The 288,358-nt window shown below is 43.4% G+C and overlaps 3 protein-coding genes, 1 non-coding gene and 1 pseudogene across 9 annotated transcripts; all 5 read left to right on the plus strand.

The window, feature by feature from the left end:
* The first annotated feature begins 64,035 nt into the window (after window positions 1-64,035).
* On the plus strand, window positions 64,036-180,830 carry SMG1 (SMG1 nonsense mediated mRNA decay associated PI3K related kinase). Of its 4 annotated transcripts, XM_030797960.1 has the most exons (64): window positions 64,036-64,232; window positions 90,806-90,863; window positions 93,892-94,055; window positions 94,641-94,796; window positions 98,515-98,651; window positions 99,963-100,021; window positions 101,303-101,516; window positions 105,261-105,386; window positions 105,765-105,837; window positions 106,759-106,856; window positions 108,602-108,775; window positions 111,224-111,448; window positions 113,681-113,782; window positions 114,502-114,771; window positions 118,797-118,927; window positions 119,082-119,243; window positions 119,936-120,054; window positions 120,532-120,619; window positions 120,709-120,810; window positions 121,424-121,564; window positions 122,112-122,311; window positions 122,696-122,892; window positions 123,062-123,226; window positions 124,338-124,492; window positions 127,008-127,150; window positions 127,301-127,502; window positions 130,376-130,485; window positions 131,455-131,602; window positions 131,976-132,135; window positions 132,874-132,994; window positions 136,450-136,698; window positions 137,540-137,824; window positions 138,942-139,086; window positions 139,199-139,337; window positions 140,936-141,166; window positions 141,276-141,453; window positions 142,025-142,186; window positions 143,373-143,590; window positions 143,799-143,953; window positions 145,754-145,976; window positions 148,882-149,128; window positions 149,544-149,773; window positions 151,384-151,632; window positions 152,608-152,746; window positions 152,831-152,940; window positions 153,062-153,280; window positions 153,857-154,047; window positions 154,770-154,942; window positions 155,090-155,369; window positions 156,137-156,409; window positions 156,863-157,097; window positions 158,134-158,360; window positions 160,957-161,107; window positions 161,211-161,400; window positions 161,575-162,044; window positions 163,149-163,286; window positions 165,752-165,904; window positions 168,270-168,449; window positions 169,202-169,429; window positions 170,084-170,295; window positions 170,455-170,561; window positions 173,520-173,699; window positions 173,780-173,886; window positions 175,994-177,861. In XM_030797960.1, the coding sequence occupies exons 2-64, from the start codon at window positions 90,850-90,852 to the stop codon at window positions 176,069-176,071; spliced, it is 10,908 nt and encodes a 3,635-aa protein (XP_030653820.1). In that variant the 5' UTR covers window positions 64,036-64,232; window positions 90,806-90,849; the 3' UTR covers window positions 176,072-177,861. The 4 variants fall into 4 exon arrangements, with proteins under 4 accessions (XP_030653820.1, XP_030653818.1, XP_030653819.1 ...); XM_030797958.1 differs by having other exon boundaries at window positions 152,608-152,940; window positions 175,994-180,830; XM_030797959.1 differs by having other exon boundaries at window positions 152,608-152,940; window positions 173,523-173,699; window positions 175,994-180,830.
* Window positions 115,061-115,588, plus strand: LOC115831178 (annotated as a pseudogene).
* LOC115831382 lies at window positions 121,149-121,252 on the plus strand. Its single transcript, XR_004026896.1, has one exon. It is a non-coding gene; the product is annotated as a small nucleolar RNA U13 (small nucleolar RNA).
* A 3,175-nt stretch (window positions 180,831-184,005) lies between the features above and the next one.
* On the plus strand, window positions 184,006-194,009 carry ARL6IP1 (ADP ribosylation factor like GTPase 6 interacting protein 1). Its single transcript, XM_030797962.1, has 6 exons — window positions 184,006-184,257; window positions 186,869-187,002; window positions 187,658-187,777; window positions 190,061-190,178; window positions 190,953-191,037; window positions 192,282-194,009. Exons 1-6 carry the CDS (start codon window positions 184,180-184,182, stop codon window positions 192,398-192,400), a joined length of 654 nt encoding a protein of 217 aa, XP_030653822.1. The 5' UTR covers window positions 184,006-184,179; the 3' UTR covers window positions 192,401-194,009.
* A 1,306-nt stretch (window positions 194,010-195,315) lies between these two features.
* On the plus strand, window positions 195,316-202,768 carry RPS15A (ribosomal protein S15a). 3 transcript variants are annotated; one of them, XM_030797963.1, is made up of 5 exons: window positions 195,316-195,400; window positions 196,610-196,747; window positions 197,592-197,671; window positions 200,894-200,979; window positions 202,621-202,768. In XM_030797963.1, the coding sequence occupies exons 2-5, from the start codon at window positions 196,615-196,617 to the stop codon at window positions 202,712-202,714; spliced, it is 393 nt and encodes a 130-aa protein (XP_030653823.1). In that variant the 5' UTR covers window positions 195,316-195,400; window positions 196,610-196,614; the 3' UTR covers window positions 202,715-202,768. The 3 variants fall into 3 exon arrangements, with proteins under 3 accessions (XP_030653823.1, XP_030653824.1, XP_030653826.1); XM_030797964.1 differs by having other exon boundaries at window positions 195,376-195,466; XM_030797966.1 differs by lacking the exon at window positions 195,316-195,400 and adding an exon at window positions 195,780-196,371.
* The last annotated feature ends 85,590 nt before the right edge of the window (window positions 202,769-288,358 follow it).

Genomic DNA, 288,358 nt, shown 5'->3' on the forward strand with positions numbered 1-288,358 from the left:
AAACCACCGACCTCAAGTGAGTGCTGGGATGACAGGCATGAGCCACCGTGCCCAGCTGATAAAAGCTGTTTTTATTGTGGTTAAGAATAAGGTCACTGGATGGGATCCTGGTTTCTGATTATTTCTTATGTGAGCTGGACCGTGTGCCACAAACTTTCTGAGCCTGTTTTCTCATCTGTAAAATGGGGATACAAGACTAGAGCTTAGGTCCCAGGGCTGTGGCAACAACAACTGCCTAGGGGCAGCCTAAATTTCTATTGACAGGAGAGGGGTTCAATAAATTTTGACACATCTGTCGAGCAATTACATAGCTCTACATGGAGATATATCAAAAATTATATTTATAGACAGTATATTATTAAGTGAAAAAGCAAGGTGGAGGCTGGGCGTGGTGGCTCATGCCTATAACCCCAGCATTTTGGGAGGCTGAGGCAGGAGGGTCGCTTGAGTCTAGGAGTTTAAGACCAGCCTGGGCAACATAGTGAGATCCCTATCTCTACAAAAATAAAAATTTTCCAGGTGTGGTGGCACACATCTGTAGTCCTGGCTACTTAGGAGGCTAAGGCAGGAGGATTGCTTGAGCCCAGGAGTTCAAGGTTCAGTGAGCTATGCTCATGACACTGCCCTCCAGCAACAGCGAGACACCATCTCAAAAACAAAATAAACAAAAACAAGATGAGCAAGTGTATCAGGTAAGCCACCATTTGGGTTAAAAAAGCAAGAATATATATGTATCTGTTTGTAAATGCAGCATACATCTCAGGACAAGGGCAGGGGAATTTTTACTGATTACCCCTTTTTTTGCTCCATAGACATATTACTGATACATACTCAAATGTTAAAAAATGGTCTTTAAGCCTGTGGCACAGAGGAAGTGTCAGAAAATGATGACTATTTCTACTGAGAGACAATTCCTCCCTCTTCCCTTCCTTACTGGAGGCTACCTCCCAGCCCGCAGTCCCAGCCTGCAGATCTGGAAAGGGATGGATGGAACCCAGTTTTTCTGCATATGGAAGATGGAATGGGATGGAGGCAAGTGGTGACTGTGCAGTGACCCTAGGGAGAAGACCCAGCACTTCCTGCTGGCTGCACCTGGCACCTGGTACCTGGCACCTGGCCCTGGCTTGGCTCTGCATCCTGAGCCAGAGAGACCTCGGTTATTTTTCCAGGAGCAGAAGAATGAGCCAGGCTCCCAAAGGAGACTCCCTGCTCCCAGGAGACAATTTTACAGGAATAGAAATAGGATAGTTCTTCAGGAAGCAACAGTCACTAAAATCTCCTGTTAGAGGGAATAGAAGAGGAAGAAGGCAGACGGATACAAAGAAATTCAGACAGATGGATACAAAGTAGTTCAGACAGAAGGATGGTGAGTAGGACAGAAAGACAGGCAGAATTATCAATTCACGTGTTGCTTTCTTTTTTATTTTATTTTTTCAGACAGAGTCTCGCTCTCTCGCCCAGGCTGGAGTGCAGTGGTGCAATCTCAGCTCACTGCAACCTCTGCCTCCCGGGTTCAAGCAATTCTCCTGCCTCAGCCTCCCAAGTAGCTGGGACTACAGGCGTGTGCCACCACGCCCGGCTAATTTTTTGTATTTTTAGTAGAGACGGGGTTTCACCGTGTTAGCCAGGATGGTCTCCATCTCCTGACCTCGTAATCCGCCCACCTTGGCCTCCCAAAGTGCTGGGATTACAGGCGTGAGCCACCGCGCCCGGCATGTATTGCTTTATTTCAAGAGGAGACACAAATGTCGTCACAGCACCCCCTATCGCCTTTCTGAATCCTAGCACTTTATTTTTACCACTTGTTCTGTTTCTTTTTTTCTTTCTTTTTTGGAGACAGAGTCTTGCTCTGTCCCCAGGCTGGAGTGCAGTGGCACGATCTCAGCTCACTGCAACCTCTCCCTCCCGGGTCCCAGCGATTCTCCTGCCTCGGCCTCCCGAGTAGCTGGGACTACAGGCGCACACCACCACGCCCGGCTAATTTTTATGTTTTTTAGTAGAGACGGGGTGGGGGGGGGGGTTCCACCATATTGGCCAGGCTGGTCTCGATCTCCTGACCTTGTGATCCCCCCGCCTCAGCCTCCCAAAGTGCTGGGATTAGTTGTGAGCCACCGCGCCCGGCCAATTGTTCTATCTGTTTCTCACACTAGACTATAAGCTTGGTGAGGGCTCCCTTTTACTATTAGGGGGAAAAACAATAACAACTGTCACTTACTGAGAACTTACTCTGAGCCAAACGCTACCACATGCCCCTTCATTTACCTTCATCCTCTCGAAGACATCAGTAGGAACCTTCAACTCCATGTTATAGAGAAAAGGACCATGGCTTGGAGGGAAAGTGGAATCTCTCCTCTTTGCTCCTTCCTCCAGCGGCTCACCTCACCCAGCACCATCGCCCCTGCCAGGGCAAGGTCGGCCTCCTGACTGTCTCCCTGCCTCGTCCAAGTCTTGTGCACCAGCACTCGGAGCAAACGTCTCAGAAAAGGAGGTCAAGGCACATGTTCTCAAGACCTCCTGAGGGCTTTGTCATGGGCCATGGTCACTCATTTTTTTTTTTAAGAAATTATAGGCCGGACACAGTGGCTCACACCTGTAATCCCAGCACTTTGGGAGGCCAAGGCAGGTGGATCACTTGAGATCAGGAGTTCGAGACCAGCCTGGCCAACATGGCGAAACCCTGTCTCTACTAAAAATACAGAAATTAGCCTGGCATGGTGGTGCCTGCCTGTAATCCCAGCTACCAGGGAGGCTGAGGCAGGAGAATCACTGGAACCCAGGAGGCAGAGGTTGCAGTGAGCCGAGATCACGCCATTGCACTCCAGCCTGGGTGACAAGAGCAAAATTCTGTCCCCCACCCCCCAAAAAAGAGAAAGAAATTGTGGGATTGCAAAATGGACCAAAGGAGAGGGCACTGGACACACCAAAAGAAACAATCAGTTCCTCTCACAACACTTCTGACACCAAATGTGTGTGTGGGTTTTTTCCTCAACCAACTGTATTAGTCCATTCTCACCTTGCTATAAAGAAATACCTGCGACTGGGTAATTTATAAAGAAAAGAGTTTTCATTGGCTCATGATTCTACAGGTTGTACAGGAAGCATGGCTGGGGAGGCCTCAGGAAACTTAAAATCATGGCAGAAGGCAAGGGGGGAATGAGATATCTCACATGGCCAGAGCAGGAGGAAGAGGCAGAGAATGGGAAGGTGCCACACACTTTTAAACAACCAGATCTCAGGATGGGCACAGTGGCTCGTGCCTGTAATCCCAGCACTTTGGGAGGCCAAGGCGGGCAGATTGCCTGAGGTCAGGAGTTCAAGACCAGCCTGGCCAACATGGTGAAACCCCATCTCTACTAAAAATACAAAAATTAGCACGTCTGTCATCCCAGCTACTCAGGAGGCTGAGGCATGAGATTCACTTGAACCTGGGAGGCAGAGGTTGCAGTGAGCCTAGATCGCACCACTACACTCCAGCCTAGGTGACAGAGTGAGACTCCATCTAAAAAAAAAAAAAAAAAAAAAAAAAAAAGAGAGAGAGAGAGAGCAAGCTCCTGAGAACTCTATCATGAGAACAGCACCAAAGGGAGAAATCTGCCTCCACCCCCATGAACCAATCACCTCCCACCAGGCCCCACCTCCAACACTGGGAATTGCAATTCGACATGAGATTTGGATGGGGACATAGATCCAAACCATATCACCAACCAGTCTTTCAACTCTCCTGACACCACGTGGGCGATCTACGATTCAATTCAATTTTGACACTACCTACCTGGAGTAGAGTCAAACTTCACAGATAAAGGGCTCAGTCCCACAAGACTGCCCTCACTTCAGACGCCAGTTGCAAAGCCTATGCCTCCAGTGCTTCTGACCGACGCGGCTACAAATTGTGGGTTCCCATGACCCTCTCTTCAGGTTTGATAATTTCCTAAAACAGCTCACAGAACTCAGAGAAGCACTTGAATTACATTTACTGGTTTGTTATGAAAGGTACAAATAAACAGCGGGAGGAAGAGAGGCATAGGCCAAGGCGAAGGGGCGTGGACCTTCCATGCCCTCTCTAGGCACCCCCGCAGCACCTCCACGTGCTCACTAATCCAGGAGCTCTTCAAATTGTTTAGGGTTTTTATGGAGGTTCCATTATGTAGGCACGATTGGTTAAATTCACTGACCATTGGTAATTGAACTCAACTTCCAGCCTGTCTCCCTCTCCAGGGATCGGGGTGGGGATAAAAATTCCAACCCTCTAATCGTGTTGTGGGTTTCTCTGACAACCAGCCACCATCCTGAAACTGTCTAGGACCACAGCCACCAGTCAGCTCATAAACTTACAAAAAGAGACTTATCAGTCTGGAAATTCCAAGGGTCTTAAAAGTTCTTGCATCAGGAACCAGGGATTAAGACTAAACATAGCTGGGGGTGGTGGCTCATGCCTGTAATCCCAGCACTTTGGGAGGCTGAGGCAGGTGGATCGCCTGATATCAGGAGTTCAAGACCAGCCTGTCCAACATGGTGAAACCCCGTCTCTACTAATTCCAAAATTAGCCAGGCATGGCAGTGGGTGCCTGTGATCCCAGCTACTCAGGAGGCTAAGGCAGGAGAATCACTTGAACCTGGGAGGCGGAGGTTGCAGTAAGCCGAGATTGTGCCACTGCACTCCAGCCTGGGCGACAGAGTGAGACTCCATCACAGAAAAAAAAAAAAAAGACTAAACATAGCAAAAGATGCTCTTATCACCCCATCATTCAGGAAATTATAAGGGTTTTAGGAGCTGTGTGCCAGGAACCAAGGAAGGAGACCAAATATATATTTTTTAAATTATGTCACATGCAGCAACAGATGCATACACATCATTTTAGTTCATTTATAGTAAAAGAATTAGCCAATGTTTTTGCTTCTCTGAATTTTCACAGATCATTGAAGTTTGCTATTGTTTACTTTTCTTTTTTTTTTTTAAACCCATTTGGCTGGTTTGCCTAAACAAAACCTTTGGCAAAATGTTTTCTTCCTCTCCCAACACATTCCCTTACTTACTTAAAGTCCTGGTACCTGCTGATTGATAAAACGTTGCTGTAAAGACCACACCAACACACTCCCTTACTTACCTTAAAGTCCTGGTGCCTGCTGATTGATAAAATGTTGCTGTAAAGACCACAGCTCTTTTATTTGCCAGTAATGATAACCCAGTCTGATTTGCTTAAGAGATAATGGGAATTCACTGGAAAGATGCTGTGTGAGATGCAGCTGAGTTTAGAAGGAGATGGGAGCTGAGGACCAAAGGGAACCCAGGATGGTGGCTCTCTCCTTTTATCTCTTTTCAGCCTCTCTCTGAGGCTTCTTATTCCTTCTCTGTGTCCTGGCTTTCTACTTTCCAGTACAGGCAGCAGAAAATGGCTGGCAACAGCAGTAGGCGACAATGCTAACAGATTTCATTGTTGTTCAGTCTCTTTCTCTGTCTTTCTGTGCTTTTTGGAGCAATTCCTAAATTAGTTATGAACTGTAGCACCATCCACATTTTTGCAAAAATTTTTTTTCAGACAAGGTCTCACTCTGTGACCCAGGCTGGAGTATGGTGGTGATCATAGCTCACTGCAGCCTCAACCTTCTGGACTCCAGTGATCCTCCCACCTCAGCCTCTTGAGTAGCTGGGACTACAGGTACATACCACAACACCTGGCAAATAAAAAAATAAAAAATAAAAAATTCTGTACACACAGGGTCTTAATTTGTTGCCCAGGCTGGTCTCAAGCTTCTGGGTTCAATCAATCCTTCTGCCTCCACCTCCCAAAATGCTGGTATTACAAGCATGAGCCACCACACCTATACAGTGTTCACATTTTTAATCATGTTTGGGAGACATTTTCATGGCGGATTCTAGAATTTTCCCATATATGTTACCGCATGAGGAGAAGACATCTGTGTGGGTGCTAGTATGTCTATAAGAATAAAGCGGCCGGGCGTGGTGGCTCATGCTTGTAATCCCAGCACTTTGGGAGGCCGAGGAGGGCAGATCACCAAGTCAGGAGATCGAGACCATCCTGGCTAACACAGTGAAACCCTGTCTCTAATAAAAATACAAAAAAATTAGCCGGGCATGATGGTGGGCGCCTGTAGTCCCAGCTTACTCGGGAGGCTGAGGCAGGAGAATGGCGTGAACCTGGGAGGCAGAGCGTGCAGTAAGCCAAGATCGCACCACTGCAGTCCAGCCTGGGCAACAGAGCAAGACTCCGTCTCAAAGGAAAAATAAATAAATAAATAAAAGAATAAAATAAAGCATTCAGACCGGGTGCGGTGGCTCACACCTGTAAATTCCAGCACTTTGGGTGGCCAAGGCAGGCAGATCACTTGAGGTCAGGAGTTCCAGACCAGCCTTGCCAACATAGAAAAACCCTGTCTCTACTAAAAATACAAAAATTAGCTTGGCATGGTGGTGTATGCCTGTAGTTCCAGCTACTCCAGAAGCTGAGGCAGGAGAATCGCTTGCACCCAGGAGGTGAAGGCTACAGTGAGCTGAGATCATGTCACTGCACTCCAGCCTGGGTGACAGAGTGAGACCCTGTCTCAATAAATAAATAAATAAGCAGTTGCTGCAGAGTGCTAAGCCTTGCTCCCACTGGGATATCTTCTCCCAAGAGAATCCCTAACAAAGTACTAAGTTCTGAGGCACAGATTCTGAGTAAGGGGTTTCTTTCTTCTTCCTCATTAGGAAAAAGTGTTCAGTGATTGAAAAAAAAAAGAAAGTAATTATAATAATGTGTATAAATTATTTTAAGAGGGCTGGACACGGTGGCTCACACCTATAATCCCGGCACTTTGGGAGGCCGAAGGGGGGGATCACAAAGTCAGAAGTTTGAGACTAGCCTGGCCAATATGGTGAAACCCTGTCTCTACTAAAAATACAAAAATTAGCCGGGCATGGTAGTGCATGCCTATAGTCCCAGCTACTCAGGAGGCTGAGGCAGGAGAATTGCTTGAACCTGCAAGGCAGAGGTTGCAGTAAGCTAAGATCATGCCACTGCACTCCAGCCTGGGCAACAAGAGCAAGACTTCATCTCAAAAAAATAAATAAATAAATTCTTCTAAGAAGCTTGTATTAGGAATGTTTTCATTTGCAATTAAGAGAATACCCAGGCCGGGCACGGTGGCTCTTGCCTGTAACCCCAGCACTTTGGGAGGCCGAGGTGGGTGGATCACGAGGTCAGGAGATCAATACCATCCTGGCTAACACGATGAAACCCCATCTCTACTAAAAATACAAAAAATTAGCAGGGTGTGGTGGTGGGCGCCTGTAGTCACAGCTACTCGGGAGGCTGAGGCAGGAGAATGTCATGAACCCAGGAGGCGGAGCTTGCAATGAGCCGAGATCGCGCCACTGCACTCCAGCCTGGACGACAGAGCAAGACTCCATCTCAAAAAAAAAAAAAAAAAAAAAAAAAAAGAGAATACCCAGCTTAACCATAGGGTGTTTTTATTAGTAAGTCATCTCAAGGCAGGCTTGGCAGCTCATTGATGCCATCAAGTGCTCAAGTTCTTTCTCCCTCTGCTCTACTATTGTAGGGGCCAAAAGAAAACTTTTCCTCTACCCTCTAAAGGTTCCCTAAAAATGAACTTGTAACCATGGGATTAGCCCAAACTGGACCTTCTCTGTTGATAATAAAATGTCCAGTTAATTCTTAGGTGTAACATAGCCAAAAACTTCAAGTCATGTGCCTGGGCATGCACATTCCAAAAAAGCTTTGGACCAGGCATGGTGGCTCACACCTGTAATCCCAGCACTTTGGGAGGCCGAGGCAGGCAGATCACTTGAGGTCAGAAGTTCGAGACCAGTCTAGCCAACATGGTGAAACCCTGTCTCTACTAAAAATACAAAAAATTAGCCGGGCGTGGTAGCGGGCACCTGTAATCCCAGCTACTCGGGAGGCTGAGGCAGGAGAATCGCTGGAACCCGGGAGACAGAGGTTGCAATGAGCTGAGATCTCGCCACTGTACTCCAGTCTGGGTGACAGAGTCAAACTCCGTCTCAAAAAAGAAAAAAGAAAAAGTTTTCACCTCTGATAACAGCCAGAAAAAAACATTCTTCCCCTCAGATCCAAGAAGACGAAGACATGATCAAAACCTGAATGCTGGACTGTTTCAGAAGTGAGGGGCCCATTGGCCTGAAAGATCCAGGGCTAGGATCTGCCTCAACATACCTTATTGTAAATGGTCAAATTTGAAGTCCTCCAATCAGACTCTGCCAAGCCAACATTTTAAAATCCTTTCCTTTGCCCTCTGGTCCATTATAACTTGCTCTAGGCCCCAAATAGAGGAGACAGATTTGAGCCTGACTCCTGTCTCCTTGCTGGCTGATTTTGCAATAAAACCTTTTTTTTTTTTTTTTTCAAAAGCCAGTGCTATAGTTATTGGCTTCTGTGCACATCAGGAAGCAAGCCCATTTGCTCCATAATAAATTGACAAAAGCAGATCAATAAAGAAAAAAGGATCCACAATTTATTCATATGCCTACGAACACAGGAGCCATACACAAATTACGAGACTTGAAGAGAGGCCAGGTGGTTGAAAATTAAATATTCTCTTCAGGGCCAGGCACAGTGGCTCATGCCTGCAATCCCAGCACTTTGGGAGGCTGAGGCGGGCAGATCACTTGAGGTCAGGAGTTCAAGATCAACCTGGCCAACATGGCGAAACCCCGTCTCTACTAAAAACACAAAAATTAGCCAGTTGTGGTGGCGCATGCCTGTAATCTTAGCTACTCGGGAGCCTGAGGAGGAGATTCATTCACTTGAACCCACGAGGCAGAGGTTGCAGTGAGCCGAGATCGTGCCACTACACTCCAGCCTGGATGACAAAGCAAGACTCCGTCTCAAAAAAAAAAAAAATACTCTCTTCATAGGAAAGATGTTTGAACCTGGAGAGAGATATTATTTTAAAAGTGATTCTCTTTGCAAGCTGGATGAGACAGACAGGTTTGACGTACCAGGTGAGGGGTGGAACTGCACAGGAACAAATATTGGCTTATTATGCAGATAAAGTCCTCCAGGTAATCCCTTAGAGCTGCCCTCAGAAGAACAGATGAAAAGTCTGGATGTGGTGATGACTCCCAGTCTCCTCTGCTTACTTGATGAGATTCCTAGGGCAGGAGTCTTAGACAATTGCATTTCTTTGGAGATAAGTGTTGTTAGACAAGGACAGAGTCCCTCCTGGTGCTTCAGGAAAGAGGATCAGAAAGACAAGGAGGTGAGAGAAGGTCTTAGAGAGACCTTGAGGCTGCTTCTTTAGATCAGCATAAAGGACAAAGCACCATATTTTTGGGATATTGTTTTCTGAGCCCTAATGACATTCATAGCATATAGACTTTTCGTCCTCATGGTTACAAGATGGCTGCCACATCTCCAAACATCATATCCGTGTTCAAGACAATAAAAAAGGATTAAGGACAAAACCAGCAGAAGTTGGCATTATGGCCATCCAGAGATGCAAGAAAGCCTGGAAAAGTGAAGATCTGGTTTTCTAGACTCTAGAATGAGGTTCTGAATACTATTGGGTGGTCCAGCCAACATTGTCTGCTACAGCTCTTCCTTCAACAAGTAACACAAACGTTCCTAAAAGAAGAATGATTGTATTAAACCCTGTCTTTCTGACGCTCTTTTCTGAAGCGTTAGGAGGATCTCTCTGAAACTTCCTTATCTGATTCAGAAAGCTTGTTTTGGGAAGCTGTTGTCAGCATTGGAGGGGTGGTGTTGGAAAAAACATCACATAATGGCAGGGCGCCGTGGCTCACACCCGTAATCCCAGCCCTTCGAGAGGCTGAGGTGGATGGATTGGCTGAGCTCGGGAGTTCAAGACCAACCTGGGCAACGTGGCCAGATCTCATCTCTACTAAGAATTTTTTAAAAATTAGGGCCGGAGGCCAGGCGAGGTGGCTCACACCTGTAATCCCAGCACTTCAGGAGGCCAAGGCGGGCGGATCACAAGATCAAGAGATGAAGACCATCCTGGCCAACAAGGTGAAACCCCGTCTCTACTAAAAATACAGAAATTAGCTGGGCATCGTGGTGCACGCCTATAGTCCCAGTTACTTGGGAGGCTGAGGCAGGAGAATCACTTGAACCCAGGAGGCGGAGGTTGCAGTGAGCCGAGATCATGCCACTGTACTCCAGCCTGGTGACAGAGCGAGATTACATCTCAAAAAAAAAAATAGCAACTGGGAGCGGTGGCTCACGCCTGTAATCCCAGCACTTTGGGAGGCTGAGGCGGGCAGATCACCTGAAGTCAGGAGTTCAAGACCAGCCTGGCCAACATGGTAAAACCCTGTCTTTATTAAAAATACAAAAATTAGCCAGGCATGGTGGTGCATGCCTGTAGTCCCAGGTGCTCAGGAGGCTAAGGCAGGAAAATCGCTTGAACCTGGGAGGCAGAGGTTGCAGTGAGCCAAGATCACATCATTGCACACTAGCCTGGGCAACAGAGCAAGACTCTGTCTCAACAACAACAACAACAAAAATAGCCAGGCATGGTGACGCACACCTGTAGTCCCACCTACTTAGGAGGCTGATGTGGGAGGATCATTTGAGTCTGGGAGGTCAAGGCTTCAGTGAGCCGCATTTATGTCACTGCACTCCAGCCTGGTTGACAGAGCAAGACCCTATTTCAGAAAAACAGACACCACATATTTGGTGTCAAAAGGGGAATAAAAACTCTCATTTGCTGTCAGGCGTGGTATGAGAAGTAAAACCTCCTTCACCTACTAAAGGACATGTTGGTTGATATCAAGTTTTGGCAATTATGAATAAAGCTGTTTGACAGGGTTTGGACGTCCTGGCCGAATCTCTTGTTGAAATGTAATCCCCACGGCTGGAGATGGGACCTGGTGGGAGGCAACTGGCTCATGGGAGCAGGTTTCTCATGAACATGAACAGAGGCTATTCTATTCTTATGAATAGAAGATGGTTATCTTCTATTTCTTCCTGTGGGGTATTAAAGATGTTTTGGAGTAGCCGGGTGCTGTGGCTCATGCCTGTAATCCCAACACATTGGGAGGCCAAGGCAGATGAATCACTTGAGGCCAGGAGTTCGAGACTAGCCTGGCAAACATGGCGAAACCCTGTCTCTACCAAAAATACAAAAATTAGCCGGTGTGGTGGCAGGTTCCTGTAATCCCAGCTACTCAGGAGGCTGAGACAGGAGAATCGCTTGAACTCGAGAGGCGGAAGTTGCAGTGAGCCGAGATCATGCCACTGCATTCCAGCCTAGGCAACAGAGTGAAACTCTGTCTCAAAAAAATAAAATCATAATCATAATTAGTGTTATAATTTCAATTAAAAAATCACTTCATCTATATAGCTCTTCCTGCACCCCTAAGTGGCACATGCCGAGTCAGGCTTTGCAGTTTAAATGCGAATTAATTTGCAGATCCACACTCTTGTGGCTGAAGCCACCCCCTTCTCTCTGATGGGGAACAAAGCACAATTGCCAGACTTTCCACACGTGGCCACCAGAGGGCGCGCCGAAGTAGCCAAACTCGCTAAGGACCAGGGCGGTCCCCAGGGAACCATCCCGAGCCAAAAGCCGTTTTATTTTCCAAAGGCTGACCGGGGGGCCCTGCGGGGTGTTCACACTCTATCTCCTCCTAAGTAAACAAACTTAATTGCTATTTAATTTCTTCCAAATTGCATCAACAGTCCAAAAGAAATTACTCCACTTGCCCTTTGTATTTTTTTGCAGTAGGCTCCTAGTAATCTGGACAATTTAATGAAGTCCTTTGCAGGGAAGCAATTGGATTTCAATGCCTCTCTCCCTGGTGCTCGCCCTGTCATTTCTGCCCAGTTGTGATTTGCCGTGAATCTCTCAACATACCAAAGCATCATTTTGCCTTTGTGGTCCGATGATAAATAACCTTTTCAGATCTGGGTATATAAATATGTCTCTGTGGCCATTGCGATTCACTTTTTCAAGTGCAAAAGATAGAAAATAGCTTTTCTCCCATTCAGGTCCTTCTTCCCTTCATCCCTCATATTGGGTTTTACTGTTGACTGTTGACTTTCTGCCCACTTCATCCCTTGGCCTCATTGTGTTCTGGGGAAGACAGAAATGAATAACACCTGGCCCACCTTTCATTCTTCAGGTTAACACATTTCTAGGCACTGGAAAAGGAGTGAACAAGAATCCCTATCATATTCACAATTACCAAGAGGTAGCATCAATCCAAATGTTCATCAAAGAATGAATGAATGGCTGGGCATGGTAGCCTGTAATCCCAGCACTTTGGGAACCAAGGCGGGAGGATCACAAGGTCGGGAGTTCGAGACCAGCCTGGCCAATATGGTGAAACTCCGCCTTTACTTAAAAAAAAAAAAAAAATACAGGCTGGGCGCGGTGGCTCACGCTTGTAATCCCAGCACTTTGGGAGGCCGAGGAGGGCGGATCACGAGATCAGGAGATCGAGACCACGGTGAAACCCCATCTCTACTAAAAATACAAAAAATTAGCCGGGCGTGGTGGCGGGCATCTGCAGTCCCAGCTACTCGGAGAGGCTGAGGCAGGAGAATGGCGTGAACCCGGGAGGTGGAGTTTGCAGTGAGCCAAGATGGCCCCACTGCACTCCAGCCTGGGCGACAGAGCGAGACTCCGTCTCAAAAAAAAAAAAAAAAAAAAACATAAATTAGTCAGGCATGGTGGCGTGCACCTGTAATTCCAGCTATTTGGGAGGCTGAGGCAGGAGAATTGCTTGAACCCGGGAGGCAGAGGTTGCAGTGAGCCGAGATCGTGCCACTGCACTCCAGCCTGGGTGACAGAGCAACAAGACTCCACCTCAAAAAAAAAAGAATGGAAAAATGAGCCCGGTGCAGTAGCTCACGCCTGTAATCCCAGCACTTTGGGAGGCCAAGGCAGGAGGACGATTTGAGATCAGGAGTTGAAGACCAGCCTGGCCAACATGGCGAAACCCCATCTCTAATAAAAATAGAAAAATTAGGCCGGGCGCAGTGGCTCACGCTTGTAATCCCAGCACTTTGGGAGGCTGAGGTGGGGGGATCGCCTGAGGTCAGGAGTTCGAAACCAGCCTGACCAACATGGAGAAACCCTGTCTCTACTAAAAATACACAATTAGCCAGGCGTGGTGGTTCATGTCTGTAATCCCAGTTACTTGGGAGGCTGAGGCAGGAGAATCACTTGCACCCGTTAGGCAGAGGTTTCAGTGAGCCGAGATCACACCATTGCACTCCAGCCTGAGCAACAGAGCAAGACTCTGTCTCAAAAAATAAATAAGTAAATGAACAAAATGTGGTCTATTTGTGCAATGGAATATTATTCAGCCATAAAAAAGAGGCCAGGCATGATGGCTCATGCCTGTAATCCCAGCACTTTGGGAGGCTGAGGCAGGCAGATCACCTGAGGTCAGGAGTTGGAGATCAGCCTGACCAACATGGAGAAATTCCATCTCTACTAAAAATACAAAAATTAGCCAGACGTGGTGGCACACACCTGTAATCCCAGCTACTTGGGAGGCTGAGGCAGGAGAATTGCTTGAACCTGGGAGGCAGAGGTTGTGGTGAGCCGAGATCGCATCATTGCACTCCAGCCTGGGCAACAAGATCAAAACTCCATCTCAAAAATAAATAAATAAATAAAGTGCTGATACATGCTACAATGTAGATGAACCACAAAACTTTAATGTTAAGTGAAAGAAGATAGACACAAAAGGTCGGAAGTTGGGTGATTTTATTTATATGAAATGTCCAGAATAGGCAAATCCATAGACAGAGAATAGATTGGTGGTTGCCAGTGGAGGTGGAGGGGAGAATGGGGAATGGCTGCTTAATGGGTATGAGGTCTTCTTTGGGGTGATGAAAACGTTTTGGAACTAGATAGAGGTGATGACTGTTTGACGTTGTGAATGTCCTGAATTGTACACTTTATGTAATGTGAATTTCACCTCGGTTAAAAAGAAAAGAAAAAATTCCTGCCCTTATGGGTGCAGTAGCATGATCACAGCTCATTGCAGCCTCCAACTGCTGGACTCAAGCAATCCTCTGGCCTCAGGCTCCTGAGTAGCTGGGATTGCAGCTACACACCACAACACCTGGTTAATTTTTTTAAGAAGGGGGCTGGCTCTGTCACCTAGGCTGGAGTGCAGTGATGCAATCTTGACTCAGTGCAGCCTCGTCCCGTCTCAGCCTCCCAAGTAGCTGCGACTACAAGTGCATGTCACCATGTCCGGCCAATTTTTAAATGTTTTATAGAGATGGGGGTCTTGTTGTATTGTCCAGGATGGTCTCAAACTCCTGGGCTCAAGTGATTCTGCCAAGGTGCTAGGATTACAGGCATAAGCCACCTAAAGTGAGAGTTGGGGGTGGGGGTGGGGGTGGGAATGGGGAGACAAATTCCCCCATTTGTCCCCCAGACAAATAAACAAATTGTTTAACTCTAGTGTGGAAACTGCCCTGGCAGACACACACGAAGGGAGACACATAGTAAGGGACTAAAGTCCAGGTGGCAATATTGTACTACAGAAGTTTCACAGAAATTGGCAGAGCATTGTAGCTCATGTCTGTAATCCCAGCACTTTGCGGGGCTGAGGTGGGCCAATCACTTAAGGTCAGGAATTTAAGACCAGCCTGTCCAACATGGCGAAACCCTGTCTCTACTAAAAATACAAAAATTAGCCGGGTGTGGTGGCCTGTAATCCCAGCTACTCAGGAGGCTGAGGCAGGAGAATTGCTTCAACCTGGGAAGTGGAGGTTGCAGTGAGCCAAGATTGCACGACTACACTCCAGCCTGAGCAACAGGGCGACACTCTGTCTCAAAAAAAAGAAAAAGTGGCCTTGCGCGGTGGCTCATGCCTGTAATCCCAGCACTTCGGGAGGCCGAGGCAGGCAGATCACGAGGTCAGGAGTTCGAGACCATCCTGGCTAACATGGTGAAACCCTGTCTCTACTAAAAATACAAAAAATTAGCCGGGCGTGGTGGCAGGTGCCTGTAGTCCCAGCTACTTGGGAGGCTGAGGCAGGAGAATTGCATGAACCTGGGAGGCGGAGCTTGCAGTGAGCCGAGATCGCACCACTGCACTCCAGCCTGAGAGTGAGACTCCGTCTCAAAAAAAAAAAAAAAAAAGGAAAAGTAAAAAGAAGGTTTCTAGCAGTCCCAGGGGTTGAGTCCCAGCCCTGGCTGTGTGAGCAAGTCATATATTTGTATTAATTTATACACATGAGATACCTTCAATCTGCAGAGATGCAGGATGTCCCCGGGTCTTTCTGTTCTTTCTGATGTGTCCATCTCTGTCTATTTTCAAAGTCTTAAATCCTGTCCGCATTTCAACCAGTCACAATCTGACAACCGTGTTGAGTGATGTGACTTTGGGATTTACAAGCAGCAGAAGGGCCTTTTTAATCTGCAGGATGCAAAGACAGGAAACGGGATGCTCACAGACCAGAGTCCTTGGCTTTTCCATAACAGTTCTCATCTGCCTGGTTTTTGCTGTTTGTTTGTCTGTTTGTCTGTTTTTGAGATGGAGTCTCGCTCTGTCGCCCAGGCTGGAGTGCAGTGGCACAATCTTGGCTCACTGCAAGCTCCGCCTCCCGGGTTCACGCCATTCTCCTGCCTCAGCCTCCCGAGTAGCTGGGACTACAGGCGCCCACCACTACACCCGGCTAATTTTTTGTATTTTTAGTAGAGACGGGGTTTCACTGTGTTAGCCGGGATGGTCTTGATCTCCTGACCTCGTGATCCGCCCGCCTCGGCCTTCCAAAGGGCTGAGATTACAGGCGTGAGCCACTGCACCCGGCCTGTTTGTTTGTTTGTTCTGAGATGGAGTCTCGCTCTGTCGCCCAGGCTGGAGTGCAATGGCGCAATCTCAGCTCACTGCAACCTCTGCCTCCCAGGTTCAAGTGATTCTCTTGCCTCAGCCTCCTGAGTAGCTGGGATTACAGGCGTGAGCCACCGCACCTGGCCTGCTTTTCATTTGTTTTGTTTTGCTTTTTGAGACAGGGTCTCTGTCGTTGTCCAGGCTGGAGTCCAGTGGCGCAATCTTGGCTCACTGCAGCCTCAATTTCCCAGGCTCAGGCGACCCTTCTGCCTCATCCTCCTGAGTAGCTGAAACGACAGGCACGTGCCACCACACCTAGCTAATTTTTTTATTTTTTTGAGACGGAGTTTCGCTCTTGTTGCCCAGGCTGGAGTGCAGTGGTGCAATCTCAGTTCACCGCAACCTCTGTCTCCTGGGCTCAAGTGATTCTCCTGCCTCAGCCTCCCCAGTAGCTGGGATTACAGGTGCCCACCCCAAGCCTGGCTAATTTTTTTTGTATTTTTAGTAGAGACAGGGTTTCTCCATATTGGTCAGGCTGGTCTCAAACCCCTGACCTCAGGTGATCTGCCCACTTCGGCCTCTCAAAATGCTGGGATTACAGGCATGAACCACTGCGCCCGGCCCACGCCCAGCTAATTTTTTAATTTTTCTTTTTTCTTTTTTTTTTTTTTTAAATTGAGACAGTCTTACTATGTTGCCCAGGCTGGTCTCCAACTCCTGGGCTCAAGAGAGCTTCCTGCCTCAGCCTCCCAATGTGCTGGGATTACGGGCAAAAGCCAATACACCTAGCCTGGTTTTTTCTTCTTTATGGGCCTTTGGAGCATTGGTCTGAATGACCGGACCATGAATCTCAGGCCACAGCTGATACTGAGAAGCTAATAAAGAAACTTGCCACTCTTAGTAGCATTGCAGATGTGTCAGTCAAACCCTACTCACAGATGTTCACCCCTAGGAAAACAGGGATCAGCTGCGCATGGTGGCTCATGCCTGTAATCCCAACGCTTTGAGAGGACAAGGCAGGTGGATCACCTGAGGTCAGAAGTTCGAGACCAGCCTGGCCAACATGGTGAAACCCTGTCTCTACTAAAAATACAAAATTAGCCAGGTGTGGTGGTGCATGCCTGTAATCCCAGCTACTTGGGAGGCTGAGGCTGGAGAATAGCTTGAACCCAGGAGGTGGAGGTTACGGTGAGCCGAGATCATGCCATTGCACTCCAGGCTAGGCAGCAAGAGTGAAACTCCATCTCAAAAAAAAAAACATAGAAAGTACAACACCAAGAGTGAACCCTAATGTAAATGATTACCTATAATTAATAATAATGTATCAATATTTGTTCATCAATTTTAACAAGTGTGCCACACCAATGCAAGATGTTAATAATGGGGGAAACTAAAGGAAGGGAGGTGAAAGGAGTAGTATCTGGGAACTTCCTGGACTTTCTGCTCAATTTTCTGTAAACCTGCTGTTTCTGCAAAATTGCTCTTTTTAAAGTCTGCTATTTAAAAAACAATAGTATAATTCAGCTTGAAAAATAAAGGTAAAGGCTGGGCACGGTGATCACACCTATAATCCTAGCCCTTTGGGAGGCGGAGGCAGGCGGATTACCTGAGGTCAGGAGTTCCAGACCAACCTGACCAACATGGAGAATCCCCGTCTCCACTAAAAATGCAAAATTAGCTGGGCCTTGTGGCGCATGCCTGTAATCCCAGCTATTTGGGAGGCTGAAGCAGGAGAATCGCTTGAACCCAGGAGGCGGAGGTTGCAGTGAGCCGAGGTCACACCATGGCACTTTAGCCTGGGCAACAAGAGTGAAACTCCGTCTAAAAACAAATAAATAAATAAATACAAATAAATAAAGGTAAAGAAATCGAGAAGAGGCCAGGTGCAGTGGCTCATGCCTGTAATCTCAGCACTTTGGAAGCCCAAGGCTGGCAGAATACTTGAACCTAGGAGTTACCACCCTGGACAACATAGTGAATGCCATCTCTACAAAACAAAACAAAACAAAATAAACAAATATATATATATATGTATATATACATAAAATTGGCTGCGCCCAGGGTCTCACTCCTGTAATCCCAGCACTTTGGGAGGCTGAGGCAAGAGGATCACTGGAGCTCAGGGATTTGAGACCAGCCTGGGCAACATAGTGAGGCCCCATCTCTAGAAAATATAAAAAACCAGTTTGGCATGGTGGCGCACAGCTACTCAGGAGTCTGAGATGGGAGGATCACTTGAGCCTCGGAGGTTGAGGCTGCAGTGAACCATGATCACAGCACTGTACTCCATCCTGGGTGACAGAGTGGGACCCTGCTCAAACAAACAAAGCAGTGAAAGGAGTGTAAAGACGTCCTCCAAAATTCTCATTTGCTCATTATGACGCTTCAATGCTTTTATCCAACTATTAAATATCAAATTATTTCTAAATAACTTGGGGGTCTCCCCTGTTTTGCTACTGGCCCTAAACTCTATTGGGTAATCCAGCCCTGATACAGCTCATTTCCTTAGCAAACATTTATTTGCTCAACAAATATTTACATGTCGATATTTGCCAAGTGCCAAGCATTCTAAGAAGACAAAGGTTACCTAATATATTTATACATATATATATGCATATATATATATGCCTTCAAGGAATTTACATGAGGGGTCGGGGAAATGACAAGCAAATCTCCTTCGTGTAAAAACGAACCCAGAGCCATCGGTACGTGGGGGATTAAGTGGCTTCACCACAGAGACAGAGACTTGCTGGGGCTTGAAGAGAAGCTCGTCTGCCAAGTAGGTGAGAGAAGGAGGAAAGGCGTTGCCTGGCAGAGTACAGCTGGGTGAGCGGGGCGTGCCCTCGAGTTCTGGGAGCTAGATGTCGCCCTGCTTGGGCAGGCTGGATCTGTAGTTAGAGGTGGAAAAGTGGGCAGAGACCAGATCTGGGGGCTTCCAAAAAGCTCCTTCTCAGCCAGGTGCAGTGGCTCACGCCTGTAATCCCAGCACTTTGGGAGGCCAAGGCAGGCAGATCACTTGAGGTAAGGAGTTGGAGACCAGCCTGACCAACATGGCGAAACCCCATCCCTACTAAAAATACAAAAATTACCCGGGCATGGTGGTGGGTGCCTGTAATCCCAGCTACACGGGAGGCTGAGGCATGAGAATCTCTTGAACCTGGGAAGGGGAGGTGGCAGTGAGGCGAGATCATGCCACCACACTCCAGACTGGGTGACAGACTGAGACTCAGTCTCAAAAAAAAAAAAGCCTCTTCTCATAAGTTTACTCTATCTGAAGGTGACCGAGAGGCTCTTAGGCAATGGAGGCTCCTGGTCGCAAATGAGTTGTTTGGGGACATGAAATGTCCCCCGGCAGCTTTGGAGGAGGCCAGACTGAAGGCAACTGGACCAGATCCAGGGCTATTGCTGCAAGGAAGGTGTGACCCAGGAAAGGAGCAGAGGAAGGCGTGGATTTGCCAGAACCTGGAGGTGGAACCGACAGGACTTACTGACTGATCACAGGTCCGGGAGCATGAGAAGGAGGAGGCAGGCTGATTCCCAGGTTCTAGATGGTCACTGGGAGGATCCTGGGTCAGGAAACCAGGCAAGCAGCTGCAGGAGGGAAGGAGAAGATGACCAGTAGGTCTGGGACCCACTGAGTCCCAGGGCCTGTGGATGTCCAGGTAGAGATGGCGAGTCAGCCACTGTGTGGGCAGAACTGGAGTTCTAGAGAGAGGATGGGTGAGAATAAAAGCAGGGAGTGTGCTGCGGGTTTGAGTGTCCAGGCAGGAGACAATGGAAGGACTGCACCAGTGAGATCACCTTTGCAAAAATTATGACAATGAGAGAAATCTGATATAGTTGATTCCATCTTGCTTTTTTGTGTGTGTGTGTGTGACGGAGTCTCACTCTGTCACCAGGCTAGAGTGTAGTGGTGCCATCTCGGCTCACTGTAACCACTGCCTCCCGGGTTCAAGCGATTCTCCTGCCTCAGCCTCCCAAGTAGCTGGGACTACAGGCACGCAGCACCATGCCCAGCTAATTTTTGTATTTTTAGTAGAGACAGGGTTTCACCATGTTGGCCAGGATGGTCTCGATCTCTTGACCTCGTGATCTGCCTGCCTTGGCCTCCCAAAGTGCTGGGATTACAGGTGTGAGCCACCGCACCCGGCCCCATCTTGCCTCTAACCTCACAAGCTGTCCTTATTCATTCCTGGGCATAGGCAAGTTAACTATGGGAGAAATTTATAGTTTAAGTTTATTTGATTTGATTTGATTTGATTTTTGAGACGGAGCTGTCCCCCAGGCTGGAGCACAGTGGTGCGATCTCAGCTCTCTGCAAACTCCGCCTCCTGGGCTCAAGCAATTCTCCTGCTTCAGCCTTGCAAGTAGCTAGGATTATAGTCACCCGCGACCATGCCCAGCTAATTTTTGTATTTTTAGTAGAGATGGGGCTTCACCATGTTGGCCAGGCTGGTCTCAAATTCCTGACCTCAGGTGATCTGCCTACCTCAGCCTCCCAAAGTGCTGGGATTACAGCCTCCCAAAGTGCTGGCATGTGCCACCACACCCCACCTATAGTTTAATTTTAAAGCAATCATGGTAAGAGTCCCTTCTCAAAACTAACTCCCTCCTTGCTCAGGGACTGAAATGAACTTTATGAAACTAACAAATTAGCCACAAGGTTAGAATGATGGCTCAGGAGACATGTAGCCAGAGGCCACAAGATTTCTAACCTCCCCAATTGCTCCTATATAGATAGCATCACTATTGTAAAACCTAAGATTAGTGTTTCAGATATTTCTCAGACCCTGCACTCTGATGGACCAGCCAGCACCACCCAGACCTGTAGCCCATACCAAGAAACTGGTTCAACTGGTCTTGTGATCCCATCCAGGAGCTGACTCAGGGAAAGAAGACAGCTTTGACCCCCTATAATTTTATCCTCAATCCAACCAATCAACATTCCATATTCCCTATCCCCACCACTTGTCAAACTATCCTTGACAAACCCTAGCCTTCATATTCTGAGGGAGATAGATTCAAGAATTATTTCCCGTCATTCTGCTTGATGGGCCCTGTGATTATTAAACTCTCTCTCTCTCTTTTTTTTTTTTTTGAGATGGAGTCTTGCTCTGTTGCCCAGGCTGGAGTGCAGTGGCATGATCTCGTCTCACTGCAACCTCCGCCTCCCGGGTTCAAGCGATTCTCCTGCCTCAGCCTCCCGAGCATGTGGAAATACAGGCATGCACCATCATGCCTAGTTAATTTTAGTATTTTTAGTAGAGATGGGGCTTCATCATGTTAGCCAGGCTGGTCTTGAACTCCTAACCTCAGGTGATGCACCCACCTTGGCCTCCCAAAGTGCTGGGATTACAGGTGTGAGCCAGCATGCCCTGCCGAAACTCTTTCTTTGCTTCAAGACCTGCTGTTCTAAGTGCACTGCCTTTTCTGGGCAGTGAGCAAGAAGAACCTGTTGGGTGATTACACTGGTCCCTCCTCTGCAATGTGCATTCACACCATAAATAGTTACTGTCAACTGGGCATCGTGGCTCACACCTGTAATCCTAGTACACTGGGAGGCCAAGGCGGGAGACTGCTTGAGTGAAGAGCAACATGGGCAACAAAGTGAGATCCCGTCTAATAAAAAATCATCCGGGTATGGTGGCACGCACCTGTGTCAGGGCATTTGAACCAGAACAACTCCATCTGGAATAGGGGCTGGGTAAAATGAGGGTGAGAATACTGGGCTTCCTTCCAAGGAGGTTAGGCATTCTTAGTCACAGGATGAGACAGGAGGTTGGCACAGGATACAGGTCATAAAGAACTTGATGGTAAAACAGTTTGCAGTAAAGAAGCTGGCAAAAACCCACCAAAACCAAGATGGCGATGAAAGTGACTTCTGATTGTCCTCACTGCTCATTCTACACTAATTATAATGCATTAGCATGTTAAAAGACATTCCCACCAGTGCCATTACAGTTTATAAATTGCCATGGCAACATCAAGAAGTTGCCCTATGTTGTCTAAAAAGGGGAGGAACCCTCAGTTCCAGGAATTGCCCACCCCTTTCCTGGAAAACTCATAAATAATCCACCTCTTGGTTAGCATATAATCAAGAAGTAACTGTAAGTATATTCAGTCAAGCAGCCCATGTTGCTGCTCTGCTTATACATAAGCCATTCTTTTATTCCTTTTTACTTTCTTTTTTTTTTTTTGAGAAGGAGTCTCGGCTCACTGCAAGCTCCGCCTCCCGGGTTCACGCCATTCTCCTGCCTCAGCCTCTCCGTGTAGCTGGGACTACAGATGCCCGCCACCACGCCCGGCTAATTTTTTGTATTTTTTTAGTAGAGACGGGGTTTCACCGTGGTCTCAATCTCCTGACCTCGTGATCCGCCCACCTCGGCCTCCCAAAGTGCTGGGATTACAAGCGTGAGCCACCGCGCCCGGCCCTTACTTTCTTAAGTATTCATTTTTTTCATAGACCCTTAGCACTGTTTGAAAGAGTCTTTTAAAGTGAAAGCAAGAAAGAACTTGCTTTCACTTTATGGACTTGCCTTGAATTCTTTCTTGTGCAAGAGCCAAGAACCCTCTCTTGGGGTCTGGACTGAGACATTTTTCCAGCAAGACCTGTCGTCCCAGCTACTTGGGAGGCTGAGGCAGGGGGATCACTTGAGCTTAGGAAGTTGAGGCTGCATTGAGCTATGATTGTGCCACTGCACTCCAGCCTGGGCAATAAAGCGAGAAGATGGAGGTAGTGGAAATAAACAAAGACCAGCCAAATGAGAACAAACAGAAGCTACGTATTCAGAGCTTTCTGTAGCAAGGGAGCCAGCGTTTTGGCCAAGATGCCAAGGTGGGCAGAGAAATAGGAAAGTTTTAGAGTGGAGAAAGGGAAGTCTTCAGGTGCTCCCTAATTGGGGACTGTTGACCTGGGGAAGCTGTAGGTGGACTAACTGAAAGTGGAGGTCCTATGTGATTGGCTTGGGGTGCCTGTCTGGCTTTCTCTGGTTGGCCCTAAGTTAGAAGTGGAGACAAAAATTAGAGAAGCTGTCAGCTATTAATCAAGTCCTAGCCATTTCGGGCCAATCATCACAAGAATTATTGTTTGGTTTCTGGGACTGGTTGCTAGAGAAAGTGATCTGACTTCCTACAAGTCAAGTTGTGAGGAATAGCAGGCTGGCCTCCTGGATTGGTTTCCTGGGCTGGTTGCTGCAGGCTGTGGGTCTGAGTTCTATTCAGACACAGTCCTGGCCCTCATGGGGCTTACACTCAAAGAGACAAAACAAGCATTCCGCAAGCAAGCAGAAGTGTTACCAAGACTCTTTCATACAGTGCTAAGGGCCTATGAAAAAAATGAACTGCTTGATATTCAGCTCATGTCCTGACATACAGCTACTAAAACCCTTGGAATGTCCAGAGTAATATGAATGTCTCTCGTATGCCTACGAGATAGCTGGTGGCAGAGGGCCTCTCATAGCTTCAGGATGGGGGCTGGTCACCAGAAAGACTAAGGCATGATTAGAGGATTGGGACTTTCAGTTCCATCCCTTATAAAGTTTTACAGGGATAGCCATGCTCATTTGTTTATACCGTGTTTATGGCTACTTTTATGAAATAATTGGCAGAGTTGAATAGATGCAACAGAATCTAAAGAACTGCAAAGCCATTTGAATGCTACTGTTTGGATAGTTGACCCCTCCAAACCTCATGTTGAAATTTAACTCCCAATGTTGAAGGTGGGATCTAATGAGAGATATTTGGGTCATGGGGGTGGATCCTTCATGAACAGATAACGCCCTGGGATGGGGAACTGAGTGAGTTCTCCTTCTTTTAGTTCCCAACAGAGCAAATTGTTAAAAAGAGCCTCACGGCTGGGAGTGATGGCTCACACTTGTAATCCCAGCACTTTGGGAGGCCGAGGTGGGTGGATCACAGGAGTTTGAGACCAGCCTGGCCAACACAGTGAAACCCTGTCTCTACTAAAAATACAAAAATTAGCTGGGTGTGGTGGCAGACGCCTGTAATCCCAGCTACTCGGGAGGCTGAGGCAGGAGAATTGCTTGAACCCAGGAAGCAGAGGTTGCAGTGAGCAGAGATCATACCACTGCACTCCAGCCTGGGTGACAGAGCTAGACTCCATCTCAAAAAAAAGAGCCTCACTCCAGCCTGGGCAAACATAGCGAGATCCCCATCTCTACACACACACGCACACACATACACACACATATATGTATATATATATATTTTTTTTAATTAACTGGACACGGTAGCACACCAATAGTCCCAGCTACCTAGGAGTTCAAGGATGCAGCGAGCTATGATCACACCACTGTACTCCATCGTGGGTGACAGACTGAGCCCCTGTCTCAAAAAAAAAAAAAAAAGAATAAAAGTAAAAATAAAAAATAAAAAGAGCCTGCACCCTCCATCTCTCTCTTGCTTCCTCTCTCTCCATGTAATCTCTGCACACAGGAGCTCCCCTTTGCCTTCTACCATGAGTAGAAGAAGCCTGAGGCTCTCACCAAATGGCCAGTCTTCCAACCAGCAGAATCATGAGCCAAATACACTCTTTTCTTTACAAATTACCAGTCTCAGGTATTCCTTTATAGCAACACAAGCAGACTAAGACATTCCTCTACAGAAAGTCTGTCAACTCCTGATCTAGGCAAACTGACTATGGCATCTGCTCCCTTAACCACTACACTAGACTGCCTCCTGGGCCCTCAGCTAGCAGTGATGATAAATGCTGGTGTGTTTTGACCCTCCAATTAGGTGCATCCTTTGGAGAGAAGGGATATGACCCTTCTTAGGTACCGCTTTTTTTGTTTTTGTTTTTGTGTTTTGTTTGTTTGTTTGTTTTGAGATGGAGTTTCCCTCTTTTGCCCAGGCTGGAGTGCAATGACATAATCTCAGTTCACCACAACCTCTGCTTCCTGGGTTCAAGCAATTCTCCTGCCTTAACCTCCTGAGTAGCTGGGATTACAGGCATGCGCCACCATGCCTGGCTAATTTTTTTTTTTTTTTTTGAGATGGACTCTCGCTCTGTTGCCCAGGCTGGAGTGCAGCGGCACAATCTCAGCTCACTGCGATATCTGCTTCCCGGGTTCAAGTGATTCTCCTGCCTAGACTCCCAAGTAGCTGGGACTACAGGCATGTGCCACCATGCCTGGCTAATTTTTGGTATTTTTAGTAGAGACAAGGTTTCACCGTGTTAGCCAGGATGGTCTCGATTTCCTGACCTCATGATCCACCTGCCTCGGCCTCCCAAAGTGCTGGGATTACAGGTGTGAACCACCGCACCCGGCCTTAGGTACAGTTTTTATAGTAATATATTTGGATTTTATTAATGAACATTTGTTCATTCAAGAACTGAACAGTAATGTAACAGCTAAAATGAGATGCGTAGAAGACAATATAGGAGTAAATCATTGTAACTTTGGGTGAAGAAAAGCCTTCTTAGATATGACACCAAAACACAAATGACAAAAGAAAAAAATAGGGCTAGGTGCAAGTGGCTCATGCCTGTAATTCCAGCACTTTGGGAGGCTTGCTTGAGCCCAAGGAGTTTGAGACCAGCCTGGGCAACATGGCAAAACAAATCTCTACAAAAAATACAAAAATTAGCCAAGCACGGTGGCATGCACCTGTAGTCCCAGCTACTAGGAAGGCTGTATGAGAAGGATCACTTTAGTCAAGGAGGTTGAGACTACTGTGAGCCGTGATTGCACTGCTGCACTCCAGCCTGGGTAACAGAGCAAGACCCTGTCCCAAAAAAGATAAGAAAAAAAATAGATAAATTGGACTGAAAAAAGTAGTGATGCTGGGCATGGTGGCTCATGCATGTAATCCCAGCACTTTGGGAGGCCAAGGTGAGCGGATCTTGAGGTCAGGAGATAGAGACCATCCTGGCTAACATGGTGAAACCCCATCTCTACTAAAAATACAAAAAATTAGCCAGGCATGGTGGCACACACCTGCAGTCTTAGCTACTCGGGAGGCTGAAGCAGGAGAATAGCTTGAACCCGGGAGGCAGAGGTTACAGGATGCCGAGATTGCACCACTGCACTCAAGCCTGGGCAATAAAACGAGACTCCTTCTCAAAAAAAAAAAGTAGAGATGTCTAGGCGTCACCCTCAGAAATCCAGATTTAAATGAGTTGCAGCAGAATTCAAGCATCTGTATATTTTTAAAACCTTCACATTGATTCCAAGTATAGCACCCACTGCCTCTTTTGGCAAATTACATGTATTTATCCCTGGATTACTGCACACACTTTTTTTTTTTTTTTTTTTTTTTGAGACGGAGTCTGGCACTCTTGCCTGGGCTGGAGTGCAGTGGCGCCATCTCGGCTCACTGCAAGCTCTGCCTCCCAGGTTCACGCCATTCTCCTGCCTCAGCCTCCCAAGTACCTGGGACTACAGGCGCCTGCCACCACACCCGGCTAATTTTTTGTATTTTTAGTAGAGACGGGGTTTCACCAGATTAGCCAGGATGGTCTCGATCTCCTGACCTTGTGATCCGCCGCCTCGGCCTCCCAAAGTGCTGGGATTACAGGCGTGAGCCACCGCGCCCAGCCCACACTTTCTGATGGACGGTAGATTTTGAGCTGCTCTCAGTCTGAAAGTCAACTCACTTAATCTGTTCCTGTGCCTGCCACAAAGCTGAGCTGTTGACTATAAATAGCCACAAAAGACTGGAGTCTGGTCTCTTGCTCATGAACCCTTCTAAGTGTTAGATATTGTCATCCAAAGACCACCAAGATGGCTAAGTAACAGGAGAGTTGTATTTGGTCACATCAGTTCACAAACCAGGAAGAGACAGTCTCCTGAATGTGTGGAAGCTGCTCTCTCTTTGAAGGGAGAAAGGGCAGGTTGGGTTTTGCCTTACAGGGCCTGTATTACACAATGGAATCATACATATTCAGCAGGTTTGGGGAAAAGACTACGCATATTTATGAGGGGAATTAAGTATATGCACAATGGGTAAGCATGTGTAACATACATCTCATGTTCACGTTGGGGTGGGGTTTTAGCAATAAAATGAGGTGGAATTTGGCTTTCTGTGTCAAAAGGTGAGCTATAGGACACAAAGACAGTTCGTGTGCAGCCTCTATAAGCTGGCTGAAACTGCTTAAGGTCTGCAGTTGCTCATCAGAAGACACTGTCTGTAAGGTCAGTCCTCTGTCCAATCAGAGTTGTAGCTGTCCGGGTGTAAATCAAAGCTGGGAGGGGTATGATAATTTGCCTTGACAGCTCCTATTGTCAGGGAGCTTAGCAAGAGGGTGGTTATTCTTGCAGCCATAAGAATTTAGGAATTTAGGAAGGAAGTCATGCCATCCAATACCTAAACCCGTGACCTGTAGGTAATTTTTGTTTCCTTAACCTTAAAGTCCATCTTTTTTTTTTTTTTCTTAGATGGAGTCTTGCTCTGTCACCCAGGCTGGAATGCAGTGGCACAATCTCAGCTCACTGCAACCTCCACCTCCTGAGTTCACTCCACACACCATTCTCCTGCTTCAGCCTCCTTGTAGCTGGGATTACAGGCACGCCCCACCATGCACAGCTAATTTTTGTATTTTTAGTAGGGACGGGTTTTCCCTATGTTAGTCAGGCTGGTCTCAAACTCCTGACCTCGGGATCCCCCCGCCTTGCCTCCTAAAGTGCTGGGATTACAGGCATGAGCCACCGCACCCAGCAGGGTCCATCTTAATCAAGAGGAGTCTGTTTTGGGCTCTCAGATGACAACACAAACACTTCCTCTTGTCTGGACTGAGAAGCAAAATCCTAATAATCACTTGCCCCCAAGATGGGAACACAGCAGGAACCAGCTGTGGGGATTTGGAAAATAGTCCAACAGCAATTTTTTCCACACAGCACACTATTCTGTTCAGAATCTTAAACCTGGCTATAGTTAAGGGAGCCGCACCCACAGATATAGGCCAACTACCTAACTCAGAGACCTTCAGTAGCTTCTCTTGGCCTTCACCACGGTCTGCGTAGCCTGGTTCATTGCAGCAGTCAGGGCTCAATGCAGAAATACTATGAGCTATGGCATAAGACAGTTAGTCTAGGAGTTAGACCTTATAGAATCATAGGAGAAGCTGGAGAAGGGACAGACTGGGAGGAAAGTTGGAAGCTCAGAGGAGGTACTGGCCAGTCCATCTGAGTAGCCAGGCACATTTAGTCACTGAAAGAGGATGGCCAAGGGAACGCTCTATGGCGAGCTGTGCCTGTATGTAGCTACTACCACCAAGCACCTGGTGGTGGGCCTGGGGCTGTGTTGGTCATCAGGGTCAGAAGTCAGGAGAAGAGCTAGATGCAGAGGACAGCAAGGACAAACTGGAGCCCACAGGTGTCTGTGTCTATTGCCACATCTAACCACAGTGGCCTTGGGGGATGGCTGCTGCTCACTTGCACCTGCCTCTTTCAGCCAAGTCTAACTGTGGCTAGAATCCCTGAAGACATAATTTCAACCTAGAGTCTCCCTCTGTCACCCAGGCTGGAGTGCAATGGCATGATCTCGGCACACTGCAACCTCTGCCTCCCAGGTTCAAGTGATCTTTGTGCCTCAGCCTCACAAGTGCTGGCCACCACGCCCATGTTTTTTGTTTGTTTGTTTCTTTGTTTGAGATGGAGTCTTGCTCTGTCGCCCAGGCTGGAGTGCAATGGCGCAATCTCGGCTCACTGCAACCTCTGCCACCCGAGTTCAAGCGATTCTCCTGCCTCAGTCTCCCAAGCAGTTGAGATTACATGCACACACCACCATGCCCAGCTAATTTTTGTATTTTTAATAGAGATGGGGTTTCTCTATGTTGGTCAGGCTAGTCTTGAACTCCTGACCTCAGGTGATCCACCCGCCTCAGCCTCCCAAACTTTTGGGATCTAACAGGCGTGAGCCACCGCGCCTGGCCAAAACTTTTTTATTTTTTGAGAGAGAGAAAGAGAGAATTTTACCCTGTCAACAAGGCTGGAGTGCAGTGGCACAATCACAGCACACCGTAGCCTCAACCTCTTGGGCTCAAGTAATCCTCCCACCTCAGCCTCCCAAAGTCTGTGATTGCAGGGGTGAGCCACCATGCCCAGCCTCCCATAAAACTTTTGACTCCTCCATAACTTAACTACTAATAGACTACTATTGACCCAAAGCCTTACTGATAACCTAAAGCCAATTAATGCATGCTTTGTTTTGTTTTGTTTTGTTTGTTTGTTTGTTTGTTTTTGAGACTGAATCTCACTCTATTGCCCGGCTGGAGTGCAGTGGTGTGATCTCAGCTCACTACAATCTCCGCCTCCTGGGTGCAAGTGGGAGGCTGAGACGGGAGAATCGCTTGAACCCAGGAGGTGGAGCTTGCAGTGAGCCGAAATTGTGCCACAGTACTCCAACCTGGGTTACAGAGCAAGACTCCGTCTCAAAACAAAAAAAGTCTTCACCTCATTGTCTTCACATTGAGGAGGCTGAGAGGAGGTGGAAGAGGAGGGGTTGATCTCACTGTCTTAGTGATACAGGAGACAGAAAGAAATTATTTAGGCAGATAGTGAGGGCAAGAGAGTCCTCAGTAGAACTTCCCTTCTAACAAAAAACAGCCCAAGAAATCACTTCCTTTCTAACAAGGAACAGCCTGAAAGATCAGGCTGCAAACATAGATAAGGAAACTGGAAGCTTGCACGGGGGAATGCTGGCAGCTGCATGGATAGAAAGGACTACCTGGGGCCAGGCAGGTCCACCATGGGGGCTCCACCTTCCCTTTTTTGTTAGCACATGCACAGTATGAAAGAAATAAGCAACATGGAGTAGCTCAGGCAGAGGACACACCTGCATAATAAACCATTGAGGTGGGGGCTGCCAGAGATTTGAGCTCTATGCATGTGGCACACCTGGTCCTAACCAGTTTTTCGTGCCCTATGTAGATCAAATACCGCTTCCCACTAGCTCATCTATAAAAACCCTTGCAATTCACTGAGCTTCAGCAACCCATTTTTCCAGGACCCCTCTCTGTAGCAGGCAGCTATTCTCTTTCTTTCACCTATTAAATTTCTGCTCTAAACCTCACCTTTTGTGTGTGTTCTTGTCCTTGATCTCTATGACCATGAGACCAAGAACCTTGGGTGTCACCCCAGACATTGAGGCTGCTTCATTAGGGGTAGCAGAAGTGGAAGCAAATCCACATAGAAGTGGACACGTGCTCAGTTCAAACCCGTGTTGTTCAAGGGTCCGCTCTATGTAACTATTGGTTCTATTTATTCGCATAACCCTATTACTCCCTCTCTCCTGCCTCACTTTATTTTATTTTATTTTGTTACAGAGTCTCACTGTTGCCCAGGCTGGAGTGCAGTGGTGCAATCTCGGCTCACAGCAAACTCCACCTCCTGGAGGTGGCCAGCCTAAGAGGTTCAGTGATGGCCTGGGTTCAAGTGATTCTCCTGCCTCAGCCTCCCAAGTAGCTGGGATTACAGGTGCCCACCACCACACCTGGCTAATTTTTACATTTTTAGTAGAGATGGGGTTTCACCACATTAGCCAGGCTGGTCTCGAACTCCTGACCGCGAGTGATCCGCCCTCCTCGGCTTCCCAAAGTGCTGGGATTACAGGCGTGAGCCACCTCACTCTTTTTTCTGCTCTGAGATGTTGCCACGTTCTTTCACACTTCAGGGACCCTTTTTTTTTTTTTTTTTTTTGAGTTGGAGTCTCACTCTGTAGCCCAGGCTGGGGTGCAGTGGCGTGATCTCGGCTCACTGCAACCTCTGCCTCCAGGGTCCTGGTTCAAGCAATTCTCCTGGCTCAGCCTCCCTAGTAGCTGGGATTACAGGAATGCATCACCATGCCCAGCTAATTTTTGTATTTTTAGTAGAGATGGGGTTTCACCATGTTGGTCAGGCTGGTCTTGAACTCCTGACCTTGTGATCCGGCCCCCTCTGCCTCCCAAAGTGCTGGGATTACAGGCGTGAGCCACCACGCCCGGCTGAGGGATGTTTACTTCTATAATAGCTGATAATCTTTTCCCCCTCACCAAATCTCCATCTAGCCCCTTCTTCCTCATCCCCTAAGACCCAGCTAATATCATTTTCCTTGGACTTCCACTATAAATGATGCCCTAGATATTTTCTCTCACATATACAATTGGGATTGTACACACGCAACACAGAGACAAGTTCATAACACAGCTTTGGGTTATACATTGACTTACTTGCAGTTATCTCTTTCTTGTGCCAGCTCTGAAGCTCCTTGAGGGTAAGGAATATGTCTATTTTATTCACCATTGCATATAATAGGTACCTTAAAACATATTTATTAAATGAGCAAAGCAGCCTGACGCAGTGTCTCATGCTTGTAATCCCATCACTTTGAGAGGCCAAGGCAAATGGTATCACTTGATCTCAGGAGTTTGAGACCAGACTGGGCAACATGGCGAAACCCCATCTCTACAAAAAAGTTTCCTAAAAAATTAGCTAGGGTCGGACGTGGTGGCTCATTCCTGTAATCCCAGCATTTTGGGAGGCCCAGGCAGGTGCATCACCTGAGGTCAGGAGTTCAAGGCCAGCCTGGCCAACATGGCAAAACCCCATCTCTACTAAAAATACAAAAATTAGCCAGACCTGGTGGCATGCGCTTATACTCCCAGCTACTCGGGAGGCTGAGGCAAGAGAATCACTTGAATCTGAGAGGCGGAGGTTGCAGTGCATTCCAGCCTGGGCAACAGAGCCAGACTCTCTCGGAAAAAAAAAAAAAATTAGCCAGGTGTGGTGGCATGTGCCTGTAGTCCCAGCTACTTGGGAGGCTGAAGTGGGAGAACTGCTTGAGCCCAGGAGGTTGAGACTGCAGTGAGCCTATATCATACCACTGCACTCCAGCCTGAATGACAGAGCAAGACCCTGTCTCAAAAAAAAAAAAAAAGAAAAGAAAAGAAAATGAGCAAACCTAGTCATTTTGAAGGCCAATGTTTGACATGTATTTTAGAGAGAAAACAAAATTGGTCCCTTGCCTAATATATGGTGGTGTTTTGCTATATAATTTATGGTCTACATATAACAAAAGAAAGCAATATTTTAAAACTGCCAGGAAACAAAAATTAGCCTAAACACACACCAATCCTGCCTGGGTTCCCTCCAGGCCTGGAAAAACCATTTAGAAGCAATTGCTGAAATTTTGTTTGTAGCCTAATTAAATAACCAGCTCTCACCAGGAGTTTTAATGGCCAGCTTAAGAGGTCCAGAAAGTTTTTGAGGCTTAATGACCTGCATACACTCTCAGCCCTACAGGAGTCTTTAATATCTGCATAATTTTCTCTGTGGGAATGCTTTATCTGAATAGACTGTTTTGCTTTAGAAAATATTTTCGCAAATTTTCTAAGAAAATATTCCAGACAAGTCGTAATCCCAATAATAACAGAGCTTCCTACTGCAATACATGAGTTAATGAACACAAACAGGCTTGTGGAATGCCTGACCTACAGCAGGTGCTTAATAAATGGTAGTTGCGGGGCCGCATGCCTCAGGCCTGTAATCTCGGCACTTTGGGAGGCCGAGGCAGGCGGATCACCCAAGGTCAGGAGCTCAAGACCAGACTGGACAATGTGGTGAAACCCGGTCTCTACTAAAAATACAAAAATTAGCTGGGCATGGTGGCGCACGCTTGTAATCCCAGCTACTCAGGAGGCTGAGGCAGGAGAATCGCTTGAACCTGGGAGGTGGAGGTGGCAGTGAGCCGATATCATGCCACTGCACTCCAGCCTGGGCGACAGAGTGAAAGCTCTGTCTCTAAATAAATAAATAAATAAATGGTAGTTGCCTTCCCACATCTCAAGGGCTATTTAAAAATCCTACCTATTAGCCAGGCAGGGTGGCATTTACCTGTAATCCCAGCTACTTGGGAGACTAAGGTGGGAGGATCGCCTGAGCCCAGGAGTTCGAGGCTGCAGTGAGCCACTGCACTCAGGCTGGGTGACAGAGCAAGACTCTGTCTCTTAAAAAAAAAAAAAAAAAAATTCTTATGGGAGCCAGATGGAAGAATGTTCAATGTCAGGAATGTCCCTAAAGAGACCAAGCTTGTTACTCCAAAAAGTTATTTCTGAATCAGCATAATGTTTTCTCCAGTTTTTACTTCACATTTTACATTTAGAAAGGGAGAAAAGATGGCCAGGCACAGTGGCTCATGCCTGTGACCTAGCACTTTGGGAGGCCGAGGCAGGTGGATCACCTGAGGTCGGGAGTTCGAGACCAGCCTGGCCAAAATGGAGAAACCCCATCTCTACTGAAAATACAAAAATTAGCCGGGCGTGGTGGTGGGTGCCTGTAATCCCAGCTGCTCGGGAGGCTGAGGCAGGAGAATCACTTAAAACCCAGGAGGTGGAGATTGCAGTCAGCCAAGATTGTGCCATTGCACTCCAGCCTGGGAGACAAGAGCAAAACTATTTCAAAACAATTAATTAATTAATTAGTTAATTTAAAAGGAGAAAAGAAAAAAGCATGCTGATTTACAACTAAGCTTCAAGATGAAGCAGAGGTGAGGCCCAGAAGCTGTTTTTAAATATTTATTTTCTAGCCTGGCCAACATGGTGAAAGCCCAGCTCTACTAAAAATACAAAAATTAGCCAGGCATGGTGGTGCACGCCTATAATCCCAGCTATTCAGGAGGCTGAGGCAAGTGAATCGTTTGAACCTGGGAGGCAGAGGTTGCAATGAGCTGAGATTGTGCCACTGCACTCCAGCCTGGGTAACAGAGAAAGACCCTGTCTCTAAATAAATAAATAAATATCTTCCCCCAGGAAATTTCCTTTACTTACCTATTTAATTTCTTTCAGGGGCATTTTCATAACCAGTAGCCTGAGTTAAGTGGCACTTAAAAAAAAAAAAAAAAAAACAAGATCTCAATCTGTTGTAGAGACTGGAGTACAGTGGCCCAATCATAGCTCACTGCAGCCTTGAACTCTTGCGCTCAAGCAATCCTCCTGCCTCAGCCTTCTGAGTAGCTGGGACTACAGATGCATACCACCATGCCCGTCTAATTAAAAAAAATTTTTTTTGTAGAGATGGGGTCTCGCTATGTTGCCCAGGTTGGTCTCAAAATCCTAGGCTCAAACCATCCTCCCTCCTTGGCCTACCAAAATGCTAGGATTTTTTTTTTTTGAGACGGAGTCTCACTCTGTCGACCAGGTTGGAGTGCAGTGGTGCAATCTCGGCTCACTGCAAGCTCCACCTCCCAGGTTCACACCATTCTCCTGCCTCAGCCTCCGGAGTAGCTGGGACTACTGGCGCCCGCCACCACGCCCGGCTAATTTTTTGTATTTTTTTAGTAAAGACGGGGTTTCACCGTGTTAGCCAGGGTGGTCTCGATCTCCTGACCTCGTGATCCACCCGCCTCGGCCTCCCAAAGTGCTGGGATTACAGGCGTGAGCCACCGTGCCTGGCAACAAAATGCTAGGATTATAGGTGTGAACCATCATGCCCTCATAAGAAAATTCTTACTCCTTGGACCATATCTTGGTGTCCCTATAGCTATAGCTCAGTTCTTCTACCCTTGGGATAAAAACTAAGGTGGTTAAGCCATGATTCTGTAAAGGAGTCATGGGATTTTACTGACATAAAGGTGATGTTCTACCACCGTTCTAACTTAGGAAGTCTGCAGCATGCCCAGGCACAGGAGTTTACCCTCCCGTCAGCACCACCCTCTGAGGACAAGCCCCATTACCCTCTGCTCTAGAGAGGCGACAGTTGTCCTGAACTATGGCAAAGGCAGCTGTCCACGTGGAGTGGATAGACTGGAGAGCTGGCAAGTCCTGTGGCATAAATAGAGGACCACAGGCTGGCTACAGTTGGTAGACACTTCTCCCCAGGTGGCAAGAGAAGGATGGCCAACACAGTGTCTGGACACTGACAATTTATACTTCCTTAAGTGAAGATCAATGGCCTCCCCTTGGTCTTCCCTTTGGTAACACAGCTGCTGTCTATGAGGTCCCTCACCTCTTTACCACCCCACAGGAAGTGGTTCTTTTTTTTTTCATCTGTATAATTGTGTTTCTTTTTTAAGTTTTTCTTTTTCTTTCTCTTTTTCTTTTTTTGAGATAGGGTCTCTTTTTATTTTTTTATTTTTTTAATTTGTTATTTATTTATTTATTTATTTATTTTTGAGACAGAGTCTCGCTCTGTCACCAGGCTGGTATGCAGTGGTGCAATCTCAGCTCAATGTAATCTCCGCCTCCTGGGTCCAAGTGATTCTCCTGCCTCAGCCTCCCGAGTAGCTAGGACTACAAGGCACGCACCTTCACACTCAGCTAATTTTTTGTATTTTTTTAGTAGAAACAAGGTTTCACCATGTTGGCCAGGATGGTCTCGATCTCCTGACCTCGTAATCCACCTGCCTCGGCCTCCCAAAGTGCTGAGATTACAAGCGTAAGCCACCGCACCCGGCCACAAGACAGGGTCTCATTCTGTTACCCAGGCTGGAGTGCAGTGGTGTGATCACGGCTCACTGCAGCCTCAACCCCCTGGGCTCTAGTAATCCTCCTGGCTCAGCCTCTCCAGTAGCTGGGACTATAGGCACACACCATCCTACCTGGCTAGTGTTTGTTTTTTGTATTTTTTTTTTTTTTTTTTAGAGATGGGTTTTTGCTATGTTGCCCAGGTTGGTCTTGAACTCCTGGCCCCAAGTGACCCTCCTGCCTTGGTCTCCCAAAGTGTTGGGATTACAGGTATGAGCCACTGCACCCAGCCTATAACTATTTTTGTATTTATTTGAAGCACAGTTTAAAAAAAAAAAAGGTACACTTTGGAAATTCAGTGGCACAAGTTACACTACACTGCCACAACTGAGAGATATCATACAGTTAAAAAAAAAAAAAGTCTCTCCGAACCTATTCTGGTTCAGGAGTCTGCTCAATAAAAATAATAATAATAGGCTAGGCACTGTGTGCTCATGCCTGTAATCCCAACACTTTAGGAGGCTGAGATGGAAGGATTGCTTGAGGCCTATGTGTTCAAGACCAGCCTGAGCAACATAGTGAGGCCCCATCTCTACAAAAACATTTTTTAAATTAGCAGGGCAAAACTGGGTGTGGTGCTTCATGCCTGTAATCCCAGTACTTTGGGAAACCGAGGTGGGCAAATCACTTGAGGTCAGGAATTTGAGACCAGCCTTGCCAACAAGGTGAAATCCTGTCTCTACTAAAAATACAAAAAAAAAAAAAAAAATTATCTGGGCATGGTGATGTACACCTGTGGTCCCAGCTACTGGGGAGGTGGAGGCAGGAGAATCACTTGAATCTGGGAGGCAGAGGTTGCATGAGCCAAGATCGCACCACTGCACTCCAGCCTAGGTGACAGAGCAAGACCCTGTCTCAAAAAAAAAAAGAAGAAAGAAAGAGAAAAAAAAAATAGCAGGGTGCAGTTGTGTGCAACTATAGCCCCAGACTCAGCAGGCTGAGGTGGGAGGAGGATCCCTTGATCCTAGGAGTTCCAGGCTGCAGTGAACTATGATGTTCTCAACCTGGGCAACAGAGTGAGAACCTGTCCTCCCTGCCAAAATAATAATAATAATAATTGTTCTCCCATTTCAAACACTGCATTACATAATTTTACCTGCCCAAGGAAGTATTTCTGAAAGTGTGATCACTAGAACTGGCAGATTCAGCCACACTTTTTTTTTTTTTTGGGACGGAGTTGCGCTCTTGTTGCCCAGGCTGCAGTGCAATGGCCTGATCTCGGCTCACCGAAACCTCCCTCTCCCGGGTTCAAGCGATTCTCCTGCCTCAGCCTCCTGAGTAGCTGGGATTACAGGCATGCACCACCACGCCCTGCTAATTTTGTAGTTTTAGTAGAGATGGGGTTTCTCTGTGTTGCTCAGGCTGGTTGCAAACTCCTGACCTCAGGTGATCCACCTGCCTCAGCCTCCCAAAGTGGTAGGATTACAGGCGTGAGCCACCATGCCCGGCCACACTTTGTTAAAAATACAAATTCTCAGGTGGGTGAGACCAGCCTTGCCAACAAGGTAAAATCCTGTCTCTACTAAAAATACAAAAAAAAAAAAAAAAAAATTGGCTCATGCCTGTAATCCCAGCAGTTTGGGAGGTGGGAGGATCGCTTGAGGCCAATGGTTGGAGACCAGTCCGGGCAACACAGCAAAACCTGGTTTCTAAAAAATAAAAATATAAAAATAAAAACTTAGCTGAGCATGGTGGCACGTGCCCATGGTCTCAGCTACTTTGGGAGGCTGAGGTGGGAGGATCACTGGAACCCAGGAGTTCAAGGCTACAGTGAGCTATAATGGCACCACTGCATTATAGCCTGAGCCAGATTCTCAAGCCCTACCCAGACCTGATGAGTCGGAAACTCAAGAGGGTGGAGCCCAGCGATCTGTGTGGTTTTTTTGTTTGCTTGTTTTGCTTGGTGAGGTTTTTTTTTTTTTTGTAACAAACTCTCCAGGTAACTTTGTGTACACAAAGTTTGAGAGTGACTGCTCTAGTCTAAGGCAGTGCATCTCAAACTTTACCTCACACTAGGATTTCTTTGGCAGCTTTGAGAAATTCTAATGCTCAGGCTTCACTCACACTTAATTAAATCAGAATCTGGTGACAGGACTCAGGCATCAGTAGTTTTTACACATCCCGCAGGTGATTCAAGTGGGCAGGAGAGTTCGAGAATGAGTGTGGTCTAGAATGCGCAGCGTCACCATCCCCTGGGTGCCTGGTAGAAATGCAGAACCTCAGGCCTGGCGCGGTGGCTCACGCCTGTAATCCCAGCACTTTGGGAGGCCTATGCAGGTGATCACTTGAGCCCAGGAGTTGGAGACTAGCCTGGGCAACATGGTGAAACCCCTGTCTCTAAATACAAAAAATTAGCTGGGCGTGGTGGTGCGTGCCTGTGGCTACAGTGAGCCGTGATCGTGTCACTGCATTCCAGACTGAACCACAGAATGAGACCTTGTCTCAAAAAACACAAAAACAGGCCGGGTGCGGGGACTCATGCCTGTAATCCTAGCACTTTGGGAGGTCGAGGTGGGCAGATGACTTGAGGTCAGGAGTTTTAGACCAGCCTGGTAAACATTGTGAAACTCCATCTCTACTAAAAATACATTTTTTTTTTTTTTTTTTTTTGAGACAAAGTTGTCACTCTTGTCCCCCAGGCTGGAGGGCGATGGCGCGATCTTGGCTCACTGCAACCTCCATCTCCCGGGTTCAAGCGATTCTCTTGCCTCAGCCTCCCAAGTAGCTGGGATTACAGGCGCCTGCCACCACGCCAGGCTAATTTTTGTGTTTTTAGTAGAGACGAGATTTCACTATGTTGGCCAGGTTGGTCTCGAACTCCTGACCTCAGGTGATCCGCCTGCCTCAGCCTCCTAAAGTGCTGAGATTACAGGCACGAGCCACCCTGCCTGGCCCTGTGACTCTCCTAAGCACATTAAAATGTGAGGTGCCCTGTCCTGGAATACAAAAACTCAATCTGAGATGTGTGTCTGAAATTGTCTGACTTACAGATCAATGATTTACTGAACCCGGTCCAGAGGTTGTTGTTTTCTTTTCTTTTCTTTTCTTTTCTTTTTGAGATGAAGTCTTGCTCTGTCACCCAGGCTGGAGTGCAGTGGTGCGATCTCGGCTCACTGCAATCTCCACCTCCCGGGTTCAGGTGATTCTGCTGCCTCCTGAATAGCTGGGACTATAGGCGCGCACCACCACACCTGGCTAATTTTTGTATTTTTTGGTAGAGATGGGGTTTCACCATGTTGGCCAAGCTACTCTCAAACTCCTGACCTCAAGTGATCCACCCACCTTGGCCTCCCAAAGTGCTGGGATTACAGACGTGAGCCACCAAGCCTGGCCAGCTTTCGTTTTTCTGATTCTCTGGTGACAGAGACTGTTTTCCTGCCCAACCCCCGCACCCCACCTCAGATGATCTGTCTAGGGGAGAGGAGAATGGCCTGGGAAAAGTAAATTCAATGAGCACCTCCAGGGGGCCCTAGAGAGAGTGAGTAAGGGAGGAGGAAACACTTTAATTAACATTCGGATAGATTCTGTTCCTCATATTATTAATTACTGCATTGTTTCATGGTAACTCCCAGGAGGCCTCCCCTAAACCAGCTATTTCTGGCTCTCCCCGCCCCACTGTCCAATTTTTTCTCTTTACTCTTTTCTCAGCATTTTATCAGATCCCTGCTGAGCAATTTAGAAAGTGAAACCAAGCCTGAGTCAGAATTGGAATACACATTCATCTGGACTTCGTATTTCCCTGAACAGGTAGAATAAGAACCCCAGATTGCAATGGGCGTTCTGACCAAAGGCAACAGAAATGTCATTTTCCTTGTTTTTTTTTTTTGTTTGTTTGTTTTTTGTTTGTTTGTTTTTTGTGAGACAGAGTCTCCCTCTTTTGCCCAGGCTGGAGTGCAGTGGCACGATGGATTCTCCTGCCTCAGCTCCCAAGTAGCTGGGACTACAGGCGCCCGCCACCACGCCCGGCTAATTTTTGTATTTTTAGTAGAGACAGGGTTTCACCATATCGGCCAGGCTGGTCTCAAACTCCTGACCTTGTGATCCACCCACCTCGACCTCCCAAAGTGCTGGGATTACAGGCGTGAACCACCGTGCCCGGCCTGTCTTGGAATTTTTTAACTGACAAGATCCTTTTATACTAATCCCATTCATATATTTAAGTCTTTTTTCCTTAGCTTGAAAATGATTCATGGCTGGTTCATTTCTCTAGAGTCTCCAAACCCATACTCGCTTTGATATATGTGCGCATATGTGCAGTCATGACAAATAAGGAGTTTTAGGATGCTTTTGTATCCTGGGCAGTGTGGTATGGAAAGAGGTCAGGGCTGGGAGTAAGGACACCTGGATCCCTTAGAGCAAGTCACTCTGCTATGCTGGGTCTCTGTTTTCTCACTTCCAAAATAAGGAAATTTGATGCCCGAGGGTGCAAATTCCAATGCCTACAGGAGCTAAGGAATAGCCTATATGGGGCTAAGCGTAGCCCCTACTCAGCCCCTCTTTCTTTGTTAACTTCTGGGAACGTGGGTCCAGAATTGCCAGATTTCAAGGGAAGCAAATAAATAAATAAATAAAATCTGGATTTCCATTTGCAATTTCTCAATTTATAAATGCCAGAAACTAACACAACTTTATTTTGCAGAATTTGGAAATTACACAAAATACTCCTGAGGCCATCGTTTACCTAGAGCCAGCTAGGTAATGACTTCTAGATTAAATGATATCCCAGGACTTTTTTAGGATCCAATTCTTCCCCTCTAATGCACTTGGGGGCTTTGGCTTTTTTTTTTCCTCTCTCTCTCTCTCTCTCTCTCTTTTCTCTATCACCCAGGCTGGAGTGCAGTGGTGCAATCACAGCTCACTATAGCTTCAGTCTCTGGGGCTCAAGCTGTCCTCCTGCTTCAGCCTCCCGAGTAGCCGAGACTACAGGCATACGCCGCTATGCCTGGCTATTTTTACATTTTTTTGTAAGGATGGAGTCTCACTTTGTTGCCTGTTATTTTTTTGTGTGTGTAGTCATATCTGTGTCTCTCATTTATTCCTTCAATAAATATTTGAGTACCCATTATAAGCTGGAAACTGTTGTTGACAGAAAAAAAAATGAGAAGGGGTTTGTACCTTTGAGTTAGCAAATGAGACAGCTAAGTCACATGCCACAATAAATAATAAGGCTTAGTGAACAACTACATTTGCTGAAAACTCTAAGGTAAGGCAGGTCCAGGTCTTTAGTAATACACACAATCATTCTGAAGCTTGGCATTTTAATCTGTAAAATGGGAATAATAATACCTCCCCATCAAGCATGTGTAAAGATTAGAGCTCTGGAAGTGCTGAGAAGTATACTATGGGGCATGGGGCAGATGGTTGTTTCAGTCCATGGATGCCGCTGTAACAAAATGGTGGCCAAGTGCAGTGGCTCACACCTGTAATCCCAACACTTTGGGAGGCGGGCAGATCACCTAAGGTCAGGAGTTCGAGACCAGCCTGGCCAACATAGTGAAACCCTATCTCTACTAAAAATACAAAAATTAGCCAGGTGTGATGGTGAACACCTGTAGTCCCAGCTACTCAGGAGGCTGAGGCAGGAGAATCTCTTGAACATGGGAGGCAAAGATTGCAGTGAGCTGACACTGTGCCATTGCACTCCAGCCTGGGCGACAGAGTGAGACTCCATCTCAAACAAAACAAAACAAACAAACAAAAAGGATAAACTGGTGGCATATAAACAACAGGAATTTATTTCTCATAGTTCTAGAGAATAAGTCCAAAATCAAGGCACCCGTAGATTCGGTATCTGGTTAGGGCTCACTTCCTGGTTCACAGATGACACGACACCTTCTTGTTGTCCTTACATAGTGGAAGGTACAAGGCAGATTCTTGGTGCCTGTTTTATAAGGACACTAGTCTTGTTCATGAGGGCTCTGCCTTCATGACCTGATCACCTCCTGTATTAGTCCATTTTCACACTGCTGATAAAGACATACCTTAGACTGGGTAATTTATAAAGAAAAAGAGGTTTCATGGACTTACAGTTCCACCTTGCTGGGGAGGCCTCACAATCATGGCGGAAGGCGAAAAGCTTGTCTTATATGGAGGCAAACGAGAGAATGAGAGCCAAGCAAAAGGGGCAACCCCTTATAAAATCGTCAAATCTCGAGACTCACTCACTACCACAAGAGCAGTATGGGGGAACCACCCCCATGATTCAATTATCTCCCACCAGGGGTCTCTCCTACAACACGTGGGAACTATGGGAGCTACAATTAGAGATGAGATTTGGGTGGGGACACAGCCGAACCATATCACCTCCCAAACACCCAGCTTCCTAAAACCATCATCTTGAATGTTAGGATTTTAACACAGAAACTTGTGGGAAGCAGCGCATGGTGGCTCTTGTTTGTAATCCCAGCACTTTGGGAGGCCAAGGCGGGCAGATCACTTGAGGTCAGTAGTTCGAGACCAGCCTGGCCAACGTGGTGAAACCCCATCTCTACTAAAAATACAAAAATTAGCTGGGCATGGTGGTGTGTGCCTGTAGTCCCAGCTACTCAGGAAGCTAAGCAGGAGAACTGCTTGAACCCAGGAGGTGGAGGCTGCAGTGAGCCAAGATTGCGCCGCTGCACTCCAGCCTGAGTGACAGAGCGAGACTGTCTCAAAAAATAAAAAATAAAAGAAGGCCAGCCGTGGTGGCTCACGCTTGTAATCCCAGCACTTTGGGAGGCTGAGGCAGGCAGATCACGAGGTCAGGAGATCGAGACCATCCTGGCTAACACGGTGAAACCCCACCTCTACTAAAAATACAAAAAAATTAGCCGGGCTTGGCAGCGGGCGCCTGTAGTCCCAGCTACTCGGGAGGCTGAGGCAGGAGAATGGCATGAACCTGGGAGGTGGAGGTTGCAGTGAGCTGAGATCGCACCACTGCACTCCGGTCTGGGTGACAGAGCGAGACTGTGTCTAAAAAAAAATAAAAGGAAGGAAGGGAGGGAGAGAGAGAGAGAGAGAGAAAGAAAGGAAGGAAGGAAGGAAGGAAGAAAGAAAGAAAGAAAGGAAAGGAAGAAAGAAAGAAAGAAAGAAAGAAAGAAAGAAAGAAAGAAAGAAAGAAAGAAAGAAAGAAAGGTAGATAGATCTGTGGGGAACACATTCAGACCATAGCAATGCTCAATCGATGCTATAATATTTAGTGTTTCTACCTTTGCTCTGTTGCCCAGGCTGGAGTGCAGTAGCACAATCACAGCTTACTGCAACCTTGAACTTTTGGGCTCAAATTATTCTTTTGCCTCAGTCTCCCAAGTAGCTGGGACTGTAGGTGAGTGCCACCATGCTCAGTTAATTTATTGTTTTGTAAACATAGGGTCTCACTATGTTGCCCAGGCTGGTATTGAACTCCTGGCTTTAAGTGATCCTCTTGCTTCAGCCTCCCAAAGTGTGGGGATTACAGGCATGAGCCACCACACCCAGCCCTGGTGTTACCATGTTTATTAATACATTATAAACTCCTTGGAGTTAAGGGCTGGGTCTTATTAAAACCAAACATGGCAATTCCTAACTTGTAGGCAACAGGTTGTGTTCCAAAAGTGTATACCTCAGAGCTTTTTTCCCACAGAGACAGCATCAACTGCTTATTTCCCAAGGCAAATCTGGAAACACCTGTTTAAACTATAAGGTGACTTAAATATTGCACAACTGCAATTAAAAAAAAAACTCAGAAAACAGCACTGATATAATGGAAATATAGCAGGAGAAGCAGCTCTTGCAGGTTCTTCTTTACAAGTCATGATAAAAGGCTTTTTGCTTGTGAATAGCCCTTGAGACTCTAAGGCAGGATTAATTAGAAGACCAAGAACAAGAGTTCACACTTCAAGATTCTGAACAGGCTTCTAGGGATGTTTAAGGGCCTTTAAGAGGGATGAGTCTAGGTTTTTTAATTTGTTTAATTGCACTTAAAAATGTATAACTTTCCTTTTCCTTGAGCCAATTTTCTGTAACATTGTTTCCACACATATCCTTAAAGTATCATCTTCAGGCCAATGATTCTCAAATTTGCGTATTTAGACCACATGTTTATATACCCTACTCCTGGCTTGACATGTGCACTTGGCAATCTCATGCGCATCTCAGATTTAACATGGTCAAAACAGAACTCTTGACCCCAATTTTCCTCTGTCCAGGCCTTTCTTATCTCAGTAAATGGCACCAACACACTGGTTACTCACATCAAAATTTGGGAAATAGCTTTCTTTTCTTTTCTTTTTTTTTTTTTTTTTTTTTTTTTTTTGAGACGGAGTCTAGCTCTGTTGCCCGGGCTGGGGTGCAGTGACACGATCTCGACCCATTGCAACCTCCGCCTCCTGAGCTCAAGCGATTCTCCTGCCTCAGCCTCCTGAGTAGCTGGGATTACAGGTGGCTGCCACCACGCCCAGCTAATTTTTGTATTTTTTTCTTTTTGAGACGGAGTCTTGCTCTGTCGCCCAGGCTGGAGTGCAGTGGCGCGATCTCCGCTCACTGCAAGCTCTGCCTCCCGGGTTCACATCATTCTCCTGCCTCAGCCTCCCGAGTAGCTGGGACTACAGGCACCCGCCACCACGCCCGGCTATATTTGTATTTTTTTTTTTTTAGAGACGGGGTTTCACCGTGTTAGCCAGGAAGGTCTCGATCTCCTGACCTCGTGATCCACCTGCCTCGGCCTCCCAAAGTGATAGGATTACAGGCGTGAGCCCCCGAGCTCGGCCAATTTTTGTATTTTTTTAGTAAAGATGGGGTTTCGCCATGTTGGCCAGGCTGGTCTCGAATTCCTGACCTCAGGTGAGGTCTTCTTTAGAAAAAGCTGGGCGCGGTGGCTCATGCCTGTAATCCCAATCCTTTGGGAGGCCAAGGCGAGTGGATCACTTGAGGTCAGTAGTTTGAGACCAGCCTGGCCAACGTGACGAAACCCCGTTATCTCCTAAAAATACAAAAATTGGTTGGGCATGGCGGCAGGTGCCTGTAATCCTAGCAACTGCGGAGGCTGAGGGAGGAGAACAGCTTGAACCCGGGAGGCGGAGCTGGGAGTGAGCTGAGATTGTGCCATTGCACTCCAGCCTGGGTGACAAGAGCAAAACTCCATCTCACAAATTAAGTAAATAAATAAATAAAAATAAACTCTTTAGAAGAAAGAACATATAAACAAGAGTGGTAGTTTTAGATTGACAGAATTCAATATGGTAGCCACTGAGTACTTATAGCTACTGAGCACTTAAAATGTGGCTGCTTTGCATTGAAATATGCTATAAGTAAAATACACACTGGCTTTCAAAGACTTATCAAAAACAGAACACAAAACATCTCATTCATAATCGTATATTGATTACATGAAGTGATAATATTTTGGATAAAATATATTGTTAAAATGAATTTCACCTGTTTTTAATTTCCTCAAATACGACTACTAGAAAGTTTAGAATTACGTATGTGGCTCAAATTATATATTTTTTTCTTTTTCTTTTTTTTTGACAGAGAGTCTCCCTCTGCTGTCCAGGCTGGAGTGCAGTGGTGCAATCACAGCCCACTGCAGCCTTGTCTTCCTGGGCTCAAGTGATCCTCCCAGCTCAGCCTCCCAAGTAGCTGGGACTACAGATGTTCACCACAACGCCCAGCTAATTTTTTGTGGGGGGAGGGGCGGGGTGGGATGGAGGTCTTGCTATGTTGCTCAGGCTAGTCTGGAACTCCTGGGCTCAAGCTATCCTCCCACCTTGGGCTCCCAAAGTGCTGGGATTACAGGCATGAACCGCCACACCCAGCCCCATTTTCATACCTCAAGGGGCTATGTTCTAAGAAACATAATTTGGGAAATATTGTTTCAAAGATTAGTGTTAATGTTTTATTTTATGATTTATTTATTTTTCTTAGACCACAGAATGAGATTATTTTTGAAAATGGTGGGGAGGGTAGTATTGATCCTAGGAATCAAGTAGTATTTCCTGTCTTTTCAAATTGATATCTTCAAACTCAGGTATTTATTGCCATCAGTTATCTGATGGTAGCAGGTGATAGATGAATCATCATTATGGTCATTTAAAGTTGCAGGAGGGCCGGGCACGGCGACTCACGCCTGTAATCCAAGCACTTTGGGAGGCTGAGGCAGGCGGATCAGGAGGTCAGGAGATTAAGACCAACCTGGCTAACACGGTGAAACTCTGTCTTTACTAAAAAATACAAAAAATTAACCTGGTGTCGGCCCAGCGCGGTGGCTCACGTCTGTAATCCCAGCACTTTGGGAGGCCGAGGCAGGTGGATCAAGAGGTCAGGAGATCGAGACCATCCTGGCTAACACGGTGAAACCCCGTCTCTACTAAAAATACAAAAAATTAGCCGGGCGTGATGGCGGGCGCCTGTAGTCCCAGCTACTCGGGAGGCTGAGGCAGGAGAATGGCTTGAATCCAGGAGGCGAAGGTTGTAGTGAGCAGGGATTGCACCACTGCACTCCAACCTGGGCAACAGAGCGAGACTCTGTCTCAAACTAAAAACCACAAAAACAATAGTGTGGCTGGGCGTGGTGGCTCACTCCTGTAATCCCAGCACTTTGGGAGGCCAAGGCGGGCAGATCCCCTGAGGTCAGGGGTCCAAGACCAGCCTGGCCAAAATGGTGACCCCATCTCTACTAAAAATACAAAAACATTAGCCAGGCATGGTGGCAGGCGCCTGTAATCCCAGCTACTTGGAAGGCTGAGGCAGGAGAATCACTTGAAATCAGGAGGCAGATGTTGCAGTGAGCCAAGATGGAGGCCATTGCACCCCAGCCTGGGAAAAAAAAAATAGTATGGAAATGCTGGCTCAATGGCCTGACATCACAGATGAAGTGGGGCTCTAGGCACAGGAGGGAGGTTAACCTACCAGAAACTGGTGGAAACTGCTGGGAGCTGGGTGCCACCTACCTCTCAGGCTACCCCAAGGCTGTGGCTGTGGTGTGCTTCTCCTGGAAGGACGCCCTGATGCCCTCACTTTTTTTTTTTTTTTTTTTTTTGAGATGGAGTCTAGCTCTGTTGCCCAGGCTGGAGTGCAGTGGCACGATCTTGGCTCACTGCAACCTCCACCTCCCAGGTTCAAGCAATTCTCCTGCCTCAGCCTCCCGAGTAGCTGGGATTACAGGTGCTCACCACCATGCCCAGCTAATTTGTAATTTTTGTAGAGACAGGGTTTTGCTATGTTGGACAGGCTGTTCTCGAACTCCTGACCTCAAGTGATCTGTCTGCCTTGGCTTCCCAAAGTGCTGGGATTAAAGGCGTGAGCCACCGAGCCTGGCCCAGATTTTCTTAAAAGAGCTGAAATGACAGACCCCTGTCAGTGCTGCAGCTGAGCTGAAGGTTATAACTCAATTCCCTTATTCCTGTGCCTCTTGGCTAGGAAAAATGTGTTTGAATCAATTCATCTTCGGGATTGTATTGCCAGCATCCCTCTAATTATCAGCCTGCTTGGTGTTACAGAAACACATTATATCAAAATAGATTGTTTCATTGAGTTTAGAATATTATTATTATTATTTTGAGACAGAAACTCCCTGTGTCACCCAGGGTGGAGTGCAGTGGCGAAATCTTTGCTAACTTCGACCCCTGCCTCCCAGGCTCCAGAGATCCTCTTGCCTCAACCTCCCAAGTTGCTGGGACTACACATGTGCACAACCATGCCTGGCTAATTTTTGTATTTTTATTAATTGTATTGTATTGTATATTCCTCCCCTCCCCTTCCCTCCCCTCCCCTTTGGATACTTTGTTATTCTGGGCTGAAAGTAAGTTAGGCTTTTTTATTTTTTGTTTTTTTTTTTTGAGACAGAGTCTCACTCTGTCACCCAGGTTGGAGTACAATGGCACGATCTCGGCTCACTGCAACCTCCACCTTCTGGGTTCGAGTGATTCTCCTGCTTCAGCCTCCTGAGTAGCTGGGATTACAGGTGCCCGCCACCATGCGCAGCTAATTTTTGTATTTTTAGTAGAGACGGGGTTTCACCAGGTTGCCCAGGCTGTTCTGGAACTCCTGACCTCAGGTGATCCACCCACTTTGGCCTCCCAAAGTGCTGGGATTACAGGCAGGAGCCACCACACCCGCCCCAATTTTGGTATTTAATTTAGTTAGAAGGTCACGCCCCAGCAGGAGAGTGGGTCATTCAGGTATATACAGAAAGCTGGGCTCTAGGTGGGTTTGTCCCAGTTTACATTCTAGGGGGTGGAGAAACAGTTTCATCAAGGTTTCTCCAGAGACCCCAATCACTTTTACGGTTTCTGAAGAGAGTTTGGACAATGGGTGTTTATCACCAAATACTGAGCCCTAGTGTCTACCGAAAAGTCCAAAAGTTGATTTCTCACTGTCATCATGACCTGGGGCTCCATACAGGAAATAAGGAGGGTGTTGCTGGGGTCAGGAGGAACCCCTGAGCACTGTCATTCCTGGTCTTTGATATCTTCAATTTCAGAACTCTCAGCCAATCCTGGCATCTGGTGAGTGGGGAGGGAGTTTCTCCTGCCGTTAGTCCTTTTAAGATATGGGCAGTTTCTTTTCCAATGCCCTTCCTGCTTGCAGTAAGTGCACTGGTTGGGGCCTACAGTACAGTGTCCCCCTTTATAGGTCTGGGGCCTTCTCCTCCTTTCTCCTCTCTTCCCCTCCCCTCCCCTCTCCTCCCGTCCCCTCCCCTCTCCTCCCCTCTCCTCTCTCCTTATTTTGAGACAGTCTCATTCTGCCAACTAGGCTGAAGTGAAGCAGCATGATCTCAGCTCAAAGGAAGCTCCAACTCCGGATTAAGTGATTCTCCCACCTTAGCCTCCTGAGATTACAGGAGGAGTATTTGAGATTACAGGTGTGTACCACCATGCCTGGCTAATTTTTTCTATAGAAGAGGGTTTTTTTTTTGTTTTTTTTTTTGAGACGGAGTCTCGCTCTGTCACCCAGGCTGGAGTGCAGTGGCGCAATCTCGGCTCACTGCAAGCTCCGCCTCCCAGGTTCACGCCATTCTCCTGCCTCAGCCTCTCCGAGTAGCTGGGACTACAGGCGCCCGCCACCACGCCCGGCTAATTTTTTTGTATTTTTAGTAGAGACGGGGTTTCACCGTGGTCTTGATATCCTGACCTCGTGATCCGCCCGCCTCGGCCTCCCAAAATGCTGGGATTACAAGCGTGAGCCACCTTTTTTTTTTTAGAGACAGAGTCTCGCTTTGTCGTCCAGGCTGGAGTGCAGTGGCACAATCTCGGCTCACTGCACGCTCTGCCTCCCGGGTTCAGGCCATTCTCCTGCCTCAGCCTCCCGAGTAGCTGGGACTACAGGCGCCCACCACCACGCCCGGCTAATTTTTTGTATTTTTAGTAGAGAAGGGGTTTCACTGTGTTAGCCAGGATGGTCTCGATCTCTGGACCTTGTGATCCGCCCACTTGTGCCTCCCAAAGTGCTGGGAATACAGGCATGAGCCACTGTGCCCGGCCGTGGGTTTTTTTTTCTATAGAGATGGCATTTCGCTGTGTTGGCTAGGCTGGTCTCGAACTCCTGACCTCAAGTGATCCACCTGCCTTGGCCTCCCAAAGTGCTGGGATTACAGGTGTAAGCCATTACAGCTGACCAAGTTTACTATATTAGAGCTTAATATATATCTGTGTTAGTCAGGGTTCTCCAGGGAAATAGAACCAATAGGAAATTTTTATTTATTTATTTAGTTGTGGTGTTTTGTTTTTGTTTTTATTTATGTATTTATTTATTTTTTATTTTTTGAGACGGAGTCTCTCTCTGTCACCCAGGCTGGAGTGCAGTGGCACAATCTGGGCTCACTGCAACCTCTGCCTCCTGGGTTGAAGCAATTCTCCTGCCTCAGCCTCCTGAGTACCTGGGATTACAGGCAGGCGCACCATACCCGGCTGATTTTTGTATTTTTTTTTTTTTTTTTTGAGATGGAGTCTCACTCTGTTGTCAGGCTGGAGTGCAGTGGCACAATCTCAGCTCACTGCAACCTCCGTCCTCCGAGTTCAAGCAATTCTCCTGCCTCAGCCTCCCGAGTAGCTGGGATTACAAGCGCCTTTCACTGCACCCGGCTAATTTTTTGTATTTTTAGTAGATACGGGGTTTCACCTTCTTGGCCAGGCTAGTCTTGAACTCCTGACCTCGTGATCCACCCGCCTTGGCCTCCCAAAGTGCGGGATTACAGGCGTGAGCCACCGCCCCCGGCCAATTTTTGTATTTTTAATAGACATGGGGTTTCACCATGTTGGTCAGGCTGGTCCCAAACTCCTGACCTCGTAATCTGCCCGCCTCGGCCTCCCAAAGTGCTGGGATTACAGGAGTGAGTCACCGTGCCTGGCCTTATTTAGTTTTTTTAAGCTCATGTGACTCTGAGATGTCCCAGTTGAACAGGAGGAGTTCCTTCTTAGACTTTTGGCTCTATTCAGTTCTCTAATTGATTGTATAAGACCCACTTGCATGAGAGAGGGCAGTATGCTTTAGTCTACAATTCAAAAGTTAATCTCGGCCGGTCATGGTGGCTCATGCCTGTAATCCCAGCACTTTGGGAGGCTGAGGCGGGTGGATCACGAGCTCAGGAGTTTGAGACCAGCCTAGCCAAGATGGTGAAACCCTGTCTCTACTAAAAATATAAAAATTTCTAGGCGTGGTAGCAGGCGCCTGTAATCCCAGCTACTCGGGAGGCTGAGGTAGGAGAATTATTTGAACCCGGGAGGTGGAGGTTGCCCTGAGCCGAGATCATGCCACTGCACTCCAGCCTGGGCAACAGAGGGAGACTCCGTCTAAAAAATAAATAAATAAATAAATAAATAAATAAATAAATAAATGTTAATCTCATCCAAAAATACCCTCACAGACCGGGTGTGATGGCTCATGCCTGTAATCCCAACACTTTGAAGCTGAAGGAGTAGACTCAATTGAGCCCAGGAGTTTGAGACCAGCCTAGGCAACATAGTGAGACCTTGTCTCTACAGAAAATTAAAAAATTAGCTGAGCATGGTGGCACACACCTGTGGTCCTAGCTACACCGAAGGCTGAGGGAGGAAGCTCACTGGAGCCTGAGAGGTCAAGGCTGCAGTGAGCCATGATTGCACCACTGCACTCCAGCCTGGCTGACAAAGCAAGACCCTGTCTCAAAAAGTAAAGAAAAGAAAAATATCCTCACAGACACAGCCAGAATACTGTTCAACCAAATATCTGGGCACCCTGTGCCCCAGTCAAGTTGACACATTAAAATTAACTGTCACAATATCCTTCCAGCCTTTTCCTATATCTATATAACATTACATAACATATATATAGATAGCTATAAATCTATTTCTTTTCTTTGTTATTATTATTTTTAAGATAAGTTCTTACTCTATCACTCATGCCGGAGTGTAGTGGTGCAATTTTGGCTCACTGCAACCTCCACATCCTAGGCTCAAGCAATTCTCTCACCTCAGTATCCTGAGTAGCTGGGACTACAGGTGTGTACCACCATGCCTGGCTAAATTTTTTTTTTTTTTTTTGTAGAGACAGGGTTTCTCCATGTTGCCCAGGTTGGTCTTGAAATTCTGGACTCAAGTGATCACTCACCTTAGCCTCCCAAAGTGCTGGGATTACAGGCATGTGTTACCAGGCCCAGTTGGTGTATTTCTCTTCTTCTTCTTTTTTTTTTTTTTTTTTTTTTTTGAGATGGAATCTTGCTCTGTCACCCGGGCTGGACTGCAGTGGCACGATCTCGGCTCATAACAACCTCCGCCTTCCGGGTTCAGGCGATTGTCCCACCTCAGCATCCCAAGTAGCTGGGATTACAGGCACCTGCCATCATGCCTGGCTAATTTTTGTATTTTTATAGAGACGGGGTTTCACCATGTTGGTCAGGCTGGTCTCCAGCTCCTCTGTGGGAGGTGGGGGGATTGCTTAAGGCAAGGAGCTCAAGATCAGCCTGGGAAACATAGAAAGACCCCATCTCTGGCTGGATGGAGTGGCTCACGCCTGTAATCCCAGCACTTTTGGAGGGCTAGGTGGGCAGATCATGAGGTCAGGAGATGGAGACCAGCTTGGCCAACATGGTGAAACCCCGTCTCTACTAAAAATACAAAAAATTAGCCGGGCATGGTGGCAAGCGCCTGTAATCCCAGCTACTCAGGAGGCTGTGGCAGAAGAATTACTTGAACTCGGGAGGCAGAGGTTATAGTGAGCCGAAATCGTGCCACTGCACTCTAGCCTAGGCGACAGAGTGAGACTGTGTCTCAAAAAAAAAATAAATAAAATAAAAAGGCTGGACATGGTGGCTCACACCTGTAATCCCAGCACTTTGGGAGGCCGAGGTGACTGGATCACCTGAGGTCAGGAGTTTGAGACCAGCCTGGCCAACATGGAAAAACCCTGTCTCTACTAAAATACAAAGTAGTTGCACATGCCTGTAATCCCAGCTACTTGAAAGGCTGAGGCAGGAGAATTGCTTGAATCTGGAATGCGGAGGTTGCAGTGAGCCATGATCACACCATTTCACTCCATTCCTGGGTAACAAGAGTGAAACTCCGTCAAAAAAAAAAAAAATCCAACTAGTCCAGTGTATGTTGTGGAACACACCTGTAGTCACAGCTACTGGGGAGGCTAAGGTGAGAGGATCACTTGTGCCCAAGAGGTTGAGCTGCAGTGAGCTGTGATTGCACCACTGCAACTCAATCTGGATAATAGACCAAGACCCTGTCTCAAAAAAAAAAAAAAAAAAAAAAAAGAAAAGAAAGAAAGAAAGAAAAAGAGAGCGACTGGGCACAGTGGCTCATGCCTGTAATCCCAGCACTTTGGGACGCTGAGGTGGGTGGATCACCTGAGGTCAGGAGTTCGAGACCAGCCTGACCAACATAGTGAAACCCCACTCTACTAAAAATGCAAAATTAGTTGGGTGTGGCAGCAGGCGCCTGTAATCCCAGCTACTCGGGAGGCTGAGGCAGGAGAGTTGCTTGAACCCGGGAGGTGGAGGTTGCAGTGAGCCAAGATCGTGCCACTGCACTCCAGTCTAGGTGAAAGAGCTAGACTCTGTCAAAAAAAGAGGAAAGAGAAAAAGAGAAAAGAAAGAAAGAAAGAAAGAAAGAAAAGAAAGAAGGAAAGAAAGAAAAGAAAGAAAGAAGGAAAGAAAGAAAAAAAGAAAGAAAAGAAAAGAAAAGAAAAGAAAGAGAAAGAAAGAAAAGAAAGGAAAGAAAAGAAATAAAATTAAAATACTTAGTAAGTGGCTGTTATTAGTTTGACACAATGGTAAAAAAGATGGTATCTGATTTTAAATTGGGTAGTAGAGGGCCAGGCTTTTATTAGCCCCCTTCCATCCCTGGTGTTTGCTGGGAGTAAACACTTCCCCAATACTTGTTGATAATTTGGAGATTAGACTATTATTTTTCTACAATCCTATTATTTTCATATCCCTGTTTCCCCTACCCGAGGTGATGTAATACTCAGCCATCTGCTCCCCTTCATCTAAAAACTACCTCAAGTCCTGCTTTATCTGAGAAGCCTCTTCCAGGGCCCAGCGGGGAGGGTCCTCTGAGAGGTGGTATGCCTGGGGGATGGTGCAAACACCATGCCAAGCAGTGTGACCTTCAAATTATTACAGCACAAAACACTTTATGGAATAAGCCTCCATTTGCCTCCCTGGTATGGGGTGAAGAAATCATTTCAGCTAAGACATAGATAGCAGTGTCCTAAAGAAGCTAAATGATCCTATTTCAACAAGAAGTTCTGAAGTGAAATATTTATCCTTCCCTTATTTGGTAGTCTCTTTAACTCTTTATTTATAAAAAGTTAAACTTGCCGGGTGCAGTGTATCACACCTGTAGTCCCAGCTACTCAGGAGGCTGAGGCAGGAGAATCGCTTGAACCCAGGAGGCAGAGGTTGCAGTGAGCCAAGACTGTATTTTTAGTAGAGATTGGGTTTCACCATATTGGCCAGGCTGGTCTCGAACTCCTGACCTCAGGTGAGCCACACACCTCAGCCTCCCAAAGTGCTGGGATTACAGGCGTGAGCCACTTTGCCCTGTCCAGACATAAAGGGTGGAATGATAGACAATGGAGACTCCTTAGAACAGTGATGGGATGGGAGGGGTGTGGATGATGGGAAATTCCTTAATGGATACAATGCATGATGAGAAATTATTTAATGGGTACAATGTATGTTATTCAGGTGATGGAGACCCTAAAAGCCCTAACTTGACCACTCGGCAATCTATGCATGTAACAAAACTGCACTTGTACCTCTTAAATTTATACAAATTAAATAAAATACAAATACAAGCTTTCTTTCTTTAAAAAAGAAAAAATGAGGGAGAAATAGAAGGCTACAATTCTAGGGGCTCCTACTAAAAGCCAAAGATATAAAGGAAGATGAAATACCTCTGGCCAGAAAAAGCTTGTAATTAGCATTCAAAGTAAAGAGTTCAGAGCTCACGCCTGTAATCCCAGCACTTTGGCAGGCTGAGGTAGGTGGATTACTTGAGCCTAGGAGTTTGAGATCAGCCTGGGCAACAAGGCAAAACCCTGTCTCTACCAAAAATACAAAAATTAGCCAGTCTCATAACGTGGTTTCAAAATAAATAAATAAATTAGATTAATTTTTTTTTAAAGGCCGGGATCATCCCTGTAATCCCAGCACTTTGGGATGCCGAGGCGGGGGGATCACCTGAGGTTGGGAGTTCGAGACGAGCCTGACCAACATGGAGAAATCCCCATCTCTACTAAAAATACAAAAATTAGCCAAGCGTGGTGGCACATGCCTGTAATTCCAGCTCCTCAGGAGGCTGAGGCAGGAGAATCGCTTGAAACCGGGAGGCAGAGGTTGCAGTGAGCTGAGATCACGCCACTGTACTCCAGCCTGGGCAACAAGAGCGTCTCAAAAAAGAAAAAAAATTTTTTTTTTTTTTTTAAATTTCACCTCTACACAATACAGTTCTTCAGAAATACTTTACTATGGATAGAAAAAAAGACTTACACAGGATTTTTTTTTTTTTTTTTTAAGTGGAGTCTCACTCTGTCGCCCAGGCTGGAGTGCAGTGGCACGATCGCAGCTCACTGCAAGCTCCGCCTCCCGGGTTCACGCCATTCTCCTGCCTCAGCCTCCCAAGTAGCTGGGACTACAGGCGACTGCCACCAAGCCCGGCTAATTTTTTGTATTTTTAGTAGGCTAATTTTTTGTATTTTTAGTAGAGACGGGGTTTCACCGTGTTAGCCAGGATGGTCTTGATCTCCTGACCTTGTGATCCGCCCACCTCGGCCTTCCAAAGTGCTGGAATTACAGGCATTAGCCACTGCGCCTGGCGCATATCTTTTTTAAAATGTTAAATGATAACTGTATAAACAATAGAGGGCAGTAACTTGCTGTTGGGAGATTTTATTTACATGATTTCGCATTTTATTTACATATATCCCTAATAATGGATTAATCAGGGAAAGCAAAGGAGTTAGCTCCATTAAAATCACCATGCCAGTCCTTGGGCAGTTCAGGACCAAACACAGGAGAATTTCACTTTCTTGTTTTCTCCAATTTGTAAGTTACAAATAGCTTAAGATGAGCATCACTGGCTTCCTATTTTATTGTTGAAAGAATGCATGAGCCACTGGGCAGCACTTCTTGTGCCCTGATTTATAGAATTTTGGCCCCTGCCTCAAGCTGAGACTGCCCAAGTGGAGATTTCAAATGTGTCATGAGGTTTCTCAGCCAAATTCCTCCTGCACCAACTTGAAAACTCGCTATAAAAATAGCCCTTACTGAGGGAGCCTGACCTGTGACAAAGATTTCCTAGCTGGGAGCAGGAACAAGAAGGCTACTGTTTTTCTTTTTGAAAAATCTGCTTTAATGTCTTTATGATGTGGATTCGCTTTTAAGATTGCATTTTAAAAATTACCCATGTAAGTTCAGTCTCCTGCTTGAGAATAAAGTTCCTCAATTCTTGGTGCCTAATGGGGGTTAATGCTGGGCCAGACATAGGGTCAAAAGAAAACAAAAGAGAGAGTTCTCTTTTGTTTACTTAGAGAATAAATGTCAGTACAGTGTCTCTCTAGGAAGTGTGGAAGATTTCTAGGAAAATCCTGGTGATGAAAGACCCTGGGGTTGGTTTGTGTTCGAAACCTTACTGGAAGGTCTTTTAGGAGTTAAGACAGGATCACGTTACTCACAGTTTTTGAGGCTCTGAGTATATCAAAAATTTAAGAAATAACAAAGAGCATTCAAAATTTGTACTATATTTTGTTTCCTTTTTATGTTTTGAACACTTTTAACACAAGGGGAAACAAACTATGAAGCGATATAATTGCATATTCACCAGGTAATAATATAATTTATTAGGAAGTATGAATGCCATGCACAGCCTCTACAGGTGTGTGGGCTGGTAATGAGACACAGTTTGTTAACTTCAGACTTCCTACCTGTTCATGTGTCTCTGGGACTCTGCGTATAACTTCACTAGGCAATCACGTCAAAGGTCTAAATCTGACGCCTTTGACAAATGTGGAGTTGGGGCCAAATGTCCCTTCTGTCTCTGCCTGTGACATTCCCTTCCTGGCCCTGCCTTCTACCAGCTGGGTGACCTTGCGCAAGGAGCTAGCTTCTGTTGGTATCACAGCCCCAAAGTGTAAAATGCCACATTGATACCTACCTTAGCATGGTTTGGGGGAATTCCTTGAAGTAACAACTCATATTGATCATTTGACTGAGTGCTTTTGCATTAATAAATGCTCAATAAAGGCCGAGTGCCATGGCTCATGCCTGGAATCCCAGCACTTTGGGAGGCCGAGGTGGGCAGATGACCTGAGGTCAGGAGTTCGAGACCAGCCTGGCCAACATGGCGAAATCCTGTCTTTACTAAAAACACAAAAATTAGCTGGGCATGGTGGCACATGCCTGTAGTCCCAGCTGCTCGGGAGGCTGAGGCAGGAGAATTGCTTGAACCTGGGAGGCGGAGGTTGCAGGGAGCCGAGATGGTGCTACTACACTCCAGCTTGGGCGACAGAGCGAGACTGCGTCTCAAAATAAAATCAAATAAAATAAAAATAAATGCTCAATAAACATTAGGTAGAGTTGGTCACTATTTTTAGAGCTAAGACTTGATGTCTTGGCTAAAGTTTACTCAGTTGGTCTGAGTCACTGCCACACCCTAAGAGTATTCATTCTCTGTTCATTCATTCAACACCTGTTTATTGAATGCTTACTTTTAGCTTTTTAAATTTTTGTTTTAGGCCGGGCACAGTGGCTTACACCTGTGGGAGGCAGAGGTGGGCAGATCACCTGAGGTCAGGAGTTTGAGACCAACCTGCCCAGCATGGTGAAACCCTGTCTCTACTAAAAATACAAAAATTAGCCGGGCATGGTGGCAGATGCCTGTAATACCAGCTACTCGGGAAGCTGAGGCAGGAGAATCGCTTGAACCCGGGAGGCGGAGGTTGCGGTGAGCCGAGATCGCGCCATTGCACTCTAGCCTGGGTGACAGAGGCTCAAAACAAACAAACAAACAAAAGTTTTACAAATATCACTTCTACATTAGGAAATAGCAAGAAGCAGGGGGAAAAAATCACCCATGATTCCATTTATCACAGGTCTTAAATAGTAGGTTAATATGTTATCTTCTTTTTTTCTTTCTTTCTTTCGTTTTTTTTTTTTTGAGACGGAGTCTTGCTCTGTCGCCCAGGCTGGAATGCAGCGGCGCCATCTCGGTTCACTGCAAGCTCCACCTCCCACCTCAGCCTCCCAAGTAGCTGGGACTACAGGCGTGTGTCACCACGCCTGGCTAATTTTGTTTTTGTATTTTTAGTAGAGACGGGGTTTCACCGTGTTAGCCAGGATGGTCTCAAACTCCTGACCTCGTGATCCGCCTGCCTCTGCCTCCCAAAGTGCTGGAATTACAGGCGTGAGCCACTGCACCTGGCCATTATCTTCTTTTTTTCTTTTTTTTTTTTTTTTGAGACGGAGTCTCTCTCTGTCACCCAGGCTGGAGTGCAGTGGTGTGATATTCGCTCACTGCAAACTCTGCCTACCGAGTTCTTGCCATTCTCCTGCCTCAGCCTCCCGAGTAGCTGGGACTACAGGCGCCCGCCACCATGCCCAGCTAATTTTTTGTATTTTTAGTAGGCTAATTTTTTGTATTTTTAGTAGAGACGGGGTTTCACCGTGTTAGCCAGGATGGTCTCCATTTCTGACCTCGTGATCCACCCGCCTCAGCCTCCCAAAGTGCTGGGATTACAAACTCCTTCCTTCACTTTCTGTGCATTTCTTTTTTGTTTTTCTTGAGTCGGAGTGTCACTCTGTTCCCCAAGCTGGAGTGCAGTGGTCCAATCTCGGCTCACTGAAACCTCTGCCTCCCAGGTTCAAGCTATCTTCCCGCCTCAGCCTGTTGAATAGCTGGGATTACAGGTGTGCGCCACAATGCCCGGCTAATTTTTGTATTTCTATTAAAGACAAGGTTTCACCATGTTGGCCAGGCTAATCTTGAACTCCTCTTCTCAGGTGATCCACCTGCCTCGGCCTCCCAAAGGGCTGGGATTACAGGCTTGCACCACCGTGACCCCACACTTTTTAAAAAGGTCATAGCACATGTTCTTTTTATTTTTTTATTTTTAGATGGAATTTCGCTCTTGTTGCTCAGGCTGAAGTGCAATGGTGCAATCTCAGCTTACGGCAACCTCTGCCTTCCCAGTTCAAGCGATTCTCCTGCCTCAGCCTCCTCATTTTTTAATCTCATGCTTTTATTGTTTGTTTAGCATGTTAACATAATATTTTTCCAATTTCTTTTTTTTTTCTTTTCTTTTTTTTTTTTTTTGAGACGGAGTCTTGCTCTGTCACCCAGGCTGGAGTGCAGTGGCGCGATCTCCGCTCACTGCAAGCTCCGCCTCCGGGGTGCACGCCATTCTGCCTCAGCCTCGCCGAGTAGCTGGGACTACAGGCGCCCGCCACCACGCCCGGCTAATTTTTTATATATATATATTTTTTAGTAGAGACGGGGTTTCACCGTGGTCTCGATCTCCTGACCTCGTGATCCACCCGCCTCGGACTCCCAAAGTGCTGGGATTACAAGCGTGAGCCACCGCGCCCGGCCTTACTTTTCCAATTTCATTAAAAATTCTTGGCCGGGTGCGGTGGCTTATGCCTATAATCCTAGCACTTTGGGAGGCCAAGGTGGGCAGATCACCTGAGGTTGAGACTTCAAGACCAGCCTGACCAACATGGAGAAACCCCCACCTCTACTAAAAATACAAAAATTAGCCGAGCGTGGTGGCACATGGCTGTAATTCCAGCTCCTCAGGAGGCTGAGGCAGAATCGCTTGAACCCAGGAGGCGGAGGTTGCAGTGAGCCGAGATCGAGACACTGCCCTCTAGCCTGGTCAAAAAGAGCAAAAAAAACTCCTTCTCAAAAAAAAAAAAAAAAAACCCACACAAAAACAAAAACTTCACAAATGTAATTTGTAATGGCTGCAGAAAATTTCAACTCTGAATGTACTGCATCCTAATCAGTTTCCTATTGTTGAGCATTAGTATAATTTCCAGGTGTTTTGTTTTTGTTTTGCTATTAACAAGTAAAACTGAGATGAATACTTCTGTATCAATCTTGATCCTTATTTTAGATAATTTCCATTTCATTCCTCCCGTTTCTCGAGTGCTTCCTATGGTCAGGTGCTGTGCTGTATGCTGAGTATAGAGGAGGTAGGGCTGAGATAGATGTGACCTTTGCTCTTGCAAAGCTAATATCCTAAGGGTTGGACAGATGCTAAATGTGCAAAGAAACCCATTACTTGCAGATGGTGCCGGGTACTACCAAGGAAAGAAATAGGGTGTGTGACAGAGTACCTGGAAAGGGCACTGGCCAGCTTTTATGGGCAGGGAGGTCAAAGCAAACCTGTCTGGAGATGAGACAGGCCAGGAAAATCAGGGCAGGGGCCCGATTAAGGCAAATGTGGTGCCTAGAGCCTCATTATTTTTTTTTTTTAGACGGATTCTCGACCTGCTGCCCAGGCTGGAGCGCAATGGCAGGATCTCGGCCCACTGCAACCTCTGCTTCCCAGGTTCAAAAAATTCTGCCCCAGCCTCCTGAGTAGCTGGGATTACAGTAGAGCCTCAAATTTAAGGAGGGACTCACTCACAGGCTTGTGCAAATGGAAAGTTGGCTTTTGCATGACCCTGGGAGTAGGTGCCTCCTTAAATTTTGCTCCCTCAGCAACTCCATCACCTGTCACTTTGCTAGTTCCAACCTTGATGGGAACAAATGCAGGCAAGGCATTCCAGATGGCGGGAACAGCAAGTACAAAAATCCAGAGGCCAGAAAGGCTTGGTGTGTTTCAGGAACAGTAACTCGGTTCCCATGACTGAAATGGAGTAGGGAAATCCTAATGGAACCAGAGAGGCAGAACTACCAAAAGGAAGAAGAAAAAAATGTTGGAAGTTATGAGAGTTGCTTACATTTGATTAATTTGATTTATTTTATTAAGATGGAGTCTCACTCTGTCGCCCAGGCTGGAGTGTAGTGGCACGATCTAGGCTCACTGCAACCTCCACCTCCTGGGCTTAAGTGATTCTCTCACCTCAGCCTCCCAAAGTGCTGGGATTACAGGCGTGAGCTACCGTGCCCCACCTGAAGCAATTTCTTTGTTGTCTTTTTTTTTTTTTTTAACTTCTCCCATAGAAATAATTAACCCTCAAAAACACTCAGTGTTGACAAAGGGTGGTATGAGGACACAGAAAGTATCAGAGTATCATTGGCAGAAACTTCCTGGAAAGCAATTTAACAGTCTGTATCCAAAGACTTAAAATCATTAACAGCCTTTTCCCCAATAACTCCACTTCTTGGAATCTATCCTAAGGAAATCTGCCACAGCCAGAGTGATTTTTTCCGTCCCCTTAAGAAACGGTCTCATCCTGTTGCCCAGGCTGGAGTGCAGAGGCACCATTACAGCTCACCACAGCCTGAAACTCGTGGGCTCAAGCGATTCTCCCACCTCAGCCTCCCAAGTAATTGGGATCACAGGCATGCCTCCACATCCATATGCCCAGTTGGATAATATTTTGACCAATAAAGAAAAAGAGGGCCGGCGGGCGGATCACGAGGTCATGAGATCGAGACCACGGTGAAACCCCGTCTCTACTAAAAATACAAAAAATTAGCCGGGCGTAGTGGCGGGCGCCTGTAGTCCCAGCTACTCGGAGAGGCTGAGGCAGGAGAATGGCGTGAACCCGGGAGGCGGAGCTTGCAGTGAGCCGAGATTGCGCCACTGCACTCCAGCCTGGGTGACAGAGCAAGACTCTGTCTCGAAAAAAAAAAAGAAAAAGAAAAAGAGGGCCAGGCGCGCGGTGGCTCACGCCTGTAATCCCATCACTTTGGGAGGCCGAGGCGGGCAGATTACGAGGTCAGGAGATTGAGACCATCTTGGCTAACACGGTGAAACCCCGTCTCCACTAAAAATACAAAAAACAAAATTAGCCGGGCGTGCTGGCAGGCGCCTGTAATCCCAGCTACTCGGGAGGCTGAGGTGGGAGAATGGCTTGAACCCGGGAGGCAGAGCTTGCAGTGAGCTGAGATTGCGCCACTGCACTCCAGGCTGGGCGACAGAGCGAGACTACATCTCAAAATAAATAAATAAATAAATAAATAAAAATAAAAATAAAAAAAAGAAAAAGAAAGGTAGTACCAGAGATTGTGTCCAGTTGCTCAAGCAATTTTTAACTTGTCTAATTTAAAAAAATTTTTTTAATTTTATCAAAATAGCCGGGCGTGGTGGCATGTGCCTGTAATCTCAGCTACTTGGGAGGCTGAGGCAGGAGACTTGCTTGAACCTGGAAGGCGGAGGTTGCAGTGAGCTGAGATCGCACCATTGCACTCCAGCCTGGGCCACAAGAGTGAAACTCCGTCTGAAAAAAAAATTTTAATATTATTTTTGTAGAGATGGGGATCTCACTATGTTGCTCAGGCTGGCCTATAACTCCCAGGCTCAAGGATCTTCCAGTCTCAGCCTCCCATCACTGGAATTACAGTCATGAATCACTTCACCTAAATGATTTTTTTTTTTTTTTTGAGACAGTCTTGCTCTGTCACCCAGGCTGGAGTTCAGTGGCACGATCTCAACTCACTGCAACCTCTGACTCCCGGGTTCAAGCAATCCTCATGCCTCAGCTTCCCCGAATAGCTGGGACTACAGGCATGCGCCACCATGCCTGGCTAATTTTTGTAATTTTTTGTAGAGACGAGGTTTCACCATGTTTGCCAGGCTGGTCTCCTGACCTCAAGTGATCCACCCACCTCGGCCTCCCAAAGTGCTGGGATTACAGGAGTCAGCCATCCATGATGCCCCGCCTTTTCTCTTTCTTCTCCTCCCTCCCTCCCTACCCTACCTACCCTCCCTACCCTCCGCAGCCCAGGCTGGAATGCAGTGGCGGGATCATAAGTCATTGCAGCCTCCACCCGCTGGACTCAAGTCATCCTCCTGCCTCACCCTCCTGAGTTCCTGGGACCACAGGCACGAGCTACCACGCCGGATAATTTTTGTATTTTTTGTAGTCCCCATCATTTAGAACTGGCAGGATCCTCCCTTAGTGAGGGATTGGTGGCCATAAGCAAGGAGCTCAAGGTGGAGGGGATATGCATGAGTGTGGAGGTATCGACTCCGCGTAATCTTCAAGTACTTTTGGTAACAATTTTTAATTGCACAAGCGATATATAAAGACCTTTTCTTGCCGGGCGCGGTGGCTCACGCTTGTAATCCCAGCACTTTGGGAGGCCGGGGCGGGCGGATCACAAGGTCAGGAGATCGAGACCACGGTGAAACCCCGTCTCTACTAAAAATACAAAAAATTAGCCGGGCGTGGTGGCGGGCGCCTGTAGTCCCAGCTACTCGGAGAGGCTGAGGCAGGAGAATGGTGTGAACCCGGGAGGCGGAGCTTGCAGTGAGCCGAGATCACGCCACTGCACTCCATCCAGCCTGGGTGATAGAGCGAGACTCCGTCTCAAAAAAAAAAAAAAAAAAAAAAAAAAGACCTTTTCTTTGCAACATAAAATGACAGGTTAAGACTCCTTATGCAGATAAGGTTTAGACACTTGTTTAAGGAGCATCCTGGCCCACCTTTTAAAAAATATGTATGCATTCACGTTATGCATCAGATGCTTTAGGGAATTTTTTCCCTGGGGCATGGGGCATGTCATGGTTGGTAAATGGTCAGGTACGTCTCCTCTACCCAGCTGCTTCTCTTTTTTCTTTGTTTTTTTGAGACAGAGTCTTGCTCTGTCGCCCAGGCTGGAGTGCAGTGGCACGATTTCGGCTCGCTGCAAGCTCCGCCTCCCGGGTTCACGCCATTCTCCTGCCTCAGCCTCTGGAGTAGCTGGGACTACAGGCGCCCGCCATCACGCCCGGCTAATTTTTTGTATTTTTAGTAGAGACGGGGTTTCACCGTGTTAGCCAGGATGGTCTCGATCTCCTGACCTCGTGATCCGCCCGTCTCGGCCTCCCAAAGTGCTGGGATTACAGGCGTGAGCCACCGCGCCCGGCCTCCCCTCCCCTCCCTCCCTCCCTCTCTTCCTTCCTTCCTTCCTTTTTTCTTCCCTCCCTCCTTTCTCTCTCTCTCCCCTCTCTCCTCTCTCTCTCTTTTTATTTTTTTGAGACAGAGTCTCACTCTTGTTGTCCAGGCTGGAGTGCAGTGGTCTGATCTCGGCTCACTGCAACCTCGGCCTACTGGGTTCAAGCGATTCCCCTGCCTCAGCCTCCCAAGTAGCTGGGATTACAGGCGCCCTCCACCATGCCCAGCTAATTTTTGTATTTTTAGTAGAGGCGGGGTTTCTCCCTGTTGGCCAGGCTGGTCTGGAACTCCTCACCTCAGATGATCCGCCCACCTCGGCCTCCCAAAGTGCTGGGATTACAGGCGTGATCCACCGCGCCTAGCCCCCAGCTTCTTCCACCAGCAGAAGGCGGGCAAGCCTCAGGGTGAGAGGACTTCAAGGCACATTTCACATTGCAGAGGACAGGGTTTGGTGGTCGTGGGTACTCCCTTCCCTTCCATCGTTTAGTTTTTTTCATTGTTAAGAAATGATAAAAGGTGCCGGGACTCGATGGGCACATTTCAGGTGGAGGTTGGGAAGGTGGATATCCACCTCTCGATCTTACTATTTTCACTTTCCACCCCGCCCCGTAGAAAGTGGGAAAACTGGCGCACGTGAATCCAAGGGCACGCCTGTGTGCGCGCGCACCCCACGGCACCAGCCCCGCCCCTCCCCACCGCAGGTCCTTGATTGGACGCCTGTTTACACCTGACTGCCCGGCCCTCGGGGGGTCCGGTGCTTTCCGGGAAGCGTTTGGGAGAAAAGTGTGTGGCCGCGGTAGTGGAGATCCCCTGTCTTAGGATTCGTCACCGCTACGCCCAGACCTCTGCGCCCTCCAAGAGCCTGGGGACGTGGGGGGCGGGGCGGCCTGCTATCGACCCGCCTCTCTCGGCCCCGCCCCGCCGGCAGGACCCGCCTCTCTCCCCAGGCCCGGCGGGCGCCGACCCCGCCCCTCGCTCCCAGCATGCCGTGCGACAGCGGCGGCGCGGCGGGCGGAGCCGGGAGGCGGGGAAGCAGTGGCCGTGTGAGCCTGAGGAGCTGCCGCTACTGCCTGCTTCTCGTCGTCCTCGTCCTCCGGGGCCCCGGCGTCGTGGGCCGCGTACGGCCCTGGAAGAGACGTCGCCTCCCCTTCATCTGCCTCTCTCTCACCGCGCCGCTCCCGCCTCCTCGTCCTGCGCTGCGGGCTCAGGCGGAACCCGGAACGGCCGTCCTCTTCCCCCGCCCTCCGCCGCCTCCTCCTCCTCCTCCTCCTCCTCCTCCTCCTCGGCTTCCTCCTTAGCTCCGGGCCGGAGCGGGGTGTCGGCGGCGGCCGGTTCGGGCGGCGACTCGCGCTTCTTTGGGCGGCGGCGCTTGGCCATGTCGTGTCGGGGAAGGTAATGAGCCGCAGAGCCCCGGGGTCTCGGCTGAGCAGCGGCGGCGGCGGCACCAAGTATCCGCGGAGCTGGAATGACTGGCAACCCAGGTGGGTGACCGGCCCGGGACCCCGCCCCGACCTCCCGGGCTCCGCCTCGGGCGGGCCGAGGCCTAAGGCTGCGGGGCTGGGAGGCGCGGCCTAGGCCCTCCATCCCTCGGAGCCGGGCGCGGCTTCCTGGGTCTCCTCCGCCCCTGCTGGGGGAGGAAGGCCGCGGGGAGGCGAGGCCTAAGTGCCTCCCCTCCCTGCTTGTTCAGCCCGGGGCGGGAGCCGAAACCCGGGGCTCCCGGCGGTGGCACTGGCCTAGGGTCGGGACCAGAAAGTGAGAAAGAGGCTGGGGTCCGGGGGGCATTCCAGTTACCGCCTCCCCCCGACCCCGAGTTGGGAGATCCTGAGAGTCCAGGACCCTCCCTGTTAACTCATTCACTTTCTCGGTTCCCCCCTCTTTCAGCCGCCACGTGAGAGATCTTCTAACCTGTGTTCCTTTCTGTGACCCCCCACGTGTTAATATCGAAAAAACCAAAACAAAACTCCAGCTAAGGCATTGCTGTGACTTTAGGCAGAACATTCATTAGTGGAGTATGAGATGAGATTGTGTGACTGTTCATGGAATCGACCCACTCTGGTCTTGGGCGATGGAAGTTTTCCCTAAGTGCAAGGCCGGTTACTGTGGTGAATCGTAATTCATACCTGGACACTTGAGTGAACTCTTTGGGCACCCACTTAGAAGTCTAGAGAATTTCCTCTTTTATGGAGGATTTGATCTCAGACCGTTTGGGGGCTTAATTAGATTTGAATATATTAGGAACATTCACTTTATAAATAAATGCAGTTTCCTGTCTTTTTGATCAAGGTGGGGGCAGCTGTGCCTAATTTAGGACTGATTTATTCTAACCTCTCTTACTAAATAAATGCTTGTATTCAGAGTCTGTTTGGAATTTAACCCAATGCTTAGAACTCCTTAAATGTACAGAAATGTATTTTAGGGGTTATTGATTCATGGAACTCTCCTACTTTGGAGCACAATTGTATTATGATTGTCCAGAAACTGGCCAAATAATGTAGAACGTACAAGTTGTTGGGAAGCCCTTTTGTTTCCTGATAGTTACATGTAATTCCAACAGTATTTGGAAATAATTTGCTAAGATGTTAGAATGTAACATTTGAAGACTCATTAGAAAAATCAATAAAATTAACTTTGGGTAATGGGTGGTACACATCTTAGTCTGTTTAATATGCCTTTCCAAATACTGTGTCTGTTGAGAATTGGTGTCTATAACTAGATGACTTTAATAATTAGTGCCTGAGTCTAGAATTGAGATGTTTAGTCGTAAAAAAAAAAAATTGTTCGATAAACATGGCGTTGACTTGTCTTGTACCACTTAAGAGTTTGTGAGTGCTTTAAATAAAATTAGTTGATTAAGTATTTTTTTTTCTGTGATTGACATGCTTGGTTTTGCCTTTTTATTGAAATGTGTGAAATTTGATTTTCTGGCATCTAACAAATTAGGTGGTAAATGAATGATTTTCTATTATTTTTGGATTTTCTATTAATGGATTTTCTATTATTGTCTATTAATGTATTTCTATTATTTTGGATTATTTCTATTATTTTTGGATTTTCTATTATTAATGGATTTTCTATTATTTTTCAGTATTGTGATCAGTATAAGTATATAAGAGAATTTAGTAACCTTTTAGAAGAATAAAGTGCCCTTCCCAAATAGTCCTAGAGCTTTTGGAAAAGTGTAAATTGTAGTTTGTAGTTCTAAATAAATAGAGAAGAGTCGCAGCCACGTGCTGGGGCCACTTGACTTCATTGCTGACAGGTATGAAGCCAAATGGCTTATGTAGTTATGGAATATGTACATGAGCTATTAATAAATATTATCCATGTTGTTTCTTTCAAGTGCTTTATTTCTTGGCTCTGGGGAGGGGCGATGGGGGGAAGGGAGGAGCTTACAAGAAAGCCTACAAGGTTTCTTTGAAGCTGTGCTTTGTAACAAAGTTTCAGAATGTAACGCCTTGGTAGACGATACTGTGATACATTTGGTTACAGGGAGTAACAGTTTGTTAGGATGTTGGAAAGATTTGATTTTCTCCTGCTGTAGAGGGAACAGGGAAGTGTGGACATACCCCATAGCATGACTTGATTTGTTTCTAAGATTGTCATAGCTGATTTGTTAGTCAAGAAAAATACCTGGGGTGTTTGCCAAGTCATAAATTTTTATTAGTTAAATTTGAGGTGATTCTGTCCCCTATTCAGAAAGATGGCAGACTCCAGGTAACTGACAGAACGAATCTTTATCTTGCTTCTTGCTTAAATGAAGGTTTAGAACATCTTCAGATGCAGGCACATTTATTATGGTTTATCTGAATAATTTTGATTAATTTTTTTTTGCCTCTTTTGTACCATTTTGTCCCTGGTGTTTTGGTTCTGTTTTCCTTGATGTAGGCTTTTTTTTTTTTTTTTTCCTGAGATGGAGTCTTGCTGTGTCTCCCAGGCTGGAGTGCAGTGGTGTAATCTCGACTCACTGCAGCCTCTGCCTCCCGGTTTCAAGGAAAAATTCTCCTGCCTCAGCCTCCTGAGTAGCTGGGATTACAGGCGCCCAGCTAATTTTTGTATTTTTAGTAGAGGCCGGGTTCCGCCATGTTGGCCAGCCTGTCTTGAACTCCTGACTCAGGTGATCCACCTGCTTTGACCTCCCAAAGTGCTGGGATTACAGGTGTAAGTCACCCCACTCAGCCGATTTAGGCTTTTGAAAAAGCAACACTTGTTGGTTTCTTTTAGTGTTAGTTTGCCAGTTGGTGTGGAAAATGACTGTTGAGTCAATTTTGACCACACATGATACTTCACACATACTGACAGGAAGTGTTCTAGGTGGCTGAATGTCATATGGCAAGAGGGCAAACCCATGGTCCATAGAAGCATACCTCCAACAGTAAGCATTTATATGGCACTGGCTTATAGTCTTCCTTTTCATTCACTGTGCTCTCAGTCAACTCTTCTGTAAATTTTTTTGAGACAGGGTCTTGCTGTGTCACCCAGGCTGGAGTGCAGCGGCACAAATACTTGGCTTACTGCAGTCTCGACCTCACAGGCTCAAGCCTCCTGCCTCAGCATCCACAAGTAGCTGGGGCTACAGGCGCTTGCCACCAGCCCGGCTCATTTTTGTATTTTTTGTAGAGATGGGGTTTTCACCACGTTGCCCAGGCTGGTCTTGAACCCCTGAACTGAAGCAATCTGCCCACCTTCAGCCTCCCAAACTGTTGAGATTACAGGTGTGAGCCACCGCACCCGACATTTAAGAATGGTTAAGCAGGCCAGGGGCAGTGGCTCACGCCTGTAATCCCAGCACTTTGGGAGGCTGAGGTGAGTGGATCACCTGAGGTCAGGAGTTCGAGACCAGCCTGGCCAACTGACATGGTGAATCCCCGTCTCTACTTTAAAAAAAAAAAAAAAAAAAAATAGCGGGATGTGGTGGTGCATGCCTGTAATCCCAGTCACTTGGGAGGCTGAGGCAGGAGAATCAGTTGAACCTGAGAGGTGGAGGTTGTAGTGAGCGACATCACACCACTGCACTCCAGCCTGGGAAACAGAGCAAGACTCCTCAAAAAAAAAAAAAAAAAAAAGAATGGTTAAACAAATGAGTAAATGAGTGGTCTTAGGTCAGTTGTATTATCTGAAATCTGTGGGTTCCTTAAGCATAAAGTTGAGAAGGTTTTGGGAACCACTGGATGCCTCTGGTTTTTTTCATATGAAGAAACAGGAGTGGTGGCTTCTTAGAACAAAAGGATATCTGACCTATGGAGGTTGCCCTCTTTACTCCTCTTCCCTAAAAAAATGACCTATCATTGCCAATAGCTAAAGTCTGTCATTTTTCCCACCTTAGTTTGGAAGATAATCTTTTAGTATCAGTCAAGATAGAGATCAGAATGTTGTGTTTTAAAATTAAATGTGTAATTCATAATTGCACATTTTAATATTCTAAAGTGACTGATTAATTTGACATTGGAGTCAAATAGATTGATTAATTCAACAAAGAAGAGAAGGCAGTCAAGTCCACAGAAAACAAGTAGATTTTACTTCTCCACTTGGGGTGTTAGGACATTAATTGTGTAATTGGTCTTACTTGTTTAGTAGTAGATCTATACTGAGTGTCTTACTGTGCCCAAACTTAGGATCTTTCTATACTTCTAAAAGGATGAAACTGTATAATAAAAACATCTTCCAATTTTGGTAGATTGTAGACAGATCAAAGTATTCAAAAGTACACACATCTTCTCTATTGTGAAAGACCAAAAAATAGAAATGCGTTGTGAAATTAGAAAAGCTGTATACTAGTATGTCTGATGTTGTGAGAAGCTGGATTTTTGAAACCAGAGTTGTCTATTCAGCCTTTTATCAGTCTGTACTGTTTGATGTCGTTAGGTACATAATATAGGGAAATACATAAAGGATAAAATTAAGTGAAGTTACATATTTTATACCTGTTAGGTGGGTGCAAAAGTAATTGCGGTTTTGGCAAAAACCACAATTACTTTCACGCCAGTCTAATATTAAATGGAACTAGAGTCAAATAGAATTCAGTGATTGCCAGTTCTGTTCCACAGATTTCAAAGTACACTAAGGAAAATTTCAGCAAATTGTGTATGGCTCTTTTACTTGGGGGAGAGTAAAACACCCATAATAAACTAAAAAATAAAAATATAAAACTAAAGGAACGTTTGTTTTTATGTTTTTCATTTCTTTTCTTTCCTCTTTTTTGAGATACACTCTTGCTCTGTTGCCCAGGCTGGAGTGCAGTGGTGCAATCACTGCCCACTGCAGCCTTGACTTCCTGGGCTCTGGGAATCCTCCCGCCTCAGCCTCCTGAGTAGCTGGGACCACAGGTGCATACCACCACACCTGGCTAACTTATTTATTTTTCCTCTCCCTCTCTCCCTCCCTCTCTCTCTCTCTCTTTTTTTTTTTTTTTTTTTTGGAGACAGAGTTTTACTTTATCGCCCAGGCTGGAGTATAGTGGCACAATCTCAGCTCACTGCAACCTCCACCCCCTGGTTCAAGTGATTCTCCTGTCTCAGCCTCCCGAGTAGCTGGGAATACAGGTGCATGCCACTATGCCCGGCTAATTTTTGTGTTTTTAGTGGAGATGGGATTTCACCATGTTGGCCAGGCTGGTCTTGAACTGCTGACCTCAGGTGATCCACCCGCTTCGGCCTCCCAAAGTGCTAGGATTACAGGCGTGAGCCACCACACCTAGCCTCCTCTCTCTTTTTCTGAAACAGAGTCTCACTCCATTGCCCAGGTTGGAGTGCAGTGGAACCATCTCAGCTCACTGCAGCCTCCACCTCCCAGGCTCAATAAGTCCTCCTACCTCACCCTCCCAATAGCTGGGACCACAGGTGCATGTCACCACCCCCAGCTACTTTATTTTTTTTTGTTTTTTGTAGAGACGGGGTTTTGCCATGCTGCCTGGGCTGGTCTTGAATACCTAGGCTCAAGTGATCCTTCCTCCTTGGCCTCCCAAAGTGCTGGGATCACAGGTGTGACCCACCGTGCTTGGCACGCTAATTTTTTATTTTTATTTTTTTGTAGAGATGGGGCCTCACCATGTGTCAAACTCCTACTCCATTATGAAATAAGTCATTCCTTATGAAACACTTAGTAGTTGTATCTTTAAGTTGAACCTTCCCCTCACCCCAAGTTTTTTTTTGTTTTTTTTTTTGTTTTTGAGACGGAGTTTTGCTCTTGTCCAGGCTGGAGTGCAATGGTGCAATCTCGGCTTACTGCAACCTCTGCCTCCCAGGTACAAGCGATTTTCCTGTCTCAGCCTCCCAAGTAGATCAGATTACAGGCATGTGCCACCACACCTGGCTAATTTTTTTTATATTTAGTAGAGACGGGGTTTCACCATGTTAGGCTGGTCGTGAACTCCTGACCTCAGGTGATCCATCTGCCTCGGCCTCCCAAAGTGCTGGGATTACAGGTGTGTGCCACTGCACCCGGCCTTTTTTTTTAAGACATAGTTTCACTCTCTCTCTCAGACTGGAGTGCAGTGGCACGATCTTGGCTCAGTACAACCTCCACCTCCTGGGTTCAAGCGATTCACGTGCCTCAGCCTCCCAAGTAGCTGGGACTACAGGCGCATGTCACCAGGCCCGGCTAATTTTTGTATTAGAGACAGGGTTTCGCCATGTTGGCCAGGCTGGTCTCAAACTCCTGACCTCAAGTTCCCACCTCGGCTTCTCAAAGTGCTGGGATTACAGGAGTGAGACACCATGCCTGGACCCCCCCAACCCCTTTTGTTTTGATTCCTTTATAAATTAGTATAATGGAAGGCCTTTTTGTTTGTTTTTTATAACAGGTAATGAAATACTCTGGTTCAGTAAATATTGATGCTTCTAGGGAGATGTGTGTGTGTGTGTGTGTGTGTGTATATATATATATAAAAATTTTTTTTTGAGGTGGGGTCTTGCTGCAGGCTGAAATGCACTGGTGCAATCTTGGCTCACTGCAACCTCAGCCTCCTGGGTTCAAACGATTCTCCTACCTCAGCCTCCCGAGTAGCTGGGATTACAGGCATGCGCCACTACCCCTGGCTAATTTTTATATTTTTAGTAGAGACGGGGTTTCACCATGTCGACCAGGCTGGTCTTGAACTTCTGACCTCAAGTGATCTGCCTGTCTTGGCCTCCCAAAGTGCTGGGATTACAGGCATAAGCTACTGCACTGGGCCACGGCCAGGATTTTTATGACTTGTAAAACCACTGTCTTCGAGGAGGCTATAAGTTATTATGGGAGAAAAGTAAAGGGCTTTGTAAAGGGTAGAGCATGTGGATTTTGTGATATAATTCTCAGTATACCTACCTTCCTTCCTTTTTTTTTTTTTGAGACAGTCTTGCTCTGTCACTTAGGCTGGAGTGCAGTGGCGTGATTGACAGGGTTTCACCAGGTTGGCCAGACTGGTCTTAAATTCCTGACCTCAGGTGATCTGCCCGCCTTGACCTCCCAAAGTGCTGGGGTTACAGGCCAACATCGTGAAACCCCATCGCTACTAAAAATATAAAAATTAGCTGGATGCAGTGGTGGGCGCCTGTAATCCCAGCTACTTGGGAGGCTGAGGCAGGAGAATTGCTTGAACCCAGGAGGTGGAGGTTGCAGTGAGCCAAGATCATGCCATTGCACTCCAGTCTGGGTGACAGAGCGAGACTGTCTCAAAAACAAAAAAACAAAAACCTGGAGGGTCAGAGGAGGGAAAGCTGTAGGGCAGTTAAGTATGGAGCAGTGGGGTGATGGAATTGGTCTGTACGATTTTGACTGTGAATTTGGGGGAGAATCCCCCCAACTAGAAGAAAATTAGGATAACGCCAGGTGCAAATTGTCAGTGTGTAGAGGAATTGGGTACTTATGAGGAGTAATACAAATAAGAGGTGAAGCTGAAGCACTGGGTTGGGAACCCTATTGTAGGCCTTGAATCATGGTTCAAGTGTTTTTATTTGTTTGTTTGTTTGTTTGTTTGTTTTGGAGATGGAGTTTTTGCTCTTGTTGCCCAGGCTGGAGCACAATGGTGCCATTTTGGCTCACTGCAACCTCCGCCTCCTGGGTTCAAGCAATTCTCTTTCCTCAGCCTCCCAAGTAGCTCTAGGGATTACAGGCACACACCACAGCACCTGGCTAATTTTTTGTATTTACTAGAGGTGGGGTTTCACCGTGTTGGTCAGGCTTGTCTTGAACTCATGACCTCAGGTGATCCACCCATCTCGGCCTCCCAAAGTGCTGGGATTACAGGCGTGAGCCACCACCCTGGCCCAGTTTAAGTATATTTGGAGTGACTTTAGGGAATCATTGAAATTTTACCTGCAGGAAAGTGGCACAATTTAGGAAGATTAAATCTAGTTGCTTCTTGAAAAAGTTTGTGGGCCGGGCGTGGTGGCTCATGCCTGTAATCCCAGCAGTTTGGGAGGCTGAGGTGGGTGGATCTCCTGAGGTCGGGAGTTCGACACTAGCCTGACCAACATGGAGACACCCCGTCTCTACTAAAAATACAAAATTAGCCGAGTATGGTGGTGCATGCCTGTATTCCCAGCTACTTGGGAGGCTGAGGCAGGAGAATTGCTGGAACCTAGGAGGCCGAGGTTGTGGTGAGCTGAGATTGCGCCATTGCACTCCAGCCTGGGCAACAAGAGCAAGACTCCGTCTAAGAAAAAAAAAGAATGTGTGTGTTAGAGTGCGTGCACGCACGTGCAAGAGAGATCGCAGTGGGAGGCAGTTAACTGGAACAATATAGAGAAGGGGCTGCTAAGGACCTGAGTATTATGTTTATATTTAACAATTTAAATTAAGATAAGGCTGTGTATGTTGGCTCACACCTGTAATCCCAGCACTTTGGGAGGCCAAGGTGGGTGGATCACCTGAGGTCGGGAGAGACCAGCCTGACCAACATGGAGAAACCCCGTGTCTACTAAAAATACAAAAATTAGCTGGGTGTGGTGGCGTATGCCTGTAATCCCAGCTACTTGGGAGGCTGAGGCAGGAGAATCACTTAAACCCGGGAGACGGAGGTTGTGGTGAGCCGAGATCGGGCCATTGCACTCCAGCCTGGGCAACAAGAGTGAAACTGTCTCAAAAAATAAATTAATTAATTAAGGTAAAAGTGTTCAGCTCAATATGTGAGAATTTCCATAAGCAAAAGCCCCTCATTTGTTATCTGGTGTTGATTGAGGATGATTATTAAAGTGATACTTTTTATCTGCTCAATCTTCATGTTAGACACATGTATGGAATGTCATATAAGTGTCATATAAAATGGAGTGCGGTCCATGGTGTCTTTTGGGAACATTGAATTGTTAAACAATTCTTTAGGATTTTCTGCCTTTGTTACCTGACTCTTGTTCCTTATCCTAATCACCTAAAACAAATCCCTGAGGCTCCTTTCATTGGACCACCCTTAATGATTCAGAGGAGCTGTTGTTTGTTATCTTTTCACGTTGTCATCATTTTGGTTACCTGTCTTTGACTATCTTGAAGTTTTTCAGAGCCCATTTTATTTTTGGAACTATAAAATAAAACATCCTTCCCGTTGTATAGAGGCCTAACAGTAAAGAGTACAGAAATTTTGTGGTTTCATATGTATAGGAAATGCTCCCTTATTCTGTTTTTGTTTTTTGTTTTTTTAATGTAGAATATAACGTAGTAAATTCTTGTGGAGTTTGCTCGTGCAGAGATACTTGGTTTTATAATGTTGTTCTTTTCCATCTTGTATTAATCGAGTGTACTTTTCCTTTTTAAATTGAATTCTCTTGAATTCTATTGTGGTGCTTCTTTGAGATAAAATTTATGTATGTGTATAGGTGGTGGTGTTCTTTTTTTTTTTCTTTTTTTCTTTTGAGATGGAGTCTCGCTCTTATCTCCCAGGCTGGAGTGCAATGTTGCTATCACGGCTCACTGCAACCTCCACCTCCCAGGTTCAAGTGATTCTCCTGCCTCAGCCCCCTGAGTAGCTGGGATTACAGATGCCTGCCACCACGCCTGGCTAGTTTTTGTACTTTTAGTAGAGACGGGGTTTAACCATGTTGGCCAGGTTGATCTTGAACTCCTGACCTCAGGTGATCCACCTGCCTCGGCCTCCCAAAGTGCTGGGGTTACAGGTGTGAGCCACCATGCCCAGCCTTGTATAGGTCTTAAATTCAGTAAATTTTGACAAATGTATACACCTGTGTAACCATGACCTCAGTCAAGGTACAGATATGCGGTGACTTTTTCACTATCACACCCATTCCTGCCACGTTTTTTTCATACAGTTACCACTATCTGGAATTTTTATGTGTGCCATCTCCAGTAAAATATAACCTGCATATGTGCATGGATCTGGTAAAATTGTTACTTTTGCTATCCCTTTCTTTCCTACTAAGTGCATCAATAAATAGCATACACTCTGTATTTGTGTCTTTCCTCAAGTAAATACATGAAAATCAGATCCTGCAAGTTTGTGTTTTTATATTTAGTGTTAACTCCAGGGATTACAACACTGTTCTTGTAGGATGTGTTTTTGGGGAAAGCGTTCCTCTTATGGCAGCCCTGTTAGCCTGAGGCAGGGCTTGAACAAACTGATCGAGCAGGCTCAAAAGGACAGTATTGTAATGGACTGGAGTGGCCAGATTTCTTTTTACAGAAGAAAGAATATGGTAATTTGGCCACATGCAGTGGCTGACACCTGTAATCTCGGCACTTTGGGAGGCCGAGGTGGGCGGATCATGAGGTCAAGGGATCAAGAGCATCTTGGCCAACATGGTGAAACCCCATCTCGACTAAAAAATGTACAAAAATTAGCTGGGCATGGTGGCACACGCCTGTAGTCCCAGCTATTCAGGAGGCTGAGGCAGGAGAATTGCTTGAACTTGGGAGGCAGAGGTTGCAGTGAGTCGAGATGATGCCATTGCACTCCAGCCTGGGCAACAAGAGGAAAAAAGACCTCCGTCTCAGAAAAAAAAAAAAAAAAGAGAATATGGTAATTTAAGATTCATGTGTTTTATCCATCTTGAAAAATACCTTGTGCACATATTTAAAGTCTTTTTACACATTGACTTATCTTGGGTCTATTGTATCTGTCTACATTATTTAAGCAATGTAATCACTAAAAATTTAAGCACTGGGTTGAGCCTTCTGGCATCCCATTAGAATGCCTGGGAAACACACTTCTTGCCAATCGCATGCCTGCTGATTGGAGAATGAAACGCAAATATTCCAGAATCAACAGATTTCTTTATTTTATTTTGTCACCCAGGCTGGAGTGCAGTGGTGAGATCTTGGCTCACTGCAAACTCTGCCACCCGGGTTCAAGTGATTCTCCTACCTCAGCCTCCTGAGTAGCTTGGATTACAGGCGCCTGCCACCGCGCCTGGCTAATTTTTGTAGTTTTTAGTAGAAATGGGGTTTCACCATCTTGGCCAGGCTGGTCTTGAACTCCTGACCTTAGGTGAGGAGGAAATCCCATTTTGTAAATGCCAAAGTGCTGGGATTACAGGCGTGAGCCACCACACCTGGCCTAGAATCAACAGATTTCTAAACATACTGAATTACTTCTTTCATATTAATTTTCAGACCTTTTCAAAAAAGGAATTGGATATCCTGTGGATATTCATATTCATATTATTATTATGTTGGTATTCATATAATATGTGTAGGACTTTATTTAAAAACCTGTTATAGACTTTTTTTGTTTATTATTTAAACCTTTTTTCAGAGGGACTTCTTGCTTTTTTTTTTTGAGATGGAGTTTTGCTCTCGTTGCCCAGGCTGGAGTGCAACAGCACGATCTAGGGTCACGCAACCTCTACCTCCTGGGTTCAAGTGATTCTCCTGCCTCGGCCTCCTGAGTAGCTGGGATTACAGGCATGTGCCACTTGCCTGGCTAATTTTTTGTATTTTTAGTAGAGACAGGGTTTCACCGTGTTAGCCAGGATGGTCTTCATTTCCCGATCTCAGGTGATCCCCCCTGCCTTGGCCTCCCGAAGTGCTGGGATTACAGGCGTAAGCCACCGCGTCCAGCCTCAGAGGGATTTCTGGTACCAGAATTATAGATTGTTTTTGTTACCGAACTTCCTAAGTTATGCTCATTCTTTGTTTATTAAGGGGAGACACTAGATTTTTTTTATTACCCTTTTTATCGTCATAGAGAACTTTAGTAGTCTACAAGAATATTAGAGGCTTAGCAGTGGCCTCACTGCACATACATGTATATGTCTTTGGGAACCTACAGGTTTTTAAGAAGTTGTTAAACTTAATGTTTACTAGATATTTGTTTTTTGGTGGCATCTAATATATTAATAGCCTAGAAAAAAGGCTCCACTAATGAATATGTCTTGGATTACATAGTGACATATATTAGCTTTTCCTCCACATTTGATAACACTGCTAACATTTTCTTTTTTTTTTCTGAAGCTCTTTGAATTTAAAGTTTTCTCTCTTATTTAAATTTATTAATTAAAAACTTAACTTTACTCTGTTCCCTTTAGCATTTCAACCTGATGTTAAAAGATGTATATGTGTGATATGTGTGTTTGAAATTTTAACTTTCGTCTTGGAGTATTTAATTCTCTGAAGCAGTGCATGACTCTTGCTCTTCAGCCTCTTGAGGGTGTCCCTGGTTTATATTCCTGACGATACAAACCCTGGAATTTCTTGTCTGAAGTGTTAACACTTTATTTCCAGGCTCTAATTTGATTTTAATAGTGGAAGTCCAGATTCAATGCATTAATGACAGATTCTATGTTGACTTCTTCAGGTTTGCCAGACAGAAAAACCTACTTATGTGAGGAAATCATTAGGCTTTTTGACTATCCTCTTTGTGTAATGAGACTCTTTTCTCATGAGATGAGTAAAAAAGATCCAGAGATGATCACCAGTATCGCCCAGAATTCATATATATTTAATTGAAAAGAAAACAAATCCTGAGATTCTTTCCTAAAAAGGTTGATTACATTTCTTGCCTGTCTGTACGTTCTTTGTATAAACGTGAAGAAAAATAAAAATACAGGTTTTCCAGCACTGGGACTATGAAATTTGAGATTTAACATTTATTCATTAGTCAGATTTAAAGGAATCTACCTTAAGTCATAGTTTATATTGTTTTTGAAGGACCTGAGTAAGGATTCTGACTATTAAAAATGATTAATTCTGTCATTATTTGAAATATTGATAGGATTTTAATATGTTCCTTTTTTGAAAATACTAAAATTATAAATGAATTTACACTTAATAGCAAATAGGTCGTAAGTATGTGGTAATCAATTTATTGACTAAAAATTTTGTAAAAGATGCCTTTTATTTATTTATTTTATTTTTGCGACGGAGTCTCGCTCTTTCACCCAGGCTGGAGTGCAGTGGCGCGATCTCGACTCACTGCAGGCTCTGCCCCCCAGGGTTCACGCCATTCTCCTGCCTCAGCCTCCCGCGTAGCTGGGACTACAGGCACCCGCCACCTCGCCTGGCTAATTTTTTGTATTTTTAGTAGAGACAGGGTTTCACCGTGTTAGCCAGGATGGTCTCGATCTCCTGACCTTGTGATCTGCCTGCCTTAGCCTCCCAAAGTGCTGGGATTACAGGCGTGAGCCACTGCGCCCGGCCTAAAAGATGCCTTTTATTTAAAGTGACCTATCGTGTAGTTACTATGCTAGTGCTCTCTACATTTTCATTGTAATCTTACTGAAGAAGTAAAAATTAATCATTATTCTCCCCACTCTAATATTAATTCAAAAATCATAATTGTACACATAGGGTACAACGTAATGTTTATACATATATGTGTAATGTGGTATGATTAAATCATGCTAATTAACATACTGTCACCTTTGCTTACTTATATTTTGTGGTGAGGCATTTGAAATTTACTCTTAGGCCGGGCACGGTGGCTCACGCTTGTAATCCCAGCACTTTGGGAGGCCGAGGCGGGCGGATCACGAGGTCAGGAGATCGAGACCACGGTGAAACCCTGTCTCTACTAAAAATACAAAAAATTAGCCGGGCGTGATGGCGGGCGCCTGTAGTCCCAGCTGCTAGGGGAGGCTGAAGCAGGAGAATGGCGTGAACCCGGGAGGCGGAGCTTGCAGTGAGCCAAGATCGCGCCACCGCACTCCAGCCTGGGTGACAGAGCGAGACTCCGTCTCAAAAAAAAAAAAAAAAAAAAAAAAAAAAAGAAATTTAATTATTTGAAATACATTATTATTATTGCTATTTATCTCTGTCTTCTCTTTGCAAATGAGTACATCATTATTTACTATAGCCACCCTGTTGTGCAAAGATTTCAAAAACTATTCTCCTATGTGAAATTTGTGCCCTTTTCTTTTTAAAAAAAAAAAAAAAAATCCACCCGCTGTCTTAGCATTGGTGAAGTTAAAAATAGAACCAATGTGTTTTAGATTCCTCTCTAAGTGTCTTTATTTTTAAGAATTTTTTTTTTTTTTTTTTTTGAGATGGCGTCTTGCCGAGGCTGGAGTGTAATTAGCACCATGTTGGCTCACTGTAACCTCCACCTCCCAGGTTCAAGCGATTCTCCTGCCTCAGCCTCCCATGTAGCTGGGATTACAGGTGCATGCCACCATGCCTGGCTAATTTTTGTATTTTTAGTAGAGACGGGTTTCACCATGTTGGCCAGGCTGGTCTCAAACTCCTGACCTCAGGTGATACGTCTGCCTCAGCCTCCCAAAGTGCTGGGATTACAGATGTGAGCCACATTCTAGCCCAGGTACAATGTGTGTATTTTAAAAAGTTGATCCTTCACAGATATTTATCTTAGGAGAGGCTGGTGTCATGAAAAAAGCTATGGACTAAGAATGGGAAGACAAAGATCTTTTGTATTGGCCCTACCAACTGTGTCCCTCTGAGCGGGTAATTTTTGCCTTTTGAAGACGTTGGGAGGGTTAAAGTTCAGGAAATTATTTTTAAAACTGTTTCAGTGAATATTTAGAAAAATATTAGTGGAGTTGGAATTAATTGCTCTGCAGTGGAAGTGGAGTGGCTCTCTTTCTACATTTTCTTTTTTTTTTTTTTTTTTTGAGACGGAGTCTTGCTCTGTCACCCAGGCTGTAGTGCAATGGTGCGATCTCAGCTCACTGCAACCTCCGCCACCCGGGTTCAAGGGATTATCCTGCCTCAGTCTCCTGAGTAGATGGAATTACAGGCATGTGCCACCACACCCAGGTAATTTATTTTTGTATTTTTAGTGGAGACGGGGTTTCACCATGTTGGCCAGGCTGGTCTTGAACTCCTGACCTTGTGATCTATTCACCTCTGCCTCCCAAAGTGCTGGGATTATAGGCGTGAGCCACCGTGCCTGCCCTCTTTCTACATTTTCTAGTATATTCCCATTAGGCTGTAAACCTATTTCAAGTTGAACAATAAGAAATTTCAACATAGCTCTGCATCATCATTTTTTCTCCATATCTTGTATTCACACCTTAAGAATTTGTTGCTAGTTGAAATGATAAGCCAGCAAACATAATCTAATCTTTGTGACTATTTGCATAGATTGGAGGGTAAGTACAATGTAAATGGAATGTATATAGAGAAAGGGTAGGTTAAAAGGTAGCTTATAGCTTGCTTACCTTTTACTACACAATTGGAATTTAAGAACTGATTCTTATAAGAATACCAGTTGAACGATGAATTGCTTTTTTCCCTCTGGTGTAGTGTGTATGGGGTGTATATACATATTTTTATTTTAATGGGAGGAGGGAGGATGCCAGAAACACTGGAAGGTTGTACTCTGCCAATGTGATAGTTTTAAGTACTTGGGGGGTGGAGAAGAACCACACACATCTTCTAAACAAAGATGGGAAATATCATTATAAGAATGTATATACAGTATTAAGCAATTACAAGATTTTGGGCTGGGCATGGTGGTGCTTTGGGAGACCTAGGCAGGGAGGTGAGTGGATCACTTGAGCCCAGGAGTTGGAGACCAGCCTGGGTAACATAGTGAGACCTCGCTTCTACAAAAAATAAAAAAATTGGCTGGGCATGGTGGCTTACACCTGTAATCCCAGCACTTTGGGAGGCTGAGGCTGTCAGATCACTGAAATCAGGAGTTCGAGACCAGCCTGACCAACCTGGTGAAACCCCGTCTCTACTAAAAATAGAAAAATTAGCTGGGCATGGTGGTGCATGCCTGTAATCCCAGCTATTTGGGAGGCTGAGGCAGGAGAATTGCTTGAACCCAGGAGGCAGAGGTTGCAGTGAGCCAAGATCACGCACTCCACTCCAGCCTGGGCAACAGAGGAAGACTCTGTCTCAAAAAAAAAAAAAAAAATAGCTGGACATGGTGGCATGAGTTTCTAGTCCCACCTACTTGGGAGGCTGAGGTGGGAGGATTGCTTTAGCCCAGGAGGTCGAGGCTACTGTGAGCTGTGATTGTGCCACTGTCTCAAAAAAAAAAAAAAAAAAAGATTCTGATACTATTTGAAATTGTAGTACTGTAAATCTATAATAAATGATTGCTGTCTCTTAAGGAACTTAATATCTAGAAACTTTTTTTTTCTTGTAAAAGGGAATTATAAAAGTTACTTCTTTTAAATCACTTATGTCAATCTGATTAAAGTGTGTTTAGTATAAAATGTAGCAAAAGAAAAAGATAGGGTTTGTATAGACTGTGGGTTTAAAGTGGCTTAAGTGATGATTTTGAAGTTTCCTAGGTGTCTTATACTTAAGACTAAATACAAAGACCTCAGTAAATTTCTGGCTACTGCTGAGCATGGTGGGAGCATCGTTTCCTGCTCTTACTAGTATGTTTCAGCAGCTAGCAAAAGCTGTCTTCATTTAATACATTTTCCTACAGTTAAAATAATAGTGTGATTATCTTGAAAGACATCTTCCTTTTTCAGTATTTGATTTGTGAGACCATATCTTCTGGAATTACTTGAGACCTCTAATTAAATTCACCTTTAAAATTTTTTATTTCATTTTCTTTTAGAGTTGGAGGTCTTGCTATGTTGTCTGGACTGGCCCAGGATGATGATGATGATTTTTTTCTTTAGAGACACAGACTCACTGTGTTGCCCAGGCTGGTCTCAAACTCCTGGGCTCAAGTGATCCTCCTGTTTCAGCCTCCTGAGTAGCTGGGATTACAGGTGTGAGCTACTGCAGCGGGCTTGGCCTAGGATTATTTTTATTTTTATTTATTTTATTTTATTTTATTTTTTCCTGTTTTTGAGATGGAGTTTCGCTCTTGTTGCCCAGGCTGGAGTGCAATGGCGCCATCTTGGCTCACCACAACCTCCGCCTCCCGGGTTCAAGTGATTCTCCTGCCTCAGCCTCCTGAGTAGCTGGGATTACAGGCATGCACCACCACGCCTGGCTAATTTTGTATTTTTAGTAGAGACAGGGTTTCTCCATGTTGATCAGGCTGGTTTTGAACTCTTGACCTCAAGTGATCCACCTGCCTCGGCCTCCTAAAGTGCTGGGTTTACAGGTGTGAGCCACCGCGCCTGGCCAGGATTATTTTTAAAGAGAAGATTTAACATATGCAATTGTTAGAAAATCTTATAAACATGTAATTCCCTGGGAATGTGCTTCAACCTGTTGGCTAAAGGAACTTTACCAGAATAACTACAGTTATTATCTGACTATTTTCAGGAGTTGAAAAAAATGGTTGCATACATTTCTTTTTTTTTTTTGAGGTGGAGTCTCGCTGTGTCACCCAGGTTGGAGTGCAGTGGCGCGATCTCAGCTCACTGCATGCTCCGCCTCCCGCGCTCTCACCATTCTCCTGCCTCAGCCTCCCGAGTAGCTGGGACTTCAGGTGCCTGCCACCACGCCTGGCTAATTTTTTTGTAGTTTTAGTAGAGACGGGGTTTCACTGTGTTAGCCAGGATGGTCTCAATCTCCTGACCTCGTGATCCTCCCGCCTCGGCCTCCCAAAGTGCTGGGATTATGGGCTTGAGCCACCGCGCCCGGCCCATTCATTTCTTATAGTAGTAAACATCACTTCACCTTTACCTTGATTATAAAGTCCCAGTCTACTTTTGAGATTCTTTAGATTTCTGCAGTGTGTAACTTTTTTTTTTTTTTTTGAGATGGAGTCTCGCTCCGTCACCCAGGCTGGAGTGCAGTGGTGCGATGTAACTCTTAGTGATTCTTAATCTTCGTTGGAATGGGCTATGTTTGGCTTTTTTTTTTTGGGAGACCGAGTCTCACTTTGTTCTCCAGGCTGGAGTGCAGTGGCGAGCTCTCGGCTCACTGCAACCTCCGCCTCTAGATAAACGATTCTCCTGCCTCAGCCTCCCGAGTAGCTGGGATTACAGATGTGCACCACCACGCCTGCCTAATTTTTTTGTATTTTTAGTAGAGACTGGGTTTCACCATGTTGGCCAGGCTGATCTTGAACTCCTGAACTCAGGTAATCTGCCGGCCTCGGCCTCCCAAACGGCTGGGATTACAGGTGTGATCCTCTGCGCCTGGCCTATGTTTGGCATGTAACTGGTGGGGGAGGGATGCATATCTTTGTACATTTTCAGCCTTTTTTGTCCTTCATCTATTAAAGAGGTCATAGAGTAAGATATTTCCTTTCAATCTTGGCAATTTCCCAGGCCAAATGATATGTTTCTAGGGTACTTCAGGACTTACTGACAAAAGGGGAAGATAAGCGATGCAAATGAGAGCTGAAGCAGGGTCTCTCTCTCTCTCTTTTTTTTTTTTGAGTCTCGTTCTGTCGCCCAGGCGGGAATGCAGTGGCGTGATCTCGGCTCACTACAACCTCCACCTCCCAAGTTCAAGTGATTCTCCTGCCTCAGCCTCCTGAGTAGCTGGGAGTACAGGCGCCGCACCACCAGGCCCGGCTAAGTTTTTGTGTATTTTTAGTAGAGACAGGGTTTCACCATGTTGGTCAGGCTGGTCTCGAACTCCTGACTTCATGATCCACCCGCCTCGGCCTCCCAAAGTGCTGGGACTACAGGCGAGAGCCACTATGCTCGGCGAAGCAGGGTCTCTTTTTAAGGTTGTAAGCTAGCTTGGGTTAGAAATAAAGGCAAAGAGCCACTCGATACCTGTAGTCCTAGCTACTGGGGAGGCTAAGACCAGAGGATTTCTTGAGCCCAGGAGTTCAAGGCTGCAGTGAGCTGTAATCACACACTGCACTACAACGTGGGCAACATAGAGTGAGACCTAATTAAAAAAAAAAAAAAATAAATGCAAGGAGGAAGGCATGAACATGGTGCATTTAGGTGTACAATTAGTTGGCATAAACAATTTTTTTTTTTGAGATAGAGTTTCTCTCTTGTTGCCCAGGCTGGAGTGCAGTGGTGCAGTCTCAGCTCACTGCAACCTCTGCCTCCTGGGTTCAAGTGATTCTCCTGCCTCAGCCTCCCGAGTAGCTGGGATTACAGGTGCCCTCCACCACGCCTGGCTAATTTTTGTATTTTTTTTTTTTTTTTTTTTTTTTTTGAGACAGAGTCTCGTTCTGTCGCCCAGGCTGGAGTGCCGTGGCGCAATCTCGGCTCACTGCAAGCTCCGCCTCCCGGGTTCATGCCATTCTCCTGCCTCAGCCTCTCCGAGTAGCTGGGACTACAGGCGCCCGCCACCATGCCTGGCTATTTTTTTTTTTTTTGTATTTTTAGTAGAGACGGGGTTTCACCGTGGTCTCGATCTCCTGACCTTGTGATCCGCCCGCCTCGGCCTCCCAAAGTGCTGGGATTACAAGCATGAGCCACCACTCCCGGCCAAATTTTTAATAGACGGGGTTTCGCCATATTGGCCAGGCTGATCTTGAACTCCTGACCTCAAGTGATCCATCCACCTCAGCCTCCCAAAGTGCTGGGATTATAGGCGTGAGCCACTGTGCCAGCCAAGAATTTTTAAAAAAGGAGTTTCATTCAGCCAGCTCATTCCTCTGCAGGGCACCTGTGTGCAGGGCAAAACTGCTCAACCCTACTCAGCAGCCCTGTGAAAGCTGCTGAAAGGATGAGCAGATTGAGGCCTGAACTGTATCTTGGATTTAGCAGCATGGATGTCATAATGGATTTTGCCAACAGTGATGGGGCAGAAATTGGACCAGTGTGTGTTAAGGAGCTAGAAGAAGTGAAGAAATGGGAGAGGGGAGTCTAGACAACTTCAGTTTGGCTGCAGCAAGTAAAGGCAGATTGTTTGATGGAGGGACATGTGGGATTGATGGAGTTTTTCCTTTTTATATGTTTTTGTATTTTTAAATGGGATACATTAGAAAGTGTTGCATGTTTATGGGGGGATTTAGTTCAGTGGGAAAAGTATTTGAAAAGTTACAGTAAGGTGGAAGTAGATGGAATCCTAAGTAAGGTCTAGAATCGGGTGCAGGTGTTTTATGGTATCTTCCCCACCCCACCCCGAGACGGAGTTTCACTATTATTGTTGCCCAGGCTCTGGAGTGCAGTGGTGCAGTCTTGGGTCACTGCAACCTCCACCTCCTGGATTCAAGCGATTCTCCTGCCTCAGTCTCCTGTGTAGCTGGGATTACAGGTGCGCACCACCACACCCAGCTAATTTTTGTATTTTTAGTAGAGGTGAGGTTTCACCATTTTGGCCATGCTGGTGTCCAACTCCTGACCTCAAGTGATCCATCCGCCTCGGCCTCCCAAAGTGCAGGGATTACAGGCGTGAGCCACCGTGCCCAGCTGGTACCTTTTTTTTTTCTTGGTGACGTAGAATGTGTGTATGGGGAGGGGAGGTGATAGGATATTTTGGAATTTGAAGAGAATGGGAATGTCTAGATAGTGCATGTATAGAATGGGAAGTAAACACTGGAGGACCTGGGCATGTGGTGCTTATTGATGGATCATTGGGTTTATCCAGGATTGGGGTTTTGCCAGATGGGTGTGATGAAAATCTTAAGAGTTAAGGGTATAGGCAAGAGTGTTGTTGAAATGATACACAATGAAATCTAAGCTGGTTAAAGAAGTGAAGAAGGGGCCGGGCACGTTGGCTCACGCCTGTAATTCCAGCTCTTTGGGAGGCCGAGGCGAGTGGATCCCTTGAGGTCAGGAGTTCGAGACCAGCCTGGCCAACACGGTGAAACCCCGTCTCTACTAAAAATACAAAAATTAGCCGGGTGTGGTAGCAGGGGCCTGTAATCTCAGCTACTTGGGAGGCTGAGGCAGGAGAATCGCTTGAACCTGGAAGTGGAAGTTGCAGTGAGCCAATATTGCAGCACTATACTCCAGGCTGGGCAACAAAGTCAGAGTCCGTCTCAAAAAAAAAAAAAAAAAAGAAATATGAAGAAGGAGGAGAATACTTAGATTGCGATAAAGTAGAAAGAGTCACTGGAATTAAAGTTAACTAAAAAATTCATAAACTTTAGAATGGTATTGAGAAATTGTAAGGTGAACTGAAAAAGGCTCATGGGATTTTAGAGCCAAGAAGGCCTTGAGTGGCAGTTCCTACCTTAGTAGGAATAGCGTCAGTGGTGCGTTGCAGGTGGAACCCAGATTAAAGTGGGTTAAAAAGTAAGTGAAGGCAAGGAAGATAAATTTTTCAACAGGTTTGTCTGTGAAGAGTCCAGGCTATTGGATTGATAGAGGGAGAAAGGCAGTTAAAGGGTTTTCTTGTTTTTTTTTTTTTTTTTTTTTTTTGGAGTCAGAGTCTCACACTGTTGCCTGGTCTGGAGAGCAGTGGCGCGACCTCGGCTCACTGCAACCTCCGCCTCCAGGGTTCAAGCAGTTCTTCTGCCTCAGCCTCCCAACTAGGTGGGATTACAGGTGCCCGCCACCACACCTGGCTAATTTTTTGTATTTTTAGTAGAGACGGGGTTTCACTATGTTGCCTAGGCTGGTGTCAAACTCCTGACCTCATGATCTGCCTGCCTCACCTTCCCAAAGTGCTGGGATTACAGGTGTGAGCCACCATGCCCTGCCTTACTTTTTAAATTATTTTATTTTATTTATTTTATTTTATTTTATTTTATTTATTTTTTTTGAGACGGAGTCTTGCTCTCTCACCCAGGCTGGAGTGCAGTGGCGCGATCTCGGCTCGCTGCAAGCCCCGCCTCCTGGGTTCATGCCATTCTCCTGCCTCAGCCTCTCTGAGTAGCTGGGACTACAGGCGCCCGCCACCACGCCCGGCTAATTTTTTGTATTTTTAGTAGAGACGGGGTTTCACCGTGGTCTCGATCTCCTGACCTCGTGATCCGCCCACCTCGGCCTCCCAAAGTGCTGGGATTACAAGCGTGAGCCACCGCGCCCGGCCTTATTTTATTTTTTTGAGATGGAGTCTCTCTGCTGCCCAGGCTGGAGTGCAGTGGTGCAGTCTCGGTTCACTGCATCCTCTGCCTCCCGGATTCAAGCGATTCTCTTGCCTCAGCCTCCTGAGTAGCTGGTATTACAGACGCCTACCACCACGCCTGGCTGATATTTGTATTCATAGTAGAGACGAGGTTTCATTACATAGGCCAGGCTGGTCTCGAACTCCTGACCTCATGATCCACCCACCTCGGCCTCCCAAAGTGCTGGGATTACAGACATGAGCCACCGCACCCGGCCTTTATTTTATCTTTTTTTGAGACAGAGTCTCGCTCTGTCACCAGGCTGGAGTGTAGTGGCATGATCTCAGCTCACTGCAAGCTCTGCCTCCCAGGTTCAAATGATTCCCCTGCCTCAGCCTCCCAAGTAGCTGGGACTACAGGTGCGTGCCACCACGCCCAGGTAATTTTACTTTTTCTATTTTAGTAGAGACGTGGTTTCACCATGTTGGCCAGGGTGGTCTCAATCTCCTGACCTCATGATCTGCCTGCCTTCGCCTCCCAAAGTGCTGGGATTACAGGCGTGAGCCGCCGTGCCCGGCTATTTTTTGTTTTTTGTTTTTTGTGTTTTTTTTTAAAGTAAGACTTTTGAGAGTGCTCATATGTTGATGATGTGATAAGCAGTAGTAAAATGGGAGATTTTGCAACATACAAAAGAAACAGGCCGGGCGCGGTGGCTCAAGCCTGTAATCCCAGCACTTTGGGAGGCCACGGTGGGCGGATCATGAGGTCAGGAGATCGAGACCATCCTGGCTAGCATGGTGAAACCCCATCTCTACTAAAAATACAAAAAATTAGCCGGGCATGGTGGCGGGCTCCTGTAGTCCCAGCTACTTGGGAGGCTGAGGCAGGAGAATGGTGTGAATCCAGGAGGCGGAGCTTGCAGTGAGCCAAGATCGTGCCACTGCACTCCAGCCTGGGCGACAGAGCGAGACTCCATCTCAAAAAAAAAAAAAAAAAAAGACAAGATATACCTTGGAAAATGGGGGGAATAGACAGATCCAGATGATTTCTATGGATAGGAGGTTTATTTGTTCCGTTATGCGAAGATGATGGGAAGAAAAGCTGTATGTGCAGATGCAGGTGAATTTGTGGATATATTAGAAGGAAGATGACCGGCAGTGATGGAATGTTGAAGAGCTCAAACATTAGACAGTACTGGGTCTGAGTTCTGGCTCTGCCTTTTACGAGCTCTGCAACCTTAGGCCAGTTATGAAACCTTAGTTATCAAGTTATAACTAATAGGATTGTGTTGAACATGAAATGACATGATAAACATATGTAAACTGCTTGGATCAGTTGCCCACTAGCTCTTGTTAGGAGCTAAAATGTTAGCTCTTGCTGAGGGTGCTGTCAAATGGCTTCTATTTCTCATGAAGCAGAAATCTATAAGGTCATCCGCAGGTAGTGGTGGGAGAAGGAACAAGGTGCAAAAAGTTTTACAGATGTTTTGGAAAGGAAAGAAACCTGGTGAGGGAAATGTGGGCAGCATCAGAGGCCCACTTGAAGTCAGAGAAAAGGAGCATTGGGGCATGGAGGTGAGGGGGTACTTTCATCAGCTTTTCTCTGAAGACAATTGTGTATGTGAACAAAGGTTAAAATCAGATCTATTGCCCTCCTGGAGATTGGCTTCGTTTGCTCCTTCTGGCTAATTTGATTGGAGGTCTGAAAATAGAGAATATTAGAGGTTCCTTGGAAGGAAAATAAGCAACACTGAAGTCAAATCTTTATCATGTTTGCTAGAAATGTTATTAAAAAACAAAATTTATGGCCGGGTGCAGTGGTTTATGCCTGTAATCCCAACCCTTTGGAAGGCTGAGGTGAGTGGATCACTTGAGCCCAGGAGTGCGAGACCAGCTTGGGCAACATTTTGGGAATGTCGTAGAGAACGGGACAAAAAAATACAAAAGTTGCTGGGCATGGTGGAGTAAGCCTGTGGTCTCAGCTACTCGGGAGGCTGATGTGGGAGGTTTGCTTGAGCTCGGATTGCGTCACTGCACTCTAGCCTGGGCGACAGGGTGAGACCTTGTTTCAAAACAAACAACTTTTTTTGAGCTACAGTATATTTAATGGTTTTAAATATGAGTGCAGAGTAAGAGGGAGTCCATAAGATGACCCTTGCTTGTAATACTAGTTGCAAGTTCAGGGGTTCCCAAGACCACTCTTTTTTTTTTTTTTTTTTTTGTGTGTGTGTGACAGGGCCTCTCTCTGTCACCCAGGTGAGAGTGCAGTGGCATGATCACGGCTCACTGGAGCCCTGAGCTCCTCCCTCCCAGGTTCAGACAATCCTCCTACCTCAGCCACCTGAGTTGCTGGATCTATGGGTGCGTACCACCTTGCCTGGCTAGTTTTTCTATATTTTTTTAGAGACATTTTCACCATATTGCCAGGCTGGTCTCAAACTCCTGAGCTCAAGTGATCCGCCTGCCTGGGCCTCCCAAAGTGCTGGGATTACAGGCTTGAGCCACTGTGCCTGGCCAAGACCACTCTTAGGTTGGATGATTTGCCAGGAAGACTCACCAGAACTCATTGAAAGCTCTCATACCCACGGTTAGAGTTTATTGCAGTTTAGTGATTCAGATTAGAGTGAGCCAAGGGTAGAGGTGCATAGGGCAGAGTTCAGGGAAGTTCCAAATGTTGGAGTTTCGAATTGTCCTCTCCCTGTAGAGCTGTGAAAAATGATACCTTCCTGGTGTCACTGGTGTGCAACAATACTCATGGATTATTGCCAACCAGGGAAGCTCACTCCATTTTTTATGTCCAAAGTTTTTACTGGGGTTCCGTGGTGGCATGCCCATGTGGCTAACCTTAGTCTCCAGCCCCATTGGAGGTCAAACTGATCCATGTGACTCAAAGCCCTCACCATAAGCCACATTATTAGACTCTGCTGTGGCCTAAAGCCCCCAGATGAACAAGGACACCTTCCCCCTACCGCCGCCCCCCCCCCCTTTTTTTTTTTTTGGAGATAGTCTTGCTCTGTTGCCCAGGCTGGAGTGCAGTGGCATGATCTCAGCTCACTGAAACCTCAGCCTCCCGAGTAGCTGGGATTATTACAGGTGCCCATCACCATGCCTGGCTAATTTTTGTATTTTTGGTAGAGACAGGTTTCACCATGCTAGCCAGGCTGGTCTCAAAATCCTGACCTCAAGCGATCTGCCCACCTTGGCCTCCCAAAGTGCTGGGATTACAGGTGTGAGCCACTGCTCCTGGCCAGGACCGTCTTATTAGGTATGACATTTCAAGAGTTTAGAGATTACCTTCCAGAATTCACAGGTAAAAGCCAGACCTCTCCTTGGTCAAGATACAATTCTTTACAATTTTACAATAGTTAAGTATATTTTATCAGTCTATATTGGCTGTTTAGTTGACAGACAGTTAAAAATTGGTGACAGTCCAGATGTGGTCACTCATGCCTCTAATCCTAGCATTTTGGGAGGCTGAGGTGCGAGGATTGCTTGAGTCCAGGAATTTGAGAGCAGCCTGAGCAACATAATCAGACACCTGTCTCTACAAAAAACATAAAAATAAAAAATTAGCTAAATGGAGTGGCATGCACTGTGGTCCCAGCTGTTTGAGAGGCTGAACCCATGAGGTCGAGGCTGCAGTGAGCTATGGTCATGCCAGTGCACTCTAGCCTGGGTGACAGAGTGAGACCCTGTCTCAAAAAAGGAAACAAATCACCTATAAATGGATAATTAAGATTTGGTTATTATAGACACTTAATACTTAGGTAGCCAAGCTAGTTTTACCAATAAATTATATTAATTTAATATTTCAGTATTGCAAAACTGATGCATACTCATTTATAATTTTGACACGGAATGGTTCTGTTTTGTTTTATTAAATTTGAACTTAAAGTTCTCTGCAAGAAGAGATTTGTATAATAAATTCCCTGAGCCTGTCAAATTAATATTTTAGCCATAGACTCATATTTAGAGCAGTGTTTCTAATGTAATGATACAAGGCCCAGGGTTATTCATAATTTCACCCTTTCTCTTATTCCTCATTAAAGCATGTTTGAATCCAGGTAAGAGGCATTACAGGGGATAACCTTGAATTTATTTTTGAAGGGTAAATCATTTTCAAGTGGTATTAACCATTAGTATGGAAAGCAACATATCCTATAACTGCTTTGTGACAGTGAGACTATCTTTGCTACTTTAAAGAATAAGTACATTCCTACTTCATTGGCTTTAGTGCAAATCTCATTTCCTGGTTTATATCCATTACAAATTAGATCTCACCATGAGAGCAAAATCCCTTAATAAACCTAGGTAAAAGCAATTTGAAGTAATATGATGCTTACTCCAGTGACACCACTAGGTGTGGTGTTTGCATCAAGTCATTTTGGGGTGCTTTATGGAAATGCTTCGTAGTAGGGAATTCCCTGACTTCACATTTTCCAGAGATAACGTTCTCTCCCTTTTTCTTATACTTACAAGAACTGGACCGCAAGGCTACGTTTTGTCAGGAGATACTATCCCCAGCACATGGTGGATTGTTGATGTGAGGGCTAAGGATTCCGGTCATTTGAAATGAATGGCCTCCTAGATTTATGGCATTTTTCTGTATATTGAGAATAGGTAACTAAAATAAGTGGTAACTATATTTGCATGTGATTTGTATGTTATAGTTAACATTTAAATTCTCTTATGTACTAAAATTTTTTTGGTTGCCACATTAAGCCTCTTTATCCTGTAAGGCACAGAGTGGCTTTCCACCTCAATTTTTGCTTTAATGTATGAACCCTAATGGGACCATAGTTCAACTAAAAGCACCTAACTCATGAATGATATTTGCTCCATGTTTGAACAACAAATGTTTTAACCCACTGTCTTCACTAATATTGTAACTACTGTCTTACAGATTGACTTGATGCAAAACATCACAAAGGCTCCATATTATACAGTATGCGATTTTTGAGGTATGAGCTTTAGAAACTTACCTCTCATGTGGCATGTACATCAGGCTTTAACTTCAGTTTGATCGTTTTGGGGAAATTTATGCATTTCTTTTTTTTTCTCTCCATGATATTTTTAGAATATTAAAGGGGCTGTAGAGGTATTTTTGGATCCTTGCTAGGATTCTTAGACTTAACAGATAGATTTTCTTTTTTCACTAAATTGAGACACTAATTCTGGCAGATGATATCCCTTTCAGCTCTTCTAACTAACTAGCCTAACATTTATGCCTGCTTCTTGGAGTTCAAATCTGCAGTTTCTATTTTGTGGCTTTGATTGCCTCATTTTAAGTGCTCATTTCCGTTCTTTAACAGTTTTCTATTTATTGGACTGGGATGATCTTGTTGGTGCTAACAGCCTGACATTGACATTTTCTAAAACCTAAGCAGTCAAGATTGTATAAAAATAGAAATTTCGTATAAATGCTAAACGATTTTGTGCTTTTAGGTTCAGAATGCTTACAACCTGAGTTCTGGTTGGGGAAGCTTTGATCAATTTGTATTAAAATAATTTGGAAACTAGGGAGTTTTTAGGTATTTCTGAGACATTGGCTCTATTCCAGTTAGTTTTTTTTGTTATATTTCTGAAAACACAAATTTTTTTTGGGGGAAAAAAAATCTCAGTGTTCATAACTTAGGGGATTTAGAAACCTTATTTCTAACCAATGGGAAAGCTGCTCATGGTTTTACAGTTTAGTGTGAAATCAGATGCTTCTTAGTTGGAAACACATTGTTGGTAGCAACAGATTACCTGGTTTCTTCAGTGAAATATTTAAGTTGCTCTATATTGAGTGTAAAAACTTTTGATTATATTCATATACTCATGAACTGTTCGTACATTGTCTTTTAGACTGGAAACTTTGAGTTTATTTTGTATTATGGTCATAATAACTTTTAACATACCCTGCAAACTAAGCATTTCTCTATAATTCATTATCTTATTTAAGCCTCACAACAACCTTGCATGTTAGATAGGTATCATCCTCATTTTATGCAAGAGACAACCAAGGCTTGGAGATCAAGTAATTTGTGCAAAGGCACACATACTTTTCAGTGCTGGAGCTGGGATTTGAGCCCAGATCTTTTTTTAACTTGTATTCTCTGCTGCCTCATGGTACTACTGTGTCACCAGAAAATGACTACAAATATTTAACTCTTAATAGTAAAGGTAGTATAGGAGATAAGTAAACATGATGAAAACAGGAAGTGAAGATATGTTTAAATATTGGCAGACTTCAGTTATCTTTGTGTTTCCGAATTAGTCAAGTGCTTATTTTATTCGCTCATCTAATAAGAGCTTACTGTGGCATACATATAAAGTTCAGTCCCTGTCAGAAAAGATTATAAGCTCTCTTATGTTTCAATCTCCTTTCAGAAAGTAATGGTATGCTATGATTTATATAGATGCGTGTTAAATGTGCTATTTTTAGATACATAAGGAATGTCTTTTCATTAGTTTAAAAAAGTTATGGTCCATTGAGTTAATATTTTAATTCTTATAGACTTAGTATACTCAGAAAATATTCTCCTACATTTTTCTTGAAATTCCATAGATTTTATTTTCCCTTATATTCGAAGTACTTAGCTTTATGAATAAGTGAACTCTGAATATTAGAAGATGCTCCTTATGGAGCCTTAGTCATTTTAGTATGCTAGGTTATGAATTTCATGAAGTTTCAGATTGAGATCCTTTATAAGTAATGACTTGTACCAGTTAGATAGCCAAGTTTAATCGGACCTATTGTCTGCATTCTGTATTAACAGTGATTGCAGTAAGTGCAGATCAAGGTGTCCAACTGATTGAGCTCATGCAAAGTTTTATGTTTAGTATTTTTGGGAGCAAGGAAAGACTAATAAAACTCTAAATGAAATATTTGCAGTATACAAACACTGCTGTCACTTTTACACCATGGAGGGAGGGGCAAAGCATAGAGGAATAGGTTAGTTTCTGGCCTTGCCAGTGTCCTAAACTTTTCTAAAAGATTCAGGTTCTAAAAGGTTGAGAAAGCATTTTCAGTAAATATCATAGAAGTGATTTTTTTTTTTTCCTCAAAATTGTTCCTCTCAGGAGAAAATCAGTAGAGGAAGAACTTACTTGGATTTTTCATATGCTACAACAGATTATTTTGTTGTCGTCTTTCTTGATAGTTTATGATTGATGGCTGAAAGAGTAACACTCATGAGAAGTCTTGTAACTCAGCTCTGTTTTACTTATGAGGCAGTTGAAGCATAGAGCAGATACTTAGATGAGGACACACTTTTACCCTTGGCCGTACCCTACTTGTTTACTAATAAGCATCAGGTATTATTCTAAACAGTACCTAAATTTTAAATAGATTATGAACTACAACTTTCCGATATAACTTTATTGCATTTCTGATAACTTTTATTTTCTTAAAATGTCTTCTTTTTTACTTTTTAAAATTTTGATTGCTACTCTTTACAATTAAGGCATCTTCAGTGGGGTCTTCAATACTACAGTACCTAATCAGTACTTAGAAAATAACTTGGTAAGACATTGCCCGTCCCTGACATGCTGCCAGTGTTTTTTATTTTTATGACAGGAAAGGCTGAAATTTTTTGACTGATTAACCCTCTCTAGGAGGGAGAATTTAGAAAGAATTATTCTTATTATCAAGTCATGTGAGGAGAACTCTGGACCAGAGTAACCAATTGTCCTGTTTTGCCTGGGACAGGAGACTTTCAATGCTAAAACCAGGAAAGTCACCCTAATCCCAGTAGTTATTCATATTTCTGAATGGGTCTTTAGAACAGTAGTAGAGACTGAAAAGTTGGCATTTCATCTATTGAGAATCTCTTCCCAGTGAAAGACTTTTTACTAGACAGCTGAGTGCTTACATATAATATATAGTACATATTACACTAAATATAATAGTAATGGTTAAATGTAAAATTTGGGAGAAGAGAGGCTTGTATAAAGATTTATTTATGTTATTTAAAGTTCTAATCTTAAACCTTTCTCTTTTTATAGAACTGATACTGCATCAGCCGACCCAGATAATTTAAAATATTCTTCATCCAGAGATAGAGGTGGTTCTTCCTCTTATGGACTGCAACCTTCACATTCAGCTGTGGTGTCTCGGCAAAGGCACGATGATACCAGAGTCCACGCTGACATACAGAATGACGAAAAGGGTATATATATTTTCTTATTGCTACAAGCATGTTTTTTGAACCTACCTATCCCACTTTCCCGCCTTCTTACACCCCCAACTTTCTCGCTTTCTTCTAATATATTTAAAATATGAATAACAAATGCAGTGTTATTTCTGAAAACTTCATAGGACGTTTATCCACTTTATTATTTTTAAAATTTAAAATTTTTTCCATACATAATTCATAAATGCAGTTTTCTTACAAAAAAGATACAATACTATTTTTGTTTTTATTTTCAAAAATATTTAGCTAAAGTTGAAGTTCTTCTTGGCTACTGTCTCTAAACTTCAAGAAAGTTTTAAAACAAGGTGCAAAATTTGATTTAATTTAGTTTTTATTTCTTTGCTTATTTTCCAATGAAGGGATCAAAATAAAATTAATTTAACTTCAAAGGCGTATTAAAAGAAATCAAAATGATTTTCAAGGCAGACAGTACAGGAAAAAGGTAGGAGAAGCAAAGGCTGGTTGAGCTGCAGATTGAGTAATAAGATCCTGAACTATCAGGAAATTGACTGAATGAAACGAACAATCATATTTAAATAACGTACACATTGCTGTTTGTAGGTGGCTACAGTGTCAATGGAGGATCTGGGGAAAATACTTATGGTCGGAAGTCGTTGGGGCAAGAGCTGAGGGTTAACAATGTGACCAGCCCTGAGTTCACCAGTGTTCAGCATGGCAGTCGTGCTTTAGCCACCAAAGACATGAGGAAATCACAGGGTAAGGCTGGGAAAATGGGGACCAATCACATACACCTTCCAAAGACTTGTGTCTCCTCTTATTCTGGATGCCTCTTACCAACGCTTTGCACAAGCATAAGTTGATTAGTCTACTGTGCAGGTAAAAATTGTTTACATTCTTTTCCTGTGAATTGTTAATTTCCCACTAGAAAGGTTATAGTACATCTTAAAAGAGAATTCTCTTAAAACAAGATTAGAAGACTGGATAAGATCTTACAGAAAAGGTTTACCCAATTATCGTGGATATTGAATGTATAGTGCATAGTAGGCTCTTACTACAGCAAGTCCTTGAACTCTTGGGCCTGTGGAGGATATAGATATATATATAGGGGGGGTACTTTTCTGTTTTTTTTTTTTTCTCTTTTAAGTTCAGGGTACATGTGCAGGATGTACCGGTTTGTTACATAGGTAAACGTGTGCCATGGTAGTTTGCTGCACAGATCATCCCATCATCTAGGTATTAAACCCAGCATCCATTAAGCTATTCTTGCTGATGCTGTCCTTCCCCCTGCCCCCTAGAGTGGGTGCTTTTCTGGTTTTTTGTTGTTGTTGTTTTCAGTGTATTTTTTTGAGACAGAGTCTTGCTCTGTCACCCAGGCTGGAACGCAGTGCTGCAATCTCTGCTCACTGCAACCTCCGCCTCCCGGGTTCAAGTGATTCTCGTGCCTCAGCCTCCCAAGTAGCTGGGATTACAGGTGCATGCCACCACACCCAGCTGATTTCTGCATTTTTAGTGGAGACAGGGTTTCACCATGTTGGCCAGGCTGATCTCGAACTCCTGACCTCAAGTGACCACGCCTGCTCATTATAGGCGTGAGCCACCGGGCCCTGCCTAGAGTGGGCACTTTTCTAAAGTTAAGTACACTGATAGCATTTCTGCCTTGTGACGTAGCCTCACTGTATAGGTGAGCGCCTTGGAAGTTCAGAGGATTTGTTGGGTGCAGTGGCTCACGCCTGTAATCCCAGCACTTTGGGAGGCTGAGACGGGCAGATCACAAGGTCAGGAGATCGAGACCATCCTGGCTAACACGGTGAAACCCCATTTCTACTGAAAATACAAAAAATTAGCCGGGCATGGTGGCAGGCGCCTGTAGTCCCAGCTACTCCTGAGGCTGAGGCAGGAGAATGGCGTGAACCCGGGAGGCGGAGCTTGCAGTGAGCTGAGATAGCACCACTGCCCTCCAGCCTGGGCGACAGAGCGAGACTCCTCCGTCTCTAAAAAACAACAACAAAAAAGAAAGTTCAGAGGATTAGAGGTAATGATAATTTTTTTCCTTAAAGAGAAATTTATCAGTAAAGCTGAATTATGGGCTTTGTCAGATGTAATTACTTTTTGGACATTTAGTTTTTGACTTTTTTTTTGTTATACTGTGTGTGTGCTTCATGTATCTTGGTGAAAATCTTTGTGCCTGTAGCTTTTATTGTTGGTATATAACTTTTAAAAAACTGATTTCTTTTTATGTTTTCACAAGTGGAATGAATTCAAAGGCTATGCTGTTTGTTAAAACAGTGTTTGAAGCCTTAGACTTATGATATTATAGAAGCTAAACAGCGACTCTATAGTAATTCAGCAAACAGTTCCTCTTCTTCAAAGGCTCAGGGTCATGTAGTTTGCTAGTGACAGAATTGTAAGTAGAGCCTAATTTCCCAGCTGGTAACTTGATGACATTTTTGGTATCTGTCCTTATTGAAATACTCTGTGGGCTAGGGATTTGTAAAAATCCTATTCTTCTCTCAGACGTTGTAGTTTCTTTTTTTTTTTTTTTAACTTTTAAGTTCAGGATACAACTGCAGATTTGTTACATTGGTAAACTTGTGTCATGAAGGTTTGTAGTATAGATTATTTTATCACCCAGGTATTAAGCCTAGTACCCATTGGTTGTTTCTCTTGATCCTCTCCCTCCTCCCACCCCCCACCCTCCAAAAGGATCCAATGTGTATCGTTCCCCTTGTAGTTATTTATTTATGAGATAGAGTTTTGCCCTGTCACCCAGGCTGGAGTGCAATGGCGCGATCTCAGCTCACTGCAGCCTCCACCTCCCAGATTAAAGTGATTCTCCTGCCTCAGCCTCCCGAGTAGCTGGGATTACAGGAGTGCGCCACCATGCCCGGCTAATTTTTTGTATCTTTAGTAGAGACGAGGTTCCACCATGTTGGCCAGGCAGGTCTCAAACTCCTGACCTCATGATCTGCCCTCCTTGGCCTCCCAAAGTGCTGGGATGACAAGTGTGAGGCACCATGCCCGGCCTTGTGGTTTCTTTTATTATCAGTTTTTTCTTATACCTTAGAAATGAAACTGTCAGACTCTTTGTGATTTGTTGTTTATGTATGTATTGGCTAATTATGGTAAATAGCACAGTTGAAAATGTTTTGCAAAAATTGAGTTTTTTTCTGTTTTGTTTTTTGAGACAGTCTCGCCCTGTCACCCAGGCTGGAATCAGTAGTGTAATTTCACTGCAACCTTTGCTTCCCAGACTAAAGCGATCCTCCCACCTCAGCCTCCTGAGTAGCTGGGATCACAGGCATGTGCCACTATGCCCAGCTAATTTTTGTATTTTTCATAGAGATGGGGTTTTACCATGTTGCCCAGGCTGGTCTCGTACTCCTGGGCTCAAGTGATCTGCCTGCCTTGGCCTTCCAAAGTGCTGGGTAATTACAGGCAAGAGCCACCTTGCCCAGCAAAAATCTAGTTTTTAAAGGCATCTTTAATATACTAATAGTATTCACTATTGTTTGCTTATTCTTGTGATTAAAAAATAAGGGGAGAAAAGTTGTGGTTTGCCACCTTTCTAGTGGAGGCATACCTTGCATGTGGTAGATGATAATTAGACATTTGTTGAACTAAATGTGTGATTACGGCTCCCCAAAACTTCATCCCAGGGAAATGATGATAATGTGAATAAGAGACTTTCCTCCAGTGGGATACCTAGATGCTAAGTAGAAGCCTATATCCTGTTTTTACTCAATCGAGACTTTATCCGTACCCCTCGGAAGTTGTTTAATTTACCTATACCCAGGCTCCTTACCTGCATGTTGAAAACAGTTTGGAATGGACCCAAAAAAAGTTGTTACTAAGGCCTTTCTTTTTTCTCTCCCAGCCAGTCCTCTGGAATGAGGTGTTCAGTTGGCCTAGGGTTATTCATTTCTTGTTTCCTTCAGCAAATATTTTTTTGAGGGTCTGTTATGTGCCAGGCACTCTGCTGGGATTTGGAATATAGAGATGAACAAAAGAGTGATAGGACCTATATTCCCTGAGCGTTTATTGACCAGTGGACTGTGACTTTTGATGTAATTTTATTTTTGAGAGAGGGTCTTGCTCTGTCACTCAGGCTGGAGTGCAATGGGGTGATCTCGGCTCATTACAACCTCCGCCTCATGGGCTCCAGTGATTCTCCTGCCTCAGCCTCCCGAGTAGCTGGGACTACAGGTGCACACCACCTTGGCTGGCTAGTTTATGTAATTTTTTGTATGTCTTTGGAGACAGGGTTTCACCATGTTGCCCAGGCTGGTCTGGAACTCCTGAACTCAGGTGATCTACCCACCTTCCAAATTACTGGGATATAGGCATGAGCCACCATAATAATTTAATTATTATTTAAATAATTTTTAATTTTAAAAATTTAAAAATTATTTTAAAATTTAAAAAATATTTTGCTTATTTATACTCAATGGACAACAAAATGTTTATATATTCACAGAGAGATCGATGTCTTATTCTGATGAGTCTCGACTGTCGAATCTTCTTCGGAGGATCACCCGGGAAGACGACAGAGACCGAAGACTGGCTACTGTAAAGCAGTTGAAAGAATTTATTCAGCAACCAGAAAATAAGCTGGTAAGTATAGTATGTTTGGAAATATGAGGATTTTTGTGTTTCCATAATAAACTAGGCAATGCTACCTTGAGTAGTTTAAGAATGGGGAAAGTCTGTATTATGATGATTGAGGACTTAATGCTCTCTAATATGTAATTTCCTTTTCTTCTTAAAGACAAGATCTTGCTCTGTCGCCCAGGCTGGAGTGCAGTGGCACAATCATAGCTCACTGCAGTCTCAAACTCCTGGATTCAAGCTATCCCCCACTGTGGCCTCCTGAGTAGCTGGGACTTCAGGCATGTGCCACTACACCTGGCTGAGGTGGAAGAATCACTTGAGCCCAGGAATTCAGGGTTGCAGTGAGATAGGATCACACCTCTGCATGTCAACCTGGGCGACAGAGGGAGTCCTTGTCTCTTAAAACAACAACAGAAATGTAACAAAGTATAGGAAGGGTTAAATTTTTTTCTTCACTTTCTTTACACCAATTAAGAACTTGATATGGGCCAGGTGTGGTGAGTCATGCCTGTAATCCCAGCATTTTGGGAGGCCAAGGCGGGTGGATCACCTGAGTTCAGGAGTTCGATACCAGCCTGCCCAACATAGTGAAGCCCCATCTCTACTAAAAATACAAAATTAGCTGGGCGTGGTTGCACATGCCTGTAATTCCAGCTGCATGGGAGGCTGAGGCAGGAGAATCGCTTGAACCCAGGAGACGGACGTTGCAGTGAGTTGAGATCACGCCATTGCACTCCAGCCTGGGCAAAAAGAGTGAAACTCCATCTTAAAAAAAAAAAAATAAAAAAAAAAAAAAAAAGAACTTGATAATGAGCAGGAGAAAATTAATGAAAATGGTCTAGTGAGGCAGATGACATTTGGATCAAAGCGAGTTTCTCCTTCCAAATTTTATTATGAGAAGTTTAAAATATATAGCAAGTTGAAAGAATTTGACATTGAATCTGTTAAACCCATAATCTAATTTTTGTCGTTAACATTTTACCCTAAATACTGCCGTGTCACATATCTCTCCATCTATCCCTCCATCCATCAGTCAATTTTTCAAATGGATTTCAAAGTAAATAAAACAAGCTTTTTGAGTTTTTTTTTTGTTGTTGGTGATCACAGCTCTATGTTTCCAGTGGGTGAATTTCTTTCATAGTCTGAAAGGAAACATGACATTCCTGATACATGCTCATTGGGGACTGGGAATAATAAAGAAACTAAAGTACTGTTGAATTATAATTTGGAGGAGAAGACAAGTAAAAAAGTACACAATGCTATTCTTAGAAGCATAGGAATTTGAAGTTTTTATAAATGTGTTTTCTTTTAAAGGTACTAGTTAAACAATTGGATAATATCTTGGCTGCTGTACATGATGTGCTTAATGAAAGGTAAGTAACTAATAATGGTTCAGTTTAAATGACATTAAAATATATTTTTAGAAATTACTTAACAATACACAAGAAGACAAACCCACTGGCTTTGTTTATGAACATCTATTGACATTTCAGTGGGTCTTGTCATTTTTATCCGCATTAATTATGTGTTAATTACGGTTGAATACAAATGGAATCCACTTGAAAAGAATATTTATTTTTTGAGCCAGAGTCTTACCCTGTCGCCCAGGCTGGAGTGCAGTGGTGCGATCTCGGCTCACTGCAACCTCCACCTCCCGGGTTCAAGCGATTGTCCTGCCTCAGCCTCCCGAGTAGCTGGGACTACAGGCGTGCACCACCACTGCCAGCTAATTTCTGTATTTTTAGTAGAGACAAGGTTTCACCATGTTGGCCAGGCTGGTCTCGAACTCCTGGACCTCAGGTGATCCACCCACCTTAGCCTCCCAAAGTGTTGGGATTACAGGCGTGAGCCACCGCGCCTGGCCGGAATATTTTATTTTTTTAATTTGCTAGTCTCACTGGATAACCAAGTCTTGACTTATGGAATGACATAAACTCTGGATGCAGGCATGAATGAATAAAATTAGTTTTTGTAAACGAGAGAATTTGAAACTGCTTAGAGAATAGAGGTAAAAAGGAGTTTCCTTCTTTGGGTAAGAGTGGATCCAAACCATATATTCTCTGGCTATTCGAGTCTCCAGAGGTGTGTGGTCATTTTTTTGTTGTGGTGATTCCCAAAGATTTGCAGTGTTGGCAAGTACCCAAAATTTATCTCAGCCGGTCATAAACCTTAGTGCCTTTTGATGGTTTTATTTTATAGAGTTACTTATTAAAGTTATACGTAAATCATTACTGTTATCCTTTTAAGTTTCTGTATTTAACTATTACCATTTTTTATTTTATAGTCATTACATATTGGATATTATGTAGAATGTAGTTATGTATAGTGTGTTTTATCTAATTATTTGTTGCTTCCCTTTTCTAAGAGTTATTTAATACAGTTTGAGATGGAATTCAGCATTTTTGGGCCTTCTCTCACTGTTTGTAAATAATTGATTTTGTAAAAAGAAAGTAATGTCAGACAGATACTTTAGGGCAATGCAGGCTAGATAGAATATAGTATTTAGAGAGGAGAAAATTTCAACCTTTTATGTAGTTTGAATAGAAATTTAAAAAACCACTTAAGACATTCTTTTGTAAGATGTATTACTCGTGTCATCATAGAAAACTTAAGCCTTTTGTGTGTGTTTTTTGTTTGCATTAAAATAAACACAGTAGCAAATTGCTTCAGGAGTTGAGACAAGAGGGAGCTTGCTGTCTTGGCCTTCTTTGTGCTTCTCTGAGCTATGAGGCTGAGAAGATCTTCAAGTGGATTTTTAGCAAATTTAGCTCATCTGCAAAAGATGAAGTTAAACTCCTCTACTTATGTGCCACCTACAAAGCACTAGAGACTGTAGGAGAAAAGAAAGCCTTTTCATCTGTAATGCAGGTAAGAATGAAGGGGGAAAAATGCATGATGTACTTGGGAAGAAAATTGTCTCTTAACAAATGTCCTTGGAGGGGAGCTTGAAGAAGAGAAACATAGAATAGGGGTTATCTACTGATAGGAAATATTTTTTTAAAATTCCTCTTTCTCAGTTTGAGTAAAGGATACACTGTTCAAGGATCAGTGCTACGTACATATATGCATATATGTGGTGAGAGAGGGAGAGATTTCTTCTAAGAAATTGGCTTACACGCTGGGCAAGGTGGCTCACGCCTCTAATCCGAGCACTTTGGGAGGCCAAGGCAGGCGGATCACGAGGTCAGGAGGTCGAGACCATCCTGGCTAAGATAGTGAAACCCCATCTCTACTAAAAATACAAAAAAAATTAGCCAGGCGTGGTGGCGGGCACCTGTAGTCTCAGCTATTTGGGAGACTGAGGCAGAAGAATGCCGTGAACCCGGGAGGCGGAGCTTGCAGTGAGTTGAGATTGCGCCACTGTGCTCCAGCCTGGGCGACAGAGCGAGACTTTGTCTCAAAAAAAAAAAAAAAAAAAAAAAAAAAAAAAAAAAAAAAAAAAAAAAAAAAAAAAAAAAAAAAAAAAAAAGGATACACGTTGAAGTTAGATTTGAAATAAGTTAGTTTTAAGATTTTTTCTTCAGCCAGGCGCGGTGGTTCACACCTGTAATCCCAGCACTTTGGGAGGCCGAGGTGGGCACATCATGAGGTCAAGAGATCGAAACCATCCTGGCCAACATGGTGAAACCCCGTCTCTACTAACAATACAAAAATTAGCCGGGTGTGGTGGCGCACGCCTGTAGTCCCAGCTACTCGGGAGGCTGAGGCAGGAGAATTGCTTGAAACTGGGAGGCCGAGGTTGCAGTGAGCCAAGATTGTGCCATTGCCTGGGCGACAGAGCCAGACTCTCTCAAAAAAAAAAAAAAACAAAAAAAAAACTAATATTTTCCTCTTTGGTTTTTAGAAATGTTTTTTGAGATTGCTTAGGACCAGAATGATTTGCAAATTTGAAAATAGGAACTCCACTAGGAATGCTGGATAGAAGAGTGCTTTACATTTGTAGAGGGAGACGAGAACTAAATATCACAACTTCCGCGGAGCCTTTTGGTTTGCTAACGTGCCCCAAATTCTTATTCCAAATGGTATAAGATAATTATGTGTAAATGAATACCAGCTCTGCTTAGTTTTATTTCACATTTGTGTATCTGAATATATTAAAAAATCATTCCTTTTTTTTTTTTTTTTTGATGCAGAGTCTTGCTCTGTTGTCCAGCCTAGAGTGCAGTGGCATGATCTCGGCTCATTGCAACCTCTGCCTCCCAGGTTCAAGTGATTCTCCTGCCTCAGCCTCCCGAGTAGCTGGTATTACAGGAGTGCTCCACTAGCCTGGCTAATTTTTGTATTTTTAGTAGAGATGGGGTTTCATTGTGTTGGCCATGCTGGTCTTGAACTCCTGACCTCGAGTGATCCTCCTGCCTTGGCCTCCCGAAGTGCTGGGATTACTGTCATGAGCCACCACACCGGGCCTAAAAGATCATTGATTTAGTTTTGAGTAAGATTTTAAGTGATTGAATTATGGTATTGATGTGTTTGGAATATCTGATATTAGGGTTTTTTTTTTTTTATACAGTTTTTGATATGCTTTATTTTGGGTATGTGATTTAAAAAATATAAAGGAAATATAGGGAATGTGCTTTTTTTTTTTTTTTTTTAAATAAAAAATGTATTTTTAACTGGGCATGGTGGCTCACTCCTGTAACCCCAAGCACTGTGGGAGGCTGAGGCTGGTGAATCACTTGAGTCCAGGAGTTTGAGACCAGCCTGGGCAACATGGTGGAACCGTGTTTCTATCAAAAAAAAAAAAAAAAAAAAGGAAAAAAAATAAGTCGGGCATGGTGGCATGCACCTGTAGTCCCAGCTACTTGGAGGCTGAGGCAGGAGGATCGCTTGTGCCTGGGAGGTTGAGGATACAATGAGCTATGGTCAAGCTACTGCACTCCATTATGGGCAATCTTATCTCAAAAAAAAATAAAACAAAACAAAACATTTTTCCCCTTGATTATAGAGGTTTGAGAAAAATTTGAGGGAAGATTCAGAAAATTACCTGTAACTAAACAGAATGCCACCAGCTTGGGCTTATTCTGCATGCATAATTATGAACATTTCCCCAGCTTTTGTGAAAATTCTCACATTCATAGAAAGATAGATGCACCAGTAAAATAAATACCTGTAAATACGATAATAATTTCATAATATATACTTCACCTAGATTTACCAGTTACTAATATTTTGCCACAGTTTTATTTTCTCACACGCTTTTGTTGAGCATCTGAAAACCATACACATGATGACAGTTCACCTCATAATGTTTTAGTATGCATCTCCCAAGAATAAGGTTTTTCTTCTATATAACAAGAGTATTGTAATCATATCTAAGAAAATGAATTTTATTACATATATGTTCTATATTCAAATTTCTGTAATTACCCCTAAGATGTCTTTTAAATGATTTTTAGCATTGATAGTCTGTGCGTGTATAGATTATAACATTGGCTATTGCAAAATAGTGGTTTTCTTTTTCTGCTTTTTTTTTTGAGACGTAATTTTGCTCTATTGTCCAAGCTGGAGTACAGTGGCACGATCTCGGCTCACTGCAACCTCCGCCTCCTAGGTTCAAGCAGTTCTCTTGCTTCAGCCTGCAGAGTAGCTGGGATTACAGGCATGTGCCACTGTGCTCTGCTAATTTTTATATTTTTAGTAGAGACGGAGTTTCATCATGCTGGCCAGGCTGGTCTTGAACTCCTGACCTCAAGTGATCCACCTGCCTCGTCCTCCCAAAGTGCTGGGGTTACAGGTGTGAGCCACTGCGCCCAGCCTGAAGTGATGGTTTTCTGATTCTAGCATTTCTTTTATAAGATTGCTATGTAAAGCAGAGCTTTTCCTTTTTTAGGGAAAAATATTTTTTAACAGCTGCAAAATAAATATTCTTTTAATAGAATGCCAAATAATTATTTATTATTTTATTTTTGCCATATATTTATTTTAAAAATTTATGTATAATGGTAACCTGAGCCTGCATGTTATTCATGTGTGGTGCCATACTGATCTTCTTTAATTTTAATATGAAGCAAGTACTAATATACTAAAGCATAAATTATATAAAATTTGCTTCATATTTTGGATTGCAAAGTAATTGTTGTACTTTATAAAAAAGTTTCCCAAATCCAATTTACTTTTTTGTATTTGAAATTTAATTGCAGGTAGAATCTTAAAGAGAGCATTTAGGGATATTGTAAACAGATGTTATTAAGGACTAATGTTAACTGATGTCAAAGGACTAATATTAACAAACATTGAAGAAGAGAAAACAGTGTTTTTAGCCTAACATCTTAGTGGAGTGAAATATTTTCAATTTATTTATTTTATTTATTTATTAATTATTATTTTTTTGAGATGGAGTCTCGCTGTATTGTCCAGGCTGGAGTGCAGTGGTGCAATCTCAGCTCACTGCAACCTCTGCCTCCTGAGTTCAAGTGATTCTTGTGCCCCAGCCTCTCGAGTAGTTGAGATTTACAAGTCAATTTTTTTTTTTTTTAACTAAAACTACAGAATCTATTTTTCTTGGTCTCATACTCAGTTTTTTATGTAGTCACTTAGTAAATAATGAACCTAATTTGCTTGTTTTCTCCCTATTTTGTTGAATGTTCACGGTTTGTAACTTTTATTTTTAAGCTTGTAATGACCAGCCTGCAGTCTATTCTTGAAAATGTGGATACACCAGAATTGCTTTGCAAATGTGTTAAGTGCATTCTTTTGGTGGCTCGATGTTACCCTCATATTTTCAGCACTAATTTTAGGGTGAGTTCCTCATTCTGCTTTTTAGATCATGGGGTGAGGGGGATGGCTGTGTGTGTGAGGAACTGAGGAATCAGATGGAAAACCATGCCTCTGCTCCTTTGAATATAATCAGTGATATTTGAGGTTCCAGGGTTAAATGCCGCATTTTTCTTTCTGACATTCATACCTTAAAATATTTGAAGAAAATAGACTATTTCATTGTTGTCAGAAACGTAGTTCTTTTATTTTCCTGCCCCTCTCCCCTTTCTAAGTTTCTAGAATGTCAAGTAGGTAGAACATAGATGCTCCTTTTAGGATCTTTTACTGTGAAATGGTCCACAGGTGAATGGCAGTAATATCTTAAAATGATTGGCCCCCTCTCTCTTTGTTTCCATCAAGGATACAGTTGATATATTAGTTGGATGGCATATAGATCATACTCAGAAACCTTCGCTCACACAGCAGGTATCTGGTAAGTCTTGCAGCCTATACCAGTTATTTAAATACTGTCGGGGAGGAGCAGTGGTCCCCCAGTGACCATTTATCAATACCATCTCTTTAATAATGCAAGAAAACTAATTCAGAGAAATGTTTTATTGTAAATGAACATTACTTGTTAGCTAAATATATATTTTCAGAGGAAATTACTAGTAGGTGGGTAGAGTAAGTACAGACAGGACTTACCCAAGTTATTTGTAGTTTGTACTGGTAGGAAAATATATGGTAAGAATATATTGTAGTGGCAATACCCTGAAGTGGACAATGAAAGATCCAAGTTATTTGTAACATTTTATTGTTTTTCTGCTTATTTTTTAAAAAAGGGAAATACAGGGTTAATTTGGAGAATTGTCATGAATGAGAAATGGTTTTGTTTCCCATTTTTTTGGAGTTAAGTGAATGACCAGCTTGGCTCATTTGCACATTTCAGCTTGTTTCAAGTGTCATAGTTTCTCGTAACTTACTTGGTGTGATAAACTTTTGAAAATAGGATATTCAGGTGATAGTGATCTGTTTCATTTTCACTGAGAAGATGAGTATACACCTTTAATGGTTAGATGTGGCCCTGGGATTAGCCAGGCCAATGGTAGATTGTGGCATTTTAGTCTTAAGTCATGTGTACTGACAGTATAGATATGAAATTTACTGAAAAGGTAAGTAAATAACATTTACATGTTAATTTCTGCAGAAATTAAAGAGGTATTAATTAAAGAGGTATTGGTTAATCGTGATCAGCATGTTTAATAGTCTTAATTTTATGATATAGGACATGTTTTAGGGTATGCTGCTTGAAAACCAGATACCTCTTAAAACAAGGCCCTTATACTTTTTTAATTTGGATTTTTTGGTGTTTTTTTCCCCCCTACCCTTTCATAATTTCTTATATGATTCCAAGGGTGGTTGCAGAGTTTGGAGCCATTTTGGGTAGCTGATCTTGCATTTTCTACCACTCTTCTTGGTCAGTTTCTAGAAGACATGGAAGCATATGCTGAGGTGAGTATATAGAAAGATGTTTCTTTAAATTTTGGTTAAGAAAAAAATCTTAAATTGTGCTAGACTTATTTTAAAATAGCTCAGACCTCCTGACATTTAAGCAGAAATTGCAAGCCCATTGCAATATTTTAAACTTTTTTTTTTTTTTTTTTTTTTTTTTTTGAGACAGAGTCTTGCTCTGTCACCCAGGCTGGAGTGCAATGGCACGATCTCGGCTCACTGCAACCGCCACCTCCTGGGTTCAAATGATTCTTCTGCCTCAGCCTCCCGAGTAGCTGGGGTTACAGATGCCCGCCACCACGCCCAGCTAATTTTTGTATTTTTAGTAGAGACGGGGTTTCACCATGTTGGCCAGGCTGGTCTCAAACTCCTGACCTCAGGTGATCCACCCGCCTCAGCCTCCCAAAGTGCTGGGATTATAGGCGTGAGCCCCCGCACCCAGTCAATATTTTAAGCATTTATTTCAGATGTGTTTAAGTTACCAGGAGAATTACTGGAGAGACTAAAAGAAATGTTGCAAGCTTTGTATTTCGCAAAGCTTTATGTACTCTTGGTAGCTGGTATTTTTCTAAAGACATTTTTTGTTATTTATTTTTATTGTTTGTTCCCAGTCTTCAGAGTCTTAAAGCAAATTGATGTTGTGTTATAAAAAAAACATAAAACACCAAAAGCCCCTAAAGATTTTCCTCTTACATATGTACAGGAGATCTTGAATCGTACTTTGGAGGACAAGCCTTGGCTTCAGCCAGCTTTCGTGGCTGTACGAATATAGCGTAGGAGCTTTAAGAGTGCTGCTGAAGCCTCTGTTACTGGTACTTGGCTTTTCTGGCCCCACTGTCGTGGCTTAACTCTGTGCCATCTCTTATCTGAATCTGTTTGTGTTTCTCCCCTATTCAGATCAACCAGTCAAGGCTCCCATAAAGATTTTAGCCTCGTCTTGTTTTTTTCATCTTTGCTGCTTGTAGTCAACAGGAATTCAGTACCTTTAGCTGTACTGATGTGTTTACTCTTTCCTAGAAAAGCAAGGAAATGTTTTGCTTCTGTGTTTTTTTTCCTTTGTCCCCACACCTAGAACATCTTTTTTCACAGCCCATGTTTAAAGCTGATCTACCTCTCATAAGCCACACATTCTAGTTTGTAGAGATGCTTCCCCTTGTTATCCTTAAGATCTCATTCTCTTCTGTTATTTTGGTTCTTAATTTTAGGTAGATGTATACATTGGTTCTAGTATCCCAGTTTTTGCGAATCTTGTCCTTTTCATATATCGTACTTCTTCAGTTACACATCTGTAGACCAGGTCTTATAACCTCCCTTTGCTCTTCATGTGCATGCTCTTGGTTTGGAGGACTTACTGTTGAGCTGAGTGGCTCAGAGAATACCTAGAATGAGATTTTTAGCCAAAAACTAATTTCAGGAGTGGCAAAAGCTTCCATCTTCATTTATACCTACATATAACTAGAGCATATGTGCTAGAATTGATTTTTCCCCAACAGCTTTCTGAGTTGATATAAGAGATTATTTCCTTAATTTATTGTCTATTGGGTTTAATGTTGGCTTTTTGAAATAATTTGGTAAAACCCATTTTTATATTTAGAGTCATGAATATTCTCATGGGCCACAGTTCTCTTTCTAAAAGCCTAAAAATCTATTCTAAAATGAATTGATTGAAATATTTTAGAGTTTTTTTTTTTTTTTTTTTTTAAACAATGTACTACTTATTAAGAATGCTGTGAATTCACATCTAGGACCTCAGCCATGTGGCCTCTGGGGAATCAGTGGATGAAGATGTCCCTCCTCCATCAGTGTCGTTACCAAAGCTGGCTGCGCTTCTCCGGGTATTTAGTACTGTGGTGAGGAGCATTGGGGAACGCTTCAGCCCAATTCGGGGTCCTCCAATTACTGAGGCATATGTAACAGATGTAAGTGCTTTTGGGCATTTCAAGTGTCATTCAAAAATAAAATTGTTTTACATTGTAAATGCTTCTCTTTACCTGGTGAACTGTTATTAATCATTTGTTTAGTATGTATGTATGTATGTATATATGTATATATTGTCTGACTGCTTTCTTAAATAACCAGAAAAGTAAGGAATCCTGTTATATCTCATCCTCCTTTCATCCAACTCCCCTACCCTCCCATGACAAAAGGCCACTCTGAATTTTTAAATCTTATTCTTTTGTTTTTAAATAATATTTATTATAATTTTACTTTTAAATTATTGGGTTTCCTTTTAGTTTTTCAACATACTACGAATAGCACACTATAGGAAAAGCCTCAGAAAGTAATCTTTTCTGAGCATAAGATGGAAGTCATATGAAAACTTACATGCCTTTATATTCTTTGATAGCCTGATATCAAAGAACATAAACAAATTAAAAATGAGGTAGCTAGATTGCCACACTTCAGCAGCCTCAAACATTAGCTGCACTGTATGTAGCACATCCAATGAGGGTTCAGTGGAAAAGACACAAGAAATGAACCCCAGGCATTGTACTCTGCTTTGAATAAGGAGAAAGAAGCATGTGTGATACAGTCATAAAAGACTTAATCTAACTGATGAAAATTTTACTGTTAGGATAAAACTTGCTTTTAGGATCAGATACTTTTGCTGAACATGTTGCTAGATAAAATAGGATATTGATTATATAGATATATAAAATTTTTAGTAAGTTGTGTATTTGAGCAGAAATGTCAGAACTTAAAGATAAATGAAACCAGCATATTGGTATTTTTAACCAATATGGTTTCAAAATGGTTTAATATCTTTGCTTCATTTTTAATGTCTAAAAGGTGGTTGAAGCCTGTACAGAGTTGAAATAAAAAGCCATTAATTCAGACATTAAATAAAAGGGACATAATTTATAGGATAGGTGTATATTGATTTATGAGGATCTTTTAGGCCTTTGAGAATGGTAGAATGATGTTTGTTTTGTTTTGTTTTGTTTTGTTTTTTTGGGAGCTAGAGCCTCACTCTGTCACCCAGGTTGGAGTGTAGTGGTGCAGTCATAGCTCACTGTAATCTTGAACTCTTGGGCCCATGTGAACCTCCCACCTCACTCAGCTCTACAAGCGAGTGTCACCATACCCAGCTTTTTTTTCTTTTTAAAGTGAGGTGGTGCCATCACGACTCAGTGCAGCCTCTATCTCTTGGGCTCAAGTGATCCTCCCACCATAGCTCTTGCTAATTTTTTATTTTTGTAGAGATGGAGTCTCAGTGTTTCCCAAGCTGGTCTTGAACTTTTGGCCTCAAGCAGTCTTCCCACTTCAGCCTCCCAGAGTGTTGGGATTATAGACATGAGCCACTGTGCATGGCCAAGAATCCTTCCCCCTCTGCCCCCATTTTATTTTTTCTTTTTTTTTCCTTTTTTTTTTTTTTTAGAGACATGATCTTTGTTGCCCAGGCTGGAGTGCAGTGGCACGATCTTGGCTCACTGCAGCCTTGACCTCCCAGGCTTAAGTGATCCTCCCTCAGCCTCTCAAGTAGTTGGGACTACTGGTGCGAGCCACCACGCCCAACTAATTTAAAAACAAATTTGGTAGAGATGAGGTGTTGTTATGTTGACATGGCTGGTCTCAAACTCCTGGACTCAAGAGAACCTTCCAGCTAATCCTCTCAAAGTGCTAGGATGATAGATGAGTTACTGTGCCCAACCTCCAAGGATACTTTTAATGAAAACTATGGGTAGACTAAATAAAATCCTGTATGTATTGGTTGTTAAATATTATAGAAATATTTTTTAACCTTTGCTCTGTTTTCTCCCCTATTTTATTAGAAATTTAGTACACAATTATTGGCCATTATAGTTAAGTGGGGGATTTTGTTTGTGTGTGTATTGGAAATAATATGATTTTTGAAGATATTATGTGGTAAGCATGAGAGTGCTTATCTTTCAAAAGAGACCATCAGTAGATAGAAACTTTAATTTAAAGCTTAAAGTGACTTGTATGTTTAGTTTTAAAAGACTGATTCCCAAAAGCCCTAGAGCTAGCTTGGTGTAGTATGTGTGGGCAGGCTATTCCCATGCTGTCAATACCATTACTGTCGTGGTGTATTTCATGATAAAGATTCTGAGCTTCAGCCATTTAGTGACATTGGGAGAAATGAAGTTGGGTATATGGGAAATAGAGGATGGCACATTCCATTTCCTGTCATAATAGCACTTTAGGATTTTTTAGCCAAGATCACATTTACATACTGTACTAAAGATATCAGTATTATTCAACTACTGAGAACTAGAATATTAAGAGACTGCTGGCAAGGCAAGCAGTTAATTTTCAGTTGAAATTGCATTAAATAAAAAGTATTTTCTTGCTTTGTGGAAGCATGTGAATTTTTTAAAAAAGCTGCTTGTTTTCCCCATTTACAGGTTCTGTACAGAGTAATGAGATGTGTGACGGCTGCAAACCAGGTGTTTTTTTCTGAGGCTGTGTTGACAGCTGCTAATGAGTGTGTTGGTGTTTTGCTCGGCAGCTTGGATCCTAGTATGACTATACATTGTGACATGGTCATTACATATGGATTAGACCAACTGGAGAATTGCCAGACTTGTGGTACCGATTATATCATCTCAGTCTTGAATTTACTCACGCTGGTATGTGAATTATTCTTTTCCCTTTTAATGTGTTGGTTTATTCAGGCCCTTAAATCGATATGTAAGAAATTAAGGGCTTTGTCTGGGCATGGTGGCTCATGCTTGTAATCCCAGCACTTTGGGAGGCGAAAGCAGAAGGATTGCTTGCATCCAGGAATTCTGGCACAGCTTGGGCAATGTAGTGAGACCCCATCTGTACAAAAAGTCAAAAATTAGCTTGGTGTAGTGGCGTGCACCTGTAGTCCTAGCTACTTGGAGGCTGAGGGAGGAAGATTGATTAAGCCCAGGGACTTGAGTTGAAGTGAGCTCTGATTGTGCCACTGCACTCAGCCAAGGTAAAAGGCCCTGTCTCCAAAAAAGAAAAAAAATAAGGGTTTTGCTTTATTATATTATTTTTTAGAGTACATTCATCAGTCTTATAATCTATGCTTTCATTTTAGTGTCTATTTACTTTTATTTTTAATGCAATTTTTTTTTGAGACAGGTTCTCACTCTGTTGCACAGGATGAAGTGCAGTGGCATGATTTTGGCTCACTACAGCCTTGACCTCAGGTGATCCTCCCACCTCAACCTCCCAGGTAGCTAGGACTACAGGCGTGCACCACCGCACCTGGCTAATTTTTTGTATTACTTTGTAGAGATGGAGTTTTGCTGTGTTGCCCAGGCTGGTCTTGAACTCTTAGGCTCAAGCAATCCACCTGCCTTGGCCTCCCAAAGGACTGGGATTATAGACATGAGCCACTCTGCCAGGCCTCTATTTTTAGTGGTTGATAGCTAGTCTCGGTGTAGCTTTACTCGTTTTTTTTGAGGAAACATTGCTCTAGGCACCAGATTCTTTCTTTTTTTCTTTTCTTTTTTTTTGTCACAGGACCTTGCTGTATTCCCCTGGTTGGAGTGCAGCGGTTCAATCAGAGCTCACTGCAGCCTCAAACTCCTGGGCTCAAGTGATCCTCCCACTCAGCCTCCTGACTCTCTGGGACTACAGATGCATGCCACCATTCCTGGCTAACCTTTGTATTTTTTGGAGAGAAGGGGTCTCACTACATTGTCTAGGCTGGCCTCAAGATTCTTGGTCTCAAGTGATCCTCCTGCCTTGCCCTCCCAAAGTGCTGGGATTACAGGTGTGAGCAATCATGCCTGGCCTCCTTTAATTTCTTTCTTTTTTTTTTTTTTTTTTTTGAGATGGAGTTTCGCTCTTTTGCCCAGGCTGGAGTGCAGTGGCGCAATTGTATTTTTAGTAGAGACGGGGTTTCACCATGTTAGCCAGGATGGTCTCGATCTCCTGATCTCGTGATCTGCCTGCCTTGGCCTCCCAAAGTGCTGGGATTACAGGTGTGAGCCACCGCGCCCGGCCGGCCTCCTTTAATTTCTTAGCCATAAATATCCTCCCCCCACTTTTATTATGGACATTCTGAAGCACATAAAAATAGGGAGCATGGTATAATAAATTTGTACATACTTAACACAGCTTCTATAATTAGAAACAAATGGCCCATCTGGTTTCATCTAGGCCTCTTTGCTATCCTTTCATCTGCAACTGGATTATTTTAAAGCAAATTCTAGATGACATCCTGCTGAGCATTTCTGCCAGAATTACACCTCTTTTTGCTAATGTGAGAAAATGCCCATGATAACTGTAAAATACGTGTGTCCTATTTAGGTGTCTAAACACTTTAATGTCACAGTATTAGGCCTTAAAATACAGCTTAGATATATTTTTCCAAATTAAAAGACTTTATTTTTTAGATATACAGAAAATTGAGCAGAAAGCAATGAGTTCCCATATACCTTCTTCATCCCAACAGTTTCCCCTCATTAACATATTGTGTTAGTGTGGTACATTTATTACAAAGGAGCGAATATTGATATTAACTAATTTTATGGTTTACTTTGTGTTATGTATTCTATGGACTTTAACATGTGTAATGACATGTATCCCCTATTAACCACTATCATACAGGATAGTTTCACTTCCCTAAAAATCTTTTATGTTCTACCCACTCCTTCCTCGTTCCCTCTCCCCACTCCTCCCTCCGTCCATCTTAAGCCCATGGCAACCCCTGATCTTTTTACTGTCTCCATCGTTTTGCCTTTTCCAGAATGCCATGTAGTTGGAGTCATAGTATGTAGCCTTTTCAATTGGCTTCTTTCACTTAACAGTGTGCATTTAAGGTTTCTCCATGTCTTTTTGTAATTTGAGAAGCTCATTTAAAAAAAATTTTATTCTTTTAGATTGTTGAACAGATAAATACAAAACTGCCATCATCATTTGTAGAAAAACTGTTTATACCATCATCTAAACTACTATTCTTGCGTTATCATAAAGAAAAAGAGGTAAGTAATACATTGATAATGAATTTTGACAACTTGAGTCACTGAAGAGTTGGACCTAATGTTGCTTACCAGGCTATATAAGTGAAATTTAGTGAAATGTGAAATGTTTGATTTAGAATATAGTGATTGTATTTGTTCTTTTAAATTTCTATTTCTTGATAATCATACTGAATACTTTCATGAATGATGTGCCAGATACTCTTTTCAGACTATGCATCTTGCTGTTATTAAATTTATTAAATTTTCATAAGGGTAAAACAAGTTGACACATTTATAAAGTTATAAATTAAGAAGTACTGTATATTTTGTAAGCAAGAATGACTGGCTTTTCAACCACCCCCTAGTCAAATCCACCACAGACTTTCCTGGTAGATTTAAGAAACCCAGTCTTAAACTGCTGTTTGCATATGTCTTTTGATGTTGATTATTTAAAAAAAAAAAACAAAAACGGCCATTTCGGAAATTTCATATTGACAGTTTTCATTTATAGTACTCTTTATTTGTGATAAAACTTTATAGATTTGAGATAGCATACTGATCTGTGTCAATTTTCTGATTGGTTTTTAAGAAATTAAAATATTGAGTATTATGGACAGTGAATTGATCAATCTTAAATTTATTTGTATCATCAGCACTAATACAGATAGTGATTTATTTTCCATATAATTTTAGAAGGTTTATTTTCCATTTATCGTTTCCTTGAATTTTTTGTTTTTCAGGTTGTTGCTGTAGCCCATGCTGTTTATCAAGCAGTGCTCAGCTTGAAGAATATTCCTGTTTTGGAGACTGCCTATAAGTTAATATTGGGAGAAATGACTTGTGCCCTAAACAACCTCCTACACAGCCTGCAACTTCCTGAGGCCTGTTCTGAAATAAAACATGAGGCTTTTAAGAATCATGTGTTCAATGTAGACAATGCAAAATTTGTAGTTATATTTGACCTCAGTGCCCTGACTACAATTGGAAATGCCAAAAACTCACTAATAGGGGTGAGTCTTTAATTGTAATGACTTTGTTTTATCCACAGTTAAGCCTTTTCTCATTACATATTTATGTATTTCACTGTCATGTCAACATGTCTGCAGAATCACTGTGTGTAACAAACAGCCATATTTAAGACATGCCTGGATAAATAAAATTGTTAGGAATGTTTTTTTGCCATTATATTTAACTTTTCTTCTTTTTCCTTGACAAATCTTGATAAGTTTTTTATATTAGTTTTATTTTCTAGAAATGTCTTATGAATTTCTCCTATTTGCTCTAGCATGCTTATAGAAAATGTCAATGTTTCTTACAGCTCAAATTTGTATAGTTGTTTTAAAATGCAGTCTCTTTCTTCTTCCCCTGATACTTTTTTCTTTCTGTCTACTGAAGTTAGGTCTTATATTTTGGCTGTCTCTTTTCCCTAGGAACATTCATACAGGTTGAATATTCCTTATCTGAAATACTTGGGACTGGAAGTGTTTTAGATTTCGGATTTTGGAATACTTTTTTTTTTTCGGAGATGGAGTTTCACTCTTGTTGCCCAGGCTGGAGTGCAATGTCGCAATCTCGGCTCGCTGCAACCTCAGCCTCCCGGGTACAAGTGATTCTCCTGTTTCAGCCTCCCAAGAAGCTCGGATTACAGGCATGCGCCACCATGCCTGGCTGATTTTTTTGTATTTAGTGGAGATGGGTTTTCACCACGTTAGCCAGGCTGGTTGTGAGCTCCTGACCTCAGGTGGTCCACCTGCCTTGGCCTCCCAAAATGCTGGGATTACAGGTTGGCAGCACCATGCCCAGCCGGATTTTGGAATATTTTCATAACACTTAAACTGGTGAGCATCCCTAATCTGAAAATTCTAAATCTAAAATGCCCCCAAATTTGAAACTTTTTGAGCACCAGTATGATGCCCCAAGTGGAAAATCCCACACCTGACCTCATGCGATGAGTCCAAACGGTTGTATGTACAAAATTATTTAAAATATTGCATAAAATGACCTTCAGGCTATGAATAGAAGGTGTCTGTGAAACATAAATGAATTTCGTGTTTAGACTTGGGTCCCATCCCCCACATATTTTATATATATGCAAGTATTCTCAAATCCAAAAATATACAAAGTCTGAAACACTTCTGGTCCCAAGCATTTTGAATAAGGGATACTCAACCTGTAGTCTTTCTTTTAGGGGGGAAAAAAAAAGGCTTTTTTTTTTTTTTTTTTTGAGACACAGTCATGCTGTTGTCGCCTGGGCTGGAGTGCAGTGGTGCAATCTCGGCTCACTGCAACCTCTGCCTCCCAGGTTCCAGCAGTTGTCCTGCCTCGGCCTCCCTAGTAGCTGAGATTACAGACGCCTGCCACTACGATGGGCTAATTTTTGTATTTTTAGTAGACACAGGGTTTCGCCATGTTGGCCAGGCTGGTCTCAAACTCCTGTTGGTTCTTTTTTTTTTTTTTGGGACGGAGTCTCACTCTGTTGCCCAGTTTGCCTCCTGGGTTCATGCCCTTCTCCTGCCTCAGCCTCCTGAGTAGCTGGGACTACAGGCGTCTGCCACCACGCGCGGGTAATTTTTTGTATTTTTAGTAGAGACAGGGTTTCACCGTGTTAGCCAGGGTGGTCTTGAACTCCCGACCTCGTGATCCACCCGGCTCGGCCTCCCGAAGTGCTGGGATTACAGGTGTGAGCCACTGCGCCCGGCTAGCTGGTCTCAAACTCTTGACCTCAGGTGATCCACCCCCCTCAGCCTCCCAAAGTGCTGGAATTACAGGCATGAGCCACCGCGCCCAGCATGTTTTCTTTTTTTTTTTTTTTTGAGACGGAGTCTCGCTCTGTCGCCCAGGCTGGAGTGCAGTGGCGCAATCTCGGCTCACTGCAAGCTCCGCCTCCCGGGTTCACGCCATCCTCCTGCCTCAGCCTCTCTGAGTAGCTGGGACTACAGGCGTCTGCCACCATGCCCGGCTAATTTTTTGTATTTTTAGTACAGACGGGGTTACACCGTGGTCTCGATCTCCTGACCTCGTGATCCGCCCACCTCGGCCTCCCAAAGTGCTGGGATTACAAGCGTGAGCCATCGCGCCCGGCCCTGTTTTCTTTTCTTTTCTTTTCTTTTTTAAGTAATTCTACGTGGCCCTGCTCTTGATTTGTATTTATTGTTTATGGTTTGTGTATTTCTTCTTCCTATTGGACCACACAGAGTTGAAAAACATTATTTTTAATAGAAAGTAATAGGTGTAGGCTGGGCATGGTTGCTCACACCTGTAAACCCAGCACTCTGGGAGGCCACATTGGGCTGATGACTTGTGGTCAGGAGTTTGAGACCAGCCTGGCCAACATGGTGAAACCTCGCCTCTACTAAAAATAGAAAAATTAGCCAGGGGTGGTGGTGCATACCTGTAATCCTAGCTACTTTGGAGGCTGAGGTAGGAGAATTGCTTGAACCCAGGAAGTGGAGGTTGCAGTGAGTTGAGATCACACCACCGCACTCCAGCCTGGGCGACAGAACCAGACTCTGTCTCAAAAGGAAAAAAAAAGAGAAAGAAAGTAGTGGACATAATTAGGGAATAAAGTCTTTAGGAGGAAAAAGGTAAAATTTGATGTTTGCGCTTGCATGTGCTCCATGTTGTTTGATTGGTTTGCCTTGTATAATTCCATAGCTGCTTTGCTTATTGCCAGTTACAGCTTATGTTTGAAGTCACAATAAACTCTTCTTCAAACATGAAAGTTTGATTTTTGAGGAATTCACATTATTTACAGATTCAAAGATGTTTATGTCCTGTACTCTAGAAATAAGGACAAAGTGGGTGGGGATGGGGCAGTCAGGTGGAATGTCTTGGCAGTGTAAAGGAAAAAGATGGATGGAAAAGGTGTAGAGTGGCAGGGTGTACCTTTGTTTCCTTATTGAACAGGGCACCTTGCCATTTGCAGTATATGAAAAATTGAGGAAATACAGTCTGCTTCCACAAAAGGCACATACAAAGGGCTTTGTTTAGACCAGAGTTCAGCAAACTATGGTCCATGGGCGAAATACAGCCCAGCACCTGTTTTTTGTTATTTTAAATGTATAATTCACTGATTTTTAGTATATTCGCAGAAGTGTACAACCATCACAATACTGGCGCCTGTTTTTGTAAAGAAAGTTCTTGTTGGGCTGGGCGCAGTGGCTCATGCCTGTAATCCCTCAGGAGACCGAGGCGGGCAGATCACCTCAGCTCAGGAGTTCAAGACCAGCCTGGCCAACATGGTGAAACCCTGTCTCTACTAAAAAAATACAAAAGTTAGCAGGGCGTGGTGATGGGCGCCTATAATCCCAGCTACTTGGGAGAGTGAGGCAGGGAGAATTGCTTGAACCCCGGAGGTGGAGGTTTCAGTGAGCCAAGATCGCACCATTGCACACCAGCTTGGGCAACAGAGTGGGAGACTCCGACTCAAAAAAGAAAGTTTTCTTGGAACACAGGTACTCTCATTCCTGTGTTTTGTATGTGGCTGGTGTTTTGTTTTGTTTTGAGAGAGAGAGTCTTAACTTTGTCATCTAGGCTGGAGTGCAGTGGTATGATCTTGGGTCACTGCAACCTCTGCCTCCCAGGTTCAAGCAATTCTCCTGCCTCAGCCTCCCAAGTAGCTGGGATTACAAGCGTGCGCCACCATGCCCAGCTAATTTTTGTAATTTTAGTAGAGATGGGCTCCCGCTGTGTTGCCCAGGCTGGTTTCAAACTCCTGGGCTCAAGTGATCTGCCCACCTTAGCCTCCCAAAGTGCTAGGATTACAGGTGCGAGCCACAACACCTGACCTGTGGCTGTTTTCTTACTGTAGCGATGGATGAGGAGTTGCTGCATTGCACAGAGATGCTATATTGCATGCAGAGGCTTTACTGACTTCACAAAAAAGTGTTTGTCCGAGGTTTAGTGTACTAGATCCCTTCCAATCTGTAATTTTAATTTAAAAATGTCCAAATACTCCTATTTTGAAGGATAAACTCTGTATGCTTGTGCTTATTTTGGAGAAGCCATAAACTTACTTTGTTTTGTACATGATCAGATGTGGGCGCTATCTCCAACTGTCTTTGCACTTCTGAGTAAGAATCTGATGATTGTGCACAGTGACCTGGCTGTTCACTTCCCTGCCATTCAGTATGCTGTACTCTACACATTGTATTCTCATTGTACCAGGTACTGTATTTACAAATTTTTCTTAAGAAAAGAACCCCACAAAACATTTTATTTTTTTAATGGATAGATTTTAAAGATGTATGTTGATTTAACTTTGGACTTGCTTGCTTTCTTTGATTAAAGATGAAAAGATAATCTATGGTTTGTCTTTCAGGCATGATCACTTTATCTCTAGTAGCCTCAGTTCTTCCTCTCCTTCTTTGTTTGATGGAGCTGTGATTAGCACTGTAACTACGGCTACAAAGAAACATTTCTCAATTATATTAAATCTTCTGGGAATATTACTTAAGAAAGATAACCTTAACCAGGACACGAGGTAACAGATATTATATAGTATTAACTATTCCTAACCTCATTAATTTGCCTTTATAATTTGAGAATAAGAAATGTGGATTACAAAAAAATTTTAAAAAATGTGGATTATAGAAGTGAGATAGAGCAGCTTCTTTATTGTCAAACAGCTTATAATTTGGTTTTATTATTTAATCTAGGCTTTCTTATTCTTTCTGAAAAGAAATACATGAAAAATCTCAATCCCCCACCCCCAGTGTTTCATAGAATAATATATATAGATTTTTAATATTCTTTGCTTTTTTTTTTTGAGATGGAGTTTTGCTCACTGCAACCTCTGCTTCCCAGGTCCAAGCAATTCTCCTGCCTCAGCCTCCCAAGTAGCCATGATTACAGGTCCCCGCCACCACACCCAGCTAATTTTTGTATTTTTAGTAGAGATGGCGTTTCACCATGTTGTTGGCCAGGCTGGTCTTGAACTCCTGACCTCAGGTAAGCCACCACACCCAGCCTCTTTGCTATGATCATGCTGAGCTGGGAGGTTTTCTTAAAAGGTACACAACAATTTTGACAGCAATTTCTGTAGTTTCATTTTTTATTTTTATTTTTTATTGTTTGAGATGTTTGAAAAACCAAGAGAAAACCAATGTAAGACTAGGCTTTTAAAGTTTTTTTTTTTTTTTTAATGTACAGTCAACTGTATATTTTGTGTTTCAGGAAACTGTTAATGACCTGGGCTTTGGAAGTAGCTGTTTTAATGAAGAAGTCCGAAACATATGCACCTTTATTCTCTCTTCCGTCTTTCCATAAATTTTGCAAAGGCCTTTTAGCCAACAGTAAGACTCTGTGTTTTTTTTTTTTTTTGATTTTGCTTATCAATCCTCAAAAGGGTCTTTGGTAATGGGAGATGGTCATCAGTCGAGCTCTTTTCCTGACCTGAAGATGTGTAATCCTCATTTTAATGACAGATACACAGTCTTGACTTTTTTTCATTCTTAGTATTAGAAAAATGTTTTTGAAGTGATTGTCACATTTTTAAGCTTACGTGCATGTTTATAGTTTGCATATACTTTTACATTTTCTCTCAGAAAAAGTTTTGTGTGATGACAAGTCAGTTACATTACGTGGGTTTTGTTGAATGTATCATTTTTCCAAATGTGACAGTCAGTGAGGATTCTGGACAAGAAGAGTGCCTAGTCTATAGTAGGCACTCACTCTTTGTTGAATGAATGAATGGATTCAGATAATTATGACAAACTGGGATATAATTTCTTTTGGCCAGTTGAAAGTAACTGTTTTTTAATGTTTAATAGCTCTCGTTGAAGATGTGAATATCTGTCTGCAGGCATGCAGCAGTCTACATGCTCTGTCCTCTTCCCTGCCAGATGATCTTTTACAGAGGTATGAAATTAATATCATGTCTTTTGACACTAACCCTAATAACCTGGAAATGTTAACACACCTGCTTTGTCTATTTCGTTCTTTCATAGATGTGTTGATGTTTGCCGTGTTCAACTAGTGCACAGTGGAACTCGTATTCGACAAGCATTTGGAAAACTGTTGAAATCAATTCCTTTAGATGTTGTCCTAAGGTATAACAGTTGTTTTGGAGCAAAGACATTCTGTTATATTTACAGCCTCTTGTGGTTGTCTACTTTAGGAGAAGACAAATCACCTATTAGAGCATTAATGACATCTTTTATGGCCCTGCTTGTCAGTGATTGAAGTGATGTCAAATAATCAAATTTTGCAGGTCTGCAAGAAAATTAAAAATTTTTAATGAGCTTTATAGGCTCACAACAATTAATATAGAATAACCCATATAGTGTCAAAATATGTTTCTTAGTAGCTCAGATATTTGAAAAACTAAACAGTAATCTTTTATTGTTTTTGATCAAGTTGATTTGGGAGCTTTAAGAGCCTAAACTTGATCCTTTTGTAATACGTAAGCATAGTGATTGGGTTTTTATGTTCACATGTTTGATATGCCTCCCTCAAATCCTCTTATGATGTCGGCACATTACCCATCTGAGGTGAATAAAAGGATCTAAAGTTGTAATCACATCTCTGTATCCATTTTAAAGTCTCAATTTTACTATATTTTTACCTCCAGTGAGTTAATAAGTAAATAATCCACTTACAGTATGTGCTAACCTTTTAAGCTAAAACATTTTGCATAACAACAACTTTATTTTCTGTCTACAGCAATAACAATCACACAGAAATTCAAGAAATTTCTTTAGCATTAAGAAGTCACATGAGTAAAGCACCAAGTAATACATTCCACCCCCAAGATTTCTCTGATGTTATTAGTTTTATTTTGTATGGGAACTCTCATAGAACAGGGTAAGGCATTTCTTTGACTATTTTATCTGGGAAACATAATTTTAAGATTCCCTTGACTTTACATGCAGTTTTGAAGAGAAAATATGTTTGGGGGTGACAGAGTATCAAGTAACATTCTTCTCATATGGGTTATTTTAGTTTTCATCAATAGGAAAATTGCTTTGAAGATAGCATCTGTAGAAACAAAAATGGGCTTTGAAGTTGAGTAATGAAATGTGGTTAACAGTTAACTGATGTGATGTCATTAACACTTTGGGGAATGGGGTGGGGGTGGGTATATTCTAGAGATGCTTAGTTGCATTGAATGAGTTTCATTCCTGACTGGCATGAGCCATTTACCCTAATCATCCTTCCACACTGTACCTCATCCTGTTAACTATCAAAGACCTCAAAATGAGAGGGGGGACATAATGCTTCTCAATTTCATAGGTTTTGCCTTTTTTGGAGTAGGGAAAATTACAGTTCCTTATTCCCATTCCCCTTGCATTTTTTTCGTTATTAAAATAAAGTTGTCATTGTCTTTTAAATATGAAACTACTTTTCCCAGGAAGGACAATTGGTTGGAAAGACTGTTCTATAGCTGCCAGAGACTGGATAAGCGTGACCAGTCAACAATTCCACGCAATCTCCTGAAGACAGATGCTGTCCTTTGGCAGTGGGCCATATGGGAAGCTGCACAATTCACTGTTCTTTCTAAGCTGAGAACCCCACTGGGCAGAGCTCAAGACACCTTCCAGACAATTGAAGGTAACTCACTCAAGCTTTGTGATGTGAATACTTTCAAAGCCTTATTAAGAAATAATGGATTTTTAAGTCTTTGTTAAAGATTTGAGAGAATATGATTTTTTTGAAAAAAGTCAATAATTTTCAGGTATGTTTGTTAGAATAAGCTTTCATTGAATAATTGCATTGGAAATATGTTTTTTTCCCAAAGCTTATGGGAGTTGTGTGGAAAAATATATGTATATATTTTTCCCCTAAAATGAAAGATCTTTCATGTTGAGATTTTTTATTTTTAAATGATGGGTAGACAGAGGATACTTGATAAATGTGAATTTCTCGTAAAAAATTCACACTTATTCTAGGAACTTTAAGATTTTTAAAAATTCAGAATGTTGTGTTTGCTTTCAGGTATCATTCGAAGTCTCGCAGCTCACACATTAAACCCTGATCAGGATGTTAGTCAGTGGACAACTGCAGACAATGATGAAGGCCATGGTAACAACCAACTTAGACTTGTTCTTCTTCTGCAGTATCTGGAAAATCTGGAGAAATTAATGTATAATGCATACGAGGGATGTGCTAATGCATTAACTTCACCTCCCAAGGTTGGTTTCCGTGAGATAGTATTGTTTTATAGCAGTTTAATGGTCACAGCTGGCAGTATTTTGCAGAGCTGTAGTCACAATAGACTTGTGTATTTGGTTTATATATAGGTGAGACATCCTTACCTACGAATTGAACCAGTCCTGAGCTTTTCTTTCTCTTATCGTAAAGGTCATTAGAACTTTTTTCTATACCAATCGCCAAACTTGTCAGGACTGGCTAACGCGGATTCGACTCTCCATCATGAGGGTAGGATTGTTGGCAGGCCAGCCTGCAGTGACAGTGAGACATGGCTTTGATTTGCTTACAGAGATGAAAACAACCAGCCTATCTCAGGTAAAGTGGTGTGTTTGCAGTTCATTTTAAGTCTGTTAATAAGAAAAACATGGTTTAATTCTTTTGGTATGATTTAATCTATGGGTAAAATAAGTTAAAGCTTGGATTCATTTTCAAAGGTTTTAATTCTGTATTTTGTAAAAGCAACAACTGCCAGAGTTACCTAGTTTATTCGTGTTAAAACAATGTTAGAAGTTAAAATAATATTCATGTTTTTGTTCATGTTAAAACAATATTCATGTTAGAACACGTTAAAACTATATTTCTTATGTGCAAAGTTTAGAACTTTAAAGGTAATTCTGAAAATTTGTTATTTATTTACGGGATAATTTTATTTTATTTTTTTTGTTTTATTTTTTTTGAGACACAGTTTCACTCTGTCGCCCAGGCTGGAGTGCAGTTGTGCGATCTTGGCTCACTGTAACCTCCGCCTCTCGGGTTCAAGCCTCTTCTTGCCTCAGTCCCTGGGATTATAGGCACCCGCCACCATACCCGGCTAAGTTTTGTATTTTTAGTAGAGACAGGGTTTCACCATGTTGGCCAGGCTAGTCTCGAACTCCTGACCACAAGTGATCCGCCCACCTCGGCCTTCCAAAGTGCTGGGATTACAGGCATGAGCCACTGCACCTGGCCAGGAGAAATTGTTTTTATAACGTATGACAAATGCTTGAGTAATTCCTGGCTCGAAAGTGGGCTCACAATAAATAACTGGAATCCAAAAATAACAAAATGTTTAGCAATTCAGGTAATGTCAAGCAGTATTCAAACACATGAAGTTAATCATTCTTTAATTCTTGTTTATTTATATTTAATTTTTGCTTTCTTTTTACTCCATGTTTTATTCCTACAGAGGTCACAGGTTAAATGTTTGGGTAACTTTGGGGTTGGGGTACAAACATCCATGTGCTGCTAAGGTTCTGTTAGTCACCCTTTGTGGCTATTTTATATGTAACATTTTCAAGAATTCTGAGCTAAATAATGTGAAAATTGTGAAAATAATTGTTAAATACATTTGGCTTTAAGCAGGCACAGACTGTGATCAGCTGTAAATTTTATAGGGATTTATGTTTTAATGGTATTGGGTGACTAATTTTTCTGAATGTGTTTTCAGGGGAATGAATTGGAAGTAACGATTATGATGGTGGTAGAAGCACTATGTGAACTTCATTGTCCTGAAGCTATACAGGGAATTGCTGTCTGGTCATCATCTATTGTTGGAAAAAATCTTCTGTGGATTAACTCAGTGGCTCAACAGGCTGAAGGGAGGTAGGTTGGAGGGAAGGAAATGGGTGATAGAATTACTTTATGTTTAAATTCTTTGTATTACTCACTGACATTGTAGCCAAATCTTAAAACAGCTTTGTTTGCTTTCAGCATTGAAGCTTGCTATAAATCACTTCACCAGGAGGCATCTTCAGTTTGTTCTTTAGTTAGCAGCAATACCTGAGTGCCTTTCTTACTTAAGAATTAGTGGCAAATCACACTGTAAAACAAGACCTGTCAGTTGTTTTATAAATGCTTTTGAACTTGATCCCTAGTTGAGCTCCTTCCCCCTCAGAGTCTGATACAAATTACCCTTTATTGTCAGAGTATTTGCCCATTAGTCCTGTGAACTCTACATTCAGACTCATTGCTTCCTCCAGGTAGAGGAGCTTGTACCATAATATTCTGTGTCCATTTATGTTAGTTTAATGAAATCTTGCGAATTTAGGAAAATAAAAGAACTGCTCCTACTTCCATATTTTTGTAGTAACTTCTGGTGTGTGTCCTCTTGTAGTTCCATATTTCCATATCCATATGCTTTGTGATTCTTTTTTCTTTCATGTCGTTTTCCACTCTTCACCAAAACAGCAGTGTAGATAGGCACATGGTTTTATGATCTGTTTTTCCCACTCAATATGTAAAAAAAAAATTGGCCATGTTAGGCTGGGTTCGGTGGCTTACATCTGTATTCCCAGCACTTTGGGAGGCCGAGGCAGGTGGATCACCTGAGGTCAGGAGTTTGAGACTAGCCTAACATGGTGAAACCCCGTCTCTACTAAAAATACAAAAAATATTAGCGGAGTGTGGTGGCACATGCCTGTAATCCCAGCTACTTGGGAGGCTGAGGGAGGAGGATCGGTTGAACCTGGGAGGCAGAGGTTGCTGTGAGCCCAGGTTGTGCCACTGCCCTCCAGCCTGGGCAACAGGAGCGAAACTCTGTCTCAAAAAAAAAAATTGCCATGTTAAATATTCTACATTGTTACTTATTTTTATTTTTTTTATTTTCCAAGAACAGTGTTATTTTTAATGAAGATTTGTATTTATGAGTGTATCATAATTTAATATTTCTTACTGTTGGGCATTAAGGTTGTTTCTGATATGTTTTTACTAAATGTACCATAGCACTTAATATCTTTCCTTATATTTCTGATTACTTTCTTGGAATCCATTCTCATAAACTGATTCACTAGAAGAAAGGCTGCCAAACCATAAGTCTTATGATATATTCTATTGCTAAGTTACTTTACAGAGAAAGATGGCTGCAGTTTATACCCTTAATAATAGAGTACCCCCTTCCCTTCATCTTTGTGGATACTGAGAGTCACTGAGAAACAAGAATGCTGCCACCACCATCAGCGAAAATAGTTATTGTACTTTACATTTCTATATTTATTAATGACTAATAGTAGAAGTTGCCCCATATAGTGACCTTTTGTGATTTTTTAAAACATGGATCATGTCTTCATGGCCTCAATTTTTCCTGTGTTAATCTGTGAAATTTTATTAAATACTAAGGTTGTTGATGCTATCCAGTTTCTTGATTTATAATTTGTTTTTAATGTTTAATGTTGTATTTCAGCATTATGCATCTAGATCTGTTACTTGTGCATCTTTTCTTGCATTTTATCCTTCTACAAAGCCTTTCCACACACTGACATCAGTTACTTATCAATATTTTCCACTAGTTCTTTTATACTGTCTTACTTTTTTTTAAACATTTAATCACTTTTAAATTTAGTTTCATAGTTGTGAGGAAGACATCAAACCTCCCCCCACCATAGTCAACTCACTGTTTTAGCTCAGTTTATTCTTGCACCATTTTTTGTGGGAGGGGGGAAATGAGATATGTGTGTTTAAAATAAGACTTCTTTGGGGCTGGGCGCGGTGGCTTACGCTTGAAATCCCAGTACTTGGGGAGACTGAGGTGAGCGGATCACTTGAGCCCAGGTGTTTGAGACCACCCTGGCCAACATAGCAAAACCTTGTTTTAGCCGGGTGTGGTGGTGGGTGCCTATAGTCCCAGCTACTTGGGAGGCTGAGGTTGGAGGATTGCACGAGCGTGGGAGGGCAAGGCTGCAGCGAGCCATGATCATGCCACTGCCCTCCAGCCTGGGTGACAATAAGACTCTGTCTCAAAAAATAAGTAAGTAAGTAAAGGCCAGGCGTGGTGGCTCATGCCTGTAATCCCAGCACTTTGGGAGGCTGAGGCAGGCGGATTACCTGATCACTCCTGAGGTCAGGAGTTCGAGACCAGCCTGGCCAACATGGTGAAACCCTGTCTCTACTAAAAATACAAAAAAATTAGCCGGGCATGGTGGCGAGCACCTGTAGTCCCAGCTACTCAGGAGGCTGAGGCAGGAGAATCGCTTGTACCCAGGAGGCAGAGGTTGCATTGAGCTGAGATAGTGCCATTGCACTCCAGTCTGGGCAAGAAGAGCAAAACTTCATCTCAAAAAAAAAAAAAAAAAAAAGTAAGTAAGTAGATAAATAAATAAGACTGCTTCAATTTGCTTTTCAGGTTTGAAAAGGCCTCTGTGGAGTATCAGGAACACCTGTGTGCCATGACAGGTGTTGATTGCTGCATCTCCAGCTTTGACAAATCGGTGCTCACCTTAGCCAATGCTGGGCGTAACAGTGCCAGCCCGAAACATTCTCTGAATGGTGAGCATTCAGTATTTTTAAATAAAGCAAAAGTTATAGTAATATATTTCATACTGATGATCTTATTTTATGTTTTTAGGTTTCTGTGCTCTTTGAAATATTTCTAATTAATCTGAATCTCTCTCTTCTTATTTTATAAAATACTTTCAGGTGAATCCAGAAAAACTGTGCTGTCCAAACCAACTGACTCTTCCCCTGAGGTTATAAATTATTTAGGAAATAAAGCATGTGAGTGCTACATCTCAATTGCGGATTGGGCTGCTGTGCAGGAATGGCAGAATGCTATCCATGACTTGAAAAAGAGTACCAGTAGCACTTCCCTCAACCTGAAAGCTGACTTCAACTATATAAAGTAAGGCTTTCTTTTTCCAGTTGTAAAACAAATTTCCAATAACTATTATGATTTTCCTATGGCAAAAAAATATTAAAATTGATCATTTGTAGTAATACAAAATGGTTATATTTCTAACTTACTGCCATTATGAAAATGACAACAGGAAACTGACCTCAGAGGTGAGGGAAGGTATTTGTATAATGGGAAAACACTGCTGAGATAGTCATTTGGTATTAATTTCCAGAACCTGTCGTTCTAAAATCTTAATAAAAGTTTGAAGATTATGCCAGAGTGAATATAAAGAAAAATTTGTACTGCTTTAGAAAGAATCACATTTATCACATTTGATGGCTTTGTTTCTAAATGAGGTCTGAATATATCAAAAACATTTATTCTAATAAGGACAGAGTTTGTGAACATCTGTAAATTAAACTTTCTTCTCATTTCTCTGTGCTTTTATTCTGTAATTCAAAACTGAGCACTCACTCTGTTGCAGACACTTGGCTGGGAAGATAAAGGTCATTAGACTTTGTCTGATACCCTTGCCTTCTACTGCTAAGTGGGTTAATGTGTAATTGCTTCACTGAGCATGTACTATGACCCAGGGAGCACATAAAACAGACACAAATTCCAACCTTTTAAAGCAAAGATTAGATAAAGAATAATGATAGAAGGATTAATTGGACCTCACTCACCTTTTCGGTGCCGTAAGGAAAGCAGTTAGGTAAAGCTGACCTTCTCGGGAGGGAAGACACAAGGTCAAGGCATGCCCATCAGGATGCCCTTTGGTCCTAGACCTGATGTGAGAATGATGGGCTTGGAGTGTTCTGGAAATAGCTGGGAGGCCTGTGTGTTTAGAAGTGCCTTAAACAGTAGGATATAAGGGCAGAGAAGTAGCTGGGAACTGAGAAAAGAACTTTGGCTGTTATTCTAGTAAGACTGAAAGTTTCAGGTGGGATTTGAACTGTTGTGATCTAACTTGGTGGTTCATTCTGCTATGGTGAAGAGACTAGAGGTGGGGGGCAAGTATGGAAGCATGGAGACCGTTAATTTGTGGGGGCAATGGTACAGGGAAGAGAAACAATGCTATTAACTGGAGTAGGAGCACACAGAGAACAAGCCATGTTTTAAGATTTCTAATGAAATGTGCAGATGAGATTGTTGGGTAAGCTGTTAAGAACTGGATTTGGAACTAAGGAGAAAGTCTAAGCTTGAGAGATTTGCAGATCATTAGTACACAGAAAAGGCCCTCTTTCCTTTTCAGTCTCTATACTCTAGAGCCTTTATAAGCAACCAAACCAGAGAGAAGCCTCTGGAGAATAGTGAGTGAAGAGGAAGGAAGGCCTGGGTCAGAATCCTAGTTTAGCATTTTTGTGAAAGGGTAGAAGAGGAAGCCATTCAAAAAAATACCGGGACATTGAGGAGGGAAGTGTCCTAGATATAGGACGTCCAGATGGGAGTAGTCAGCCTTGTCAGATGCTCTAGGGATTATAAGGAAAAAGAGTTTTGTAGAGAGACAGAAGAAGCTAGATTGAATACTATTGAGTGGTAGAGACATTTGAAAATGAAAAGCTTGAGGTAAGTTATTTGGTCAGTGAGTTTTTCTTGAAGTCGAGGATAGGAAGCTGTTGCTGGAGGGAAATATGAGATGTTTATTTTAAATGTTGGAGAGATTATGTTCTTTTAGCCAAGGGGAAGGAGCCACTAGAAAGCAGAGGTTGAAGAAACAGGAGAAAGAACATTGATAGATTAACTGGCCCTCACCTTTTCTATGCCTCAAGGAAAGCAGTCAAAGTTGGTATAGACAGAATTTCTGCAGTGTATGGTGGATTAGGGGTAGGGGTAGAGGAAATTAAAGCCTGGGTTTTTTTGTTTATTTGTTTGTTTTTCTGAGGACTGAGTCATTAGCTGAAAGCATAGGGCATTATAGAGCATAGTGAGGACTTGGGGAACCTGCCACAGGAGAGGACTTAGGACCTTTTAATGGCAGAAATGATGAATGTGTTGGCAGCAGTTCATCAGTGCCCAGTACTCAAGGGTCCCCCTGAGAAGCCAGTGGTTGCACTGATCTAGGTAGAATCAGGCACAGAATAAGTCAGGTGATGTGCCTTTCTAGCACTGGCCTCAGGCTGAGTTATAAGGGAAGTTACACAGCGAGAGGGACAGGCAAAGATGGAAAAGAGAGAATGAGAAACAGTGTCTTCTTCCTGGCTGGAGAGCCTGTGTCATGAAAATGGGGACAGGGTGAGGGATCTGAAAGGAGCAGCATAGAAGCTGGGAGGATGAGGCCTGTCTTCCTGGCATTGATGCTGCAGGACTACAGGAAAGAATTTCAGAGGTGCCATTATTTTTCATATAAGCAGATGAAAGAGAAGAATTCTTTGAAAAAAGAGAAGTAGGTGAAAAAGGGAGAGACGGAGGGATGCCAGTAGTGAAAGAAGCCAGGACTGAGATACAAGATTGTGATGCTGGGAGAGTTGCAAGGGCTCATGCTGTAGGTGAGGAGTGAGGCTGCACAGGGAGCTCACCGGCAGCTTAGAGAGAACTGGGTGTCACAGTTGTCTTGCAGAGGTCTACTGTCAGTGTATTAGGCTCTGAAGAGAACAGGCTGCAACACACGAAAACAGGAAGGAGACACAGGGGCGAGTCAGCTCCACTGAGAGTCTGTAGCTGTGACTTCCTGGTTTGCCACTCCAATTTGAGTACTAATTAAATGGTAGTCACATCTTCAACATAAAAACCAAAATAATGGCATCCTCATGGAAGGAATTTTGTCAGAAAAATGCTGTGTACTTTGCTGTCTTCCTAGAGTTTGTTCTGTTTTTGTTTGTTTTTTTAAATGGTTCCACAGGCTGTGTAGGAATACAAGCTAACCAATATTTTAATTACAGATCATTAAGCAGCTTTGAGTCTGGAAAATTTGTTGAATGTACCGAGCAATTAGAATTGTTACCTGGAGAAAATATCAATCTACTTGCTGGAGGATCAAAAGAAAAAATAGGTATTTGAGAAAATAGTTTTAAAGTTATTTTAATGGACAAGTTGCTCAAAATATATGGCTTAGTATATTTTACTGGAAAATCTGGAAGTTATTTTACTTTTTTGGGGGGGGCAGAATCCCATGTGAAGCAACAAATTTAGGGCTGCCCTATTTATGTTTGATTTGGGAAATGAAAAGCAGTTAAAATTAAGTCAAATAAAAAAAATGGCCACCTTAATACTTTGAGATTTATCTAGCCATTTTGTTTGACAAAGGACAAAGTAGTGTTTCAGCTAAATATTTTTCTTGATTTTCATCTTGATGTGGCTCATTAAGTTCTTTATCACAAATGGAACACTTTATAAAATGTTATTAAAAAGTTTAATGAATATTCTGGATTGAGCAAGATTTGCTAATGCAGGTCTAGATTTGTCCCCTTAAATAGTAGATTGACTTACCGATTTTCTTTTTTGTTGAGACAGAGCCTCACTCTGTTGCCCAGGCTGAAGTGCAGTAGCACGATCTCGGCTCACTGCAACCTCCGCCCTCTGAGTTCAAGCGATTCTCCTGCCTCAGCCTCCTGAGTAGCTGGGATTACAGGTGTCTGCCACTGTGCCCAGCTAATTTTTTGTATTTTTAGTAGAGACGGGGTTTCACCATCTTGGCCAGGCTGGTCTTGAACTCCTGACCTCGTGATCCACCCACCTTGGCCTCCCAAAGTGCTGGGATTACAGGCGTTAGCCACCACGCCTGGCCTTGACTTACTGATTTTTGAGCCTTTGAAGGCAACTGCTTTTTAGGGGTGTGAGGTACAGTAATTTTGTATGAAGTATGATTTTTATATAGCTCTCAGTAATGCTTATAGTGTTTAACTACCTTAAATATTAAAGGAGCTGTTCATTGGTGATTAGTTTTTAATAATGCCAAACATAAATCAAAATTTATAATAAAAGCACATTAACTTAATGACATTTTATTTAACTTCCATAGACATGAAAAAACTGCTTCCTAACATGTTAAGTCCAGATCCAAGGGAACTTCAGAAATCCATTGAAGTTCAATTGTTAAGAAGTTCTGTTTGTTTGGCAACTGCTTTAAACCCGATAGAACAAGATCAGAAGTGGCAGTCTATAACTGAGTAAGTTTACTCTTACGGAGGTAAATGTACATTGTGTATATCATGTGATAAACATACATGGGGTGAAGAGGGCTGGAAGGAGAGTTACTAGATTACTAAATACTAGTGCTAATAGCTTCTTTTTAGTTGTAGAAGTCATATGATATATGAATGCTGCTTGCCAACATAAATGGAGGTTGAGATGAAATAAAATGTAAAAATCCCCAAAAGCAAATGTCTTGACTTGCTAATATCATTTTATTATAGAGCAGGCCGCTCCTCTTACTTCCCCCTAACTTTGGATTTCAGTTTGATAGCATCTTATCAATTGCTTTATTCTTTGAGTGGTTATGAATTGTAATTTTCATTATTGACAGTAAATATTTTGTTTCAGAAATGTGGTAAAGTACTTGAAGCAAACATCCCGCATCGCTATTGGACCCCTGAGACTTTCTACTTTAACAGTTTCACAGTCTTTGCCAGTTCTAAGTACCTTGCAGCTGTATTGCTCATCTGCTTTGGAGAACACAGTTTCTAACAGACTTTCAACAGAGGTCTGTATATTTTTACAAGCACATTCTTATGACTATTAATGGCCATTACTGTAGAACAAAGACCTTATTTTTTGAGTTTTTTGAAATAGGATTTGTAGTTGGGCAAGCTAGTAAATCCAGAAATCTAACATGCTGTTTTCAGGCAGTCTTTCATTTGGGAAGTACATGGGGCAGATGGAAGAACCTGAGATAATCTCAAGGATGGCAAATTGCTCAGTTTTTTTCTTCTATTTTTGGGGTGGGAGGTGGTGTATGTAAAGACAGTTCCTTTAGGCAGATTACGTAAATTTTAGATTTGCTGCAACCAAAGATCTCTCCTCTTCATCCCAAATGGGGTAAAGTTCAACCAGAGATGGGGGCTTCTGAATGAATGATGATCTTCGAGAACTTCATTATAAAGCATTAGTTGTAATGTTTTTCTGCAATTTAGCAGTCTGCTTTATAGTAAATGTGCTGTGACTTTTTTTTTGTAATGTGCTTTATTAAGTATATTGATAAATTAGACTTAATATTCTGAAGAAAATTTCCCTTCAAAACAAAAGGCTTTCTCTTACTGTGTGCTTGCCTCTTGTGAGTAGAAGATAAATGATGTAAGGGTATAGTGTAATAGATAAAACTACTGTAATCAATCTGAAGTAGCCAAACTATATTGCAGTCTTGGACTTAAGACTTGCTATATATCTGCAAACATATCAAGAGCCTGTTTTACGTTAAGTAATTTTGGTTTTTCTCCGGCAGGACTGTCTTATTCCACTCTTCAGTGAAGCTTTACGTTCATGTAAACAGCATGACGTGAGGCCATGGATGCAGGCATTAAGGTATACTATGTACCAGAATCAGTTGTTGGAGAAAATCAAAGGTAAGTGTTTTGTTTTTTTTTTAAGAGAAAATTGAAGGTGTTTTTTTAAATTTTGCATTATTGAGGTTTATATTACACATTCTAAGTGTATGGTTTGATGAGTTCTAACATGTCTTCACTTGTGTGACCACCAATACGATCAAGATACAGAACACTGTCTTACCCCAGAAGGTTCCCTTGGGATCATCTCCTCATTTGCCCCTGTCAGCAGTTACTGATTTGCTTTCTGTCACTATAGATTAGACTTGTCTTTACTAAAGTTTCGTGTACGTGAAATCATAACATGTTCTCTTGTGTTTGGCTTCTCTTGCTCATCATGATATTTTTAAGGTTTACCCATATTGCATGTATCAGGAATACAATCCTTTTTATTATTGAGTAATATTCTATTGTATGTATATACCACAGTTTATTTCTCCCTTCATCCTTTGATAGATTTTGGGGTTTTTTCACATTGTACTATTCAGTATAAACCTGCTCTCAACATTCATGTGCAAGTCTTTGAATGGATGTATATTTGTGTTTCTCTGGAGTGAATGCGTCTTGTTGGGTCACGTGGCTTAACTTAAAAAAATTTTAATCACTGTGGTGCATATGTAGTGATTATCTTACAATTTTATTTACATTTTCTTGATGATTAATGATGTTGAGTGTATTTCATTTGTATTTTAGTTTGCAAATGTTTGTTCAAATTCTTCACCCATTTTTAATGAAGACATAAGACTTATTTTTGTGTTCTGAACATAAGTTCCTTGTCACATAAAATGTACTATGAATGTTGAGTTTTAAATACTCCAAATGAATGGCTGGAGAATTACTATTTGTATAAATATTTATATGTCAAAGGGATGCTAACAGTTTATTGCTCTAAAATAGAAAAGTTGCCAGAATGCTGTGGCGTTTTAGTGGAAAACATGATGGCTGGTGTTACTGAGTAAATTTGAGTGTTAAATGTCAATGTAAGCTAACAGCCAAGATAGGGAGAGGGAGTTGTACTGCAGGGTGGTTACTTGCAGCTGTGACTCAACTGGTCCTTCACTGCCAAACATACCTGGGGTTGGATCATTGGCCTGATGTTTGCAAATTGAGGAACCTTAGGGCAAATCAGTGAACTTCTGAACTGCTTTCCTTTTCAGTTATATGGGGATTTCCCCATTTTTGAGATACTTGTAAGGATTATATGAGATGAAGAGATGAGACAAGATATATAAAAGTCCTAGCACAGAGCGTGTCATATAATAGGGCTTCACAAGTACCCTTATCTCCTTTCCAGTCCTTTTTTTTTTTTTTTTGGAGACCATCTTACTCTGTTGCCCAGGCTGGAGTGCAGTGGCACGATCTTGGCTCACTACAGCCTCTGCCTCCTGGGTTCAGGTGATTCTTATGCCTCAGTCTCCCGAGTAGCTGGGATTACAGGTGTGAGCCACCACTGCCCAACCAGTCCTTTTTTTATATCACGTAAGTTTTTAAATTGAGAAGAAAAGTCAGTAACCAGCAGTTATATTCAGAGACAGAACTCCATTCCTTTTCATTTTTATTTCTTTATTCAGGAAGTATTGATCAAATGTGCTTTGTACCAGGTACTGTGCTCTACGTTGGGATATAATGGTGATCAAGGAGATTGTAGATTCTGGCAGGGAAAACTGACATCAAACACGGCGACCCGACATAGCGAGACCCTGTCTCTACTAGAAGAATTTTAAAAATCACCCAGGTGTGGGCCGGGCGCAGTGGCTCACGCCTGTAATCCCAGCACTTTGAGAGGCTGAGGCGGGTGGATCACGAGGTCAGGAGATTGAGACCATCCTGGATAGCACGGTGAAACCCCATCTCTACTAAAAATACAAAAAAATGAGCTGGGCGTTGGGGCGGGCGCCTGTAGTCCCAGCTACTCGGGAGGCTGAGGCAGGAGAATGGCATGAACCCGGGAGGTGGATCTTGCAGTGAGCCAAGATCACGCCACTGCACTCCAGCCTGGGTGACAGAGCCAGACTCCATCTCAGAAAGAAAAAAATATCACCTGGGTGTAGTGGCATGTGCCTGTAGTCCCAGCTGCTTAGGAGGCTGAGGTGGGCGGATAGCATGAGCCTGGGAAATGAAGGCTGCAGCAAGCTATGATCATGCCACTGCACTCCAGCCTGGGTGACAGAGTGACACCCTGTCTCAAAAAACAAACCCACAACAAGGAATAGCAAATAACGAGGGCACTGATTTAATCCTAGGAATCAGAAAAAGACTTGTGGGGAAGTAACATTTAAGCTGAGAGTTAAGGAAGATAAAGATGAGGAAGAAGGCAGGCTGACTTGGTTAGAAAAAACATGTGTGCAGGCCGAGAAAATAATGATTCTTAGATGACGCAGTTCACCTAAGAGAGAGTAGGAAGAGATGGAGCGCTGGATGAGATTGAGATTGGAATCGAATGCTGGAAGGCATCAGTAACAAGCCGAATTCAGGAGTTTGGGATTTGTCAGAATGGCAGTGAGAAGTTATCAGAGGCTTTTAAGCAGGGAAGTTAAATGTTCAGATTTACCCTTCGCGTAATATCACTTCAGTTGCAAGTTGGAAAATGGATTAGAAGAGTATAAGAATGGGGGCAAAGGGACCTAAGTTATGCTGAAGTCTCTGCTAAAGAGGGTAACTAGGGTGGCAGCAGGGAAAGGAAAAAGCAAATGGGCAATGAGGGTTGAAAGTAAAGTCTGTGATGGTGGCCAAGTACTTTCACAGGCAGCCGGCTGATCCTGTGCCCTTCCTTGAGAAGGGGAAAATGGAAAAAGGGAGTAAAAGATTTGGAGGGTGGTGGAAAATGAACTCCATTTGGCATGACTGACATTAGTGGAAGCACTCTTGAAATAAATAGAGTGTAGATGACCAGTTGGCAGGTGGGATTCAGATATCAGGTCTGGGTGAAGATTCAGTGGTTGTCAGCATTTCTGTGGTAATTGAAGACGCAGGAAAAGATGATGATGTCCAGGGAGAGTATGCAGTGGGAAAAGTAGAGAGCCTAGGACTGAGTCCAAGGAGCACCGGTGTTTAATGGATGAGTGATGGAAGAGAAACAGACTGAGGATTCTTCAGCAAGGTAGGAAGAAAACCAAGAGAATGGTTGAAGGGCAGAGAGTACTTACAGAAGAAGTGTGGGGGGATGGGTTTAGCCTTCCCTGCTTCCTTTCTTTCCCTACCCGTTGGCCCAGGCTTTTTGCCAAAGATTCAGAAACTAAAAAGAAATTTCTTGAAATGAATGACTTGACTTTACTTCATTGTATACATTTAATTTAGCAAAACCTGTTCATTGTATCTCAAGCACTGTGCTAGCTGCTAGGGATTTGAGGATGAGTTATCTTTGTTTCAGGAGGTGGTGCAGAAGAGGGATAGTTGGGGAATAATTTTTTGGCCATGTTTCCATGCAGTCTGGTTTAGACAAATTAGGGACTAATAAAACGTTTTCCTCTCTTCAGAACAAACAGTCCCAATTAGAAGCCATCTCATGGAATTAGGTCTAACAGCAGCAAAATTTGCTAGAAAACGAGGGAATGTGTCCCTTGCAACAAGACTGCTGGCACAGTGCAGTGAAGTTCAGCTGGGAAAGACCACCACTGCACAGGATTTAGTCCAACATTTTAAAAAACTATCAACCCAAGGTCAAGTGGATGAAAAATGGGGGCCCGAACTTGATATTGAAAAAACCAAATTGCTATATACAGCAGGTTAGTAAAATTAATTATGGTTAATACATGAGTGTGATAAAAATCATGTATATGAATGTTGCTGTGTATGTATGGTATAAGGTAGTAATAGGAAAGTTGATCATCTCCAGCTGTTGGAGAACATTTGCATCCTGAATAATAAGTTGCTTATTACTGACTTACCTTTATAATTCTGTGCTTTTAAAAGAATTTTGTTGCAATGTATTAAAGTAAGAAGTATTTCCAGAGATCATTGATCACTGAATTTACTTGTTTTTTTTAACTTTATTATTTTGGGCCAGGTGCTCATGCCTATAATCTGAGCACTTTGGGAGGCCAAGATGGGAGGATTGTTTGAGCTTAGGAGGAGTTTGACACCAGCCTGGGCAACAGAGTGAAACCTCAGCCAAACTGAAATTCAAAGAAATTAGGGGGGTGTGGTGGAACATGCCTGTGGTTCCGGCTCCTTGAGGGGCTGAGGCAGGAGAATTGCTTGAGCCTGGGAAGTTGAGGCTACAGTGAGCCCTGATTGTGCTACTGCGCTCCAGCCTGGGTGACAGAGCAAAACCCTGTCTCAAAAAAAAAAAAAAAAAAAAAAAAAGTTTAGTATTTTGGCTGGGCATAGTGGCTCATGCCTGCAATCTCAGCACTTCGGGAGGCTAAGACAGTAGGATTGCTTGAGCACAGGAGTTTGAAACCATCCTGGGCAACATGGTGAGGTCCTGTCTCTTTTTTTTAAGTTGATTATTTTACACTGAAATAATGTCAGTCATTTGCATTTTTGTTTGTTTCCTAATCCAAGTGCCTCCCTCCATCATTTGCTTTTAAAGGTTCTAAGTTCTGACTTTGTGGTTTTCTGTAGGCCAGTCAACTCATGCAATGGAAATGTTGAGTTCTTGTGCCATATCTTTCTGCAAGTCTGCGAAAGCTGAATATGCAGTTGCTAAGTCAATTCTGACACTGGCTAAATGGATCCAGGCAGAATGGAAAGAGATTTCAGGACAGCTGAAACAGGTTTACAGAGCTCAGCACCAACAGAACTTCACAGGTCTTTCTACTTTGTCTAAAAACATACTGACTTTAATAGAACTGCCATCTGTTAATACGATGGAAGAAGAGTATCCTCGGATCGAGAGTGAATCTACAGGTAGAGTTGCTTTATTAGCTTTAGAATACTAATTTTAGAAGCTATATTTTTTTCTGTTTTAAAGTTTATAATGTTATGCTGGCTATAATTTTCCATAAAAAGTATATCTGTGGAAATTGAGTGTATTTTATTGTCGGGAAATAACTAAAACATATTTAGGATCGAATGCCATTTTGGAAGTCACTGAACTCTGCCCCCAGGCTATTTGCTTTTATGGACTTCGATGTTTTTGCTGGCAATAAGATCCTGCCCCTCATATAAAAAAATTTCACCTCACAATAGAAGGAGCAACAAAGATTTAAAATAGTTACCTGTGTTCCTATTGATTGGTGGAACACAGAAACTATATAAAGATTCAAGTTTCCCATTCTGATGCTAGTGCTAGTAACAGAAAGATACCTTACAGATTGGGTAGTTGATTCTGTGCATGTTTGAGTGCCTGTTGTGGAAGGCACAACTCCCCTGTTTTTAAAATTTGAGAGAAAATTTGGGAGATGATTTTCTTTGCTGAAACATGAGAATATACCTTAATTTTGTTGTTCTGAAGCCTAAGAGTTTAATTACTTACGTTGGTGTTAATTTTGATAGTCTTGATATTCATAAAGGATATGTCTTGTTGTCATTATAAATCTTCATCTTGGCAGATGCACTATAGCAGGCAGTGTCTTCACCTCTAACAAGGGAATAAAGATGTTTGCTTCATGAGTCTGTATGAATGAAACAGTATACTCATCACCTATTTATTATTTTTGCCAGAATGATTAAAGTGAATCTGATCATGAGGAAATAGCCAGTCAGATTCATAATGCAAGACATTCTACAGCACAGCTGACACCTGACTGTTTACAATGTTCAGTGTCATGAAAGACATTAATGTCTTCCACAGGAGATAATACAATCTTACTTGGGAAGCTAATGAATTCATTTCAACATACCAACCTTTTAGAGAACATAATTCATATTTGTGCCTTATCAAGTTATGTACAGTAATATTATGGAACTTTTTATTGCTTGCAGATAAAAACCTAAAATGCTAATGGGAATGTCATTAGGAATTTATGAATGTAACATTGTTGGGTTCTTTTATTATAATTTTTTTTTTTGTCCATTTTGGCAGTGCATATTGGAGTTGGAGAACCTGACTTCATTTTGGGACAGTTGTATCACCTATCTTCAGTACAGGCACCTGAAGTAGCCAAATCTTGGGCAGCGTTGGCCAGCTGGGCTTATAGGTGGGGCAGAAAGGTGGTTGACAATGCCAGGTATGTTTAAATGTGTAGTTTATTTATGCATTGCATAAATAGATATTTAAATGTCTGCTGATATGGTAAAGTTTGGGTAGCTGAAATACTGATGACTTGTTTATTTTTATAGTCAGGGAGAAGGTGTTCGTCTGCTGCCTAGAGAAAAATCTGAAGTTCAGAATCTGCTTCCAGACACTATAACTGAGGAAGAGAAAGAGAGAATATATGGTATTCTTGGACAGGCTGTGTGTCGGCCAGCGGGGATTCAGGCAAGGAAAACATGGTGCTTGGGGCATGATTGCTACTCCAAATCATTGATTTTGAGAAAATTGATCATATATATTTGATAAAATATTGAATGGGGCTTACCAATTGTTGTTGTAAATAAAAACTTCTGCATTTTAAGATGAAAGTGAGTTATATTTTTCTAAGAAGAATATACTTCTTTTGAGAAAATAAGGCATTTCCTTAGAGTCCTGTTAAAAATAGGCGAAGTTGGCTTGGCATGGTGGCTCACACCTGTAATCCCAGCACTTTGGGAGGCTGAGGTGGGTGGATCACTTGAGGCCAGGAGTTCGAGACCAGCCTGGCCAACATGGCAAAACCCATCTCTACTAAAAATACAAAAATTAGCAGGGTGTGGTAGTGCATGCCTGTAATGCCAGCTACTCGGGAGGCTGAGGCAGGAGAACCACTTGAAGGTTGCAGTGAGATCACACTACTGCACTCCAGCCTGGGTGACAGAGTGAGACTGTCTCAAAAGAAAAAAAAAGTTAATAAGTGAAGTTCATTTTAGGTAAATTTAATTTATTTTTTAATTACTCTTATCAGAAATTGTAAGTTCTTAATCCTTGGTTGTGAGCTTTTAACATATCCCAGTGCACGAAACTTACTCCCAGATATTCTGAATGAGACGTGTGTGTGTGTGTATGTGTGTATGTGTGTCTTTAAACTTACTAGGTGATGCTAATGTGCAGCCAGTGTTGAAAATGGACTGGATGATCTGTGTAATTCACACTCTGTCCCCTCAGAGTTCCGTCAATTCTAGAATGCCAAAGCAATATATTATTTAGTTGCAGTCCTCAAAGGCATGGATTTTACTTGCCAAGCTAAGCTATATCGATCAGTTCTTGCTGTAAACAGCAGCGTATCTAAGTCTCTGCCTAAGCTGGTGTCTGATACATGCACAGTACTGTGAAGAGAATGAGGTTTAATATATGTATTCTGTGTACATTCAGCTTCAAACTTTTGAGCAGATTGTGCTTATTTTTTTTGCAGGCATAGGCTGGGTGCAGTGGCTCACACCTGTAATTCCAGCACTTTGAGAGGCCGAGGCAGGCGGATCACCTGAGGTCAGGAGTTTGAGACAAGCCTGGCCAGCATGGTGAAACCCTGTCTCTACTAAAAACACAAAAAAACAGCAGGACGTGGTAGTGGGCACCTGTAATCTCAGCTACTTAGGAGGCTGAGGCATGAGAATCGCTGGAACCTGGGAGGCAGAGAGGTTGCAGTGAGCCATGATTGTGTCATTGCACTCCAGCCTGGGTGACAGAGTGAGACTTTGTCACAAGGAAAAAAAAAATTTCTGCAGGCAGAATACCGTATTGTAACTTGGAAGCATTTAAAGTACAACGAAACCCCAGAAAAGTCTAATCTTTGCTCAATGCTTATATTTTTCTTCACTGGCTTCATATTAGTAAATATAAAGAGAAGCATACTGACATTGACTTAGTGTATATAACACTAAATGTGGGATAATTTTATCTTTTATATATGAGAAGAATGTTTTTATGATAGTCGAATTACATACCTTTTTCCCTTTTCAGTTTGTATTTAAAATAGCATTTTGCGCACAATTTTTCTTCAGGATGAAGATATAACGCTTCAGATAACAGAGAGTGAAGATAACGAAGAAGATGACATGGTTGATGTTATCTGGCGTCAGTTGATATCAAGCTGCCCATGGCTTTCAGAACTTGATGAAAGTGCAACTGAAGGAGTTATTAAAGTGTGGAGGAAAGTTGTAGATAGAATATTCAGCCTGTACAAACTCTCTTGCAGTGCATACTTTACTTTCCTTAAACTCAACGCTGGTCAAGTATGTAGCACAGTGTTCTAAGAAAATTTATTTGGAAACTTTTTCTTATTAAACAAAAGTAGTGTTCTGAGTTATTTTCTTATTTATTCCCCTCATCTTTCACTCTTAGATTCCTTTAGATGAGGATGACCCTAGGCTGCATTTAAGTCACAGAGTGGAACAGAGCACTGATGACATGATCGTGATGGCCACATTGCGCCTCCTGCGGTTGCTTGTGAAGCATGCTGGTGAGCTTCGGCAGTATCTGGAGCATGGCTTGGAGACAACACCCACTGCACCGTGGAGAGGTGAGACCTGCATAAAATGTTTCAGGAAAAATTGTTTCTCACTAGGATATATTAAGATTTTGAAAAGTGATTTCCTTATGTTTATTATTTCAATGTGTAAAAAGAACAGCCAGATTAACTTCCTAGGACACCCTGCACTGCTTGTTACATCACTAGGACTTTTCCTCCCACCTTTCCAAGAAATGGGAAGCTGAAAGGCAGGAGCTTTTTATATACAAAATGAATTTTGGAGAGGGTGGTGAAAAATTTTCAAAAGGTTTTATATACCCTCTGTAAAAATTGTCTGTGTCTGCCTTGTTTGTAGGCATTCATGGAAGATACATTTCTCCATAACATTTTTGAGCTGCCCTGGCCTTTGATTACAGCTCTGTATTTAAACCAACCTTAACCAGACTTGCGAATCAAGAACTGTTGTGTATGGTTCTTTATTATCTCAGGGAGAACTTTGAACTCTTAAAATTCGTACTAATGGCGACACACATCAGGTTTTCTCTGTTTGATCTACGATGCTGATAGTTTCTTCATAGTTTTAAATAACTTTAAAGTGTCTTTCTCTCTTCTTGTCCTGAAGGAATTATTCCGCAACTTTTCTCACGCTTAAACCACCCTGAAGTGTATGTGCGCCAAAGTATTTGTAACCTTCTCTGCCGCGTGGCTCAGGATTCCCCACATCTCATATTGTATCCTGCAATAGTGGGTACCATATCGCTTAGTAGTGAATCCCAGGCTTCAGGTATGGAATATTCAAATATTGCGACTTTAAGTATAAATGACTATGCCAATAATTTTAGTTAGGTCAAAGTTTTTAAGCTTTATGTTCCAGAGTTGTTAGTTTGTAGGGTTTTTTTTTTTTTTTTTTTTAATATGGAGTTTCATTCTGTCGCCCAGGCTGGAGTGCAGTGGCGCCATCTCAGCTCACTGCAGTCTCCGCCTCCCAGGTTTAAGCACTTCTCTGCCTCAGCTTCCCGAGTAGCTGGGATTACATGCATGTGCCACCACGCCCGGCTAATTTTTGTACTTTTAGTAGAGTCGGGGTTTCACCATCTTGGCCAGGCTGGTCTTGAACTCCTGACCTCGTGATCCACTTGCCTCGGCCTCCCAAAGTGATAGGATTACAGGTATGAGCCACCGTGCCCGGCTGTAGGTTTTTTTATTAGTAATAATTAGCATTTATTGATGGAGTAACTACTGTGTATCTGGCACCAGGACATGTGCTTTACACATTATCTATAGCCTTGACAGTAATCCACCAAGACGTGGAGAAATGGAGTAACTGCCAGGCTCACTGAGCTGTTACTGGTAGATAAGAATTATACCAAGTTTTGGCCAGGGGCAGTGGCTTACACCTGTAATACCAGCACTTTGGGAGGCCAAGGAGGGTGGATCACTTGAGGCCAGGAGTTTGAGACCAGCCTGGACAACATGGTGAAACCCTATTTCTATTAAAAAAATAAAAAAATTAGCTGGGTATGGTAGCACACACCTGTAGTCCCAGCTGTTCAGGAGGCTGAGGCACAAGAATCACTTGAACCCAGGAGACAGGTTGCAGTGAGCCGAGATCGTGCCACTGTACTCCAACCTGGGCAACAGAGGTAGACCCTGTGTCCAAAAAAAAAAAAAAAAAAAAAAGAAAGGATTATACCAAGTTTTGAACTCTGGCTTGAAGAATACATTATTTGTTAAACACTTATTATCTTTCTCCTTCGTATCTCCCATTAGCTTATAATATTAATAAATATGAAAGCTCTACCTATAAAAAGGCAGAATATCCACAATCTTTAATCAATTTGATGCCTGGAAGGCAAACGAGTTCAATGAGTGCTCTTGAGTCAAATAGATTATCAGTTGTTTTCCCTAACTCAGCATATGCACATGGGAGAAATGTTCAAAATATTCCTTGTTCTCCTGTTTCATTACAGGAAATAAATTTTCCACTGCAATTCCAACTTTACTTGGCAATATTCAAGGAGAAGAATTGCTGGTTTCTGAATGTGAGGGAGGAAGTCCTCCTGCATCTCAGGATAGCAATAAGGATGAACCTAAAAGTGGATTAAATGAAGACCAAGCCATGATGCAGGATTGTTACAGCAAAATTGTAGATAAGCTGTCCTCTGCAAACCCAACCATGGTGTTACAGGTACAAAGAAACTCACATGTTGTAGAAGAATTTTTTATAGAATAATAAAAATTGCTTTTGCCAATCTGTATTGACAATCACCAGTCAGGGTTCTCCAATTGTATAATGAGCACAAATTGCACACACTTAACTTACAAAGTCCAGTGTTTGAAGAGCTGTGCTGTGCATAGGCTTGTAGATGAGCTATTTGGGTGTGCTGTGTATGCAGGTTCAGATGCTCGTGGCTGAACTGCGCAGGGTCACTGTGCTCTGGGATGAGCTCTGGCTGGGAGTTTTGCTGCAACAACACATGTATGTCCTGAGACGAATTCAGCAGCTCGAAGATGAGGTGAAGAGAGTCCAGAACAACAACACCTTACGCAAGTATGTTTCCATACACTTGTCCTGAGACGGTGAAGCTGCCTCTTTGTGTCAAAGTATAAATAACATAAAATTTACTATTTTAATCATTTTTAAGTGTACAATTCAGTGTCACTAAATACATTCACAATATTGTACAACCATCACCATGGTCCATTTCCAGAACTTATTCATTATCTTAAGCAGAAGAAGCTTTGTACTCATTAAAGATTATCTCCTCATTTCCCTCTCACCTCAGTTCCTGGCCACCTCTATTCTACTTGCCATCTCTATGAATTTGCCTATTTTAGCTACCTCATAGAAGTAGAAATATAAAGTATCCACCTTTTTGTGTTTGGCTTTTTATACTTAGAATAATGGCCTGAAGGTTTATTATGTTGTAACGTGATAGAATTTCATTTTTTTATTGCTGAATAATATTGTATGATTATAACACGTTTTGTCCATCCGTTTATGGATAGCTGGGTTGCTTCTACATTTTAGTTCTATGAACAATGCTGCTGTGAACATTGGTGTACAAGTATCTGTTTGAGTCTCTGCTTTCTATTATTTTTTGTGAATTTCATGTATATTTTGTGGATGATCTAGTGGATTTGCTGAATCGTATGGCAGTTCTACCTCTGACTTACTGAGGAGCCAACAAACTTTTCCACAGTGGTTGCACCATTTTACAATCCTCCTAGCCATGCATGAGGGTTCCAGTTTCTCCTAATCCTTGGCAACACTTCTTTTCTTTTCTTTTTTTGACAATAGCTGTTGTGATGGATGCGTAGTGGTATCTCACTGTGGTTTTGATTTGGATTTTCCTAATGACTAGTGATGTTGAGCATCCTTTCATGTGTTTATTGGCCATTTGCCTATCTTTGGAGAAATGTCATTACAAGTCCTTTGCCCATTTTTTAATTGGGTTTTTTGTTTTTTTATTGTTGAATTGTAGGAGTTCTCTATGTATTCTGGGTACTAACCCTTATCAGATACATGATTTGCAAATATTTGCTGCCATTCTGTGGGTTGTCTTTTCATTCTCCATAGTGTATAGTATTTTTTGATTTACAAATGTTTTAATTTTGATGTAGCTCAATTTAATTTGTCTGTGCTTTTGGTGCCATATCCAAGGAGTCATTGCCAAATCTGGTGTCATGAAACCTTTCCCTTATGTTTTCTTCTAAGAGTTTTGTAGTCTTAGCTTTTAAGTTTAGGTCTTTGATCCATTTTGAGTTATTGCTTCATTTTTTTGCACATTGATATCACATTTTCCCTGCATCATTTAATTCATTGAAAAGAGGAGCTGCTGCTTTTATGAGCTGCATTTTTTTAAAAAACAAAAAATTCTTGGCTGGGCGCGGTGACTCATGCCTGTAATTCCGGCACTTTGGGAGGCCGAGGCGGGCGGATCACGAGGTCAGGAGACCGAGACCATCCTGCGCAACATGGTGAAACCCCATCTCTACTAAAATACAAAAAATTAGCTGGGCGTGGTGGCACGCGCGTGTAGTCCCAGCTACTCAGGAGGCGGAGGCAGAGGCATTGCTTGAACCTGGGAGGTGGAGGTTGCAGTGAGCCAAGATTGTACCACTCCACTCCAGCCTGGCAACAGAGCAAAACTCTGTCTCCAAAAAAAAAAAAAAAAAAAAAAAAAAAATTCTTTCTTAGTAATTTACTTTGTGAATATGTTATTGCTTTATTTAGACTTATTCCTTGGTACTGTTTACTTAACAGTTGATATATTTAAATTGTTCCATGTTTGTGTAAAACTTTAATGTACAGATTTAAGTTTTTGAATAAAAATGTCTTCTTGGTCAGAGAAGAGAAAATTGCAATCATGCGGGAGAAGCACACAGCTTTGATGAAGCCCATCGTATTTGCTTTGGAGCATGTGAGGAGTATCACAGCGGCTCCAGCAGAAACACCTCATGAAAAATGGTTTCAGGATAACTATGGTGATGCCATTGAAAATGCCCTAGAAAAACTGAAGACTCCATCGAACCCTGCAAAGCCTGGGAGCAGCTGGATTCCATTTAAAGAGGTACGGAATAATCCCAAGCATGCTACTGAAATGGCACATCACAGTTCCCATGAGATACAAAATTTAAATAAGTGGACTCCTTACTTGGAATGTAAGAGATTTTATAAGCCTGTAGAGGGCAGCCTGTGGCCAGTTGCTTATAATGAATATAGAAAAAAGTGTTTCTGTTTAAGAATTTGGAAATCAGTGGGCAAAGGGGGATGGATGGAAAAGGTGCCCAATCTTTCATGTATGGAAGGCTTACACCAGTGAACAACAGATGAAGAAATTAGCCAAGGAAGGGGCTGTGACCCTGAGCTAAATATTGGTTGCCTGCTTTATTTGCCTCATTAAAGATAAGAAATTTAACTTTGTGCCTATGTAGTTTTTCACGAGGAGAGCATTCAGTATTTCTAACAGATAAAATAGTCATTTATAACAACATAAAGTTTTACAAGTAGTTGTTCTGGAATCAATTCCACATATGCTGCGTGGGATGATTAGTGTATTCACATATTTGAGAACCCTTATCTTTTATATTTTGGTTTTCTTAATTCTATATTCTCTTAGGTCTTTATCTTTTCTAGCAAATAGCACCATTAGTTGGGGGAGCTTATTACTTTGAGCTCCAGCTTTTCCTTCTCCCTCCGTCTTTTCTCTGTCTCTTACCTTTATTGCTCCTAACTGATTTCTTTACTGAACTTGAGCAGTGAGAAAGCTATTAAAAGATACATGTAGAAACAAAAAGTACAGCCAACTTTAGCAAATGCAAGGTGCTAAATTCAGAGCAAATAGCTAGAAGTACAAGAAAGAAAACTAACATGAAGGATGAAGTTTATTATGTGTTCTTGCCAAAACTCGAGTTTCCGTGTGTGTGTGTGTGTGTGTGTGTGTGTGTGTGTGTGTCTAGGTAGGTGGGCAGGGGGGTGTTGTTTGTTTTTTTTGTTTGTTTTTTTTTTGTTTTTTTGAGATGGAGTCTCTGTTGCCCAGGCTGGAGTGAGTGGCACGATCTTGGCTCACTGCAGCCTCTGCCTCCCGGGTTTAAGTGATTGTCCTGCCTCAGCCTCCCGTGTAGCTGGGATTACAGGCACACACCACCATGCTTGGCTAATTTTTGTACTTTTAGTAGAGACGGAGTTTCACCATGTTGGCCAGGCTGGTCTCGAACTCCTGGCCTCAAGTGATCCACCCTCCTTGGCCTCCCAAAGTGCTGGGATTACAGGTGTGAGCCACTGCTCCCGGCCTGGTTTCCTTGTGTTCTAAGACCAGTTTCTTGTTTCTTTGTTTGCCTTTCAGTAAATCAAGTTAGAAAATCAGAAGAGGATATAGGAGTAAACCCTGTGTGTGTGTGTGTGTGTGTGTGTGTGTGTGTGTGTGTAATAAATCACAGAAAATTTTTAAAATGATTTTGTACATTTAAAGAATAATTTTAAAAATTAAGAATACCTGTCTCTCTTTTAGATATAGTACAGCTCAAAAAAAAGGAATTACCTAAAGAAATTAAACTTTATAGTAAAGTCCTACTTCTCTCCCTAATTTTATCTCCCCACCCACAACTAGTTTTCTGAGTTTTAATTAATCACTATCTACTTTTTAAAAAATAGTTTTTGTTTATAGATGCATTTCTAAATGACACCGTTTAGTTTCTGCCTGTTTTTGAACTTCTACGAATGAGATCATATTGTGTGTACGTGTCTACTTCTTTTTACTGCCATACTGGATTGGTATTAAGTTTTAAAATAATTGATCGATTTTTTTTGTGTGTGTTTGTGTAGCTAAACAATGATCTGTTATATGAAAATACCACAATTTATTCTTTTGTCATTGGGCACTTGGGGTGTTTCCAATTGGTTTTTTCTTTTTATGAACAGAGCTTGCTGAAGATTGCTTTACATTTTTTCACATGATCTGTTAATTTGGGTGCATATTATTGAGTTCGCTGCATGTAACAACACAACTGTACATACAGTCTGTTCCCTGTGGTTATTAGAAAGTATTATGGGGCTTTTCTGCAAACCTCAAGTGGTCAGACCTAGATGGTTACTTCTCTGTTAAAAATGTTCTTATTTGTCTTTGTCTTTTCTTCAGTTTTGTTAAGTCTCTTAGAGATCCACCAAATTTCCTCTTCTCCAGTTTGATAAGAGTAGATTGAGCCTCGTTTTTTCTTGTAATTTAATGTTAATAACTTTGCAGGTGGCTTTTTAAAGATTTGTCTACCTGACAGCTGACTGCTAGCTGTACCTATTGCATGGACTGGATTGTTTTGGTGTTGTGCATACATAGCTCAACATAGGGGAATTATTAATAGTTTGCTAAAAGCCCCTAATTGGGTGATGATCGCAGTAGTGTTTTCCTTCTGTCTCCTGTGATTTCCCTGCTTGTTTGGACAGAGGAAAAGAAAGAGTCTTAACAAAGAATCCTGTAATGCACGTCGGCCACCAGCGTTAACCCATCCAGGATGGCCCAGATCCCAGTACTGAGTTAAATGTAGAAATTAGAACAACAGATAGTTGTATGGATTTTAAAATTTACTTTAGTCGTTGTTGTTTTTGAGACAGGGTCTCCCTCTGTCACACAGGCTGGCGTGTAGTGGCGTAATCTCGGCTCTCTGCAACCTCTGCCTCCTGGGCTCAGGTGATCCTCTTCTCCTGCCCTAGCTTCCCAAGTATCTGGGACTATAGGCACAAGCCGCTGTGCCTGACTAACTTTTGTATTCTTTATAGAGATGGGGTTTTGCCATGTTACCCAGGCTGGTCTTGAACCCCTGAACTCAAGTGATCTGCCTACCTCAGCCTCCCAAAGTGCTGGGATTACAGGCATGAGCTGCCGCCCTGACCTAAAATTTACTTTTATGCTAGATTGAATGTGGAAGAAAATAAATGTTCTAATCTAATGTAAATTTGTTTCTCCCATCTTATGAATATAGATAATGCTAAGTTTGCAACAGAGAGCACAGAAACGTGCAAGTTACATCTTGCGTCTTGAAGAAATCAGTCCATGGTTGGCTGCCATGACTAACACTGAAATTGCTCTTCCTGGGGAAGTCTCAGCCAGAGACACTGTCACAATCCATAGTGTGGGCGGAACCATCACAATCTTACCGACCAAAACCAAGCCAAAGAAACTTCTCTTTCTTGGATCAGATGGGAAGAGCTATCCTTATCTTTTCAAAGGTAGAATTTAAGACTTCCTCCATTTTTCAGAAGAGTATTAGTCCTACCGATGCTTTGTGTTGAGTGTGGGTGTGTATGATAAGAGATTGTTTCAGGCGAATTTCTGTATGTCATTATTAGCCTGCAGTGCCCTATATCTTACGTGCTTTTGAAGGGCAGTGATTGGATGCCATGCAGAAAGATTTTCCACCCCCACTTTGTGTATGGACTTGTACAAGCAGGACAAGTGAGGTACAGCTAATAATGCTAATATCTACTGCCAATATCTTGTCCCAAAATAGAGTTCTTTAATGCTCTCAGTGTGCCTCATGGACTGTCAGTTTTTTGACTGCCATTGCTAGTTGAAGAAGAGGAGTGGTATGCTCCCAACCCTGTTTAATCACCTATCCTAGCTATTTTAATTTTGTTTTCATAGGACTGGAGGATTTACATCTGGATGAGAGAATAATGCAATTCCTGTCTATTGTGAATACCATGTTTGCTACAATTAATCGCCAAGAAACACCCCGGTTCCATGCTCGACACTATTCTGTAACACCATTAGGAACAAGATCAGGACTAATCCAGTGGGTAGATGGAGCCACACCCTTATTTGGTCTTTACAAACGATGGCAACAACGGGAAGCTGCCTTACAAGCACAAAAGGTTGATTAAATCATCTACGTGGTGTATTAGTCTATTCTCTGTTATTATGTGAAATACTTCTAGGCTTACTAGACCATTTTTCCATGTTTATAAGCGGTTAAAGAAGGAAAAGACTTGAGGTCCCTACGAGAGTATTTTTGAGGTACTTTTTTTTTTTTTTTTTTTTTTTTTGTGACACAGTCTTGCTCTGTCGCCCAGGCTGGAGTGCAGTGGTGTGGTTTTGGGTCACTGCAACCTCTGCCTCCCAGTTTCAAGCAATTCGGCCACAGGCTCTCAAGTAGCTGGAACTATGGGGGGCGCACAACCACACCGGGTAATTTTTGTATTTTTAGTAGAGATGGGATTTTGCCATGTTGCCCAGGTTGGTCTCAAACTCCTGGCCTCAGGTGATCCACTTGCCTCGGCCTCCCAAAATGCTGGGATTACAGGCATGAGCCACCGCATCTGGCCTTGAGGTACCTTTTATAAAAATAAAGTTGTTTGCTTTTTTTTGGTTTTGTTTTTTAAAGGGACAGGGTCTTGCTCTGTTGTCCAGGCTAGAGTGCAGTGGTATGATCATAGCTCATTGCAACCTTGAACTCCTGGGCTCAAGTATTCCTCCCACCTCAGCCTTCTTAAGTGCTGGGATTATAGGCATGAGCCACCACACCCAGCCAAAAATAGTTATATAAGAGGCAAAAGTGATGGCATTGGGTTTATCTTAACTTGAGACAAATTTGGAGAAGGGGGAATGTGTGGTTGTTCATCACTCAGTAACTTGATAATTTACATCTTAGTGTTTTTATTGGATTTACCATACTTTTAAATTTGTAAATAATCGCTTTAAAACCCAGGTTCTTTTATATATGTAAATAAGAAGCAACTTTAAATTTGGAATTAATCACCATGGCATCCTATTTTGTACCTATGAATTTTATGCTTTGATTTAGACTAGGAGTTTAATTTAGAATATATTTTAGCCATGTATCTGAGTGCTCAGTATATACCAGGAACACTACTAAGCTCTTAGGATATTGAGATAAATTTTATATAGTCTTATCTTCAGGATCCCACATCTAGCTAAAGAAAATGCTTCTGATAAGGGTAGGTAGGGGAAAAGAGCATGAGTTTGAAAGGAGGCAAGTTTTAAACCTAGGCACAGGAGACTGCAGAACTGTTATTGAAGGGTAATTTCAAAGTAGTAATTAGAGAAGGGCTATCTAAATTCTCATGTAATGTGTTTTTGAATTTGTTGTTAATTTTATATTAACGATTAAGTCGTGTGTGAAGAATGATGTGCATAAATTATGAACTATAATTTTAAAACAATTCTGTATTATAAAGAAGAAAGTAACTTGAGTGTTTAGTTTTGAATTGAACCTCAAGAAAATTAAACAGTAGACCAATTTTTCAATAAAGTGAATGGGCCTAATTAAAAGGTGTATATCATAAGAAAGATCCATAGTCCAGAAGAATTAGCTATTTTATATTAATACATGAAATTTAGCTGAGTAACGAGAGAATGCTACTGAAAAATCATTTTTAAAAATTCTACTTTACATACAAAAGGCACTCTTTTTCCTTATATAAAATTGATCTTTTCTTTTTTAAAAAAATTGTTTTTTCTTAAGGCCCAAGATTCCTACCAAACTCCTCAGAATCCTGGAATTGTACCCCGTCCTAGTGAACTTTATTACAGTAAAATTGGCCCTGCTTTGAAAACAGTTGGGCTTAGCCTGGATGTGTCCCGTCGGGATTGGCCTCTTCATGTAATGAAGGCCGTATTGGAAGAGTTAATGGAGGCCACACCCCCGAATCTCCTTGCCAAAGAGCTCTGGTCATCTTGCACAACGCCTGATGAATGGTGGAGAGTTACACAGGTATGTGCTTTGTTTTAGACTATACTCAGTAGTAGTATTTCTTTTGCCTGCTACCTTCTTACTTATCTTGTTTGTCGTCCTTCCCTTCCTTCCTCTGTCCCTCCAGAGTTGGTAGTTTGAGATGTATATTTCAGTTTAATATTACAGTTATAAAGGCATGAACATGACTGTGTCCGAGGGCAGGATAGGGAAAGAGTTATGGATGAAATGAAAAGGAGAGCCTAAGCGAATTAACACAGGAACAGAAAACCAAATACCGCATGTTCTCACTTATAAGTGGGAGCTAAACATTGAGCACACATGGACACAAAGAAGGGAACAACAGACACTGGGGCCTATTGAGGGCGGAGGGCAGGAGGAGGGTGAGGTAGGAGAAAATATCTGTTGGGTACTATGTTCACTACCTGAGTGACAGAATAATGTGTACACCAAACCCCAGTGACATACAATTTACCCACGTAAAGACCTACACATGTCCCTCTAAACCTAAAATAAAAGTTGGAAGGAAAAAAAATTTTTTTTAATAAAATCAATATTTAAATTTAAAAAAAGAGACCAGGCACAGTGGCTCACATCTGTAATCCCAGCACTTTTGGAGGCTGAGGTGGGTGGATCACCTGAGGTCAGGAGTTTGAGACCAGCCTGCCCAACATGGCGAAACCTAATTTCAACCAAAAAAAAAAAAAATTTAGAAAGGGACAAACTAGGAAGGCTGAAGAAAGGTTTGTTTGTTTGTTTGTGTTTTTTTAAATCCAGCATCCTGATAGCTGATTAACTAGGACCAGTCAGGTCTACAGCGTTGTATGCCTGCATGACCACATGCAGCAGCCTTCAGGAATGCCTTTTATTTGTTGATTTATTTTAAAATAAGGGAGTAGGTTTATGGTGCTTTGTAAATTTTATAGTATCACGTCCATGTTGGAGGGAAATTTCTTAATGGTGTTTCACTTGCTGCCCCTATTTCCTTTCCTTTAGTCTTATGCAAGATCTACTGCAGTCATGTCTATGGTTGGATACATAATTGGCCTTGGAGACAGACATCTGGATAATGTTCTCATAGATATGACGACTGGAGAAGTTGTTCACATAGATTACAATGTTTGCTTTGAAAAAGGTAAAATAAAAGTAGACTTTACATTTATCAGGGCCAAATGTTTTTTGGTGAAAGGGCAAAAATATAATGATTTGTCTTTTCAAGGTAAAAGCCTTAGAGTTCCTGAGAAAGTACCTTTTCGAATGACACAAAACATTGAAACAGCACTGGGTGTAACTGGAGTAGAAGGTGTATTTAGGCTTTCATGTGAGCAGGTATGCTGTTTTCTCTTCTCCCTTTTAGTGTACTTGTTAAATGAGCAAAACCGGAATGAAAAACACACTTTAGTGATGAAACTTGTGGCAGACCTTATTTTAAAAACTCTCCTGAAAACAGGTTTTACACATTATGCGGCGTGGCAGAGAGACCCTGCTGACGCTGCTGGAGGCCTTTGTGTACGACCCTCTGGTGGACTGGACAGCGGGAGGCGAGGCTGGGTTTGCTGGTGCTGTCTATGGTGGAGGCGGCCAGCAGGCCGAGAGCAAGCAGAGCAAGAGAGAGATGGAGCGAGAGATCACCCGCAGCCTGTTTTCTTCTAGAGTAGCTGAGATTAAGGTGAAGCCCAGTGACGGAATAAGTCATTATCTTCTTTTTATTAATAGAGTAAACATGCTCATCAAAATGTTGAGTCAAATTGTTTCTCTAATTTTTTTTTTTTTGGCAAAACTAATGTGTAATATTGAAATGGCAGTTAAATATGGCAATTTGATGTTAACTTTTTATTAGGTAATGCTTCCACACAAACATGCACAGTTACATTCCACACTCCTAAGAGGTGGGTTCATGATTTGAAAAAATTATATTTCTTAATTATTGAAATGTGTTTACCAGTGATGACTGTAAATGTTCTTTAATTGGATAGCTTCCCTTCCCTATCTGGTAGCCAGGGATGCCAGTCTTGTTCTGGGTGACATTGGCAACTATTAATACATGGTATTACGAGATTGAGCCTGTCAGTTTATGCCTGTGTAAACTTGAACACATTAGTTGTCTTTGTACAGTGGAGGCAGCGCATCACCCCTTTGGGGTTTTGTAGATATTTAAGTAGGATGTGCAAAATGTTCTTCTGACACTGTTGTGTCTCACAATTGGCCCTGTAAGAATCTTCTTAATCGTAATATCTTTTTACAGGTGAACTGGTTTAAGAATAGAGATGAGATGCTGGTTGTGCTTCCCAAGTTGGACGGTAGCTTAGACGAATACCTAAGCTTGCAAGAGCAACTGACAGATGTGGAAAAACTGCAGGGCAAACTACTGGAGGAAATAGAGTTTCTAGAAGGAGCTGAAGGGGTGGATCATCCTTCTCATACTCTGCAACACAGGTTTAAAACAGTGTTGAATTCTTCTAAATTTGTGCCATTAATTAGAATTTTCATATTTGTATAAACATTATCAATATGGATTAGAATTATTGTGACAACTCACATAAATGATAAAAGCTGTCTCAGTGACTGCAACTTCAAAGTGTTAGTAAACAAAAATTCACTGAAATTTTCCACTTTTATTATATTTAACTTAAATGTTTGAATGACTAATTGTGGGAGATAGGTGGGTGTAGTGGTTAGAACACAAAACTTGGAATCAGAAAATCTGGGTTTTGGTTTTCTCGTTACCATTATTGTATCTGAGTCCTTACTCATTTGTACAATGGCAGCTACTTCATCTACCTCAGTAAGTATTAAATAGGATGATTAACTGAAAGAACCTTATACACAGCAGGTGCTCAGTAAAGGGTAGTTGAATATGAAAGTGTCAGGCATTGCATGAGGCTCTCAGATTACAAAGATCTGTCAAGCATCAGTCTCTAACCTTCAGGGAACCCAAAACTTGGCAGATGTGGCAGTTTTAATTAAAATGTCATGAGCATGGTTGAGGGAATCACAGGGTCAGGAAAAACAGAGAAGTAAGGAACATTTGAGGAGGGCCCTCAAGATGGACAAGGAGCGTACCAGACAGTCCATGTGTGAGCACATTCCAGGGTAGGAAAGTATGTGGAAGAAAACATCAATAAATCTTTTGATTTTGTTTGTGTCCGCCTGATTAGGTATTCCGAACACACCCAACTACAGACTCAGCAAAGAGCTGTTCAGGAAGCAATCCAGGTGAAGCTGAATGAATTTGAACAGTGGATAACACATTATCAGGCTGCATTCAATAATTTAGAGGCAACACAGCTTGCAAGCTTGCTTCAGGAGATAAGCACACAAATGGACCTTGGTATGGGTTGACTTATTTTAGATTCACATGTGAAACTATGAGTTTTATAGTTATGTGTGTTTGGGTGGGGTCCTGGTTTGTGCTTGCTTTTAGTGACAGCTGACTTGACCCTGTTTTACTGTGATTAATATTGTCTTTTACCAAAAGGTCCTCCAAGTTACGTGCCAGCAACAGCCTTTCTGCAGAATGCTGGCCAGGCCCACTTGATTAGCCAGTGCGAGCAGCTGGAGGGGGAGGTTGGTGCTCTCCTGCAGCAGAGGCGCTCGGTGCTCCGTGGCTGTCTGGAACAACTGCATCACTATGCAACCGTGGCTCTGCAGTATCCAAAGGCCATATTTCAGAAACATCGAATTGAACAGTGGAAGACCTGGATGGAAGAGCTCATCTGTAACACCACAGTAGAGCGTTGTCAAGAGCTCTACAGGAAGTAAGTTGATAGTGCTTAATTTTCTTCTATTTTTGAGATGGGGTCGTGTTCTGTCACCCAGGCTGGAGTGTGGTGGCATGATCTTGGCTCACTGCAATCTCCGTCTCTGAGGTTCAAGCAATCCTTCTGCCTCAGCCTCCCGAGTAGCTGGGACTACAATACCACCATGCCCGGCTAATTTTTGTCTTTTTAGTATGGACGGGGTTTCACTATATTGGCCAGGCTGGTCTTGAACTTCTGACCACGTGATCTGCCTGCCTGGGCCTCCCAAATTTCTGGGATTACAGGCGTGAGCCACTGCGCCTGGCCAATTTTATTTCTTATTGGGAGTGGAAGCAAAGTTGTATTCTGCAGCCTTGACCTCCCTGGGCTCAGGTGATCCTCCCACTTCAGCCTCCCAAGTAGCTGGGACCACGGGTGTGTGTCAGCATGCCTGAACAATTTTTATATTTTTTTGTAGAGATGGAGTTTCGCCGTGTTGCCCAGGCTGGTCTTGAACTCCTGAGCTCAAGCGATCCTCCTGCCTTGGCCTCTCAAAGTGCTAGGATTACAGGTATGAACCGTGGTGCCTGGCCTCAAATGTTGATTCTGTCACAGTCATCAACAAGTCCTTTTAGGAAATTACTTAAGCTCTTGAGACATTTTTATCTGTAAAATGTAAATAATGATTTCTACTCTTTAAGTTTTGTTTGAGGATTAAATGCAATATTCTTTTGTATGTTGGAGTGGTTGTGTTATAAACAAGCACTTCTTTCTTATTTTTATAGATATGAAATGCAATATGCTCCCCAGCCACCCCCAACAGTGTGTCAGTTCATCACTGCCACTGAAATGACCCTGCAGCGATATGCAGCAGACATCAACAGCAGACTTATTAGACAAGTGGAACGCTTGAAACAGGAAGCTGTCACTGTGCCAGTTTGTGAAGATCAGTTGAAAGAAATTGAACGTTGCATTAAAGTTTTCCTTCATGAGAATGGAGAAGAAGGATCTTTGAGTCTAGCAAGTGTTATTATTTCTGCCCTTTGTACCCTTACAAGGTGAGTTAGCCAACTTCATATTGGACCATTTCCTGTGTCTTATTTTTAATCCCAAACCTAAAATGTTCTTTTACTTTCCTTAGTCTTTCCCAGTGTTACAGCTGCTTGCTTGCTTTTCAGATTTTAGTTATCTTGGTTGTTTTTTGAGACAGGGTCTCACTCTTGACACTGAGGCTGGAGTGCAGTGGCACGATCTCGGCTCACAGCAACCTCAGCCTCCTGAATAGTTGGGACTACAGGTGTGTGCCACCACACCCGGCTAATTTTTGTATTTTTTGGTAGAGATGGGGTTTTGCCATGTTTATCAGGTTGGTCTCGAACTCCCGGCCTGAAGTCATCTACCCGCCTCAGCCTCCCAAAATGCTGGAATTACAGGCATGGCCTTGACCCGGCCAATTACCTTGTTTTGTGCATACATTTAAGTTTCACTGTACAGATATTTATCTCTTGTAGGCGTAACCTGATGATGGAAGGTGCAGCGTCAAGTGCTGGAGAACAGCTGGTTGATCTGACTTCTCGGGATGGAGCCTGGTTCTTGGAGGAACTCTGCAGTATGAGCGGAAACGTCACCTGCTTGGTTCAGTTACTGAAGCAGTGCCACCTGGTGCCACAGGACTTAGATATCCCGAACCCCATGGAAGCGTCTGAGACAGTTCACTTAGCCAATGGAGTGTATACCTCACTTCAGGTGAACACTTTTATTTTAAATATTAGTTTGTTTTAGATACTGAATAGATCTTTCTCATCTCTTTAACCCAGGAAAGCAATTTGACTTCCCCGTTTGAATGTTGCTCAACCAGTCATTTAAAAGGAAGATAATTGTGAGATTTATAGCTGTAACTTAGTTATAGTTGCTCTTTGTTTTTTTGAATTTTTATAGCAGCTTTATTTGTAATAGTCAAAAACTGGAATCAAGTCAAATGTTCATCAAGCAAATGGACAAATATGGTACATCCACATAATGGAATACTTCTTAGCAATAAAAGTGAATGACACCTTGATACATACAGCCATATGTATAACTTACAGTAATTACGCTGAGTAAAGAAAGCTTGACATTTCTACCCCTATAAATGGAGAATGTATAATATGAGAAAAAGCAGATCAGTGTTTACTTGGAGATGGAGGAGGTGGTATGGAGAAGTGTGAGTGAGAGAGATTAAAAAGAGTCAAGAGGAAACTTGTAGGGTAATCGGTATGCTGATTTCCTTGATTGTGGTGACAGTTTCATGAGTGTATGCAAGTATCAAAGTATAACAAATTATATGTTTTAAACATGCAGTTTATTATATGCAAATTATACCTTGAGAGACTTTGTTTTTTGAAGGGAAGCAGAAGCTACTTATAACCAAACCAAAAAGAGAATAACAATACTAATATCACCATCAGAAATAAGATTCCTAAAAATTAATAACATTATATAACATACTTTAGGGCAGTTCTTTTTGTTCTTAAAGTACATCATCCTCGGAATGTTTAATTATGTGACAACTTTTTAAAGTCATTTGAAATAGTTTGTGAAAAATTTCACATGACTATGCAACAGAATTTAAAAAGAAAATATTTAAAAGTAGAAATAAAAAGTAAACAAAAGATGTATTTACATGAATGAGTTGATGGCATAGTTACATAAGTTTGCTCTTAATGTATGGCTCTAAGTCTCCAAATGTGTAACTTAGCTAAACTCAAAAAACATTGAAAAATTTTTTCTCATATATTTATAGGAATTGAATTCGAATTTCCGGCAAATCATATTTCCAGAAGCACTTCGATGTTTAATGAAAGGGGAGTACACGTTAGAAAGTATGCTGCATGAACTGGACGGTCTTATTGAGCAGACCACCGATGGCGTTCCCCTGCAGACTCTAGTGGAATCTCTTCAGGCCTACTTAAGAAACGCAGCTATGGGACTGGAAGAAGAAACACATGCTCATTACATCGATGTTGCCAGGCAAGTGAATGCTGGCTGTGCCGTTTCCTCGTAAAAGAGATGGGACAGCCAGAGAAAGGGATTCTGAGCTCTTTAACGTAAGTTTACTTTTAGTTTTTAGAGCAGGTGTAATTACTTATAAATGCTCATACACGTATCTTTTTAAAACTTTTTTATTTTGAAATAATTATACATCACAAGAAGTTGCTTAAAAAAAAAGTGCAGGCAGATATTGTGCATGCTTCATCCTTCCTTCAATGTTAGTATCTGTAGCAACACTGTGAAACTGACAATGATATAGTCTACACCGCTTACTCAGATTTCACTAGTTATACATGCACTCACTTGTGTGTGTATGTGCAAGTGTATAGTTTGGTCACATACATAAATATATCCTTCTAGTGCTTGTAGTTGTGTACGTGTACATACACACAATTGAACGTGATATTTTTAAGCCATCTTGTAGAACCCCGTGGAGGCACCTGAAACAATTTATTTAGCTAACAGAGTATACACCTCATTTCAGGTGAATACTTTTAAATTAGTTTAAATATTATAAGTTTGTTTTAGCTAATTGAATATTGTATTTTTCATCTTGTTAGTTCAGAAAAGCAATCTGACTTTGGAATCTGTAGAGTTTGGACAGTTCCTGCAGACATGCATTGTACTCAGAGCTAATTCCTAAGCTCCATTGTCCCTAGTGACTCAGGGCCTCTTTTCTTTGGCGTTCCAATGTCTAATTCACAAAAGAAGTATAATTGAGAGAGTAGAAATGAATTGTAGCACCGTTTCCTCCCACGGGAAATTTCAAAGTTACAAGAAAGTAGAGAGAATAGTTTAATGAACCCCATGTCACCACCTTTGGTAATTATCTGCACTGGGTTAGTCTCGTTTAAATTTACTACCCTAGTTATTTTGAAGCAAATATTTTTTCATTCTTAAATATTCATAATGCAGAAAGTATACATATATATGTAATCTTATTTTTCTTGACTGTGGTGCCATTATTTCATGAAAAAAGTAGCAATAATTCCTTAATATTAATTATCCTGCATTCAGAAATTTCCTGTTTCTCATGTTTCTCTGGAGTGGTTATATTCATAGAATAAGAAATACATACATATATATTCATAAATAAATATATTCATATATATGTGTGTTTATATGTATGTGTGTGTGTCTATATATATATATATATATATATTTTTTTTTTTTTTTTTTTTTGAGATGGAGTCTCGCTGTGTCACTAGGCTGGAGTGCAATGGTGCAATCTCGGCTCACTGCAGCCTCCACCTCCTGGGTTCAAGAGATTCTCCTGGCTCAGCCTCCCGAGTAGCTGGGACTATGGGCGTATGCCCCCATGCCCGGCTAGTAAAAGTATAATCATTAATAGCATAAACAAATATTAGATTATTTGTAGAACAGCTTTATCATATAATTTTTAGCAGTATTTAAAAAGTTAAATGCTAGATCTGTACATCTTTGTTTTGCACTGAATTTCAGACTTCATTTTATCTCTCTTAATATGCTATCTGGGTTCCTCTTATCCTCATACAGAGGAATGTTTACCTAAATGTGTACTTTGGGTAACAAGCTTTGTGCCTGGATCTATGGCAGCCTGTCTGTGCCGTGTTTCAGAGAAGCTTTTTTTGGGTAATCTCAAGGAAAATCTCATACCATCTTACAGCTCTTTTTCCATTAGAAATTTATCTAGTAGCTTAACATTTTTAGTTCTCTTAAAAATTCTTAATAGTTCCAGCCATTTGGAATGGTTTCTGTGTGTGTGTGTGTGTGTGTGTGTGATAAGAAATAGTGCCTGGATACGTAAGCACTATATAAGTCTTAATGGTAATGTGAGGGGTGAATTTCTGAAGACCTTACATTCAAAATGTGCATAAATAAAAACCAAGCATACCCAAAACAGCAAGTATAGTTGGTTGTATCGTATCTTGTAGTAATAGTGCGAACATACCTGACAATTTACTAGGTCTGCCAGCTTTAGAATGGTGTGATTTCTGACATTTTTCAATGTAGGATTTTATATTATTTCATATTTTGTGTGTAAAAGTGAGACTAATCACTCGTTTGCATAAAATTTAATCACATAACAGTCATTAATAGTGAATTGGAATCATTGAAATCCTATTGTGGTTGACATGAAATACCATTTTATCATCATAACATTCCTTCTTTTTTTTTTGAGATTGAGTTTCGCTCTTGTTGCGCAGGCTGGAGTGTAATGGCGCGATCTTGGCTCACAGCAAACTCCGCCTCCTAGGTTCAAGCGTTTCTCCTGCCTCAGCCTCCCGAGTAGCTGGGACTACAGGTGCCCACCACCACACTCGGCTAATTTTTTTGTATTTTTAGTAGAGGCGGGGTTTCTCCATGTTGGTCAGGCTGGTGGTGAACTCCTGACCTCAGGTGATCTGCCCACCTTGGCCTCCCAAAGTGCTGGATTACAGGCGTGAACCACCGCGCCCGGCCTAATAACACTTCTTCCTAATGCCAGAAGGCTTTCTAGACTTCGCATGCAGCTGTGAGATGTACTGACTTTGTATGTTCCCACCAAAGGCATTACTTTTCAGCGAAGGTTTTAACTCCTTTTGTTTTCCTGTAGACTACTACATGCTCAGTACGGTGAATTAATCCAGCCAAGAAATGGTTCAGTTGATGAAACACCCAAAATGTCAGCTGGCCAGATGCTTTTGGTAGCATTCGATGGCATGTTTGCGCAAGTTGAAACTGCTTTCAGCTTATTAGTTGAAAAGGTAAATGTGGACTTGGATTTAAAAATAATGCAGGTGCCATAAAGTAGTTGTTCAGTTGTGTGAAGAGTGGAGAAATGAACTTTGTTTTCTTTCATTTACATAGTTGAACAAGATGGAAATTCCTACAGCTTGGCGAAAGATTGACATCATAAGGGAAGCCAGGAGTACTCAAGTTAATTTTTTTGATGACGATAATCACCGGCAGGTGCTAGAAGAGATTTTCTTTCTAAAAAGACTACAGACTATTAAGGAGTTCTTCAGGCTCTGTGGTACCTTTTCTAAAACATTGTCAGGTAATATTCTGCCTGTAAACATACTAGCTTTAGCTATGTAGCACTATGGAAGGGGGCAGGATAGAGTAGGCTTAATTTAATTATGCATTCATGACACCTTAAATACTATAAATAAGCAGCATATTACTTGATTTTTTTCATGAAATACTTTATAAGAAAATTTTCCTTTTGTAGGTTCAAGTACACTTGAAGATCAGAATACTGTGAATGGGCCTGTACAGATTGTCAATGTGAAAACTCTTTTTAGAAACTCTTGTTTCAGTGAAGACCAAATGGCCAAACCTATCAAGGCATTCACAGCTGACTTTGTGAGGCAGCTCTTGATAGGACTACCCAACCAAGCCCTCGGACTCACACTGTGCAGTTTTATCAGTGCTCTGGGTGTAGACATCATTGCTCAAGTAGAGGCAAAGGACTTTGGTGCCGAAAGCAAAGTTTCCGTTGATGATCTCTGTAAGAAAGCGGTGGAACATAACATCCAGATTGGGAAGTTCTCTCAGTTGGTTATGAACAGGGCAACTGTGTTAGCAAGTTCTTACGACACTGCCTGGAAGAAGCATGACTTGGTGCGAAGGCTGGAAACCAGTATTTCTTCTTGTAAGACAAGCCTGCAGCGGGTTCAGCTGCATATTGCCATGTTTCAGGTAAGTGTTTTTCTTTATAATGTGTTTTTCCTCAAGGTAGGAAACTTGAAAAATGGGGGAAATTAATTTAAAACAATACACAGGAATTTTTTTTAAAACTTCCTGAACTCACACCAACCCAATGCAAACACACCATAGCATTTTGGCACTTTCTTTCCAGTGACACTTTGTTTCTCTTCTGTATAGTTGAGATCATTTATCCTTTATGGTTTGTGTCCTTAGAATTTCTTCCATCAAAGCTGTATGATAAGCATGATCTTTATTAAATATTGCTTTTTTTTTTTTGAGACGTAATTTTGCTCTTCTTGCCCAGACTGGAATGCAATGGCGTGATCTCGGCTCACCGCAACCTCCGCCTCCTGGGTTCAAGCGATTCTCCCTCCTCAGCCTCCCAAGTAGCTGGGATTACAGGCATGTGCCACCACGCCTGGCTAATTTTGTGTTTTTAGTAGAGACGGGGTTTCTCCATGTTGGTCAGGCTGGTCTTGAACTCCCGACCCTAGGTGATCCACCCGCCTTGGCCTCCCAAAGTGTTGGGATTACAGGCGTGAGCCACCGTGCCTGGCATAAATATAGTTTTTAATGTTGAATTCATTCATATGTAGGTATGCTTCCTGTATTTATTTCTCAAGTAGTTTCCTTGATGCCCTGTTGATGTGATAAACAGCTGTGGGAATAAATCTGTCTTTATTTTGGAAATGGGTTTTAGAAGCCTAGTTTTGGCCTTAATTCCTTAGGGGATGTATAACAGCACAGGCTTTGGGATGAGATGGATTTGTATTCAAATGAGACTTAGGTATATAAACTTGTACTTAACTCCCTTAAGCTCTGATTTCCTTAACTGTAGTTAACATCTTCAGAATTACTATTTAAATGTTGCATGTGAGTGATCCGAGAAATTTGTTAGCCATGTTCCACCTCAAGAGACTTTCACCTGGATGTGATTTTTTTCAGTGTGTCTTTTCTGTTACTTCTCCCTGCTTACCTCCCATTGGCTGCAGCTGGGATTTTTTCTCTTCCGCCAGTCCTAGGTTGCACCTCCCTTCCCTTATTTAAACGCTTTTTTCTTGCTGATTTTAATAACGTTTCTTTTTCTTTGAACAGTGGCAACATGAAGATCTACTTATCAATAGACCACAAGCCATGTCAGTCACACCTCCCCCACGGTCTGCTATCCTAACCAGCATGAAAAAGAAGCTGCATACCCTGAGCCAAATTGAAACTTCTATTGCAACAGTTCAGGTGTGTTTTGCCAGATCTTCCTTCCAGGGCATTTTCTTTTTAGAAATAACCAACACTATGATTGTTAGTGCTTTTTTGTTCAGTGTGTCTATTTGTGTGTCCTTGGCTTGTAAGCCAGAAGAGCATAATATTTTTCACTTTTGCTTTTAATTTATGCCTATATATATAGGTATATTTATACCAAAGATATATAAAAATATATATTTTGGTATATTTATACCAAAGATATATAAAAATATATATTTTGGTATATTTATACCAAAGATATATAAAAATATATATTTTGGTATATTTATACCAAAGATATATAAAAATATATATTTTGGTATATTTATACCAAAGATATATAAAAATATATATTTTGGTATATTTATACCAAAGATATATAAAAATATATATTTTGGTATATTTATACCAAAGATATATAAAAATATATATTTTGGTATATTTATACCAAAGATATATAAAAATATATATTTTGGTATATTTATACCAAAGATATATAAAAATATATATTTTGATATATTTATACATATTTTTTTTTTTTGGAGACAGAGTCTCGCTTTGTTGCCTAGGTTGGAGTGCAGTGGCACTATCTCACCTCACTGCAACCTCTGCCTCCCGGGTTCAAGCGATTCTCCTGCCTCAGCTTCTGAAGTAGCTGGGACTACAGGCACGCACCACCATGTCCAGCTAATTTTTGTATTTTTAGTAGAGACAGCGTTTCACCATGTTGGCCAGGCTGGTCTCGAACTCCTGACATCAGGTGATCTGCCCACCTTGGCCTCCCAAAGTACTGGGATTGCAGGCGTGAGCCACCGCACCCGGCCTATATTTTTTATTTCTTACCCTCCAAGGTAACTGAATCTTATAGTAACAGGTATATTTTGAACCAGGTGTAGAAACATACTAAATATCTCAGGTTTTTAATGAATTTGATAATTATTGTGCCTTAATACATTAAGGAAATTTTGATGATTAGAAAAACTTTGAATACTGAATTTGTTTTGTGAAATGTATATAAGTAGTTCTATTTTGTTTATTAGTAGTAGCTAACAAGCATGGGCATTTCTTATGTTGTATAGATAATGGAATTTTATGATGCCTAAGGCAGCAGAATATTTTTGTGAACTATTATATTGATGGGATATTGAAAGCTATGTACATAATCCTTCTACTTATTTTTTTACATAAGAGAAACTTGCCTTAATGAAAGTTATGTGTATCTTTATATTGTCTGTCTGTTATACTTCATGTACTCAGTAGTAACTGACATTTTTCTGTTTTTGTAAATTAATAGCAGTATAAAATCAAGTATAATTCTGTGATGTTTTAAAGTTTTGTAATGAAGCTTTTTTGGAGCTCAGTCATTTGGAGATTGAAATAAGCTTTCTCTACAGTGTATTGGTCAGAGAAAAGATGTGTTTTCAACTTACAAGAATGAACTCTTCCTCTTTATGATTTTAGAGACATGGACATGCAGGAAAGTAGAGGGAGTTGGGGAGAGAAAATGTGAATGCGTCCACCTGAAATGTTGAATAAATAATCAAATAACTTTGTTACATTAAATTTTCCTTGTCATGATAATCTGGATGGATTTTTACCATTATGCATGAACTTGGCCAGGCATGGTGGTTCACGCCTATAATCCCAGCACTTTGGGAGGCCGAGGTGGGTGGATTGCTTGAGGCCAGGAGTTTGAGACCAGCCTGGGCAACATAGTAAAACCTCGCTTCTACAAAAAATACAAAACATTAGTTGGGCATGGTGGCACGCACCTCTTGTCCCAGCTTCTCAGGAAGCTGAGGTGGGAGGATGGCTTGAGCCCAGGAGGCGGAGGTTGCAGTGAGCCAAGATTGTGGCCGGGTGTGGTGGCTCACACCTGTAATCCCAGCACTTTGGGAGGCCGAGACAGGTGGATCACGAGGTCAGGAGTTCAAGACCAGCCTGGCCAAGATGGTAAAACTCCGTCTCTACTTAAACTGCAAAAATTAGCCAGGCATGGTGGCAGGTGCCTGTAGTCCCAGCTACTCGGGAGGCTGAGGCAGGAAAATTGCTTGAACCTGGGTGGCAGAGGTTGCAGTGAGCTGAGATCACACCACTGCACTCCAGCCTGGGTGACAGTGAGACTCCATCTCAAAAGAAAAAAAAAGAATTTGGTATAGCATATTTTTTATTTTTTAAAGATCATTTTATTTTAAAATGAAAGTGAAACTTCCTTCTGTACGTTTTAAGATAATAAACTGAAAGCCAGTTCTTGCCTCTCTCTCCATACATGTTTGGCCTTAAATGTTCAAAGTGAAATCAAGGTTAATTCCAAAAGGTGATTGTTAAAGCTTTTGTTTTCTAAATTACATATGTCCACCCTGGTTCTTTTGAATCTTTATTGTGTTATATAAAATACTCCACAAATAGGAAGTAGAGAATGTCATATACATTCACCAAGATTCTGCTGGCTTTTATAGGAGAAGCTAGCAGCACTTGAATCAAGTATTGAACAGCGACTCAAGTGGGCAGGTGGTGCCAACCCTGCATTGGCCCCCGTACTACAAGATTTTGAAGCAACGATAGCTGAAAGAAGAAATCTTGTCCTTAAAGAGAGCCAAAGAGCAAGTCAGGTATTGTGACTTACATGCACCATCTTTGTATTCACTTACAGGATTAGATGAGTAGCTGGAAGTTATATGTGGGGTAACTAGGGGAGCTTGAGAGCCCACTTTATGGTTCACAGCACTGGGAGGAGGGACGGATAGGCCTTTCAGGACATGCCTTAAGTTGAACCCACAGCAGGTTATTTCCTTGAGCCTTTACTGCCTCCCATTTAAAGATTAATTAAATAAATTCAGCCTCTGTTGAAAAATAAAGAGGTTTTAAATTCATATTTGTTTAAGGTTCTCTGGTTCTCTTTTATACAACTAAAGTGATCCAAAGATTTGGAAAGGTACTTTGAATATTATTTTTTCCACATGACAATAAAACGTCTTAAAACCTTGTGCCCTGTCGGCCAGGCGCCATGGCTTACGCCTATAATCCCAGCACTTTGGGAGGCTGAGGTGGGCGGATCACAAGGTCAGGAGTTCAAGACCAGCCTGACCAATATGATGAAACCCCGTCTCTACTGAAAATACAAAAATATTAGCTGGGCGTGGTGGCGGGCACCTGTAGTCCCAACTACTCAGGAGTCTGAGGCAGGGGAATCGCTTGAACCTAGGAGCCAGAGGTTCCAGTGATCCAAGATTGTGCCACTGAATTCCAGCCTGGGTGACAGAGCAAGACTGTCTCAAAAAAAAAAAAAAAAAAAGACCTTGTGCCCTGTCAAGTGGCTGTGGATTGGGCAGGGGGAGGAGAACCAAAAAAACTATTATGGACATTTTCAACTAAGTACAAAATTGGACTAATACATGATACTCATACTTCATATGTGTCGCCAGTGCTTAATAATGATCAACTTAAGTCATATCTTATTTCACCCATACTCCCTAATCCTCCTTTCTATCCATGTTTAATAGAAATCCCAAATAGTGCATAATTTTATCTATAAATTTTTCAGTATATACCTATTAAGAGCTATTTAAGAATGTATCATAGCTGGGCATGGTGGTATGTCCCTTTAGCTCTAGCTATTCAGAAGTCTGAGGCAGGAGGATGGCTTGAAGCTAGGAGTTTGAAACCAGCCTGGGCAACATAGCAAGACACTGTCTCCACCAAAAAAAAAAAAAAATTTTTTTTTTTTTTTGAGACGGAGTTTTGCTCTTGTTGCCCAGTCTCTGGTGCAGTGGCGTGATCTTGGCTCACTGCAACCTCTCCCTCCCGAGATCAAGCGATTCTCCTGCCTCAGCCTCCCAAGTAGCTGGGATTACAGGCACCCACCACCATGCCCAGCTAAGTTTTTTGTATTTTTAGTAGAGACCGGGTTTCACCATGTTGGCCAGGTTAGTTTTGAACTCCTGACCTCAGGTGATCTGCTGGCCTCAGCCTCCCAAAGTGCTGGGATTACAGGTGTGAGCCACCACACCTGGCCAAAATTTTTTTTTTTTTTTTTTTTTTTTTTTTTTTTTTTTTTTTTGAGACGGAGTCTCGCTCTGTCGCCCAGGCTGGAGTGCAGTGGTGCAATCTCGGCTCATTGCAAGCTCCGCCTCTCGGGTTCACGCCATTCTCCTGCCTCAGCCTCTCCGAGTAGCTGGGCCTACAGGCGCCCGCCACTACGCCCGGCTAATTTTTTTGTATTTTTAGTAGAGACGGGGTTTCACCGTGGTCTCGATCTCCTGACCTCGTGATCCGCCCGCCTCGGCCTCCCAAAGTGCTGGGATTACAAGCGTGAGCCACCGCGCCCGGCCAAATTTTTTTTTTTTTTAGCTAGGCATGGTGGCACGCACCTCTGGTCCCAGCTGGGAGACTAGCTACCTGAGAGACTAAGGCGGGAGGATTGCTTGAGCCCAGGAGTTTAAAGCTACAGTAAGCTATAATTAAGCCACTATACTCCAGCCTGGGCAACAGGGGAGACCTTGTCTCAAAGGGAAAAAAACAAAAAACATAAAACAAAAAAACTAACCACCACAATATTAATCATACCCTTAAAATGAGCTTAATATTGCCAGATAAGTTAGGCAAGAATAGAAGCAGAAGGGGAACATTCTGACAGAAGTGTCTTCTGAATTGTGGATGTAACACAAATTGCAGCTGAATATGATAACAGCTTTATTGTAGAGTAAATATTCTATGTAAAAACAGTAATGTAGAAGATAAATTTACCTAATTGTTTGTCAGTGCTTTTGGCCATCTCAGACCTAACAGTGTCAATATAAATGTACATTTATTTACAGCCTTTATAAGGTTTTGGTCTATTTCCCAAACATTTTCAGGACCAATTCTGGTCCTGAATTCTCAAAATGAGGAAGTAGTATTTTTTCATGTTATTAATTGCCACCTCCCTTTCCCACCTTCCTCCCATCTTCTCTTGTGGTTCTATTTCTGTCTTCACAGGTCACTTTTCTCTGCAGCAATATCATTCATTTTGAAAGTTTACGAACAAGAACTGCAGAAGCCTTAAACCTGGATGCGGCATTATTTGAACTAATCAAGCGATGTCAGCAGATGTGTTCGTTTGCATCACAGTTTAACAGTTCAGTGTCTGAGTTAGAGCTTCGTTTATTACAGAGAGTGGTGAGTCTTGGAAAGAAACTTGATTAAATAAGGCTAGTGTTATACTGTTAAAATCAATTTAATGTATACATTCAGATTACATTCGTTGAGCTACTGTATGTTAGAGGTTGTTATGGGGGCATGGGGGACAGTGATGATTAAATTACTTTCTTAGCCCCCCCCTTCCCAGAAACATATTATTATATGTTTAAAAATATAAAAAAATGAGAAAGTATAAAGGATCCTCACAGCTACAACCAAAATACTATGAAAGTTTAGAAGGGAGGAGAAAGATAATATATAGCAAATGATTCCAATGCACTGAAAATAGAGCGGGAGAAAGAGGGCTTATGGAAGATTAATACTGGAAAGGTTAGTGAAGGCCAGAAATAGCAAGTTGGTAAGTTTGACGTTTATATTTTGTCAGAAAGCTTAAAGCTGTATGTTAGGAAGTTCACATTTCATCTCGAAGAGTTATTTAGAATTTAGGGACCTGGATTGCCAGTCATCTTTGTGATTCCGAATGTATTTCTCAGGTCTTAAACTTTAAGCATTTAAAGCCTGCATGATTATGCAGAAAAGTAAAAATCTTCATCTATATTTCATAGATTATTGAGATTATTGTTAAGTAACTTGTAGGTAATTCATGACTTAGCAATGGAGGTTCTCTTTGTGTCAGCTTGAGTTACTAATATGTTTTGATGATGATAATGAAGAAAGAACTCATTATTTCAGCTGATACTCGAAGTCAAACAAATGCTTGTTCTATTTAGGACACTGGTCTTGAACATCCCATCGGCAGCTCTGAATGGCTTTTGTCAGCACACAAACAATTGACCCAGGATATGTCTACTCAGAGGGCAATTCAGACAGAGAAAGAGCAACAGATAGAAACGGTCTGTGAAACAATTCAGAATCTGGTTGATAATATAAAGACTGTGCTCACTGGTCATAACCGACAGCTTGGAGATGTCAAACATCTCTTGAAAGCTATGGCTAAGGTAAGACTAATACCATGAACACACATTTACTCTCTCTCTCTCATAAAATTTACAAGTAGTTTTATTTGTAGGAAAAACAGTGACATTTTGTAAATAACAATTTATCTCATCACATCTTCCAATTTGTTCGTAACTGAGTTAACTTGTGTTTTCATCAACTATTTTTTAAAGCCAGTAGTAGTAGTTTGAGTTTCATACACAGAGAAACTAAGGCTTAAATAGATTCCTTTATTGTGATATAACTTGTAATAAAACCAAGGTATGAACCTAGTCTGAGCATTCAGATATCCAGCTCGTCTTTCTCTTTCTTAGCTATACCAACAAACCCATACACTTTGCCTGCAAAATGAATGAAATGTTGTCTCTTCCCTCCAGTGTTGTACATAGTCTAGTTAGTAAGAAAACTAAGCCTCCAGAAAGGCTATTACTTCATCATTACAAACAGTAAATAATTTAATTTTAGAATTTACTTTTACTTTGAATTTTTATTTGATGGTGGAAACAAAGTTCCTGTAAAAATGGAGTTGAACTATAATAAGCAGTTTAAACACATTCATATTTGTAACATTTGTTACTTAATCACTAGGTGACTGTCTTGAGAGTAATTACTGATACTAAAACTATTTTTCTTAATCATTAATTTATCAATTCTAGGATGAAGAAGCTGCTCTGGCAGATGGCGAAGATGTTCCCTATGAGAACAGTGTTAGGCAGTTTTTGGGTGAATATAAATCATGGCAAGACAACATTCAAACAGTTCTGTTTACATTAGTCCAGGCTATGGGTCAGGTTCGAAGTCAAGAACATGTTGAAATGCTCCAGGAAATCACTCCCACCTTGAAAGAACTGAAAACACAAAGTCAGAGGTAAGAATGCCTTCTGGTCAAAATTTATAAAACATAAGTACAAAATTACTGGTATAAGAAGTTTATCTCTTGATTTAATTTTTCAGTGGTGTTCATATTTTTGTAAGTAGTTATCAGGTAAAACATTTTGTAAATATGCCATTTTATTTTGTATTTCAGTATCTATAATAATTTAGTGAGTTTTGCATCACCCTTAGTCACCGATGCAACAAATGAATGTTCGAGTCCAACGTCATCTGCTACTTATCAGCCATCCTTCGCTGCAGGTAGGAGAAGAGTCCTGAGTCTTGATCTGTTGTTAATGTTACACATAGATGCTAAGATGTTTAATTATACGTCACTGTCTAATATTAAACACTTAAGGCCTGTCATTGTATAATCTTAAACTGAACAGATTTTAGCTTATCCTTAAAAATACTAATGTGAGCCAGGCACGATGGCTCACACCTGTAATCTCAGCTACTTGAAGGCCAAGGTGGGAGGATTGCCTAAGGCCAGGAGTTCAAGACCCTGTCTCTTTAAAAATAAATAAATAAACAGCTATTAAAAAAAAAAAAAAAAAAAAAGGCCGGGCAAGGTGGCTCACACCCATAATCCCAGCACTTTGGGAGGCTGAGGCAGGTGGATCACCTAAGGTCAGGTGTTCGAGACCAGTCTGGCCAACATGGTGAAACCTTGTCTCTACTAAAAATACAAAAAAATTAGCTGGGTGTGGTGCCAGATGCTTGTAGTCCCAGCTACTCAGGAGGCTGAGGCAGGAGAATTGCTTGAACTTGGGAGGCGGAGGTTACAGTGAGCCAAGATTGTGCCACTGCACTCCAGCCTGGGTGACAGAGCAAGACTCTGTCTCAAAAAAATGAAACAACTCTTGGGGGAGTAAAAATGCTTTGCTAATTTGAATAGTTTTCTTTAGAAATATTGTTTTTATTTTTTTTGAGGCGGAGTCTCAAAATTCTGTTGCCCAGGCTGGAGTGCAGTGGCACAGTTGCGGCTCACTGTAACCTCCACCCCCCAGATTCAAGCAATTCTCCTGCCTCAGCTTCCTGAGTAGCTTGGATTACAGGTGCCCACCACCATGCCTGGCTAAAAAATTATCTATCTATCTATCTATCTATCTATCTATCTATCTATCTCAGAGAAACTTAGGAAAATACTTAATACAAATGAAAAATTTGTAGTTCCATTCCAAATAGAGGCAAAAACCACTCTGCATTTGTTGATTTACTTCGCTGTGCATATGCACACATAAACACATTGGGATGATTATGCAAATGAAATTTTTGTTGCCTTTTTCCAGTTAATAATTTTTCAGTCATCTTTTTAAAAATGACTTAATGGCCAATTTATTTTTATTTTTTATTTTCTTATTTATTTTTATTTTAGTTTAGTTTTTTAAATTTAATTTAAGTTTTTTTTTTGAGATGAGTCTCACTCCGTCGCCCAGGCTGGAGTGCAGTGGCACAATCTCAGCTCACTGCAACTTCTGCCTTCTGGATTCAGGGGATTCTCCTGCCTCAACCTCCCAAGTAGCTGGAATTACAAGAACTTGCCACCACGCCCTGTTAATTTTTGTATTTTTATAGAGACAGGATTTTGCCATGTTGGCTAGGCTTGAATTAATTCAAGATGGATTAAAGACTTAAATGTTAGGCTTAAAACCATAAAAACCCTAGAAGAAAACCTAGGCAATACCATTCAGGACATAGGCGTGGCAAGGACTCCATGTCTAAAACACCAAAAGCAATGGCAACAAAAGCCAAAATTGACAAATGGGATCTAATTAAACTAAAGAGCTTCTGCACAGCAAAAGAAACTACCATCAGAGTGAACAGGCAACCTACAGAATGGGAGAAAATTTTTGCAATCTACTCATCTGACAAAAGGCTAATATCCAGAATCTACAAAGAACTCAAATTTACAAGAAAAAAACAGCCCCATCAAAAAGTGGGCGAAGGATATAAACAGACACTTCTCAAAAGAAGACATTTATGCAGCCAACAGACACATGAAAAAATGCTCGTCATCACTGGCCATCAGAGAAATACAAATCAAAACCACAATGAGATACCATCTCACACCAGTTAGAATGGCCATCATTAAAAAGTCAGGAAACAACAGGTGCTGGAGAGGATGTGGAGAAATAGGAACACTTTTACACTGTTGGTGGGACTGTAAACTAGTTCAACCATTGTGGAAGTCAGGTGGCGATTCCTCAGGGATCTAGAACTAGAAATGCCATTTGACCCAGCCATCCCATTACTGGGTATATACCCAAAGGATTATAAATCATGCTGCTATACAGACACATGCACTGCTATACAGACACATGTTTATTGTGGCACTATTCACAATAGCAAAGACTTGGAACCAAGCCAAATGTCCAACAATGATTGACTGGATTAAGAAAATGTGGCACATGTACACCATGGAATACTATGCAGCCATAAAAAAGGATGAGTTCATGTCCTTTGTAGGGACGTGGATAAAGCTGGAAACCATCATTCTCAGCAAACTATTGCAAGGACAAAAAACCAAACACCACATGTTCTCACTCATAGGTGGGAATTGAACAATGAGAACACTTGGACACAGGAAGGGGAACATCACACAACGGGGCCTGTTATGGGTGGGGGGGGGAGGGGGGACGGATAGCATTAGGAGATATACCTAATGTAAATGACGAGTTAATGGGTGCAGCACACCAACATGGCACATGTATACCTATGTAACAAACCTGCATGTTGTGCACATGTACCCTAGAACTTAAAGTATACATATATATATATATATATATATATATATATATATTCACAAAGATTAACACATGGATACCCAAAATGTCATATTACCATTGTATATTTTGGTAAATTAATGTTTATATTTCACTTTTATTGAATTTAATAAATTCCTGACCTCAACTTACCCGCCCACTTTGGCCTCCCCAAAGTGCTGGGATTACAGGCGTGAGCCATCATGCCTGGCTGATATTTATTGTTTTTGATGCCACAAGCCTAGTAAACATAATTGTACAAATTCATACCTGAATGTCTGGCTGTTTTTAGGCTATATTTTTAGGAAGACAATTGCTGTGTCCAAGGATAAGGATTTATAGTTGATTATTTAATTGGGGTATCAACCACTACCACCTGTCCCGTGCTTGCTCCACTCTGCCCCCTCCATGTTCTGTTTACATGTAAATTGAGCCACCAACTCTTTCTCTGTAGCAGTCCGGAGTAACACTGGCCAGAAGACTCAGCCTGATGTCATGTCACAGAATGCTAGAAAGCTGATCCAGAAAAATCTTGCTACATCAGCTGATACTCCACCAAGCACCGTTCCAGGAACTGGCAAGAGTGTTGCTTGTAGTCCTAAAAAGGCAGTCAGAGACCCTAAAACTGGGAAAGGTAATTAGTTAGAATAAAGATGCCTTAAATTTTTATATAAAATGATGGTTTGACTTATGTATGTTTTTGTTGCTCCATAGCGGTTCAGGAGAGAAACTCCTATGCAGTGAGTGTGTGGAAGAGAGTGAAAGCCAAGTTAGAGGGCCGAGATGTTGATCCGAATAGGAGGATGTCAGTTGCTGAACAGGTGACCGTGTTTTAAACTTGGGCTACACGTTTTAATGCTGCTGGAAAAGTAGAGGTGTATAAAGATCCCTCTCATCGATTTCCTTAGTAGTTCATCAAGGAACTTAAATGTGTTTTCAGGATTCAGAAGATTTTGAGTAACACAGCTCTGGCGTCGTCAAGTAGTCACCATTTTACTCTGACTCTTCCCTATGAGCACTTTCCTTTCCCCTAGCCATGTTTTAACCCAAATATAAGTCCAGTCCTCCTCCACCAGACTACAGTTAGTTTCCATTTAAAGAAGACTGTTTAAGGTTTCAAATGAAATGCCAAGGACCCTTTGGGTTGCAGGTGTAGTATGAGTGGAGCATCCCTAATTAGAAACTCATATGCTCCAAATCTGAAACATTTTGAGAGTTGACATGATGCCATAAGTGAAAAATTCCATGCCTGACCTGGCGATGGATCCCAGTAGTGAAAATCTAGTCAGAACCTGTTTCATGCACAAAATTACTGAAAATGTATAAAATTACCTTCAGGCTATGTGTATAATAAGGCATAAGTGGATTCTGTGTGTAGACTTGCATCCCACCCCCAAGTTCCTCATTATATACATGTATGTATTCCAAAATCTCAAAGAATCCAAAATCTAAAACTACAGGTCCCAAGCATTTTGGATAAGGGATACTCAACCTGTATTTGTAAAGCATCTTTGGGTATTGGGACATTTGTGTGAAGTCATTATTCTGAAATTTTTTCATTAGTCTTACTAATATTGAATATATAAATTTGAGAATAAAGATACAGAAAAGTTGTAGGAATGCCCATAAACGTTTTACCTAGACTCACCAGTTAACAATTTCCCGTGTTTCATTGTTCTGTGTTTGTATGCACACACAGTTTTTCTGAACAATTTGAGGGTTCTTTGCAGACATCTTAACACTTCATGCCTAAACTTCACCATGTGTCTCTTGTACAAAATACTATAATACTATAGCTACTACGTAATTGTCAACTCAGGAAACATAACATTGATGTAATACTATTATCTGACATTCAGTCCACATTCAGATTTCTCCAATTATCTCAAAATATCCTTTATTGCTTATTCCTCCTTTCTGAACCCCTTATTCCTCCCACCTTCAAGATCTAGTCAAGGATCATCATGCGTTTTGTGTATAGACAGTTCTCCCCTTATGGAGTGACATCCCAATAAATCCATCATAAGTCTAAAATGCATTTAATACCCTGATAAACCCATGGTGAAGTAAAAAATGGTCATTCAGACCCAGTGTGAGTCAGGGACTGTCCATCCTTGTCCTACTTCTTGATCTGCTTTAATATCTAGAACAGTTCCTGAGCCTTTCCCTCTTCCCTTCCGTTGATATTTTTGGTTTGTCTAGATTAGTTGGTTTACAGAATGTGCCTCCGTTTATATTTGTCTGATATTTTCCTCATAATTCAATTCATTCAATATTTTTTTGGAAGGAATACAACATCAGTGATGTTTCTTTCTCAGTATTTTACGTCAAGAGACAGTCAGTTTGTGCCATCTTTGGTGGTGATAAGCTAGATCATTTGGTTAAGAGAGGTATCCTCTTGATGTCTTCATTATAAATGTACATATTTTTCCTGTGGGATAAAAATTAAGAGACTGAATATCCTGTTCTTTGATGGTTTGGCATCTGTAATTCAATTTTAACATCAGCAAGGAATTTTTTTTTTTCTTTTAAACACTATTACATTCTTGTATAGGACCTAGACTTGAACTCTTCTTGGGCAAGAATTTTTTTTTTAAGAAACCGTTTTGTCAAGTTTGTCAAAAACCATGAGAGATATTCTGAGTTAGGGATATTTTTACTTAAGAAACATTCTGGTAGGTTAATGGATTGTGTGCTTTTCATATCTTTATAACTGTCTTAGCTCTCTTTTTAAAGTATACTTGGTTATTGTGATTTTTATTCTGATAGTTATTAAATTTTATATGAAAATTCAGGGGCTTACAGGAGCAGGGTAAGTATAGAGTCTTTTGCACATAACTTTTGGCATAATTTATCTGCTAATTGTAATTCAGCGGACAATTGAAAAGCTTTAAATGACTTTACATACTATCCTGCCTATTTTTACAGGTTGACTATGTCATTAAGGAAGCAACTAATCTAGATAACTTGGCTCAGCTGTATGAAGGTTGGACAGCCTGGGTGTGAATGGCAAGACAGTAGATGAGTCTGGTTAAGCGAGGTCAGACATCCACCAGAATCAACTCAGCCTCAGGCATCCAAAGCCACACCACAGTCGGTGGTGATGCAACTGGGGGCTTACTCTGAGGAAACCTAGGAAATCTCGGTGCCCTAGGAAGTGAATCCCGCAGGACAGCTGCACTCAGGGATACGCCCAACACCATGGCCTGCAACCCCAGGGTCAAGGGTGAAGGAAAGCAAGCTCACCGCCTGAACACGGAGATTGTCTTTCTGCCACAGAACAGCAGCAGACGTGTCAGGAGGTTAGCTGCGGAAAGAAATCGGGATGCCGCGGAGCACAGAGTGATTTGGAACTCCATTCCACCTGACCCTGTGTGTACAATCCAGGAAAAAAAAAAACCCCGCTCAGAAACAGAGAAAACTGGGGTCGTGAAGAAATCACAGCCAGGGAAGATTTGATGCATTCAGATTCTCGTGTAACACTTGTTGCTTGGCAACAGTACTGGTTGGGTTGACCAGTAAGTACAAAAAGGCTAAAGGCTATGCGATATGAATTTCAGAAATGGACTGAAAATGGAGAGCTATGTAACAGATACACTACAGTGGAAGAACTTACTTCTGAAATGAAGGGAAAAAAACCACCCCATCGTTCCCTACTCCTCCCCACCACTTACCCGTTCCCCCTTTACCTAATCTAGTAGATTAGCCATTTTTTAAATTCACTTTTATTTCAATCCTTATATTTCATATACTTCCGTCTCGATGCTGTTAACAACTTCTGATAACATGGAAAATTCAAGGATTGTTTAAAGGTCTGATGATCACACACAAAATGTAATTCCGGTTATTTAAGTCATTTCTGTGATTCTATCATGTACAGTTTCCAGAATTGTCACTGTGCATTCAAAAGTAATGAATCTGACAGACGATTTAATGTACACTCCCTTTTGCTTATAGTGTGCATTTTTTTTGGAGGTCATTCAAATTTTCCCTCTTCTGTGATAGCTGTAGTTTCTTTCATAGAAAGTAGCTAATCCAGTGTAATCTTTTACCTTTTTAAAAACCAAGATAGAGAATCTATTAGAGTTTTACATTGTTGATGATAGATTAACAATAAAGTGATGTTCTGGTGGAGGTAGACTGAAATTTTTTTACTTCATGTTTTTCATTTGATACTTTTAATTTACTAAGTGTAAATTAAAAGTTCTTTAGTTTACTTGGCATTTTAGGACATGTACATGAAACAGCGAAAATGGGATCCACCAACATCTTTTATTAAGTTCAGTTATTAGTCTTTGAAGTGCTTTACTTTTTGCACAATTTTAATAACTTGCTATTCAGTAATACATTATAGTGAATTCATGATCAAGGTTTCCTTAAGTTTAGCATTGCATTTCAGTACTGACTGTGTAAACTAAATTGCTGATCCAAAATAAAAACCCAGACTAGGGTTCTTAAAATCAAGTATCAACACAAAATAGAACACAACTAAAATCTTAATTGTTGGCTGGGCACAGTGGCTCACGCCTGTAATCCCAGCACTTTGGGAGGCCGACGCGGGCGGATCACGAGGTTAGGAGAGCAAGACCATCCTGGCTAACACGGTGAAACCCTGTCTCTACTAAAAATACAAAAAAATTAGCCGGGTGTGGTGGTGGGCGCCTGTAATCCCAGCTACTCGGGAGGCTGAGGCAGAAGAATGGCGTGAACCCAGGAGGCGGAGCTTACAGTGAGCCGAGATTGTGCCACTGCACTCCAGCCTGGGCGACAGAGCGAGACTCCGTGTCAAAAATAAAAAATAAATAAAAATAATCTTGTTTGAGTACATTTTCCCTGCATTTTAGAGATTAGGACAGTGGTCACTTTCTAGTTGCCGTCTTCACAGACAAACTTGAAAGGTACTATGGAAAAAATTCCACATAGCTTTGGGCCTTTTTTGTATTCTGATTGCCACGTTAATCTGTAATCTTTAAGTACCCATGAAAGAATGTGTTTCAGTATCAGTGCTTTCTTGGTATTTTAACAAGTATTGTAGGCAGGGTGGATTTTTTGAAATACCCACGTGTCCAATAGCAAGTTAAGGAACCTAGCACATCAAATTTTGTTTTCTTCATTCATTTGGAACCTTATTTTCGCAAAAAACTTAGCTGGAATAATAATGCCATATTGTATTTTGCACGCTGCTTTATTTTCTAGAGGCTCTGGGAGCAAATTACATTCATCACATTACCTCTGCTCTCTCAAGATTAAGGTCTTTCAGCAACATTCTTTATTGTCATCATAAGGAAAAAACTTCAAGATTAAAGTCTTTCAGCAACATTATTGTCATCATAAGGAAAAACTTTTACTGCAATGATAAAGTCAGTTCACATTAGTTTAGCACTATAGATAGTATTCAGAAATTGCTTTCTCTTTGGTAAAGAAGATAAATAGGTGAATTTTATTGCCTGTGTTTTCAGGCTTCAGAGGTACCTGGCACCTTACTCAAGCAAAAACAAAAAACAGCTTTACTTCAAAAGCATGTGCCTCTAGTAAATTATCCATCACTTTTGTTTTAAAGTGGTCCCTCCAAGAATAATGTGGCATACACAGTGGGTTTGGTTGTAAGGCAGATGTAACAGATGACCTCAAAAGCCTGCTCCTTACTGCACTCTGGACAAGACCCTGGTCTGTATAGTTTGGCTTCCTCTGTTAAGTCATTCTACAAGGTGACTTGCCATTTGAACTTTTGTAAGAGACCTCAGCAGTTAGACTGAGAAAAGTTAGAGTGCTGTAGTTATGAAGTCATACATTTTTGATAACACAAAATACCTGTGGAAAACCAGGGATCCTCTCCTGTTTCTCTCTCCCACCTCCCCCTTTCCCTCCATTCCTCTGTCCCCTGCCCCTCTCCTCCACTTTCTTTAAGAATCAGGGGGTACAGAATAACCTACAAACAACCTCTTCAAAGTACCCTTGGAAATTGAAGTTCAATCTTAAGTTTTTTGTTGTCTTTAATTTACTAGAATTACCTAATTCTTTAGTTGATTTCTCTACAGAGCTGTGGAGGCTTAGCTTGTGTAGTTATTTCTCTTTTTGCTTTGGTGTGTCTTGAAGTTTGATTGATTATTTTTGGTCATTGAGTTCTTAGTGTAATTTGCTAGATGATTATTAAGATTCTTTTGTGTCTGACACTTGTGGTGAGTTGCTTTTGAAATCTGTTGAGATTTCCATGTGAGAACTGATAATCAGGCTCTTGATCTGCTTCCCTAAATTTTTTAGAGCCCAAACCCCAGGTTTAGGGTGAGGGTTTGTAATACAAAGAAAAACTTCCATCACTTCTGCCCTTAACCCTTGCCTCTATTACCTAAGCTTAGTAAGTAGTTTTCTTAATATTGTCCAATGTTTGGTGTTATCTGCATTGTTTTTTGTTTTTTTAATTGTGGTTGTTCTGACGTGTGAAATTTAAGGAAAGAGCCATTTTTAAAAATGCCGAGCAGGGCAATGCAAGTACAGCCAAATATTAGACTTGATGTGCAATCTTAGGTCCTTTTTAATCTGGGGTATTATAGGCAGTACTTTAAATTGAAAAGTCTTCCGGGCCTATTTTCCTCCACATTTTTGTAATTAACTCTGGGGGCTTACTTGTTTTGGCAGTACTAAAATCAAAGGAGCTGGTTCTTCTTTTCTCCCAATTATTTTCATATGAAAGCACCTACAATTAGCCTGTTAGTCCTATTCAGATACATCAAATATCAGTGAATGCTTTAGTATTAGCACATTTAAGCATCTTTGTTTTACATAAAAAATTAGAGTATGAAAACCAGTGTTCAATTTTTTATCTTGTTGAGCTTGTAAAATGCCAGCAATTTAAAACTAGGACTTTTCCCCCCATAAGCCAAGGAGGTAGAATTACTAATACAAGGGCTAAAGAAGGTAGATTTTGTTTTCAGTATTTGAGTAATATTAGAAAGCTTCCTCCTACAGGGAAGAACTAGCAAGTGTCCCAAATTTTTCGAAACGTTGGGGAGGGGAAAATTCACTGTATCATGAAACCCTAAAGGTTTGTTGCACTTCCTGCTTTTTAGGCCTGGATAACAGTATCACCATCCTTATTTACAGAAAGGCAAAACTGACTCTTAATGAGAAAAGCTTTATAAGTTCAAAGGTTGTAAAACATGAACTACTTAGGGTCGTTTGCTTTCCATGGGAACTTGGTTAGACTTAGAAAAAGTGGTTTGTTGTGCTAATGTGAAAGTGTCATACAATTTAGTAGATTTTTGAAGATGGTAAACTTAGAAGAATTTTATGTTCTGAAATGCAGACTTTTAGAATGTTTTTCTTTGAAAACAGGCTAATAGTTTTTTCTTTTTTTGACAAAGTTTCAGCTCCTCTTTAAAGTTATTGTGTCATTTTTCTGGTTTAAATTTCCCTTATATTTCCACCTGTAATGTCAGTGGCAACAACATCATACTTCATTTACTTGTTAATTTACTTTTTACCCTTATTCTAAGAGCAAATTGAGTTGAACTGAATCTTCCTTGTCCTAGTAACAATGTATAAATAGTGGCTTCTCTGTACAAAAGGTTGTAATGCCTCCTGATGGATATAATTTTGTGATTGTATTTAAAAGTTGAATAAATCACACCAGCTTCCTGAAAATGTTCATAATGCATCTTTTGGAAAACAAAAATACATGCCTACTTTGTGCATATTTGCATTAACATGGCAAAGATTGTATGAAATACCTGTTTTTCAGAAAATAAAGGTTCAGTCTCAAAAGATACAGCATTTAAGTTCTGAATTTATTGGTCAAAATAGATTTTGCAAAACTTGAAACCTTTTGGAACCTGGGTAGCTTGAAAAAACAAAACGACATGGTCTCCCTATGTTGCCCAGGCTGATCTTGAACTCCTGGGCTCAAGTTACCCTCCCACTTCAGCCTTCCAAAGTGCTGGGATTACCAGCCTGAGCCACTAAGCCGAGCCAAGCCTAGCCTTTTTTTCTGAATAGCACTAATACCTCAAAAAAGACCCCTAAATTCTCAGAAAAGTAACTATTTTACTCTCAAACGTCTGTTGTATTTTTGAATAGCAGTAGAAATTTTACTTCAACGATAAAATTCTTTGTATTAAGGCCCAATTTATAAAGCTTAATTTTGGCAGTATTTAAAAACAAAATTCCCATAGATCATTATTGACAGATAGGTGCATTCCTTGGAGTGTGAAACCTCTGGAAAAAAATAGAAAATGTCCAGCTTGGCTTTGTATCTTGGAGATTGCATTTGTTGCTGCTAGATGTTAGGATTTGTGTTAACTGCTTAGTCATCTGGCACATTTCAAAAGATCACATCCTGTCTCTGTAGGACAAAAACAAAGCTCTAAAGAAAGCTACGTTAAGGGTGGGTGTTTTTTAATAATTAGACCAATCGGAAATTTAGTGAGAGACCATATAGCAGGGCTGTGCATTTAGAAATAGGTATAGGAATACATTGTTAAGTAACAAAAAATACTAAGTGGAGAAACTGCTGCTTGAGTTGCTTCTGTTTTTTTTCACCTACCTTCATTTCACAAGCTGGTGTTAACAAGTCTTAAGTTGTGCATGGAAAACTTGGGTGAAAACGAGAAGCATATTCTGCAGCAAAAGCTGATTTCCCAAAAGTAGAAATGTCAGTTTTAAACCCTAATAACCCTATACTCTCTCTTTTGGAAGTGACTATTACTGTGGGTCTAGCAAGATCACACACCCAGTGCTCAACATATTCACTAATTATGTGGCTGCTGATTACTTCGATCTTTTTGTCTTTTTTTTTTTTTTTTTTTTGAGACAGGTTGTTTGCTCTGTCACCCAAGCTTAAGTGCAGTAGGTGCAATCATAGCTCAATGCAGCCTCAATTTCCTGAGCTCAAGGGATCTTCCCCGCCTCCCCATTTGTGTTTTTTTTGTTTTTTTTTTTTGGTTTTTTTTTTTTTTTTAGGGCGTGGAGAAGAACCTGCTCTTCAGACTCCATAGCTTTAAAATCTCTCCAAATAGCGTCTCTGTCAACTGGCTGTATCCTGCCTATACAACTAATTTACCCCAACATTCTCCAAAGTGGCACTTTATTGAACAGTCGGCTTCCCTTGCAAAGACTTTTTTTCAAGTGCTTCTCCCTGATCCAGATACTTCACTCCCCCTTCCCCGAAAGACCTACAGCAAATTGACACCCTTCTATGAAATTCACAATGCTCTTGCCCTTGTCCAGCTCTCTTAGGGGCAGTAAGTGGTCTGCAGCTATGTTCTCTCACATTTATGACTTCCTTGAACATTTAAGAACCTGGTAGTTACTTAAGGAACATTTTAAAAATAAATTTAAATTCAATGGCCGAATACAAATGACCATGAGATTGGAAGTTAAAACCTGTAAAAAAGATAAAAGGTTGGAAGTTAAAACTGTAGTTAATTCACCTGAAACAAACATCTGATCAGGACATTTGGCATGATTCTGTTTGTATCAAAAGATGAGAAATCGGCCGGGCGCGCGGTGGCTATTGCACTACAGCCTGGGCAACAGAGCGAGGCTCTGTCTCAAGAAAAAAAAAAAAAGATCAAAGCACTTGTTACTGCATTTGAAATCCTGGATAGAAAAGATGTACAAGTGCCTCAACACAGTTCCTAAACTGCCTAGGAATTCCACTGCTTGTGAGAGGGTTTACATATTTTCTTAGCATGACCTCTAATGGAAGAAAGGTCGTGTCAAGAACTATCCTTTTGGCCGGGCGCGGTAGCTCACGCCTGTAATCCCAGCACTTTGGGAGGCCAAGGCGGGTGGATATCTTGAGGTCAGGAGGTCCAGACCAGCCTGGCCAAAATAGCGAAACCCCATATCTATTAAAATACAAAAATTAGCCGGGCGTAGTGGCGGGTGTCTGTAATTCCAGCCACTCGGGAGGCTGACGCGCGAGGATCACTTGAACCCGGGAGACGGAGGTTGCAGTGAGCAGAGATCGTGCCACTGCACTTCAGCGGGGGCAACGGAGCGAGACTCCTTCGTCTCAAAAAACAAACAGGAAAAGAATCCTGGCCGGGCGCAGTGGCTCACGCCTGTAATCCTGACACTTTGGGAGGCCGAGGCGGGCGGATCACGAGGTCAGGAGATCGAGACCATCCTGGCTAACACGGCGAAACCACGTCTCTACTAAAAATACAAAAAATTAGCCAGGCGTGGTGGCGGGCGCCTGTAATCCTAGCTACTTGGGAGGCTGAGGCAGGAGAATGGCGTGAACCCGGGAGGCAGAGCTTGCAGTGAGCCAAGATCGCGCCACTGCACTCCAGCCTGGGCGACATAGCGAGACAACGTCTCAAAAAAAAAAAAAAAATCCTTTTGGAGAGGGAGCTTGTAGTTTAAGTAACTTAAACATCCACGTATAATAAAGCCACTTAGAAGGCGGTGCATTTTCACACGTTCTCAAACCAGGCCTGGGTTTTTCCGCCCAAGCTAAGGCCTTATTCCTACTGGGTAGGAGAGAAACATTGGAGCAAAATCCACACAAAGAGCTCTTTTCACTTGTCCTCAAAACCTCACGGGTCGCAAATCCGGGCTAAACGGCTCAGGCACCTAGCTAGGGCACCGGGCCGAAGGTGTAACGGATCCCAGCCGCCTCGGGGCCAGGAAGAGATGAAGTGTCGCAGGCCCGGCGTCCCCGCCCTCCGCCTCAGGCGACGGAGCATCTCTCTCCGAGTAGCCCATTTTCCAGAGAGTCTCCTCGGCTGCGAGAGCCAGACGAAGAGGGCCCCAAAGCCACCGCAGCGGCAGGAGCGGGGGAACCACTGACGGACCGCGCCCCCTGCAGCGGCGGTTGAACCGCTTCCCACAGCCCTGGGCGGGGCGTCGCGCAGTCCCTGGGCGCTGACTGGGCATTCCGTGTCCCCTCCCCCTCGGCCTGGCGCTGCCTCTCTCTCCTTTGACCTCGATTTCAAGCCATGCGCTGAGCTTCGGTTGGCCCGGCTTCCTTGAGGCGTGAGCTCGGCCTGTCCAATGAGGAGCGAGCGTCGTGGGGGCTGTCGGGAAGGGCGGCCGACCGATATAAGCAGCCTGCGGGGCGTTCCCTCGCGCTGTGGTCGCCGTGCGGGTCTCGGTTGGAGGGCTCTTTGTGAATGAAGGTGGCCTGGGCTCGTAGAGACTGCATCCCCGAGACGATGGCTGAGGGAGATAATCGCAGCACCAACCTGCTGGTGAGCCCTGGCCGCCTGTCCCCCGGGAGCCGAGCGAGGCCTCCAGACGTCCGTGGGCTCAAACTCCGCGGCCTTGTCCCTGTCACCCGCCGTGGGCCCGGCCCTTCTCTCCAGGGGCAGGCGACGATGCCTGGCCCTCCGGCTTCTTGGGTGACTCCTGGGTGTCGAACCCTTACCTTTCTTAGGGACGGTGCGCGACGGGGCGAGGAGGGCGCGTGATTCCTCACCGCGAGTAGGAGTCGAGGAGGAAGTGGGAGGCAGAGGGGCTGCGACACTAGCCTGGGGTGCGGGTGGGGGCAGAAGGCCTCCTGGGGCCTGTCCAGCGCTTTCGGGGCCCAGGCCCCAGCCATATTCGACTTTCCCCGTCTTTGATCTTAACCTGGATGTGCCTGCCTTCTTTTCCCCCTAAAACTTGGACAAGGGTGGAGGGTCAAAGGACTACTGCCCAGAATTTCTCTTAGAGCTGGTACAACTTAAAACGACAGGGAGGCTGCGAGCTCACCGTGGGGAACCGGGAGCGGGGTCCAGCTGAACAGACAATGGGATATCTTGGCGTTTGTCTGGAATTTGGAAGTCTGGCGGGGATGGGGTCACAGGACTACTGGAAACAGCTTTAGAGTGATAAGCAGGGATCCGAAGGAACTGCAGTGAGATGGTATCATAGGCGGACACATTTTTATTTGTTATGAATTTAAGCGCACCATGTGGGCAAAAAACAAGAGAAATATCCTTGCGTATTCTCAGTTACCCTTCCCTAGTGACTGCAGGTCACATACCAGCAATCAATAAAGGAACCAAAGATTTACTTAGGGGCTTTTGAACTTCCAAGAGCCCAGACGCTGGCCAATGACGTGACTTCAGGGCAGTTTTGATTGTGCGTGATTTTATATTTGCTTTTAGAAATGGCATGGTTTGTTCCTTTAAACACACACTCGTTCTAACATAGTTAGTCCTCAGCATGGATCTTTTTAAGAGGATTAATTGAAGCACAAAGAAGTTGCTCAAGCCCTGTTGAAATGACAAATCCTGGGCTAGAGCTCCTGCTTCCCAACTCTCTTTCCAGCAGAGCAATATAACTCTAAGGAAAGCAAAGCCTTTGGTCGTGGATTTCTTGGACGCAGATCGGTTAACCTCTGTGTATCTGTTTCCTCCTTGGTAAAATGGGGACACTAATAACACCTTTTTTAAGGGTTGTTGGGAAGATTAATTGAAGTATAAATATAAATGCTCAGCAGAGTGCCCACACGTAGTAGTCTCTTCTTTCACTAGTATTAAGCATGGAATATAAAGTCAGAAATACTGAGATCACACTAGTGCTCACCGTGGCACAGATAGCGAGCGTCTTTGTTAAGATTAAGTGCCTTGTTCTGTCATTTGCATGATTTACAGTGAATGACTTTTACAAAGAGACAAGGTCTCAGCCCAGGCTGGTCCCGATCTCCTGGGCTCAAGCGATCCCCGCCCCGCCACCCCCGACCCGCCAAGTGCTGGCTTTACAGGCACGATCCACTGCATCCAGCCTGATAACATAGAGACACTTGAGTTTCTTATTCTAAATTTTTCTTCCTTTACCAAAACCAGCTTTAAGGGCTTTTGCCACATTAGCTCATCCTAGAGGCCCACTTTCGGCTGTTCGGAGTCACAGAGAAATTTGAAGTATAATCAAAATGACATCCTAAGTGGTAAGAAACACTGTATTGAGGAGGTATATTGACCCTAAAATGCCACTTTAATTTGGTGAAAGTAGTTTTCCTTAATTGTCCAATGAATGTCAACATCTGAGTGATTCCATTACACAAAGAGCTATTTTAGAAATTGAATGCTGTTCAGCGAAATTCTTTCCTAATGGATTTAGAAGGGTTTAAATCAATAAGATGACAAAAACAACGGATCGATTCTAGCCATCTGAAATAAACAAACTTAAAGTTATTTCATTTTACTAATACTCTGGGCACTGCCACGATTCCCTGTATGACTTTGAGAAAGTAAACTATTTTGAGCTCACTTTCTTTAATTGTAAAATGAGTCTAATTATTCCTACCTTGTGGCTCTCGGTAAGGATTAAGTTACATCATGTATATAAAGAATAGCCCAGTGCTTGGACTAGAAAAGTGACCATTAAAAGGATATTTAGGCTGGGCCTGGTGGCTCACACCTGTAATCCCAGCACTTTAGGAAGACAAGGTGAGTGGATCACTTGAGGTCGAGAGTTTGAGACCAGCCTGGCTAACTTGGTGAAACCCCGTCTCTACAAAAAATTAGCCGGGCGTGATGGCGTGCGCCTGTAGTCCCAACTACTCAGGAGGCTGAGGGTAGGAGAATCACTTGAACCCGGGAGGCGGGGGCTGCAGTGAGCCGAGATCTCCCCACTGCACTCCAGCCCGGGTGACAGAGCGAGGCTCCGTCTCAAAAAAAAAAAAAAAAAAAAAGGAAAAACCCATTGGGTTTTCATCTTTGAAATTGCAGTTTTTCAGAAACCAACTTGTTTAAAATTGGCAATTTGGTTAAGAGGTTATTTTTTGTATTTGGAGCTTTAAAATAATTGAAGTCTATGAACCACAAAAACGTGGAGAGTGGTAAAATGATCACTTTAAATGTTGGTGGTATTTAGGCTGCAGAGACTGCAAGTCTGGAAGAACAGCTGCAAGGATGGGGAGAAGTGATGCTGATGGCTGATAAAGTCCTCCGATGGGAAAGAGCCTGGTTTCCACCTGCCATCATGGGTGTGGTTTCTTTGGTGTTTCTGTAAGTGAGCTATTAGATTACTATGGGTTGTGCTTCTTATTAATAAAGACTTTTTAATATATAGCTTCTATTTGTGGGAGTGCCTTAAGTCTTCTGTAATATATAACCCATAAAGAACCCATAAAGAATGTGTTTCTCATAAGCACTTGTAGTTTCCAGAATTTGTAGTACTTCTGTAAACTTGGTAACCTAAAGCACTTGAGTAAATCAGTGACTCCCAAACTTTTTGTCCTCCAGACCCTTAAACTCTTTTTTTGTTATTATACTTTAAGTTCTGGGATACACGTGTAGAATGTGCAGGTTTGTTACATAGGTATATATACGTGTGCCATGGTGGTTTGCTGCACCCATCAACCCTTCATCTATATTAGGTATTTCTCCTAATGCTATCCCTCCCCTAGTCCCCCACCTCCCTAAACTCTTAAAAAGTGCTGAGAACTCCAAAGAGTTTTTGTCCATTGATATTTACTTAACCACTGCAGCTATGATATCAGCATGTCACAAAGCCTCTGGAAAGCCACTTGTGAGAAAATTAGAAGAAAAATGGCAAATATCTCTGAGAGGCCAGTGGGTTAAGTGAATAGTTAAGTTAGACATGTTTAGTTAGGAGTAATAATGACTGTGTTTTTCTAACCTTTATTAATTTTTTTAACAGGATTATCTACTATCTAGATCCATCTGTTCTGTCCGGCGTTTCCTGTTTTGTTATGTTTTTGTGCTTGGCTGACTACCTTGTTCCCATTCTAGCGCCTAGAATTTTTGGCTCCAATAAATGGTAGGTAGCATAATGATTTGGCAGTCTCATTTCTGTGTAGTTACTGAACTTGGTGGCTGATTAGTATGCTGTAAATAAGCAGAGCTAATTGTCTAACCATCAGACACCTAAGCATTAGATTTATTGCTTTTATGTGAAGAATGTCATAACTGATTTAAATATAAACTGTGAATTTTCTGTACTCAATAATTCTTTTATGGTAGATGTACATATACATTTTTACATTTCCATTGATATTTAGGATAGTATAATAACTTCACAAATTATTTTTGAATGAATACAGAAAAGGAAACTGGCAGATTTTCATTCACATTCATTTAGCAATTATTTATTAAATGCCTGTGGAATGGCAGTTAACAAAGTGAATACCAAGTGTTTCTGAAGAGGTTCAAGCTGTATACACACGGGTTGCTGATTTTATTTATACCGTTCTTTTTTTTTTTTGAGATGGAGTCTCGCTGTGTCGCCCAGGCTGGAGTGCAGTGGCATGATCTCAGCTCACTGCAAGCTCCACCTCCCAGGTTCACGCCATTCTCCTGTCTCAGCCTCCTGAGTAGCTGGGACTACAGGCGCGTGCCACCATGCCCGGCTAATTTTTTTTTTTTTTTTTTTTGTATTTTTAGTAGAGACGGGGTTTCACCATGTTAGCCAGGATGGTCTCGATCTCCTGACCTCGTGATCCACCCGCCTCGGCCTCCCAAAGTGCTGAGATTATAGGCATGAGCCACCGTGCCCGGCCTATTTATACCATTCTTTAAATGGTTGCTTATGAACTCCTCAGATATGGTTAAGTGGAGAAGGATCATATTAAAAGTATTTTAACTTTCTCTAGCATGTTGAATTTTGATTCAAATAATCAGTCAAAATAGATGTTGGAATAGATTTTTTCTTCTCAGCTGCTATTCTATCCTTGGCTGTTTATTTTATTTGGTTAGTATTCTACTTGTGCCTTTGGTTGTTTGTATCTCAGAGGATAGCAAATTGCAAAATAATTCTGTAAATATAAGAATTTTAAATGTGTACCTTATGGATCTTTAAGAACAAATTCAAAGTTTGCTTAAATTGTGATATAATTGACAATATTTAAAGGTGTTTCCCCCAACAGCAGAATGGATTAGTGTTAGGAACTGTCCTTTGAATTGTTTTTCACTTGCAGTAATGAATCAATGTTGTTGGCTCTTTTGGGCAAGTTTCTGAATGTGCAATGTAACAGAGTTAGCAAAGGAAATAAATCACTGACCTTGGCCTTATTAGCCAGATAACATTCCAGTCTGCTAATTTATAACTCCTAGAGGAAAGTTTGCAGAAATAACCACTGATAGTTTCATGATGTGACTCAGTTATTGATAGAGCAGATTTTGGTTTTTTTTTTTTTGATCTTACAGGGAAGAAAGAACACTCTTGCATAGCCACAATCTAGCCTTGACCATGGGCAAGAAATAACGTCTCATTGTTAAAAAGAAGTTCCAGGGCTCAGCAGAAATCCTTCTACTTTATCTATCACTGCAGTTTTACAGAGATGAGGGCTAGAGAAGAGAAGGCAACACATCCCTCAGCACAGGGCAATAATAGCAGCCATTATAGCTGTGTAGCAAAGACAGTGCAAAGGCAATTCAAAAAAAAAAAAAATCAGAACCAAGAAAAATATTATAAAAGTTTTCTTGGAGGGTCTCTTGTTGGATTTTTACTGCTGTGCTGTTTGTTGATTATATTTTCCCTCCCTGGGACTAAATTTATAAAGAAGAATTTAGATTTGAGCTGTTAATTGCTGCCTTGTCATCAAATGTATGAAGCCCAGTTGGGGGTGTTATGTGTTAAATGCTAGTAGTTAGTATCTTTCTAAAGAGTGTTCAAATACAGCTGTTTGGTGGGATTCTGATAGGTATAGTGCAGAATTTATTAGGATCTAAAGAATATTTAGGAATAGCAAAATCAAATTTATACTGATTTCTCTATGGCCCGTAGAAGTCATGAGTCTTTTACTACCATTAAATAAATGTGGCTTCAGAGCCATAGATGATCATTTCATTATCATACACACACACACACACACACACACACACACACACTCACACACACTTGCCCAGTTTATGTAAAAACTTGCTGCTGTGCTATAAAAGGTGTCTTAATGGTGGAAGGACTTTTTCACCTACATAAGATAATGGTGAAACATTGTTTTTATTTTGATTCTCTTTAGAAGATAGCTCTTAAATTGAATAGAGTGTTGTGTTTTGGTCAACTCTAAAGATTTGTTTATAGCAAAAGGCAAATTTCTTTTTCTAGGACCACTGAACAACAGCAAAGATTCCATGAAATTTGCAGCAATCTAGTAAAAACTCGACGCAGAGCTGTTGGTTGGTGGAAACGCCTCTTCACACTAAAGGAAGAAAAACCTAAGATGGTACTTTTTTTGCTTTGACTTAAGTACAATAAAATTTTAAGATTTGAGTCAATTTGCCTTTTTGTCTTAATAGTTATAATTCGAAATTTATTCATTGGTTAATTCCTAAGTACATTCATAAATGTTTACCTGTATTAATTAGACCGAATCATTTTAAAGTTAAAAATTACATTTTTGCATTTAATTTTTTATTCTAGTAAAACAAAATTCTTCTGTTTCATTTTTCTTACTGAAATAATAGTAAAAGCCATATACTTAGAAAGCATCTGTTTAGGCCAGGCACAGTGGCTCATGCCTATGATCCCAGCTACATGGAAGGCTGAGGATCACTTGAGCCCAGGAGTTCGAGGTTGCAGTGAGCTGTGCTTGCACAGTGAGCTGTTTGCACCACTTTACTCCAACCTTTGTGACAGAATGAGACTGTCTCAAAAAAAAAAAGGAAAGCATCTGTTCATCTGTTCTCTTATCTGTCAGCTTCACATTGTGAGGCTGCTCGGTGAAGTTATTAACTGAAAAGATTGCATAATTTATATCATAAAATGTTTACATATAGAATTGCAGTAATTCTAGGAAGAAATGTATCCAAATTCTGTAAAGTAGATCCAATGGAATAGGTTTTTAAATCTAAGAATTTTTAAAGAAAAGTGATAATAAAAGCTAAATTATTTCCTGAACTTTGAAACACACTCTTCTTCAATTGACAAATAAAAATTACATATATTTATGGTGTCACATGAAGTTTTGATATTAAATTCTTGTTGTTTTCATTGCTAGTACTTCATGACCATGATCGTTTCCCTTGCTGCGGTTGCTTGGGTGGGACAACAAGTCCACAACCTGCTTCTCACCTACCTGATAGGTAAGTCTTTGAGGAAAAACTACAGGCACATCCCGGCCAGTGAAATTTAACTGTAACTTCGTCAGTAAACAACTGAGTACTTCCTAAGTTTTAGACACCGAAAAGGAACTGTGGGGATATAGAAATACGATTATGGTCTCACAGAAAGTGAAAACAACGCAATAACCAAGGTAGAAAGTAATGTGCAAGAGGTAAAAATAAGCAATGATTATTTTCTGAGGTGGAACAGGGGATGAGAGCAGAAGTTTCTGGGGATACATCCCAGTGGAAGTAACTGGTTTCACGTTGCTTCCTCCCATTACAGAGTTTAATAATCTAGGAGCCTACCTTCTTTAAAATGTAATAACTGGCTGGTCACGGTGGCTCAGCCTATAATCCCAGCACTTTGGGAGGCTGAGGTGGATGGATCACTTGAGGCCAGGAGTTTGAGACCAGCCTGGCCAACATGGCGAAACCCTGTCTCTACTAAAAATACAAAAATTAGTCGGATGTGGTGGTGCGCACCTGTAGTCCCAGCTACTTGGGAGGCTGAGGCATGAGAATTGCCTGAACCCATGAGGCGGAGGTTGCAGTGAGCTGAGATCACACCACTGCACTCCACACACACACACACACACACACACACACACACACGTAATAACCTCGGATCACCTGAGGTCAGGAGTTGGGGACCGCCTGGCCAACATTGCAAAATCACATGTGTACTAAAAATACAAAAATTAGCTGGGCGTGGTGGCAGGTGCCTGTACTCCCAGCTACTGTACTTGGTGGAGTGAGGCAGGAGAATCGCTTGAACCTGGGAGGTGGAGGTTGCAGTGAGCCGAGAAAGTGCCACTGCACTCTAGCCTGGGCAAAAAGAGTGAGACTTGTCGTTGGGCATGGTGGCTCACGCCTATAATCCTAGCACTTTGGGAGGCTGAGGCGGGCGGATCACCTGAGATCGGGAGTTCCAGACCAGCCTGACCAACATGGATAAACCTCGTCTCTACTAAAAATACAAAGTTAGTCGGGTGTGGTAGTGCATGCTTGCCTGTAATCCCAGCAACTTGGGTAGCTGAGGCAGGAGAATCGCTTGAACCTGGGAGGCGGAGGTTGCGGTGAGCCAAGATCTCCCCATTGCACTCCAGCCTGGGCAACAAGAGTGAAACTTTGTCTCAAAAAAAAAAAAAAAAAAAAAAAAAAAGTGATAACCTTTAGCAAGTTAATTGCTGCCTCCTTAATGTTGTTTGTTTTTTTATTTTAAGTGACTTCCTTACTATTGCTTCCTGGGCTAAACCAACATGGAATCATTTCGAAGTACATTGGAATGGCCAAGAGGGAGATAAACAAACTTCTCAAACAAAAAGAAAAGAAAAATGAATGATTCATCTGCCTTAATCAGTGTGATTAATGCAGCACCCATTGCCCTGGGAACGGTTTCTGCTGTACTATCTGGATACTAAAATGTTACGGAAGTAGCTCTTTGCTCTCCCTCACTCTGCCCTTAGTTAGTAGAAATTCAGACTCGCCAAGTAAGGCTTTGTGCATAGTGTCTTCATGTCGCGTATAGTTGAGTGCGTTCTTAGCAGTTGGCTTCATGGACAACTCATTAGTGTGTATGATTTGTTTGATTGTTCTTATCCAGCGTTAATTGAATTCTTGCTTTTAGACAACTTCCTTTTTGTAGTGGTGAACCTTGCCCTTTAGTACAGTTCAAGTGAATCTGGGTAAGTGTTTATCTTTGCTTTAGCTTAGATACCATGTAGTGGTCTGTGGCTACAGGAAGCTGTTTCTGTCTGCTTCCACAGTCTGCTTAAAAAACTGTCTGACTTCATGAATATAGAGACCAAGTTTACCACTTCTGATGAAGAGACCAATTAAGATTCATTCCTCATTCTGTTTCTTTCCGGTGGGAGAAGAGTCCCCATGAAATAAAATGAAACTGATTCCATGCGCTAGTACGTGTAGGCTTCTCCCTTGTGCAAAGCTTAGCAATTTGTAGGAAACTTTGATCTTTTTGTCCAAAAAAAGGAATGTCTGACAGGCTTAAGCTTTTGTCCCCTTGCACTTAGACTTGAAGTTAGTAAATCCTTAAAGGCTTTTTAATAGCAGACTTCCAAAAGATTGCATTTAGGATTTCTAGCATACTTTTAATTTCAGATTTTCAGCTGACATTAGCTATAGTATACAGTAGGTTAAGACTTATGTCTATGCCTTTCACTCTAAGACCAGCAAAAGGACAGCAGTCTTCTATGTCTAGTCAAGATTCATTTCAGTAGAAGATAATCTTTCCTAATTTTTGAGACCAGAATAAGCCTTTTAAGGTAAACCTCAAAATTCTCATTTTATGGTAATACTGGCCATTTTAGTCCCCTAGGTTTCACATGGGAGATAGTGACTACACTGGTGTCTTGACTTTTTTCCTAGAGATTTCTCCCTGAAAAACACAAGGGCTGTTGGTGAGAGCAGACTTGAGGTGATGATAGTTGGCCTCTGGTCTACAAAGATTTCATAACTCCTTGGAAAGCTTCTTATAATCATTCTTATAATCATTCGTAACTTCTTGGTAGCTAGAAATTTAGAGTAGTTGAAATCTTTAGGAATGAACTTCTGAGGGCCAAAAAATGTGACTGACGTGGGAACAATTCTTAAACTGATTAACTAGCTGTAATATAGTTTTGTGAATTTATTGCACTGATGTTGTACCTTGTGGTATATCTGTCCCTATTAAATAAGTGTTGTTTTCTCTTTAATATTGCTGTAAACAGTGGTGCCCATTGTAGCATATGTTTGATTTTTTTTTTTAATATTTCATAAGAAAACTACCTTAATTTTACCTTACTTTCATTGTAAATAAGCCTGTCTTCCTATCTGGATTTTTTTTATGTATACATGTTCTACTGATTAACTACTTTTGCAGTTTTAATCCTGTATTGTTTCTTCTACTTTGTTTTGTGTAAAAGGGGAAAAAATAAAAAAAGCTGGAATCTTCATGTCTGTCTTTATAACTTAGCCAATATAATATTTACGATTGGATTTTTGAATCTGATTAATGAAGTATGCTGTGTGGTCCTTACATGTCTATAAGGTACGCTTTAAGAGCATGGTGGCTACACCTGTAATCCCACCACTTTGGGAAGCCTGGGCAGGAGGTTCACTGGAGTCCATGAGTTTGAGGTTGCATTGAGCCGAGTGTACCCCTGCACTCTAGCCTGGGCAACAGAGCAGGGCCCTGTCTATGAAAAATTTTAAAAAAGAACAAAAATAAAAGGTTTAAGTTTATTTATTTAGCAAATATCCAGGCACCATGCTAGAGGGAAGAGGAAATGCAACGAATGAGCAGGGGCCAATGATGACGTGTGAGAGAGGAGGAAGCTCGAAGAACCGGCAGGGACAGAACTGGGTAAATGGTGCCTGTGTGGGCACCTCGTACCCCTGGGCCTTGCTAGCGTCTGGTACATGGGTGCTCAGTAAACAACTGTTGGGTGACTTTTGTCTGAGCTTCACTTATTTTTTAATGAAAAAAAAAAAAAAAGATACTTTAGCTGGGTGTGATGGCTCACGCCTGTAATCCCAGCACTTTGGGAGGCCGAGGTGGGCAGATCACTTGATGTCAGGGGTTTGCGACGAGCCTGGCCAACATGGTGAAACCCCGTCTCTACTAAAAATATAAAAATTGGCCGGATGTGATGGCGGGCGCCTGTAATCCCAGCTACTCTGGAGGCTGAGGCAGGAGAATCGCTTGAACCCGGGAGGCGGAGGCTGCAGTGCGCCAAGATCGCGACACTGGACTCCAGCCTGGGCGACAGAGCGACAGTCCGTATCAAAAGTAAACTAAAATAAAAATTAAGGCCCGCGCGGTGGCTCCCGCCTGTAATCCCAGCACTTTCGGAGGCCAAGGCCGGCGGATCGCAAGGTCAGGAGATCAAGAACATCTTCGCCAACTTGGGGAAACCCCGTCTCTACTAAAAATACAAAAATTAGCCGGGCGTGGTGGCGCACTCCTGTAGTCCCAGCTCTTCAGGAGGCTGAGGCAGGAGAATCACTTGAACCCGGGAGGCGGAGGTTGCAGTGAGCCGAGATCACGCCACTGCACTCCAGCCTGGGCTACAAGAGCGAAACGCTGTCTCAAAAAAAAAAAAAAAAAAAAATGTAGACGAACCTCCAACGAACCGCTCACCTTGCCTCTCCCAGGCCCCACCGGGGGAGGTCGATTCCATCGACTCTCAACTGCCAACCCCTGAGGAGGCTCCGCCTTCCTCGTCCTTCTCCTAGGCGGTCCTTGTTTTTGCCGGTCCTTTGAAAGTCTCGCGATAGCTCTCCCGCTTCCCATAACTCCGTGCGCTCTCCCCTCCCGTTCTCTTTCCGCCATCTTTCCGCGCCGGTGAGTAGCACTCTCTGAGAACTCCAATTTCATCCGTCTGCCATCGGCGCCATCCTGCAATCTAAGGTTCGGTCTTGGTGTCCTGCGAGGAGGCTGGCCCTCTCCTTGGCCGAGGATCCTGGCCTTGCCGGTTCCTGGACAGGCATAGAGGAGAGCCATGCCTGGGCGCCCCAGACTGTGCACTCCAGGGATCCCGGGCCGTGGGGTGCAGGCCGCAGCGCTGGCGGGAGCCGGAGCCTTCAACTGCCCAGCTAGGCGGTAGCTCAGGTTCGGGCCGGAGCGTCTGGATCTCCCTTTAGTGCTGAGGCAGCAGCGCCTTGGTCCCGGGCGGCGGGCAACATCGGGGCTGGTGGGCCGTGCAGCTTCTCATTGCTGCGGCCGCACTGGGAGCTTGGGAGGCTGAGGCCACCCAGCAGATAAAAGCTGCATCGTGCCGGGGTTGGCAGTTTGCTGGGTGCCAACTTGGATCTTCTGGGCCGCGGAGTTTTTCTTTAGACACTTTTGAACTTAGGGATTTAAGTTATTCTCTTTACTATTGGCACTTTGGTCTCCATACTCAAGACTTGTTTTCAAAACTTCAGTGTAGTTTGCGGTTCGTGCCCATTAGAAGAGAGTCCAGTCTGACAGCATGTAAAATGTTTCTGTTTGTCACTATGGCTCTTGCTGTTGGACTCAATTTTAAATGGCACGAAGATGGATGTTTAATAGTTAGATGTGTTCATGGTAGGTGAGAGTGAACTGGTTTAAAGTACAATGTTAATAGTACAGAATCTGCTGACTTTCAGCAATTGGGAAAATGTTGTCGATGATACTCTGCTTCTATTCTGAATCACTGATCGACTATACCCGATGTTTTCGTTTCCGTAGCTGGTAGTTGCTGCCAGTTCTGACGTTGTCTTGTGTCAAGTGGATTTTGTCCCACATTTTTTTGTCTCCAGACGTTGGTGTGTGGCACGATTCGAAGAAGAGTGGTTAGTGAATGAATGAGTTTCAAAATGTGCATGCTGACGTCCCGATAACCTGTTTTCAACAACCGTAGTAAATAGGAATTTTCCTGGGTGGTGGGAAGTGGAGAAGCAGCCTGCTTAGGCTTAAGAAAACTTCGCCAAGGTGGGGCCAGAAAAGAAAGGATACTTCCGCAGTGTAATGGTTGGTGTCTGTTGATGTTGGCAATGCCAGTAAAACCTCCTGTTTTGTCTTCCTTGACAGCCACAATGGTGCGCATGAATGTCCTGGCGGATGCTCTCAAGAGCATCAACAATGCCGAAAAGAGAGGCAAACGCCAGGTGCTTATTAGGCCGTGCTCCAAAGTCATCGTCCGGTTTCTCACTGTGATGATGAAGCATGGTAAGTCTGCTGCCGCGGTGTTTTATGTTTTGATGTGAGACTCTTTAAGAAATCAGTCCTGTAGAAATTAATTATGGGGGACCAAAGTATGTCTGTCATACCTGAGAACGAATGCAATTGAACTGTGGGCTGTGGAGGAGGGGATAGTCTGAAACTGCTAAAGAGTCACTTAGAGTAGGACTGCTGGAAAAAGAAGCTCTGCTAGGTGTTTGGGAGCTAAATGAATCTAAGCCATTGAAAGGACTCCTGAGCTCATTTCGAGACCAGCCTGGCCAACGTGGCAAAAGCTCGTCTCTACTAAAAAAAAAACCAAAAAACAAAAATTAGCCGGTCGTGGTGGCAGGCGCCTGTAATCCCAGCTCTTTGGAGGCTGAGGCAGGCAGCATTGCTTGAACCCAGGAGGTGGAGGTTGCAGTGAGCCGAGATCGGCCACTGCACTCCAGCCTGGGCGACAGTGCAAGACTCCATCTCAAAAAAAAAAAAAAAAAAAAAAAAAAAGAAAGGACTCTTGAGATCTTCTCAGAGCTCCTTGAGAGGAAAGATGGGATTATTGCACTTCTTTGGCACAAAGTAGTCTTTGGGAATGGGAAGCAGTGAAGGGAGGGTCAGGGGGAAAATAATTTCTTTCAGAATTGCAAGGTGGATTGTTTTGGGTATTGTCTCCCAAATCTTATATGTTAGGTTGTAAAAGTTAGTTCTGATACAGAGCAACTGTCTTCCCCCAACGTCTTGGAGAAGCAGTCACTGAGGTGATGAGAGAGTGAAGAATTGAGTAGGCTAGAGCACAGGGATTTAGCTCTCAAGTTGATGTCTTTTATTTAATCCAGTCAGTTATCTTTTGTAGGTTACATTGGCGAATTTGAAATCATTGATGACCACAGAGCTGGGAAAATTGTTGTGAACCTCACAGGCAGGCTAAACAAGGTAAGAATGAGTGATCTATATATTTCAAAGCTTTAAGAATTTTTTAATGTGGCGTTAAATGTTGTAATTGCCTTTGGAAGTACTGAGTAGTGGTGCCATACTTGCTTTATCCAGTTACTTTAAAAAGGTTTAAAAATTGACACATGTAACTTCATTTGTTCTCCTGGGTTGATTGTGCTAGGATTATGTCAGTTGACCTAGTGTTTTTATGGGGTATAAGCTGTCTCGGGAGAGATGGGGGTGAAACCAACGCTGGTACTGGTATCTGGATGTTAATACTACCCACCTCACTGGCCTGAACTTGGGTGGCTCAAGGCCACTGAGCCTTTTGTCCAAGGTGCTATGTCCTTCCTCTCAGTGATGTGTTGGGTTTTTTGAATGGAATCTTTATCTTTGATTAAGTGGGGCTTTCTAAGTAGCAATATTAATACTTTTTCTGTTTTTGCTGGCATAGGTCTTTGGGGTCTATGCTGCTTTTCAGTTTGACTTGTCAACACCTTAACCAAGTAAAACTGTCTTTGTGGTTTAAGTGATTGCCTGTGTTTTGGGGGCAGGTGTCTAAGCTAGTTGAGGTGTCCACTGTGCTTCCTATCAGGTTTGTAGCTTTCAGATTTGCGAGGAGGCAGATCCTCTAGTCCAAGCTTGTCCAACCTGCCTTATTTTATTGTTTTGTTTTAGACTTGTAGCAGCCTGAAACCATGGTATTTAGTTTTTGTCTCTAGTGATAAATGGAAAAGAGGGATGAGGAAGGGACCTTACTGGCCCAACTAGAAACAGAAACTAAGAACCCATGACTGTATTCTCTCCCTTGGACACCCCTGTGTTTATTGCAACAGATAGTGAGGAAAGAGACCCAGAAGGTGAGTTGCTGAAGTATTTATTAAAGATTTGAAGAACTAGCTAGGCACGGTGGCTCAACGCCTGTAATCCCAGCACTTTGGGAGGCTGAGGCAGGCGGATCACGAGGTCAGGAGTTTGAGACAAGCCTGGCTAACATGGTGAAACCCCGTCTCTACTAAAAATACAAAAACTAGCCGGGTGCAGTGGCGGGTGCTTGTAATCCCAGGTACTCAGGAGGCTGAGGCAGGAGAATTGCTTGAACCTGGCAGGCGGAGGTTACAGTGAGCTGAGATCGCACCACTGCACTCCAGCCTGGGTGATGGGGCAAGACTCCCTAAGATTTGAAGAACTTGCAAGGGTGATTTTCAGTATGTCATGTTTTGTTCTAGTTGTAGCCATTAGAACCCCACCTCAAAATAGGATTGATTTATTTTTATTTATATTTCTTTTGAGACAGTCTTGCTCTGGCTTAGGCTGGAGTGCAGTGGCGCCATCTTGGCTCACTGCAGCTTCCCTAGCTCAAGCCATCCTCCCACCTCAGCCTCCTGAGTAGCTGGGAATACAGATACATTCCACTGTGACTGCTAATTTTTTTTTAATTTTTTTGTAGAGGTGGGGTCTCGCTATGTTGCTTAGGTTTGTCTTGGACTCCTGGCCTCAAGTGATCCTCCCACCTCAGCCTCCCAGAGTGCTGGGATTACAGGTGTGAGTCACTGGGCCCAGCCGAGAAATAAATTTGAACAGAGCATTCTGTAAATGGAACTTATTTGTGGCACCCTTGTTCTGTGGTATGCCAGTTTGAAAAATTCTAGCCTACAACAGTTGATATGCAGGTCCTGCTGCTCTCTGCCCGTTTTTTGAGACAGAGTCTCACTCTCACCCAGGTTGGAGTGCAGTGGCACGATCTTGGCTACTGCAACCTCCGTCTCCCAGGTTCAAGCGATTCTCCTGCCTCAGCCTCCCTAGTAGCTGAGATTACAGGTGAGTGGCACCATGCCCAACTAATTTTTGTATCTTTAGTAAAGACGGGGATTTGCCATGTTGGCCAGGCTGGTCTGGGACTCCTGACCTCAAGTGATCCACCGTGCCTGGCCTGCTCTGTGACTTTCGGCAAAGCAAACAATTTTTGGTTTCTTGGAATTTCATTTCTCCCCATTTATAAGAGAATGTCCTCCTCCATTGCTTTCATGCAAGACGTGGACCTACCCTTGGCGTGGAAATTGAGCTTGGACGTAAGATAGTGTGTAAAGACTAGATTGATTAAAATTCTGGCCTCGATCACATCCTCTTAGGATTCTTCTGGGTTGGGAGAGGGTATGCTGTTTTAATTCTACCAGAATGAGAAGGATTTTTGCTGCTGGAATCAACATAAAACTTGGATGCAGCATGCAGCAGACTTTGGAAAGATCTTTCACTATAGCTTGCTTGGATAAAACTAGTTTTCCCATATTCCTATCCCTGCATTTCTTTCATCTGCTGTGAGATTGTCCTTGTTAGTCAAGTCACAGCATAGCTGATGGGGTAATAGTAGGAGAATTTAAGCAGGCTTCCTGGCGTAGAGCAGTTGGGCCTTTCTGACAAGCCCATTTTCAGTTTCTGTGGGTCAATCTCTGCTTTTGGAAGTGTGTTTCAAGTGTGCCTGTGGTTTTAGAGCAGATTTTGTGAGCGGAGGGTCTTCAGTTAGTGGTGGACTTTCTTCAGTAGTGTTTTAGGGCTGGCATGTAGTTGAGTGACGGCAGCCCTTGGCAAGCTCTTACTTGGGAGGATCATTGTTGCCATGTCCCAGTAGCCAGGAGATGAGATAATTGCAAGCCCTTTGCTCTTTCTGCCTTCCATCATTCTGTCAGATTTGTTTGGAAAAATTTGTCTGGGGCTGTAGGACATTGTTTCTTGGAAATATGTAATGGTACTTCATTGGTGGGAACAGCATTCTTAGTTCAGTGCCTGTGCAGCATGTTCCTTAGGTATTCTAATAATTTGTAGAGCTTCAGGATTTGAGACCCTACGATTTTATTTCAGCCTTATTATGTAAGAAAGGGTTGGCTGTAGTCTCTCTTGTCGAGACTTGATCTCTAGGCTATGTAAAATCTGATCATCCTGGACAGCTCTCCAGCCAACAGGGAGCATGCCAGTGGCCTGACACTGCCATGTATTGCCTTGTTCCATCTCTTTGCGTGCCTTTGCTTTTTCTCCTAGGCAGGCATAGTCTTACTTAGGTGTATTTTTTGAAAAGTATGTCAAGCATTGTGCACAGAATAGGTACCCATCTGAATGCTGGGTTGGTTGCTTTGGAGGACTGTTTATTTATGAATGTCATCTTGTGTTATTCAGCTTTTCTATTATAGGTAAAGTGAAGAATTTTTTTTTTTTGTTATTTTATAGTGCGGAGTGATCAGCCCCAGATTTGACGTGCAACTCAAAGACCTGGAAAAATGGCAGAATAATCTGCTTCCATCCCGCCAGTTTGGGTAAATTGGCCTTTCCTTAATTAAAAGAAGTTAATGCTAAGAATTGCTGTGATGCAGTTTGACTTGAGGGTTTTTTTTTCTTTTTAAAGCAAAGCAGTGGTAATTTGTCTACTCTTAACCATTTTGACCTAATAATTAGCTCAAGTGTTATCCATATTTCTTTTCTCTCTATAAAGAGAGAAAAGAAAGGGTTGGCCAGGCACGGTGGCTTACGCCTGATCCTAGCATTTTGGGAGGCTGAGGCAGGCGGATCACCTGAGGTTGGGAGTTCGAGACCAACCTGACCAACATGGAGAAACCCCATCTCTACCTAAAATACAAAATTAGCCAGGCCTAGTGGCACACACCTGTGATCCCAGCTACTTGAGAGGCTGAGGCAGGAGAATAGCTTGAACCTGGGAGAGAGGTTGCGATGAGCCGAGATTGTGCCATTGCACTCCAGCCTGGGCAACAAGAGCGAAACTCTGTCTCGAGAAAAAAGAGAGAGAGACAGGGTTTCACTTTGTTGCCCAGGCTAGAGTGCAGTGGCTATTCACAGGTGTGGTCATAACACACTGCAACCTTGGCTTCCTGGCCCCGAGCAATCCTCCCCGCTCAGCCTCTTGTGGATTTGGGAATACAGGCACCCGCCACCGTGCCTGGCTATTTGCCACATTACATGTGTTGGGCTTCAGGTTCTGAGAGGCGCATGAGAGCTTAGACTGGCAGAAGAGGAGGGTCATGTCCACTTTCATGTCTGCCCTTTTGGCTCACTGCAGATAGTTCCTGTGATCCCATATCAGGGCCAGAATCAGTTCTAAGCCTAGGCCTTTGGGAAAACTTAGTTTGGGAATCTTTGTCCTTAAGAGCCTATCTGAGTTCAAACCGTTGTTTTTCTGCCTTAAAGCCATGAGATCTTGGGCAAGTCATAGCCTTGATTTCTTCATCCGTAAAAGTGGTAATAGTTCCTCTGTTTATCACCTGATTTAATTTTGGTAAAGCACTTTATGAGCTGACACAGTAAATGCGTATCTTTGTGGTTAAGAATTTATACCCTCCAAATTATGCGTCTGGTGCCTTGGTTGAAAGTATTCTTACTTCATGGTTGCTGTATTACAGGTACGATATTCTCTTACCAAAATCATTTCTCTTTGTAATTATGATACTGATTTTAATGCCGCACATTCGCATACCATATGCCTGTTAGAGTGATCCCCACAGTAACTCATGAAGCAGCCACTCATTGTACAAATGAACATGTCTCCATATGATAGTTTAGCTATTGTACAGTACATGGCAGAAACACAATTCAAACTCAAGTTTATACGAATACTTTCAAAGTCTCCTTACCTGAGAGCAGAAAGTGACATTTAAATTTAAAGGAGTTCCCAGCCTTTGTTTTCAGTGCAGTTTGTTTCATGGTGTAGGCAGAAGTCAGGGCTGTGTGATTGTGTGGCTGGGCTCTCTGGATTTGGCTCTTTGGGTTGCAGGAGTCATGGCTAATATGCTGCATGAGGCACCAGCTCATGTAGGCACTGTCAGCTCTTATGTGCCCCACAGGAAAGTGCCCTTAACCACTGATGAGTGTTGATGTTTTTCTGCACTAGAAGGCACTATGTTGAACTATTAAACTTACCAGAACTTTCTTTTTCCACTCCATAGTTTCATTGTACTGACAACCTCAGCTGGCATCATGGACCATGAAGAAGCAAGACGAAAACACACAGGAGGGAAAATCCTGGGATTCTTTTTCTAGGGATGTAATACATATATTTACAAATAAAATGCCTCATGGACTCTGGTGCTTCCACTTGGTCGTTTTGAGCCTTTACAGCAGTGTAGCCAGAGCTTCTGCGGCAGTGTGCAGTTGCTTCGTTTATTGGTGAATGCGATTCCCTGGAGTGACTAATACAGCCAAGGGAAAAAGTTCTTATGAAACCAATATGCCTAAGAAACAGTCACCCCTGCTGTCCGCCAAAACCAGGTATTTGACACTAAATATTTTAGTTATATTTCAGTTTTTTTTTGTTCTGTTTTTTCTTTTTTGGAGACATAGAGTCTTACTCTGTTGCTCAGGCTGGAGTGCAGTGGCATGATCTTGGCTCACTGCAACCTCCACCTCCCGGGTTCAAGTGATTGTCCTGTCTCAGCAGCCTGAGTAACTGGGATTACAGGTGTGTGTCACCACACCCGGCTAATTTTTATATTTTAGTAGAGACAGAGTTTCGCCATGTTGCCCAGGCTGGTCTCGAACTCTGGGCCTCAAGTGATCAGCCCACCTCGGCCTCCCGAAGTGCTGGGATTATAGCCATGAGCCATTATACCTGGCCTATATTTCAGTATTTTCTATTAGTTTTTGATGAATTTGTTTTGCCTGGCTAGGATTATTGTGTAGATAGGATTTTAGATGTGGCTTTTGTCACTGACTGCTGTAATAAATACTTGCTAGGAATTTTTTTTTTTTTTTTTTTTTAAAGATGAAGTCACTCTGTACACAGGCTGGAGTGCAGTGGCATGATCTTCGCTCACTGCACCTCTGCTTCCCAGATTCAAGTAGTTCTCGTGCCTCAGCCTCCTGAGTAGCTGGGATTACAGGTGTGTGCCACCATGTCTGGCTAATTTTTGTATTTTTAGTAGAGCTGGGGTTTCACCATGTTGTCCAGGTTGGTCTCGAACTCCTGCTCTCAAGTGATCCGCCTGCCTCGGTCTCCCAAAGTGCTGGGATTACAGGTGTGACCACCGTGCCTGGCATTAAGAATTGTTGCAAGAGGATCTGGTGCCACTTGCAGGTGCCCATTGAAGTGCAGTGGGCGCTGTTGATCACTGAGGAGGTAGTGGGTGCTGACCCGGTGCTGGGGCCTGTCCCCTAGTCTCTGCTCTGTCCTTGGCTAGCCAGGTGGTGTGCCAAGGGGGGAGAGAAGCTACCTTATGAAGGGGCATGGATTAGCTTCCTGAAAGGAGGGTCTGCCTCTGTAAGATGGGAAGTAGCTGAGAATGTTACAGAACGGCCCTAGAGATGGGGCAGATAACGGCCCCCATTTGTGAGAAGTGAATTGGGAGGCACGTTTGGTCCTCTGATGTTTGGGAGGCTCTGGGTAATTAACATGAGTTTTGGGGTCCAGCACCAGAATTCAGGTTTCCTCTTCCACTCAGTAACCTCAACATCCGTATCTGTAATGGGAATGATTCAAAACCTATCCCTGAGTTGAGGGAAAAATGAGATTGTGTAAAGCGCACTTGGCACATGACAGTCACAGGCATGGGGACAGTGAGTCCAGAAGGATTTTCTTATGCCAGCATTGTAAGCCCTAGGATCACAGGGCTGTGGCTTGTTTAACCATTGTGTCTCTGGTCCCTAGCCTGCAAACCTGGCATATAGGGATACCTCAGTCACTTACATGTTGATTGAGTGAATCATCGGTTTCTTTCTGGACACTGACTTCAAAAATAAAATAGGATATGAAAATGGCTCCATTTGTTGTCAGCATTTTATGGGGATCCTATGTCCTTTGAAGTGGTCAGGAGTGGGAGAAACGTGATAGGGGAAGAAGGAGTGGTGTGGCTGATGGATTTAACGTGTTCTTTTATGTTGGCAAGGAAGCAGATGACCTTACCCCTTGTTCCGCAGATCCTATAAGTGGCTTTATAACATGACTCAGGGCTGCTTGGTGTGGGACTAGACCCCAGGGTTTGAGGGTCTGAAGACAATTTAGGTTCGTGCTGGCAGGATGTCTTGGCTCAGAGACAAGTATTTCTGTGGGTTGATCCCAGCCTCCTCCCAGCATCCTGCTGCTGCTGGCAGGCAGAGACCCCGGAGTGGGGAGAGGATGATAGCATCTGGATCATCCATTCCTACCTAGGTGGTTTTGGGTCATAGTAAAAGGGACCTCAGCACCTATCCACTTCTCAGCCTCGGAGCTGCAGGTGTCAGGGATATAATGCACTGTCCAAAAATACATGCAAAACTTAACACCTATGCATTTTTATGGAGAGACTCCATAGAGCCTTTGACCAGAGGCTGAAAGAAATTTGTCATTCAAAAGACCAAGGAACCACTGCCGAGGACCTCTACATTCAGCAACACATCTATACTCGTGCATGCCAAGTGTCCTCACTTAGGGGCTATTGTCTCACCTCAGGGTCAGGAGTGCCAGGTGAAAGAGCACACAGGTGTCTGGGCAAGGCAGAGTTTGAATCTAGGTCTGGACCAACATCTGAGAAGATGACTTCACCCCAGGCTAGGAAGTTCACTTTGAGCTCCCGGCCAGGGAGAAAGCAAGCTCTGGGAGACCTAAGCTCTGAATCTCACTTGGTTTTTCAGTCTAATCCATTGTTGCCAAAGACATACCTGCCAATCCCGAATCCTCAGAGGGCTCCATACATGCTGCATGTCAGCCTTCGCTCATGGTTCATCCCACCTGGAATGCCTTTTTCTCTCCAAAGATGTTCCCGAGGGTCAAGTTAAATGTCACTTCCATTTATCTTCCTCCAGAAGGAACATGTGTTTTACTTCATCTTTCTCCTAAAAATGTGAATGCCTTAATGAGACTAATAATGGTTGTTAGTGCTTGCCAGGCGTGGAGCTAAGAGTGTTACATATATTATTTAATCTGAACAATTCTGCATCATGGGTACTATTACCAGCTCCAGTTTTTTTGAGATGGAGTCTCGTTTTGTCGCCCATGCTGGAGTGCAGTGGCATGAGTTCAAGCGATTCTTATGCTCCAGCCTTCTGAGTAGCTGGGACTACCAGCACACATCACCACGCCCGGCTAATTTTGTATTTTAGTAGAGACAGGGTTTCGCCATGTTGGCCAGGCTGGTCTTGAACTCCCGACCTCAGGTGATCTGCCCGCCTCAGCCTCCCAAAGTCCTGGAATTACAGGCATGAGCCACTGCGCCTGGCCCAGCTCCAGTTGTTCAGGTGAAAAAGGTGAGACACAATTGTAAAGCCATTTGTCCAGGAAGTGGTCATGTGAGCATTTAAATGTTTTTAAGCCTCAGCCTACTCCTCTCCAGGCCCTTAGCGTGTTTCGTCATGTGTTTTCCTGGTCTTTCCCAGTGTTTATTAGATGTCTATAGTGTCCAGACAATGTTAGGCAGACGGGACCCAAGGGTGCACAAACAAAACAGTCCGTGCCATTATTGGAACGTGTTAATCCCTAAAGGGCTGAGCCTCCCTACAGCAAGAACCCTCTTAGTCACCTGTGTATCCCCAGCATCTAGCCTCTCCCAGGGCATGGCGCTATGCTATAAAAAAAAAAAAAAAAAAAAAAAAAATCCCTGACCCTCACGGCCATGGGAAAACATGCCTTTTAAAGCATAATCTGGCTGGGTGCGGTGGCTCATGCCTGTAACCCCAGCACTTTGGGAGACCGAGGCAGGTGGATCACCTGAGGTCAGGAGTTTGAGACTAGCCTGGCCAACATGGTGAAACCCCGTCTTTACTAAAAATACAAAAATTTGCTGGGCGTGGTGGCAGGCGCCTGTAATCCCAGCTACTCAGGAGGCTGAGGCAAGAGAACCGCTTGAAGCCTGGAGGCAGAGGTTGCAGTGAGCTGAGATTGCGCCATTGCACTCCAGCCTGGGCGACAAGAGTGAAACTCTGTCTAAAAAAAAAAAAAAGATAATCCGATCTAGGTGCCTCTGCTGCAGTGTTGCGTTCACAGAATTCCGTGGACTCAAAAATCAGTCTTGGAGTAGGCTGGGATATGGGCAGGACACCCAGGTTCTGCCCCCACACCTATCCCCCACCCGGCTTTTTTTTTTTTTTTCCTTGAGACAGTCTCGCCCTGTGAGCCAAGATTGTGCCACTGCACTCCAGCCTGGGCAGCAGAGCAAGACTCCATCTCAAAAAAAAAAAAAAAAAAACCAAAAAAACAAAATGAGGTTAAGAGAATGGGCTTTGGAATCTAGTGGCTTCACTGGTTGCTTGCTGTGTGATCTCTGGCCACTTGCTGTGCCTCTGTGTGTCAGTTTCCCTGTCTTTAGTAGAGAGATAATAGTAACATTTCCTGTGGTGCTTGTGAAGATTATACATAATGTTTGTAACCTGCTGGAGTGGTCGTTAGAGCTGTTCACCAAATATTCAGATTCTCCCCGGTTGGCACATGGTGGGAGTGCCTTGTCCATGTGACTAACTCTGGCCAGTCAGCTGGGAGCAGAAGTGCCTCCTTCCAGGTGGGAGCCTTTAGTGGCTGGCAGGAGACCTCTATGGCTCCTCTTTCTTTCTTTCTTTTTTTTTTTAATTAATTTTTTTTTAATTATACGTTAAGTTTTAGGGTACATGTGTACAATGTGCAGGTTTGTTACATATGTATACATGTGCCATGTTGGTGTGCTGCACCCAGTAACTCATCATTTAACATTAGGTATATCTCCAAATGCTATCCCTCCCCCCTCCCTCCACCCCACAACAGCCCCGGTGTGTGATGTTCCCCTTCCTGTGTCCATGTGTTGTCATTGTTCAGTTCCCACCTACGAGTGAGAACATGCGGTGTTTGGTTTTTTGTCCTTGTGATAGTTTGCTGAGAATGATGGTTTCCAGCTTCATCCATGTCCCTACAAAGGACATGAACTCATCCTTTTTTATGGCTGCATAGTATTCCATGGTGTATATGTGCCACATTTTCTTAATCCAGTCTGTCATTGTTGGACATTTGGGTTGGTTCCAAGTCTTTGCTATTGTGAGTGGTGCCGCAATAAACATATGTGTGCATGTGTCTTTATAGCAGCATGATTTATAATCCTTTGGGTATATACCCAGTAATGGGATGGCTGGGTCAAATGGTATTTCTAGTTCTAGATCCCTGAGGAATCGCCACACTGACTTCCATGATGGTTGAACTAGTTTACAGTCCCACCAACAGTGTAAAAGTGTTCCTATTTCTCCACATCCTCTCCAGCGCCTGCTGTTTCCTGACTTTTTAATGATCACCATTCTAACTGGTGTGAGATGGTATCTCATTGTGGTTTTGATTTGCATTTCTCTGATGGCCAGTGATGATGAGCATTTTTTTCATGTGTCTTTTGGCTGCATAAATGTCTTATTTTGAGAAGTGTCTGTTCATACCCTTCGCCCACTTTTTAATGGGGTTTTTTTTTCTTGTAAATTTGTTCGAGTTCATTGTAGATTCTGGATATTAGCCCTTTGTCAGATGAGTAGATTGCAAAAATTTTCTCCCATTCTGTAGGTTGCCTCAATGAAATACAAGAGGATACAAACAAATGGAAGAACATTCCATGCTCATAGGTAGGAAGAATCAATATCGTGAAAATGGCCATACTGCCCAAGGTAATTTATAGATTCAATGCCATCCCCATCAAGCTACCAATGACTTTCTTCACAGAATTGGAAAAAACTACTTTAAAGTTCACATGCAACCAAAAAAGAGCCTGCATTGCCAAGTCAATCCTAAGCCAAAAGAACAAAGCTGGAGGCATCACGCTACCTGACTTCAAACCATACTACAAGGCTACAGTAACCAAAACAGCATGGTACTGGTACCAAAACAGATATAGACTAATGGAACAGAACAGAGCCCTCAGAAATAATGCCGCACATCTACAACCATCTGATCTTTGACAAACCTGACAAAAACAAGAAATGGGGAAAGGATTCCCTATTTAATAAATGGTGCTGGGAAAACTGGCTAGCCATGTGTAGAAAGCTGAAACTGGATCCCTTCCTTACACCTTATAGAAAAATTAATTCAAGATGGATTAAAGACTTAAGTGTTAGACCTAAAACCATAAAAACCCTAGAAGAAAACCTAGGCAATACCATTCAGGACATAGGCATGGGCAAGGACTTCATGTCTAAAACACCAAAAGCAACGGCAACAAAAGCCAAAATTGACAAATGGGATCTAATTAAAGTAAAGAACTTCTGCACAGCAAAAGAAACTACCATCAGTGGATATGGCTCCTCTTTCTTTCTGCCATGGTGATGGGCGATTATGCCCAAGAGCGGCTGCTTCATTTGCTTGGCACAGGAGTGAGGGTGACAATGCAGAGATCCAGCCACCCAGCAATGGGTGTGTAGCAAGAGCAAGAAATGACCCTTTTGTGAATTAAGCAACTGTGATTTGGCATTTTTATAACCTAACGTATCTTGACTGATACAAATGCCTAGAGCAACCTCTGATATTTAGTAAGGGCTTATTCAGTGGCAGAATAGAAAAGAATGGGATCTAGAGTAATAAAAGGGATTAGCCTTCTCTTTGTCAGTTAGGGATGTCAAGAGATTATCTGTAGCACCCTGTGCTCTCAACATGCCTGTCTTACATGACCAGCCTGTACCCCCCTCCCTCCACATGTTTTTGTTTTTGTTTTTCCCAGACAGGGTCTCACTCTGTCACCCAGGCTGGAGTGCAAATTGACCTCCTGGGTTCAAGCGATCCTCTTGCCTCACTCTCCCTAGTAGCTGGGACTACAGGCATGTACCACCAGGCCCAGCTAATTTTTTATTTTTTGTAGAGATGGGGCCTCACTATTTTGCCTAGGCTGGTCTCAAACTCCTGGGCTCAAGCAATTCTCCTGCCTCTACCTTCCAAAGTGCTGGGATTATAGGTGTGAGCCATTGTGCCCAGCCACATGGTTCTTAAATACTCACCCGCACCCCAAACCCTCTGACACATGCGTTTAGTCCCGGGGTGGGGCAACTGACTCAACCCAGGTTGAAGATACTTTAGGATATTTTGAACCTGGGAGATGTGAGGGTTGTCTCTTTAAAATGGTGGAAATTGTGAGATAATTGGGAATGGCACTACTGATCCTCCTAATTTATTTTTAATTTTTTTTTTAGGCTGAGGTGGGTGGATCACCTGAGGTCAAGAGTTTGAGACCAGCCTGGCCAATATGGTGAAACCTCGTCTCTACTAAAACTACAAAAATTAGCAGGGTGCGGTGGCAGGCGCCTGTAATCCGAGCTACTCGGGAGACTAGGACTACAGGTGCCTGCCACCGTGCTTGGCTAATTTTTGTATTTTTACAAAGTTTTAAATAAAAATTGCCTAAAGCTGAAAATTGGGTGGGTCCAGTGGCTCACGCCTATAATCCTACCACTTCAGGAGGCTGAGGTGGACAGATCACTTGAGCCCAGGAGTTCGAGATCAGCTTGGGCCACATGATGAATTACCATCTCTACAAAAAATACAAAAATTAGCCACGCCTAGAGGTACACACCTGTAGTCCCAGATACTCCACTGAGGTGGAAGGATCACCTGAACCTGGGGAGGTTGAGGCTGCAGTGAGGTGTGATCGCGCCAATGCACTCCAGCCTGGGCGACAGAGCGGGATACTGTCTCAAAAAACATAAAAATGAAAAATAATAAAAGCTGAAAAATTTATATTTAATATTTTGAAAACTTAAATCTTGTTGCATATTATTAAATAACTCTTCCCAGTTCTAGTGTTCAATGTCAGTCTAATTGCTCATCTAAAGGACTGATATTGCATCATACATGTTGTGTCTTGATCTTATATACAAATTAGAGAGTGATACAAATTGTTTAAATGGCTAAATGTTCCTCAGCTACGGTGAGTAGCCATATTGGTCTCTTTTAAAAATTTTTATTATTTTTATTTAAACAAAGTATTAATTTTTTTTGTAGAGACAGGGTCTCATTATGTTGCCCAGGCTGGTCGGCCACAAATGATCCTCCTGCCTCAGTCTCCCAAAGTGCTGGGATTATAGGCATGAACTAACATGCCTGACCCATATTCCTCTCTAACTCATGAGTATGTCTGGAGGCACAATTTGGAACATGAGGAGAAACAGAAAAATGGATTCTCAGCACTTGTGAGAAATGATACTTGTTATACAAGAATCTACTGCATTCAGGCTCCCTGAGAAGAGGAATTTAAGAATTAATTTCTGCTTCCTCTTAAGTGTTTCAACACTCAAGTCCTTTGCATACTCTGAAGCAATGTGTGTCTCCAACACTGATAGCAGTTGCAACCCACAAACCTTCCTGACATAGAATAGTTGCATTTATTCATTCATTTATTTGCCGCACAGGCTGGAGTGGCAGTGGCACGATCTTGGCTTACTGCAACTTCCACCTCCCTGGTTCAAGCCATTCTCCTGCCTTAGCTTCCCGAGTAGCTGGGATTACAGGTGTGCACCACCACGCCCGGCTAATTTTTGTATTTTTTAGTAGAGATGGGGTTTCACCATGTTGGCCAGGCTGGTCTCAAACCCCTGACCTCAACTGATCTGCCTGCCTCGGCCTCCCAAAGTGCTGGGATTACAGGCGTGAGCCACCACACCTGGCCATAGTTGCCTTTTGTTTTGAGATTTTAGGACAAGAGATGATCCTTTTTTTTTTTTTTTTTGAGACAGAGCTTTGCTCTTGTTGCCCAGGCTGGAGTGCAGTGGTGTGATCTCGACTTACCGCAACCTCTCCTTCCCGGGTTCAAGCCATTCTCCTGCCTCAGCCTCCAGAGTAGCTGGGATTACAGGCATGCACCACCATGCCCGGTTAATTTTGTATTTTTAGTAAAGATGGGGTTTCCCTATGTTGGTCAGGCTGGTCTTGAACTCCCAACCTCAGGTGATCTCCCCGCTTCGGCCTCCCAAAGTGCTGGGATAACAGGCATGAGCCACCGCGCCCGACAGAGATGAGACATTCTTTGGGGCCTGAACAGTGTTCGTTATGAAATGGATGTTTAGGGCTGCAGATTGTGCTGAGCCAGTACTGAACATAAGATCCTGAGTGGACAGGAACACCTTTGTGGTCACTAGTAAATCTGTTTTTAAGAGCTGGGATAGTGGCTAACACCTGTAATCCCAGCACTGTGGCAGGCTGAGGTGGGATGATCATTGAGCCTGGAGTTTGAGACCAGCCTGGGTAACATAACAAGACTCTGTCTCTACAAAAAAGAAAAAAATTAGCTGGGTGTGTGGCATGAGTCTATAGTCCCAGCTACTCAGGAGGCTGAGGTGGGAGGATTGCTTGAGCCTAGGAGGTCAAGGCCGTAGTGAGTCATGCCTGTGCCACTGCACTCCAGCCTATTTGAGACAGATAATGTGTTTCAAAAAAAAAAAAAAAACAACTCTTGGCTGGGTGTGGTGGCTCATGCTTGTAATCCCAGCACTTTGGGAGGCCAAGGCAGGTGGATCACCTGAGGTCAGGAGTTTGAGACCAGCCTGGCCAACAATGGTGAAACCCCATCTCTATTAAAAATACAAAAATTTGCTGGGCTGGTGGCACGCACTTGTAATCCCAGCTACTCGGGAGGCTGAGGCAGGAGAATCGCTTGAAGCCAGGAGGCAGAGGTTGCCGTGAGCCGAGATGGTGCCACTATACACACTCCAGCCTGAGCAATAAGAGCAAAACTCCATCTCAAAAAAAAAAAAAAAAAAGAAAAATCCATTTAAAAAAATAATATATTTGTGAGATGGAGAGCCAATCTTGCTAGGAACTGAGGGGGTTACTGGCTGCAAGGGAGATGGGGAAAACAAGTCCTGGCCTCCACCTAGGGGATCTATAGACTCACAATGTAGGAATTTCCGCGGAGACAGAGGAGCCCTTTAAAGGTACTGTGCAGCCCAAAACGGTGGAGTAGGGAATTCCAGGGCTCTGTCCCTCCCCTAATACAACTAATGAGGTGGCAAAAACTGTCAGAATCAACTTCTGAAGTACTCTGGATCTAGCTTTTTGTTATATTTCATTTTTTTGAGATGGGGCCTCTTTCCCCCAGACTGGAGTGCCATGGTGCAATCTCAGCTCACTGCAGCCTTGACCTCCCACCTCAGCCTCAGAGTAGGTGGGATCATGGGCGGAGGCCACCACGCCAGGCTAATTTTTGTATTTTTTGTAGAGGCAGGGTTTTACAATGTTGCCCAAGCTGGTCTTGAACTCCTGAGCTCAAGCAATTCACCAGCCTAGGCCTCCCAAAGTGCTGGGATTACAGGCTTGAGCCACCGCACCCAGCCTTCTAGATTTTTAAAAGGGAAACAAACAAACTTACAACTACCAAGGAAAAATTTGGAGAAAGAAAGCTCTGAGGCTGGGCGCGGTGGCTCGTGCCTATAATCCCAGCACTTTGGGAGGTCAAGGTGGGTGGATCACCTGAGGTCAGGAGTTCGAGACCAGCCTGGCCAACATGGTGAAACCCCGTCTCTACTAAAAATACAAAAATTAGGTGGGGTGCTGTGTGGCTCGCGCCTGTAATCCCAGCCTTTTGGGAGGCCGAGTCTGGTGAATCACCTGAGGTCAGGAGTTCAAGACTAGCTTGGTCAACATGGGGAAACCCCGTCTCTACTAAAAATACAAAAAAAAAAGATAGCTGGGCGTGGTAGTGCATGCCTGTATTCCCAGCTACTTGGGAGGCTGAGGCAGGAGAATCGCTTGAACCTGGGAGGCAGAGGTTGCAGTGAGCTGAGATCATGATATTGCACTCTGGCCTGGGGGACAGAGTGAGACTCTATCTCAAGAAAAAATAAATAAATAAATAAAAATAAATAAATAAATAAATAAATAAAATAAAATTTTAAAACCCAAAGAAACAAAAAAACAAAAATTAGCCAGGTGTGGTGGTGCACGCCTGTAATCCCAGCTACTCGAGAGGCTGAGGCAGGAGAATCGCTTCAGCCCAGGGATGCAGAGGCTTCAGCAAGCCGAGATGGCACCACTGCACTCCAGCCTGGGCGACAGAACGAGACTTTGTCTTTTTTGTTTGTTTAAAAAAAAAGAAGAACGGTATTGTCTTTGGGTAAGCATAGGCACAGAGTTAAAAAAAAAAAGAGAGTCGTGTCTTTGGAACTGAGTGGATGGGCATGTGTTCTGAGTTAGTGTGCCCAGGTGTGGTGAAAGACACTGAGAAACCACTGCTTGATGCGTTCTCTTTTGTTGTTAAAGTTGTGGGCTGCTGTGGGATGGGGTTGCATGTCTGCATCCTCTTCGAAAAGCACACAATATGGCAAGTGGAAGCCGGAGAGAGCTCCCAGGAGTGCCTTGTGCCAGGTGAAGAGGTTGCATTGCGGGTGGTGGGTAGGTGCCTAGGGAGAGGAGGCCCACGTCTGCTCTCCTTCCAGCATGATGGCTCCAAAAGCAGAGCGAAGAGGTGATGTTCCCACTTCCCAAGGCATCCAAGGGACGGGGACTTGAAGAATGCAGCCTAGCAACCGTGTGCGTAAGAATGTGGAGAAGGAAGGGGCTTGAGGATGAGCCTGAGAGTCAGCTGGACTCTGGGGAAATAGCGTAGCCTTCTTTCCTTTGAGCTTCAGTTATCTTGCCTGTGATGATGATGATGATGATAAAGACGATGCCATACTTCTATGGCACATACTGTGTTCCAGATATTGTTCATATAACTCATCTAATTTTCATAGCAGTTTTACAAGATGAGTACTATTATTATTATTTTTTTTTGAGATGGAGTCTCGCTCTGTCGCCAGGCTGGAGTGCAGTGGCGCAATCTGAGTTCACTGCAACCTCTGCCTCTTGGGTTCAAGCAATTCTCCTGCCTCAACCTCCCGAGTAGCTGGGACTACAGGCGCATACCAGCTAATTTTTGTATTTTCAGTAGAGACAGGGTTTCACCATGTTAGCCAAGATGGTCTCGATCTCTTGACCTCGTGATCCGCCCGCCTCAGCCTCCCAAAGTGCTGGGATTACAGGTGTCAGCCACAGCTCCCGGCCAAGATGGGTACTATTTTTATATCTATTTTATAGAAGAGGAAACTGAGGCATAGAGAAGTCAAGTCACTTGATCATACGGCTAGTGTGTGGAAGAGGCAGATTCAAACCCTGGCTTCTGTCTTCATCACTGCATTGGTGTCATGGGCTTATCATGAGGATTAAATGTGTGAACATGCTAAGTGTTTAGTTCAGTGTCTGGCACAGGATCAATGTTCAGAAAATCCTAACAGCTGCTATCAGTATCAGAACCCAAACAAACAAGTGGGACTTTCGCCAACTCTCTAACATCACATGTGCTTGTATAATCAGCCACTGTTTTTTTTATGAAAAAAAAATTTTTTTGAGACAGATTCTCACTTTGTCACCCAGGCAGGAAGGCAGTGGTGAGAACACAGCCCACTGTAGCCTCCACTTCCTGGGCTCAAGCGATCCTCCCACCTCAGCCTCTTGTGTAGCTGGAACCACAGCGTGTGCCACCATGCCCAGCTATTTATTTTATTTTTTAAATTTTTTGTAGAGATGAGGTCTCACCATCTTGCCCAAGCTGTTCTCAAACTCCTGGACTCAAGCAATCCTCCTGCCTCAGCCTCCCAAAAGGCTGAGATTACAGGCATGAGCCACTGCGCCTGGCTAATCAGTCACTTTTTGTTGTTGTTTTGTTTTCTTGAGATGGAGTCTCGCTCTGTCACCCAGGTTGGAATGCAATGGCACGATCTCGGCTTACTGTAAGCTCTGCCTTCTGGGTTGAAACGATTCTCCTGCCTCAGCCTCCTGAGTAGCTGGGACTACAGGTGCGCGCCACCAAAATTTTAGTAGAGACGGGGTTTCACCATGTTGGCCAGGATGGTCTTGATCTCTTGACCTCATGATCCGCCTGCCTCAGCCTCCCAAAGTGCTGGGATTATAGGCATGAGGCACCACACCCGGCCTTAATCACTTTTAAAGGAGAGTGGGGAACATCATGTTTTGCAACTATTTTTTGAACTCTTGGATATTTACTTGGAACAAATAAAAACAGTTTTGTACCATATGAAAGGTAAAATTTGCTCAAGCCGTCCCTCATCCTGCCCTGGCCTGCTTCCACGTGCGGCTGGGTGAGCTGACCCCATTCTCTGTTTATTTATTTTTTATTTTATTTTATTTTATTTTATTTTATTTTATTTTATTTTATTTTATTGTATTTTTTTGAGATGGAGTTTCACTCCTGTCACCCAGGCTGGAGTCCAATGGCACAATCTTGGCTCCCTGCAACCTCTGTCTCCCGGATTCAAGCAATTCTCCTGTGTCAGTCTCCTGAGTAGCTGGGATTACAGGTGCCTGCTGCCATGCCCAGCTAATTTTTGTATTTTTAGTAGAGACGGGGTTTCACCATGTTGGCCAGGCTAGTTTTGAACTCCTGACCTCAGGTGAGGTGATCAGCCCACCTCGGCCTCCCAAAGTGCTGGGATTACAGGTGTGAGCCACCACGCCCAGTCCATTCTCTGCTTCTTGATGGCTTCCCTCTACTGGGACATTGATCACTTATTCATGACATTGCCGGATCATGAGACACTCCTCCTCTAGCCCTTGGAGGATCCAAGTGATTCACAAAAGGACACAAGGGATATGATTAGTCCTCTGTGAGTGATTCTGAGGGGCCGTGGTAGAGAGAGAGAGAGAGAGAAAGGAGGATGGGAAAATGTGGGCAGTTCCCTCCCCAACCCATTCTGACAGTTTGCTGGTTAGAGAAAAATCCCCGTGTCAGAGAATTTTTTTCTTTGTTTATTTCCTGTGAAATAGAATGTGGGTCTGGCATTGGGGAGGACTCTAGTAATTCATATTTTCTGCTTATTTGGCTCCTGGCTGAACAGGAATTTACATTACTTAATTTCTGGGTTTTTCCTAGGGAATCAAAATAAGTTTTCTATTCAATTATTAAGCAAATTTCACAGCCGAATAATCCTCTTATTTTTACAAGTGGGATTTTCCCTTGCAGAGGGTTTTCTGGCTTCTCTGGGTAGTTGATCCATCTCCTGTCTTCCGTTTCCTCCGTCCTTGTCTGGCTATGAAGAAAGCTAAAGCCCCTCATTCATGGATTAGGGGCTTCTCAATGGCAGTTGGGAGACTTTGGCTTTGCAAGCTAGAGATGAATCTTTTTTTTTTTTTTTTTGAGACAGAGTCTTGCTCTGTCACCCAGGCTGGAGTGCAGTGGTGCGATCTCCACTCACTACAACCTCTTCCTTCCATGTTCAAGCGATTCTCCTGCCTCAGCCTCCCAAGAAGCTGGGACTACAGGCACGCACTACCACACCCAGCTAATTTAAAAAATATTGTTAGTAAATGTGAGGTTTTACCATATTGGCCAGGCTGGTCTTGAACTCCTGACCTCAGGTGATCTGCCTGTCTTGGCCTCCCAAAGTGCTGGGATTACAGGTGTGAGCCACTGTGCCTGACCTAGAGATAAATCTTAATGTCTGCCAGCCATGGGGTAAGAGTCCACTCCCTCTGTCTGCTCTTCAGTCTGTTGACTTTGGGCACAGGCACAGCTGCAGCTCTAGTAGGGGTTGGGCCTGGGGTTAGTGGAGACAAAATGTGAAGGTAACAGCATAGTGCACGCGGCCCAGTGTCCTCTGCCTGGGCTGCTCAGGGGAAAAAAAAACACACACACACACACACACACATACAAATAACAACCCTTTTTTTGGTCAGAACTACAGTGAAAGATCTCTACGCCTTGGCCAGTATTTGTTATCTTTTGCTTCTTTGAAAATAGCCATCCTGGGCCAGATGCGGTGGCTCACACCTGTAATCCCAGCACTTTGGGAGGCCGAGACGGGTGAATCACCTGAGGTTAGGAGTTAGAGAGCAGCCTGGTCAACCTGATGAAACCTCTTCTCTACTAAAAATACAAAAATTAGCTGGGCGTGGTGGCACGCGCACGTAATCCCAGCTACTCAGGAGGCTGAGGAACAAGAATAGCTTGAACCCGAGAGGTAGAGGTTGCAGTGAGCTGAGATTGTGCCACTGCATTCCAGGCTGGGTGACAGAGTGAGACTCTTGTCTCAAAAAAAAAAAAAAAAAAAAAAGAAAAGAGCCATCCTAACATTCTGTTGTTTGCTTTCCATAATGGTTGTATTACTTTACATTGCCACAAACAGTGTAGAAAGGCTCTGCATTAGTCCGTTCTCGCACTGCTATAAAGAAACTCCTGAAATGGGGTAATTCATTAAGAAAAGAAGTTTAATTGGCTCGTGATTCTGCAGGCTGTACAGGAATCATGGCAGCCTCAGCTTGGCTTCTGGGGAGGCCTCAGAACACTTATAATTATGGTGGATGGTGAAGGGGGAGCTGGAACTTCACATGTCTGGGAGCAGAAGGAAGAGAGAGAGAGATAGGGGAGGTGCTTTCTTCCTTTTAAACAACCAGGTCTTGTGAGAACTCAGTCACTTTACAGTACTAAGGGGGGGTGGGTGGTGCTAAACGATTCATGAGAACTCTGCCCCCATGATCCAATCACCTCCCACGAGGCCCTACCTCCAACATTGGGGATTGCAATTGAACATGAGATTTGGGTAGGGGCACATATCCAAACCATATTAGGCTCCCTTTTCTCCATATCCTCACCACCACTTGTTATTATTCATCCTTTTGACAACAGCCATTCTAACAGGTGTGAGGTGATAGCTCACTGTGGTTTTGATTTGCATTTTACTGATGATTAGTGATGCTGAGTATCTTTTCATATACCTATTGGCCATTTGTATGTCTTCTTTGGAGAAATGTCTATGCAGGCCTTTTGCCCATTTTTAAATTGGGTTATTTGTTTTCTTGCTATTGAGTTGTTTGAGTTACTTATGTGTTTTGGATATTAACCCCATATTAGATATACAATTTGCACATATTTTATCCCATTCCGTAGGTTGATTTTTGCTCTGTTGATTGTTTCTTTGTGGTCTGTTTTTGCTTTTGTTGCAACTATCTGAAAAAGAAATCAAGAAAACAATCCTATTTACAATTGCTGAAAAAAAAGTACTCAGGAATAAATTTAACCAAGGAGGTGAAAAATCTGTACACCAAAAGCAGTGGAACACTGATGAAAGAAATTTAAAAACGCACAAACACATGGAAAAATGTTCCATGTTCATGGATTATAAGAGTTAATAGTGTTAGCTGGGCACGGTGGCTCACACCTGTAATCCCAGCACTTTGGGAGGCCGAGGCGGGTGGATCACAAGGTCAGGAGATCGAGACCATCCTGGCTAACACAGTGAAACCCCGTCTACTAAAAATACAAAAAATTAGCTGGATGTGGTGGTGGGTGCCTGTAGTCCCAGCTACTTGGGAAGCTGAGGCAGGAGAATGGTGTGAACCTGGGAGGCGGAGCTGGCAGTGAGCCGAAATTGCGCCACTGCACTCCAGCATGGGTGACAGAGTGAGACTCCGTCTCAAAAAAAAAAAAAAAAAAAAAAAAAAAGACTTCATAGTCCCAAAGTGATCTATGGACTTAATGCATTCTCTATAAAAAGTCCAACAGTATTTTTCACAGAAATTGAAAAAATAATCCTAAAATTGGTATGGAACCACAAAAGACATTGAATAGTCAAAGGAATCTTGAGCAAAAAGAACAAAGCTGGAGGCATCACACTATCTAACTTCAAAATATACTACAAAGCTATAGTAGTCAAAACAGCATGGTAATGGCCTAAAAACAGACAGGCAGACCAATGAGACAGAATAGGGAGCCCAGAAGTAAATCCATACATCTATAGTCTATTGGTTTTTGATAAAGATGCCAAGAACATACAAAAGGGAAAGGACAGTCTCTTCAATAAATGATGCTGGGAAAACTGGGTATCTACATATAGAAGAATGAAATTAGACCTCACACCATACACAAAGACTAGTTTAATATGTATTAAAGACTTAAACATATGACCAGAAACTGTAAAACTACTAGAATAAAACATAGGGAAAAAGCTCTAAGACATTGATCTGGGCAATGGTTTCTTTGGATATGACCACAAAAGCACAGCAACAAAAGTGAAAATAGACAAATGGGATTACAACAAACCAAATAGCTTCTGCACAGCACAGGAAACAATCAATAGAGTGAAGAGACAATTTCTTTCTTTTTTTTTTTTGTTTTGAGATGGAGTCTTGCTCTGTCGCCAGGCTGGAGTGCAGTGGTGCGATCTTGGCTCACTGCAACCTCCACCTCCTGGGTTCAAGTGATTCTCCTGTCTCAGCCTCCAGAGTAGCTGGGACTCCAGGCATGCACCACCACGCCCAGAAAACTTTTGTATTTTTAGTAGAGACAGGATTTCACCATGTTGGCCTGGATGGTCTCCATCTCTTGACCTCGTGATCCACCTCCCTCGGCCTCCCAAAGTGCTGGGATTACAGGCATGAGCCACCGCACCTGTCCATGAAGAGACAATTTCATTGTCTTCTTCACACCTGTTAAAATGGCTATTATCAAAAAGACAAAAGATAACAAGTGTTGGCAAGGATATGAAGAAAAAGGGAACCGTTGTACACTATTGGTAGGAATGTAAATTAGTATAATGATTATGAAAAACAGTATGGAGATTCCTCAAAAAACTAAAAATAGAACTTCTGTATGATCCAGCCATCCTATTATGTATTTAAAGGAAATGAAGGGCCGGGCACGGTGGCTGACACCTGTAATCTCAGCACTTTGGGAGGCCAAGCTGTGCAAATGACCTGAGGTCTAGAGTTCAAGACCAGCCTGGCCAACATGGCGAAACCCCAGCTCTACTAAAAATACAAAACTTAGCTGGGTGTGGTGATGCATGCCTGTAATCCCAGCTACTCAGGAGACTGAGGCAGGAGAATCACTTGAACCTGGGAGATGGAGGTTGCAGTGAGCCGAGATTGTGCCTCTGTATTCCAGCCTGGGCAACAGAGCGAGACTCTGTCTCAAAAAAAAAAAAATTAAAAATAAATAAATAAAATAAAGGAAACGGAGTCAGTGTGTTGAAGAGATATCTGCATTTCCATGTTCACTGCAATATTATTCACAACAAACAAGGTATAGAATCAACCTAAGTGTCCATCAGCAGATGAGTAGATAAAGAAAATGTGATACACTACACAAATGTGGTATATATACTCTTCAGCCTTAACCCATTTCCATAAAATTAAGGAAACAAAGAAGGAAATCCTGTTACTGGTGACAACGTGGATGAACCTGGAAGACATTATGTTAAGTGAAATAAATCAGGCACAGAAAGACAAATACCACATGATCTCACTTATATGTGGAATGTAAAAAAGTTGAACTCATTGAAGTAGAGAGTAGAATGGTGGTTATCAGAAGCAAGGTGAGGGTGTCTGTGAGAGGGTTGGGGAGACATTGGTCAAAAGATAAAAAATTTCAATTAGCCAGGAGGAAAAAGTTCAAGAGGTCTATTGTGACTAGTTAATAAAAGTGTCCTAACCACAAAAATGATCCATATACAAGGTAACATATATGTTAATTAGCTTTATTTAGCCATTCCACACTGTATACGTATATCAAAAAATCATGTACACCATAAATATAATAATAATTATTTTTTGAGAAGGAGTTTCACTCTTGTTGCCCAGGCTGGAGTGCAATGGCACGATCTCAGCTCACTGCAACCTCCACCTCCTGGGTTCAAGCAATTCTCCTGCTTCGGCCTCCCTAGTAGCTGGGATTACAGGCATGCCCCACCATGCCTGGCTAATTTTGTATTTTTAGTAGAGACGGGGTTTATCCATGCTGGTCAGGCTGGTCTCGAACTCCTGACCTCAGGTGATCCGCCCACCTCGGCCTCCCAAAGTGCTGGGATTATAGGCGTGAGCCACTGCACCCGGCTCATAATTTTTATTTGTAACAAAAAGTAAAGCGAGTCTCTTGTAGACAGAGTATAGTTGGATCTTGGTTTTTCAACCTATTCACCTACTCTATGTCTTCTAATTGGGGAATTTAATTCATTTATACTTAAAGTAATTATTGATAGATGATTTACTTAGTAGGAGTATAACTTTGAGCCTGTTATTTATCTTTTCTGAATGAGTTTTCATTTCTGTGAAATGGGCACAGTTAAAGAGGCCACCTCCTGGGACTGGGGTCAGGATTAGTTGAGATTGTGTAAGGCTAGGATGGTGCTTGACAGTCAGTGTTAGTTATTATTTTTTGATCCTGTGGGATAGGGCAACCCAGGTGGGAAACACTTGTAACCAGAGAACCTTGACTCAAAATCTTGGTCCTACTTGGTTTGAAGGATCCCATTGCATTTGCATTGCTGCCCCTTCTGAGAGGTTATTCACACTGATAAACCCCATTTTGCAACTTACAACTGCAGGATTCAGCTAACTGAACAGGAGCAGACACCGAACCTAAGGTGAAAAATCCAACAAATAGGGATATTGAGGACCAACTGAAAAATTCAGTTGGTTTCTTTTGAAGAATCTAAATATGAGACACAGAGAAAGGATTAGTAGTCAGTCTTAGGGGCAGAAACAGAAACATAGAAAGTTATAAAAGGAAGCTTTGAGTCAGCAGAAGTTATGGGTGAATAGGAGCCATGAATTGACAGGAATTATGAGTCAGCAGAAACTTGAGTCGTGGCAAAAGCCACAAGTCAGCAGAAACTATGAGACAGAGAGTAGCATGGAGATAGCAGAGGAATAGGCCAAGACCCGGAGATGCTGTGTCACCACCTTGGTGGAGCCTAGAGGGCAGAGCTAGGATGGTCCCCTGAATTACAGAGCTGCTGTCAGTGATGAGTGTAACCTGAAGATGTTCCAGCCTCTGGCAGCCCTGATTGGGTGGTGAGACTTTGGCCTTCCAGCTTTCATAATGTAAACTGAGAATATTTCTCTTTCTGGCCAACCTACAAGAATCTGACTGACACACTACCCATATCAAACTCCTCTGAGACTCAGTTTTCTTGCCTGTGAAATGGGGACAGCTAAATATATAAGTTGAATGGGTTGAGAAAACAAGATTCAATTATATTCGGTCTACAAGAGACTCATTTTACTTTTTTATTACAAATAAAAATTATATGTATATATGATATTTTGATATATGTATACAGCACGGAATGGCTAAATCAAGCTAATTAACATATATGTTACCTTGTATACTTGCTTTGGGCTGCTTAGCATCCCTTTTTTGGGGATACCAGCCTTTATTTGACATCTGCCAGTAACAGGATTCTACCTCTAAGGTGGCCACATAATCCAGGCCGGGCCCGTCAGAGCCTCATTGTAGAAATTTGCCTTTAGGTCAGGAGGTGGAAACCCTGAGAGAGTTCCTGGGTTCTGGGATATTCTAACCTGTCCAGGCTCCTGTGTTTTCTTTGTTTTTAGAGACGGAGTCTAGCTCTGTCACCCAGGCTGGAGTGCAGGGGCACAATCTCGGCTCACTGCAACCTCCGCCTCCTGGGTTCAAGTGATTCTCCTGCCTCAGCCTCCTGAGTAGCTGGGATTACAGGCATGCGCCACCATGCCCAGCTCATTTTTGTATTTTTAATAGAGATGGGGTTTTGCCATTTTTGGCCAGGCTGGTCTTGAACTCCTGACCTCAGGTGATCTGACCGCCTTGGCCTCCGAAAGTGCTAGGATTACAAGCGTGAGCCACCGTGCCTGGCCGGCTCCTGTGTTTTTTAAGGCCAGTTTATTCAACTCTGTTTTCTTTCTGAGAGTTTCCGAATAGAGTCATCCCTTGGTATCCATGGGGGATTGGTTCCAGGACTTTCCATGGATACCAAACCCCATAGACCCTCAAGTCCCTGATATAAAATGATGTAGTCTTTGCATTTAACTATGCACATCCTGCTGTATACCTTATTTTTATTTATTATTATTTTTGAGATGGAGTCTCACTCTGTCATCCAGATTGGAGTGCAGTAGTGCAATCTTGGCTCGCTGCAACCTCCGCCTCGGCTAGGTTCAAGCGATTCTCATGCCTCAGCCTCTTGAGTAGCTGGAACTACAGGTGTGTGCCATGACGCCTGGCTACTTTTTGTATTTTTAGTGGAGATGAGGTTTCACCATGTTGGTCAGGCTGGTCTTGAACTCCTGACCTCAAGTGTTCCGCCCACCTCGACCTGCCAAAGTGCTGGGATTACAGGCATGAGCCACCATGCCTGGCCCTCCTGTATACATTAGATTATCTCTAGATTGCCCATAAAAATGAATACAATGTAAATGCCGTGTAAATAGTTGCTATACTGTATTGTTTAGGGAATCATGACAAGAAAAGGAGTCTGTATGTGTTTAGTACAGATGGTTTTTGTTGTCAATTAAAATATATATATATATTTTATAGAGATGGGGCCTTGCTATGTTCCTCAGGCTGGTCTTGATCTTCTGGCCTCAAGTGATCCTCCTGCCTCGGCCTGCCAAAGTGCTGGGATTGCAGGCATGAGCCACTGTGCCCAGCCTTCCTGAATATTTTTTTTATCCTCGGTTGGTTGAATGCATAGATGTGGAACTCACAGAGGCAGAGGGCCAACTGTAGCCTTCCTACAGATATTTTTATCTTGTTAAAGTAATAACCCGAACTAGACCCACACCTCACAGGTCTGCTGTGAAGTGACATAAGCCACCGCATAAGTGGAAAAGCTTGGTGAATGATTTAAAGGAATCTTCTGGCCTGGTGCGGTAGCTCATGCCTGTAATCCCAGCACTCTGGGAGGCCGAGGTGGGTGGATCACCTGAGGTCAGGAGTTTCAGACCAGACTGGTCAACGTGGTGAAACCCCGTCTCTACTAAAAAAATACAAAAATCAGCCGGGCATGGTGGCGGGCGCCTGTAATCCCAGCTACTCGGGAGGCTGAGGCAGCAGAATCGCTTGAACTCGGGAGGCGGAGGTTGCAGTGAGCCAGGATCGCGCCACTGCACTCCAGCCTGGGGGACAAGAGTGAAACTCCGTCCCAAAAAATAAAAAAAGGAATCTTCTGGCCTGTGTTTCAGTTGAACAAAGTGAGGTCTAGAGAGGGGAGAAGTGAGCAGTTCCAGGTCGCACGGGCGGTCAGGGATGAAAGGGGAGTGGGGACGCGACCTCCAGGCGGGTGCTCTTTCGCGCCTCCTGGGCGCTCCCTCCCCTTCCCTCCCCCGCTCTCCCTGATGTGCCTGCATTCCCTACCTAACAGCTCTGGGCTCTGCGTACCTGAATTAGCCCAATGTTTTCACCCTTTGAAAGAAGATTCTAAGCCGAAACCAGCCCCCAGTTCCCCGTGGGCTTTGCCGACTCCTTGCCAAGCACCCTTTCTCTTTCTGAATAAGGTGGGATACGTGACTCTGCCCTGAATCGAAGTCAAATGAGGGCTCCTCTCTGCAGTACCACAGAGCTCCCTGTAGGTGGTAGGGTAGGACTGCAAATGTCCTGGAATATTGGTCCCTGAGCGCAAGCCCAGACTGGAGCTGGGGTACAGCATTTGCTTGCTGTGGGGAAGAGGAGGACGCCGGAGGGAGGAGGGAGGAAAGTAGAAGTGTTGCCAGTCTTGAGGCAAAACAGAGTTGATTTGAGGGCTGGAGGACAGGAATAGTTGGTGTACCTCATCCGTCTATCTCTCCATCCACCTACCCACCTATCTACCGAACTACCCTCCATCCATCCACCTACCCTCCATTCACCCACCCACTCACCCATCCACCCATCCACCCACCCACCCATCCATCTACCCATCCATCCATCCATCCACGCATTCATCCAACCACCCATCTATCCATCCACCCACCTATCCGTCCATGCGTTCGTTCATCCATCCATCCACCAATCCACTCATCCATCCAATAAATATTTTTGAGCACCTGTGCTAATATGCATATACACACACACATATCTATGCACATACATACATACACACTGATATATATCACACACATGCATACACACACACGGAGAATAACCGGTACTGCCTTTTGTTGAGTGTCAAGGTTGCTTTTATCTCTGCAGCTGGTACTACAGATTTCTGGACCTGTCTGTAGTACCCGTTACTAGCATCCCATTCCCAATATTATTCTTCACTCTTTTACTTCTGAATATAAAGCAGGTGTCATCTGGGGCCCTTTTTGCCCCTTCTGATTTCAATAAAATTTCCCCCAACGTCCTGTCTTCCTCCTCCTCCTCTACCCCATTCCTGAGGCGGTCTCAAGTCTTCCCTGGGATTTCTGCCAACTCCTGACTTTCCTGCTGCTAAAGCTTTGGCTCCTAGTAGGATATTTCTGACCTGCAGCATATCATAGTCTTTGTTTTTAAAATTTATTATTGTTGGCCAGGTGCAGTGGCTGACGCCTGTAATCCCAGCACTTTGGGAGGCCGAGGCAGATGGATCACCTGAGGTCAGGAGTTTGAGATCAACCTGGCCAACATGGTGAAATCCCGTCTCTACTAAAAATACAAAAATCAGCTGGATGTGGTGGTGTGCGCCTGTAATCCCAGCTACTCGGGAGGCTGAGGCAGGAGAATTGCTTGAACCCAGGAGGTGGAGGTTGCAGTGATTGTGCCACTCTACTCCAGCGTGGGTGACAGAGCAAGACTCCATCTCAAAAAAAAGAAGAAGAAAAAAGGCAGCTCAGAGAGGTTATGTGTCTAGCCTGAGGCCATACAGCTAACTGGGTTAGAGCTGAGATTTGAACCCATGTATGTCTAACCTGGTGCTGGGCTCTTTTCTGTAGAGGATTCATCCAGCCCCACATACCCGGTCTAGAAGAAGGGAAGTGGTGGGACAGGAGCACCCCAGAGAGAGGAGCCTGAATCATGGGGCTGCAAGCTGGTCCTGGGTCCCATGGAGCCATGGGGTGAGGAAGTGGCAGGGGCTACCACCAAACTGAGATGCGGGCCCATGGCTGGTTGAGGGAGAGGACCCTGGCTGTGGGTGCCCATCTGCCAGCTTGTATGAAGGAGTAGGCGGGGGAGGTGGGAGAAGGGAAGTGGTGCTTCGGTGGGACCACAGGAAACTCTAGATTTTGGTTAGTAGTTGGAAAGTACCAGCAATTTCTCTTTCAGCAGAAAACCAGAAGGAGGTCAGGTTTTTCTTATTAAAACAGACACAAATGCAGACTTTGCAAAGGAAGCAGGGATTTGCAGAGTGAGGCTGGAAGTCACCGAAGCTGAGTGATATTCCCCAGAGAAAGGTTTTACATTCATGTGGAGTGGGTCAGAGGACCTTGAGTTGAGCTGATGAGCAGCCACAGGATGGCACCAGGTTTTCACGATATGGAGAGAAGGGGACCTGGTGGTGGTTTGGCCACCGTGTCCTGTTTCCTAAAGAACAGAGAGTGCACGTGACAGCTGGGGCCTCATAGCCAGTTACTGCCAGCAGGACTCCATCTCAATTCAGATCTTACTTCATGGGACTACACAGAAAGAAGGAAAGCCAGGCCAGGCATGGTGGCTCATGCCTGTAATCCCAGCACTTTGGGAGGCTGGGGTGGGCAGATCAATAGAGGCCAGGAGTTCGAGACCAACCTGACCAACCTTCACCAATGGTGAAGCCCGTCTCTCCTAAAAGTACAAACATTAGCTGGGCGTGGTGACGGGCGCTTGTAATCCCAGCTACTCGGGAGGCTGAGGCAGGAGAATGGCTTGAACCTGGGAGGCAGAAGTTGCAGTGAGGCGAGATTGTGCCACTGCACTCCAGCCTGGGTGACAGAGCGAGACTCCATTTCAAAAAGAAAGAAAAAAAAGCTGGGCTGGGTGAGGGGCTCACACCTGTAATCCCAGCACTTTGGGAGGATCACTTTGGGTGGAATGCTTGAGCCCAGGAGTTTGAGACCAGCCTGGGCAACATAGCGAGACTCCATCTTTACAAAAGATAAGAAAACAAAAGACAGAAGGAGTGGTTTGAAGCTATGCAAGTGTCCCTCTTGGCTCTGGCAATTTCTGGGTGGATAACCTGGGGTAGCACCCTTCTCTTTGAGTCTAAGTTTCCTTATCTAAACTAGAGATGATAAGACCTCCCTTGTTGTGTTGTTATAAAATTACTTGTGTGCCTAGCCCAGAGTAGGTGTGCAATAAATGAGTAAATGGATGGATGGCTAAATTCCACACATATTTATGGAGTGCTAAGTCTGTGTCAGGCATTACTCTGGGGATACAGCTGGAATCGAACAAGCCCTATTAGTCTTTGGTTTTTAGGAACTCACATTCTGGCAGAAGAGACAGGAAGTAGCTGGGCAGGGTGGCTCATGCCTATAGTCCCAGCACTTTGGGAGGCCGAGGCGGGCTGATCACCTGAGGTCAGGAGTTTGAGACCAGCCTGGCCAACATGGTGCAACCCCATCTCTACTAAAAATACAAAAATTAGCCAGGCATGGTGGCACGCGCCTGTAATCCTAGCTGCTCGGGAGGCTGAGGCAGGGAAATCGCTTGAACCCAAGAGGCGGAGGTTGCAGTGGGCCGAGATCGAGCCACCACCCTCCAGCTTGGGCCACAGAGTGAAACTCCATCTCAAAAAAAAAAAAAAAAAAAAAAAGGGACAGGAAGTAAGTGAGACAGATAAGATCAACACAGAGCATGCTAAACAGAAAAGTAGGAAAGACGTACTATTCAGTGTTGGGGTGGGGAGATTAATATTTCAGAAAGGGTGGCCTGGGAAGGGCTCATTGAGAAGCTGACTGTTGAATAAAGATTGGCAGGAATTACGCAACCAGCCATGTAGATCTCTGGGAGAGGAGAATTCCGGGGAGAAGGGAAAGTCAGTGCAAAGGCCCTTAGGCCAGAGCATGCATGGGGTGTTCAATAAACAGAATGAGTGCCAGTGTGCCTGAAGCCCAGTACAGAGGGGAGAAGATTGTCGGAGATGAAGGCAAAGAGGTAATGACGGGTGGGTTAGAGTTTGCAGGGCCTTTGGAGGCTGTGAGAAGGATTTTGGCTTTTTTTCTGGGTCAGAGGGGAGCCAGTGCAGGAGTTTGAGCAGAAGAGTGGCATATTAGGGTTCTCCAGAGAAAAGGAACCAACAGGATATACACGTCTATATTAATTAATTAATTAATTTTGAGACTGAGTTATGCTCTTTCGCCCAGGCTGGAGTGCAGTGGTGCAATCTCGGCCTACTGCAACCTCTGCCTCCTGGGTTCAAGCGATTCTCATGCTTCAGCCTCTCAAGTAGCTGGGATTACAGGTGCCCACCACCACACCTGGCTAGTTTTTGTACTTGAGACGGGGTTTCACCATGATGGCCAGGCTGGTCTCGAACTCCTGACCTCAAGTGATCCACCCGTTTCGGCCTCCGAAAGTGTTGAGATTACAGGCGTGAGCCACCGCGTTCCCAGCCCACTGAAGGTTTCCTAATGCAAGGGGAGGCCACCATCCCCTCACTGTGGTGTTCATAATGGGGAACTCCCAGAGGGGCCACCAGAGTAAAAGAGGAAGAGATGAGATGTTGGCCTGGCATAAAAAAAGAAAAGCAGACCAAAACTCCAGCATGACAGCAGCAAAGCCCATCACAACTGTCATCACAATTATCATCAGCAGCAATAGCAGCTGGAGAGATTTCTTTTCTTTTTTTGAGACAGGGTCTTGCTCTGTCACACAGGCTGGAGTGCAGTGGTGTGATCATAGCTCACTGCAGCCTCGACCTCCCAGGCTCAAGCAGTCCTCCTGCCTCAGCCTCTTGAGTAGCTGGGACTACAGGCACAAGCCACTATGCCAGGCTAAGTTTAAAAAAAATGTGTAGATATGGGGTCTCACCTAGGCTGGTCTGGAGCTCCTGGCCTCAAGCAATCCTTCTACCTCGGCCTCCCAAAATGCTGGGATTACAGGCAGGAGCTACCTTGCCAGGCTGATCTTTTAAATGCTTTCAGCATCAAAGCCAAAGTTTTCTCAATGTCCTAAAAGGCCCCAGGCCCTCTGCCCTCCCTCCCCTGCTACCCCACCCTGTGGCCTCTCTGACCTCACCTCCTGTTGTTCCCACGTCGCTCATTCTTCCCCAGCTGCACTGGTCCCCTGGCTGCGGCCCCAAAACGCTTGCCACTCCTGCCCCAGGACACTTGCCTTTGCTCTCTCCTGTGCCCTTCCCAGACATCCCCACGACTTGCTCCCTCACTGCCTTCAGGCTTCTCTCTCTCTCTCTCTTTTTTTTTTTTGGAGATGGAGTCTCACTCTGTTGCCCAGGCTGGAGTGCAGTGGTGTGATCTTGCCTCACTGCAACCTCCACCTCTTGGGTTCAAGTGATCCTTCTGCCTCAGACTCCTGAGTAGCGGGGGTTATAGGCGTGTGCCACCATGCCCGGCTAATATTTGTATTTTTAGTAGAGATGGGGTTTCGCCATGTTGGCCAGGCTAGTTTCAAACTCCTGGCCTCAAGTGATCTGCCTGCCTCAGCCTCCCAAAGTGCTGCGATTACAGGCATGCGCCACTGCGCCCGGCTGAGACTTTTCTCAAATGTGACCTTCTCAGCCAGACATCCTTGATGATGCCATTTACATTTGCAATGCTCCCTCTATCCCATCCCCTCCCAGGAATGTCTGTTCATGTCTTTGCTTTTTTTTTTTTTTCCCACAGAACTTCTCATCATCTTCATACTACATATCTCTGTTTCTTGTATATCTCCCTCCTCTATGTGGACGGGGGTTTCCAGAACAGAGCCTGGTATGGAGCAGGCGGTCAGGATTTGCTCTTGAATGAAGGATGAGGGTTCACTCCCTGGAGCTATGTTGGGAGCCCTGTTCTGAGGAGCTCTGGCTTCGTGGGTCCCCAGGACCCAGGGTAAGACAGTCCACTCCTTGGGCAGTGACTGGGACCAATACCTGGGGAGGTTGGGGCCCTTCATCCCAACTCAGTCCCATCCTTGAGGGAATCAACTGTGACTCACCGCTAACAGGGTGAGCAGAGCTGCTTCTTCAGTCACGAATGAAAATAACCTTGTCTCTGTGAACAAACAGCTCTCAATTTCTTCATTGGGAAGAAAGAAGTGTATGTGGAAAGAAGGAGGCAATTTCCTGGGAGGCAGAGTGTCAAAGTGTTAGACTTGAGTTACTCAGAGTAATTGATTCATGATGCTCCGTGTCAGGGGTGTTCCATCCAATCGGGAGCTGTCCATACAATTTCCCACTAATTGTCACTGGACGCCATAACAGGATAATGACTTTTGGGGCACAAGAGACTGGATGTGGTGAGCCAAGGGTATCATTTTGATTTTTGTTTTGAGATGTGCTGAAACTCAGATGACCCTCCTTACCGAAAGGCTCCATCCCTTTAAATTTTTTTTTTTTTTTTTTTTTAAGAGATGATGTTTTTCTGCGCTATGTTGCCCAGGCCGGCCTCAAACTCCTAGGCTTAAGTGATCCTTCCACTTCAGTCTCTCAAGTAGTGGGGAATGCAGGTGTGAGCCACTGCACCCAACTGAAAAGCTCATTCTTTTTTGTTGAGACAGGGTCTCACGCTGTCACCCAGACTTGGAGTGCAGTGGCGTGATCACGGCTCACTCTAGCCTTGACCAGGCTCAAGCTATCCTTCCATCTCATCCTCCCAGGTAGGTGGGACTACAGGCATGTGCCACCATGCTTGGCTAATTTTTTTACTTTTTGTAGAGATGGGGGTCTCACTATGTTGCCCAGGCTAGTCTCACACTCCTGAGCTCTATTGATCCTCCCACCTTGGCCTCCCAGCATGCTGGGATTACAGGCATGTGGAAGGTTCATTGTTTAGCCAGAGTTTTGTTCTGGACCAGAGACAATCTAGAGGGATGCAGACCTGGGATTGGACCACCAGAGGTCTGGCTGGACCCTGGGGGCCAGAAGTGCCTAGTTGAAGGGGCATCTTCTTGGACTCCTTACTTACTCCTCACTTTGAACCTGTCACCAAGTGTGTCAGTTTTGCCTCCAAAGCCTCTCTCAGCTCTGTCCACTTCTTTCCACTCCCACCGCCACCTCCTGCTTTCACCTGGTGACCACAGAAGCTGCTTAGCTTCTGCTCCCTCTCTTATTCCCTTCCCTTTTTCCCTCTACCCAGGAGGATACATGTAATGGTGACAGTTCCCTGCATAACACACTTCATTGGTCCTATTGCCTTGAGGATCAAGACCAAAATCGTTAACATGGCTCAAGAGATCCCACAACCATCCGGCCCCTGCCCACTTCTCAGCCTCACTGTTCACCATTTCCTCCAGCCAAAAGGAATGACCAGTGACCTAAGAATGCCATGGGGCTGCTGCCCTCATTTTTCACTCTAGGATTTTGACCTTATTATTTCCTGTGCATGAGATGCTTTCTTTCCCTCCCTCCTTCCCTTCCTTCTTTCCTTCCTTCCTTCCTTCCTTCCTTCCTTCCTTCCTTCCTTCCTTCCTCTCTCCTCTCCCTCTCCCTCTTTCTCTCTCCCTCCCTCCCCCTGCCTCCCTTCTTCCTCCTCCTCCTCCTTCTTTCCCCTCTCTCTCTCTTTCTTTTTGAGACAGGGTCTCATTCTATCACCCAGGCTGGTGTGCAGTAGTGTGATCATGGCTCACTGCAGCCTCAACCTCCTGGGCTCAAGTGATCCTCCCACCCTAGCCTCCTGAGGAGCTGGATGCCACTGGGTGCAGTGAGTGCATGCCACTGTGCCCAGCTAATTTTTTGTATTTTTTGCAGAGATGGAGGTTTTGCCACGTTGCACAGGCTGGTCTCAAACTCTTGGGCTCAAGTGATCTGCCTACCTCGGCCTCCCAAAGTGCTGGGATTACAGGCGTGAGCCACCGCACCTGGCCTAGGAGCTGCTTCTTAGATCTTCCGCAGCTCTTTCTCATCACCAACTAAAATGCTGTATTCTGGTAACATTGTCTTTATCCCTCTCTGGACTGTATCTTTCTTGAAGTCTTCCATTCCAGTTCATTTTTCCTGAGCCTAGTACAATAATACATAGAAAGCACTGGGATATTTTTAAATATACTAATGTTTAGAATCCATTTTAATTCCTTCTGTAAAAAACATACATATTTTGCTTTTTAAAAAAAATGCAAAACTGGGCCAGGTTTAGTGGGGCATGCCTCTAGTCGCAGCTACTTGGGAGGTTGAGGTGGGAGGATGGCTGGAGCCCAGGAGTTCGAGGCTGAGTGAGCCATGATTGCACCACTGCACTCCAACCTAGGGCAACAGAGCGAGATCCTATCTCAAAAAAAAAAAAAAAAAAGGAAAACTCAAGTCCTTTTAGTGATCACACCAAGTTCCTGCACCTTGTTGCTTTTTTATTTTATTTTATTTTATTTTATTTTATTTTATTTTATTTTATTTTTTTGAGACAGAGTCTCGCTCTGTCTCCCAGGCTGAAGTGCATGATACCAACTTACTGCAACCTCCGCCTCCTGGGTTCAAGCGATTCTCCTGCCTCAGCCTCCTGAGTAGCTGGGATTACAGTCACGTGCCACTATGCCTGGCTAAATTTTTTGTATTTTTAGTAGAGACAGGGTTTCACCATGATGGCCAGGCTGGTTTTGAACTCCTGGCCTCAAGTGATCCTTCTGCCTTGGCCTCCCAAAGTGCTGGGATTACAGGCGTGAGCCATCACGCTCGGCTAGCCCTTATTTTTATGAACATCATAGTATCCTTAAGGACCTTCAAATACTTCTGCATCCATTTGTATGCATCTTTAGTTTTGTTCGGAAAACCTCAAGATATAGCATGCTATGTGTATAGTTTGCAACTTGAATTTTTTTCACTCAACATTGTGTTTCTGAGATCAATCCTCGCTGATACATAGAGAGCTAGTTAATTCCTCCTGCCTTCTGCATAGCATCTCACTATGTTATTAATTGCCTTTTGTTTTCTCAAGCTATTTCTGTGTTGATGGGCATTTGTGTTGTGTCTACTGCCTTGCTATTGAAAATAGCACTTCAGTGCGTGCACTGCGTAGGCCGCTGTGTACTACCGTGAAGTGTTTCCTGAGGTGAGTAGTTCTCAACTTGGCTGCAGACAGAATCACCTGTAAGTTTTTTTACAATCACACCAATGCTCCGCCTTTCCCCAAATTCTTAATTGAATGGTTCAGGGTAGGTGTCGGCAGTTTTAGAAGCTCCAGGGTGCTTCTAAATGTGCATTCAGGGTTGAGACCTGCTGTTCTGGGGTGTACACTGGGGATGTTGGTGTTGCAATGACTGGGCCAAAAGAGGAACCCAACCCCGTGTTTTACCAGGCTCTGCCCAATTGCCTTTCAAGGTGACTGAACTGATCTACATCCTGCTGGCAGTGTGTGAGCGAATAATGACTGTTTTGTGTGAACAAGTGACTATGAGTCACTGCAGGTCAGTGAACCAGAGCCTTCTCCACTGCACAAACTGCCTCCAAGTGGCCCATCACCATGGGCTACAGCCCACAAACGTCTGAGCTTGGAATGCTTTGTGTCCTTAGGTGGCAGCATGGTGCAGCTGAAAAGGTGCCAGGCTGCTAACGGGAAAATTCGGAGTCCAGTTCAGACCCAGGTTCTACCTTGCTATGTGTCCTCCCGGGTCACATCCCCACACTGAGCCTCAGCATCCCTGCCTTTGGAGGGAGGAGAGCTGGAAACTCACCTGTGGTCATTTTCATGTTTCTCTTCTGTCTGAGCCACACGTTATTTGCAGCCTGCGGTCTGAGCATGGGCTTTAGAGCCCAGTCCTGAATATTTTCTGCACTGTGGGCCCTGTTGGTATCTGGGGAAGCCTATTACCCCTCTCAGAGCAATGCTTCTTTTTCCTCTCTTTTCTTTCTTTTCTTTTCTTTTCTTTTCTTTCATTTTTTGTTTGAGATGGAGTCTCGCTGTGTCACTGAGGTGGGAGTGCAGTGGCATGATCTTGGCTCACTGCAACCTCCACATCCTGGGTTCAAGTGATTCTCCTGTCTCAGCCTCCTGAGTAGCTGGGATTACATGTGCCTGCCACCACGCCCGGCTAATTTTTGTATTTTTAGTAGCGATGGGGTTTCACCATGTTGGCCAGGCTGGTCTCAGACTCCTGACCTCACGTGATCCACCCGCCTTGGCCTCCCAAAGTGCTGGGATTACAGGCATGAGCCAACTCGCCCGGCCTTTTTTTTTTTTTTTTTTTTTTTTTTTTGTAGAGACGGAGTGACCCTCTGTTACCTAGGCTGGAGTGCAGTGGCTTCATCTCGGCTCACTGAAACCTCCGCCTCCCAGGTTCAAGTGCTTGTCCCGCCTCAGTCTCCCAAGTAGCTGGGACTATAGGCATGCACCACCACGCCCAGCTAATTTTTGTATTTTCAGTAGAGATGGGGTTTCACCATGTTGGCCAGGCCGGTCTTGAACTCCTGGCCTCAAGTGATCTGCCTGCCTTGGCCTCCCAGAGCACTGGGATTACAGGTGTGAGCAACTGCTCCCAGCCTGTGAGCAATGTTTCTAAATATGAAATCCAAAGGCTTGTGAAGACAAATGATTATATGGAAATACAGCTGATATAAATATTACAAAATTATTACAAAGATATTACAAAGCCAAACTGTGATATAGGAATACCCATGCCTCTTTATTAACACACCATATAAGGCAATCTGGTGGTGGGTTGGCAACATTATTACGATTGTAATTTAAAGCAGTGAAAAGTGTAAATGATATTCCAACATCTTTGCAACAAATGTAACAGGACATGAAAATATCTGTGATTTCCGTTGGTGACAAAGCTACAGGTTCTGTTGACACAACTGCAGTTTGCTGCCTACACTCATAATGGAAAGAATTGCTACATTCCAGTTTGATGTTAGTCAAATTAAGAGGTCTATTTTTTCTTCCGAGTTCATTGACCCCAGGTTACTGGCCCTTGCTAGAGTTATATAGACTTGAGTTTCTTTCTTTTTTGTGACTTTTTTTTTGTTTTTTTTTTTGTTTTGACGGAGTCTTGCTCTGTCGTGCAGGCTGGAGTGCAGTGGCACGATCTCGGCTCATCGCAACCTCCACCTCCCGAGTTCAAGCAATTCTCCTGCCTCAGCCTCCTGAGTAGCTGGGATTACAGCATGTGCTACCACGCTCAGCTAATTTGTACATTTTTAGTGGAGATGGGGTTTCATCATGTTGGTCAGGCCGGTCTCGAACTCCTGACCTCAGGTGATATGCCCACCTTGGCCTCCCAAAGTGCTAGGATTACAGGTGTGAGCCATTGTGCCCTGCTTTTTTGTGGCTTTTAAAAAATTTTTATTTTCGTCTCACTGTGTTGTCCAGGCTGGTCTTGAACTCCTGAGCTCAAGTGATCTTTCTGCCTCAGACTCCCAAAGTGCTGGGATTACAGGCATAAGCCACCATCCCGGGCTAGACATGGGTTTCGATCTCTGCTCTATAGCTCCCTGTGTGGGTGCATTTGGGTAAATTCCTTTGCCTTCCTGAGTCTCAGTTTCCTCAACTGTAAAGTAGGTGTAAGACAGTGAGCTCCTAGGGTGCTGGGAAGAGTAAATGTGACAAATCAAATTCAACACACATTTATGGAGAACTTTTGATGTGCTCAGGGCCGTTTTCAGTGCCAGGATGCTGGACCGAATGAGAAGGGCAAAATCCTTGCCCCTCTGGAGTTTACAGTTCAGGGACCGAGACAATGAATAATGAGGCAGATAAGTAAATAATGGTTTCAGATAATACTATGGGCAATGAAGAAAATAGTACAGGTGATATGAAAGGGAACAAATGCCTGGTGCAGGTGACATTAAATAGGGCAATTAGGTAATAATACAGACAGAAATGAACAATATTGATGCATAAGATGAGAGAATGTATTTGAAGTATCAGCTCGGAGCCTGGCACCTGGTGTATGTTCCATTCGTGCTGGCCATGGTGATGACGATGATGATGCTGTCTCTCCTGTGACACCACGAGCATAGATCACAGCTCCCCGTGGCTGATGCTGGCTCTACCCACTGTATTCGGGGCTGGATGAAGGTGGGGCCATGGAAGTGTGCTACACAAGAACTCAGCAGCCCTGTTGGAGCCAGATTGGAAGGAAGCAGGTCTGATTAAAGGAAGATAAAGTCTTCTCTCTGCTGTGTCTTGCAGGGAGAGCTAGGCAATCAATAGGTCTTGCAGATCAGTGGAGGGTGCTTGGAATCTGGCAGCATGGGGCTTTTTAATTAAACCTATAACTGCGAGAAAATGTAACTGCCTTATTTCTGCAGCTTGTGTTTCTGTCTGCCTGCCAGAAACTGAACAAATCAATGCACTTCCAGAGGTTCTGAGGATCTTGACAAGGGGGCCTCTGGTTTTGGGACGGCCAGATCCTGCAGGGATAAACTCTCGGGTGGCCAGGGTGTCAGGTACCAATTCTGGAGGGTCAGGTGTTGCCTTTTACATTTAAATATCCATAGCAGGTGTGATTAAAACTACAATTCAGGGGAAGGTGAGGCCCCTTCCCAGCCAGCAGCAGCTTGCCTTCCAGGATTTTATACCAAGCTGGCCCCCTACCACCACAAGATGTCAACATTCCTTTTTTTAATAAAAGATTTTCTTTTATTGTGGGCCAGGCATGGTGGCTTGCTCCTATAATCCCAGCACTTTGGGAGGCCAAGGAGGGCAGATCTCTTGAGGTCAGGGGTTCCAGACTAGCCTGGTCAACATGGAGAAACCCCTGTCTCTACTAAAAATACAAAATTAGCTTGGCATGGTGGCATATGCCTGTAATCCCAGCTACTCAGAAGGCTGAGGCACAATCATCATTTGAATCTGGGAGGCAGAGGTTGCAGTGAGCTGAGATCACACCATTGCACTCCAGCCTGGGCAACAGAGTTAGACTCCATCTCAAAAAAAAAAAAAAAGATTTTCATTTATTGTGAAGTAGAGTTATGCTATTAAGGGTATGGTCCATGCACCAGCATCACTGCATCATCTGCTGGGAATGTGTCAGAGATACAGAACTCCAGCCCCATCCCAGACCTACTCAGTTAGAATCTGCATTTTAACCAGATCATCAGGAATTCATATGCATATTGATGTGTGAGAAGCACTGAAATTGAACATACATATGAGACTTAGAAGACAAAGAAGCCAAATGCCAATATGCAGACATTATTTAAATCCTGAGAGAATTAAAAAGTTATCTATGAGATAATTTGAAATTTGAACACTTGCAGATATTAAGGAATGATTCATTTCCTAGGTGATAGGGAGGTTTTATTTTAAAAAAAAAAAAAAAAGAGCCCTTTTGGCCAGGCGCGATGGCTCATGCCTGTAATCCCAGCACTTTGGGAGGCCGAGGTGGGTGGATCACCTGAGGTCAGGAGTTCGAGCCCAGCCTGGCCAACATGGTGAAATGCCGTCTCTACTAAAAATACAAAATTAGCCAGGCATGGTGGTAGGTGCCTGTAATCCCAGCTACTCAAGAGGCTGAGGCAGGAGAATTGCTTGAACCTGGGAGGCAGAAGTTGCAGGGAGCCGAGGTCTTGCCACTGCAGCCCAGTCTGGCAACAAGAGTGAAACTCCGACTCAAAGAAAAAAAAAAAATTTTCTTTTAGAGTTACACATGAAAATACTTAGAGATAAAATGATTTCATGCTGGCATTTGCTTTAAAATACTGGTGGAGCTGGACAAAGTCTGGACATGTGGACACAGCACGAATGACTGTGAGTTGATGGTTTGGGGAACTGTGTCATGACCCAGGCAGACACAGTACACAGTATACTGTTTACTTAGTATATGTTTTAAATTCCCCACAATAAAAACCTAAGATGATGATATAGAATATTCACATAGAAAATGCATGAAACAGGCTGGGCACAGTGGCTCACGCCTGTAATCCCAGCACTTTGGGAGGACGAGGTGGGCAGATCACCTAAGGTCAGGAGTTTGAGACCAGCCTGGCCAACATGGCGAAACCCCGTCTCTACTAAAAAATACAAAAGTTAGCTGGGCATGGTGGCGGGCGCCTGTAATCCCAGCTACTCAAGAGGCTGAGGCAGGGAGAATTGCTTGAACCTGGAAGGCAGAGGTTATAGTGAGCTGAGATCACGCCACTGCACTCCAGCCTGGGTGACAGAGCAAGATTCTGTCTCAAATTTAAAAAAAAAAAAAAAGAAAAAAAATGCATGAAACAGGAAGGTATTGTGAATGAGCATTAGTTCAAGTGGACATCTGTAAATCTGTTACCAGGTCATTACCGGCTCCTGCCCTCTGTCAGAACCTCTGCCCCAGAGTAATTTCTTCCCTCCCATTCTCTGGGGCGCTCTTACCCCTGGCTGCCTATGGAATCACCTGGGAAAACTTTACAAAATAATGCAATTGAGCCTCCTTCAGCCCAGTGAAAACAGACTCCCTGGGAGTGTGCACAGGTGATTCTAATGTACGGTCTCAGCTGCCCTAGCTTTTCAGGTGAATGCCATATTTGTGCTTGAATTTCTCAACGAGCTTACTGCTCCTTACATCCAACAGGCAGTTTCACTTTCTCATCAAGGGACTGAGTTGCTGGACTGTTTTATAAGCATAGGTTACATTGCAACCCATTTTTTTCCTTTTTTTTTTTTTTGTTTGAGACTATGTTTCTCCATGTTGCCTAGGCTGGACTCAAACTTCTGGGCTCAAGTGATCCTCTGTCTTCAGCCTTCTGAGGAGATGGGACTTTAGCCACCATGCCTGGCTTGCCACCCATTTTTGAAACTAATGGGTTTTTGTGTATTTGTGATAAATGTGTATTTACCACATATTGAGTGCTTTCCATTTCTCTGGAACTGTGCTAAGTACTTTATTTTATTTAATCCCCACAACGATTGTGGGGTCAGCATCCCTATCCCTATTTTACTGATGAAGAAACAGGCTCAGAGAGACTATGTGGCTTGCTTCAGGTCACCCAGTTTAAAAAGTGCTGAGTGCGGATTGGGTTCACAGCTCTCTGACTTAATATGCTCTTAAGCATCATTTCATGCCATTCATTCAGGGTCTTGATCGAAGAGTTGAGGGCCATTTGGTCACCCACAATGAACTGGAAGTCAACATGGAGAGGTCATCACAGTGTCACGTGGGGCACACTTAAGTGGTGTGCCTTGGAGCTGAGTTTCCGTCTTTGTCAAATGGGGACAGCACTGTTTTGTCTTCTCAGGCTGACAACCTCTTACTCATCTCTCAAAGGTGCGTCAGTTGTCACAGAATGGGGGAGCCGGAAAGCTCCTCTGAATTTCAAGGGACCTCCTGGCTGAAGCAGAATTAGTCATGTCCTCCTCTATCCTCACAGACCACTTGTCCAGGTCTCTGAGAGCAGTCTACAGGAGCCCTACACTTGTCATGTGAGACACCGGCGCTTCTGTGAACAGGTGCTATTTTGTAGCTAGTTCTCTGTCTGCAGAGTCCAGTCCAGGGGCTGGAGCATGGCAGGGGCCCCTGCATGTCTGCAATTTGAATGAAAGGATGAGGGTACTGCTCAAACACCAAAGCTTTGGTCAGAGCCTAGGATGTACTGACACAGGACCCTTTGGGCAGAGATATATCACACACAGCCACAGGAGAGTGGTTAGGAACCTGGACTGTGAGTGAAGACTGCCTGGGTTCAAGTCCAAGCTCTGCCACTTACAAGCTGAATGACCTTGGGCAAGTTATCTCACTTCCCTGGGCCTCCCTTTCCTCATGTGAAAAAATGGCTACATCGCAGCCTTGTTATAAGGATTGAATGGGTGGGTGCAGTGGCTCATACCTGTGATTCCAGCACTTTGGGAAGCTAAGGCAGGAGGATCACTTGAGGCCAGGAGTTTGAGATCAGCCCGGGCAACATAGTGAGATCCCATCTCTACAAAAAAATAAAAAAATTGCCAGGCCGAGTGGCTCATGCCTGCAATCCCAGCACTTTGGGAGGCCAAGGAAGGTGGATCACAAGGTCAGGAGTTTGAGACCAGCCAGGCCAACATAGTGAAACCCGTCTCTACTAAAAATACAAAAATTAGCCGGGTGTGGTGGCAGGTGCCTGTAGTCCCAGCTACTCAGGAGGCTGAGGCAGGAGAATCGCTTGAACCTGGGAGGCAGAGGTTGCAGTGAGCCGAGACCATGCCGTTGCACTCTAGCCTGGGTGACAGAGTGAGAGACTCCATCTCAAAAAAAAAAGAAAGAAACTTAACTGAGCATGGTGGAATGCACCTGTAGTCCCAGCTCCTCAGGAGGCCGAGGTGGGAGGATCACTTAGCCCAGGAGTTTGAGGATGCAGGGAGCCACTGCACTCCAACCTGGGTGACATAGTGAGACCCTGTCTTAAAAGAAGAAGAAGAAAAAAGGAGTTTGTATTTTCAAAGCACTTCAATGATGCCTGGCACTCTGGTGCCAGGGGCCAAAGGAAAAGTTAGTAATACCAATCATTTCTTGAAGACTGTGATATTTGTTTATCATGAGTATTTTTGCATTAGTTTTGCATTAATTTTTTCATTCTTTTTTGTTTTTAAACATATTGCATCCAAGTGTTATTTATCTTGATGACTGGGTTTTTGGTGCCTCCTTAAATTTTGCTCCTGAGGGGAATGTCTCACTTGCCTCTCCCTCATCCAGGTCCTGGCACCTAAGAAGCAACACATCACTTCTCATTCATCTGGAGGGAGCTCAGCATCATTATATGTATTTAAAGAAAAAGATGAATGTGTATATATTACCAGTACTTATTCAGAATCTACAAAGCTCTGAGCACTGGGGATGGGGCTGAATGATGGTTAATATTGAGTGTCAACTTGATTGGACTGAAGGATGCAAAGTATTGTTCCTGGGTGTGTCTGTGAGGGTGTTGCCAAAGGAGATTACCATTTGAGTCAATGGAATGGGAAAGGCAGACCCACCCTCAATCTAGGTGGATACTATCTAATCAGCTGCCAGCATGGCCAGAATAAAAGCAGGCAGACAAACATGGAAGGACTTGACTTGCTGAGTCTTCCGGCCTTCATCTTTCTCCCATGCTGGCTGCTTCCTGCCCAACATCAGACTCAAAGTCTTCAGTTTTTGGACTCTTGGACCTATACCAGTGTTTGCCAGGGGCTCTGAGACCTTAGGCCACAGACTGAAGGCTGCACTGTCTGCTTCCCCGCTTTTGAGGTATTGGGACTTGGACTGATCCACTACTGGCTTCCTTGCTCCTCAACTTGCAGACGGCCTATCGTGGGACTTTACCTTGTGATTGCTTGAGTCAATTCTCCTTAATACACTCCCTTTCATATATACATATATCCTATTAGTTCTGTCCCTCTAGAGAACCCTGACTAATACAGGCTGGGAATGAGACGTTCTCAGCCGTGGTCCTTGACCTCAAGGAGTTGACAGATCACTGGTTATTGTTACCACTTATTGATCATTTACTGCATGCAAGACATGGTGCTAGTGATGTTTTTACTAATCCTTATGGTGACCTTTCAAGAAAGAATCATTACATTCATTTTACAGATGAAGAAATTGGACTCAGAGCAATTAAGCAACTTGCCTGAAGTCATGATGTTATGAGTTGGGGTCAGGATGTGAACCCAGTCTCTCTCTCTCTGTCTCTCTCTCTTTCTCTCTCTCTCTCTCTATATATATAGATATCAGGATCTTGCTCTGTCACCCAGGCTGGGATGCAGTGGTGTGATCATAGCTCACTGCAGCCTCAACATCCGAGGCTCAAGCGATTCTCCTGCCTCAGCCTCCTGAGAAGCTGGGACTACAGGTGCACACAACCATGCCTGGCTAATTTTTTGATCCTTATTGTAGAGATGGGGGTCTCACTGTGTTACCTAGCTGGCCTTAAACTCCTGTGGCAAAGTGATCCTCCCACTTCTGTCTCCCAAAATATTGGGATTACATTTGTGAACCACCATGCCTAGCCCTGTGAACCCAGTCTTTTAGACTTTCTACCATGGTATTTGGGTAAGTCAACAGCTCTGTCCCCATCTTCTGCAAGAACATCTTGAGAGCTGAAGTTATCAGATGGATTTTTCTGGGAGTTCCATTGCTGAGTTCCTCTGATTCATGTCTCAGGAAGCTGGAGTCTAGACGTGGCGGGGCCTGTGGGAGGTGGCCCACCCCTTTTCAGAGTGGATCTGTGCAGCCATCTGCCATCACCCATTCCTGTGGAGGAAAAACACAGATTTTCCTGTGTTAAAAAATCTCTGAGACAAGACTTTGGCAGGATCTGAACAGACTGGCGAAGTGGCTCCAGGATTTCCTGGAAAAGGATGAGAAGGGGGAAAGAGAGGGCAAAGGAGAGGAGGAGAGATTGGGAGGGAAAGAAGGAGGTCAGGGAGAAGAAAAATGAGCAGGAAGAGCCAGCAGACAGCCTCCCACTTGGATGTCTTTAAAGGTAACTGAAATGCATAGTGGGGTTTTCCCAAAGGGTTTCTGTTAGCCATTTCCCACTCCCAGTAGGGAAACTGGCTTCCCTAATCAGGGAAGGGCAGTTCAGGGCAGTGGAGCAGGGGGGTGGCGATAATGCCCATCTTGCAGACTAGTTGCAAAGTTCCAGTGAGACTGAATATCTGAAGTGTAGTGTTGGCACACAATAGGTATTCAACAATGTGAGTTCAGTTCTCTCCTTTTTTATTTTTTATTTTTATTTATTTATTTATTTATTTTTTTAGGTGGAGAGTCTAGCTCTTGTCGCCCAGGCTGGAATACAATGGCCCCATCTCAGCTCACTGCAATCTTCGCTTCCCAGGTTCAAGGGATTCTCCTGCCTCAGCCTCCTGAGTAGCTGGGATTACAGGCACCCGCCACCATGCTCAGATAATTTTTGTATTTTTAGTAGAGACAAGGTTTCACCATGTTGGCCAGGCTAGTCTCAAACTCCTGACCTCAGGTGATCTTCCCACTTCAGCCTCCCAAAGTGCTGGGATAACAGGCATGAGCCACTGTGCCCAGCTAGTTCTCTCCTTTTTTAAAGACAGAGATCTTACTCTCTTGCCCAGGCTGGAGTACAGTGGCACAATCATAGTTCACCACAGCCTCAACCTCGTGGGCTCAAGTGAGCCTCCTGCCTCGGCCTCCTGAGTAGCTGGGACTACAGGCATGCACCACCATACCCCACTAATTAACAAATTAGTGGAACGTGGTGGCAGGCCCCTGTAATCCCAGCTACTCTGGAGGCTGAGGCAGGAGAATCGCTCGAACCCAGGGGGTGGAGGTTGCAGTAAGCCGAGATCACGCCACTGCACTCCAGCCTGGGTGACAGAGCAAGACTCCATCTCGAAATAAAAAGAGAGCAAAAGGTTCCTTCATTCTCCTTCCTTTTTCCATTCACTCAACACATGCACAGTGAGCACCTATGTGTGCCAAGCACTGTGCAAGGTGCTGGAGATACAACAGTGAACAAAACAGACAAAAGCCCCTGCCCTCGTGGAGCTGAGATTCTATTGCGGGAGGAAAAAGTAAAAAAGAAATAGATAATATAGGAACTTAGAGAGCTGTGAAAGCTAAGGATAAACAAAGCAGAGATGTAGGATGAGGGGATGTTAGGGATATTAGTTTCCTAGTTTCTTCTGCTGTAACAAATTACAGCATGAATCTAGGGGCTTTAAACAACTCATATGTGTTATCGTTCTGGAGGTCAGAACTCTAAAATGGATCAGCAGGGCTGTATTCCTTCGGGAGGCTCTAGGGGAGAAACCATTTCGTTGCCTTTTCTGGTTTCTAGAGGCTTCCTGCATTCCTTGGATCATGGCCCTACGTCATTCTGATCTACACACACCTCAGTCTCTGACCCTCTTGCCTCCCTTTTATAAAGCTTTTGTGATTAGATTGAGCCATACAGATAATCTAGGATAATCTCCTCATCTCAAAATCCTTACTTTAATCACATCTGCAACCTCCTTTTTACCATGTAAAGTAACATTCACAGGTTCTGGGTATCAGCCTGTGGACATTTTTGGGGAGGGGGTAGTTGTGAATTATTCTGTCTACTACAGGGACAGAGATTTTAGATAAGGTGGCCAGGAAATAACTTATATATTTATTTATTTATTTTTAGAGACAGGATCTCACTCTGTCACCCAGGCTGGAGGGCAGTGGTGCAATCACAGCTCACTGCATTCTTGAACTGTGGGCTCAGGTGAACTTCCCACTGCAGCCTCCTGAGTAGCTGGGACTGTGGGTGTGTGCCATCACACCCGGCTATTTTCTTTTTTTGTAGAGACAGGGCCTTGTTATGTTGCTCAGGCTGGTCTCAACCTCCTAGGCCCAAGTGACCCTCCCGCCTCAGCCTCCCAAAGTGTTGGGATTACAGGCACAAGCCACCATGGCTTCCCAGAAGAACTTATTGATGTGACTTTTGAGTAGGGACCTGAAGGAAGTGATGCATAGACACCTGGGGAGAGACCCTTCCAGGCAGAGGAAATGGTAGTGCAAAGGCTCTGAGGAGAGAGTGCAGTGAGTGCCTGTGTTTGAGGACCAGCAGGGAGGCCAGAAAGGTCACAGCAGGGAGATCCAGGGGCAGAAAGACAGGAACTGAGGTCAAAGAGGTCCTATGGGTGGGGGTAAGGGAGAGGTCATGAAAGGCCTTATAGATGATTGTGAGAAAAATGTCTTCCTCTGAATGAGATAGAAAACCATAAGACAGTTTCTCTAAGCACCTGTTCAGTAACTGACTATGAAAGAAAATCTGGGCCAGGCACAGTGGCTCATGCTTGTAATCCCAGCACTTTTTGAGGCTGAGGCAGGTGGATCACTTGAGGCCAGGAGTTTGAGACCACCCTGGGCAACACAGGGAGGCCCTGTTTCTGCAAAAAATAAAAACAAAAAATTAGCCTGATGTGGTGGTGCACACCTGTAGTCCCAGCTATTTGGGAGGCTGAGGTGGGAGGATTGCTTGTGCCCAGCAGTTTGAAGTTTGAGGCTACAGTGAGCTTTGATGGTGCCACTCCAGCCTGGGTGACAGAACAATACCTTGTGTTTCTAAAAAAAAAAAAAAAAAAAAAAAAAAAACAAAAAAAAACTAAAAGAGATAAGTGAAAAAAGAAGTGCAAAATGAGGTGTAAACATATAAAAAGGTGTAAGGAAATATGGAAGGGACACAAGTGACAAGAGACCAGAAAATGCGTAGAATGAAGTCTTCAATGTGTGAAGGGAAAGGGCTCACATAATTATGTTTCAAAGAATTCAAACAAATCACTAAGACAAGTCCCTGAATCTGGGTAGAAAAACAAGCAAAGGGGTGTGAACAGTCAATTCACTAAAGAGAAAATGCAATTAGCTAAGCACATGGGAAAAGTCAGCCTAACTGGTAATCAAAGAAATGCAAATTAAAGCAACAAACCGTTGTATTTTCACCTCATAAAGATTCTGAAAATGAGAATCCTGGCTTTGGCCTTGGTGGAATGAAATAGGTGCAGGAACTCTGGCAGTGGGAATTGGAAATTTGATTATTTTGGGAAACAGTTTGACACTGGGTAGCAAAACCTTAAACACGGGCATCCTCATTGGCCCAATAAATCAATTTTTGGCAATCTAGCCCAAGGAAATAATTTTAAATGTGGAGAGAGCCTTATGCATTGCTGCCAAACAGGAGAAACAACTAAACTGTGAGCAATAGGTTAAATAGGCCACAATGCTCATTCTTTTGATATTTTTGTTGATAATATGAATTAGGTGCCAGTTATGTGCCAGGCACTGTTCTAGGTGCCAGGAATACAGCAGTGAACAGAACATCTTGAACTCCTTGCCCTTCGTGGGGTTCTGATTCTAGTGAGGGAGCAGGAGAGCAAATAAGAACAGATATGAAGATGCTACATGATGGGGGACAAAGTAGGGCAATGTCACAGAAAGTGGAGGGGACTGCAGGGTGGACAACCACCAAAGGTTGCTGGGGACGTTCAGTTTTAAGGCTGGGGCAGCCCTTGACAAACTGGGATGAGCTGGTCACACTAAGAGGGGCATCCTTGTGATGGGAGTGGTCAGGGTCTGGCCCTCTGAGGAGGTAGGATTTGGTTAGGGACTCAATGCAATGAGGGAGTGAATGATGGGAATGCTGGCCGAGTAGGTTTCCAGGCAGACAGAACAATACCAGCAAAGGCTCGGAGGCAGGAGTGTTCCTGGGGCAATGTGAGGGACTTGCACAAGGCTGGAGAGTCTGGGGCACAGCATGAAGGAGGATGGTGGTAAGATATAGATTTCAGAGAGGGAAATTCTTGACTCTTGCAGGGAAAGGAAGAAGTTTGGATTTTATTTTAAATTCAGTGAAAGCCTATGGAGGTTAAGCAGGGAAGCAACATGGTAAAATTTATGCTTTTAGAAAGACGACTCTGGCTACTGTGTGGAGAAGGTGATGCAGGACAGGTAAGCCCCAAAGTTGGGGCTTAGCCTGGGAGGGTTCTTGGCTTCACCCAGGAAAGAATTCCAGGGTGAGTGGTGGTGTTAGACACTTTTATTTTTTTGAGACAGAGTTTTCACTCTTGTCACCTGTGCTGGAGTGCAATGGCAAGATCTCTGCTCATTCCAACCTCTGCCTCCTGGGTTCAAGTGATTCTCCTGCCTCAGCCTCCAGAGTAGCTTGGACTACAGGCACCCACCACCAGGTCTGGCTAATTTTTTTTTGTATTTTTAGTAGAGACAGGGTTTCACCGTGTTGGCCAGGTTGGTCTTGAACTCCTGACCTTAGGTGATCCACCTCCTCCCAAAGTGCTGGGATTTCAGGTGTGAGCTGCCATGCCTGGCCTAGACACTTTTGTTGAAGCGGCAGTGCACAGCAGCAGCAGAGGGACTGCTCCTCTCAGAGCAGGGCTACCCTATAGGCAGTGTGCCCAGAGTAGCAGCTCAGAGGCAGTTCTGTAGTCATATTTATACCCACTTTTAATGATATGCAAATTAAGGGGCGATTTTTGCAGACATTTCTAGGAAAAAGGTGGTAACTTCTGGGTCGTCGGGTCATTGCCATGGAAAGGGGCAGTAACTCCTGGGTGTTGCCATGGTAATGGTAAACTGACATGTCACGCTGGTGGGAGTGTCTGTTGGAAAGCTGCTTCCACCCTGGCCCTGTTTTATAGCTAGTCTTCAATTTGGTCTGGGGTCTGAGCCCCACCTCTGGAGTTGAGTCCTGCCTCCTACCTCTAAGGTATGTTGGTGGATGCAGGGTAGTGAGCAGAACAGAATCATGTAGACCCCTTAGAAGGCTGTTGTAATCTAGGGCAGTGGTTCTCAATTTTAACCACGCATGAGAATTTCATGCAGAGGTTGTTAAAACTCAGCCTCCTGCCCCTGGAGTCTGCGTCTCTGACTAGCTCCCAGGTGATGCCAGTGCTGCTGGTCCTGGACCACATTTTGAGTAGCCAAAAGCTAGGAGAGAGATATTGGGGACTTGCAGTAAGGTGGTACCCCTGCCGAGGTTAAGAAGAGCTCTTGTCTGGGATGCATTTTGAAGTAAACTATCAATCTCATTTCAGTTGCCTTTTAATCTGCTTACACCAAGGAGAATAGCTCAATTTGATACTAGTATGTCTCTAAGACTTTTCTTTATTTTAGCTAACAGAAAGGAGGGCTCAAAGCATAGAGCAGGCTGGGCGCAGTGGCTCATGCCTGTAATCCCAGCACTTTGGGAGGCCGAGACAGGTGGATCACTTGAAGTCAAGAGTTCAAGACCAGCCTGGCCAGTATGGAGAAACCCCATCTCTACTAAAAATACCAAAATTAGTTGAGTGTGGTGGCACATGCCTGTAATCCCAGCTACTTGGGAGGCTAAGGCAGGAGAATTGCTTGAATCCGGGAGGCAGAGGTTTCAGTGAGCCAAGGTCAGGCCACTGCATTCCAGCCTGGGCAACAGAGCAAGACTCCATCTCAGAAAAAAAAAAAAAAAGAATCCAATAGTATGATAGTGGACATGAAAATACTTCATGGACTACAAAGCTATTCACCCTGCTATCTGCTTCATCTGTGTGGGGCAGGCTGGGTGCATCCCCGGACTCCTAGTCAAGTGCTCTCTTTTATTGTTCATGGCCTTGGGTTGCCCCAGTCCTGGGGGAGGTGCTGACTTTTCTGCATGACTGTAAGAAAGGAGAATCATAGACATATGTCTGCTTGTCAGTTACCTGTGTTTCCTTTTTGTGCTCTGGGCAGCTGATGCACTTTCCTGATTGCTGTGGAGCTTACTAGGATCTAGGAATGAATATTGTGCCTGGCTTTGGGGGTTCAAAACTCTCCCTCTTGGCTCTTGAGCTGCTTGCTTGAGCCCACTCCCACTCTGTGGAGGGTACTTTTGCTTCAATAAATCTGTGCTTTCTTTTTGTTTGTTTGTTTGTTTTTTGAGATGGGGTTTTCGCTCTGTTGCCCAGGCTGGAGTGCAGTGGCGAGATCTTGGCTCACTGAAAGCTCCACCTCCAGGGTTCACACCATTCTCCTGCCTTAGCCTCCCGAGTAGTTGGGACTACAGGCGCTCGCCACCACACCCGGCTAATTTTTTGTATTTTTAGTAGAGACAGGGTTTCACCGTGTTAGCCAGGATGGTCTCGATTTCCTGATCTCGTGATCCGCCTGCCGCGGCCTCCCAAAGTGCTGGAATTACAGACGTGAGCCACCGCACCTGGCAAATCTGTGCTTTCTTTGCTTTACTCTTTCATTGCTTTGTATGTTTTGTCTGAGTCTTTGTTCAAACTGCTAAGAGCCTGGATACCCTCCACCGGTAACATATTTTGGCGTTCCAGCCAGGAGACAATAATGGGAAAGACTCCATCTATGCTACCTGATCCCCTGCTTGGCTGCATCCTCAACCACTGGTATCAATTTGACCCCGATAAGCTAAGGAGGAAATGCTTGATATTCTTTTGCAATAGTTTGTCCCCAGTATTGCTTGGAATCTGGAGTTTGTTGTTGAATGGGAAAGTGGGATGGTGTTGTATGTATCCAGGCTTTTGTGCTGCTGTTCTAAGCGGGGTCAGGCCTGGTTAGCATGTGATGCTCTCTTTTGGTGCTGTTTGGCCCCGGTGTTCTTTGGAATTTAAAAATCAAACTGGCATGGAAACTGCTTTACTCCAAAATTTTGGTTCACAGCCTTCATTGGATTACCTACTGGGGCAAACGGTGGAACCATGTAAAACCAGTGAGCTTGTATTGCTATCTCATGGCTAGAGTTCCAAGGTAAAAGCCATTGGATCTTCGTCTGTGTGCGTGTATACAAGTCTAAATGTGTTTATTTGTATGTAGACTTACTGTTATATGTTGTGCCTACCAAATTGGCTTATAAGTAAGAGAGTGCTCATAACTTAATAAGTCCAAGCAATTTTCAAGTTCATGTGACTTAAGTAAATCTTTACAAAACTAGCTGGCTTTAAAATAATTGGTAAATACAAATAGAAATGTCTTCAGAATTGTCAACATACATTTTTATATGGGTTTTATGTTTGTCTTTGCTAGATATTTTGAGGTGTCAAGGCTATCAGGCTGGGCGTGGTGGCTCACATTTGTAATCCCAGCACTTTGGGAGGCCGAGGTGGGCAGATCACCTGAGGTCAGGAGTTGGAGACCAGCCTGGTCAATATGGTGAAGCCCCGTTTCTACTAAAAATACAAAAATTAGCTGGGTGTGGTGGCATGTACCTGTAATCCCAGCTACTCGGGAGACTGAGGCAGGAGGATCACTTGAATCAGGGAGGTGGAGGTTGCAGCAAACCAAGATTGCACCACTGCACCCTAGCCTGGGTGACAGAGGGAGACTCACTATCCAAAAAAAAAAGGTTATAAAGCTATTAATCCAGCCAAGACAACAAAAACAAAAAACTCTCCCTTTTGCCTTTGGTTCACTCTTGGATCCAGATGGAAATCTCCAGTTGTTCTGGTGTTCTGGACCAAGAAGTTTGAGAAAATAAGAATCCATGGACAAGAAAGTTCTGAGGTAGTGGTTCAGAGTTCTGGCTTGCGGCCTCAGTTCCAATCCTGCTTGTATCCTTGCTTGGTGTGAGCCTTAGGAAATCTCCTTGTGTCAGTCTGGGTCCTCTGAGAAGCAGAGCTTGCTTTGAGACTCAACATGCAAGGATTTTTTTTTTTTTGAGACGGAGTCTCGCTCTGTCTCCCAGGCTGGAGTGCAGTGGCGCAATCTCAGCTCACCGCAAGCGCCACCTCCTGGGTTCACGCCATTCTCCTGCCTCAGCCTCCTAAGTAGCTGGGACTACAGGCGCCCACCACCACGCCCGGCTAATTTTTTTTGTATTTTTAGTAGAGACGGGGTTTCACTGTGTTAGCGAGGATGGTCTCGATCTCCTGACCTCGTGATTCACCCGCCTTGGCCTCCCAAAGTGCTGGGATTACAGGCGTGAGCCACCGCACCTGGCCTAACATGCAAGGGTTTTGTTAGGGGAAACCCTTGTGTGAAAGAAGTTAGACAGTGATGAAACCTGACTCCAAGGGAGGAGAAGAGAGAATGTTGGTGGAAGTGTCTGTGCTGTGCAGTCTAAAGAAAATTGGGGTTTCCAAAGTCAGTTGTCAAGGGCCACTGTGTTTTCTAGGAATGAGCTGCCTTAGTTTCTCTGCTGCCGTACACTATTGATGGGTGAGATGGATTTTAAATCTAGCTGGGCCCTTGCTCTCTTATGTTCCCCATAGCTGGAGGTTGGTGGCAGGTACATTCCCATGGCCACACATCACTTAACCTCTCACGGGATTGTTACTACAATCAAATGAGAAAAGATGTGTAAAACACTTGGTACAAGATCTGGCATAAATACTCAACATATTTTAACTATTATGATTACCCAATTATTCTTTCGAAGCCAACAAGAAAGTTTTCTTCTCCTTTTGTTATCAACCATTCCCTGCATCAGAGGCTGCTAATTCAGTCAGATTCCCTGTAAATGAGTGATGTGAGCCAAGTGTAAGACATTAGAGAGTGGTGGGGACTATGGTAAACTAGATAGCACATGCACCATCTAAAATGGTTTGAAAAATAGCTGGGCGTGGTGGCTCACGCCTTTAATCCCAGCACGCCTAGCACTCCATCTCAAAAAAAAAACAAAAACCCAAAACCACACCAAAAACCCCAGTTAGGTTGATTTTCCTACCCCCCCAAACCCATTAATAAATTTGTTGTATATTTGACCACATGGAGAGACCTGGCTCGTTGATTTTTGGTTTTGTGCACAGCTTCAATGTTGTCTTTCCTGAGAGGTTTTGAATGTGGACATCGGGATTGGATGACATGGGTTAGGATCTTGGCTCTCCCACTTGCCAGCCATGAGATCTTGGGCAAATTATGAAATCTCCTGGTAACTCGGTTTTTCCATCTGTAAAATGGGGATAATAATGATTCTCCCCTCATGAAATTTCAATGAGGATTTAATATACAGAAGGAGTTAAGACTGTCTGGAGCATACTAAAGCTGAGTAAGTGTTGATGTTATTCTGGGGTTGAGAGAAGGAGCAAGAACAACCTTGGGTTGCTGGAGGCTCTCATGGTTTTTCCTCATCATTTTATTCCACTTAAGCCTAAAACAATATGATTGGTATAACACCCAGACAGGAATGAGTTTCTCTTATACCAGTGATATAATCATATAGAATAATGCCACTTACATAAGCTTCCTTAGCTCCTTGTTAAGGCCACCCACACTCTGTTCCACTTCACACTGTTAAGGAATGTTTCTCCCACAGGGAAAAAGACACCCAGCTCTATGCTAATTACCACTTTAAAGCAGGGATCAAGGGGTGTGTGTGTGTGTGGGGGGAACAGCAAAGGTGTCTTTGGCAGTGCTCTTGATTTGGGAGAGTAAAATCTTTAGTCTGGAAGCAGTGAATCAGGCCTGGGGACCTCAGCGGAGCCAGAGAAATCACGGAGCCAGAGGCAACCCATGGTGTCCCCCAGATTAGGCAGGCCCAACCTACGCCTTAGGTGAAAATTGTCTGTGAGCCAGCCCTCTGCAGACAAATGCTAATCTGCCATTTCTTTTAATTGCTTAAAAAAAGAAAGTCTGAGACATATTCTACATGTGATACAAGCTCATTGTGGAAAATGTAGAAAATAGATGGGAACAAAATGAAAGTGTAAAAGTCAGAACTCATGAGCGTTGAATATAGTCAAGCTAACAGAAAAAATATAAAAAGTCGGAGCTCATTCAGCTGAAAGTGTCAGAAATCAATTGCAAACTGGTTTAGATGATTCAAGAGAATATATTGGCCCACAGAACAAGGATGTCACAGAGGTGGATCAGGCATGGCTGTATCCAGGGCTCAAACGTTATTAGCGTAATGCCATCTTGCTTGCTCTGTCTCTATTTCATTAATAGGCCTTCTCCAGATGGTGGAAAAGGTAGACATTATCAATTCCAGATTAATCTCCATCAACTGAACAACGCTACTAGAAAGGAAGAGTCTCTTCCTAGTGCTCAGATAGGAAAGTCTCAGGGAGGGACCTGATTGGCTGAAGGTGTACCACGTGTGCATCCTCGAACCAGTCCCTGTGGTTGGGGATGTACCACGTGTGCATCCTTGAACCAATCCCTGTGGTTGGGGATGAGGTGCTCTGATTGGCCAGATCAGTGAGTCAATGGCCAGGGGAGATGAAATCAAGGAATGGTCCACTTAAAATAGGTCCTCCACAGGAAGTGGTGATTCTGTTCCAAAAGAAAGAGGAGAAGGAAATGAATTGATGAAAACAATGGATATTGCTATATAAGAAGCAAATAACATCTGTAATCCCAGCACTTTGGGAGGCTGAGGTGGGCAGATCACCTGAGGTCAGGAGTTCGAGACCAGCCTGACCAACATGGAGAAATCCTGTCTCTACTAACTATATATATATATTTAGCTGGACGTGTTGGCACGTCCCAGCTACTCGGGAGACTGAGGCAGAAGAATCGCTTGAACCTGGGAGGCAGAGGTTGCTGTGAGCCAAGATGGTGCCATTGCACTCCAGCCTGGGCAACAAGAATAAAACTTCATCTCAAAAAAAAAAAAAAAAAGTCAGGAGCTGTGGTCACGCCTGTAATACCAGCACTTTGGGAGGCCGAGGTGGTCGGATCACGAGGTCAGGAGATTGAGACCATCCTGGCTACCGTGGTGAAACGCCGTCTCTACTAAAAATACAAAAAAATTAGCCGGGCGTGGTGGCGGGCGCCTGTAGTCCCAGCTACTCGGGAGGCTGAGGCAGGAGAATGGTGTGAACCCAGGCGGCGGAGCTTGCAGTGAGCCGAGATCACGCCACTGCACTCCAGCCTGGGCGACAGAGCGAGCCTCTGTCTCAAAAAACAAAACAAAACAAAAACAAAAGAAGCAAATAGCAAGTTTCCAATACTTGCACCATCTAGAAATAATGACTGTTAGGCTGGGCACGGTGGCTCACACTTGTAATCCCAGCATTTTGGGAGGCCGAGGCGGGCGGATCACGAGGTCAGGAGATCAAGACCACGGTGAAACCCCGTCTCTACTAAAAATACAAAAAAATTAGCCAGGCGTGGTGGCGGGTGCCTGTAGTCCCAGCTGCTTGGAAAGGCTGAGGCAGGAGAATGGCGTGAACCCGGGAGGCGGAGCTTGCAGTGAGCCGAGACTGCGCCACTGCACTCCAGCCTGGGCGACAGAGCGAGACTCCGTCACAAAAAAAAAAAAAAAGAAATAATGACTGTTACTTCTTAATGTAAATCCTCCCAGAATTCCCCTCCCCTTATTGAGCTATACTTATAAACATATGCTAGATATATAGAACATTGAGATATCCTATGCAAACTTTTGTAAGCTGATTTTGATTGCCTTGTTTAAAAATATCATTTAGGTATTTTGAAATATAAGTGGCATATCTTCTGGGTAGAAAAATTAGAGAACATAGACAAACAAAAATAAAATAACTTTTTTTAAATAATTTTTTTTTGAGACAGAGTCACTCTATCACCCAGGCTGGAGTACAGTAGCATGATCTTGGCTCACTGCACCTCTACCTCCTGGATTCAAGTGATTTTCATGCCTCAGTCTCCCAAGTAGCTGGGATTACAAGCGCATGCAACCACACCCAGCTAATTTCTGTATTTTTAGTAGAGACAGGGTTTCTCCATGTTGTCCAGGCTGGGATTGAACTCCTGGTCTCAAGCAATCTGCCTGCCTCGGCCTCCCAAAGTGCTGGGATTACAGGTGTGAGCCACCACACCTGGCCTAAAATAACTTATAATTGGCTGGGGTTAATAGTAAGACTTTTAAGAAGCCAGATTAAGGGCAGGGTTGAGATAGAGGATGAGTAATTCATCAGACCTCCTCTTATGATACCCTGTAGTCCCTCTTTGCAGTGCTTTGCACATTTGTAATTTTACATTAATTACTCGAAGTGGCTTATTTTAAATAATTTTATTTTCTAGTGTTGCTTTCCTTAAAAGAAATTAAAAAAAAAACCCAGAAAAAACAGTGACCTAAAATAATTTTATTCTGAACTATTTCAGACACACAAAAAACTATAAAGACCAGTACAGTGAACAACTATTTACCCATCACTCAGTTTAAAAAATATAACAAAACAAAGACAATCGAGTCCTTCTGTGGACCCCTCTTAATCTTGTGCTCCTTTCTCTCTTCCTTCCTTCCCAATGGGACCTCTATCCTGCAGTTTTGTCTTATATTTCATGGCTATTTTGTATTCTTATTGAATATATGTTATCCATTATCAACATATAACATTATGTTGCATATTTTAACACTTTAAATAGACTACCACTGTATGTATTGTTCCCATGACTTGCTTTTTGTTTCATTGTTATGATTTTGCAATTTATTTTTATTTTTATTTATTTATTGTTTTTGAGACAGAGTTTCATTCTTGCTGCCCAGGCTGGAGTGCAATGGTGTGATCTCGGCTCACCGCAACCTCCGCCTCCCAGGTTCAAGTGATTCTCCTGCCTCAACCTCCTGAGTAGCTGGGATTACAGGCAGGTGCCACCACACCCGGCTAATTTTGTATTTTTGGTAGAGATGGGGTTTCTCCACGTTGGTTAGGCTGGTCTCAAACTCCCGACCTCGGGTGATCTGCCCGCCTTGGCCTCCCAAAGTGCTGGGATTACAGGCGTGAGCCACCGGGCCTGGCCGATTTTGCAAAGTATTAATGTTGACACAGGTTGTGTTTCATTTATTTTCTACTATTGTTAGTGTTAATCTGTTAGTATTAGCATCCACCGTGGAGCTCAATCATAATTAAACTATCTGTTCTGCAGATGCACATTTAGGTTCCTTTTTTTTTTTTTCTTGAGGCGGAGTCTTGCTCTTTTGTCCGGCTGGAGTACAATGGTGCCATTTCGGCTCACTGCAAACTCCACCTCCTGGGTTCAAGTGATTCTCATGCCCCAGACTCCCAAGTAGCTGTGACTACAGCACCCACCACCACAGTCGGCTAATTTTTGTATATTTAGTAGAGATGGGGTTTTGCCATGCTGGCCAGGGTGGTCTTGAACTCGTGACCTCTGGTGATCCACCAGCCTCGGCCTCTCAAAGTGCTGGGATTACAGGCGTGAGCCACTGAGCCTGGCCGTCTCTTCCCTTCCCTTCCCTTCCCTTCCCTTCCCTTCCCTTCCCTCCCCTCCCCTCCCCTCTCCTCCCCTCCCCTCTCCTCCCCTCCCCTCTTTCTACCCCTCCTATCCTTCCTTCCTTCCTTCCTTCCTTCCTTCCTTCCTTCCTTCCTTCCTTCCTTCCTTCCTTCCTTCCTTCCCTCCTTCTTTCCTTTCTCTTTCTCTCTTTCTCTTTTTCTTTTTTCTTCTTTATTCTTTTTTTTGGAGACAGGGTCTTACTTTGTCACCCAGGCTGGAGTGCCGTGGTATGAACATGGCTCACTGCAGCCTCGACCCCCCAGGCTCAAGCAATCTCCCACGCCAGCCTTCCTGAGTAGCTGGGATTATAACAGGCTTGCACCACTATGCCTGGCTAATATTTGTATTTTTTGTAGAGATGGGGTTTCACCATATTGCCCAGGCTGGGCTCCAACTCCTGAGCTCAAGCAATCCACCCACTTTGGCCTCCCAAACTGCTGGAATTATGGGCCTGAGCCACCGCACCTGACCTGTTTCTATTTTTCTATTACAAACAGTGCTGTAGTAAATATTCCTGTACAGGCCAGGCATGGTGGCTCATGCCTGTAATCCCAGCACTTTGGGAGGCCGAGGTGGGCAGATCACCTGAGGTTGGGAGTTTGAGAAAGCCTGACCAACATGGAGAAACCCCATCTCTACTAAAAATACAAAATTAGCCAGGTGTGGTGGTGCATGCCTGTAATCCCAGCTACTTGGGAGACTGAGGCAGGAGAATCGCTTGAACCTGGGAGGCGGAGTTTGCGATAAGCTAAGATCACACCACTGCACTCCAGCCTGGGCAATAAGAGCAAAACTCTGTCTCAAATATGTATATTCCTGTACATTTCTCCTTGTGCAAACTGATAGAGCTTCTTCTGGTCTAGGGTATTGTGGGCGGCAAGCCACCCAGGCGCCGAGGCAAGAGACCGAGGACACGAGCTGTTCCAGTATAATAAAATATAAAACAAGAATAGTCATACCAGATATAGATCTTAGATATGATTATATATGAATATCATTAATCATTAGTTTGTAGCAATTACTCTTTATTCCAATATTATAATAATCCTCGCTCTATAATCATAACCTAGGAAAAACCAGGCCATACAGAGATAGGAGCTGAGGGGACATAGTGAGGTGTGACCAGAAGACAAGAGTGAGAGCCTTCTGTTATGCCCGGACAGGGCCACCAGAGGGCTCCTTGGTCTAGCGGTGATGCCAGCGTCTGGGAAGACGCCCGTTGCCAGGTGGACCGTGGTCTAGTGGTAGCGAAAAGTGTCAAGGAACGACACCCGCTACTTAGCAGACCGGGAAATGGAGTTTCCTTTTCCCCGGGGGAGTTGAGAGAAGACTCTGCTCCTCCACCTCTTGTGGAGGGCCTGACATCAGTTAGGCTTGCCCGCAGTTTTCCGGAGGCCTAACCATCTCCCTGTGATGCTGTGCTTCAGTGGTCACGCTCCTAGTCCACCTTCATGTTCCATCCTGTACACCTGGCTCTGCCTTCTAGATAGCCGTAGTAAATTAGTGAAAGTACGAATAGTCTCTGATATGCAGAAATAATGGCATAAGCTGTCTCTCTCTCTGTGTCCTCTCCCTCTCTGCCTCGGCTGCCAGGCAGGGAAGGGCCCCCTGTCCAGTGGACACGTGACCCACGTGACCTTACCTATCATTGGAGATGACTCACACTCTTTACCCTGCCCCTTTTGCTTTGTATCCAATAAATAACAGCACAGTCAGACATTTGGGGCCACTACCGGTCTCCGTGCATTGGTGATAGTGGTCCCCCAGGACCAGCTGCCTTTTCTTTTATCCCTTTGTCTTGTGTCTTTATTTTTACACTCTCTCGTTGCCACACACTGGGAGAGACCCACTGACCCTGTGGGGCTGGACCCTACAGGGTATGTACCTAGGAGTGGAATTGCTGGGCTGTGGGGGTTATCCATCTTCAACTTTACTCAGTTTCACCAAATTGCTCTGCAGAACAGTTGTACCAATTTACACTCTTACCTGCAGTACATGAGAATTTCAGTTTCTCCAACATTTGGTTTTGTCAGACTTTTTATCTTTGCCAGTTTGATGTGTGTGAAATGCAGTCTGCTGGCACCCAGTGTTCAATCTTGCAGAGCTGGATGCATATGTCTTGTTCACCATGGTTCTCCCAGCACTTTGCACAGCACCTGAAATATAGTAGGTACTCCATGTTTTTTGGCTGACTAATTGAGCAGCAGTTTTCTGCTCCTCTCATGTAAAATTCCATTACAATTTGTTGGAGAAGCCATTTGTTCTCCAGGGAGTCCTGTTTTCATCTCACTCTTCCCAATTCAAAACCAGGAAACTGGGCCAGGCGCAGTGGCTCACTCCTGTAATCTCAGCACTTTGGGAGGCCTAGGTGGGTGGATCACGAGGTCAGGAGTTTGAGACCAGCCTGGCCAATATGGTGAAACCCCGTTTCTACTAAAAATACAAAAATTATCTGGGCGTGGTGGCACACACCTGTAATCCCAGCTAATCTTGGGAGGCAGAGACAGGAGAATCACTTGAACCTGGGAGGCAGAGGTTGCTGTGAGCTGAGATTGCCCCACTGCACTCCAGCCTGCGTGACAGAGAAACTCCAGCTCAAACCAACTAACCAACCAACCAACCAACCAACCAACCAACGGGAAACCACTCAGGGACTAAGCAGAGAAAACAGCTTTTGATTGCCCTGTTTGCCTTTTTGTTAGAACTGCAGTTCTCTAAACTTTCCCATGCCTCAGAACTACGTGGAGGGCTTGTTAAAATGCGAATCACTGGGATTCATTCCCCCAGAATTTCTTGTTCAGGAGGTCTAGGGTAAGGTCTAGGGAATCTGCTTTTTTTTTTTTTTTTTTTTGAGACAGGGTCTTGCTCTGTCACCCAGGCTGGAGTGCAGTGGTGCAATCTTGGCTCACTGCATCCTTGACCTCTTGGGCTCAAGCCATCCTCCCCACTCAGCCTCCCTAGTCTGGAACTACAGGCATGTGCCACCATGCCTAGCTAATTTTTGTATTTTTTGTAGAGATGAGTCTCTCTATGTTGCCCAGGCTGGTCTCGAACTCCTGGGCTCAAGCAATCCACCTGCCTTGGCCTCTCAAAGTGTCGGGATTACAGGCATAAGCCACCATATCCAAAATAAGATTTGCATGTCTAATAAGTACCTGGGTGTTTCTGATGCTGGTGCCGCTGGTCTGGTAACTACACTTTGAGAACCACTGGATCTGAGGAACATTCAATCCAGACATTTTGGATATGATCAATGTGGAGTGTCCTTAAAGAGATTGAATGCAAAACTTGAAAAGCCACTCCCAAAGTGGAGAGTGGAGGGAAGAATATAACATCTAACTCCACTTAGCTGGAGTAGGAAAAGGAGAAGTCTGGAATGTTTAAGACAGTTGGCAGCATTTATAGAGACTGATATAATTCAGTAAGAATATATTGGGCACCAACTGGGTTGTTTCCTTCTCTTCTCTTCTCTTCTCTCCTCTCCTCTCCTCTCATCCTTCCTTCCTTCCTTTCTCTCTCTCTCTCTCCCTTCCCTTCCCTCCTCTCCCCTCCCCTCCCCTTCCTTTCCTTTCCTTCCTTCCTTTCCTTCTCCCCTCCCCTCCCCCTCCCTCTCCCCTCCCCTTCCCTTCCCTTCCTTTCTTTTTTGACAGAGTCTCTCTCTGTCACCCAGGCTGGAGTGCAGTAGTGCAATCTCAGCTCATTGCAACCTCCGCCTCCTGGGTTCAAGCGATTCTCGTGCCTCAGCCTTCTGAGTAGCTAAGACCACAAGTGTGTGCCACCACACCCAGTTAATTTTAATTTTAATTTTTTCTATTTTTAGTATAGACGGGGTTTTGTTATGTTGGCCAGGCTGGTCTCGAACTCCTGGCCTCAAGCAACCCACCTGCCTTGGCCTCCCAAAGTGCTGGGACTACAGGTGTGAGCCATCACGTCTGGCCCTGACTGGGTTGTTTCCATCTGCTCCCAAGTCTTCCACATGCTTCCAAGCCAGGATCTTTTTTTCCATTGATACTTACTCCTGAGATCACCGCAATCTTCTCTTCTTCCTCTACCTCCTCCCGCTCTCCCTCCCACCCTCCCCATCTCCTCTCCTCCTCCTCCTCCTTCTTCTTCTTCCTCTTCTTCTTCTTCCATGAATTAAATTCAAATGTGGACTGGGCTATGTGTTGAAACTATAATAAAGATAGCTAGCATTTATTGAGGGCTTGGTTGCCAAATGCTTTTGTTAGTGTTATCTCACTTCATCCTCCCTCAGACTTCAGGAGATAGGTACCATTGTTACATCCACTTTGTGGATGAAGTTTAGAGATTACACAGCAGGTAAATAACAAAGCTGGGGCTGCAACCCAGGTCACCCCAATTCCAATGTCTTTTTCTTTACTGATACTATATACCATACATCTGTGATTCTTAGCTTCCTTATTAATTAATTCACCAAATGTTTTCTGAGCACCTCCTAGGTGCTAGGCCCTTTACTGCTGTTATGGGCAAATGAGACAGACAAAATCCCTGGTAGCATGACAATATGTTTTGGCTCTGTGTCCCCACCCAAATGTTATCTCAAATTGGAATCCCCATAATCCCTATGTATGGGGGGAGGGACTAAGTGGAGGTCATTGAATCATGGGGGCAGTTTTCCCCATGCTGTTCTCATGATACTGATTGAGTGCTCGTGAAATGTGATGATTTTATAGGGCAGCTTCCCTGCTCCTGCTCACTCTCTCTGGCCTGCCACCATGTAAGACGTGCCTACTTCCCCTTCCCCCATGACTGTAAGTTTCCTGAGGCCTCCCCAGCCATGCAGAACTGTGAGTCAATTAAATTTCTTTCCTTTATAAGTTACTCAGTCTTGACGCTTTCTTTCCTTTTTTCTTTTTTATGAGACAGAGTCTTGCTCAGCTCACTGCAGCCTCTGCCTCCCAGGTTCAAGTAATTGTCCTGCCTCAGCCTCCCAAATAGCTGGTATTACAGGCATGTGCCACCACACCTGGCTAATTTTTCTGTATCTTTACTAGAGAGGGGTTTTTGCTCTGTTGGCCAGTCTGCTGTCGTACTCCCGTAATCCCAGCACTTTGGGAGGCTTGAGGAAAGTTGGATCACTTGAGTATTTCTTTAGAGCAGTGTGAGTCATCTCCTATTACTGTTTTTTTTTTTCTCAAAAAGATGGGGTCTTGCTGTCACCCAGGTTGGGGTGCAGTGGCTTGATCATAGCTCACTGCAGTCTTGACCTTCCAGGATCAAGCATTCTCCCACCTCAACCTCCAAAGTATCTGGGACAACAAGTGTGTGCAATCATACTCGGGTAATTATTTATTTATTTTTTGTAGAGAGGAGGTCTTGCTATGTTGCCCAGGCTGTTGTAGAACTCCTGGACTAAAGCAATTCTCTCACCTCAGCCTCCCAAAGTGCTGGGATTATAGGCATGAGCCACTGCGCTGGCCACAATCTCCTATTACTCTCATCTGTAGAAGGAAATGAGACTATCCCTCTCTGAGGGTTGCTGTGAGGGTTAGGGAAATGTGTCCTTGGTACCCAGTAGATGCTCAATAAGCATTATGCTAGGTATATAGTAGGTGCTCAATAAGTGTTGTGCTTGGTATGTAGTAGGTGCTCAATAAGTGTTGGCTCCTGATTTCCTTCACTCCCAGGAGCTAGTAACTCTATTTGCATAGGTGGGGGAGAATGAAGTCAATTTCATGAGACTATGATGTTCTCCTAGAAAAAGGCATTGCACTATCTTTAACATTTGTGCAGCCCCCCCTCTATTAGCTCATCTGAGCAAATGCTCATTTTCCTGGTCTCTGGGGACAAGACTTAGGCTCTTGTTTTCATTTGCTTCCTCACCCTCTCCCCATCTCCCTGTTTTAGCCAGTATCACAGAATATACAATATTTTGACAAACCAAAGGCGCTGGGCAATGCTTTAGGAAACTGTGTGCAATTTAGAGAGATGAACAATGAAGAAATATCAGCTCTAGGCAGCTTGTGTGATGGAGAATAGGAGAAGATAAGAGAAATGTGCAGCTTAGAAGGGCGAGTTCTCACAGGTAATGAGAGAAAATCAGGAGCCAACATCTACTTAGAGGTATTTTCCTTCAAGCATCTGGAACTTTTGAAGAACCTGGATAGGAGAAATCTACATTTTAGGAGTGTAGGCTATTTATGTAATTTCCATCTTTGAAGGCTTCAACTCCATCTTTGCTGTCTGTGTGCTAGTTATTTCTTTTTCAGGCTCAATTTTAATAATTTCCTTTTTTTTTTCTTTTCTCCCAGGAAGAGGGTTTAACTTTGCAACATAATCTATGCACAGAAACCTAAATTGGAAATCTCTTTCACTACAGACAAGACAGTTCAGAAGTGAAAAGTCACAGTAAAATTGGGCATTTCTTTCCATAGACTTAACAGAAGCAACACCTGGATTCCAGCAGCTGAACTGGTGTAACTGGCACTTGAACGTCTCCATCCAAGTGCCCCTTTGTGGCGGATGAAGAGTTCAGGTTTTGTTCCTCATCAGCCTTGTGACCTTGGGCAAAGTCCCCGACCTATCAGAGCCTCAATTTCTCTATCTGTGGAAAGATGGCCATGAAAAAATATGCACTATGGGGTGGTTTTGGTGGGGAGAATTAAATTAGATATAATTTAGAAATTCTTAGCATAATATTTGTATAATATATATGTTTATATATGTTAATATATAACACATAATAGTATATAAGAAACTCATCTATATGAGCTTCACATAACATGTTATATATACACACTATATGGTGTATATGACATATACTATATAATATATGATATGGTTTGGCTGTGTCCCCACCCAAATCTTATCTTGAATTGTAACTCCCACAATTCCCACATGTGGGAGGAACCTAGTGGGAGGTAATTGAATCATGGGAGTGGGTCTTTCCTGTGCTGTTCTTGTGATGGTGAATAAGTCTCATGAGATCTGATGGTTATATACAGGGGAATTTCCCTGTACAAGCTCTCTTCTCTTGTCTGCTGCCATGTGAGACATGCCTTTCATCTTCTGCCATGCTTGTGAGGCCTCCCCAGCCACAGTTCCACGTGGCTGGGGAGTGATAAACCTCTTTCTTTTGTAAATTGCCCAATCTCAGATATGTCTTTATCAGCAGCATGAAAACAGACTAATACAATATATTATATATATAATATAGTATGTATCTAATATAGTATAGTATACTAAGCATTAAATGTTTAATAATAAATATAATACATACTATAGCATATAAACATGTAGTACAATGATACATGCTCTAACATATGTACTATGTAACATAATGGCACATATACATATTATACCGTGTTTGTATTTTATAGTGTACATAGCATATACTATATATCATATAGTATTCTATAGTATATATGATATACATACCATATAACACAAACTATAATATATATACTATATACGCTATATGTAATATAGTATACTATGTAATATATGCTATATATACAAGCAACTTTCCTCTAGACTGTATCTTATATTATATATTATGTAATGTACCAATATAATATAGTAGAGATGAAAGTTTCTTGTGAATTGAAAAGCCATGATTAATAGAAGCTGTTATTATTCATATAGAGATAAAGATGACTGATAAGGTTTATGAGTCTCTTTTTTTCTATCATCTGCTTGATTCCCTACCTGACTCTTAATTTATCTTTCTTTTTTTTTTTTTTTTTCAGATGGAGTCTTGCTCTGTCACCCAGGCTGGAGTGCAGTGTTGTGATCTTGGCTCACTGCAAGCTCTGCCTCCCGGGTTCACACCATTCTCCTGCCTCAGCCTCCTGAGTAGCTGGGACTACAGGCACCCACCACCATGCCCGGGTAATTTTTTGTATTTTCGGTAGAGACAGGGTTTCACCATGTTAGCCAGGATGGTCTTGATCTCCTGACCTCGTGATCCACCCGCCTCGGCCTCCCAAAGTGCTGGGATTTCAGATGGAGTCTCATTTTTGTCACCCAGTCTGGAGTGCAGTGGTGTGATCTCGGCTCATTGCAACCTGCACCTTCCATGTTCAAGCAATTCGCCTGCCTCAGCCTCCCAAGTAGCTGGGATTACAGGCATGTGCCACCATGCTCGGCTAATTTTTGTATTTTTAGTAGAGACTGGTTTTCGCCCTGTTGGCCAGGCTGGTCTCGAACTCCTGACCTCAGGTGATCCACCCACCTCAGCCTCCCAAAGTACTGGGATTACAGGCGTGAGTCACCATGCCTGGCCCTGACTCTTAATATTTTATTTTACTATTTTTTGCTCAACTACTTCTTGTTGTCTTTGTCATTCGGTTAACGGGCCATCCTCCTCTCAGGAGGCCCACCAAAGGGCTGGGAGTCACCACTGACACATTGAAACTCTTCTCCTCCCTCCTGCTCTACACTCACCCTACATCTAACACCTTGGCTGCCTCTACTGATCCTGGCTCTAAAGCATGGCCCAGATACATCCACTCTTCTCTGAGCCCCATCACCCCATGCCAGCTCCCCCTACCTGCCTAGACAACTACAATAGTCTCTTAACTACTCTTTCTGCTTCCTCCTTCATCTCTTTATAATCCACTCTTCACATAGTAGCCTGCGTGATCTTTATTTTTTTATTTTTATTTTTTTGAGACAGGATCTCACTGTCATCCAGGCTGGAGTGCAGTGGCACAATTGCGGCTCACTGCAGCCTCAACATTTCTGGGCTCAGATGATTCTTTTTTTTTTTGAGACGGAGTCTCGCTCTGTCCTCAGGCTGGAGTGCAGTGGCACGATCTCAGCTCACTGCAAACTCCGCCTCCCAGGTTCACGCCATTCTCCTGCCTCAGGCTCGCGAGTAGCTGGGACTACAGGCGCCCGCCACCACGCCCGGCTAATTTTTGGTATTTTTGGTAGAGACGGGGTTTCACCATGTTAGCCAGGATGGTCTCGATCTCCTGACCTCGTTATCCGCTGCCTCGGCCTCCCAAAGTGCTGTGATTACAGGTGTGAGCCACCGCGCCCAGCCTTGGGTTCAGATGATTCTCCCATCTCAGCCTCCTGAGTAGCTGGGACCACAACTAATTTTTGTATTTTTTTTTTTTACTTTATTATTACTATTATTATTATTGTGGAGACATGTTTTTGCCATGTTGGTCAGGCTGATCTTGAACTCCTGAGCTCAAACAATCCTCCTGCCTTGGCCTCCCAAAGTGCTGTGATTACAGGTATGTGCCACCTTGCCTGGCAAATCTTTAAAGGGAGTAAATCAGATCATGTTACTTAGCTGAAAACTCTTCATTGGTTTTTCCAACACATATAGCATAAAATCCGAACTCCTTACTGTCAATTTCTCCTGAAATTTACCTTTGCCTGGATCACTCCCCTGCTCTGCCTTGCCCACTCTGCTCCTGCACCGGTGACAGTTGGGCTTTCAAACACACCACACTCAATCCCACCTTGTGGCCTTTGCGCTTGCTGTTTCCTTGCCCTGGAATGTCTTTCCTCCAAGATATCTGCATGGCCTTCTTGTTCACTCCATTCAGGACTCTGCAAATGTTGCTTCATCTGGGGGGACATTCCTGATCATCCTAACAAAAATAACACCTCCCATCACTTCTGTCTTCTTAACGTATCTTGCCATACACACATACTTAGCATTTACCATAAACTCTCTGGACATATATATATTCAGCATTTTTACATTCTCTGAAAGGCCCCAGAGCGCTTAGTGTATGGCACAAAATAGGTAAATAATGGTAATAATTCTTACTATTCATTTTGTTATTATAGACAGTGCTGTGTGAGTTTTAAATCCTTTCATGAGAAAAGGTTTTTTTAAGGCTGGGCAAGGTGGCTCATGCCTCTAATCCAGCACTTTGGGAGGCGGAGGCAGGTGGATCACCTGAGGTCAGGGGTTTGAGACCAACCTGGCCAACATGGTGAAACTCCGTCGCTACTAAAAATACAAAAATTAGCCAGGTGTAGTGGCGAGAGCCTGTAGTCCCAGCTACTCGGGAGGCTGAGGTGTGAGGATTGCTTGAACCTGGGAGTCAAAAGTTTCAGTGAGCTGAGATCACACCATTGCACTCCAGCCTGGGTGAGAGAACAAGACTTTGCCCCACCGACCCCCGCCAGAAAAAAAAGTTTTTTGTTTTTTTTTTGTTTTTTTTTTTGAGACGGAGTCTCTCTCTGTCACCAAGGCTGGAGTGCAATGGCATGATCTTGTTTCACTGCAACCTCCGCCTCCTGGGTTTAAGCAATTCCCCTGTCTCAGCCTCCTGAGTAGCTGGGATTACAGGCATGCACCACCACACCTGGCTACTTTTTGTGTTTTTAGTAGAGATGGGGTTTCACCATGTTGGTCAGGCTGGTCTCAAACTCGTGACCTCATGATCTGCCCCCCTTGGCCTCCCAAAGTGCTGGGATTACAGGCGTGAGCCACCGAGCCTGGCCCTATTTTTTTTTTTTTTTTTTGTAGAGCTGTGGTTTTGCTATATTGCCTAGGCTGGTCTCAAACTTCCTGGCTTCAAGCAGTCCTCCTCCCTCAGCCTCTCAAAGTCCTGGGATTACAGGTGTGAGCTACCATGCAAGACCAAGAAAAGGTTTTGATAGTCAGAAATTATATAGCTACCATTTATGGAGCATAGCTATGTGCCCAGCAGGTGCTAAGTTGTTTGTTTTTTTTTTTTCAACTCTGTCTCATTTAACTCTCACTATCACAGAATGCCTTGAAGTTTGTATTATTGCAGGAGAGGAAGTAAACTCAGAATCAGCTTTATTAATATTGGTAATAATAGTAGTGTTATTAAATGAATGAATGAAAGCACAACATGAGACCTATTCTTTTTTTTTTTTTTTTTGAGACAGTGTCTCGTTCTGTCACCCAGGCTGGAGTGCAGTGGCGCAATCTTGGCTCACTGCAAGCTCTGCCTCCCGGGTTCACGCCATTCTCCTGCCTCAGCCTCTCCGAGTAGCTGGGACTACAGGCGCCCGCCACCACGCCCGGCTAATTTTTTGTATTTTTAGTAGAGACGGGGTTTCACTGTGGTCTCGATCTCCTGACCTCGTGATCCGCCCGCCTCGGCCTCCCAAAGTGCTGGGATTACAATCGTGAGCCACTGCGCCCAGCCCAACATGAGACCTATTCTAAGGTGATTAGAAGACTTTAAGTGCTCAGCTCTGGGATTGAACGGAGGAGGGGCAGGTGGTTTGGAAGCAGAGGCATCCCTTGTGTACTCCCAGAAGTGTCCTTATCCAGGGTCAACCTTGGAGGCACCAAGATGTATTTTATTAGAGAAGGCAGCCATTCCTCACCCCACGCTACCCACAGATCCAAGGCCTAAGGAATCTGAGAAATGTCTCCCCTAGTCCATAGGCTCAATCTATTTTCACTGGGAGACAAGCAGCCCAGGCATATGGGGTCTGCACCTTTCACTGTGTAGGTGATAAACCTTGAGCCAAATCAGAATTATCGGTCTTGTGTTCTGTCGTATGGGGCCTCCCAACACTGTGAAGTGCACTCACACCCACGTGCCCTTTTATTTATGGCTTTTATTGAGTCTTCTATGAAGTCGTAAATTGACCAACCCTCTGGCTGGTTCCAGCCCTCCTCAGGGAGCTATCATCAAAGTGAATCACCTCACTGGCCACTTGTTCCCTGAAGGTTCATTGCAAAGACTGAGATATTTTCTGGGACTTGCTTATAGAATCTGTCAGCCCTAGCTTAGAACTGCCAAGCCAGGGTTTTTAAAATTTTATTTATTTTTTGTTTTTTTGTTGTTGTTGTTAAGAAAGAGAAGGAAAATACAAAGTGGAAAGGTAATGTGTTTGTTTGGTCAGGGCCTCTCATCTCTGTACCGTATTCTGGAAATGCCTCAATTTCTGGAGCTGTGGATTGGATGAAGTTGACCTACTCTTATTCTGGCCTAGAAAAGGTCTGAGTAATTCTTGCATCAGGGAGGTCAGGCACGTTGGCTCATATCTGTAATCCAGCACTCTGGGAGACCGAGGCGGGTGGATCACCTGAGGTCAGGAGCTCAAGATCAGCCTGGCCAACATGGTGAAACCCCATCTCTACTAAAAATACAAAATATTAGCTGCGTGTGGTGGTGGATGCCTGTAATCCCAGCTACTTCGGAGGCTGAGGCAGGAGAATCCCTTGAACCTGGGAGGTGGAGGTTGCAGTGAGCCAAGATTTTGCCATTGCAGTCCAGCCTGGGTGAAAGAGCGAGACTCCATCTCAAAAAAAAAAAAAAAAAAATTCTTGCACTAGAGATTTGGGGACAAGGCAGAGAACAACATAGTCCTAAGGGAATATGGGAACTAGCAACTTAAATAAAAACAAAGGTTGGACCTTGGATGTGGGAGAGACTTGGGTGGAAATGATTTCCCTAAAAGCACAGGGTGCTGGAGAGTCCCTAAGAACTCCTCAGACACCTCTCAAGCCCTGTGCTGGGGACACAACCTGCATTATCTCATCTACTCTTCAACAGGCCTCTGTTTCATCTCCATTTTGCAGATGGAGAAATTGAGGCTCACAGAGGTTATGTCACTATATAAGTTGCTCTAGATCACATGGATACTAAATGGTAGAGCCAAGTTCTGAACACAGATTCTTCTTTAATTTATTAAAATTTACCCATTTGGATGTGCATGTCAATGATTTTTAGTAAATTTATTTCGTTTCATTTTATTTCATGTATTTATTTATTTGAGATGGAGTCTCATTCTGTGGCCCAGGCTTGACTGCAGTGGTGCAGTCTCGGCTCCCTGCAACCCCTGCCTGCCGGGTTCAAGTGATTCTCCTGCTTCAGCCTCCCGAGTAGCTGGGACTACAGGCACATGCCATGTTGCCTGGCTAATGTTTGTATTTTTAGTAGAGATGGGGTTTCACCATGTTGGCCAGGCTGGTCATGAGCTCCTGACCTGAGGTGACCCACCCACCTTGGTCTCCCAAAGTGCTGGGATAACAGGCGTGAGCCACTTATTTTATTTTATTTTTTTGAGATGGAATTTCACTTTTGTTGCCCAGGCTGGAGTGCAATGGCATGATCTTGGCTCACTGCAACCTCCGCCTCCCAGATTCAAGTGATTCTCCTGCCTCAGCCTCCCGAGTAGCTGGGATTACAGGCATGCACCACCACACCTGGCTAATTTTTGTATTTTTAGTAGAGACGGAGTTTCTCCATGTTGATCAGGCTGGTCTCAAGCTCCCTACCTCAGGTGATCCGCCTGCCTCGGCTTCTCAAAGTGCCGGGATTACAGGCATGAGCCACCATGCCCGGCCCACTTATTATTTTGTAAAGAGACAGGGTCTTGCTCTGTTGGCCAGGCTGGAGGACAGTGGCATAACTGTAGCTCACTGTAGTCTTGAACTCCTGGGCTTAAGCCATCCTCCTACCTCAGCCTCCTGAGTAGTTAAGACTACTGGCATGGGCTACCATGCCCAGCTAATATTTTTAGTAAATTTTAAAAGTTGTGTAATTATTATGACAATACAGTCTTAGAACCTTTCCATGGTGTCCAGAATGACCCCTGGTGCTGATTTGCCGTGAGTCCTCATTCCCCTCTGTAGCTTCAGGTGACAACTGTGCCTGGGCCTGTGTGTCTCTATAAATTTACCTATTCCAGACATTTCATATAAATAGAATCACACAATATGTAGTCTTTTCATTTGGCTTCTTTTGCTCATGGTGAGATAACTATATTGTTGTGTATATTAACAGTTCATTCCTAACTGGGCGTGGCGGTTCACGCCTGTAATCCCAGCACTTTGGGAGGCTGAGGTGAGTGGATCACTTGAGGTCAGGAGTTCAAGACCAGCCTGGACAACATGGGAAAACCCTGTCTCTACTAAAAATTCAAAAAGTAGCCAGGCATGGGGAACCCACCTGTAATCCCAGCTACTCAGGGGGCTGAGGCAGAAGAATCACTTGAACCCAGGAGGCAAAGGTTACCATGAGCCAAGATTATGCCACTGCACTCCAGCCTGGGTGACAGAGTAAGACTCCTCCTCAACAAAAACAAAAACAACAACAACGACAACAACCTGGTTCATTCCTTTTTATTCCTGAATATTATTCCAATGTTTGGGTATACTCCATTTTATTTATTCATTTTACCAGTTGATAAGCATTTGGATTATTTCCATTTCTTGGCTGCTATAAAGAATTCTGCTATGCACATTCACGTGCAGGTTTCTGTGTGGTCAGATGTTTTCATTTCATTTGGGTAGTTTCCTAGGAGTGGAATTGCTGGGTTTTACAGTAAGCTCATGTTAAACTTTGTAAGAAACTGCCAAACTTTTCAAAGAGGCTTTGTCATTTTACATTGAACTCACGTCCTTGTGACTCTGACGTCCAAGTTCTTAACCATTGCATTATGTGTATGTCTCATGTTACTCCAAGCCATGAATAATCAATTCATTTTAACAATTATTGCTTGATGTTTATTCTATGCTGGTCCTGGTACTAAATGGTAGGAATAGAGAGATGAAAGTGATATGGCTTGTTTTCTGCCTTTTGTGGCAGATTGGGTTATTATTATTATTATTTTTGAGACAGAGTCTCACTCTGTTGCCCAGGCTGGAGTGCAGTGGTGCAATCATGCCTCACTGCAGCCTCAACATTCTGGGCTCAAGTGATCCTCCTATCTCAGCCTCCTGAGTAGCTGGGATCATGGCATGTACCACCATGCCTGGCTAACTTACACTTTTTTTTTTTTTTTGTAGAGACAAGGTCTCACTGTGTTGCAAAGACTGGTCTCAAACTGCTGGGCTCAAGCAATCTTCCTGCCTCAGGCTACGAAAATGCTGGGGTTACAGGCTTGAGCCACCTAGCCTGGTTAGATTGGTTAGTGATCACAGTTTTTCTACCATATGACCTTTCAGTGTACCAGATAGACAGAGCGTATTTCCCCACCCATATTAGGCTGTTCTTCCATTGCTATAAAGAAATACCAGAGGCCGGGCGTGGTGCCTCACACCTGTAATCCCAGCACTTTGGGAGGCTGAGGTGGGCAGATCACGAGGTCAGGAGATTGAGATCATCCTGGCTAACAGGGTGAAACCCCGTCTCTACTAAAAATACAAAAAATTAGCCCAGCGTGGTGGCAGGCCCCTGTAGTCCCAGCTACTCAGGAGGCTGAGGCAGGAGAATGGCGTGAACCCAGGAGATGGAGCTGGCAGTGAGCACAGATTGTGCCACTGCACTCTAGCTTGGGCGACAGAGTGAGACTCCATCTCAAAAAAAAAAAAAAAAAAAAAAAAAAAGAAATACCAGAGACTGGATAATTTACAAAGAAAAGAGATTTAATTGGCTCACAGATCTACAGGCTGTACAAGAGCTGGCGTCTGCTTGGCTTCTGGGGAAGCCACAGGGAGCTTTTACTCATGGCAGAAGGTGAAGGGGGAGCAGGCAGATCACATGGCGAAAGCAGGAGCAAGAGAGAGAGTGTGGGTAATATGCTACACACTTTTTTTTTTTGAGACAGAGTCTCACTCCATCACTAGGCTGGAGTGCAGTGGTGCAATCTTGGCTCACTGCAACCTCCACTTCCTGGGTTCAAGCAATTCTCCTGCCTCAGCCTCCCGAGGAGCTGGGATTACAGGTACGCACCACCACGCCCAGCTAATTTTGTATTTTTAGTAGAGATGGGGTTTCACGATGTTGGTCAGGCTGGTCTCGATCTCCCGACCTTGTGATCTGCCCACCTCGGCCTCCCAAAGTGCTGGGATTACAGGTGTAAGCCACTGTGCCCGGCCCACACACTTTTAAATGACCGGATCTCATGAAAACTCACTCACTATCATGAAGACAGCACCAAATCATGAGGGATCTGCCCCCACGACCCATACTAACTCCACCAGGCCCCATCTTCAGCACTGGGGATTGCAATTCAACATGAGATTCGGGTGGGGACAAATATCCAAACTATATCACCACCCTGTGGTGTTGGGTTTGCCCATGTGACTTGTGGCCAAGGAACATGAATCAAATATGATGCAAACTGATGCCTCACATGTGCTTTTTGTGCTGTGATTCATGTTCTTGTGTTCTCCTGATCCACTATGAGAAGAACACACTCTGCATACCGGTTGCTCCTTCAGTCCGAGAGTCACAGCAAAGATATGTGAGGCAGGCTGGGCGCGGTGGCTCACACTTGTAGTCCCAGCACTTTGGGAGGCCGAGGCGGGCGGATCATGAGGTCAGGAGATCGAGACCATGGTGAAACCCCGTCTCTATTAAAAATACAAAAAATTAGCCAGGCGTGGTGGCGGGCGCCTGTAGTCCCAGCTACTCGGAGAGGCTGAGGCAGGAAAATGGCGTGAACCCGGGAGGCGGAGCTTGCTGTGAGCCGAGATTGCGCCACTGCACTCCAGCCTGGGTGACAGAGCGAGACTCCGTCTCAAAAAAAAAAAAAAAAGGATATGTGAGGCAGACCTGAATTTAACACACAGCCTAAAGCTAAGTGCAGGTTTCCCACAGCATGAAGTAGACCTGCCCATCTGATCCCTGCCTAGATCAGTTAAATTGCAGTCATCCTGCTGATCGCTGAGAGTTTTCAGAAGTGTTTGTCATTGTAAACAACTGAAATATTAGTTGTTTGTTATGCGGCAATAGATGACTAACGCGTCTTTAAAGAGCTTATATAAAGAGATACACAGAAACATAAAGCAATCTATAATATAGAGTACAGTGAATGTCTGGAGAGAGACACAAAATGAGTACTGCGGGAAACCTCTCTCGTGGTAGGGGTAAAATTCAGCTTCATGAAAAAGGTGGTCTTAAATGAAAAGGAGGATTTTGACTGGTGGAAATGAGTGCAGTGGGAGGTTGTCTAAGTGGAGAAAACAGTGTAAGCAAAGGCCTGAAAGTTTTATACCTCCAGGTCTTATGCCTATCTATGGCTCATGTCCTGTGATCTAAGTTTCTCAGGAGACAGAGATGCATCCACTTTCAGGGTGAGGACCTTTAGCTTGTCACTTCTGGTCATCCCTGCAGAATGAGCCATATGCAATCTTTATGTTAGATCTAAAATCCACAGGAGATTAGTGGCAGACATTGATGGCTGTTGCTACTGTCTAGATCTGGTCATGGATGCATTCCACCACCCACAGACTCACCACCACCACCACCATCATATCAAATTTAAAAATGAGTCTCTTAAATGCTTAACTGACTTATCTTGCCAACTCCCACTAACCAATTTTATGCCTACTTCTCTGGAGTGACAACCAGATAATGATTATAGGGAAATTTGTTTTTACTTTTCTTTTGCATCTGCTGCTTTCTTTTTGTTAGAATTTTTGTGATATACATTTTTGTTTTCAATGTTTCTGTGTTGTATTGTTTTGTTTGTTGTTTATTGTATTGCATAGTCTTGTCTACAGTATTTAACTGGATTTTTTAAAAAGAAGCACCCCAAACTGAAAGGCATTGTCTTTTATTAGAGAAATTTAGCCCATTTATGTTTATTGTGCTTATTGACAAGTTTGAATTTACTCCTGATATTTCAAATTCCAATTTACCAGGTTTTAAAAATTGATGCATAATAATTGTACATATTTATGAGGTACATGTGATATTTTGATACGTACATACAGTGTGTACTTATCAAATCAGGGCAATTAGGATATTCATCACCTCAAACATTTATCATTTCTTTGTGTTGGGAGCATTTCAAATATTCTCTTCTGGCTATTTGGGTATATACAATAAATTATTGTTAACTATAGTCACCCTACTGTGCTGTTGGACTCTAGAACTTTTCCTTCTAACTGTATTTTTTTTACCCATTAACCAACCTTTCTTCACCCCTCACTCACCCCCCACCCTCTGGTAACCATACTTCTACTCTACTTTTATGAGATCAACCTTTTAAGGTCCTACATATTAGTGAGAACATGCAATATTTATCTTTCTATGCCTGGCTTATTTCACTTAACGTCCTCCAGTTTCATTGGTGTTACTGCAAATGACAGAATTTCATTCCTTTTTATGGCTAACTGATATTCCATTGTGTATATGTATTATATTATATTATATTATATTTTGTTTTGTTTTCTTTTTTTTTTTGAGACAGAGTTTCGTTCTTGCTGCCCAGGCTGGAGTGCAATGGCGCAATCTCGGCTTACTGCAACCTCTACCTCCCAGGTTGAAGTGATTCTCTTGCCCCAGCCTTCTGAGTAGCTGGGATTACAGGCATGCGCCATCATGCCTGGCTAATTTTGTATTTTTAGTACAGACAGGTTTTCTCCATGTTGGTCAGGCTGATCTCGAACTCCTGACCTCAGGTGATCTGCACACTTCGGCCTCCCGAAATGCTGGGATTACAGGTGTGAGCCACCGTGCCCGGCATATACTACATTTTCTTTCTTCATCCATTGACGAACACTTAGTTTGATTCCATATGCTGGCTGTTATGATTAGTGCTACAATAAACATAGGTGTGCAGGTATCTCTTCTACATGTTGATTTCCCTTTTTTGGATATATACCCAGCATGGAATTGCTGGATTATATGGCAGATCTATTTTTAGTTTTCTGAGAAATCTCTGTACAGTTTTCCATAATGGCTGTACTAATTGACATTTCCACCAGCAATGCACTAGTGTTCCCCTTTCTCCACATTCTCACCAGCATGTTATTTTTTTGTCTCATTGATAATAGCCATTTTAACTGCCGTGAAATATCTCGTAATGGTTTTGCTTTGCATTTCCCTTGTGATTAGTGACACTGAATATTTTTTTCATATCCCTGTTGTCCATTTGTATGTTTTCTTTTGAGAAATGTTCATTTGCCCTGTTTTAAAATTTGTTCTTTTTCTTTCCTGCTTTTTTTCCCCCTGTTACATTGGTTATGTTTTTCTTGCTGCATTTTTTTATTCTTCAGTGGTTTGGAAGTAATGCATGCTAGTTCTGTCTCTTTGGCAATTATCTTTGACATTTTAAACACATTATGAAACATACTATTCTTTCAAAGTATAGAGTTAATTAGGATTTCATCAGGAGCAAAAGAACAAGCAGCATGTTTTCACTTCTCTACCTTAGCTATCTGCTGCTATTTCCTACTTTGAAATGATCTGGAACTTTAGTTTCAGAATGTTATTTATGTACTTACTTATTTTTATTATAGATTCAGGGGGTACATGCCCAGATTTGTTATGTGGGCATATTACTTAATGCTGGAGTTTTAGCTTCTATTGAACCCGTCACCCAAACCATGAACATAGTACACAACAGATAGTTTCAACCCTTTCCCACCTTCCCTACTCCACTTTCAGAATATTACTGAAAAAAATTTTTAGGTTTTGTCTGTTTTTCCGAAGTATACTCTTTCTGGCCAGGTGCGGTGACTCACGTCTGTAATCCCAGCACGTTGGGAGGCTGAGGCTGGCAGATCACCTGAGGTCAGGAGTTTGAGATCAGCCTGGCCAACATGGCAAAACCCGTCTCTACTAAAAATACAAAAAATAGCCAGGCATGGTGGTGCGTGCCTGTAGTCCCAGCTATTCGGGAGGCTGAGGCAGGAAAATCGCTTGAACCTGGGAGGCGGAGGCTGCAGTGAGCTGAGGTCGCACCACTGCACTCCAGCCTGGATGACAGAGCGAGACTCCATCTCAAAACCAAGACCAAAACCAAACGAAACCAAAACAACAACAACAACAGCAGCAACAACAACAAAGTATGCTCTTTGAGAAAGTCTCTGAGTTGAAAACGCCTGTGTGGCCTTCTAGCATCCAGCGTTACCAACGAGAAATATGATACCGATCTGATATTTCATCCCTTAGTGAGGTTTGTTTTTTTTTTCTCTTGGGAACTTTTTAGAATACTCTGTTCTCACTTTGAAATTGCACCCTGTTGCAACTAGGTGTGGTTCTTTTCCGTGTCAGATTGGTCTTATTTATAGAATGCATTATCTGCTCTTAGCTCTTTGAAGCTGTCAGTTATACTTACTTTAAAATCTTTTCTTTGTTTGTCCTATTGTAGTGATTAAGAATGTGAGTTCTAGAATCACAATACTGGGCTTGAATCCCAGCCATGATCCTTTCTGGATATTTGAGGGAAATTTCTGGAGGAACAGAGGTGGGGTGATTCCAGATTCCAGTATTCCAGGCAGCGGCGGCACTTAGCAGAACTAGCCCTGGTGGAGGTGGCCCCTCTGATAAATTCAGAGCTGATTTATCAGCAGTGTCTTCAATGGCACAATGTTAGATGGAGGCTCATGGGTTCCAGCCTAGGAGCATTAGCAGCTTTTAAAAACTTATTATTTTTATTTTTTAAAAAATTATTATTATTATTTTTGTAGAAACGGGTTTGCCCCATGTTGCCCAGGCTGGTCTTGAACTCCTGGGCTCAAGCGATCCTGCCTTGGCCCCCCAAAGTGCTGGGATTATAGGCATGAGCCACAGCACCCAGCCCATTAGCAGTTTTTGATCTATGGTTATCACGTCTTCTTTTTGCTCCTCAGACCCACCCACTTTTCCAATTGCTCTTCCATCCATCTCCAAACCTTATACCTAACTCTTTTGTTTGAAATATCTAGCGTGGTTTCTGCTTTGCTGATATCACTGGTTTCTGAAACATGAGCATAGGACATAATTGATCTTGGGGTGAGTGGGAGGAACGGAATGATGTGAAATTGTCTGCTTCTGTGTATCAGAAAGACACTGGCCAACCTTAATTCTGCAAGCCCAGGAGGGCTCTTAAATTATATTATTATTATTATTATTATTATTATTATTTAAACAGAGTTTCACTCTTGTTGCCCAGGCTGGAGTGCAATTGCACAATTTTGGTTCACTGCAAACTCCACCTCCCAGGTTCAAGTGATTCTCCTGCCTCAACCTCCTGAGTAACTGGGATTACAGGCATGTACCACCGCATCCGGCTAATTTTGTATTTTTAGTAGAAACAGGGTTTCGCCATGTTGGCCAGGCTGGTTTTGAACCCCTGACCTCAGGTGATCCACCCACTTCGGCCTCCCAAAGTGCTGGGATTATAGGCATGAGCCACTGTGCCTGGCCTATTATTATTATTAGTAGTAGCATAATGCATTGAACATAGCTTGTCAATGCTTGGATGTCAGGTAATCGACACCAAGACGTGCCTTGAGACTTTTGCTTTCTAATTTGCCCTGAGGATAGGCCGAAATAAGCTAGTGACATATTGAGTTAATTGGGCATCAACCCAGAAATTCTGCTTCTTGCTCTCCTACCCTGGATGTCTCCATGAAGTTAGTGGCCCCAGGAGGAAGGTGAGAAAAGGGTGAAGCTACATTACACTTGCAGTCAGTGTTCAAGTCACCACAAAACAGCGACCTACCTACACAGTGCCCTGAGTCCTCCAGTCTTGCCCCAGATGACAGAATCCACATGGACCCTTTTACTGAAGCTCATCAGGCTCCGCGGTTTTATAGACGATGTCAGGAGGAGTGATTAGGACCAGAGGAGAAAGGTTCCCAGGCACAGTTGCTCAAACTGTGCTTCTGAGGTCTGCAGGAGCCCCCAAGGTCTCTATTGATTACTTTAAGCAAAGCTCTTCAGTTTCTCTGCGGGGAACTTCTCCCTAAGTGACCACAATCAGGTTAGCAGGTGGCTGAGTAAACAAGGCTGAACAATGGGTTTTCGGTCAAGTTGGTTTATATCAGCAAGAAGCCCTAAATCTGTGTTTTTTTTTTCAGTCCTTCCTGGAGATGAAGAAAGAGTTCAGTCACCCTGCTGAGGGGAGAAAAGGCCATTCTTGTCAAAAGAAGGCACCTGTCCTAGATTTGAGGGAGGTGCATTATCCTGGATGGTTTCTAGGCCTCAGTGGGGTGGTCTGATGACTTCGTCTCACCCCGGGGTACCTAGCAAGGTGATGAATGTGAAAGTGGATTCTTCCTGGAGCTCCACACTCAGGATCTGGTATCTGAAGCTTCCTGCATTATGTCAGCTTATCTACTTTGTCTAGCTCCTCATTAGAGAAATCCTGCTTTCTTACCAGCATAGGTCACTGTGCTGATAAGAACATTTCTTTTCCTTTCTTTTTCCCCTCCAGAGATGTGGTCTTGACCTGTTGTCCAGGCCGGAGCACAGTGGCGCAATCCTACCTCAATGCACCCTCTAACTCCTGGGCTCAAGCAATCCTCCTACCTCAACCTTGCGCGTAGCTGGGACTCCAGGCGTGAGCCATCATGCCTGGCTATTTTTTGTATTTTAATTTTTTGTAGAGATGGAGTCTCGTCATATTGCCCAGATTGGTCTTGAACTCCTGGCCTCAAGCGATCCTCCCACCTCGTGCTCCTAACCCCATTTCTTTTTCAGTCAAACCACCAGCCTGGTCTTTATTACACTGGTTCAGAGTCCGCTGTAAAAGAATTCTCCTTTCCTGGGCCAGGCAATCAGTGTTCAAGTCCCAGTGGGATCTCATTAGAGTCATGTAACTTTGGGCCAGTTCTTCACCTCTGAGAACCTCAGTTTCTCCACCTGTAAAATGGATGTGGCGGTAGACCCTGTACCACTTGCCTCGTGGCAAGTCTCAAAGGGGATGATATAAGGGGAGCGTTGGGCAAACTGTAACTCTCACCTATCTGAATGTGCGCCTGTTCTCTCTCATGTCAGAAACCGTAGCATGGCACTAGAAGAGGTTATATTTTATATATATTATTTTTTATATTACTATATATTAATGTTATACAAAATACATTATAAATGTAAATTATATTATTATATATTAATGTAATGCAAATATTACATTTTATCTACAAATCATTTGGCTGAGCCTTGGATGTCAATTGGGCTGTTTAATGCCCTGACGAAGATCTCTTATACATTCATATGAAAAAGGGTTTCTATACTGGAAGCTACTGCCTCTCTTTTTACATGCAAGGACCTTGCTGAAGTGCAGATTCTGATTCACTGGGTCTGAGGCAGGACTGGAGGTTGATTCTGCATTTTCCTCAAACTCCCAGGTCATACCCATGCTGCAGGTATCACATTTAGTAGCAAGAATGTAGGAAACATGGTGTCTTTTCTGGCGGCTCTCTTGATGTTTTGCTACACTTGTATTTACTTGTCTCAACTAGACTCCACCTCCTGCAGTCTCACATGGCCCATGCAACTCAATGGAAGTCATACAACTATCACTAGCAGTAAGTACCCGCAACTGTAGGGAGAGAATAAAAAAAAAAAACCCAAACAATAACATTTGCACAAGGACCTAAACTTGGCAGTGCACCTAGAAGAATTTGTAGCGTACCATTGGTTATAAACATTGCACAACACAAACATAAACTATTACATTGGTGAGGGGATAGGTTGCCATTTTCCTTGCTTGTTTATGAGCAAAAACTTGAGAGCTGCGTTATTTTTTGCCTTCCCAGAAAGCACTGACCCTCAGTAAATGTTTGATGAGCTAAAAGTGCCTTTAGTGAGTAGGAAATTAATCAAGGCACTTGATTGGACATCTATTGCTCCAAACTTCAGAAAAACCAATTATAACTTTTACAGAACTTCTCCACATGCTGTTTTATTTCTTTCCATACATAGCTGAACTCATCACCTGAGACTCAACTTCCACCCATCTTGTCCTGTAAGTTCAGATTTATAAGGGCAGGGCAGGCAAAGAAGCCCTTAGACTTTGCTTGTTGGTATCACCTGTAACCCTGAAATAACCACGTTTATCACATTTATTCCTGAAGCTGATATTGAGTTCAAATCCCCTGTTACTCGTTTAGGAGACAAGTGGCATTCATCATTTTTGCCTCTCTGTGTCTTCCTTTCCCCCAGAACAATGGCATTACATGACGATTAACTCCTTTTGATATAAACAATTCCAATGGCAGAGTGTTGGGTGACTCAGAAAACTCATGCATTGAAAGATGCAAAATATTTTATTGTGTTCTTACATTATGAAGCGTTGGGGAGTGTAAGAATTTTTCTTTGAGTTTTCTCTCCTTCCCTCCCTCCGTTTCTCCTTCCTTCCCTCCCTTTCTCCTTTCCTCCCTCCTTCCCTTCCCTTCCCTCCGCTCCCCTCCCCTCCTTTTCCTTCCTTTCCTTTCCCCTTCCCCCACCTTCCCTTCCCTTCTCTTCCATCTTTTCACCTATATCTGCCATTTTGCCTAATACCCATATGCTGGAGAAGAAGGAAAACAAGGACTTGAAGAGGGAAAAAATTCAAAGGAAGAAAAATGAAAGGTAGACAGAGCTTATGCATTTTGAAGGTGTGAAAATTAGGATTTCAGTCTTTTTTTTTTTTCTCCCCACTAAACAAGCAAGCAGGCAAGTAAAGAAACCCTGCAGGGATTGACACAAGATGAGCAAAGTTTTAGAAGATTTTCCTCAGAAAAAAAAACCCTCACAGATTTACAAGCAGCATATCTGTTGTGAGGATTTCGAAGGAGATGAAAATATACGCTAGCTGTCTAGACATTTGTCAAAACAACTGAATTCTATGAAGTGGAAAGGATGAACGAAACAACAAATCCTGGGGAAAGAAATTCAAGATGGGCTCTGTTGTGTTAGAATTTTTCTACAAAGACAGGGAAGTTTTAGCTGTGTGAGATAAAGCCTTGTGCCAAATGAGAAGCCAACAGACCTTGGAAAGGGGCGTTCAGTTTCACCTTGAAGGGCACTTGGCTTTGTCAATTCTGGATATGTGGTCAAACCCGCTTATCATACCTGTCTCACTCCATCCCTAAATCAGGCACTGTCTGATTTGGAAAAATAGTGCCTCCCTTTTGGATATGGGGAGAGGATCAGGATACCTTAATTTACAGTTCGCCATGTCTCTTCACAGAAGGGAGAGGTAATTCCCCAAAAGGAAAAAAGGGGTGCTGTTACCAGAAGAATGATTCGATGCTGGGCAACTAAAACCAACAAATGTCTTCTCCACTCAGAGAGTAAGACTTAATTTCAATATTGAATTCTGTTGATGTCACAGTTGCCTGGACCAGACTTCCCATGCCCTGTTTGTTACGAGTGCATTTGTTTCCTAGATGCACAGCATACCAGTGGGAATGGGCACGCCTAATGCTCAGATCTTGGTTCTTTTTTTTTTTTTTTTTTTTTTGGGGTGGAGTTTCACTCTGTTGCCAGGCTGGAGTGCAGTGGCGTAATCTCGGCTCACTGCAACCTCTGCTTTCTGGGTTCAAGTGATTCTCTTGCCTCAGCTCCCAAGTAGCTGGGACTACAGGTGCCCACCACCATGCCCAGCTAATTTTTGTATTTTTAGTAGAGACGGGGTTTCACCATGTTGGCCAGGATGGTCTTGATCTCTTGACCTCGTGATCCGCCTGCCTCGGCCTCCCCAAGTGCTGGGATTACAGGCGTGACAGATCTTGGTTCTTAAATACCATTGTGCATTAAAAGTTAGCCATTGGAGAAATGGCTGATTCCAGGGCTGGGGCAGGAAAAGTACAAGGTACACCTAAATTTTTTTTTCTCATCAGAATGTATGGAGTGGTAAGAAAAAATGACAGGGGCATGTCACAATGATGTAGGAGCCAGCTTGAAGGGAGTCCAACTTCAAAATCAGGGTCAAAATATTCAGATTGGGCTTTCCAAATCTGGGATAATCTAAGCATGGAAATTAATAATGACAGAAATGGAAAATAACACATGGAATCCCTGAATTTATACTGATGTTAAAAAAAAAGATAAGGGAGAGAGAAGGGAATGAGCTTATTTACTAAAGAATGTCAACTAATAAATGTAGAAGGAATTAGACTTAGAAACTCAAACCCTTGTTGGGTGCAGTGGCTTATGCCTGTAATCCCAGCACTTTGGGAGGCTGAGGCAGGAGGATCATTGGAGGCCAGGAGTTCCAGACTAGCCTGAGCTTGTCTCTACAAAAAATTTAAAAAATAGAATTAGCTGGGCACGATGGTGTGTACCTATAGTCCCATGTCCTTGGGGCTGAGGCAAAAGAATCTCTTAAACCCAGGAGTTTGAGGCTGCAGTGAGCTATGATTATGCCACTGCACCCCAGCCTGGGTGATAGAATAAGATGGAATATGGAATATAGTTGGGAAGGGTATGGTACCAGTCTTGAAATATTTCCCCACAGATAACTTATTATTTCATAGTAAGGCACCTTCAGAGTGGAGAAATGTGTGGGCACCACCTTAGCTGAGTAATCAAGCTGATCATCATATGCTTCCTCATACAATGCCTGTGCAATATTCTTGCCAAAAATGTAACCACAAGGAGACAATCCAATAAACTCAACTGGTGATACATGCAACAAAAAAAGAGGATAATGGGTTAAAGAGTGATGGATGGAGACCACACTGAAGAAGACAGGGAACTCTCTGAGGATGGTGACTCCTGAGCAGAGACCAGAATGATGGGAAGGAGCCAAGTATGAGAAGATCTTGGTGGAAAGTGTTCTGGGAAGAGGGAATAGCAAGTGCAAAGGCCCTGGGGCAGGAGTGAATGAGGAGTAGAAAGACCAGTGTGGCTAGAGCATTGTGGAAGAAAAGGAGAGTGATATGATGTGAGATTAGAGAGCGAGGTGAGGGCAGATGTTGTAGGGTTTTGAGGCCATATGAGGAATTTAGTTTTGTTTTTGGTGTATTTAGCAGAGATTAATTTTTAAATGGATACATAATATTTATATATATTTATGGGACACATGTGATATTTTGTTACATGTCTCACATGTGTAATGACCAAATCAGGGTATTTAGGATATCCATTATCTTGAGCATTTATCATTCCTATGTTTTGGGAACATCTCAAATCCTCTCTTCCAGCCATTTTGAAGTATAAAATACATTGTCGTTAACTATAGTCACCCTGCCATGCTGTTGAACTTCAGTACTGATTTTTTCCGTCTAACTGTATGTCTGTCCCCATTAACCAGCCTCTCTTCATTACCCCCACCCGCACTCTTCCCAGCCTTAGGTATCTATCATTCTACCCTCTACCTTCATGAGATCAACTTTTCAGCTCCCAGATATGAGTAAGAACATGTGATATTTGTCTTTCTGTGCCTGGCTTATTTCACTTAACATAATGACCTCCACTTTCACAGTAGGAGTTAAATTTTAACATACCAAACTCTGAGTATGTATCTGTGCTGAATAACTATATTTACCCATTTATATCTACAGCTATATCTATAAACTACCTCACTAACACTATTCAGTTCAGCTGTTGGAAGACTTTAAAATATTTTTGCAACAACTTGTTTGTATGAATTTACTCTTTCAATGGTAAATTTTATGAAATCTAACTATATAGTAAGTATTTCCGATGAAAATTTAGCATCTGTATGGAGATGTGTTGCAAATGTAAAATACACACTAGATTTTAAGAAAAGAATGTAACTATCTCGAAAATAATTTTAAATTACTGATACTACGTTGAAATAACGTTTTGAATACATTGACTTAAAATATTATAAATTAATGCTGTATGTATCTTTTTGCTTTTTAAAATTACAGCTCCATTGAGATATTTACATACTATTGAAAATGTACAATTTGATCACTTTTAGTATATTCAAAGAGTTGTGTGATTATCACTGCAATCAATTTTAGAACATTTTTATCATCTCCCAAAAAAGCCCCATACTCTTCTCAGTTCTAATTATTCTCCAACCCTTCCAGCCTTAAGCAAACACTAATCTTTGTCTTCATGGATTTGCTTATTCTGAACACTTCACAGAAATGGAATCATATACTGTAATATTTGGTTTTTGGCATTTGTCTTCTCTTACTTAGCATAATGTTTTCAAGGTTCATCTCTGTTGTAGCATATATAGGTACTTCGTTCTTTTTCACTGCTGAATAATATTCTATTATATGCCACATTTTGTTGATGAACCTTTGGTTTATTCTCTCTTTTTGGCTCTGAGGAATAATCCTGATGTAAACATGCATGTACAAGTTTTAGTGTGGACATGTGTTTTGATTTCTCTTGGGTACATATCTAGGAGCAGGATTGCTGGGTCCTATAGTTTTTGCTATTTTATTAATTTAATAATTTATTTATTTATTTATTTTGAGATGGGTCTCACTTTGTCACCCAGGCTGGAGTGCGATGACACAATCTCAGCTCACCGCAACCTCTGCCTCCCGGGTTTAAGTGATTCTCCTGCCTCAGCCTCCCGAGTAGCTGGGATTACAGGTGCGCACCACCACGCCCAGCTAATTTTTGTATTTTTAGCAGAGACAGGGTTTCGCCATGTTGGCCAGGCTGGTCTGGAATTCCTGACCTCAGGTGATCCACCCACCTTGACCTCCCAAAGTGCTGGAATTACAGACATGAGCCACTGGCCAACTTTTGGTTTTTTAAATGTGGCAACTAGAAAATGTGAAAGTATGTATGTGGCTTGCATTATAGTTCTATTGCAAAGTGCTGATCTAACCAAATCAAATTTCCTGAGAAGTCCCTGTCCTGCCAAGGAACAAGGAAAATAGCTAAACTTGCCAATTAGAGATGTCTCGGTCTCTTAAAGTTTTGAGTGGTCCCATTTTACCCTCCCATAAAACAATCTTTTTTTTCAGGTAAATATTCAGCTGGTTTAAACATTCAACTCTCTTGTGGGGCTGTTCCTTCCTTTTCTGTCTCGCATCTAAAGATGGTGCCTAGGTTCAAGGGAGAGCTTGGGAGGAACTCTGTGGTTCACACTTTCTCCTTGGCATCTTTATTTTTATTTTATTTCATTGATTGATTGATTGAGACAGGGTCTCGCTCTGTTGCCCAGGCTGGAGTGCAGTGGCACAGTCTCGGCTTGCTGCAACATCCACCTCCCAGGTTCAAGCAATTCTCATGTCTCAGGCTCCTGAGTAGCTGGGACTACAGGTGTGCACCACCATGCCTGGCTAATTTTAGTATTTTTAGTAGAGATAGGGTTTCGCTGTGTTGGCCAGGCTAGTCTCGAACTCCTGACCTCAAGGGATCTGCTGCCTTGACCTCCCAAAGTGCTGGGATTAGAGGCATGAACCACCATGCCCAGCCCCCTCCTTGGCACCTTTAAAAGCAAATCCCGGGCCGGGCGCAGTGGCTCACGCCTGTAATCCCAGCACTTTGGGAGGCCGAGGCGGGCAGATCACAAGGTCACGAGATTGAGACCATCCTGGCTAACACAGTGAAACCCCGTCTCTACTAAAAATACAAAAAATTAGCCGGGCGAGGTGGCGGGCACCTGTAGTCCCAGCTACTCGGGAGGCTGAGGCAGGAGAATGGCTTGAACCCCCGGGGGCGGAGCCTGCAGTGAGCCGAGATCGCTCCACTGCACTCCAGCCTGGGCGACAGCGAGACTCTGTCTCAAAAAAAAAAAAAGTAAATCCCGGGTGGTGTAGCACTTTTGTCTTGTTTCTGGGCGTCTAGCTGGCTTGCCCATGGAGCAGTGGTAGAGGGAGCCTCCAGAAGGTGATGTCTCTGGCCTCTGCTTAACTCAGCTCTGGGTGCCTCTCTGTTGGTGCAGGGCCCCCCAATGATCTCCCCAGCTGAGTCTCTGCCTAAATGCCTCCCTCAGACCTTTCCAAAGTCACATGGCTCCAGCACTATGCCAAGCATAGAGAATTTTCCCGGGGAATCGGAATTTTCTTGGAATATGCACCTGGGATGTGAGGAGCAAAGCCTTGCAGTGGTCATTCTTTAACATTATCCAGTTATTTCTACCTTCCCTGGCTTCCTACCCCAAAGAAAGAAGAGCCAGGAAATTTCACTGGATTTGGCAAGATGATTGATGACCTTGATTTTAAAAATAGTAAGTTATGTGCTGGTGGTTATCCAGGTCTACACATCTGTGCACACACAATAAGTGTATGCTTCAAATGGGTGCATTTTATTCTGTATAAATTGTATCCCAGCAAAGCTGATTTAAAGAAAGAGCAGGTTCAATTTATATACATTGTCCTGGGAAGATATTTATGATACAGTGTTAAAATATATTTTTGCATGAAAGAAGCCAGTTGCAGAGCAATGAGTAGTAAGATAATACTTTTGTAGTTAAAACAGGAAACAAAGAGGAAAAGTCCCTATATATATATTCTGTATTTCTCATATAAACACAAAGAGATTGTAGAAAACAACACAAACTGCTTATCTGGAAGAGGACTAGGACTGGCTGGAGAATAGTGGTGGGCAGGGGAAGGGTTAAGTTTGTCTCTGTATCTTCCTGTATTGTTTAACCGGTCCCTTTTTGTTGTGAGACAGTCTTGCTCTGTTACCCAGGCTGCAGTGCACCACCACCACCATGCCACCATGCCACCATGCCACCATGCCACCATGCCCAGCTGATTTTTGTATTTTTCGTAGAGACAGGGTTTTGTCATGTTGTTCAGGCTGATCTTGAGCTCCTGACCTCAAGTGATCTGCCTGCCTTGGCCTCCCAAAGTGCTGGGATTACAGGTGTGAGCCACTGCGGCCAGCCTTAATGTGCATATAGTACAAAGCTCATTTTTTGATTAAAAACACAATAAATATAAAATAATAATAAAAGTCAATTAAATTTTATTCTTTGTATTTTTAGTAGAGACATTGCACCTTGTACTTTTTAAAAATAGCACCTACTCAACTTTATTTTTTATGTTTTTTTTTTTTAATACAAAACTCCAGACCTTATTTTTCTAGTTTTTCCACGAATGCTTCTTTTCTGTTCTGGGACCCTGTGCGGGAGATTCGGTTGCATTTAGTCTCATGCCTCCGTAGCCTCCTCTGGTCTGTGACAGCTTTTCAGTCTTTCCTTGTTTTTCATGAACTTGCCCATTCTGAGGAGGACTGGTCAGGTATTTTGTTGAATGTCGCTCAGTTTGGGTTGTATAAAGTTTTTCCTCATGGTTTAGACTGGAATAATGGATTTTTAGGAGGAATTGCACAGAGGTACAGGCTATCAACATGGCCTATCACTGATGCTGACCTTGATTGTGGAGTTAAAGCAGTGTCTGCCAGGCCTCTCCACTGTCTCCTTCCTTCCTTCCTTCCTTCCTTCCTTCCTTCCTTCCTTCCTTCCTTCCTTCATTCTTCCTCCCTTCCATTCTTCTTTCCTCTCCTCCCTCTTCTTTCTTTCTCTCTTCTTCTTTCTTTCTTTCTTTCTTTCTTTCTTTCTTTCTTTCTTTCTTTTTCTTTCTTTCTTCTTCTTTCTTTCTTTCTTTCTCTTTTTTCTTTCTCTCTGTCTCTTTCCTTCCTTCCTTCCTTCCTTCCTTCCTTCCTTCCTTCCTTCCTTCTCTCTCTCCCTCTCTCCCTCTATCTCTCCCTCTTTCTCTCTCTCTCTCTTTCTTTCTTTCTTTCTTTCTCTCTCCTTCCTTCCTTCCTTCTTTCCTTCTCTCTCTCCCTCTCTCCCTTTCTTTCCTTCCTTTCTTTCTTTCTTTTTTTCTTTCTTTCTTTCTCTTTCTTTTCTTTCTCTTTCTTCTTTCTTGTCTCTCTTTCTCTCTTTCTTTCTCTCTCTCTCCTTCTCTCTTTCTTTTTCTTTTCTTTTCTTTGACATGGTCTCACTCTGTCACCCAGGCTGGAGTGCAGTGGTGTGATTCTAGCAACATTATCCAGTCATTTTTACCTTCCCTGGCCTCCCTTCCCAAGGAAAGAAGAGCCAGGAAGGCCTTGGCTGGAAGCCCTTCTGGGCTGCAGCCTTGACCTTCTGGGCTCAAGCAATCCTCTCTCCTCAGCCTCCTCAGTAGTTAGGACTATAGGTGTGCACTAGGATGCCCAGCTAATTTTTTTATTTTTACTTTTTGTAGAGACAAGGTCTTTCTATGTTGCCCAAGCTGGTCTGAAACTCCTGGCTTCAAGCTGTCCTCTGCCTCAGCCTCCCAAAGTGCTGGGATTACAGGCATGAGCCACCGCACCTGGTCCTATTTCTCTTTTCTAGACTCAAGCTATACTCCATATTTATTGGAAACCAGTTACTAAGACCCGCTTACACTCAAAAGGAGTGGAATTGGTAAGTGTGGGGTGTCTACAGATATTATTTGGAGTTCTTCTGTTAGGAAGACTTGCCTCTTTTACCCCAGTACATTTATTTATTCAATCAATCATTTATTTTATACTTTGGGTTTTAACCTTATACTGTGTTATTTATTTTGTTGCTCAAATTGTTCCAGATTTAATCATAGTGAGTTTTGGGCCTTGCATTCCTGTGATAAGCTGTCCCTTCCTTTTTTTTTTTTTTGTTTGAGACAGAGTCTTGCTCTGTCACCCAGACTGGAGTGCGGTGGTGCAATCTCGGCTCACTGCAAACTCCGCCTCCCAGGTTCAAGTGATTCTCCTGCCTCAGTCTCCCGAGTAGCGGGGATTACAGGTGTGTGCCACCACACCCAGCTAATTGTTGTATTTTTAGTAGAGACAGGGTTTCACCATCTCTACTAAAGAGACTGGGCTGGTCTTGAACTCCTGACCTCAAGAGATCCACCCGCCTTGGCCTCCTAAAGTGCTGGGATGACAGGCATAAACCACTGTGCCCGGCCCATCCCCTCATTTTTTTAAAGCACGTCTTTACTTTTCGTCACTACAAGATGCTGCAGGCTCATCTGGTA

This window comes from Nomascus leucogenys, chromosome 18 (assembly GCF_006542625.1).
Source record: "Nomascus leucogenys isolate Asia chromosome 18, Asia_NLE_v1, whole genome shotgun sequence".
Classification (NCBI taxonomy): domain Eukaryota; kingdom Metazoa; phylum Chordata; class Mammalia; order Primates; family Hylobatidae; genus Nomascus; species Nomascus leucogenys.

Excerpts from the sequence above, each read along its gene's own strand:
- ARL6IP1 (XM_030797962.1), top strand. The coding sequence starts at position 184,180 with ATGAAGGTGGCCTGGGCTCGTAGAGACTGCATCCCCGAGACGATGGCT. Across the intron at positions 190,179-190,952 it reads AGGAAGAAAAACCTAAGATG|TACTTCATGACCATGATCGT; the intron begins GTACTTTTTTTG and ends TTTCATTGCTAG. Across the intron at positions 191,038-192,281 it reads GCTTCTCACCTACCTGATAG|TGACTTCCTTACTATTGCTT; the intron begins GTAAGTCTTTGA and ends TTTTATTTTAAG.
- RPS15A (XM_030797963.1), top strand. The coding sequence starts at position 196,615 with ATGGTGCGCATGAATGTCCTGGCGGATGCTCTCAAGAGCATCAACAAT. Across the intron at positions 196,748-197,591 it reads CACTGTGATGATGAAGCATG|GTTACATTGGCGAATTTGAA; the intron begins GTAAGTCTGCTG and ends TATCTTTTGTAG. Across the intron at positions 197,672-200,893 it reads TCACAGGCAGGCTAAACAAG|TGCGGAGTGATCAGCCCCAG; the intron begins GTAAGAATGAGT and ends GTTATTTTATAG.
- SMG1 (XM_030797958.1), top strand. Across the intron at positions 108,776-111,223 it reads CTGAGGCATATGTAACAGAT|GTTCTGTACAGAGTAATGAG; the intron begins GTAAGTGCTTTT and ends CCCCATTTACAG. Across the intron at positions 173,700-173,779 it reads AGACCCTAAAACTGGGAAAG|CGGTTCAGGAGAGAAACTCC; the intron begins GTAATTAGTTAG and ends GTTGCTCCATAG.